This window comes from Phascolarctos cinereus, unplaced genomic scaffold (genome assembly GCF_003287225.1).
Source record: "Phascolarctos cinereus isolate Bilbo 61053 unplaced genomic scaffold, phaCin_HiC Scaffold_5;HRSCAF=322, whole genome shotgun sequence".
Lineage (NCBI taxonomy): Eukaryota > Metazoa > Chordata > Mammalia > Diprotodontia > Phascolarctidae > Phascolarctos > Phascolarctos cinereus.
In genome coordinates this window covers 142,039,626-142,327,983 of record NW_027555958.1, presented here as the reverse complement: position 1 = coordinate 142,327,983, position 288,358 = coordinate 142,039,626, and the positions used below count along the sequence as shown (strand labels likewise).

Genomic DNA, 288,358 nt, shown 5'->3' with positions numbered 1-288,358 from the left:
AAAATAAGAGGATTGGGCTGGATAACCTTTGGGATTTTTTTCAGTTCTAGATTGACAATTTATATGCTATCCGATCCAACATACACTTACAAAACACCTGGTATGCACAGAAAACTCTGTTAGGTGTTGGAGGAGATACAAAATTAAATAAATTCCCAACCTTCTGCAGCTTACAAATGAAGATCAAATGACATTATAGATGTAAAGAGTTTTGCAAACTTTAAACCACTGTATATATGCTGGTATAATTGTTATTGTACAGTCTTCTGGTATTTTAGATAAAAGTTTCAGCCTACTCTTTTCACAGGTGAAGGGAAGAGGCAGAAGGAAGCAGCTTCTTCTAGCAGAATTTAAACAACTGACATTCTTAGAGAGCCCAACATCTCCATCAGAACACACATAAACTGCTGGTAAAGATTCCCTAGATTCTCACAGCATGGGATGTACAGGCTGAGTGCATTCATGTAGCATACGGCTGTGAGTATGGCAAACAGATGCACAAAGACAGACACCTCCTTGTATAATTTTGAACCCAATACTAGGGGAAATTGTTGTTTTTAATGTATCTATGCTTCAAATAGAAGGGAAAATGAATGCTAAGAAGTTAGTCATCGAGTATTTTGTCAATGTTTATTCATATGACATTGTGCTAGGGGGTGGGATCATCTAATGATGAAACATTCCCCACCTTTTAGGAGATTACAGTCGATTGAGGGAAACATCAAGTTCACATGTAAGAAGATACAAAACGTATTCAAAGCAAATCCAGGACAATTTCAGGGAGAAGGACTAGTAGAAGCACATCAAAGACATGAAGGAGGCAGCACTTTGAAGGAAGGTAGAGATTCTAAGGATAGAGTGAGGGAACAGCTCGTAAAAAGACACAGAAACTGGATGTGGACTATTAGGTATGAGCAAGAGCAAGTAGAACAGTTTGGCTCAACAGTACAGTGTGTAACCAGGAGTGACATATCTAGACACAGAAACGTAGGCTAGAGGCAAATGGCTAAGGGCTTTAAGAACTAGTTCCAGTCAGTTAGCTAGCATTTTCATTAAGCACCTACTATGTTCCAGGTGTAGAGGAATTGGTGTTTTATCGTAGAGACAAAAGTAAAGTAACTGACAAGGGCAGAATTGTACTTTAAAAATATCATTTTGTCAGAGGTGTGGGGAATGGATTAGAAAGGAATATGAGACTGGGCTACCAATCAGGAGGCTATTGGAATGGTCCAGTCTAGAAGTGATGAGGTACTAAGGTGCCTTAGATGCTTAAAGGTGCTGACTAAGTGACTAGAGAGAAGGGAATTGTGGAGTTAGAGTCAGCAAGACAGAGCTTGATTAGTCATAGAGGTTGAGGGAGAGCAAGTAATCATGAATGAATGCAAGATTTCAAACCAGAGAGACAGGAAAGATGGTGGTACCCTCAACAGAAATAGAGAAGTTCAGAAAAGAATACATTTTAGAGAAAAGATAATGAATTTTATCTTGGACATGTTGAGCTTAAGATTCCCATAGGCCATGCAATTAGAAATGTCTAGTAAGCAGTCGGTAACATGGGGCAAGTTCAACTGGTGAGGCTAGTTCTTATTCTGGTCACTCTGCATCAGTCTATATAATTATTCTCAGGTTTCTCTGATACCACCTTTTCATTTCTTACAGCACAATAGCATTCCATTGCATTCCCATATCACATTTTGGTTTTAGTTTCCAGTTCTTTGCCACCACAAAAGGAATTGCCACAAATATTTTTCTGTTAATGTTGTGTTTTTATTACACATAGAGAGATAAAGTAGGGTGGATAAATTTAGGTTCACAGGTTCATGGAGTTAGTGGGAGCAGACAGGTTATGATTACAGGGGAAAAGTGAGATTTGCTCACTTATTTATCATGAGGATTTTAGTTTTAACATTAAGTACAAATACTGTATGTCAGATTTGCATAGATAGTAAATCACTGCTGGATTATCCACACTAATGAATGGAAGAAAGCACACACATAATCAAAACAGGACTGGCCTATTTGGATTTGATAGGCATAAATCCAATCCTGTCATTGCACTGCTCAAAAATTGTTGGTGGCTCTTTATTGACTCTAGGATAAAATGCAAACTCCCTCAGCTGATGAGCTCATTTGAACCTGCATTTCCATCCTTATTTCACTTTATTCCCCTTCCCATACTCTACATTCCAGTCAAACTAGCCTTCTTGCTATTCTCAACTTTGATATTTCCTATCATTGTGCCTTTATGCTTTTATCTTCCATGTTTAATAACTTCTCCCTTCACCTCTGCCTCTTAGAAGCTCTAGACTTGTTCAACTCTCATCTCATTTGCCAGATCTATATAAAAGCCTAATCCTTCTTCCTCATGTCAGCCTTTTAAAAGACAGCTATCATCTCTGTTTCCATCCCTGCCAAGTCTTCTCTCCTGTATGCTAGATATCCCAACTTTCTTCAACTAATCCTCATATGACACAGACTCAAGGCCATTCACCATCCAGTGCTGTCCTCTGGACATTTATCAAAGTCCTTAAACTGTGTGGTCCAAAACTGAATACAGTATTCAAGATAAGGGATACCCAAGGCAAAGTATAGTGAGGCTCTCACCTCCCTGTTCTTGGAAGTTATATCTCTCTTAATGCAACCCTAGATTGCATTGGCTTTTTTTTTTTTTTGGCTGCTGTATCTCACTCATGACTCATATAGAACTTGCAGTCATTAAAACCTCCAGATCTTTTTAAGAACAACTACTCTCTAGACTTTGCATTTGTGAAGCTAATTTTTTGGTTTCTAAGTTTAAGAATTTAAATTTAATCTCTATTGAATTTCATCTAATTGAATTCAGACAAATGCATTAGCCTGTTAAGATATTTTGGGGGTACTGATTCTACTGTCCATTTGGGGGTACTGATTCTACTGTCCAATGTGTTACCTATACCTCCCATCTTTGTGTTGTGTGCAAATTCAATGAATGTGCCATCTCTTCTTTATCCAAGGAATTGATAAAGGTTTTAAACCACATAGAGTCAAACCCAGATCCCTGAGTTATAGCACTAGAAACCCCAGCTCCCTGTTAATATGGAACCATTAACAGTTACTCTTTGAATCCAACCATCCAGTTGAATCCTTCTAATTGCAATGTTATCTAGTCTGCACGTCTCCATCTGTTCCACAAGAATTGTATGAGACGCATCATGAAAAGTTTCACTAAAATTTAGGTAAGCTAAGTCCAGAGCATTCTCTTCATCTATTAATGTAGTAATTCTGTTTAAAGAAGGAAATAAAGCTAGCTGGCTATTACCTGATCTTGATGAAACCATTTACCAACCATTTCATTAATGATACATTCCAGAATCTTCCTAGGAATAGGAGCCATGCTCAGTGGCCTATAGCTTACAGAATCTGTTCAGCACATTGAAAAGAATACTGCCTTGGAATCAAAGAATCTGATTTCAAATCCTCACCTCAGAGTTTTACTAGCTGTGTGACATTAGATAAGTTACTTGATCTCCCTTGACTTCAGTTTCATCTGTAAGGGCAGGGGAGAAGGGAATAAAAAAGGGGAAAAAAGAAAGTTACATGATAATTTTATTATATATTTAAAATTATACATTACGTATTTAAATTCATATTTTAAATATTTCTGAAGAAAAAGAAAGAGCCTTAAATGTATTTTGTAACTCAAAATATTTGATGGTCCTTCTTCCCTTCATCCTTCATGACATACTTTGACTGCACAGTGTCTGGATATAGGTCAAGTTTCTTCTGTCTGCTTCCTCAGATCCTTTTTATTTCTTTCATTTCACATTGAGTCTCCATTTGCACATTTAAAAATGAATTCTTTTTTTTTGTCCCTGATTACCTGGATTGTGATGAGGTTTTCCTCAAGCCCCTTCACTTTCTCTTCTGGGAATAAGACCAGCCCACACTTTTAACATGCCCTGCATAGTTGGAGGACATCTGTCACTTAGCTATGGTAGAAATAAAAACATACCACACTCTGCAAGTCACTGTAAAATTCCTGTACTCTCAACATTTATTGGTAATGAGATTCTAAGACCATATTTTTCATATTTCTGGGAGTGTTTATACTTCACCTTGCTAGTACTTCTTTAATATCTTGGCACTCGTATTATGTCTTAATAATTTGAGAGCCATTCACAACATCCTTTCCCTTCTCATTCACCTTACTACCTTTTCTAACCAATTTGTTTTATTTTCACTTTCTCATTTGTCTTTCCATACCAACTACTATCTCTTTTACTTCTTTTATTTTATTTTTAATTTATGAAATAAAACAAGCATTTCTATAACATAGAATAAAAAAAGATGATTGCAAATGAAACTATAAATCTATTATGTACAACTTATTATTCCTTTTAAATGTGTAATAAAATTATTATATAACTTTATTTTTTCCCTTTTTTTATTCCCTTCCCCACTCCTGCCCTAGAGATGGCCACTATTAGACACAAACATATACATCTGCACACACATGCACGCTCACATATGTGTGTGTGTGTGTGTGTGTGTATGTGCAAAATCATTCTATACATACTCTATCAGTTCTTTCTCTGGATGCAGATAGTGTCTTCCTTCATAGGTCCTTTGTAATTAATTTGGGTATTTATAATAGTCAAAATTATTTAGTCACTCAAAGTTGTTCTTAAAACAATATTGTTGTTACTGTATACAATGTTCTCTTGGTTCTGCTCATGTTGTACTTCATTATTTGGTAAAAATTGTTGGGAAAACTGGAAAGCAGGCAGGCAGAAACTGAGCATAGACTGGTCTCTTACACAATTTTCTAAGATAAGGTCAAAAATTGAAATCATTGGTTGATAAATAGGTCATAGAAAGACAAGCCAGAAGACTTTCTTTAAGACAGCAGAAGGGAGGTAGAGGAATAGGGAAGGCAGATCATGGGAGCTTGTAGAATACCAATTAATCCATGTTTCTTGCCATGGCTTGTGCTGATAAAGCACAAATAGTGGGGTGTTGACTGTATTATTTAAACCAGGGGTTCTTAACCATTTTTCTGTCATGAAGCCTTTTTGCAGACTGGAGTACCCTATGGATCCTTTCTTAGAATTATGTTCTTAAATGCATAAAATAAAATACATATGATTAGAAAGGAAACCAATTACAATGAAATACAGTTATGAAATATTAAAAAAAAAAAACAAGTTCACAGACCCCAGGTTAAGAACCTCTGGGTTAAACCCTGCTGTTTTGTTGATATTATAAGCTGTGCATGCTAGAAAGTTAAAAAAGATCATAGGATCATATATTTAGATCTAGAAGGGATTTCAGAAATCCACTTGAGGAAGAAACTAAGGCTCAATGATGTTAAATTACTTGCCCAGGGTCACACAGTTGGCTCGTAAGTCTGGATTCGAAGGCAATACTGGCTTGCTTAGATTTATACCAAACATTGACGTTTCCACGTACTAATCAACAGCAACAGAGGAGTTAACATATTTCACAAAGCATATGGTCTTTCATATTCAGTTTTTAGATAAAAGCTAGAAGTCCAATGACTAGCTACGTAGTTGGTGAATCATGCTTGCACTTTAATTTCCTTTTCTTTCCTGCTGTCTGCATTTTGATTACATTCCTATTCTTTGGCCCTGTCACCAATAAATGAGAAGATAGAGAAGTGCTCAAACTCTGACCACTCTATTTTGAGCCTTAAAGATGAAAAAGTCAGGATCCAACTGAGTAGATACTATACATATTTTCCTAACCATTTGGTGTTTTCTATGACAAAATTCTTTCTAATGCTTTAAGGAGCAGATTATATTATGATTTTTCAAAATGGTAAAGCATATAAGTAGTCATCTTATTTTAAAGGCTAAAGTAATTAATCTCAGACTCATGGAGATCTTGTATAATCAGGACATTCTACCATTTAGCAAAAAATCATTTATTACTACAATGTATGTTTTAGTGGAAACCTGAAACTATAAGCTTTGAAGCATTCATTTTGGTAGGTTTTATATATATATATATATATATATATATATATATATATATACATATACATATATATACATACATACACATACATACATATTTATATATATGTATGTATGTATATATAGAATGATGGGATAAATAAGGCTGTTCCTGGGCTCTATTTATACATTTATTCTAGAAAAAGGATAGAGATCTGAGTTCACAGAAATGGGAGGCATCTTGTCCCAGATACACCAATAGGTATTTGAACTTGGGGAAATAGTAATCTCTTTAGTTTAATAATTCTCTCTTAGTTTGCTCATCTAAATTTGATTAAATAGTTTCTAAAATCTTCTCCAAAAATGAGAAAATGTACCTATCTTTTTTTCCTTGAAGAGTTAAGGGACTTTGGCAATGGAATGTTGTATGTGATATGAGATGCTGTTGACGTCTAGGTCAGTTTTATTAAACTATTGTTTCTTTTTAAATCTTTGTTATAAGCAGGTTCTTAAACCGAAATCTTTAAGCTTATTAAAAATTTTTTTGATAACTATTTCAATATAGTTCATTTCCTTTGTAATCCTATGCATTTTAGGTATTTAAAAACATAATTATGAGAAGAGGTCCATAGACTTCACCAGACTGCGAAGAGGATCCATGACATAACAAAAAATTAGAATGCTTTCTTATAAGAGAAGGCTTACTGGTTGCAAGTTCCCCTTACTGTGGGGAAGGTATATTTGGAAATAAATACCATGTCAAAAATGGGAAAGATCACTAAAATGAAGAAAAAAGGAAATCAAGTCTTGTCCAACTCTAAAAGTCTATGGCCCAGACTGAAATAGAATGTGGGGTTATTGCCAAGACTCCTGGCAAGCTAACTTTGGGCACTGTGAGGAATGTAAAATGGACTCTACACCAAAACACTATGGGGAAGCTCTCTTTAAGAAAAATGAGAGCTCATCCTAATCCAAGGGAGAATCAAATCTGCCTCTCTCTAAGCGTACAACAGAAGGAAACTTGGAGAGCACCAAGGTAGGAGCATGCCCTTGATGCCCAGTTTACTTTCCCAAGGCATCTTTCCTACCTTTGAGCAACTTCTCTTAAACAACCATGCCAAGGAAGACCTGTACATTATTATCTCATGGGCCACTAGAGGGCTCAGGAGGGACACTGCTAAGCGCTGCCCTCTAAAGGTGCTGTCTGAGAATAGCACTGAGGTATCAATGGAAAATCAGGAGCTTCTCTAGAAAGCTGTGAACTCAAAATATTGGGAGAAGCTATCCAAGGAGGTAAGAAATACCTTAGAAATATCCAGATACCAAGAACAGTTTAATGCGGGTCCAGACAGGGCACTGACCTAAGGAATCCCTTCTCTATCTTGGAAGTAAGTAAGTAAGTAATAATAATAATAATAATAATAATAATAATAATAATAATAATAATAATAAATATCATTACAGAGCTATAAAAGTTTTATAAGGCACTTTGTATATATTATATCATTTGAGGCAACAGTCTTCTCTGTTTATTTTCATTGGTATAGGAGTAGAGAACAATAATTCCATGCTTGCTGCCCTTGGAGGAGCTGGAGTCTAGAAAGTCTACCTTGAACGCTGAACTCTTATCGAACCACAGATTCCTGGGGGAAGGGGACACAGGAGACTCAGCAACAAGGATTAGGCTTACAACTTAATTATAATTGATAGCTAAAAGTTGAACTGTCATTTTACCTCCCCTTCCTGACTCTTCCCTAATAGGAACTAGCATATGGGTCTTATCAAGAGCTTGGAGGATCTAGCATTTTCCTAGGGATAATGGCAACGTTTGGTTGTAATATTGTAGCACTTGGACTGACTCCTTGTGTGGCCTTGAGTTTTAGCTATACCTCAGCAGGAGGCGAAAAAGAAAATCCCACTTCATCAGAGCCCAACTAAAGTCCATTTGTCAGGAAACAACATCCCCCTCCAAATGTACAACTCCACTATAATCCTTGACTGCATACTAGAAATGTTTTATAAAATAGCAATACAGGGACATCCCAGCCTCTCAAGCCCTGGAAGTCACATGCCTTAGGCTTTATATGAAAAAATGAGGTAAGGAAAACGAGAAAGGTCCTTGATCCTGCTTTTATTTTTTTAATTTTAAAGTTTATGAAATACCATGGCTTTGTTACTTTGGGGTGCCCAGCAAGAGTGATACCCTGAAAGACATGTTTAAAAGTTTTTGAAATGAATAGGCTTATTCCAGATGATTGATTGATTTGCTGCTGATAGTTTTTTGAGACAAAGGGACCAATACCTGTCATGCTGCCTCCATTTTTTTATCTTGATCTGTACAAAGGATTAATCAATTGCTTGGGGTTTTACAGAATCACAAGATCACAAAATCTCAGAGTTGGGAGAGCCCCCACTGACCATGTAGTTCCCATTCAGAGACAATGAAGGATCACTAATAATAATATAATAATAATAAATAACCTAGCATTTATATAGAGCTTTAGGGTTTGCAAAGCTCTCTCTCTCTCTCTCTCTCTCTATATATATATATATATATATGTATATATATATATATATATATATATATATATATATATATATAAAATGTCATTCAATTCTTGCAACAACAATATAAGGCAGATGCTATTATTATCCCCATTTTATAGATGAGGAAACTGAGGTTGAGAGAATTTAAATGGTTTAGTCCCACAGTTACTAAGCATCTGAGGGAGGATTTGAACTCAGGTCTTCCTAATTCCACATCCAGCATTCAATCCACTGGGCTACCCAGCTACATTCTGTTGTAACTACAGCAAAACCCACACATGGTCACCCACTTCTTTTTGAAGGCCTCAAATTGAGAGGGAAGTAGTCTGTTCAAAAACAGTTCAATTCTCTTTGGGATGATGCTCATGATCAAGAAGTTTTTCTTATGTCAGTCCAACAAAATTTGATTCTTAATAATTGCCACCCATTGCACCTACTTCTACCCTCCCAGAATGAGTAAACGCTCTCTGCTACCCTCTTCCAAGTGAAAGCACTTCAGATACAAGAAGGTAACTTTGATGCATGCAAGTCTTCTCTTCTCCAGGCTTAGCATCTTCAATTCCACCAACTGATCCTCATAGGATATGAACTTGAGGACCTTCACCATTCTAATCACCCTCCTTTGGAACATCTCCAGATTGTCTATATCCTTCCTGAAATGTGCTTTTCAGAGCTGAATACATCAGGGCAATTCTTTCATGTATACAGAAAATTCTTTGTTATCTAGTATTTTGTTTTCTTTCCATTTTCACTACATTGGTTTCGATTCAAGTGTCATTAGGGATATATTTGTGAATGCGGTGATTTTGTGAAAGGATCTGCCCTTTGATAGATGTTTTGTTCTATAATTATATGAGAAATAATGATAATAATCGACATTCATATAGTTCTCACAATAACTGTATGAGAAAAGTACTACAAATTCATGGTATTCCATAAGTCTTAGTGACGTTTTAAGCTATCAAGTCTGGACCTTCACTAACAATTTTAAGCTACTAAGGTTTAAAACCTCACCAAGATGTTTGAGACACTTATACTGTTATGCTCATTTCATAGATGACCAAACCGAAGCTCAGAATAGTCAAGTGAATTGCCTGTCCTCACATAGCTAGAGTCAGAGGCAAGACTCAAACTCAGGTCTAAGCCAGGAGAAAAAAAAACCCAGAAGATTAAAAAAAATCAATACTATTATTGCTTTACAACAAAATGTGCCAAATTCAGACACTTAACTTGGCTTCAACAAGCAAAGGACGAATAGTTACTTCCTACAAGTAACAGGCGTGAAAGGAAATGAAGAGCCTAAGCTATGGAAAACTTCAAGCAAAACTAGGAACCTGATCAACAGGAAACATTACTATGATGGACAGGAGAAAAATAGCTTTTAATCCCAGTGTAGGATGCTATAATTCTACCTTCACACGGGAAACCAAAGTAATAGCGGAGTTAAACTAAACTGTGTTGTTGTTTTTTGTCCTGCATTCTTGAAGAGGACCATGACATCAGGAAGGTGATGCCAATACTTGCAAGTGAGTTGAAGTGAGGAAGGGTTGTGCAAAGTCACCAGTCTCACTTTCTCCTCTGGAGCCATCTTGGTCCCATGGCAAGAAAGAGGTTGGGATGACTGGAGATGGCCCCTAAATTAATTAAACCATTGGCATGGTATAGGAAGGAAGTCTGAACAATTCAAATAATATTCAGCTGATCCATGCCCATTGAATGCCTGCAAATTAAGGCCATGTCAGGGCATCAGTCTCAGCAAACTAGTAAAAGTTTTAAAATTAAAGTGAGACTGTTAAGAATAAGCTTAGTTTCACCACATGATCAGGAGATCACCCCAGGGAAAAGAACCTTGAGCTGGGAAGGCATCCCTTGGATGCCTTTTGGTCTTCCATTTTACAACCTATTTACTCGGTTTCTAGCAGTACAAATTGTCCACCAGCATCGGGCAGTTGAACAGCCTGGGGGAGTCTTAGCAGGCCCCCTGCTGATGTGCAGCTCTGTTTTCTACTCAGCTGTCTTATCTAACAGCCTCAAATCTAAAGTTACAGGACAGTTTCTAACTTTGTTCCTGTCCCAGCGCATCAGGACAGAGGCACATGATTCGTAATTTATGAGGACACCCATAGAACTGTCACTTGCAAGGCAGGTGTTGAGAAACTGGCAAGCAGCCCAAGCAAAGAAAAGAAACTCTGACCTCACCCTGAAATAATGGTGGCTAACATGGTCACAGGATAGAAAGCATTGACATAAGCGTACTTTAAAAATAAAGTAATAGGTCATCTTGCTGAACTTGCTCCCTGCTTTCATACAAGGAAGACAAGTAGCACCAGGATTTCAGTAATCTATGCAAAAGAAAAACTTAGAAGGTTCATCCTTGGGTTTTTATATTATTATAAATGTGCATATATATATATATCTATATATATACATATATTCATATATATATTTACTTAAGGTGAAATAACTTGTTAAAGGTAATGCAGGAGTAGCTACATGGTGTAGTGGATAGACCATCAGCCCTGGAGTCAGGAGGACTTGAGTTCAAATCTGGCCTCAGACACTTAACACTAGCTGTGTGACTCTGGACAAGTCACTTAACCCCAATTGCCTCCTAAAAAGAAATGGTAATACAGCTAGTATGTGTCAGAGGCAGGATTTGAAATCAGATATTTTTGATTTCAAGGCCAGCCCTCTATCCACTATGTCATGGTGCTTCTTGCTGCCCAGCACCAATTGTGAAGAGAAGCTTTAACAAACTCAGAGGTTCCTATAAGACGCACAAAATAATGAGTTCAGTAAAAGAAAAGTGACACTAAAGAAGAAACCAAATTAAATTAATTCAACAGGAAAGCAAAAAGGGAGTGTAAAAAGCCATTTGGCCTGCCAATTCTCATTTCCAAATTGAGTGAAATTTGAGCCAATGTATTCATTATTTAGTATTTTCCAGGTCAGTTAAACTATTTTGTCCTAGTTGCAGCTTGATTCATATTCCATTTTATTTTAATGTTCCAGAGGCTAATACGGTGGAACTTCATTTAAAATGGATTTGGATAGAACAAAACTCTGTTTATAAGTAAAAATAAAGTAAAAGGCTTAAGACATCTCCAGCGCAGGACAAGGTGCATGTTGCAACCTTGGCTAGAGGGAATCTCAGCCAGGAAGCAATCTGAGCTGTGAGAACCAATGACATCATTATCAAAAAGGCTCCAGGATTTTAAAAATATTGCTTGTTGATAGGCAGCTCAATTTTCCCCTTCCAGGTTTAAGGAGAGAGTTTGCCGTCCCCCTCTATGAATCCGGTGGCCTTCAAGCCATCTGAAATCTACAATGTACTTTCAGATAAAAATAATAGATGCTAAGGGATCACAATTTTGTCTTTTTGGGGGAATGTCAAAGCTTAGATTGTTTTTGTTATTTTTTGTTATTATCAAAGACACCTGTAGGCTTGCAGGCTTTTCAAAATGTGATTGTTTTCCACATTCTTCAAAATCTTTTTTCCATGAACTTCTTGCACTCATAAATCAAAAGATCTATGCCTTCCTAACGACGGATTCAGCTTGAGTCTTAATATATCCAATAATTCATCCAATAGCATAGCCAGTTGAGTCTGAAACTTTCTTGCCTCTGATTTATACAGCCAAAAACATGAAGGCGTAAAGGACACCGAGATACGCCATGTCCTTATTAAGAAGAGACTGAACAACCCAAAAGAAACTGTTTTGGCTCCTAGCCTGGAAAAACTCCTGACAGAAAATCTGCCTGGTACACTTGGCATTAGCCCACAAGATCTAATGAAGTGCCAAAGGAGGAGATGGCATAATATGGGAGAAAAGCCCTGCTGCAAGGTGGAAGAACTACTCCTAAACAAAGGGGAAAAGTCACTTTAATCAAATTCAGGAAAAAGTAATTGTTACCTTTTCAGGGTGAGAGGTGAGTGAATAATATCAATACTATGGAATAGATTCATAGATGAAAGAATAATTGGAGTCACATGATATGGGTTCACATTTTGGCTTTTATACTGTCCAAGTGGTCATAGGCAATCCACTTAATGTCTTTGAGTCTCAAATTCTTCGTCTGTAAAACAGACCTAGAAATGGGAACTGGGGTTGTGATTTTATTGGTCTTGGGCAAATCATTTAATCTCCTTGGGGTTCAGTTTCCTCATTTGTAAAATGGCGGGGTGATAATACAGCTAATTTGCAAGTAGTAGAATTAATAAGTGTTATGAAATGTTCATTCACATTCAAATTCACACTATTCAAAGTTATAATTATGTAAAATTTTTGTTGTTATCATTTACTTGTTTCCAACTCTTGGTGACCTTATTTGGAGTTTTCTTGGCAAATATACTAAAGTGGTTTGCCATTTCCTTCTCCAGCTCATTTTACAGATGAGAAAACTGAGGCAAAAAGGGTTAAATGACTTGTCCGGGGTCAGACAAAGTATCTGAGACTGGATTTGAACTCAGGTCTTCCTGACTCCAGACCTGGCACTCTCTCCACTGATAGGTGTCCACAGTTATGTAAAATACAGTAAGTTTTTTGCTCTAGACTAATGTAAATATGCAGTAAAAATTAGAAAAAATTGCAATAGCTAGGTGGTTCTTGAGTCAGAGACCCTGAGTTCAATTCCCACCTCTTATTCTTGTTACTTATATGACTTTGAGCAAGTCACTAAGTCTCCAAGGGTCTCAGTTTCTTCATCTGTAGTACAAGAAGGTGGGGGTACCTGGCTTTTGAAGCCCTTCCCAGCTCTAAATTTACAATCTTATGATATTACATACTTACTAGTCATTAGAAACGATATTGTGGCAGGTATAAGTAAAAAAGCAAAGGATGAGTAAGCTTTCACATCACCATCCTTTTACTACAACAAAATGCCTCTAAGTAAAGTCCCAATTTGTGAACCTCTGTGGATTACATAGAGGAGAACTCAAAAGGAGAAAAAATACTAACAGATGCTCAAAATAATAAAAATGCTAGTAGTGCCACAGAAGCTCCTGACCAACACAACAGTTCTTCTTGACCATGTGTTCTGGATATCCATCGAAGTGCCTTAGTCACTTGCTACTTGGTGGGCCCATGAACCACGTCATTGAGTGACATCAACAGCGTCAGTGATCAGTGGATACTACAGATAATGCATGTCCAGATATTCTGATGGGGGAGAACATGGAAGCAGGCATCAGAAGAGTAATTTACAGGATCATAGGATCAGAGGATTGCAGAAGCTAGATTGCAACCGATTTCAGCACTTAATTGAAATTCCTCTCCAAGGTTTCCAATGATCTCTTAACTACTGAATCCAATATGGATCTCATCCTTGTTGACCTCTCTATAGTATTTGACATTACTGAATACTCCCTCCTTGTTAATACTCCCTGCTCTGTGGGTTATGGTACTGCTCTCTCCTGGTTTTCTCCTATAATTTCTGATTGCTCCTCCTCAGTCTCCTTTGCTGGATCATTATCCATCTCCCACCTGCTAAAATTGGGCATCCTCAAGGGTTTTTAAGCCCTCTTATCTTTTCTCTTTCTATTCTTTCTTTCTTTCCTTCCTTCCTCCTTTCTTTCCCCCATTCTTTTTTCCTATTCTTTCTCTTTTTTCTCTCTCTCCTTCACACTGTAAAATCACTGTCAGTTTCTATATATTCAAGTATAATCTCTACACAGATGGTTCCCAGACACATAGATATATGGGCATATGCACATATTTGTTTGTTTATTCACACACATCCCACATCCTGAGTCCAGTTTCATTTTACCAATTACCTTTTGGATATCTCCAACCAGTTTTTCAACACATCCAAAAATATAATAATTATCTTCTTTTCATACTCAACCCTCTTCCAAATTTCCTATGTCTCTCAAGGGAACTACTTTGTATTAGCTATGTGGTGCAGTGGATAGAGTTCTGGGCTTTGAGTGAGGGAGATTTGAGTTCAAATCCAGCTTAAGGTCACTTAATCTATGACCCTGGCAAGCCACTTAACTGAGGCAAACTTCTTTGCCTCAATTTCTTCAACTGTAAAATTGAGAAAATAATGGTACTTATCTCCCAGGTGAAAGAAATTATTATTAACAATCAATTATTTGGGAAGATTGAGAGTTTCTCCCCTTTTTCTAAAATCCTCATTTCAAGAGTTCAGTTTCTGGGGGATGTTGTAAGTAATGAGATTGGATTAACTTTCTTAGCAATATTGCTCAAATCCTACCCAAGTGGAGAAACCATTGTGCTCTATTTAGGTTTCGGTGGGGATAAATTCTTTGAATAGATTGTCCAGGCTGGGAGTAATTTAAAAGTAAATGACAGAAGCAAAGTTCATTAGAGTAGATCTGGTCCTTCATTGTAATATTCATGCCCTCATTAATTGTCAACCAATCAGAGTTGATTGCCACCCTTGGAAACACCCCTCTTCCAAAGGTGTATAAGCTGTGATCCGCTTCCATGATTGTCTTTGGTGTTCCAGAGTGCCATTGACCTCTTTTTATTAAAATGTTAGTTAGCATTATTGATAAAATTACTAATTACCCAGAAATTAAGCCTCTTGATCTTGTTAAATGCCATACAGGATTGTTGTGAGGATAAAATAACATTCATAAGGTGCTTAGCACATTGGTTAGCACATAGTAGGCACTTCTTAAATGATTATGCCCTTCCGATTTACCCACGTTCACAACCTTGGCATCATCTGTGTCCCTTGCCTTTACCCTCACTCCTTTGTCTCAACCGTTCAGGATTTTCACAACATATCGAAAAACCATGCCCTTCTCTCCCCTCATGTGGTTAGTACTATAGCTCAGATCTTCATAATTTCTCTCCTGAACCAATGTAACAACCTCTAATTCCTAAGGCTTCCCATTTTTCAGTCTCTTCCCTCTACACTGAGCTGCCAAAATAACATTTCTAAAACTTATATGGATTGATGCAGAGTGAAAAAAGTGCAACTAAGAAAACAATATACACAGACTGGCACAATGTAGATGGTCAGAACAATAAAGCAAAACTGAATATTGTACAATTATAAGGACCATGCTTGGCCTCAGAGAAGAAATAAGTAAATGCAGCTATCTCCATCATCAAAAATATGAGAGACAATAGGCTTGGAATATTACATGTGCTTTCAGATACAGTCAATGTTTTGTTAGTTTGCCGAACTTCCCCCCCCCCCCATTTTGGTTATGAAGGAAGACTTGATGGAGAGTAGAAAAGGGGAACACTTGGAAATGAATGTGATATAAAAGCAAAAGGAATTAATAAAACTTTAGAACATAAACATCCTAAAGCACAAGGCTGGCCATATCAATCCCTTTCTCTAGAATCTTTTTAATCAGCAGCTTCCTTTTGTCTCTAAGAACAAATACAAACTCCTTAACTTGGAATTTATATGATATAGCTTCAAAATGTGACTTCAATCTACTTTTCAAGATTATTGCATATGATTTTCCTCCTCTCACTCTACGTTCAAGCTAGACTGCCCTATTTGCTGTTCCCTAAACTCAGGACTCCTGCTCCTAAACTGCATGGTTTTGTTTTGTTTTGCACAAGCTGTTTCCCATGTCTAGAGTACGCTCCCTTCTCACCTCTACCTCTCAGAATCTTTCAGTTCTGTCAAGGCTCATTTGCTGTCACACCTCTAGATGTCTCTCACTGATAGTGTTCTCTGATACACTGATAGTGTATCGTCAAATCACCGTACATAGGGTTCTTTGTTTCCATGTTGAATTGTCCTTGTACAGCATAAGCGGCTTGCTCACAGAGATTTTTTTAAATTTTTATTTTGTATCACCAGTACATAGCCCAGAAGTTTTCACATAGTAGGCATTTTTTATAATCCTTATTGAATTAAATTGGATTGCATGCCCAGACATACACTCCTCTGCTAAACTGTTATCACATCTTGGAGATTATCAGAAAGGAAGAGCCTTCTGACAATTCTGTGTACTGAACTTTGTGTCTCTGCCTTTGATCTATAAGATGTAGAATTGCTCTTATTCGGTATCTTCCAAATGGTTAATGTAGCTTCATGCTGTTGTTGTAGGTTGTCCTTCTCCTCCTCCTCCTTCTCTTCTTTGTCTTCCTCCTCAAGGCAACCACCAAACACTACCACAAAAAAGCATTCCTTATACATTTAATTAAGCTTGCTGCGATACAGAACAATCTAAATTATTCTCATCCTCCTCCTTTAGGAATTTATCACTTATAAAGTTATTGTCACATTACAACCACTGGCTCAGTTACTTGCTATGCCCAAGTAATCTACATTTAAAGGGGGAAAAAAAGACCCTATATATGTCACAAGGTGAGTTGTCTCATTGGTGTATGAAAGTATAATAATAGCAGGCATTTACAGTGAGTTTTACATACATTATCTTATTTGGACCTTACAACAGCCCTGTGCTCAAGAGGTTAAGTTACTTTCCTGCAGTCACATTACAAGAAGCACACATTTTAGAGGCAAGATTAAATGATAGTAATAGATATTTGTAGAATGCTTTACATACATCTCATCAGTGCCTCACAACAATCCTGAAGTTCAGAGACTTGTGACTTGCCCATGGTCACAGCTTGTAAATTTTAGAAACAGGATTAAAATGCAGGTTGGCTTGATTCCAAGTCCAGCATTCTACTATAACATGCCACCTTTTAGCTCAGCGAAAAGAAAAGCCCAAGAAAAATAAGCCCAAGAAAAATGTTTGTTAGGTTTTTTTTTTTATCATAAATTTACAGTACCATTTCCTCTAACATCTTTCACTTCAATGGGTGTCGGCACCTGTGGATTGGATTTAATTAGGGCTATTGCTCCTCAGTTGAATGAATATTTTAATATTTCAACTATATTTTCTAAAAGAAGGAAAAATGATGAAATGTATAATTCTTGAAAAACTTGGGAAGACTTGTATGAACAGATGCAAAGTAAAGAGTGCAAAACCAGGGGAATGGTTTATAATAAGGGGTTGACAAGCTATAAACCACAGGCCAAATCCAACCTGCTACTTGTTTTTGTATGATCCATGAGCTGAAAATGTTTTTCTTACATTTTTAAATAAAGATGTTTTTATTCAAAAACATATAAAAAATATTCTTAGTTCACAGGTTATATAAAAACACACTGTTAAAAGTAATAATTTTGAAAGATTTAAGAACTCTGATCAATACAATGATCAGAGGATCAATGATGAATAATGCTACTGACTTCCTAACAAAGTGCTAAACACAGTTCCTAGTACATAGGGAATTCTTTTTTTTTTTGCTTTTAACACATAGGGAACTCTTAATAAACATTAGCTGACTGATCAACTAATATTCTGAATGGAATACCCATTTTTGGACATGGTCAATGTAGGAATTTCTCTTGTTTGACTATACATACTTGTTATATGGGTTTTGTTTTTATTTTCTAGTGAGGGAAGGTAGAAAGGAAAGAAAATAAATGCTGGTTAAAAAGTTCAATTTAATAAAAATCAATTTAAAACAGTGAGGAGAAACACAACTTTCTAGCTATTATGTACTATCTAAGTGGTGTCCAATTTAGAAAATATTTTCTTTTATATTATTCCTTGTGAGTTTTCTAATAATTCTGTGAGAGAAGGCATTATCCCCATCAGATAAGGAAAGGAAGGTCTAGAGAAGTTAATTGATTTGCCCAAGGTTAGACAGCTGTTAAGTGAGAGAATCAGGGTTCCTGATTCCTTCAGACAATTTTTATAATACCTAAGCCAGTTATTCAATACACATTTATTAAATGTACTTAATGCTGAGTACTGTTCTAAATATTGGAGGACATGTAAAGTTTAGATAAGACAAGATCCCTTCCCTTACAGAATTCCCTCTAAGAATTATGGAGGCATTCATAGAAACAACTAGGAGAGCACAGAGATGTCAAGAAAAGATAAGAAACATTCTAGGTAAAACAAACAAATAAACATATACACAATTTATTCAGCGAAATCAGTGATTTCTTCTTTCAAAATTCTGGTATGTTTGGTATAAAGGCTGAGTCAGATAGCAACTTTGGTGCCTGGGGCAAGCAGCACAAAACATGCCTTTAAATCAAGTTTTTTTTCAGGAGAAACCAATTGCAGATGGGAATTTTCAGTTATTCCAGGACACCGACTATGATATTCCTTGATGCCACCATTGGGGAATCTCCTGTTGTGGAGAGCAGGGCTAGACTAGAAAGCATTCCATCTGGTAGTTTACTATTTAACTAGTTATTCTTTCTAACTAGCTGCTAAATTTAGTTGCTGAAGATGTACAAATGCTGTTTTTGGCATTCTGATGCAAAGCTCAGATTTACCCTCCCTAGTTATGACTCTGGACATAGCTACTGTAGGAACTGTGCTTTTCAACACTTTTCTCTCTGTGGTTAGCTTTAGTTTAGAGATGTGCCCCAAAGCTTTGGGTTGCTTTCAGGAAGGGCTACATGCTTTTGTTTGTAGTTTATGGGACCATTACTGCTTGGTCTACTGGATAAAGTACTAGATTTGGAGCCATAAAGATCTGAGTTTGAATTCCATATTTACTAACTGTGTGATCCTGGACTAGTCACTTAATCTCTTTCAACCTCAGTTTACTTATTTATAAAATTAAGGTAATGATAGCACCTTTTCATAGGATAGGTCAAGTTCAAATTAGATAAATATGTAAAGTGGTTTGAAAACCTTAGCTATTATTAGTATTATTAATATTATTACTAATAGTCATGGGGTACAGCTCATCCTTAACTCTTTTTCTCTGCCAGGTAATCTTCTTTCTTTGGAGAACCACTGTAGTAATTTGGCCTCTCACATTTCACCTTTGAGTTGTTACCTTACCCCCTAAACAACTTCTGTCTTCACGATGCAGCCAATTAGATTGCTTTTTTTTTTGAGATCTGCAACTCCTTGGCAACAGCACAGAAGACCCCAGCAGGTGTCTCAACAGAAGCAATTTAACCTTCCAGAATGCCAGCAAGGAAGGGTCCATTTCTCCCAGGGTCTGTTTTCTAAAAAAGGGTGAGAACAAGAGGAACAGCTGCAAGTAATTTGTAGTATTTCATGACCACAGTAACTTCTAATTGTGATTGACAGTGAATTCAAGATAGAAACAGAACCATCCCCCCCAACAGTCTTTTCCGTGAACGCTAACATTCACTGAACATGAATTAAACACGCATTTTATATAAAGGAGAGAGTTCCCTGAGCTGTGCTGTATTTACCTACACTCTCTTTATAATAACAACTTTGTCATATTTTATAGAGTATAATTCCTTTGTCACACTAATTTGGTTCATCAAAATCAAGATAGACCAGGCTGCTTTAAGTTAGTTAAAACCGTTGTTGTTATAGTTGTAGACACTGCTCAATACCACATAAAATAATATTGTCAACTCTGATCTCACACTAGTCATCTCTGCTCCCTGTGATTCCCCTCTTAGAACTTATGCTCCCAATGTGGAATGTTCATAATGAAAATTGTGAGTTCTATTTTGCATTTTAAGCAGATATTATCAACATGAAAACAAAAGCATAAGAGCACTGAATAGACCATAATATGCAATCAATAATACTCATTGAGCACCTGAGCACCAGCTGCATGCAGTCATGAGGAAAGCAAGGAGAAAGAGAGAAAAACCAGTGGTAGGGATATTGTGTCTTCTAAAGACTGTAATCGAATAGAGTAGTAGAAAAAATGCAAATGAAGAAGACATAGCTTAATATTTCAACAAATCCATAATTTCCTCAATGTGAACACTGGCTCCCAAAGGTATTCTTAAGGACCAATCTCACATGGGAGAAGAAAGACAGGAAGGAAGTATGGAAGGAAGACAGGATTTATTAAATGTCTACCATGTGCAAGGCACTGTGCCATATGCTTTATAAATAATATAAATAATTTAATCCTCACTACAACTCTGGGAGATAGGTGCTGTTATTATTTCCATTTTCAATTTAGGAAACCATGGCAGAGAGTAATTGACTTGCCCAGGGTCACATAGATAGGAAGTGTCTGAGGCCAGATTTGAGCTCAGATCTTTATGACTTTATGGCAGCTATCTACCTACCGCACCACCAGCTACTCAAATGAACTATGCTGCTCTGGCTTTCACTGACATAAAATCATTAGCACAACAAGGAAGTCCTAAAAGTAAGGAACTATTTCAATCAGCAAATGCTTGATCTCCTTACTGAACAGAAAGATATAACTAAATACAGCACCAGTTTAGAGTACAGGATCCTTTGAAAAACATTATGGATGAAAATGAAAAGCACAATGGCATAATGGGTAGAGTCAGCCTCAAAGTCAGGAAAAACTGAGCATAAGTTCTGTCTCTAATCCCATTGGCCTCTTTGACTTTAGGCAAGATACTTAAGCCCTCAGTGTCCCCAGACACTTCTCTAAGACTAGAACTTATAAAAAGGCTGTCTATCTGCATCAGCAGAGAAAATTTCCACACCAGACTTTCAATTTACATGTTGAAATTGCAGATTTTGGCCAAATGCAAGAGAATGACAAAAGAAGGCTGCAGAAAGCTTGGAGCAAGAGACAACTAAGCCATAGTATCTCTAGAACATTCATAGACAAAACAAGAAAGAGGACAATGGATTTACACACACACACACACACACACACACACACACACGAAGTAGATCCACAAGCATTTCTACAGCAATCTCTTCTCATCATTGATGACAGGAAAAACAGAATTGGATTACAACACCTCAGTACCCAATATGCCATGTGAAGCTGTGTTGATGAAGATGAAATTGGAAAGACGCCTGGGCCTACCCAGAATATATAGAGAAAAGAAATCCATGCTAAAGGCGACATGTTGAAAGCCACCTAAATACTGAATTTTCAAGCTAGCTCAAAGGGGGGAATGATTTCAAAAGACCAGAAAATATCGTAAACAATATTATTAAAGATAATTGAAAAGAAATAACCAACTATAGAACAATACAATACATTTATTAAGTATCTGCTATATGCCAGGAACTATGCTGGGCATACACATAAGAAAAAGAAAGAGAGCTTCTGCCTTCAAGGAACTTATAACCTAATGGGGGAAGATAATACACAGAAGGAAAAGGAAAAAGTAAAGTGAGGGAGGAATCTGGCAGGGGTAATAATGATAGTGGAATGAAAACTAAATAGTATAGTGGGTGGGAAATTAAATTAAGAGGTGATTGGGCTTCTGAGCCTTCTTTAAAAGGAGGCTTTGGGAGGAATTTCTTGATCCACCTTCCAGCCATCCAATCAGAGGGACAGAGGCAATTGAGGGTACTGATGATGTGTGAGTTCCAAAACTGAAGAAATGTTCAAGATACTGAATTTCCTGGAGATAAGTTTATGGGTGGGGGTGGGGAGTGGGGGGGTATAAGATGATGGCATGGAAATCAAGCGGTGTAGCTGGTTGGAAATGAACACATATACCCCTTTTCTCATCTCTATAAACCCTTGGAATTGTCTGTTGAAGAGCTGAAGAATTAGATTTCCATAATAAAAACACAAGTACAAAACAAGCAGGATTTTGCAAAAAATTTCCTGCAGAAGCATCTGTCTTCTTAGTAACACAGCTGAATAAGCAATATTAGTAATATAAGACCTCTTTATGTTCATTGTTTTCTAATTACAAAAAAAGGCATTTGAGTGAGTGGAGCAAATTTTGAGAACTTTCCTCCAACCAAGTAACTTCCATACATATTTTAAGATCATACAAGACTCCATGAAAACCACAAAAATATTTAAAAAAAAATAATCCTCTGAGTATCAACATTAAGCAAGGCAGAAGATAGGGAAATAGCTAATCACCAAAGGTGTTCATTATTGTTATGGAGGATACCCTATGCAAAGCCTAACTAGAAAAAGACTATTCCCTATCAATAGCAAGGTTTTCCAGGTCATCCTATTTGTGCAAGATATCATGCATTTTTAACTGAATGTAGGAAAGCTCAATGAAAACTACCATCATTCAAAATCTATTAGCTTTGCTAATTCATATAGAAAAAAAAAACAAGTGGAAGTAGAATGTACATTGCCTAGGTTATGACATGCAGTTGGATGGATAGTGAACTCACAACAAGTCCATCAGCACATGTGTTCTGAGAAGGATCGGTAGGCAGATAATGAAGTGGGATCAAAGATGAGCTGAACATCAGAAGACTGGGCTGGATAATAATGGAGAAATTGCACAGATTTCTTGCTATAGCCTTAAAGAATCCAGCATCACCTCCATATCATGATAAGATGCTAGGGTAGGACTTTGAGGAAGCAGTATACAAATTTTGGGTTTGAAATACAAAATAAGGTGCAGCAATATGCCTTATCTGGAATGGAATCATAAAATCAGGACTACCTGCTACAACCAGTGAGGTATTTCATTGGAGTCTTGCTTTTACAATGAATTCAGATAGGCTTAAGTGTAAGCACGTGTAAAACAATAGTAGGAGTATAAACAGTGGATAATAATAAACAGCAATGCTCAATATGTTAGATGCTACTGTAAGAGTTGGTGTTAAGTTTGGCTTTACTAGTCATTTTCAATGCCAACCTTGATAGAAGAGGAATACTTTTTGATAGGACCGAGGCTGTGAATTCCTGTATCTAAAGTACTATGGTATTCCCCACACCTATTGCACAATACAACACGTCAAACTGAAGACAATTCCTGCCAGGGCAACATAGACCTAAGTGCCATCTGTGGTTAGTGGCCATAAAAGCTCCCCAACGGCTAGCAGAGTGCTAAGGATAGACTTCAGTATCATGAAGGAGTCATTCTTATGCTCATGATTATGGCAACTTCTTCAGGATCTGCAGGCTAATTAACTACATTCTTGTGTTTGTGGAACTTATGGGAGGTGGGTAGTTCAGGCACATCATACCTAAGTGTTGAAAAGGCCTTACTACAAAGAGCCTAAAATCGTGTAGATATATACATGCATACATGCACATATACATATATATTTAATTGGACTTGAAAAGTTAAACACTGCCAGAACATAACTGAAAGGCAGCTTAGTATAGTGGAAAGAATGCTGGATTTATAAACAAATATTTGTCAGTCAACAAGCATTTATTAAGTGCTTACTATGTGACAGGCACTGTGCTAAGTGCTAAGGATGCAAAAGGAAGACAAACATATGGTGTCTTCTGTAAGAAGATCAGATTCTAATGGGGGGAGATAACATGCAAATAATTATGTACATGCACTATAACACTGCAAATATTTGGAACGAGAAAAATTAGGCTCAGATCCTGGCTCTGCCATTTACTACCCTTACACCTTGGGCTAGTAACCTCTCCAAGGCTTAGTTTCTTCTTGGTGAAATGAGGGGATAGTTGGGCTAGACTGTCTCTAACTTCTCTTCCATTTCTAAACCTATGACCTTACAAACTAATCAATCAATAAACATTTATTAAATGCCTACTATGTCAGGTGCAGTATTCCAAATATAAACACTTAAAGGATCAGCTACGAAGAACAAAATTCAAGGAATGTTTCATGGCATAAAAAAGGGAAGAGTTGACATAAGTTTTGGGATCCACATTCAGAAAAGTCACAGGGTGCTCATTGATTGGATAATGACTGAACAACTTGTGGTTTATGAAATATTATTGTACCTAAAGTAATTATGAATATGATGAATTCAGAGAAACATGGGGAGATTTACATAAACTGATACAGAATGAAGTACCAGAAAAATATATAAAAAATTATTTTAACAATGTAAATGAAGAGCATACTACATGGAAGGCAGATTGTAAGTAATTGTGATAATTGCTAGAAAATAGCTGATGAAATGTATCTTCCCCCTTTCAGTAGAGAGGTGGGGTTCTACAGGCACAACATGTTGTAGACCCTATCAAACAGAGTTACTATGTCAATTGTTTATCTTTTTTTGTTACAAGGGAGAGCTCTTTGGCTATAAGTAGGGGAGTAGGTATAGTGGTGGTCCAATATCCAGAATTAACCATTATAAATACTTATTACCTGATTGATTCTTAAAACAAAAGTCAGCAAGAAACATAAAAACAAAAAAAAAGGAAAGAATACTTGGAACATGGTGATGATAGATTCATCCACATATAACTCTGTTTTTAGTTTTGGGTAAACTCAATATGAGAAGGATGTGAGAAAATCAGACTTTCCATCGAAAATAACAAGTGAAGAAAGAGAAAAGGCATTGCTTTTCAGGGAAACTTTCAGTGTCCAGAGTGGAAGTCACATTTTAAGGAAACAAATATTCAGAAACTATTCAGAAATGGTTAAAAACTGATCTACAAAAAAACTACAAAATTAACTTTTAAAGGATCTAATCAGATCTCATCTTTCAGGACATCCAGAAGTGAACTCAATGCAGTAAAAAGAAAACATTATAAGAAGAAATTATTAGCTGAATGCTGGAATCTACATTATGATATGATTCCATGATCACAGAAATCAAGAAGAGGAAAGATTTCATTTGGTATATGGTGTTTCTGGGCACTGATATTTGTAGGCTTCATTACTGTTGCTTAATGATAAACTAATGGTTACAGATCCAATAAGCACAGGAGAATTTAATTTTCCATTTTTAAAAAAGTGCTGCTCACATACGCAAAATTTTGATGAATGAATTGAGTTTTTATAACTGTACAAGATATGATTCCACTGTCCTCCCAGTAGCCCAGGCTTGGAACTTCAGTGTCATCTGCAACTTTTCCTTCACTCCACATGTGCAATCACCATATTCTATTGATTCTACCACTGACTTATCTCTCAAATCTTTCTTCTTCTCTCTACTCACAAGGCTGTTATCAAAATGCTAGGGCCTCATTCAAACTTTCACCACTTCTTGACTGGCCAATTATAATATCCTTCTAACTGTTCTCCCTGCCTTTCATTGCTCACCTTCTAAGTTCATTCTTTACAGATCTATCAAAATAAACAAACATCCCCTCAAAGCATAAAGCCCATTCTCCCTTGAAGTAGAGTGAATCAGACTCTGGATATATCTATCCTTACCATACATGAGAGATGGAGCTAGGTCTCTGGAGATCCATATGCAATAAATAAAAAGTCCTTAATGTAGCTTTTATTTCAGTGTTTAGTTCCAGAGAAAGAAAAGAGATGGGTCACCAATGAATCCAAAACTTAAACAGATGGACACAATGCTCAGAAAAAAAAAGTTATTGAGTTAAGCATTATTGATTGGGAAGATGGTGGAACCATCAACAGAAATAAGGTGCTGGAAGGCTGATGAGTTGTTTTAAACATACTGACTTTGAAGTGCTAGTAAGATATTCAGAAAAAAAATGTTCAGCCAGGATTTGGAATTGTGGGAGTGAATATCAGGGGAGAGATTCAGACTGGATAAAAATGTTTAGGAGTCATTTAAATAAAGGTGATAATTGAGCTCATGGTAGCAGATAATATCACCAAGGAAAAGATAGAAGAGGCAGCTAGTGTCTTGGGGAACAACTACACTTACAAGACTGGAAAAGCACAAGTCAGTGAAAGAAATTAAGAAGGAACAATCAGACAAAGTGGGAAGAAATCAGGAGAGAGCACTGTCATGGAAACAGAGAAGAGAATATGAAGGAGAATGGAGCTATTGACAGCACAAAATGGTACAGAGAAGTTAAGAAAGATAAAGGCTTAGCAAATGATTTGGATTTAGCCATAGAGAGTTCATTGAGAGGAATTCTGGTTGACTAACAAGCTGTAGGACTAGACTTTTCCTCTGATCCTTAGGAATTTTAAAAACTTTCCCAAATAAAGATTATGCTCAAGAGGTAAAGTTAATTGCAGTTGTATTCACAAACCAAGACACTAAAACCCTGACAAGGTAATAACCAGATAAATTAGCAACAGAGAAGGCTAATCCTTATTCCCAAAATGCCAATTGAAAAACTGAATAGCTGCCCAAAAGACAGAAAACTTATGCTGCAAATTCCAAAACACACAGCGGTTACATTTAACAATTCTAATGACAAACAACAAATTCTACAAGTGACCAGGTGAAAATCTTTTTAGGTGAAGGAAAGAAAATTCTAATAAAACAAAATTCTGTACCACAAGAAAAAATAGAAGGGAATGTAATTAATAAAAATTGAAGAGCAAAGAAGCTCAAGATACAATTCAAATTTATATATTTTGAAAACTTGAAACTGAAAGGAGATGGATGTTCAATGACAGAGACATTTAAAGCCTTTCTCCACCAAAAAAAGACAAGAGAAGATTATCTGCTTTGCAAAGACCTGAGAAAATAAAAATCTTTCAATTAGTCATTCAACAACTATTTATTAAGTATATACTATTTGCTAGGTATTGTGCTGAACACCAGGGATATAAAAAAGACAAAAGACAGCCTCTGTTCTCAGGGAGCACAGTCTAATGAGGAAGATAACATGCAAACAACTATATACAAACATCACATATATGTGATAAATTAAAGATAATCAATGGAGGAAATACAGAAACACAAAAAGGTAAATAAATATAGCTACCAAGGAAAGCACAAGTAACTAAATGAATTACTATATTTTTAGAGACCTTTTTTTTAAAAAAAAAAAGAGAATAAGGGAGAAAAAGATAGAAAGAGAAAGATACTTGTGAGAATAAATGATAAAAAATAAAAATGAATTGACTATTAAGAGATTTTTTCTGAGAGTTCACAAGGAGATAAGGGTGAACACAGAATTTTAAAAGAAGTCATAGTAGAACAACAAACCTAAAAACAATAGATTGAACCCCACAAACCACCTCCATCCCCCTTGCAGGTGAATCAATATTTTAGTGAACTAAATTATAGAATGAGAGTATGCAGAAAGAGGAAGAGGGGAGGTAAAAGATGGAGGGGAATGTAACCTAATCATGTCAATTATGTCAATCATGGAGAAAAATAACTCTTGTAGTCTCTCAGGCAAAAGAGGAACTATAGACAAATGGATGCAATGCAAAAGGGAGATGTTGAAATAGGAGGAAAGAAAGGTGAAAATATTGACTTAGTGGTGTTAAGGCATCTCACTAAAGAACACTTATGAGGGTGAGATGTTATACAATGGGAGATGGAGACCTTAGAATAGGCTTAATCTGAAGGGATTTGGTGGTCAGAGAGAATGCTTCTTGTGTCAGTGTTATTCCTCCATAAGAGAAATCAGATCTCTTGGAAGCAACTGAGATCCAAAAGGGTGGGAGACATGAACACAGTGAGATTTCATGTTAAATATGAAGGAAAATTTTTGTGGAAAGGGTAGGGGTGGAAATGAACCATGTGATCAGAGACAGAGAAAAATTTCTGGCATGGAGCAGTACTTCTATCCTCTCTATCTCTTGAAAAGTTGGAATTTCTAATTGTGAGGGAAAAAAAGAGAGGGACAAGATTCACAAGACAATAATATAGAGATTGTTTATAAAAGAGAACTCAAAATAGGCACATGAAGAACACAGAGACTAAAGGAGTAAGTGTAAAAATCATGAATCAAATGGGACTAAATGGGAATTAGTTTAGAATTGACAGAAAGGGAAGAGAATGAAGAGAATGAGGTAAGAAAAATCCCTTTTAGAAAAAAGTACAGAGGTGGAGCCAAGATGGCGGAATGAAAGCAGTGACTTGCTTGAGCTCTCCCCCAAACCCTTCCAAATACTCATAAAACATGGCTCTAAACAAATTCTGAAGCAGCAGAACCCACAAAAAGACAGAGTGAAACAAATTTCCAGCCCAAGACAACCTGGATGATTGATCAGAAAGGTGTATCGTGCCGGGCTGGGAGTGCAGCACAGTGTGGGCGCATAGGCCGCAGCAAACCTAGAGCAGGCCTCAGAGGACTGAATCACCTGCAGCTGTGGAGGTTTCCAGACTCCTCAATCCACGAATACCAAAGACAACTTAGAAGGTCAGTGGGAAAAGTCTGTTTCTGTCGGTGGTCAGAGAGGAAGGCAGGGCTTCAGCTCCATCCCCCAAGAGCGTGGCCCTGGAAGGGGGCAGCTGCTTCCCAAGCTTCCGGCCCACAGACTGAGGGGCAATCCAGTGGCTGATTGGAGAGGGACTGCAGGGATCTCTTTGCCAGTGCTGAGGCAGGAATATCTTGCTTTGCCTGTGTGTGGATCTGGGTCACAGTTCTGGGTGGCACTGCTGGGGTGAGGAGGATGTTGGCGTAGTGGAGCTTGTAGTGGCTGTGGAGAGGAACCCTTCCTCACAGTTATGGGACAGAAAGGAATACTTGTGGTCACAAGCCAGGAAAGGAGTAAACACCTCGCCCCTTATCATACCACCTTGGAAGAACTGAAAATTTACAGGTCCCTACAAGTATCTCTGAAAACAGCTACACAAACCCCTGAAGCTTGGGACAGTACACTCTCCACATTGGAAGCAGACTCTTACCTTAACAAAGAGTTTAAAACTCAAGCAATTGGCTGGGATCATGAGCAAGCAGCGCAAAAAGAGTCAGACTATATTGCCTTACTTTGGTGAAAAAGAAGATCAAAATATAACCAGAAGAAGACAACAAAATCAAAGCTCCTACATCCAAAGCCTCCAAGAAAAATATGAATCAGTCCCAGGCCTTGGAAGAGCCCAAAAGGGAATTTGAGAAGCAAGTAAGGGAAGTAGAGGAAAAACTGGGAAGAGAAATGAGAGTGATACAAGAAAATCATGAAAAACAAGTCAACAGCTTGCTAAAGGAGACCCAAAAAAATACTGAAGAAAATAACACCTTAAAAAATAGCCTAACCCAAATGGCAAAAGAGGTCCAAAAAGCCAATGAGGAGAAAATGCCCTAAAAAGAAAAATTGGCCAAATGGAAAAGGAAGTCCAAAAGATTACTGAAGAAAATACTTCCTTAAAAATTAGAATAGAGCAATTGGAAGCAAGTGACTTTATGAGAAATCAAGACACTGTAAAACAAATCCAAAAGAATGAAAAATTAGAAAACAATGTGAAATATCTCATTGGAAAAACAACTGACCTGGAAAATAGATCCAGGAGAGAGAATTTAAAAATTATTGGACTATCTGAAAGCCATGATCAAAAAAAGAGCCTAGACATCATCTTTCAAGAAATTATCAAGGAAAACTGCCCTGATATATTAGAACCAGAGGGCAAAATAGAAATTGAAAGAATCCACAGATCTCCTCCTGAAAGAGATCCCCAAAGGAAAACTCCTAGGAATATTGTAGCCAAATTCCAGAGTTCCCAGGTCAAGGAGAAAATATTACAAGCTGCCAGAAGGAAACAATTCAAGTACTGTGGAAACACAATCAGGATAACACAAGATTTAGCAGCTTCTACATTAAAGGACCCAGGGCATGGAATATAATATTCCAGAGGGCAAAGGAGATAGGATTACAACCAAGAATCACCTACCCAGCAAAACTGAGTACAATCCTTCAGGGGAAAAAATGGTCATTCAGTGAAATAGAGGACTTTCAAGCATTCCTGATGAAAAGACCAGAGCTAAACAGAAAATTTGACTTTCAAATACAGGACTCCAGTGGAACATGAAGAGGTAAACAGGAAAGAGAAATCATAAGAGACTTATTAAGATTGAACTGTTTACACTCCTGCATGGAAAGATGATATTTGTAACTCATGAGAACTTTGTCAGTATTAGGGTAGTTGAAGGAAAAAAATTGTATGTATGTATGTATATATAGCTAGCTAGATAGAGGGCACAGGGTGAGTTGAAGATTAAGGGGTCATATCTGGAGAATAAAATTAAGGGATGAGAGAGGATGACACTCGGAGAAGAAAGGGAGAGGTAGAATGGGGTAAATTATCTCACAAAAAAAAACAGAAAAGTGTCTCACAGTGGAGGGGAAACAGGAGAAGGTGAGAGGGAATGAGTGAATCTTATTCTCATAGGATTTGGTTTAAGGAGAGAATAACATACACATTCAATTGGGTATGGAAATCTGTCTTACCCTACAGGAAAATAGGGGGAGAAGGGGACAAGAGAGCAGGGGGTGATAGAGAGAAGGGCAGATTGGGAAAGAGGGTAATCAGAAGCAAATACTTCTGAGGAGGGACAGGGTCAAAAGAAAGAATAGAATAAATGGGAGGGCAGGATAGGATTAAGGGAAATAGAATTAGTTTTTCACAACATATCTACTAAGGAAGTGTTTTGCATAACTGCATATGTACAACCTATATTCAGTTGCTTGCCTTTTCAATGAGGGTGGGTGGGGAGGGAGGAAGGGAGAAAATTTGGAACTCAAAGTTTTAAAAACACGTTTTAAAAAAATGTTTTCACATGCAACTGGGAAATAAGAAATACAGGAAATGGGGTACAGAAGTCTATCCTGCTCTACAGGAAAATAGAAGGGGAAGGGGATAAGAGAAGGGAGGGGGGAGAGATAGAAGAGAAGGCAGACCGGGAAGGGGTAATTCAGAATGCATGCCATCTTGGGGGGGGGAGGGGTGAGAAATTTGGAACTCAAAAACTTGTGGAAGCGAATCTTGAAAACTAAAAATAAATTTATATTAAAAAAAGAAAAAAGAAAAAAGTGCAAGAAAAGTAAACAAATAGAGGAAGTTTAAGGAGAAGAGAGGAAAGAGGATTTTAATTAGCTAACTTTTACACAAAAGAGGAAAATAATTACATAACTAGATAAAAAGAAGAAAGAAAAGGAGTTTACAAGTTAAGCATAACTCAAAAAGTGGGGAAGGGGGTGACAAATGGGAAGGAGGGTTGGAAGTGAGGGGGAATTGAGCCTGTGGGAATAGAGTTACCTTAAAATAGATAAAGCTAAAATAACTGAAGAGACAAATGTTGTGATTACATAAGATGAGGACAGAAATCTGAATTCAGAAAAGATAATAATGTTAAAGACAAATAGAGGAAAATATAAATATTAATCCTCATAACTTTGAATGTGAATGAATTAATGAATGAACTAGATATTCCAATAAAGTGAAAGAGTGACAAATTGGATAAGAAAACAAAATCCCACAATACATACATAATAAAAATTGACTATGCATTTACTATTCAGTACACGAATCCAAAAAAGCAAGAGCTACAATCACGCTACCATAGAAATCAGAAACAAAAATTCATAGTATAAAAAAAAACCAAGCAACATTATGCTGAAACTATAAATAATTAACCAATGTCAATATTAGACTTACATGCTACAAATGCCTTAGCAGCTAAATTCATAAAGAAAAAGAATTAAATTATGAGATGACCTTTACAGTAATATAATAACAGTAGGAGATTTTAATGTCCCTTCCTCATTTTGGGACAACTCTAACTCAAATATGTATAAAAGAATTTTCCCTTTTATATAGAATTGAACAAATTGATGAAGAAAGTAAAAAAAACCTTAAGGCATCTTCTAAATAGAACCTATGTATGTAACATACATAAATATATGTGTGTATGTATGGCTGTGTGTATATATGTGAGTGTATATGCACACACACATTAAGATGGCTAGTGCAGTGGATAAAGTATTGTATTCAGAAAGACATGAGTTCAAATATGGCCTCAGACATCTACTAGCCATTTGATCCTGGCTTATGTTACTTAACCTAACTCAGTTTTAGTTCCTTCATTTGTAAAGTGAGCATAATAATACTACCTACCTTTTAGGGTTGTTGTGACAATCAAATAATATTTGTAAATTGCTTTGTAGGCCTCAAAACACTACATAAATTCTAGCTATCATCAATGTTATTATTTGTCAGCATGACATGGAACTTTTACAAAAACTGACCATTTGTTAGGGTGCAGAGATATTGCATAAATGTGTTAAAAACAGAAATAATAAACACATCCTTTATATACCTTAATTTAAAAATACATTAATCACTTCAGGGAGTAAAAACAAAAGACGTGCCCAAGTTAGGGCTAAATGAGGAAATTCTAAATAATTAATGGGCCAAAAAAAATCATAGAAATAATTATGTGAAAGAAAATAAGCATGAAATAAACTAACATTTTTTGGATATAGCTAAAGCAGTCATCAGGGGAAAAGTAATATCCTTAAAAGTGTTGAATTAAATGTACATTTTTAAAATTTAGGAAGTCAACAAGTAAAGTCGATATTGAAAAGCAGAGTAATAAATTAGAAATAAAAGACTATAGAAATTATAAATAAAACTAAAAGCTAGTTTATTGAAAAGATGAATAAAATTGATAAACCTTTAGTCAACATGATTTTAAAAAGAGCAGAAAATCAAATCAACAAAATAGCAATCAAAAAGGTAAAATCACAACAAAACCAGTAGGAATAAAAAATGAATTATTAGAAAGTATTATTCACATTTCCATGCTACCAAATTAGAGAACAAAAAAAAATAGATAACTTGAAAAAACCCCCACAAAATACCCAAATTAACAGAAGACCAACTAGAAATCTTATACTATCTCAATAATTCTTTGGTAGATTGATTGATATGGCACTGAATAAGTAAATTAATTTAGGTAGTATTTTCATTTTTATTGTATTGGCTCTGCCTATCCATGAGCAATCAATATTTCTCCAATTATTTAGATGTCTTTATTTGTGTCTCCATTTATTCCTGTTCCCTTTAGTGGTTTTCAACTGGAATGAGTGTTGTATTTTGTCAAAAGCTTTTTCTGTTATCTATTAAGATAATCATATGATTTCTGTTTGTTTTGTTATTGCTGTGGTTTTCCTAATATTGAACTAGCCCTGAGTTCCTGGTATAAATCCCACCTGGTCATAGTGTATGATCCTTGTGATATGACTGTGATCTCCTTGGTAGTATTTTATTCAAATTTTTTGCATTAATATTCATTAGGGAAATCTATCTATTGTTTTCTTTCTCTGTTTTCACTCTTCTTAGTTTAGGGATCAGCACCATATTTGTGTTGTAAAAGGAATTTGTAGGACACCCTCTTTATCTATTTTTTTTCCAAATAGATTACATGATAGTGGAATTTATTGTTCTTTAAATGTTTGGTATAATTCACTTGTGAATTCATCTGGCCCTGGGGATTTTTTCCTTAGGGAGTTCATTGATGGCTTGTTCAATTTCTTTTCCTAGGATGGGGTTATTCCTCTTCTATTAAACTGGGCAATTTATATTTTTTAAAATATTCATCCATTTTGCTCTGATTGTCTGATGTATTGGCATATAATTGGACAAAATAGCTCCTAATAATTTCTTTAATTTCCTTTTCATTGGTAGTATATTTACCCTTTCATTTTTGATACTGGTGATTAGGCTTTCTTCTTTCTTTTTTTTTAATAATTAGCCAACAGTTTATCTATTTTTTTCCCATAAAACCATCTCCTAGTTTAATTTATTAGGTTCTTTCTTTCAGTTTTATTAATCTATCCTTTGATTTTTAGGATTCCTATTTTGATATTTAATTGGAGATTTTAAAATTGTTCTTTTTCTAGTTTTTTGCATGTTTAATTCATTGATTACTCTTTCTTTTATTTTTGTAAGCATTTAGAGATATAAAATTTCCCCCAGTACTATTTTTGTTACATTCCACAAGTTTTGGTATGTTGTCTCATTGTCATCATTATTGTCAATGAAATTGCTGATTATTTCTATGATTTGTTCTTTGGCCCACTCATTCTTTAAAATTATATTTTTTAGTTTTCAATTAATTCTTAAACTATATTTCAAAGGCACTTTATTGAATGTTATTTTTTATTGCATTGTGGTCTGAAATTAGTATTTCTGCTTTTATGCGTTTGTTAGTGAGGTTTTTATGCCTTGATACATACACTATTTTCGTGAAGGTGCTATGTATGGTTGGGGGGAAAAATGGCATATTCCTTTCTATTCTCATTCAGTATTATCCAAAGGTCCATCATATTTAATTTTTCTAAAATTCTACTCATCTCTTTAACTTTTTTTTATTTTGGGGGATTTTGGCGGGTAAGATTTATTTAAGTCTGGGAAGGGTAAATTGAGGTTCCCCCACTAGTATAGTTTTTCTGTTTCCTTCGGTAACTCATTTAACTTTTCTTTCAAGAATTTGGATTCTATGCCATTTGGTACATATACATTCATTATTGATTTATTTTCTATTGTGCCTTTCAGCAAAATGTATTTTCTCTGATTATCTTTAAATTAGGTCTATTTTTGCTTTGTGAGATCATGATTGCTACCCTTGCCTTTTTTTCAAACTTCAGATGAAGCATAATAGGATCTGTTTCAGTCCTTTCTTTTAACTCTATGTCTTTCCTTCCAAGTATGTCTCTTGTAAACAACATATTGTTGGATACTTGTTTCTAAACTATTCTGTTACCTGCTTCCACTTTATGAATGAGTTCATCTCATTCATATTCACAATTATAGTCCCTAACTGTGGATTTACTTTCATCTTATTCTTTTCTTTTTATCTTTATCTCTTTTTTCTCCGTCCTCCCCAAAAATTCTGTTTATCTTTTGATCACTGCCTCACTTAATCCACCCTCCTTCCTACCACCTCTCCTTTCTCTTAACATCTTCCCTTCCTACTCCCCAGTTGATTATGTAGCTCCTCCTTGCACATCTCTTTTATGAGAGATAGTTTTCCCCATTCTTTTTCTCCATTCCTCCTTCTCACAGTGCATTCCTTTCTCACCCTTTTTTTTAAGATCATCCCAGTATAATACACTCCAGCTCATAACCTCTGTCTAAAGGGACTCCTTCCAAATTCCCTAATGATGATACGGTTCATAGGAGTTACATGTCTCATCTTTTAATACAGGGATATAAACAGTTTAACCCCATTAAGTCCCTTATGATTTCATTTTCACAATTACTTTCTTATGCTCCTCTTCAGTCTTGCGGTTGAATATCAAATTTTCTATTCAGCTTTGGTCTTTTTATCAGGAATGCTTGAAAGTCCTCTGTTTCATTAAATTTTCATTCCCCCTCCTCCACAATTATATTCAGTTGTTCGATAAGTTATTTTGGTTTTAATTCTAGATCTTTTATCTTCCAGAAAATCATATCCCAAGTCCCCAACTCCTTTTTGGTGGTAACTGCTGAATCTTGTGTGATCCTAACTGTAGCTCCAGGCATTTGAATTTTTTTTCTTGGCTGCTTTCAGGATTTTCTCCTTGATCTAGGAGCTCTATAATTTCACTAAAATATTCCCAAGACTTTGTTATGGTATCTCTTTTTAAAAATTCCTTTTATTTAATTTTTAATTTATGGAATAAACATTTCCATAACATAGTAAAATTTTTTAAGAGATGATTGTACCTAGAAACTGCAAATCTATTATTTACATCTTGCTATTCCTTTTAAATATATAATAAAGTTATCATGTAAATTTCATTTTTTCTTTTTGTTTTCCTCCCAACCTAGAGCTGGCTACCAATAAACACAAATATGTATATATACTTCTACTTATCAGTTCTTTCACTGGATGTAGGTGTATTTTCCTTCATATGTCCCTTATAGTTAATTTGGGTATTTATAATAGTCAGAATGGCTTATTTGCTTGAAGTTGTTCTTAAAACATTTCTTCTATTTTCTCATTCCTTTATTGGCTCTTAATTTCTCAAGGTGTCATTAGCTTCCAGTTGCTCAATTATAATTTTTAATGACTTATTTTCTTCCATGTACCTCTTTTAATATTTGATCAATTATGATTTTTAAGGAGTTACTTTCTGCAGTACTTTTTGTGTCTCATTGACCAAGTTTTAATTATCTTTCCAAAATTTTCCCATATTTCTTTAATTTCTTTTCTCATTTTTCCTTGCCCATTGTTATTCGATTTTAAAAATCATTTTGTTCTTTTTAAAAATCTCTTTAATCTCTTCTAGAATTCTTGTTGGCTTCTATCCAATTTACATTTTTCTTTGAGCTTTGCTTGTTTATGTTTTCAAGTCATTGTCATCTTCTGAATTTGTATCTTCAACTTTCCTATCACTATGGGATTTTTTTTATAGCTAGGTTATTTTTTGGTTGATTCCTCATTTTCCCAGATTATTTCTTGACTTTGGACTTTGTGTTAGCTCAATTTGGGGTGCGGAGATGGCTAGCCTGACTAAAACATCCTAAAATCATAATAATATGTATTTAGAAAATTCTAAGAAATTAGTGAAGATACTAATTGAAATGATTAATAGCTTCAGCAAAGCTGAAAGAGCATTTCAATGTAATAGTAACAAAGTCTAAGAAGATAGTAGTAGAAAGAGAAATCTCATTCAAAATAACTACAAAATACATAAAATATTTGGGGAATGTATCTACAAAGGCACACAAAACACTGGTATAGTTCAATTATAAAGTTCTGCTTTAAAAAAACAAAAACAAATTAAACAGCTAGAGTGCTTATTCCACTTATTCAGTGCTAATGACTGGACCATCATAAAAATGGCAATACTACCAAGACTAATTTATAGTTTTAATGCAATGCCAATTAAACTATCAAGGGATGCTTTACAGAACTTAATGAAATTATAACAAAATTCATCTAGAGAATTAAAACCCACAATAGCAACAGAAATAATAGAGAATTAAAACCCACAATAGCAACAGAAATAATGAAAAAATATGGAGATGAAATAGGATTTCTACATCCAGACCTCATATCATATTGAAAAGCCTCGGTCATCAAAAACATTTGATATTGGTTTAAAAAGAGAGAAATAAATCAATGAAAGAGACTAGATATGGGGCAATTGGAAGCAATGAAACTCAATGACTGAGTGTTCCATAAACTGAAAAACACATTTAAGGAAAAGCTTCCTTTTTAACAAAAAAAAATGCTGGAAAAATAGGAAAGCATTCTGGCAGAATTTAGGTTTATAAAATACCTTATGCCATTTCCTACAATATATTCTAAAGATACCTGGCTTCAATATTGAAGAATTATACCATAAAAATGTAGAGAAAAAGGAGATTCCATATCTTCCACAGTTATGGGTAGGAGACATATGTTTAATCAAACAAGAAATAAAGGCAATTACAATAGATCATATCAACAATTTTGATTACATGAAATGAAAAGATTTTACACAAAAATAAAATTAATGCATCAAATAGAATGGAAACTGTTAAATGGGGAGAAAAACTTTGTATCAAATTTCTGAGATGTGTGATGCTTAATCTATACACATACACATACACCATATATATTTGTGGGTATACATACACATATGTACATAGATATATATATATATATATATATATATATATATATAATGTATATATATATATATATACATATATATATATATATACATATATATATATATACATACATATATATACATACACACACACACACACACACATATATTCTTCAATAGATATACAGTCTAATGATATGATTAAATCATTCTTAAAAGAAGAGTGGCAAATGATTCAACTCTTTGTTCATGTAATTTGACCAACTTATTTATTGAAATATGACCTTTGTGTATGTGTGATATATGCACATATGGATAAGATGTCCCAAAAGTCTTGGGGCATTTTTAACTTAAATAGCTTAAAAATTCACAAAGATTTTTGGAATATCCCATAGAGCAATAATGAAAGATAGGAAGATAGGTAGATGATAGATAGATATGAATATAGACATATAGCTACATCTAGATATACCAAATGGCTATATCTATATCTATATAATTCAACCACTTATCTATTGGGAAATGGCTTTCAGATATATAAGTATATTTATATACCTATATGTTCCAAAAGCCATTCCCAATAGATAAGCAGTTAAATGATATGAACAAACAGTTCTCAAAAATTTTTGCAAACTATAACTAACCATAAGAAAGAATGCTTCAGATTGCTAATAATAAGGGAAATGAAAATTAAAACAGCCTTGGAGTTTGACCTCATATCCAGCAAATTAAAATAGATGACAAAAGATGGGAATAATTAAAAAAATTTTTTTCATTGTCTCTTTTAAAATTTTTTTTTTATTTTTAACATTCACTTTCATAAGATTTTGAGTTTTAAATTTTCTCCCCCTCCCCAAGACAGCATGCAATCTGATATAGGCTCTACTTATACATTCATATTAAGCATATTTTCCCATTAGTCATGATGTAAAGAAAGATTAGAACTAATGGGAGGAATCATGAGAATGAAGCAATAAAACAACACAAGAAAAGAAAAGTAGAACAAATAATATGCTTCCATCTGCATTTAGACTCCAAAGCTCTATCTCTGGATATGGATATCATTTTCCATCATGAGTCTTTTGGAATTGTCTTAGATCTTTGCATTGCTGAGAAGAGCCAAGTCTATCAAAGTCAGTTATTGCACAATGTGGCTGTTACTGTGTATAATGTTCTCCTGGTCCTGCTCCTTTCACTCAGCATCAGTTCATATAAGCCTTTCCAGGTTTTTCTGAAGTCTACCTGCTCATCATTTCTTATAGCACAGTAGTATTCCATTACATTCATCTACCACAATTTGTTCAGCCATTCCCCAATTGATGGCATCCCCTCAATTTCCAATTCTTTGCCACCACGAAAAAAGTTGCTATAAATATTTTTTTCATGTGGGTCATTTTCCTGTTTTCATGGTCTCTTTGGGATACAGCCCTAGACATGCTGTTGCTGGGTCAAAGAGTGTGTACAATTTTATAGCCCTTTGGGCGTCATTCCAAATTGCTCTCCAGAATGGTTGGATCACTTCACAAGTCCACCAATAATGCATTAGTGTCCCAGTTTTCCTACATCTTCTCCAATATTTATCATTTTCCTGTTTTGTCATGTTAGCCAATCTTATATGTGTGATATGGTACCTTAGAGTCATTTTGATTTGCATTTCTCTACTCAATAGTGATTTAGAGTATTTTTTCATGACTATAGATAGCTTTAATTTCTCCCTCTGAAAACTGCCTGTTCATATTCTTTGACCATTTATAAATTGGAGAATGACTTGTATTATAAATTTAACTCAGTTTTCTATATGTTTTAGAAATGAGGCCTTTATCAGAGTCACTGGTTGTAAAAATGCTTGTAAAAATGTATTTCCCTCCTAATCTTTGTTGCATTGGCTTTGTTTGTACAAAAACTTTTCAATTTAATGTAAGCAAAATTATCCATTTTTCATTTCATAATGTTCTCTATCTCTTGTTTGATCATAAATTCTTCTCTTCTCTGTAGATTTGAAAGGTAAACTATTCCTTGCAGTCCTAGTTTGCTTATAGTATCAGTCTTTATATCTAAATCCTGTACCCATTTTGACTTTATCTTGGTATAGGGTGTAAGAGTATATGGTGGTCCATGCCCAGTTTCTGCCATACTACTTTCCAGTTTTCCCAGCACTTTTTGTTAAATAGTGATTTCTGGAGTCTTTGGATTTATCAAACAATAGATTAGTACAGTCATTGACTGTTGTGTCTTGTATGCCTAACCTATTCCACTGATCCACCACCAGTATTAAGTAGTTTTTATGATTGTTGCTCTATAATACAATTTAATATCTGGTATAGCTAGGCCACCTTCCCTTGCAGTTCTTTTCACTAGTTCCCTTGATATTCTGGACCTGTTGTTCTTCCTGATAAACTTTGTTACTGTTTTTTCTAGCTCTGTAAAGTAACTTTTTGGTAAGCTTGATTGGTATGGCACTGAATAAGCAAATTAATTTAGGTAGAATTGTCATTTTTATTATATTAGCTTGGCCTACCCATGAGCAACTTATATTTTTCCAGTTATTTAGGTTGACTTTATTCATGTGAAAGGTGTTTTGTAATTGTGTTCATATAGTTCCTGAGTTTGTTTCGGCCGGTAGACTCCCAAATTTTTATAATGTCTAAAGTAACTTTAAATGGAATTTCTCTTTCTATCTCTTGCTGTTGGGCTTTGTTAGTAAAATATAGAAATGCCAATGATTTTGTGGGTTAAAAGATGGGAATAATTAAAGTTGGATAGGTTGTGGGAAGATAGTCACCTTAGTATATGATTAGTGAAGCTGTAACCAAGTACAATCATTTTGGAAATCAATTTGGAATTATGTAAATAAAGTGATGTGAAATGTTGATATCTTTTGACCCAGAGCATCCACTACTAGGCATATACCATAAGGAGATTATTGATAAGAATAAAATCCCCCTATACACCAAAATATTTACAGCAGCATTCATTTTGGGTACAGAGAGCTGGAAACAAAATAGCTATTCAGCAATTTGTCATTTTGTAGCAATGTATGACTCTGTGGTGCCATTTAGAGTTTTCTTGGCAAAGATACTACAGTGGTTTGCACTTTCCTTCTCCAGCTCATTTTACAGTTGAGGAAACTGAGGTAAACAGAGTTAAGTGACTTGCCCCAGATCACACAGCTATTAAGTGTCTGAGGCCAGATTTGAACACCAAAGTTATCAGTTCTCAAATGTATCCAAACTATTTTTCAGTTCTCTCTCTTGCACATTCTTCACTATTTACAGGATACCAAATGTGGAGCCAGTAAGATCAATGTTGATATATAGTTCTCAATCAAATTCCTATCTCAGGATTTTGAAACCCCAAGTTATACAAATTGCCTGCATCCCTTCCAGCTTGATATGTGTGCAGAGAATAATGGAGCAGGTGTCTTTCCTCTTCTTTAACCCTTCTGCCACAATGTCTTTATAAGTCAAGCTACGGTCAGGACACACACACTCCTCCAGGCACTCAGGCCCTTTTGGAGACTTTCCCCCTCAACTGTAGAGAAGTTCCATCTACCCATCTGGGTGGCCAAGAAAACAATAAATTTGATCCATGGAAAGTGGTGGGTTTGGAATGTCTCTCATTACCGGGAGTCAAACAGAATCAAATTGACTAAATCCTTCTGGAATTCTGTAGGATAGCTGTTTTCCTTTTTCCACATTCAGTCACATTGGTCTTTATATGGTCATGTTAATGTACCACACTTAAACACCTTTCCCCATCCCACTTCAATTCTCTTTCAGAAAGTGTCCTCCTATGGCCATAAGTAAACGTATCACTTAGAGAAGAAAAGAGAAATAAATTGCTTATATTAAAGCAAAATATAAAACTTATTACAAAATATATATTTCAAAATCTGAAGCAAAATTAAATTGTCTACTATGGTTGGATATGGGTTATACCCTTGAACAAATTTGAGGAGTACTTGAGATACTAAATATTCTTGTGGGCTAGTGACCATATTTTATCATCCCATTTCTGACTTCAGTTCTTTTTCAGAAAATGTCTTCATATGGCCACAAGAAAAGTTTATCTCCACAATCACTCAGAGAGGAAAATAGAAATAAACATTAAGAAATTAAGATGAATTAATGTAAAGAACTCTGACTTTGTATGGAATAAGAAGACCTGAATTCAAGTCTCAGCTTTGCTATTTGCTAGTGCCTGTGTGATCTTAGGCAAATCATTTCACCTCCATAGGTTTCAGTTTCCCCTTGTAAAATGAGGAGTTTGGACTACGAAAAATAATTGCTTACATTCCTACAGCGCTCTCATTTTCACATAGCTTATCTCATTCTACATACATTATGATATTGATCTTTATCCTAGGACCAACCATTCTAAGAAGCACTTTTGAAATTATGTTAACCTTTGACCCAGAGATCCTACTGATAGGCATATACCTGAAGGAAGTCAAAGACAAAAAGACATATCTCTTATATATTAAAATAATCATGAGTACTTTTGTGATAGCAAAGAACTTGAACATAGTTGATACTATTAATTGGGGAATTGCTAAATAAATTGGGGAACATAAACATGGTGTAATATTTTTACTACACTGGCAGAAAAAATTGTGTAGCCTAAAATTCTCTGGGAAAATGGACAAATGCACAATCGGAGTTGAAGTACACAGGCAGAATGAAATCTCTTGCATTGTGGTTTCAAGAATGAGAACTGTGACACTAAGATTATGATTTTTATCAATAACCTGTATTTTTAATATACTTTAGTATTATCAGGGGAAGGAATCCATGCAGATGAAAGTACCATTAAATCTAGGCAAAAATTGATCTTTTTCTTTGTGGCAGGGTAGGTTGCTTCAAGCAAAAAAAAAAATCGACCTCCTGGAAGAGAGAATGAGGAAAAAGAAATAGTGAGCAGAGTGAAGATGATGCCTAAATCCAAGCTCTGTGGGAAGAATCAGCTCCATCCCTGTTCTGTTGGCAGGAAGGAAAAGTCCCTCTCAGCCAAACTCTCTCCTATACAGCAATAACTGATAGTTACAAATGGATATGAATAATTTAAAGAAGTATAGGAATACTTTTATGAACTGATACAGATTAAAACAAGCAGAACCAGAAAAAGAACCTACGCAAGGTCTATGACAAAGAACAACAAAATTGAAACTAAATGCTGTGGCGTTATATTTATTGACTAAGAGTATCCCAGAAGATGAAATGAGAAACTTTGCTTTCTTTCCTTCTTGATAGGCAGGGGGACTACAGATGTCAAATATTGCATAAATCATCACATTCAGTTGATGTGTTGGTTAGTTTTTCTAATGTACTTTTCATTATTCTCTTCCTTTTTGATATTTTACAGAGAAAGAAAAAGGAAGTCAATTAAGAAAAATGTTTTCTTCATTCTCACTTCTGCTTGTTCTTTTAAATAACGACTTCTACTGCCAAAAAAAGGTTTTGGTTCTAAATGGGAAGTACTTCATATTTACTAAGACAAACTGAAAGTTCAATTCAAGGAACAGCTGGTTCTTGCTACTGCTTTGACTCAAGGGGGAGAGAGCTCTTGTGCTTCCACTCAAATGTCTCTCTTACCCCACCCCTTCCCATACCTCTGATTGCCTCATACAGTCTCTGAGTTTGCAATATACATTATCACCATGCCTGTATTAGGCACTCAAGGAATTTTTGCTGAATGAACTAATTAATCAATAATCAGTGCCCCTGATACTTACTCACACAGCAAAAGTAGTGTACTAGAGCAATGTCAGCAGCCCCTAAGACTTTATTGCTCTACTAATGGTATTTATTATGAATTTAACTTTAGAAAGGAAATGAAATTCAATATGAAAACATCATATTTCAATCACTTTCACAAAATATTCCCTTGCCAAATCATCAATTCACAGCAAGCCTGACTTAACATTCTTTTCCTTTAAGCCTTGGTATTTCTCTAAGTCACATAAGGAATTTCTAAAGCAAGAATTTCTAAAGCAAGCTCTGGATTCTAATTATATTTCTGCCACTAATTGCTATGTAACTGTCAGTGAACTGTTGTTCATTGATGGTGAGAATCTCAGAAATTAATGAAGGTTGCTAAGAGTGGCAATGAGATGGAATTTAATGTGTGTAAGGGTACAACTTGACAGTCTGTGATAAATTTGTAAAGTTAGGTGCTTATCAATTGGGGAAATGGTAGAGGAAGTGGGGCACATGATAGAAATTGAAATTATGAGTAGAAGGAGAGAAATTTTAAAAGTAAACGAAAAGAGGAGTGATTATTTATCCCCAGCCTTAGAAAGATTCAGTAGGAGGCAAAGACAGTAGAAGGATGTAGGAAAGAAGAGAATGTAACTCAGTTGACCTAATTCAGGGATATAACTTCTATTGGGGTCAACTTAGAAAGTCTTAGGGGCAGCTATGTGGTACAATGGATAGACTACCAGGCCTGGAGTCAGGAAGACCTTGGCTTAAATCCAGCCTTACTAGCTGTATGACCCTGCGCAAGTCACTTAACCCTGTGTACCTCAATTTTTTCATCTGTCAAATGACCTGGAGAAGGATATGACAAACCACTTTGCTAAGAAAACCTCAAATGGAGTCACAAAGGATCGGACATGACTGAAATGATTGAACAACACCAAAAAGTCTTACACATCACTGAAAAGCCATTTTAAATCCTTTCCGGAATGAACATGTAAGGCTAAGAATAAAGTTTACTTCACATGGGTTAATCTTGAGACATTTTGGTCTGGGTGGTCTCACTCTGAAAGAGCCGATTACAGTGGTAGTAGTAGCAAAGCAGTTTGGTAGTACTAAGCAGATAGTAGCAGAAGCACACAGCAGTGAGCAGGAAGTCCTTGGCAAGATCCCAAATCCCCTTTGCCACTACTCCTGCCTTCTGCCTCAGCAGCTGTATTCTGCTAAAGCTCTGCCCCTCTGCAGCTGTCATCTGCTACTTTACTGGGGCCTCTGCTGCTTTGGGGAAGTGGGAACACGCAAACTATTATGCCCCAGGGTTAATCTCAGTTCTATTCTTCAGCCTCACAACTGTATCCTGGATGGCCCCCCAAAACCCTCCTCTGCCAGAAGGTACCAAGACCTTAGTCCTAGCTGAGTTAGAGCAACTCACTTTCACTCAATTTCATTCAAAATTTCTCCACTTTAGGGAAGAGGCGGGGTGCTACCCATACTGTCAGCACCTCCTGAGATTGAGCATAGATATTTGCCACCTTTTCAAGTTTATTCTTTCCATCTCCATCATGCATCCCGATAACCAATACCCAACCATGAAAGATAGCTGGGTGCTCTGCTGAGCCTTAAAAAGGCATTCAAAATTTTAAAGAAGGACACAAGCCTCTGACAGCAAAAACTTTGTTCCTCTTCACACAGTTCCAATTCTATTTTTCTTTTAGAAGAAAATAGTGGTGGGGGAAGAGAGATATTACTTTTGCAAGTAAATACAGAAAATACGTGTGCTGTTCATTCTAGGTATGCCCATTGTTGAAGAAACCTTTCCTAGCTTTTGCTCTCCCCATAGGATATTAAATCACTCACATCTGAGACTGTGTAAGAGCCTATATAATTTAACTCTTTTTGCACTATGGAATTCAATTTGTGAGGTCACCATTTCCGGGGTTTCACTTCGATAGGAATTTCCATACTTCCCCAACTTCTCCGGTTCATAGATACTTTCCCCTCATCCTTCCCTTGAAAAATTGAACTTCTGTTGCAATGGTGTCTGTACTCTTCTGTAACTTCCTTATGGAGATTCATGTTAATTCACTGCTGCCTTTATAGCTCAGATTGGGGTGGGGGCACAAAAAGGTACAAAGAGAGAATAGAGAAACATACAGTTACATTTCACCGTATACAATCACTCTCCCATAGAAAAAAAAGATTAACCTTCTGTTGTGTGATGGTAGTGCAAGTTATGAAGAAGAAATAGTTCAACAGACAGATCTTTCAGATAAGACACACAGTTCTTCATGTACAACAAATAAATATTTCCTTTCATTTCACGTAATCTGGGTATTGCTTCTGCTTTGCCATTCTGCTTGCAGTTGTACATTCACTTTCACTCTTCATTTTTGAGTGTGGGAGTGGAGAGGAGGAATCTTTGTATTCCTAAGGGGATAATTATGTATCCTCAGTCCTGATTTAAATCACCTGCTCTCCCTAAGCTACAAGGAACTAGGTTGCAACTAGTAATATCACAGGGATTGAAGGAGAGGTTTCAGATGGGTGAGTCACACAGGTCATATGATGGGGTCTGAATCTGACCAGTAATGGACTGGAAGATCTTCCTGGGACTTGGAAATCCCTCTTTAGTGTATAATTCCATTTTAGTGTGCTTTGTCCTGCTGGCAGCCAAGGGTCTCCCAATTGAGATTCAGCTGTCTGAATAGAGACAAGAGTCATGCTGCTCAAGAAGCTTACTGGATTTGCTCATCCTTATTCTGAGCCCATGGTCATACCCCTTTCCCTTTCGCCGCCCTCAGAAAAGTTTTTAAAGACTTGGAAGGACATTGTTATTTTCTACATGGCCATTGAAACCCTTGCCCATAACGTTCTAACATTTATTTTTAAATTTTTCAATCTTGGTTATGATATATGAAGATCAATTTACTCCAGCAACCAAGGACTGTTTTGATAGTCATTTTAATTGCCATATTTTAAATTAATACAAGGGAAAATAACAACCCCTACAAATACAACACCTCATGACTGGGAGAGTTAGTCTTTTCAAAATAAAGGCCTGAGTTTCTATGAATATATGTTTGTAAAAGAGCTTTTCTGGCTCCTGTACCTGCAACCTCAAGTTTCCTGGAACACTAGTCTTCAGGGGACTGAGAGGATTGTAGGGCTCAATGGAGACCTCAGAAGCTCAGATTTCACAACCCTGTCTGTCCCCATTAGTTCCACTTGCTAGCAGGTTTGACGGAGCCACCCATTAAAATGTTTTATTTGGGGCCTATACCCCAGGCACTATTATCTGGCCTCATCTACATACACTTCTAATTGTGGTAGCTGGTTCCTTTATCAAGCTTTATCTGCAAGCTACTTTGTCTAAAGCTGTTAGGAAGACCTAGTGCCGTCCATATTTAATACAGCATGGTAACGTGACCTCTGCAGGGTCAAAAAAAGTCCCTAAGCCAAATGTTCTTATCAAACCGTACATGAACTTGTTTTTTTTTTAAATTTTGATAATTGTCTCTTAATATAATTGATTTATGTTATATTCCCTATGTATTTTGTTTTGTACATTTAAAAATGTTATTATGACAACAATTCTATAGTTGTATGGATTGCCAAGTGGGGTCTGTGACACACACACACAAAAGTCAAGAATCCCTGCCCTAAGCAAACTACACTTTGGTTTCTCTAAAACTAAAGGCACTTTATAAAACCATCAGAGTCATGCACAATGGTCAGAATAATAACAAAAATCATTAAAACATTGATTCAAATATATTCATATCATTGGTTAAATCATTTTAGGTTATAATGTGAGAAAATGGCAAGTAGGAGTAGCAGAGTTTTTAATTCTAATAACAATTTTGTTTCCATCCATTAACTTTCCTGATTTCTAGCTGGAACCATTTAGTATTTTGATTTAATAAAACTTCAAAATTAGTGAAAACCTTAAGGACCTGAAATGTACTCCCTTTGCCCTGGAGAAGAATGTAAAAATCTCTGGGGTTGTACTGTCCACTTCTGAAAGCTAGAGAGCAACTGGTCCTGGACGACTTTTGGATTAACCAGTTAAGCTTGCAGTTGCTACTCTGCCCCCTTCTTTAAGACCCAGGAAGCACTGACATCATTGTGGAAGTGTAGAATTTAATTTCACTAATAAATCAAATTAGGCCCAAGCTTTTAGTTACACACAGTCAAATTCACAGTGTGAGACAGGCACTGAATCACTCAATGGGCTGGTAACAAGATCCAGAGCTTTTCACCTCTAAGTCACTGGTTCTAATCAGGCCAGGCCTGGCTCAGTAGCGATCAAAGCCTTTTCCGTGGTTGAGCATCTCCATTCAGTGCCTAGTGGACAGATGTCTCCCTCAGAATTGGCACTGATCAGGATCTCTAAGGGTGTAACAGTAAGGAAGTAGAGTGGAGTTGTGTGTCCAGTCCTGGAGAACACAAGCAATATTGTTAATGGACAGCAGGGCTTAGATAAGGTTGGTGAAGACAGGCCCTATCAGCCTTAAGTGGAGATTTTCAAACAAAGAATGTTTACCAAGACATAGAGTCATAGCTCTAGAGCTGAAAGAGACCTCAGACTAACCCTTTTATTTTACATATGAGGAAACCAAGCCCAGAAAGACTAAATGATTTGTGAAAAGTCACAAAGATAATAATTATCAGTGGCAGAATTTGAACCCAGGTCCTCTGACTCCCGAGTTAGTTCTCTTGCCATTGTAGCCCATTGCCTCCCCAACATATAACCATGTAGGGGAGATGAATGATTATCTCCTCAATGAAATGGACTGTTTGTAGAGATCTCTAGAGTCTTTGAAACCACTGACGTCTTATAAGGGATGTTATTAAGATTCAGATACTTGAAACATGCATTATAACTAGATGACTCAAGAGCTTGTCTAGGGGAGGAGAGACAATGATCTTGCCCACGGACTTAGTTTTGTCTCTGTGCCTTTTTCTTGCCCACTCATTCACATGGGAAGGTGAAAGGGTTTTGGAATAGAGAAACTGGGGAACTCCCAAATCCCAGAACCTTTGACATTCTTGTTGAGAGAATAACACTTATACTGATCATGGCCAGGTACAGTGTAACCTTCGGAAATTAAAATTGAGAGGTATACAAAATGCTCACCTTAAGCTCATAAGCTAGAGTTAGTTTGCTCAAGGCCAGTGTTTGCAAAGTTCAGTTCACAATGACAGACTTAAGCCTAAGACCACTACATATATAGCTAAGAATGTCTTTGTTCTTTATTTCCAGTGCCTAGCACAGTTTCTGGTGCAATATAGGTGCTTAATCAATGCTTATTGATTGATTTGTTCTGAAAGCCTTGGTACCTAGAGCAGAAAACTCTTTCCAGCAATGATAAGCCATCTAGCCACATCAGTCAAGGATTTTTTTCTACTCTTATTATTGTTACTATGGTTGAGAAGAAGCATGGGATAGTGGATAGAGAACTGATCTTGAAGCCAGGAAGCACTAAATTCAAATTCTGCTTCAGACGTGTATTCTCTGTGTAACTCTGAGCAAGTCACTTAACCTCTCAGTGTTCTAGGCAAATCTTTAAGACTTTAAGTTGTAGAGAAGGTGCCTATTTGTACTGGTAGAGGCAGATTTCTCATCCAGAAGCTCCTTCTGCCAATGAAATCACAAGTCCAGTCCCTATGCCTACTGCTATTATTATCATTAGTAATCACCATCCTCAAAACTAGAGTCTCTCCATGGAGATCACCACCACAAACCAACATGTTTCAGGGCTTGAAACAATTCTTTCCATGTTGACACAATCAAAGCTCATTCTAAGGGTGAATCCAAGGCCTTCTGCAGAGATTCTATACCCATACAAATTGTTCCTTGTGCTAATATGTATTGACTCATACTCCCTTGGCTTTGAAATTGCTCCATTGCTCTTTACTCATTCTCTTCCAACTTCACTTCAGTCACAGAAATCAAATATTCCTCCATCCTCCACATGCTCAAACTGCTTTCTGTCACACACTTAGGAACAAGATATCATACACACCCAGGAGGACTTCTTGTTTCTTCCTTATAGCCTGAGCTTTGGAGAGCTAATTGGTCACCTTAGACATCTGTACTAATCATGGATCTTCTCCACACAGCTGTCTGACTTCCCCATGGAGTTCTCAATTCTAACACAAAAAGCAAAATGCCTCAAGTCTTTGAGTTAATGTTGTGCCTTATGTGGGACTTCCAGCAGCATGTAGTATATTCTAGTGTACTAAGCTCTTCTCAAAAATACACACAATACTGGGAAAAGCTGCCCAAAGCCATACTGTTCTATCACATTGTATTACCTAATTTTTTCTCTTTTGCTCTTTCACTATAAAGCACAGTCAGCTCTGTAGCAAAAATGACAGTTTAGAAACCCCAGACCAGAAGGTTGGGCTAATCTTGCTTTGATAACAATGGTAGTCTCAGAGTTAAAGAAAGACTGGTGCCCACAGAGGTTATTGACTATATCTCAGTTCAGTTGCCTTGCCTACCTGATTGTGCTAACATCTAACCTATTAACCAGAATCTTTATATCACCTTAACACTTTTTATTTAACTTCCATGGTCAACCTAGTTATTCCTGATTCTTAATTCTATTCAATTAGCATTTAATCAGAACATGGCTTTATGTTCCAACTCGGGAACTTTAAGCAAGTTGTTTAAATTCCTTTGTGCTCTAGTTTCCCCATCAATAAAACAGAGAGAAGCCCTTCCCTTACCTATCTCACATGCTTAAGATCATAGCTTATAGTATGGGATCTTAACAGATATTAAGAATAATAATTGCAATAATAATAATTCCTATGGAATCACTAGCATTTATGAAGAAGAGCTACTATGGTGAATAATCAAATCCAAAGTTCAAAACAATGCGTTGGAGGCCTTCCTTTTCTTGTAAATATTAATGTAACTCTAGAGTTGTTCATCTGTAATCTTTCAGTCTTGCTACATGAGTAACTCACCTCCTTTTCTAGTCATAGTTGTTCTTGACAATATATTTTGTTCTACCTCTTGCAAACAGGTGGGTTTCATAATACTAAACCTCCCTTCTACCCAAGGATGTGTTGGAGCCAGCTCTAACGTCTCTATCATTAAATTTTTAGTCTGAGCATTTACACCTCAGGAACTGGTGACCCCTACAAATCAGGATTTTATTTATTGTTTTATTGATTGTCTAGACTTAAGAAAGTATTAATAATGCAGATAAAACTTTAAAATGTGCACATACTTTCCCTACTCCCTTCCCCCAGAGAAGTAGTTAAACATTTATCAGCATACTCCTGTATTGCTCTATATACATTGCTTGAACCCAGCAGGGGTGTAGTAGAATGCTCAGGAAATGGAGGAATCATCAGACTGGAGGTGTCATAGTCATAGGCTAATAATGATAATGAGAATAACAATAACAATAATTGGCAATTACATAGTAGTTTAAGGTTTGCAAAGCACTTTACATCCATCATCTCATTTGAGCTTCACAACACCTCTTATTATATCCATCATTTGTCTTTCTAGTCATCTTTGAATTATTTTAATTTTAAGATTTTGGCATTCTATAATTCACAGACAACATCACTGGGAACAAACTGGGAGAGAGAGGGAGAAAGAGAGAGGGAGAGGTAGGGGGTGGGCTTTTGTAGTAGTGGGCAATTAGAGAAACATTGAAAACAAAGAAATTTTGCACGTGGGATCTATTCTAAAGCAGCAGAAAAAGTGTGGGATTTGGAGTTAAAAAACCAGACAACTCTGTTACTGACTACCTGTGCTAACTTGGCAAATCATTTCACCTCCCCTAGCATTTAGATTCCTCATATGTAAAATTAGGAAGTTGAACTAGAAGGCCTCTAAAATCCTTTGTAGCTCTATTTATCTATGATTTCTTCAATTTTGACCCCAAATCATTTTGCATTTGCAGATATACATATATACATGTAGTCATGTATATATATTTAATTATGTGTGCATACATATATGTGTGCCTAGATGTATACATGGATATATATTATTATTACCATATATTATAATATGTACATACATAGTATGTACAAACTTTGTATGCATATGCATGTGTATGCATTTGTATATGTACATTATGTATTAGTGTGGCTATATAGTCATGCTCATTAAATGGGTGTGTACATGGGCATATATATATTTTTATATGTGTGTATACCTTTACATATATACCCATTTACATATACCTATAGTAACAATTTAACTCACTGGGCTGTCTATTCAGTTGCATATTATAATCTGGGTAATGTATGCTTTCATACACTCTGTTTTCCACTGTGGATGGTTAAATCTATTTTGTCCATATTACTGTGGATTTCTCTAAAGAGCTTTTGTAGTATTCTAGAAACTGAGGAAATTATTATGATATTTTCTGGGATTAGAAACATTTGGAGAACCTTACCTTCAATAGGAAATCCTTATTATGTTTGAGCCTTGGCAACAGATTTATGCTTGAAGACAGGAGAGACCTAGGTTCAAATCCCATCTCCAACACTTGCTAGCTATGGGACCATGGACAAGTCATTTAACCTCTTTGAGGCTCAGTTGTCCTATGCATAAAATGGGGATAATAGGAGCCTACAGTACCTAGCTCATAGGGATATTATTAGGATTAAATGAAATAATGTACACATAGTGCTTTGCAAACCTTAAAGTGTTATAAAATGCCTGCTATCATGACACTTGAATCTTTGATATATAATATCATATATCAAATGATATATTTTAATCTTTGGACATGTCTTTCCTCAAAATAACAATCATTTAAAATGCATCTGCAGGAGATTTATACAGATATGGATTTGGGGGCAGTAAAGGTAAGGTCTTTTAATTCAAGTCAGCAATATACATATATATTTTTGTATATGTATATATGTATGTCGAATGAGGCATTGTATACTATGGTGGGATACAAAGCTGAATATGAAATGGTCTCTATCCTTAAGAAGCTTATAGTTTAATAGGAAAGATAAGACATATTCACATATAAATACACAATTTGAGCAAAGCCAAAGTGCAATGAAAATGTGAAATACAACATGCTATGAGATTTCAAAAGGGAAAGGGTTCACTTTACTTCTTGAATATTAAGATTCTTTGTTGAAGAATGAAAATAATTATTTTTTTTCTTTTGAAATGGATTTTACTGGGCTTGCCAATGTTCTGAACTCATTCAGCTACAGAAGCATTCTGTGCACTCTTGTGAACCCACTGGAATTCCCATTACCAAATTGCTTCAAACAAAATTCCCAGCCACCACTAATTTGTTACTTGAAAGACCTAGCCTTTTCCCTCAAAATGACAGGTGTAAGTGTGCTAATCATTGATGCTTATTATTTCCCCCACCTTTAACTTTCTGTTCTGCTAAAGACTAGGGAGACAGAGGGAGTTAAGCTAAAGATTCTCAAGATTCCCCACAACATAGCAGCCATGCCTTCGAGAGTTTCTACAGCTTGTTATGTGAGATGCCATGCATGGTTGCTGGAGAGTATATTTTCATTTAGTCTGGATGCTTGGCACACTTAGACCATAAACAGAGGCCAAGGTAGAAATCGATGGCATGGCTGGTTTGCTCAGGGAGTGATGAAAATGTTTAATCAATTAATAGGGATAATGGAGTGTCTCAATGGAAGAGGACAGGGTAATTCTCAGAGCTAAAGTGCGCTCAAGTTCAGGCTGACGGCGTTTAGGCGTTCAGGGTGATTTATGGGCAAACATGCCAGCTATGCAAATGATGAGACCCCCTTTCATGTTTTCATTTGTGCACTTTTTTTCTCTGTGGCTCTTTTTGCTGAGAGACAGATTAGCAACCACTGCTGATTGTTGGAGCCTGTGGACAGAAGGAGAGAATTATCCTCACAGCTTCTCTGAAAATTGGGGTAATTGGCTCTCTTGCTGCTTCTAGGAAGACTACCCATAGTCACAAACATGGCATTGCCTAAGGTGAAATCGCTTGTCTGAAATGGAGAGGACTAAGCCTGGAAAAGAATAGCATTTCAAATGTTTGTCCCATTATTTATGATGGGGAATTACCCTTTTTTGTGTCATTGGCCCCTTCAGCAACATGGTGAAGCCTATGGACTTTTCAGAATAATTTTTAAAAAATTTGTAATGGAAGGAAATGCTAAATGTCAGTTAGATATTAGCAAAAAACAAAGATGTAATGTTTTTTTCCCATACAAGCTCATCTGTGGACCCAGATTAAGGACCCTTGAACAAAAGAATCCATGACATGACTTTAAAACAATCCTCTCTAAATTAATTCATTTATTAAACACTGACTATATTCACAGATAGCACTCTTCTCAGCTTTCCTGAAACAGTGTAGGTGCTTAACAAATGTTTACTGATTGATTTACCAGTTGGTCAAGTAAAATTTAATTTCACATCTTCCTAGTATATAAAAATATTTGCTTCTTATCTGAAATTTTGTTTTGTTTTTAAATTAACTTAAACCTCTATGAAATAAATGAACTGTATAAACATATATTTATATATAACATATATGTATGTGTATACTGTGTAAATATATATTTAGGTATACTATATCAAAAAACCAAACATTAATTTTGATTTCTGCTCTATCTTTGTAAGTTTTCAAAATATTTCTACATAGAAAATCAGGTGCTTCACACATAGACTGCTATAGCTCACTTACCAACAGTACCCCTTTTATAGCACATGTCAAATGTCTCAATTCTCTTTTTGTTGTTTGTTCAGTAATTTGAATCACGTCCAACCATTAGTGACCCTCCAGGTAGTCAGTATCTTTCCAAAAATATGCTATGCAAAATTGAAGACTACACTCCCCACATGGCTGAGGATAGCAGGACTGTTACTTCAATGTTCCAGGATACTAATCCTCTGTTAATATAGCCTCAGATCTCATTAGCTTTCTTGGCTGTCATAACACCCTGCTGATTCAAACTGAGTTTGCAGCCCACAAACACTGATAGGCCTTTTTCAAATTACAGTCTAGCCATGCCTCCCAATCTTATACTTAGGAAGATGATTTTTTGAACCTGACTCTAAGATTTTACATTTATTCTTATGCCCTTTTTCATTAATAAATGTTTGTGAATGAACTCACTATATGTACTAGCCTATAGCTTTGATCATTTGCAGAGTGCCAGGCCTAGATTCAGGAAGATCTGAGTTCAAATCTGGCTGTTAGACACACTTACTACCTGTGTGACCTTTGGCAAATCACTTCTCTGTCTGCCTTAGTTTCTTCAACTGGAAAATGGGAATAACATCTATTGCTATGAGGATCAAATGAAATGTTTGGAGAGAGAGAACACTTAGCTTGGCACATTCTAGGTACTGTATAAATGATTATATCCCTTCTCCATTTTGCCCCTATTATAAGCTAAGAGAGATACAATGTTTACACAAGACATAGTCCCTATGGGTGCCAAGCTGCTAAATAAGGTGACAAAGCACAAAGGAGAAAAACATAGTATACCAAAGGAGAGTCTTGGAAGTTACATAGTTAGGGTAGGATAAAAGGCAATTTGCTATGCTATGCTGTGCCATAATTTTCGGTGACGATTTCATGAATAACGCCAAATTTTAGGAAACATTTGAATAAATACTGGTTAAAGATTAAGAGGTCTAGGGAAGGAAAGGGATATATGCATAGTATAGCTTAGAGAACAGCTCAGAGCCCATAATAAAATAACTAATACAAAAATAAATCCAATGATTCTGAGATGAGTAGAGAGAAGGATAAAGTGGGCAAGATATGCCTTCACCCCTTTGCTGTAGAGATGGCTATCATTAGACACAAATACACACACACATATGTAAAATCATTCTCTATATACTTATATTTATCAGTTCTTTCTCTGGATGCAGATAGTGTCTTCCTTCATATGTCCTTTGTAGTTAATTTGGAATAATTGAATATATTTATTTGCTCAAAGTTGTTCTCAAAACAATATTGCTGTTACTGTATACAGTGTTCTCTTGGTTCTGCAATTTTGACAGAAGGGTAGGGTTTGTCGCAGGGAGGGATCAGAAGTAATATACAGTCTCCTAAGAAGAAAGGCAAGCTACATAGTGGAGGTCATTACATGTCCAAAAGGAGTTTGCATTTTATCCTAAAGCTTCTTCAGTATGAGAGTGACAAAGTCAGCCTTGTGCTTTAGAAGTATCAAGATGGAAGCCCTGTATGAGGTGTTTTGGAAGATTCCCATAAATCCCTTCACTCTTGCAACCCTTAAGATCCCCTATCAAGGTTCTTCTTTGTTACTGGTGACTTATTTTTGTTCTCCTGCTTGATTTACCTTGCCTTTTCAGTTAATCTTGGTTCCTGACTATTCATCTGGCCTGCCTTACTGTCTTGTTCTCCAGGGTCCTATCTGTCACTTGCCCTAACCCTTTTCTTTTTGGGTGCCTGAACTCCAGCTCCCCTTCCTGATTCTGTTGCTCAGGCTTGCACTGATTCCTATACCTCTCTCAGCCCTCAGACATTGCTCATTCAATTTTTTTTAGTCTTAACTCCTAGTCAGTATTTATAATCTGCTGCAAACTACTAACCAGTTTATGGGCCTCGATACCCAGCTGACATATGGGGTAAAGAGAGCATCCCAGCTTACCAAGAATAATCTATTTCTAGCTAATAAAAGGTTCCTAGTGCAGAACTAGGTGGCTGGCCTAGATGACAGTATCTTCTTCCATATGGCCTTTAAAAATAGGCTCTAGAATCATCTCTCCCATCTTGTCCTATGTCCCTTGATTATAGAATCTCTGATTACAGTCTGGGACAAGATTCTATTCTCTATGCCTTGGAGAGGAAATAAAAATAGGAAATCAACGGGAAGGAACATGGGGAACTTATTCATTGTTCACCCGTTTCACCTATCTTTTTTTTTTCAAGGCAATGGGGTTAAGTGACTTGCCCAGAGTCACACAGCTAGTGAGTATTATGTGTCCGAGATCAGATTTGAACTCAGGTCCTCCTGACTCCAAGGCCAGAACTCTATCCACTGCACCACCTAGCTGCCCCTCACTTGTCTATCTTTCAAGAGAAAGTAAGTTGCCCAGGGAGATTCCCAGGATTTGCTTGGTGTGTTTCTCTGCCTTTCCTTGAAGTATAACCATTGCAGGGCAGAGATTCATTTTTGTTATCATTATTTTAGTTTGCTTTTCTATACTTTCTGATGTACAAAGGGTCCAAGATCTTTTGCCATGCTTAGCTATCATTCAGGGAGTGTCCTTCAAGATAGCCAAGTACTGTACAGTGATGTAGACAGATAGAATAGGAAGCTACCTAGAGGGAGGGATTTGAGGGGCACTGAGAAAGACCCCTACCACATCCTTCTCAGAATTGCCTCTACTTGCCCTGCTATAATTCCTGAGACTTTCATGTTATTTATTTGATAATAGAAGTTTATTGCTTGAAAGAACCTTTAGCAATCATCTTTTTTAGCAACCCATCATGTTGTCTCCTGGGCTGGCATCTTCTAGCCAGTAGAGGATTGGACAGACACCATTACATCAATTATGGGTCTCTAAGCAGGCCTCTTCCTATCTGCAGAGGATCAGAGAGATGCTGTTCCGTCAAGTGTGGGTTTCCTAAACTGGCCTCTCCCTGTCAGTAGCAGACCAGAGATGTGCTATTCCATTGCCTGCATTCCTGGGCTGGCCTTTTTCTGTCAGTAGGGCATCAGAAAGATGCCATTCCACTGAAGTTTAGTCTCCTGGGTTGGCCTCTTCCTGCTTGTAGGTGACTGGAGACTCCATTGCATCACATCCTGGTCTCCTAGGCTGGCTTTTTCCTACTTTCGGGAGATAGAGAGATATGCCATTCCTTCCTGTTTCCTCAGCCTATCTCCTGGGTTGACCTACCTGCAGGAACAGGAGAGGAATGAATTCCATCAGCTCTACATACTGGTCTCATAGCCTGAGCTGCCTAACACTTTGGAAGGCCTCTACTCTGAGGCCAAACCCCTAGTACTGTTAATCTACCTGAACTCATTCATCAATGATTAACAAACTCCTCCCTGACCCAGTGATTCTGAACTCATTCTTGCCTGTCATTATTCAAACCCTCAACTTCCCACTTCTTTATTCCTACTGACTTCAACCCAATACCTTCAACCCCAGTGCCCCACTCTAAAGCTGCCTACATTTTACACTATGCTCTCTGAAATGCTTATTCCATAGGCAACAAACTTGATTTTGTCTTAAATCTTTTCCTTTCTCACTTCTTTCATCTTTTATATCTCACTGATCTGTGATCCTTCCTGATGACAGCTTCCCTGTCCACTCTTTCTACTACTGGTTGTACTTTCACTTATCCACGCCTCCCCCCCCCCACTGGTGGGGAAGTTGGAACACTCCTAACTCCCCATTGTCACTTCCAAGCTCATCTTCTATCACTATTACTCAGTAACATCTCCTCCTTTGAAATTCGCTCCATCTATACTTGCCACCCAATTAGAATTCTGGTAATTATTCTCTACCAACCGCCAGGACATTTCTCTACTTACATAAATGAGTTCAATGCCTAGTTTGCCTCTCTTCCTCAATTCCTGCCCTTGTACTATTTGACTTCAACATAGAAATTGCTACACCTTCAAACATGCTTACCTCACAATTTCTTAACTTACTTATTTCACAGGACATACTCCTCCATCCCACCTTAGCCACAGGCAAAGATGGTCAAACCCTTGATCTTGCCAACACCTATAAATGCATAACTTGCATGTTCACAAACTCTGACACTGTCTTAGCTGATCACATCTGTTGTCATTCCAACACTTTCTCTGCCTTGCAACCCCAAACCGTGTTCTTCCTCTTCACTATGACCTGCAGTCCTTTAATCCATTAGTTCTTTCCTAGGTCATCATCCCTCCAAAGATTATATTCTCCTTTCTTCCCAATCTTGACTCTTTGGGGAAGCAGTTCAACTCTACCCTGTCCTCTTCTCTTGAATCCCTTATTCCCTTTTCCTATTTATGATATGGCATTTCCAGGCTTCAGCCCTGGATTATTGATGCCAGAAATTGTCTTAGAAGGGAGCTATGGATGATGAAATAAGAGTCATGGTGGTAGTTTTTACTGAACAGAGAAGAAATTCAACAGTAGCCATTTCCCCCTCCAAGAATGTCTGTGCTCAAAAACTTCAGCACCACTATGAGAGCTCCTTGATCAGGGTTAGTTAAAGCAACCTAAAATTTTGAAAGGGTGGAATGAAGGGAAACTTCTAGGAGGGGACAAGTTAGCAACTCTGACCATGCAATGATGAGAAAGGAATTAATGCAATAACTCACTCAGTTGCAGTGACAACCTTTTCAATACACTTTCATACCAACTATTTCATCTGATCCTTAAAAATTGTGAAACGGCTGACACAGCTATGGTTTTCCTCATTTCATAGATGAGAAAACTGAGGCATAGAAAACATGGATGACTCACCCAAGGTGTCATAGATATTTACTGACTGTTAGGACTGGAACGCAGGCCTTCTTATCCCTTGGGCAGTCTCAACACTACTATCAATCTATCAATATTTATTAAACACCTACTATGTGACAGGCACTGTGCTAAGTGCTAGGGAAACAAAAAGAGGCAAAAAGACAGTTCCTGCCTTCAAGGAGCCTATAATCTAATGATTCCACTACTAGGTACAAGACGGACATTTCAATAAGTATTTGGCATTTGGTCTTTTGCTAGGGATTGCTAATGAGGATATCTGAAAAATTAAAGCTTTCTTTAACAGTGATTTTCATATAGGTAACTCAGGATAAAACAAATTTATTAAAAACAACATATTCATAGGAAATGTTACAGTTTCCAAAGTGATTTCCCCACAACAACTTCCCTCTAAGGTAGGTAGTATAAATATTATTATTCCATGAGTGTGGTGTTGTTTTTATCAGACCTGTGATTTCATTGGTTTAGGAAGTTCTCAGTGAAGAATTTCCTTTAGAAAAGAATATCTGCACCTGCTATGCAACTTATAGTCTTGGAGTTGCCTGGGGAACAAAGTGACTAAGTGATTTGCTCAGGGTCATACAGTCAATACGTGACAGAATTGGGATTTGGATCTAGGCTCAAATTTGAATTTGAATCTGACCCAGACACCAGCTCTCTATTGGTTACACTATTGTGCTTTCTCTTTAGAGAAAAATGGGGGCTCAGAACCCAAAATTGAACAGCGAAGAGCCATAGGCCTGGGATTATAGCCAGATCATCTTCTGAATCCATATCTATAGCTCTTTCCATTACCTCAGCTTCCTTTTATTAAGATTAGTTTCATAATATTTTAAGAATGAAAAAAATTAAAGCCTATTGTGTAACTTTTCCATATATATTAATAAAGTTTAAACTTCTTATTAGTGACATGCTATGATAGACATTTACCTTTAACCTCACTTCCTTTTGATTATATTTACTGGACAAATAAATATCAATGTTGTTGTTGTTTAGTCATTTCAGTCATGTCCAACTCTTTGTGACCCCATTGGGGGGGTCATTTATCTTGTCATTTTCCTTCTCCAGTTCACTTTTAAAGATAAGGAAACTGAGGTAAGCAGGGTTAAATGACTTGCCCAGGGTCACATAACTGGCAAGTGTCTGAGGCTGAATTTGAACTTAGGAAGATAAGTCTGCATCTTTCCCCAAAGCCTTCTTGGACTCTCATTGACTCTGCCTCATGTGGCAGTGGTTAAAGGTGAAGGGCAAAGACAAACAGAGTGAAACCAGAGCTTGTGGTAAATGAAAGACTTGCTCTTCTTTGCTGTTAGCTGTCCATGCTTTCCCCTGTGATGTCTTCATTACTTTTTCAGACTGATTATGTGGCTGGCCCACCACGAAGAGATCATAACTCTTTCACAAAGCTTCTGATACACTGTCAGCACTCAATAAAAGCTTAGAAAAACATGGTCAAGATTGTTTTTACCTCCCTTGTGCACATGCCAACTTTCATTCTGAAATACAAGCTATATCCATGAGGGGTGGTTCTACATCTAAGAATAAATTCAAATGGCTTTCCTTTCTGCAGGAGGAGAGCAGAGAGGCTATGTCTGCACAAAAGAAAGTGAAAATGGAGGTGTTCAAGCATCTAATAACTATTTATTAAGCACTTACTTTGTGAGACACTGTGCTAGTCACCAAAGGGATAACAAAGATGAGTCAGACATAATCTCAAACCTGAAAGAGTTGATAATTAAGTAGGCATGGCATGTGGATACATTAAACAGATAAACAAGACTTCAAAACATAGACAATTCATTCCCAAAATATATTATCTTGGTCTAAACTAGGGAGTGAGACTTTCTATACCTAAGGTTTTTTAAGGGTCAAAATAAATAAGTGTCTTGATAGTTACCCGTAGCATTGGTGGAGAGTTTCTTTACCACGAGCCAGTGAAATTAAAGGTCTAAAATAATTAACACGTGTTATTTACTACTTTCCTATTTCCCATAACATTTATTAAAGATTGAGTGGGTGGGGAAATAAGATCTTATGAAGGAGTCAGGCCCTTCACAAAATCAATAATTGAGTTAATAAATTGCCTACTATGTTCCAAGCATTGTGCTAAATACTGGGGATACAACTACAAAAAGGAAAAAAAAAGAGAGAGAGACAGTTCCTGCCTTCAAGGAGCTTACAATCTAATGGGGAAAATGACACACAAAAGGGAAAGCTGAAAGGAGGGGGACAAAAAGAAAGAAAAGTATCCAACCTGAGGGCCTAATGGTAGAGAAGTCAGATAAGTCCCAAAAAAGTGTAGTCAGTTGAGAAATGAGGAAATTTAGTTCTGAACTGAGCTCCCTGCTTAAATGGAGTTTTTGGAGTTCATCGCCCTACCCTCCAATTACAGGGGCAGAGGGTATTGATGAAGCCGTATACCAAAGCTAATGTAGGATGATGCAGTTTTCCCAATAATAAGCTTCCTGGGGCATGGTGAAGTCTCAATATTAGACTAGAAAAGAATCCTCAATTTTTTTTCTTGCCAAGGAGAATTTCTGTAAGTTCCCAGAGACTTGGCTGTTAGCAGCTTTTCTGTCCAGACGGAAAGTCTGGCCAAGTTGTCTAGTAACATAGAAAAGTTAGTTAACTAAGTAGAGTCCACAGTCATAGAAACTACTGTGTCTGGACCTGAATCCCAATATTTGTTCCAGACAGCTATTTGACTTAATGTTAGAGATTCTTTGCACATCACATTCAAACCCTCATGGAGATCCTATGCCCTCAAAAATTGTTTCAAGGCTCTTGCAAAACAAACTAACTCCCCAAGAGATTTGAAGGACCTATAGTTTTTCTTGAACCCTCCAAAACCGTTTAGTCTCCCACGTAAATGAAATGTGGGGAGCTAGGCAAGGAACAAAAGAGGGCAGGGGGAGACATGACTAGGTATAAGGCAACAACAATTCTTTGTTCACATTCCCTGTCTGTTTGGTTTTGTTTGCTTGTTTGTTTGTTTTTTGGCTAGGCTGTGGGGTTACGTAACTTGCCCAGGGTCATGCAGAAGAAGCATTCCTCGTTTTTATTAAGTGTACGTGACCAAGAATAAGTCTCCCAAGCTTTGAACCTCCCTCTCCAAAGACATTTTTAAACTTACAGAGATTAAATATATTGAAATCAATTAGACAGAGTGATTCAATAGTGGATAACACCTTAACCTATCAAATAATCAGGGCCCTGTCCAACCACTGATAGAGGATATTTAAGATTCTCTTTCTTCTGGCTCTGCATAGATCTCTCAATGGCTTTCTTCCTAACAACCACAGAAAAACTCCAATTACAGCCTAATTGTCTAGAATAACTTCCTCTGTAACTTCTTTGGATGTGTGGCATCACTGATCTTTAGATATGGTTAAAAACTTAAAAGAACATTTTGAAAATTTTTAAAGGTACCAGTCATAATTGTAGCAAGGTTACAGTTATTATACAGTTAGGCTACTTATTTACTGAAGTTATGTTTTCCTAGTCTACCGACAAAATATGACATCATGAGGAAAATCCAGCCTCCCACCTTCAGCAAAATTTTCAGAAACCATCTCTCTGAGAATTTATGCTGTCTCAGCCTGCATTCACCCACCAGAGAATCAGATTTAAGCTCATTTGAATTTTCAGAGTTGTACATTTGCACGTTACCTCTTTCTCAGTTCATTTAGTGGAATTTTTTAAAGGATCCTTTTCAAAGTTGTTTCTAAAACCATGTTGGTCACTGACTTTGCATTCCTCAGTATCACAGCATCATAAATCTAGAGCTTAGGAGGGACCTCAAAGACCAGCCTGCTCATTTTCCACATGAAGAAGCTGAGACCCAAGTTGGTTAATTGACTTGATGCATGTAGTAATGATAGTGGTAAGGTTTGAACCCAAGTCCTCTATCAAATGTACCATGCTACTAAGCCTGGTTGGAGAAGAGTGGATACAGTTTCATTTTGGAAAATAGGCTTAACCTCTTTAAATTTTAGCTCCCTCATGTGGCTAATTATAAAAATGCAAGCATTATCTCCAACAACTTACAAATAACCTCAGACACAAAAACCATGGGCACTTGAATAGATTTCTATTATTTCCAATATATGGACTAGATCAATATTTATATAAAGAAAAGGAAGAAGTCAAAAATAAATTACAAGATAAGTTGGGAAATAGCATCAGGAAAATCCCCACATAAACATTTGGCTCCCTGTAGGAACAGACCTAGGACTTCAGATCTGGAATAGACTATAGAGATCATTTAATCCAGGGATGGGGAAACCTGTGGCCTTGAAGCCACATGTGGTCTTCTAGGTCCTCAAGTGCAGCCCTTTGACTAAATCCAAACTTATCCCCTTAATAAAAGAATTTGTTCTGTAAAGCCTGGACTCAAAAGGCCACACCCAAGGACCTAGAGGGCCATGTGTGGCCTTGAAGCCATAGGTTCCTCCACTCCTGATCTAATCTATCCCCTTAGAAGTTAAGGAAATTGAGATAGGTTGATAGAACATTAGCAGATTTTGTGGGTTTTATTTTATTTTATTTTCAGTTCTGAAATCTCTCCCTCCTACTTCCCTTCCCCCCACCTATCAAAAAGGCAAGAAAAACAAAACCCATTAAAAATATGCATCCTTAGGCAAAACAAATTCCTGCATTGTCCAAAAAAAGGGAAGGGGAAGGGAAAGGAGAAGGGGAAAGAAAAAGGAAAGGGAAAGGAAAAGGAAAAAGAAAGAAAAGATGTTTCAATCTGCACTCCAAGTCTATCTTGCTCTTTCTCCTTCTCTAGAGGTAAACAGTATGTTTCACCATGAATCCTTTGGAATTGTGGTTGGTCATTGTGTTGATTAGAGTTACTAAGTCTTCCAAAGTTGTTTAGCTCTACAATATTGTTGTTATCATATTAATTGTTCTCCTGGTTCTACTCACTTCACTCTGTAACAGTTTGTGCAAGTGTTCCAGGTTTTTCTGAAACCATCCCCTTTATTATTTCTTGTAGTGCAATAGTATTCCATCACTTTCATATATCATAACTTGTTCAAATATTGCCCATCATCCCCTCAGTTTCTAATTCTTCACCACCCCAAAAAGAGCTGTTATAAATATTTTTTGTATGTACGGGCCTTTTTTTCTTTCTTTGATCTTCTTGGGGTATAGACCTAGTAGCAGTATTTTTTTTTTCCAAATTAAACATGCTCATTTGAAAAAGAGAAACTAATCAGGGGAAATTCCATTCTGAGTCTACTCTTCACTAAAGGGAAGAGTAGTGTGTTGGAATAGAAATGATACAGACTTTGGAAGGAAATGAACACTGCTTCTAAGAGTTTGTGATGGAAGAGAGGGTAGCCAGGTCTTATGTATACCCAAGATTTGGAGGGGGAGCAGATTTCAACAGGTTCAGGATTGGTAATCATCTAGTAATCTCTGAAGTCATATTTCAGGCTCTACTGGTGATTCACTCTTTTTATATAAAGGGCTTTCTCCCAGACTCTCAGTTCCTCTGTGTAAAAAGCAGGCTCATAAGTCTGTTTTTATCAGTCCATAAAACACAACAGCTTCCATATAACTCAGGTCTTCTCCAAAGGTTTTTTGAATAAGTGGTGTCAAGATAAACCCTCTTCTAGCAACACTTAATTTTTTAAAAAACCCATGTTGGTTCAATGTTCATTGTCTACTTTTTTTATTCTTTGTATTACTCATATTCACAAACGTCATTTCAGATCAGAAAAGGGAAGAATCACACATGTTTTGCTTTCTTTAAAAACAAAATAAAAAGGAATTTATCACTCAGTTCCTGCTTTGGTCTCATCAGTCTGCTCATGACACATTAGTTTTTCAAAGCCTTCTCTGGATTTCACCCTCTTAGGAACCTTTAAGTGATTTGACCTTTCATAGAAGGGCTCATTCCAATGGTGCAATGCTGTTGGGCTCTTTACATGATAAATAAAAAAGTTCTTTAAAAGAATTTGCCCCAGACCCACTACCACAGGCTAAGGTAACTGCCAGGATTATAACAGACCACTTATGAGACTGTCTTCTTTTTTTCTATCAGAAAAAGAAAAGGGGTTTCTGCACACAGCAATTGTGTTATATGTATATTACCACTGGCCTACTAGACTGTTCTGTAGCAGTCCTGTGTCTTTCTCTGTTCTGACATGGTTCATGTGAGAGGTAATCCACAGCAGGGTATACTGGGCCTGTTCTTTGGCTAAGGCTGAGATGTTTTTTTTGTTAGCTGGTAGATACTTTAGCTACTTGAAGCTATAAAAATGCCAGTCATTGCAATATCACATTAATACAATTTATTAAATGTAGCCTGGGCAAGTGGATGATTCTTGTTATGCCATAGAATCAAAACTGGGAAAGACCTTAGAGGTGATCTAGTCCAATATCCTTATTTTACAAATAAAGAAGCTGAGGCCAAGAGAAGGGCAGTGACTTGGCCAAGGTCAAACATGTAACAGGGAAAAATTGGACTGTGGAATCGTGTCTTTGGGGCATGTGTAGTTTTTTGTTTGCATTTGTGTTTTTGCTAGATGAATTTCCATGTGGAGGTTGGCTGAGTTTGCTTCAGGAAATGCATGGTGCTGTATAATAGAGGGGCCCTATCTCTGATTCAGAGTACACACAGGTATTCTGTAATTGTGTTCTGCTGGTTTTCTATGTGGTATTAAAAAGTTTTTTAAATGGCTGAACCAGAACTGAGTATGCATACAAAAGGCAAAACCAGATAAAATCTCTCATCCCTGGCGGCAATTAAGGCAACTACTGTAAGCCTCCGGGCACAGAGAGAGATGGTAGGTGCTGCTACCAAGCTGGCTTATCTCTGTACCCAGGCCTGTGTCTGTGCACACATAGACTGTCATATATGCTGTAAGAACATATATACTGTTTCTCACGTGTTTGTTCTTTCTGTTTTTTAGTTTAGTTTAGTTAAGAGATAAAAAACATACCAGGTCATAATCAAAAGTTTGGAAGAACCACCAGAGATTCAGCAACTAAAGTCCAGAAAAGCGTCTGCTGGTAAGCCACCATGGTTAAGATAGCCCTAAAGAGCAACCTTCTCTTGATCCAAGAGGTGGATCCAATTAGGTGGATCAACTTAATAGCCAGATACCTTGTTCTACCGCCAGTGGAATAACTCATCCATTAGCCATACCTCAGCTGGATTTGAACTTGATGGGGCACAAGGGAAGATTTTTAATAGCAGCCACTTTAAGTCTGTTTTCTGCAGTAATCCATTAATCCTTGGTAGGTGGCAGAGGAGGGTACTGCCAGTTTCAAAGGTGTTTGTATTTCAAGTATTGCTATAACTTTCTCAGTAAATATTCCTTGGTGAAAACAAATTGATATTTACTGATTAGCAATTATGTTGAAGAGATGACTTCTCAAATTAACGTTAAGACAATATTAACTGGTGATTCATAGCAGGAACATGCTAATGATATTAGGGAGAAAACAAACTGGGTGTGGCTTACAAGAGAGAACATTAAAAAACCATCCTTAGAACTCTGAGGAAAGCAGGACCTGGGTTCTGGGGATCTATCAGTTGGAATGTGGGTTAGGAGAGTGAACCCCTATCCTGTCTGTGCTACATACATCTAGTTATTGACCAGGTCAACATTAGCCCCTAGATCTTCTTACCCACAGTTTAGAATTCTTTCCTTGACACCAAATAATTTGTTTTACATTTCCTCACCCAGAATGTATTACTCAACAGCAACTTTATGCAATGATCAATTTTGATAGACTTAGCTCTCCTCAGTAAAACAATGATCTAAGACAATTCCAAGAGTCATGATGGAAAATGCTATCCACATCCAGAGAAAGAACTATGGAGACTGAATGCAGGTTGAAGCATACTCTTTACTCTTTTCTTTTCTTTCTTGTAGTTTTTTCCCTTTTATTCTGATTCTTCTTTCACAACATGACTAAGGTGGATATATGTTTAATATGATTGGATATGTATATAGCCTGTATTAGATTGCTTGCTATCTTGGGGAGGGGGGAGGGGATGGAGGGAGGGAGAAAAATTTGGAACTCAAAGTCTTATAAAAGTGGATGTTGAAAATTATCTTGATATGTAACTGGAAAAAAATGCTATTAAGTGGAAGAAATAAAGATAAAGTCATTACTCCCTAAAAAAACAAACACTGTCGCAGTATTACATTCTAGTGCCTGTTTCTCACAACAAGTAAATAGATTAACTGACAAAGGCCTAATGTGATATGTACTAGGAGTCAGGAAACTTGGATTTTATCTATGGGTTCTATGAGTCTCGAATGAGAAAATGCTGCAAAGTGCTTTGCAAACATATAAATGCCTGTTATTAATGTTAATCTTGTTCTTATTCTAACATACAGTCACAAGGCTTCCACTATGGTGATGACTTCATTCCCTGAACCATCTACTATAGTTTTGCTGAACTCAAGCAATGCGTCCAGAGCAAAACAGGGGTTTGCTTGTAAATATTTAAGAACAAAACTCCTCCCACCCCCCCAAGGAGTATGCACATAGATTTTTAAGTTTAATCTTTATTCTTTACATTTTTTGTCTAGAAAAAATCAGTGACCTCTGAAGTGTAAATTGTCTCACTGAAAATTTAGCAATCTGCTCTCAAGCCAGTTAGAACTGACTCCAGCACATCTCTGCTTTTAGCCCCTCCTTTGTCACTAACTAATAGAATGGTCATTGGCAAGTCCATTTGTTTCTCTCTGTATCAGTTTCCTTATCTGTCAAATAAGGAAGTTGAACTAAATGGTTTCTAAGATCCCTTATAATACTAAATACTATGAGAGTGCTTGCTACTGTAACCTCAGAGAAGAATAATAAATTTCAGTTCAATGTCATTATGAAGCTCATTAAAATATGAAGAGAATTGTAGTTGATTGCAATATCAATCTGATTTCTCTATATCTGGAATCCTACTGTATTCCTAAATTGTACATCTCTTGAGATTTTGAGGCAGAATTACTCTATTTTTCATCCCATTATCAGTAAGTGCTTACAGAGGTTCCGCTGGGTATAAGACTGTACTTACCGTGCTATTGAATGGGAACTACATATGGCTTACACTTAACTTATAGAATGACAAATGTGTATCCAAGTCAATTAACTATATATGAGGCAATATGCACAGTGTACATTTATAGCCTCCATCATTCCGAAAGATTTTGGTGCCTAAAACCATAATGCTCAAAATAACTAATTTCTTTCATTCCATTAAATTTTTAGAAAATGGCAAATTGTGTGGGTAGGGACATTATGTGACTCACAATATTGTGTAGGTTCTTAAACATTCACTTACATGCAGTCTTGCACATCTAGTAATATTCACAATAACAACTTGGTCCTTTTTTTAAAAATGAGATTTCAAGGAGATTATTTAAAATATTGCCTTGAAATCTGACCTCTTGAAACCCAGTGCTATAAAACCAAACTCAACTAGTTACCAGAAAAGTGTCAGTGCAGCCAAAACCCAAACCAGAAAAATTTGGAAGTATTTTTGTTGGGCACTATTTTCTGCATATTATTTTTTTAATGAGGCAGAAGAGCTGCCCCAGAAGAGTTGGTGGGGAGGACAGAATATATGTGCTGGGAAGTAAAGAGAAAATGATCTTGCTCAGAAGGAAGAAAAGTGTGTGTGTGGGGGGGGACCTACACCTCACTGACCTCCAGAGGTAGCCCAATTGACTCAACAACAACTTCTTTCTCACTTACATGCACAACTCTCTTCAAATACTTCTATTTATCATCTATGATCTATAAAGATACAGTGTTACACTGTCTGCACCAAATTCTAAGACAAAATGCAACACTGGCATTCTAAATCTTTGTTTTACTATTGCTAGCTTCAAAGCATGCTGGCTGTTTTCATTTATTCTGCTCAATCATAATCTCTCATGATTTTCTATCTTCCATCCATCCACCTGGGAGCCTCCACCAAGCAGTGTCATTACCCTATACCTGTCACACATCTTGTTTCCAAGTATGGTCACTGGGAAGGGGGCGTCACTCAGGGTCTTTTTATAAAATTAATGACAGACAGGGAAATGCAAAAAGACAAGCATCAGACAGATGGCTCAGTCACCACCAGTGGCCTGATACTTTGAAATCAGTGTAGTATCTGTGAAAATACCACTATTTCATACACTCATTTCTTTGTTCATCTGACTTCCCCACGAGCAGCTGTCCTTCATTGCTTTGCTTAGGGGAGAAGGTTTTTTTTCTCTACTGACTTCTTAATTTTTTTGCTTGTCCAGTGGCCTAACACTTCTCAAAAGCTATGCAGACAGTCTAAATCAGAGACTAGTTTCTGTTTTCCCTTTAAAGTCTATCAGTAAACCTTTTACACAAACCAATCCAGTTAATGTAAATAAAATGAAAGTGCTGATCCTGGTGGTGGGCCACAAAATTTGGAATACTTTAATGAAATGTTCCCAGAGAGCATCAGGATAACTGTGATCACTTTAACAATTGTTTAATTTACTTTAATTTATGGACTAAAATAAGCATTTCTGTAACAGCATAATAAAAAGATGATTTCACATGAAACTGCAAATCTATTATGTACAACTTGCTATTCCTTTTAAGTACATAATAAAATTATCCGGTAAATTTCTCTTTCCTTTTTTTCTTCCTCCTTACCCTAGAGATGGCTACCATTAGACACAAATATGTACATGTATGTACATATATATGTATATATGTAAATCATTCTGTACATACTTCAATTGGTCAGTTATTTCTCTGAATGCAGTTAGCATCTTCCTTCATATGAACTTTGTAGTTAATTTGAGTATTTGTAATAATCAAAATGATTTTGTTATTCTTAAAATAGTATTGCTGTTACTGTATACAGTATTCTCTTGGTTCTGTTCATTTTACTCTTCATTATTTCATGCAAGTCTATCTATGTGTTTCTAAGATCACTGCACTCATCATTTCTTATAACACAGTAGTGGTCCATCACAATCACATACCACAACTTGTTCAGCCATTCCCCTAATTGATGGGCATCCCTGTAATTTCTAGTTCTTTGCCATCACAAAGAGAGCTACCATAACTATTTTAGAACATATAGGTTATTTTCCTTTTCCCTAATCATCTTTGGAAACAGATCTAGTAGTGGTATCACTGGGCTCTTTGGGCATAATTCTAGATTGCTCTCCAAAATGGTTAGATCAGTTCACAATTCCACCAACAATTAATTGGTGTCCCAATTTTTTCCACATAATGTCTAGTCGGTTCAGTTTGTTCTGTGAAGCTAAAATAAGTTCATAGGATCAAAGATCAGAGCTGGAAAGAATCTTAGAGGCCATCTAGTCCAACACCCCTATTTCACAGATTAGAAAACTGTAGCCCATTAAGGTTAAGTAACTTGCCAAGAATCACATATCTACTAAGTATCTGAAGTAGAATTCTTTTTTGATGTCAGATCCAGCACTCTACCACTAGCTAGTTAAGTATGACCATCTAGCTGGTCATACTTGACCCCTTCACCCAAAGTGAAATGTGGGACATAGAGGAGGAAACATACAAGGCAACTGACAAATATATAGGTGTACCCTCTATGCATCAAAGGAACTGTTGTACCCCATATGTGCATCTTTCTCTAGCTTATTAATGATTGGCCATTCCAATTCCAATTTATTTACAAAAATAATCTTCCTAAACCTACCTATATCACCTAACCAACTTTGTTGGTTACCAGTTACCCATAGGATGAAATGCATACTTCTCAGTCCTTTACAATCTGGTTCCAACTCATCTTTCTATTTTTGTGCATTAGTCCCCTTAACAAACTCTGCATTCCAATCAAACTGCCTACATGGTACCTCTCAAACTTGCCCTGTATGTCCCACTTCTTCACCTTTGCGAAGACTGTGCCCCCTGCCTGCAATGCTCTCCCTCCTCCCTCCTGCCTCTTAGAATCCCTGGCTTCCTTCAAGGTTCAGTTCATGTGCCACCTCCCAAGGAAGCCTTTCCTGATACCCTTAGTTGCTAGTAATCTCTCCTCCCTCCCCCTCATATTATATACACACACACACACACTACATATACATGTTTGTATATGTCATATTCCTTGAGTGGAATGGGTGATGTTTTTCATTTTATCTCACTGTTCAGCACAGAGCATATGTTCAATAAATTTCTGCTAGATTTCAGTGGAACATTCAAAAGGGCTTGTAGGCTGCTAATCCTACAGTTTTGCATTTGCAAGACTCTTGGTGTTACTACTGCGAACGAAATCATGTAAACCACAATCTTAAGGAATAAATCAGTCACTGCGGTCTTAAGAAAGCTGGTCAGCTCCTGATATGTGCTGTGGTATGCCTCAGAGCCAGGCAAGGAATGTAGGCGATTATGTCACAGAGTATCAAATGTATCCTCATTGTATCTTTTATTTTAATGTCAATAAACTGTAGCTAGGTAAGTTGGTTCTGAATGTGAGCTGGGCCTCTTTCCCTTAATTCCTAAATATGTGGTTACAGGGGTGAAGGTCAGTCAAATCAGCTGTTAGTTGTCATCATGTAAACTAAACAACTGGTTGATTCACTGACTTTCCCCCCATTCTTAACAGATTCTTAGATTCACGTAAACAGCCTAAATTCTCTGGCTGAACTACCTGACCATGAAAAGATACTATAAAGATCTTTTCTTGGTCAGGAAACTTAACACAAAGTTGAACACAGGAAGTTTAACACTTGGCTTGTAACATCTTTGCAATCTTCTCCCCTCCTCTTCTAATGTCAAACACTTTCTCTGAGAAAAGAGCTTGGGTTGCAAGGCATGGCAAGCACTATGTATCATAAAAATGAAATTTGCATTATTTTAACAGACAGGAAAACACTAATTATTGATACAAGAGTCATTGCTGAATCAATCTGTATACAGTGTAGTCACTGACTTGTCAGAGAAATGAATAGAATTAATAAAAATCTAGCAGAGTAATACTCAGAACTTGATGTGAAGTTCATAAAACTTGATCCAGAACTTTTTAAACAATTACTGATAATTAAAAATGAAAATGAGTGATAAAAATCACATTTAATTTTAGGCAGAAGTTGAACTAATAAAAATCACAGCCTAGAACAAGACCAAAAAAATCCAGAAAGTTTCTTACTCAGTGAATATTTAACTTCCTAGCTGAGTGTAGATAGATAATAGCCAATGACAACACATATTTAGAATATGAACTTGTAAGATCTTATACAGAAGGATGATGAACGATTATGAGCAATATCCCTTCATAAAGCAGAAGGAAACCATGAAGAGTGAAACTAGTTGAAAATGTATATAATGATGCATGTAATCCATCTAAGCAATATGCTTCTAAAGGGTATTTAAAGATGAAAATGGAAGAACAAGAAGAATATAGGAAAAGTTCTGCAAAAATTATTGACAAACCATTTTCTCCATCAAGGACAGTGCAATTGGACAATGAATTGGGTCCAAATAGTACAGAAAGGAGAGAGAAGTCTGGATTGCCTTTGAGAACTTGCTAAGCACTTTTGATGACCCTAAGCTATCCCCTGGACCAAGGACCATTTTTCTAATATCAACATTCTACTGATATTTCTATATGGCAGTGAGACATGAGATATAATGGTCATCCTAGAATTTAAAATAAATATCACAGAGAAGAAAATAGAATGACACAGTAATCTAAAGACAATTATTCTCTATAATTCCTGTAGTTTCTTGATCTTGAAAATGAGAAACCACTGAACGATTTTTTGATACCACACTCTCCTGATTCTGTTCATACCTGAGTGATTACTCCTTTTTTGGGTTTCTTTAGAAGCTCCTTTTCTTCCTGTAGCCCCCTAACTATAAATATCCCTAAGCCCCCATCTTCAGCTAACTTTCTTCTCCTTTCTTTTCTTCTCACTCTAAGTGCTTTCACTTATCCTGAGTGATCGCTTGTCCTGAGTGATTTCATCTGCTTGCATGGTTTTAATTAGTACCCCCATGTAAATGCTACCTAACCTTTTACCTCCATCCTGGAGTTACAGTTCCATATTCAAATTGTCTTCTGTTCCTGCTTTATCTCTATAGCCTTAGAACCCAGTACAATGCATCACACATAGCAGGTGCTTAATAAACATTTGTGGGAGAAATAAACTTCTTATCTATACATTTCTCTCCTCTGTAGTGTTTAGAGGCAGTTATGACTATAGAACCTGGAACACTATAGTGCACTTAGTAGGTGTTTAATAAAGATTTGTTAATGAAATGGACTTATTCTCTGTAAATGTCTCTCCTTTTTAGTGGTCAGAACATTTACATGAGGTAAAAAGATTAAACCTCAGTCTGATCTACATTAAAAAAAACTTAGGCTTCTAATAGAGCCTCATCATGAACAAAAAGCATTAATTTAGCACCTCATGTTCAAGGAACTGTGGGGAAAACAAAAAAAAACCCTAGAAGACATAATCATTGCCCTCAACAAGCTTGTCCTCAACAAACAAGGTTGTGATCTCATATTGAGCTAAAATTTTTTGCCATATACTTGCATCTGTACATGAATGTTCATCTTGAACATTCCAGAGATTATACTCTATCCTAGAAGGAGGTTGTATTGCCTTCTCTTTGAAGTTTAGAGCCATGAGATGTATGGATTTGAATTTCTTCTACAAAATATAATTCTATAGTTGTTCAAATGATCTCTAAGATGTGGAATGTGGAATATATCAATAGCTCATCTGAAAATGGTCCATGTTCTATTTCCAGGGTCTCTAGTAATAACCATCATTAGCTTTTTAGGGTGACTTAGGAAAACATGTATTCCACTACACAGAATAGGAAATAGAACACTTAAATAACCGTATCTTAGAAAAATAAATTGTATAATTTATTATATCAATTGTACATTATTGCATATTGTATCAACACATTGCGTATTGTATCAATTATATATTATATCATATCAAATTGTATATTTATTATCACAAATGAGCTCCCTAACGAAAAAAAAACTCTCATTACCAGATGGATTTGCAAGTAAATTCTACCAAACCTTTAGAGAAAAAAATAATTCCAACACTACATAAACTGTTTGGAAAAATAGGTAAAGAAAGAATCCTACCAACCTTTATGACACAAATATAGTGCTGATACCTAAACCAGAAAGAGCAAAAACTATAGCCCAATTTCCCTGGTGAATATTGGGAAAATTTTTTAAATAAAATACTAGTAAGGAGATCACAGCAATATATCACAAAGATTATATACTATGACTAGGGTAGATTTATATCAGGAATAGCAGCAGGGCTGGTTCAACAATAGGGAAAAATATAAGCATAATTGACCATGTTAACAACAAAAACAACAAAAATCACATGATTATTTCAATAGATGAAGAAAAAGCTTTTAATAAAATATAACACCCATTCTTGTTTAAACACACACACACATGCACACAAGCATAGGAATAAACAGAGCTTTCCTAAAAATGATAAATAAACACAGAAAAAGTTTTTGACAAAATACAACGTCCATTCCTATTAAAAACACTACAAAGCATAGGAATAAATGATGTTTTTTTTTCAAAATGAGAAGTAGTGTCTGTCTAAAACCAAAAAACATTACCTGTAATGGGGATAAGCTACAAGCCTTTCCAATAAGATCAAGGATGAAGCAATGATGTCCATTATGACCATTACCATTCAAAATGGTCCTAGATATTGAAGAAATAAACATAGACAATGAAGAAACAAAATTATCATTCTTTGCAGATGATATGAAGGTTTACTTAGAGAACCCTAGAGAGTCAATTAAAAATAATCAAAACAATTAACAACTTCAGCAAAGTTTGAAAGATATAAAATAAACCCACACAAATCATCAGCATTTCTCCATCACCAACAAAAGCTAGCAGAAAGAGCTAAAAAAAGAAATTTCATTTAAAATAACAACAGACAATATAAATTATTTGGGAGTCTAACTTCCAAGAGACACTATATAGACCATAATATAGAGACCAGGAACTATATAAACCCTGTTATAAAATACTCTTCACACAAATAAAGACAGTTCTAAATAATTGGAAAGATATTAGTTGCTGACAGGCTGAGCAAATATAATGAAAACGACAATATTATCTAAATTTATTTATTCAGTGCCACATGAACACACTACCAAAAAATTACTATGTAGAGCTAAAAAAGAGTCATAATAAAATTCTTCTGGAGAAATGAAAGGTCGAGAATATCAAGGGAATCATTTTTTAAATGGAAGGAAAGGGGGTACTAACAGTACCAGATCTCAACCAATATTAAAAATCTACAATCATTAAAACAATTTGCTACTGAGTAAGAAATAGAAAAATTGATCAACAGAACAAAGTAGGTGCACAATCTATAGAAGCAAATAAGCACAATTATGTAGTGTTTGAGCCCAGTTATTGGGGCAAGAACTCACTATTTGATAAACAATGAGGAAAGCCAGAAATTTGTTTGGTAGAAACTAAAAATAGACCAGAACCTCACATTGCATACCAAGATAAGCTCAAAATGGGTACATTATTTTGACATTAAAAGTAATATCATGAGCAAATTAATGGAGCATGGAAGAAATTACCTGTCAGATCTATGAATAAGGGAAGATGCTCATGACCAAACAAGAAATAGAGAAGTTCACAAGATAATTTTAATTACATAGATTTTTTTTTAAAAAAAGTTTTTTGCACAAACCAATGCAGCTAAAATTCTAAATAGAAAAGTAGAAAACTGGGGGGAAATCTTTTCAGCAAGTGTCTCTGACAAAAAACTAATTTCTAAAATAAATAGGGAACTGAGTGAAAATTTCAAGTTTAAAAGCCATTCCCCAATTGACAAATGGTGAAAGTATATTAATAAGCAATTTTTTAAAAAGAAATCAAAGCTACCAATAATCATATAAAATGCTCTATATCACTAATAATTTGAGAAATGCAAATTAAAAGCACTCTGAGGTACCACCTCATATCCATCAAATTGAGTAAGATGACCAAAAAAAAGAGGAAAATAACAAATGCTGGAGGGACAGGTACATGACTGCACTGTTGGTAAAGCTGTGACCTAATCTCACCACTTTTATGTCCCTTTGACTCAGCAATACTACTATTCCCCAAAGAGCTCAAATAAAGAGGAAAATGGCCCATATGTGCAAAAATCTTTATAGAAGCTCTTTTTGTGGTAGTAAAGAATTAGAAACTGAGGGATACCATCAATTGGGAAATGGCTGAATGGTTATGGTTATGGTATGTGATGGGATACTATTGTGCTATAAGAGATGATGAAGGCAATGGATTCAGAAAAACCTAGGAAGACTTGTATGAATTGATATAAAGTGAAGTGAGCAGAACCAGGAGAATACTTGATACAGTAATAGCAATATTGCAAAGATAATCAACTATGATGAGCTCATCCTCACAAATGACCCACCACAATTTCAAAGGACTCATGATGAAACATGCTGTCTGCCTCCAGAAGGAGGGTTGATGGCCCAAGAGTACGCACTGAAGCACATTTTCTTATATTTCTTGATTTTTTTCTTGGAAGATAGCTGCTGTGGAAATTGTTTTGTATGTCTATACATATTTATAATGGGTTTTGCTTTTCTAGTTTTCTCAACATGTTGGGGGTTGAGAAAAGGAGAGAATTTGGAATTGGAAATAAAATTGAACCAGAAAAAAAAATGGAAAAAATAAAAGGATAAGACAACAGTGTGAGAAGTTTCTGAAGACAGGTAAAATAAGGACTGGAAAAAAGGTTGTCAGATTTAGCAGCGAAGCATCATTGGTGACTTTGGACAGAGCAACTTCATTTGCATGTTCAGTCTAGAAGCCAGATTGCAAAAAGCTGAGAAGTGATCAGGAAGTGAGGAAATTGAGACAAGCACACAGTAAGATGCTTTCTAAGAATTTGGCTATGAAAAAGAAAGGACATATATTATGATATCTTAAGGAGACAGAAAAGTAAAAAACAAAACAAAACAAAACAAAATCTTACATGGTTAATGTACATTGAACTGGTAGTCCACTAAATCCTCTAGACTCAATGATTCCAGCTTGAACAAGGTGTCAGTTTTTTCCATGAAAAGACATTTTATCCAGTGGATAGAGTACTGGATCTGAAGTTAGGGAGACCTGAGTTCAAATCAAGCCTTAGACTACTAAACTGGACCCTGGACCAGTTTAACCTCTGTCTGACTCAGTTTCTTCACCTATAAAATAGGGGAAATAATAGCACCTATTTTCCCAGGATTGTTGTAAGGATAAAATGAAAATATATCTGTAAAATGTTTTGCAAACCTTAAAACACTATGTATATGCTAGCCACTATAATTTTCAGGCATCTAGGTGGTATACTGGATAGAGTACCAAGCCTGGAGTCAGGAAGACCTGAATTCAAATCTTGTGTCAGACATTTACTGGCTATGTGACCCTGTGTGACCCAAGCCACTTGACCCTCATTGCTCAGTTTCCTCATCTGTAAAATGAGCTGGAAAAGGAGATGGCAAACCACTCTATTATCTCAGCCAAGAAAACCCCAAATGGAATCACAAAGAGTTGGACATGACTGAAGAATAGATCATTATTATCTTTGCATGAAGTCTCATTTTTAGAAAATTTCACATCTTGAGATGACTACTTTTCAGGTCGATGGGGAGTAATCTACAGGGAGATGAGCTACTTGGATTGTAAGACCCCTTCCTGATCTAAATCTACGAGCCTAGGTTATGATCCTCACAGCCTTCAATTACAGTTCTCACATAATGATGGAAAATAGCTCCAGTCCCTAACATCTTCTGAAAGGCAGAAGCACATTAACTCAAGAGGCTGGGAAATATATATCTATCATTTTTTACTTCTTGCATTTGAATAGCCTTCTAATTCATGATATTTGTAACACTTCCTATCATCTTCTCCAGTTGGGCTACATTGATCACTATGGAAAGTGCAAATTTGGGTTGTGCCAGCAATGCCAGCCATTTCAAGATGCTTGTTGGGCAGGAAGTGGTCTATTTAGGTGGGTTGATCTCAAAGGGCACCTCAGCTGTTATATGAATAATAGAAACAGAAACTAGTCAGTTACATGTGACTGACATTGACCCTTGAATCAGTCTAGCCTCTTTTTCTTTCTTTTAAATAGATGTCTCTCCTTTGTTGGAGACGAGCATGTGTTGTCACAACTTGACTGCCTAATTTTAGCCACTACTAGGGTTTGCTTAAACACCAGGGCCCAAATCCGGGCCAGAAATAGGCAGAAGAGTGATAGTCATGTGCTCAACAAGGCCTCAGGCAATAGGCCAAACGCACATTTGAGCTGGGTGGAATTTCTTGCCCTGTGAAAATGCTGTGGCAAATCTTCCTCCCCCTCTCCTCTCTTTCTCTACAAGTGAATCTCTCTGGTACAGTGAGCTGTCACCCGAAACTAACTAGGAGGATGTGTCTCCCAGCAATCCGAGCTCCGGTCAAAAGTTCACCACTTTTCAGCTTCGTGCCAACTTGGAAGAAGATTTCTGGAATGGCTAGAAAAAAATAGTTTAATGTAATTCACCTTGCTATGCTATTTCATTAATAACCTCAAAAAATGCAAAGAGTGCGGCCTTAAAATTCCTTGACATCCTCAGCATATGACGAATAGTGAAATTTCTGCCTGTCAGAGGGAAACACCATGTTCATTCTTTCCCCTCTCTCCCCTACTGCTTTTTACTTCTCTAATAAGTATTTCTTCCCACACTGTTTCTCTCCTCCCAGAGATTCATGAAGTCTCTCTTAAGAACAGTATTTACCATGTCTATTATTTCCAAGCTTATAAATATACTTAGCGTATCAAAGGGCCGTTTCGTTTTATACACATTTCCAAACACTTGTGGGAGAGAGAGACATAGGTGTGTGTATGAATGTATGTATGTGCTTAAAAACTGCACTAGTACTCTTACATGTGTGTATGAGTTATTATTGTTATCTCTCATTGCTCTGTCTATCACTCCACCCTAAGCTTTGTGAACCTCACCCCTTTTCGTGAAAATCTTGATGTAAGTTGAGGCCTCTCTGCACATTACCAGTGTTTGAATAAAATATGTCTAGATTATTTTACTCATGTCTTCATGGATACTTAGATGGGACTTTGGTTTTGAGGGTCTCTCGAGTGGGAAGATTGAGAGATGTGGGAACTTTGTGGGAAATACCCAAGTTTGATGGTCCCAAGGTCAGAAAAGATAGGGGGAGTCTTGCTTTACTGTCATTGAAGGAAACTCACCTGGGAGAAAGACTTCAGACATTATTAGAAGACTATTAGAACTGCAGTATGGAGGGGGGCACTGCAAAAGTTAATGAAAGAACACACTGCTTCCATATGCAAAATTCTGGAACATGAAGAAACACTGTGAATTATATAATATAGTACCTGACACTATGAAAACTCTTAAGAAATCAGCCCAAAAGGATGGTGTGTTGAGAATGCCCTGTAATGTCAATATCTTAAGATGATCTTTTACAAATGTGTTATCTCATTCAACCCTCACAACAACCCTGTGAAATAATTACTGCAGATATTATTGTTTTGCCTTTTCATGGATGAGGAAACTGAAGCCCAGAGAAGTTTAGTAACTTACTCAGGGTTCTATAATGAGTGAGTGTCCGAGGTCAACTTTGAGCTCTAGACTTCCAAACACCAAAGTCAGTCCTCTACCCACCATGCAACACTGCCTCTTCACTTTGGTCTGGAGAATAGTCAGTGTGCTATGCTCTACTTTCATTTCATATACACAGATCATACATTTCCAAAAACAATCCAAACAAACAAAAAAGAAAAAAGCAACCCAACAATGTGGGTTGTTTACAACAATGTGATCAAATATATTTCATTATTTTTGGAAAACCCTAGTGTATCCCAATTAAGGAGATGTAATACACACACACACACACACACACACACACGCACGCACGCATGCACACAGAGCCAATCACAACCACACCTACCTTTTACCCATTTCTGCCCAATAATGCTCACATGGATTCTCTCCCACCATTGCGTAATAATCCAACCTTCCCAGCTTCTTTGGCCATGTTGGTCCTTCAGAGCAATTATAATCTAACCTTAACCCAGGCACCCAGTTGTATAAGTGCATTGGAAAAATTCTACGACCACTTTTCAGCCTACCTACCCACTGCCCCTCCCTCCTTCTATAGAGTGAGCTTTCTTATGTTCTATAGGATTGTGGTCCTGTCCTTTCCCTTCATTTTGGGAAGAACAGAGTGAATTGAACAGGATGAGCAGGCACGGATGGGTTGAAATTTTCGTTGAAGATCTTATTCCACTATCTCATAGGCAAAGCCACCCTTTTTCTTAATTTCCCCATATTTGTCTAAGGTAGCACCATCTTTCCTAGTAGCTCAGATTCTCTCCTCCACTGTCATCCTTGCCTCCTCACTTTCACTTGTCCCACATGCCAAAATAGTGGCCAAATGTTGTAATTTCTTCCTCCTTAACATCCTTCACACGTGTCACATGGCCATCCACAAAGCTACTACCCTAGTTCAACCCATCATTGACTCTTTCCTGGACTGTTGCAATGGCCTCTTAATTGTCCTACCTTCCATAATTCTCCCCACTCCTATCTTTCCTCCATGTACCTGCCAAAGTAATTTTTCCCAAAGTGTAAGACTATATCACCCCATATTCAATTAATCCCACTGGCTCCCTATTTTCTCTAGGATGGTATTCTTAACCTGGAGCTCATGGACACCCAAAGGGCCCTTAGATAGATTTCTAGGGGTCCGTGAAATTATATGGAGAAATAGATATTTTATTGCAATATAATTGGTTTCCTTTGTAATTTTATGCATTTTAGAAGGGGTCCCTACCTGATCAGACTGCCAAAGGTATCCACACACACACACACAGAGTTGTTCTGTTCTAAGACATTCCTCTATTTGGTATGTAAAACTCATCACAACTTGGCCCCAAACCATCTTTTTTCTCTTATTATACATCACTTCCCTTCCTGCACTTTATAGTCCAACCAAACCAGTCTTCTTGCTGTTCCTCTCCTTTATACAAAGAGAAAACTAAACTATCCAAATACAAATAAAAACTTAAACCACTTTAGCATTACTATATTACTATTACATCATTACATTATATATATTACACTAGCATTACTATATTAGCAAAACTATGTAAAGAAAGAATAATGGAATGATTTGGAAAACCTGCTGCTGAGTTGAAATCACTTTTGCATATCATTCATTCATTCATTGTTAACAGTGGCCCCAAATACAAACTCACAATCTGGAGACTTTGGATAATTGAGGCAAATAATTCTTAAGGTGCTTTTGAATAGTATGAACAGCTAGGATGTACAGATGCAGCTCTCCAAGTCCTTGCTAAATAGGGTACGCATCTAGGTCACTGACAATAACAGTCCACTTAAGAATAAATGGCTTGTCAAACCCAAAAGATTAGCCTCCCTTCTTAACACAGATTCGCTCCAAGGACAGGCTTTAACTCAGTTAGCATATTCCCTTTCCAGGTCTCCTTGACTAAGGGCTACATGTATGTTTCAATCAACTCATAAAGCTAATGATAGCAGCAACAACAACAACTAGCAATTATATGGCACTTTAAGGTTTGCAAAGCACTTTATGAATATCATCTTATTTTTGCTATTAGTACCTCCATTTTACAGAGGAGGAAACTGAAGCAGACAGATTAAGTGACATGCCCAGGTTCATACAGGTTATTGTCTGTGGCAAGATTGGAACTCATATCTTCCTAACTCTAGGCCTAGCACTCTAGCCCTTGAGCCAATGTCCAAACAAAACAAATAATGCCTAAGACAAATGGCTAGCAATAGCTATATGAGGGAAACATGACTCCTGCTGTAAAGCTATTATGGTCACTGGCTGTTATGACCTATTATTTGATTAATAGCTTGCCATATATTTTATTTTCAGAAGTACTTAAAAAAAAAGAAATTCACCTGTTTGGTTAGCTTCAGAGGACAAATAAACTGAATATTTAATTACTAAGAAACAATTATTATTTATAAATCTCTCTATCCTCCAAGACATACACAAGGGTTTCCCAAAAGTAATGAAGCATATTCAATGACATTGTTGTTAAGAGCAAATAGATTTTTGTAATTTAAATAAATAAAATAAGAATATTTTAAAATTATTATTTCATCTTTATCTTGTTTTTTAAATTAGATTGTTTTATAATGTATATAATATATACATTGATTTTATATATGATACATTGTAACATAATATATAATTAATACATAACATGACATATATAATGACATAACATTGATGTGATTTATAAATAAATGTACAGATATCTATGACGCATGATTGAAAATATTTTATTTATGGGATGAGTGATCAAAAAAGTTTAGAGACTATTTTTCTAACCAATGAAAGACATGGCCTCACAGGTTTGGGATCAGGGCCATATTTAGTGATCTATCATATTGAAGAGTACCATAGAATGTGAGAGCTGGAAGGGACCCTTGAAACCATTTAATCTAATCTTCTCACTTTGCAGAAAATAAAATTGAATCTCAGAAAAATTAAGAGATTTGGCCAAGTTCACTAGGATATCAATCTTCAATTACTTAGTCAAGTGTCTTTTTAAACTAGACATCTAAGTGGCATTGTGGCTAGAGAACTCAACCTAGAATCAGAAAGACCTGAGTTTAAATCCTTCCTTGGACATTTACTAGCTCTGTAACCCTGGACAACTTACCTCTCCTTTATCTGCCTTAGTTTCCCCAGCCGTAAAATGGTGAAAATAATAGCACCTTGTCTCCCAGAGTTGTTGTGAAGATAAAATGAGGCAATGTTTGCAAAGCACTTCACAAAAATTTAAGCATCCTACAAGCGATAACTGTTACCGTTAGTATATTTTCTTTTGGTTCCAGCCTCAGTATTCTACTCTGCCTCATAGAAATATTGTAAGAGTAATGCTTTACAAAGCTAAATGTGATGTGTAACTGTTGGCTACTATTATTTTTGTTGTTCAGTAATTTCAGTTGTATCTGACTCTTTGTGACCCTATTTGGAGTTTTCTTGGCAGAGATACTGGAGTGGTTTGCCATTTCCTTCTCCAGATCTTTTTATAGATGAGGAAACTGAGGCAAACAAGGTTAAGCAACTTGCCTAGGGTCACACAGGCCAGATTTGAACTTAGGAAGATGAGTCTTCCTGACTCCAGACCTAGTACTCTATCCACTGAACTACTTAGCTGTTGTATTACTGTGTTAAATATTTTGATTGCTTGATCAAATCACATTACTTTGGTGTTGAGATGGTAGTGAGAAAAAAATCCATAATGATGCTATATATAAGATTTGTGAATATTTTGTCTATAGAAGAATAGATTTATAGAGGAGCACAATAATTGTCTTAAAATATTTGAAGATTGTGTGTGGAATGGGGGTTAGCTTTATTCTACTTGTCCCCAGACAACAGAACTAGGACCAGTTGGTAAAAGTAATAGAAAAGTAGAACTTAGCTTGATGTAGGGAATAACTTTCCAGTAACCTGAAACTGCCCAAAAATGAAACTGACTGCCTTCTGAAGTAGTGAGTTCTCCACTGTTTGAAGATCTTCAATCATGGTGGAAGGTCACTTGATGAGAATATTGTAGAGGGTGTTTTTAGATGATCTCGAAGGTTCTTGTGAATTCTTAGATGGCTAGAAAGGCATCAGTAGATAAGCAGAGAACAATGAGAAAAAGCAGAAATGATTGAGATGATGATCCACAGGAGAAAACTGGCCAGAATGGGATCAAGGGCAGAGGGAGAGATGTTAGTCTAAGTGAGGACTATCACAGAGTGGAATAAAGGTCACCTAGGTAGAAAGCATCAAAGGTAAGATCTAAACCCAGATCCTCTGATTCCAGAGCCCATGTTCATTCCACTGTACCATAATTCAACCAAATATTCCAGACTGGCTTAACCTGATCCTTTTGAATTCTGACACTGTGATACAAGTTTTGCGTCACCTGCAAATCTGAGAAGGATATTACGTATGCCTTTACCCAAGTTCAGAGACAGATGCCTGCAAAATCCCTGTCTGGCCACAAGAACAGGGATGAATAATAATGATAACTAACATTTTATTTTGTTTTAAAGTCATTCAGTCAATAAACATTTATTAAATACCTACTATGTGCCAGGCACTATATTAAGTGCTGGAGATACAAAAACGGTAAAAGACAGTTCCTGATCTCAGTCTAATGGGAGAGTCAAATATGCAAACAACTATGTAACAACAAGCCACATAAAAAACAAATTGGAAATAATCACTAGAGGGCAGGCTCTAGAATGAAGAGAGATTGGGAAAAGCTTCATGCAGAAGGTGGGATTTTAGCTGGGTCTGGAAAATCCAGGGAAGCCAGGAGGCATAGATAAGGAGGGAGAGCATTGTAGGCATAGCATACAGCAAATAAAAACTACAAGAGTCAGAAAATGGAGTGTCTTCTTTGAGGAACAGCAAAGAGGCCAATGTCACCAGATCATAGAGTACAAGACAGAATGTGAGGTGGAAGAAGAATGGAAAGGGGCAGGGCAGCTTATGAAGAGCTTTGAAGCTAAAAAGAGAATTTTTACATGCATAAGAGCACTGAGTCTTGCAATAACCCTATGAAACAAGTTCTACAGGTAGGCATTTAAAGAAAGAAAGCAGAATATATTTAATTCAAGTCATTCATTCAATTCTTTCATACATTTTATAAATTCTTTATACATTCAATTTTTATACACTTCAGTATTTTAGTAATACCAAGGGTAGCCTACGTATATATGTACAAAAAACAAAAATCTTTCTGAACATGGAGAAAAGTTCACTTGCTGAGTGCTAAAGTCATGGCATCACCTTCCCGATATCATGGTCCTCTTCGAGAAGGAAGGACAAATAACAATGATTCCCCTCTAGTCAGACATATCAGAAAATTGAGAGCTGGAAGGGTTCATATGTTTTACATGCTACATGCATGTGCACACAGGCAAACATGGTGAATCAGAGCATAAGTGACAAAATCAACAATCAAAAAGTCTACTCTACTAAGGCACTGTACTAGGCACTCAGAATACAAAGACAATGAAATGCAAAGTCCAGTGCTCTTTCCCCAACCCCCACCCTCCCTCTAAGAGGTATATCAATCAAGTCCAAGTGATGGAGTCCCATCTATTTCTGAATGACACTTCACTAAATGGGATGATCTTAGTCCCCACCCGTAGCCAGGCTTTAGCCAATCAGAGAATAGTATGAATGAATTTTAATTGGGCTGCCTGGCCCTGTGTCCTCTGCTTTGTAGCAATAGTCTGCTCTTTGAGTGATGAAAGAGCCCTGGGAGCTGTGTCCTGACCTCCAGGAATGTGTGGACTGTGGAGTGTGCAGGATGCTGGAAGGCAGGAGATTAGATGAGAGCTTGGCAAGAGAATGGCTGGGAAGGACAGGGCAGTATTAAGAGACATGCACGGGTCTTGGGCATGCAAGAAAGTGGGGTTACATTTGAAAATACCCAGTGAAGGAGGCAGAACCAAATGATTCCTGGTGGGTGATATTGGAAAGACAGAATGAATGTGGTCAAAGAAATATGACCACCTCAGACTGTACATTTTCCAGAGCCATGTATGTCTTATTGCTTCCTCTTTCTTCCTCTTTTTTTTTTACCAGATCTTGTGAAACCTCTTAATGAGCACTTTTCTTCCTCTTTTCCATTTTCAATATCATTCCAGCCACCCTTATTTCAGTAGATTTCTCATTTGCACCCCAGAGTGACTGATTCTCCACTTGGCTCCATATTCTGCTCCCCTCTCCTTTTTGCCATCAGTGAAAAGTAATTTTATTAGTCGGGTTCATTTTGGTTTTGTCCATACCTTGGATTTCATCAGTATAAGTAGCTCCCTAGTGCTGAATTTCACCGTAGGAATGCTCCATGACTTAGAGACTTACAGAACTGCCTGGGGCACTAAGAGGGTAAGTGACTAACATATGTCGCATGACTAACATGTCACATGACTAACATGTCAAAGGCAGAACTTGAACCCAGGTAGTCATAACCCCAGAACAACCTTCCGTTATCCTATGACATGATGCCTACCACTAAAAGTAGTAATAATAAGAATAAGATGAATAATATAAAGTATTACTAAATATTAATTCAATTGGTATTAATAATAATAATAATAGCAAACATTTATCTACATTTTAAGATTTTCAAAGTGCTTTGCATATATTAACTCATTTGATACTCAGTAGAACCCTGAGAGGTAGGTGTTATTATTCCATTTTACAATTTAGGAAACTAAGGCCGATAAACGTTAAATGACTCACCCAGAGTCACACAGCTAGCAGGTGCATGAGGCAAGATTTTAACTCAGTTCTTCCTGACTCCAAGTCCAAAGTGCAAAACAACTAGTTACCAATATTATGAATAAAAATAAAATGACATAATATTGTGACAGTACTTCATGGTTTTTATAAGTGTTTTATATGCATTATCTCATTTGACTATCACCACAATCCATTTTTTGTTCTAGACTTGTGATGTCATTTGATATAGGGAGCTCGTGGTGAGGAAATTCCCTCTACCAATGCACTTTTTCATCTCTTCTGCAATTGATGATAGAGATAATAGAGAACTGCATGGGGCATTCAGAGAGGTTAATTAACTTGTTCGATGTCACATTGGAAAAAAAAAAGACATCCCCATTTTACAGAGCTAAAAATTAAGGTTCAAAGAGTTTTCTAAGACTTGCCCTTGTGGTCATATCTAGTAAGTAGTAGAACCAGGACTCAAAGCCAGGTCTTCTAACTGTATATTGAGTGGTCTTTCCATTACAATCTGCTGCAACAGAATGGCCCAAGAAGCCACAATGTACTAGAAGAGATGTTATTGCCTTTCACTGAGATCCTCCCTTCCAAGGATTGGTCTGGAAAGTCAACATCTTATGGCTGGAGACACAAAACCAAAAAATAAATAGCTGCTGTCCTCAAGAAGCTTGTATTGGGAAATAAATGACATATTGTGACCACCATAATATAGCCTAGTTCAGAACCTTATCACCTTTTGCCAAGATTACTGCAATATCACCTTAATTGATCTCCTTGCTTTCATACTTTCCCCTTTCTGACACATCCTTCACATATGCCAAATGATTATCCTAAAACATAGGTCTGATCCTGTCATCACCTGACTTAAAAACCCTTAAAGCCTCCTCATTTCTTCTAGATCAGAATAGAAAATCCTCAGTTTGAAATTTAGACTTTGTCCCAGCATGGATACCATTTACCTCTTTAGGCTTGTTTTATACATACTCTCTAGTTAAATGAGTTCCCTATACATGACATACCATCTCTTACCTCTCCATCTTTATCTAAGTGGCCTCTCATGTCAAGAATGCAACTTCTTTTCACCTCTCCTCATATGTCAAAGGCCTCCGTGAGGCCTTTTCTATTTCCCCATTTCTTAGCTATTTCTTCCTCTTGAAATTCGTTTGTATTGCCATATTTTGTGACGTCACATTATGACATATCACATGTATATCGTGCATCATTCATGCAACATATATGTTTGTGATGGTATGTTGACATGTGCATCACATGAAAGCCATGCCACATTCTTAGTGTGTCATGTGTGGCATTCTGTAATTTGATGTGATGCACTAGTGTCATATGTCACGTTACAGTTATGCTGTTGCTATGTCACTGTGCTACACCTGTCCATCATGTGATGTGTGCTATGCTGCATCATATATGTGGCATGATGCCATATGATGTATAGTATTACATAATTCGACATGAGACCAACGTTGGAAGAGGACATCTCAATGAAAGGCAATGATGCCTCTCCCAGTACATATTTGATGTTAGGTTCTGGGAATAGAGCCCTGAGCCTGGAGGCAGAAAGATCTGACTTCAAATCCTCTCTCGTATATATAGTAGTTGTATGACCCTAAGAAAGTCACTTAGCTTCTCTCAATCTCAGTTTCCTCAGTGGTGAAATGAGGATAATAATAATAATGATAATGATAATAGCACCAACCTCACAGGGTTGTGGTGAGGATCTAATTCAATAACCTCTTTGTAAACCTTGCAGCTATCCTAGCTATCATCATCATCATCACCATCACTATTATCACACACATCCTATAATGTGACATGGTATGTCCTGTTATATATTCAATAATATGAAAGAAGAATTTCAAGAGGGAGAAAGTGGTAATAATTGGGAGGATCAGTAAGGTCTCCTGGAGGAGGTGGCATCTGAACTAAGGGGAGAAGAAAGTTCATGCCCATCCCCTGAGAGATTATTGGTGCAAAGGGACAAAGGTAAGAGATGGAATCTCATGGATGAGGAAGAGCTATTGGTTTGACTGGAATAGTTTGTAGTGAGCTAGTTTGAGTACAACAGAGATTATGTGAAAGGGAATGACAGGAAATAAGACTAGAAAAGTGATATAAGTCTGATTGTGAAGAGTTTTCAATGCCAGACTGGGGATTTTTTCCCCCTAGAGGCAATCATTAGACTTTGATGATTTTTCTGGGGATGGGGGCTGATGTTTGGGGAAGGGTGACATAATCAGATTTGTGTTTTAGGAATAACATTTCGAAAGCTGCGAAAAGGATGGGTTGGAGACAGGAAGGAGTGAAGAGTGTGAGACCAATTAGGAGTCTATTGTGATAAACCAGGCAAGAGATGACAGAAGGCCTGAATTCAAACAGAGCAGAATTAGGAGGGGCAGGAGAAAAGCTCGGAGGTCCTACGAACAGAGGTCACTCATATAAGGGAGCAAAAAGAAAAGGTGTGCTTGTCCAAAAATGCTATCTTGGTACAGAGTGGGAAGAGAGATGATTTTGTGGCTAGAAGACCTAGATTTGAATCCTTAATTGAATCCAATTAACCCTGTATGCCACTGAGCAAAACACTGAAAAAAAAAACCCATTCTCAAGGAGTCATGAGGTAAGTGAGTGATGTGATGTTTAAGGAGGTAGCTAACTCTAAATGTGTGATTCCACATACATATATACACGCAATGTATTTAGTACATAGTAGTCACGTAACAAATGCTTATTGAATAAAAAGGTGGTTAACCCATCATCTAAATAATTCATAGACTGTACTAGGTTTTCACCCTTAAGAATCTATTTGGTAAAGCTTGTGACTTATTCCTTAAAATGAAGAATTCACATTAACATTAAAACTGAACTTTTTGACCTCTGGCACCTTTAAGCATGGCTTAAAGCTTGTTAATGTTAAATATCAACACCAAAACAGCACCCCTGAAATCTGCTAATAAATTAATGTGAAGGAAGGTTGTACTAGATGGCCTTAAATGACATAATATTTGTAAAATAGTGCCTGGCACATAGTAGACACTTAATAAATGATTGTTCCTTTCCAGTTCTAAATTCAAATCTATGATCCTAAAAATGTTGAAAGACACAATCTAGCTTCCACCAACTTTTTAGAATTATTTCACATTGTTGTTTAATTCATTAGTTGTGTCCTACTCTTTGTAACCCCAGTTGGGGTCTTCATGGCAAAGATAGATATTAGAGTGGTTCGCCATTTCCTTCTCCAGCTCATTTTACAGATTAAGAATTGAGGCAAACAGGATTAAATGACTTGTCCAGGGTCACAAACCTAGCATCTGAGGCCAGATATGAACTCAGGAAGATGACTCTTCTTGACTCCAAGCCCTGCAGTCTAGCCACTGTTAAACTGTTTTGAAGTCCTGTCCAACTTTCAGTGGTCCCATTTGAGATTTTCTTGACAAAGTTAATGGAGTGGTTTGCTATTTCCTTCTCCATCTTATTTTACAGATGAGGAAACTGAGGCAAACAGGGTTAAGTGACTTGCCCAGGGTCACACAGTTAGTAAGTGTATGAGGCTGGATTTGAATTCAGGTTCTCCTGCCTCCAGGCCTGGTGTTCTATCCACTGCACTACCCTTCACATACTCTATATTTCAGCCAAAATATCCTACTGTTCCCTGGGATTCCCTGAACAAGGATTCCATCTCCTGCCTTCATGTTTTGGCACATGCTGTTCACCAAAGCTGAAACATGTTCTCCCATCATTTATATATTGTAGAATCCTTAGTTTCTTTCCAGACTCAGCTCACGAGTCACTTCCTTCCTTCCCTGATACCCTTAGCTATTAGTGTTCTATGTCTTTTGAAATTACCATGGGACAGGTAGGTGGCACAGTGGATAGAGCTCTGGCCTTTGAGCTCAGGAGGACCTGAGTTCAAATTCAGTCTCAGACACTTGACACTTACTAGCTGTGTAACCCTGATTGCCCCACCAAAAAGCAAAAAAAAGAAAAGAAATTACCTTGCACTTACTTATCAATGTGCTTAGTGTGCAAACTCCTTGAGGGCAAGGATTTTTTTTCATTTTTGTCTTTGTTGTCACTTAGCAGAGTGTCTTACACTTAAAAATGTTCTGTTGTATTGAATTTAATCAAATAAGTTTTTTCACCCCGGCCCATAAGTAAACAGTGCATCACTAGATTTAGAAAGTATTTGGACTAACAAAGTACTAACTGTAATGGGTCCTCACATACGTTAATCTATTCCCTCATGACAGTCCAGTGTTTCTCTTACACTGACCACTGGGTAACGATTTCTTCATCTGCTACAGTCAGCAGTTGGGGAGAGAGATGGCCGTATCAGGCCACAGACTGAAATGTCCTGCTTCAACTGGCTGGGGGAGGTGATGGATAGGCAGCAGATGCTTCAATCAGTCCCAGACTCTCTCTCTTACTCACTCAGTTTAAGGACTGAAATTCACCAGAAACAGTTCAGCTGTTTGGGAAAGGAAGCCTAGGGTGGACTTGGACATGATTAACTCTAGACATATTGGACATGATTAACTCTAGAAGTATTGGGGAGAAAAAGCCACCTGCATTTCTTCCCAGAATGTGCAAATTGACCTAAAAGAAAGTATTTAGTGGGTCTTGGCATTGCTCTTGGATTAAGGCTATGAAAATTGATCATTAGCAGAGTCATCCCTACTTTTGAATGCCAGAAGAGGACAGGCCAAGGGTTATTGGCTAGCCAAGCTGAACGAAGTGCAAAGGGTTTGAGTCAGGTCTCCTGGAGGCAAGGCAGTACTGACCTATGGATAATGTTGCAGACAGACAGGTGTCTGGGTCACTTGTCAGGCACAAGTTGGGGGAACTTTGCCCAATGTGCCTGGTGAAAGTGGAGAATGGAAAGAGAGAGATAGAAAGTCCCCTTGGTCCTGGGGCATTTCAGTGACTCACAGACAGATGGATGATGGATGATATAGGATCGTGTTCCCAAGAGACAAAATTTTTAGTGTGCTTGGCCCCAGGCTTAGAGATCATGGTCAGCCTGAATGCTAGTACTATAGTCAATGAAGCAGTCATTCAAGGGGAAACCAGGGGAGGAAAAGGAACTCTTTCCTCCTAAGGACCCCAACAGTCTTATAGTCAGAACATTTACTGAGACCCAAGAGGCCCTGTCTACTCTGGGAGCCCTCTCCTGAAGAGTTGAGCAATATTTAGTGAGTTTCCATCAGGGATCTCAGACTGAGAAAAAGAACCTAAGCCTGGTGGAAGCATCTGCTACCCATCCATCACTTTCCAGAGCCAATTAGAAGAGAGTGTTCTGTCTGTAAGTTGGACAAACCATCTCTCTGTCTCTCTCCCTCTATTCACTGGCAGGCAAAGAAATCATTACCCAGCCCTGGAAGAGAAACTTCAGACTGTCATGAGGGAATATATTAAAAGTGTGAGAGAACACATTACCATTACTCTTTAGTGCCCATCAAGTCTCTGGCCACTCTCTCCAGATTCCTTTATGCTTTTAGGTGCGAAATTATTTCTTCAAACCTTTCTCTGGTAAAACAGAAAAACAAACAAACAAACAAACAAAAAACCATCCAGGTAAAAGACAGACTTTGAGAGGTAGTGAGAGAAATTCCTTAAAAACAGAAAACAACAGAAGAGGGGGAGTGATGGAAGAGGAAGGCACTGGGGGCCACTCTCTCTTCTTTCTTCTTGGCTCTAAGAAGTGAGGTAAGCCATTCAAATAAGGGTCCAAGCACAGTGTGGCACAGTGGCCAGTGAGCCTGGGTTCAAATTCCAATTTTTTCTATTCACTCTCATATGTGACCTTGAGAGCATCACTATGTAATTTCTCTGGGAGTTCACACAAATGCAAAATGAGAGATCAAGATTTTTTAGCCTGGGGTCCAGGTTAGGGTTAGTGAATAAATGTCAAGGGGACCATGAATTTAAATGGGAAAAAGTAAATCTTTATTTTTGCTAGCCTCTAATTGAAATTTAATATCTCTTTCAATCAGAAATTTTTAAAACCCCATTATTCTGAAGGGTCCAAAGTGATTCAAGATGCCAGAAAGGTTAAGAACTTTAGGACTAGATATGATTTGTAAAGATCCCCCTAGCTCTCAGTACTCTGAATACAACAGACTGATCTTTCCACACTGCTCTCACATTACTCCCCCTTTATGTATGCTACACCCCAGCCAAACTGGCTTGCTTTATATTCCCCATACTTGACACTGGATAGCTCCCCTCCATGTCTTTACTCAGGCAGTTTCCCATGCCTGGAATGCTCTCTCTCTTCACTATTGCCTCTTGGAATCCCTAGCTTCCCTCAAGTCTTGCAAGGGCTACTCACTCTTAATTATTAGTCTTCTATTAGTCTTGAATATATTCAAATTACTTTGAATATATATTTGAATATACATATATTTATTTACTTATCTGTGTACCTGTTTCCCCCCCCAAGAGAATATAAAATGTATAAATTGATTATCAAATATATAAAATATAAAATCCTTGAAGGTAGGAGCTGTTTCATTTTTGTCTTTGCATTACTAGAACCTAGAATAATGTCTGACACACAATAGACATCAAATAAATACCTATTCTTTGATTGGTTGATTAACTACTTTGTATCCATAGCACCCATCATAGCCCCTGGCAGATGGTAGATGTTTAATACATTTGTACAGAATTGAAGTGAAATTAATTGACATTCATTATTCCTTGTGGCTCCAGAAACATGCCAAATGGTCTAGAGACAAGAGAAAAGAGTGGAGAAGAAAATCAATGATTAGTTTTGACATCTTCAGCTATGACCCTACTTTCCTGCGAGTATTGTGCACACATGTGTCTTTCAGTGATGCCATATCTTTTCCAACCCTCTCACTAGTTGCTAAGCCCAACTCTAATCTCCTGCCTTCCAAGATTGTGCACATCTGTGGCTCACATATTCCATCAGTACTGTATTAATCTTCCAGAAAAAAAAAACCCAACAGACTACTATATTAAAATTGAGGAGGGGGTATGTGGATGGGGACAAAATGGACCTGGTGAAGTCTCTACCTCAAACAAAACCTGTGTTATTTCTCTGTTAGTGATTTTCTGTTAGTTCTGAGTTACCTTCATCCTTTCTGAATCAACCTCTAAATGCAAAAATATTCTACGTAGTTCCTTGACAGGTAGAACTTGGAATAAGATTTCTTGGGTCTTTTAAATTTCTCAGTTGCTCTATATTGAGCATTCCATAAGTTTATAGACACATTAATTATTAAAACTAGAAAGGATCACCAAGGTTATCCAGCACAGCCCACTTATTCTACAAATGAGGAATTGCTTTTCATATGAGGACTCAGCTTCTATTTCTTGGTTCCATGGGATTTAAATGACAAATTAGTCATGAATAAAAACTGACAAATCAATCACTTTCCATTGGGCATGTAATGATGTTTGCATTCATTCATTTCTTTCACTAGACCCAAGTGATTTCTTTCAACTCATTGGCACTTTTGAAAGAACATCTCTATATGTAAGAATGGTGCGACAAGATGTTAGATCTTTAAAACTGGTGAGAACCTTAGATTATATCTACCAGTGAAAACAGAGAATGGTTGGCCTAACATCTACAGCCAATACTGAATAAATATCATGTTTTTAGGTTCCCTACCTTAGACTCCATCTTAGATAATGATGAGGATGATAATGATAGCTAACGTTTATATAGTACTTCAAAGTGTGGAAAACACTTGAAATATATTATCTTATTTGATCCCCACAATAATCCTATGAGATTGGTGCCATTATTATCCTCATTTTATACATGAGCAAAGTGAAAGAGAAAGGTTGAATGATTTGCCCAGGATCACAAAGCTACTAGTTTTCCAGGACAAGATTCAAACCCAAGAGTTACTAACTCCAAATCTAGTGCTCTATTCAGTGTATCATGTTAATTTGATAGCTAAGTACATCTTTTGCTCTCTTTTTATTCTATTGCCCCTAATCATATGAATAAATAACACAAGGAAATATTTTGTAATTTTTTTTATCTACCAGCACTGGCCAATTTTTTTTTAAGTCAAAGGATAAAGTCAAGGACATTGATTAATAGATTAAAAATAAAGTTTTTTTTTAATTCCTGCAGTTGAATTCAGGTTTGCCACTTACCAACCATTTATGCTTGTAAGCAAGTGACATAACTTCTCTGAACCTCAGTTTCCTCATCTGTAAAATGGGGAGAATAATATTTGCACTGCACAGCCTAAAGGGCTATTGGAAGGGAAAACACATCATATAAGTGCTATATGAATGTTGACTATCATGGTTGTTGTTAGCACATTACTGGCCAGTACAGCTTTTATTTCTGTTCTCATTTATCACTTCCACACCTATAATCAAGAGGCTAGAATTAGATACTGCAGCTTGGACAGAGTTCCATAGGCCACCAGAGCACGTCTTGCCAATTTATAACACATAAATCTTAGAAGGCATTGCCATTCTTAAAAAATGCCACAGTGCTCATAGGTAAAAAGAAAAGAATGATTGTTATAAATTAAATATTCTTTTAGATCCTTTCCAATTATTCATTTTTCTGACTTTAAAACAATAACACTAACTATAGTCATGGACAAAGAATTCTAATGGGGATTGAGTAGGAGAGACTGAAAAAGTGTTAGGATATATTATGCTTTGAAATTAATTAATTTAAATGTAAGTAGCTAATAGCTTAATTTAGTTGTGTGAATTGTTTTATGTTAAATTTTTAGTAAAATATTTAACTTTGAAAAATAACTGTCAGAGATACCAGAAATATAGGAATAAACAGAAAAGAATTATTAAAAATGAAAATTTTGCTCTTATGGAAATACATTATCTTTATCAGAAGAACATCAAAAAAACTGACTCTCATGACAAATTATTTTCTCCCCACCTGCAAAGTAACATTTTAATTTCAAGATAAAGTAAATAAAAGCAAAGGAGAGAAGAAAGAGTAAAATGGAAATATATATATCCATATACATACATACATACATACATACACACACACACACACACACACACACACACACACACACACACATATATATATATATATATATATATATATATATATATATATATATATAAAGTCATCTAGCCCCAAATGCATACGAAAATTTACTCTGCCAGTGACCTCACTGAGGAAGCAAAAGATCAGTAAATTGTAATTCTGCCCCCCCCATTTGGAATTAAACATATTGTTTAACTATTATATCAGAAATGATTAATGTAACACTACCCCTATAATGTTTAACCACTAGGTTCCCCTACCCTTAAAAAAAGTGAATACTAGGATTCTGTGAACCCCAAATTCAAATAATATTAGCAATGTCAAAATCCAAATATAGAGGAGTATGATCCAGAGAGGTTAAGGAATGAGGAAAGGCTATCGTATTGTGGGATTAGGTATTGGTAACCTTAGAAAGATCAGTTTCTATAGAGTAACAGTCAAGAAGTCAAATTACAAGAGGTTAACAGATGATGAATTGGAGGCAGCAAATATAAAACTATTCTATTGAAGTCTGACAATTCAAGAAATATAGGTAATGCGGTAACTTGAAGCAGTAACTGGATAAAGAGAATATAAAAGATTTTTTTAAATCTTTGGATGTTTTTAGGCAAAAGGGAGGAAACAGAGAGTGAGAGATTAAAAATGAAAGGGTAAAAGAAAAAGATGGCAAATAGAGCAAAGTCCAGGAAAGTTCAGAGTCCCGCATCAGAGCTCAGGTTGAGAGGTTAGCCTCAGAAATTTAGACTACCCCTCTGAAACGGGGAAGTGGAGAAGACAATGAATACATTAAAGCCATATGCCAAGGAATGGAGGAAGGAAGTTGTGGCAGCTAGCAGCTCATTCCACCTTCCATCTGCAGCTCTACTTGGTTTCAGCTCCACAGAACATGACCCTCCCAAGATAAACTCATCACATTGGATCTCACCACCAAACTGCTAACTTTAATATTCAATACCTTCCCACTTCCCTCTGTTTCCTCCCCTCTTTGATTGAAGGGCTGGAGGATGGAGCACTCAACTCCATCCAAAGCTTTCCTTTGCAGAGGATAGGACCTGGACTAGGTAGCTCACAGCTCCCTCCACCCTCCATATGCAGCTTTGATTAGTTTCAATATGGTCCCTTCCTGATACCTGCTTGGCTCCCCCACACCTTTCCATGTTGTCTTTCATTAGTAGATTGCAAATTCCTTTATTTTAGGGATCTTGATTTTAAGCACTGCCTTTCTTTTTCTTATTTGTGTCCCCAACACTTAGCACAGTGTCTAGCACATAGTAGGCACTTAATAAATGTTCATTGAATTGAATTGAATGATGCAATGTTTTCACCAAAATAAAAGACAAAGTCATCTAAGTAAGATGCAGACAGGGTGATGTTGGAAACTTAAGGAAAGTGGAAAAATTTGGAAAGATACCACAAAAATTGTACTCATGACAGTTTCTCTAAAGACTTACCAGACCCCCAGAAGAAGAGAAAGGGAAGGATAAGATTTCTCAGTTCTCGTGGCTTGGCATAGTGAATAGCTTGCCAGGCTTAGAGTCAGGAACACCTAAATTCAAATTCCACCTCTGACACTTGCAACCTGTGACTATAAGTATAGTCATTTAACCTTTCTGGGCCTCAGTTTCCTTACTTATAAAATAAGATTAAACTAAATAGTTTCTAAGATGACTTTCAGATCTAAATCTATGATCCTATGATGGATGCTCTAGATATTCCTATATCTGTGTAGAGGCTACTTGTCTCTTTGTCCTGAGATCCAACCTTCAAAAGAAAAGAACCCCACCATATTTGCTATGATAAACTATGGCTGATCCTGCAATATAAGGAAATAAAAAAGAAAGAGAATGAGAAAGAAAAGGTTTCTCTTTATTAGAAGGTTCCCCCCCCTGCCAACTTTTATCTCCATTCTTTGGCCACCCAATTCACAAGTAAGATGCTTTTGTTAAGTTATAAAATCAAACTGAGGAATTAGCTGTAAATAACTATAAGGTGTGGGGACAATGAGTGAATATAGGTAATGTCTAAGACCCCAATGTCTCTTCTATCTTACAGGTTACATCAAAAATGCAGATCAGTGTAAGAAGCCTCTTTCTTCTGCTCACATTTGTATTCCACTTCATTTAAACTCTGAAGTGCACTTATGTCTCAAATTTAACCCAAAAAGGCATCTCACTCAATGACTATCTTGTTTATGTAGAAATGGAATGTGTCAAGTAACAATGTTTTGAAAGCCCTTATTATGAGACTGGAAGAACATAAATGAGTAGTTACTACAAGTGGTAATATAATCTTCCGGCAGTTGTAGAGGAGCTGAACTTTTTGAATCCAGGGTTTATGCCGGGGGAATGTTTTGCTGAATTGTTGCCATAATAATCCATTGGTGTGAACAGCACTTGGTGACTCAGGCTAGCAGTCATTGGCTGTCACTTTACAATAGTTAAACAAAAAGCCCTGTGTTCTTGAGATAAATAATTTTGTACTATAAACTCCCTAGATTTCATGATTGAAGGTATCTGTTCATTTCTCCCCACTGAATAATTTTCTCTTTTCCAGCAGCTGGTGTTTCATGGTATATTTTGTTTGTTTTCCCCCCAAGCAACATGATGAGAGAATATTAGATTTGTAGGTAAAAAATCTGAGTTCAACTCCAAACTCAGTTACTTATCAACTATGTAATTGCTGACAAGGCTCAGTTTCCCCACATGTTAAATAGAGCAAATAATATATGTGGCCTACTAACCTAACCTAAGGGTTATTGTTGGTATAGTGGATAGAGATCTGGCTTGGGAATCCGAAAGAACTGTTTGGCAAAGCAAATCTGAAATGTACTGTCTGTGTGACCTTGGGCAAGTCATTGGAACTTTCAATGCCCCCAAAAAACTTTTGAAGACCAGAAAATGCAGAGCAGATGCTGATCTGTTCTCCATGGAAAGCTCCATATCCCCAAGAAAATAACAGATCCAGATTTTTTTTAAAAAATAGTAAAATAAGAAGTACACACTGGATGGGCAAAGTAGATATTTACTTATTAAGATCTGGTGACTGACATTCTGGAGAAGCTGAAACTCTGGCATCTTTGGGAAAGGTAATAATGATAGTGATTCAGATTTAAAAAAGACTGTTGCCCTGCCTCTCCTCCTAATATAGGAGAGGAGGGAAATCAATACTTCCCTTTGTTCCCTCTTTTTTTGGTTTTCTGAGGACTCATGTATTTATAGCCCCATTGGTGAATTACTTCACTCCTAATGAGCAGTCTTATTAATCAGAGGCAAAGAGTCACTTGAACTATCCACAGGTATGGCTCCTCTATTGCTGTAGAAGCTATAGACAATGCCCATGAAAATTGTTTTTGATCATCTTACTATATAGCATTGGCTCCTGCAAGCAACATTGATGGAATTTAACTTTTATTTCTATGTATTATTTGTCGCTGTTCATTGACATGTTTCTGACCATATGTTTAAAGATACAAAAGAAAAAATTTAGCATCATCTTAAAGTATCAAGAGCCCCAAGTGCAAATTTATTTATTTTATTTGTTGTATATAGGGTGTGAAGAAAATATCCTGGTAAAGGGAATAGAGAACTAGCCTTGCAGTGAAGAAGACTTGGGTTAGTCTCATTCTGACAAGTATTATGTGTCTCCAGACAAGTCTCTTAACTTCACCTAGACACCAAGCTACTCTCAGTCAATCCATTAAAATTTATTAAGCATTTAGTATGTTCTAGGAACTATGCTAAGCAACAGGGATACAAACAGGGACAAGAGACGGTCCTCACTGTCAAGGAGCTCATAATCTAATGGGGCAGATAACAAGTAAATGGATATGTACAAATAATCTATATACAGGATAAATAAGAAATAATTAAAATAAGAAAAGTACTAGAATTGAGAGGTGTTGGGAAAAGCTTTCTGTAAAAGATGACATTTTAGATGGGATTTAAAGGAAGCCAGGAAGTAGAGATGAGGATGGAGGCATTGTGGACAATCAGAGAAAATGCTCAGAGCCAAGAGATGTAGTGTCTTATTCATGAAAAAGGCCAACATTACTTGACTGAAGAGTACCTGGTGAGGAGTGAGGTATAAGAAGAGTGGAAAGGTGGGGTAGGGGGGAGACTGATTATGAAGGGCTTTGAATGCCAAACAGAGGATTTTATATTTGATCCTGGACCCAATAGGAATCTGCTTGTGTTTATTGGGTAGAAGAATGACATGATCAGATCTGAGCTTTAGGAAATTCACTTTGGTGGCTGAATGGAGATTGAACTGGAGTGGGGAGAGGCTTGAGGCAGGCAGGCCCACCAACATGCTATTGCAATATGACAGGCATGAAGAGATAAGAGCCTGCACTAGAATGGTGGCAGTATCAGAAGAAAGAAGGGGACATATTCAAAGATGCTGAGAAGGTGAAGTCAACAGGCCTTGGCAACAACTTGGACATGGGAACTGAGAGATAGTGAGGAATCCAGGATGACTCCTAGGTTGTGAGCCTGAGGAACTTAGAAAATGGTGCTGCCCTATACAGTAATAGGGAAGTTACGGGGGAGGATTTAGGGGGAAAGAGAATGAATTCTGTTTTGGTCATTTTGAATTTAACATGTCTATTGGACGTCAAGGTGACTGAAAGGCAGTTAGACATACGAGACTGAAGGTTAGCAGAGAGACTAGGGCAGGATCTGAAAATCAGCAGCATGGAGATGGTAATTAAATCCATAGGAGCTGTTAGATTACCATGTGAAGTAGTGGAGAGGGAAAAAATAAAGAGGGTCCAGAATGGTTAAAGTATGTGATCTAGATAAGGATCCAGAAAAGACTGAGAAGTGGTCTGATAAATAGGAAAGGAACCAGGAGAAGGTGGTGTCTCAAAAATCTAGAGAGAAGAGAATATCAAGGAGAAGATTGTAACCAACAATGTCGAAGTCTACGGAGAGGTCTAGGAGAATAAGGATTGAGAAAAAGACCATTAGATTTGGCAACTAAGAGATCGATCACTGGTAACTTTAGAGAGAGAGAGTAGTTTCAGTGGAATGGTGAGGGTGGAAGGACCAAACAAGGATTTTTTTGAGGATCGACATGATTGTAGAAAGTCTAGAAAGAGCTAGGAGACAGGAAGAGATTGAAAATAAGTGATAGTGTGAGATGACAGAAGAAGTAATCTCTTGAAGGAGATGGGATAGGATGAGGTTACTTGTATAGATGGAGGGATTAACCTTCATAAGGAGTAAGGCCACCTCTTCATGTGACACAGGTGTGAAGAAGGAGATAGTGGCAGAAGGTAAAAGAGTGTTATGAGATGAGGAAAAGGGTAGAAGATTGACAATGACCTCAATTTTTTTCTGTAAAATATTAGACAAGGTTCTCAGCTGGGAGGGTGGGGGAAGGGCAGCCATGGGAGGCTTGAGGAAGTATGAAAAGGTTTGGAAGAGCAATTATAGAGAGTGGGATAGTGAATTGATGAGGGAGCTATAAAAAGATTGCCTAGCAACATTGCAGGCCAACTTGAGGTTTTGTAACATAATTTATAGTGGGTCCAGTCAGAACAATTGCATGACTTTTTCCACTTTTGTTCAACCGCACATATATAGGAGTGAAAGGAGATGGAAGGAATGATCCAAGACTGAGGCTTGGCAGGGAGTGATTGGTAATATGATAAGGGGGCTAAGGACTCAAGAGAAGAGGACAGTGTAGTGCACTGGTTCACCAAGGAGTCAAGGTGGGGAAAAGAGGAAAGAGCATCTAATGCAAGGGTGATAGCCTGGAAGAAATCTGAGGGGTCATTGGATTAACAGTCATGGTATGGATAAAGAGTGGTCAGATAAGAGGATTTGAGACTTCTGGACATGGAAGTGGTGCATTTATGGGTGAGGGCAGAGTTGAACGGGAGAGAAAAATTGTGATCCAGGTATTGAACTCATTGAGGAAGGAAAGAGGGTAATCTAGAGGTCTATACTCAACAGCTACCAGGATTTCGATTGGGTTGTAGATATAGATTAAGTGAACTGAGGGATGGAGGTAGAGAAAGAACCTAGAAGTGGCAACAAGAAGTATTCCAACTCCCCAGCCTTGATCAGTGAGCTGAGGAGAATGAGTGAAGATGCAGCCATTACTGGAAAGGATAACCACAAAAGCTGTCATCACAGGTGAGTCAGGCTTTAGTAACAGCTAGAAGATGGAAGGAGTGAAAAAGCAAAAGATTTAGGATAAAGAGAAGTTTGTTGCCTATGAAACAGAAATTCCAGAGAGCACAGTGGTGGCAGTGGGTGGCTTTTGATTGAGACTTTGGGGCAAAAGGAATGAGGAGGATGGGAATAAGTAACCAGGTGGCGGGAAATGGAGAATGGGATTTGGAAGAAGACCTACAAGAATTTAGAATCACTGGGATGTGAAGGGTAAGGCCAGGTGTTGGAATGTTCATCATTGAATGGAAGGTGTCACTTGTCTTCCTAGAGGAGGCTAGAGATAGGACTGAAGACAATTGGAGCATGAGATGGAAGGCATGTGGTCAGATGGACAGCCCTGTTTCATTACTCCTCTTCCCTCCAAAGGCAGAATTAGACAGAAAACTTCATAGCAGGAGATAGAAGTTTCACTCCACTTTGACTTTCCTGTTTCTCTTCCCTCAAGGTACAGGTATCACAGGGATGGAAGGCCTGAGGTCAAAGAGAAGGTTGCTTCTTTCCACTGGAAGTTCTCCACATCAGAGCAGCAGGAGATAGTGACCCAGATGGAAATTACTTCACCAGCTTCCAGCAGCCTTTCTGCAGGGGGTGCACACATTGGAATGGAGGCTCTGTCAGGAAAAGTCTCCAGTGAGGAAAGCTTCACTCCTCTTCTCACCTGAGGCTGTAAATCAGGTGACCACAGCAGAAAGTAGAATTCTCCTATTGCAGTGGTAAGGGTGCCATTTTGGGGCAGATAGAAGTCACCTTTCCTAGTCCCTTGTCACTTTTCCTCAGGGGACAGGACAAAAGGGATAGAAGGCACTTAGTCAGAGTGCCTTCTCTTACTTTTCTACTCTCTATGAGTACATTCTGCAGAGTAATTATTGCCCTACATCTTCCCAAGGGAAAGAAATTTTCTCCCAGGAACTCCCTACATTGATAAAAGCATAGGTCCAGTTAAAATAAATATTGAGAGATAAAGAAGTATCTGACTCCTGGTTTTGTAACATGAAGCATTAGGGGAAGCATGTGATGTAGTGGAAAGAATGCCAGACCCTGTCTCCAGAAACCTGGGTTTGAATCCTGGTTCTATCACTTATTAGCTGAGCGAACAGTTATGTAAGCTCTTGCAGCTTCAGTGATCCCCATCTGTAAAATGGTCTTTATAATGCTTACACTGCCTAATTGCAAGGAACCTTAGGGTTGGAAGAGACATCTAGTTCACCTGCTATCTGAAGCATTTTTCCACAAATGAAAAATGTGAAGAATTTTATATTATTTATTGCAGGAAGGAAAGGTTTTCTACTCATTTTGACTAAATGTCAAATTTAACTCAACAACAACTAAGCCTCCTTGAACTCTCTCCCATTTCCCCTTCCCCATCATTGCAGGCAATTCTACTCTCTAAAGGATCCACCCAAGTTCATAAATATTTCTTGTGGTCAATTGGGGTGGCAGCTGCTGCAATCACTGTGTGATAAGCCAAAGACTGCAGATCAAAGGGCCACCTGCTGTTCACTTTTCAAGTTCTGGGCAATCCAGGCAATAATATTTTCCCTCATCTGTTTGAAACCCTTCTTCAATACACAAACAACTCATCTAGCAGAGTAGAATGTAATGAGATTTAGCTGCTTAATGACAAAAAATGAGTCTGTTCACATAGAATAGCATTATGTCTTACCAAAATCTAGATGCTATGAACTTTGGGGATGGAAGTGACTTAGAGGTCATTCGGTATGATCTTCTGTCACAAGAAGGGGGTCTTCTTATATGTTTTCCCATTGCTAGAGGTAGAGAAATTGGGTTGCAAAACAGGAAGGCATCATCAGAGGTTTATAGACCCATAGGATTTCACCAGCTTTTCTCCCACTCTGGAGCTGCTTTTGGGCAGTACATATAAGAAACAAAGGCAGGACTCCCACACTTTGTATTTGTAAACTAACCACTCACATTTTGAGAAGGCAGATTGGTTGTGAACAGAGTGCAGTGGAAGTGGCAAGGCTTCAGTTGTGACAGAGCATCTCAACTGCAGTGGTATTGAATTCTCTCTTTATCCACTTGTGTTAATATGCCTTTCTGACATCCTCATCCATACAAGGAGTTAGCCAGGAGAATAGATGGCATGTGTATTCCTCCTTGGAGTATTTTACATACTTTTATTTGAATTGAGATGTTGCTCCAAAGTCCAGGCACAGGTAGAATCACTCAAGGTTAGTCTGCTCTGACCCCTAGAGGCAACTGGGTGACATCATGGATAGAATACTGGACTGAAGCCGGGAAGACCTGAGTTCAAATCCAAGCTCAGACATTTTACTAGATTTGTGACCCTTAGCCTCACTTAATCTCTGTCTGCCTCAGTCTTCAACTGTAAAATGTAGATAATAATACAGTTATCCCTTTGACGTCTTGACCTTCTCCATGTCAGTTTTGATATATCTTGGGTTGGCATAAGAAATTAAGTGAGAATTTGGGGGGAGTTTTGCAGAAGCTGCAGATGATACAAGAAGTCCAGGAGATGACAAAGAATCTATGACCAAATACTTAACCCAAATTTTACAACAAGGTGCTGTAAACACCCCAGAAAAGAACAAGGAAGAAAAATCAGATTTCTTCTCTGGTACAAAGCGAGGGCCAAAAATTTTTATGAGGATTTTCCAGATGGTAGGGGTGCTATACCATACCCTTAACCCCCACAACGTAGAAGGAATAATTGTAGATAGCATCTATCTCCCAGAGTTGTTGTAAGGATTAAATGAGATATTTGCATAGTGTTTAGCACAGTGCCTTAGGTTTTTAAACAAATACTTGACTGACTGACATAACACTTCAGTGAATGTCTATTAATACCTATCTGAAGCTACTCCGACCAGGAAGCTGTGATCTATACAGACCAAGTAATCAATATTCTCCAACATCCCAGACAGGTGGTTGACCAACCTCTGATGGAATACTTACAGTGACAGGTAGCCCACTAGTTCAAGCCTAATAATGTAAATGTTTACATATTCCTATGGTAACACTCCCTCTCAGCTACTCCCCCAACTAACTCTCAACTTGTAGTGTAAGGCCCCAAGAGGATGACTCCTACTTACTTTTAGGGTTTTAAGGATAACACTGAGGGGTTGGTTTTCTTTACTCACAAACCTCCACTGATGTATTTTAACACTCAACAAGCCAGACTGAAATTAGCTTTTGGAAAAGTTATTTACATTCCTTCTGCCATATACTAGAATAAGCTCCAAATGGGTATGTGATTTAGACATAAAGAGTGACACACAAACTAATTAGAGGAACAAGAGAGAAGTTACCTTTCAGAACCATGGATGGGTGAAGAGTTGAAGACCAAACAAAGGATAGAAAAGATCACAGAAGATGAACTGAATGATTTTGATTACATAAAATTAAAAAGTTTTTGCACAAACTCAATACAGCTAAGATCAGAAAGGAAAAAGTTAATGGGGAAAATCTATATAACAATTTTCTGTCTCATCCCTCAGTGAAAGTCAATGGATATAAACAGGCAGTTCTCAAGAGAAGAAATCTAAGCTATCTATAGACATGTGAGAACTTCTCCAAATCATTAATAATTAAAATTGAGAAATACGAATTAAAGCAACATTAAGGTTCTACCTCATGCCTGTCAGACTGGCAAAACTGACAAATAAGGAAAATCGAAAATGTTGGAACGACTATGAGAACAGACATATAAAAATGCAATGTGGTAGGAAATGTGAATTGGTCGAGCTATTTTGGAAAATAATTTGAAACCATAACCAAAGTTACTAAATTTTGTATACCCTTTGATCTAAAAATACCACTACTGGGTTTATGCCCCAAAGAGATAAAAGAGAAAAAAGTCACATACATACAACCCTATGTATAGCAGCTCTTTTTGTGGTGGCAAAGAACTGTAATCTAAAGGAGTGGCCATTTAATGGCAAATGACCAATCAAATTATATGGTATATTATGGTATAAAACTGCACAGTGAGAAATAATGAAGGGAGTGGTTTCAGAGTAACCAGGGAAGACTTGTATGAACTAAAGAAGAGGTAACTAATAAAACAATATGTTCTGTAACAATGAAATAAAATAATACGTTTTGAAAGACTTAAGAACTCTGAAGAACTCAACTATTAAACATGATTCTAGAGGATTGATAATGAAGATTGCTACTCACCTCCTGACAGAGAAGTGATGAACTAAATATGAAGAGTAGGACATGAATTTTTGGACATGGTCAATATGGGAATTTGTTTTGTTTGACTATACATATGTGTTACAAAGGTTTTCTTTTTCAAAAAATTTTCTCCATGAGGATAAAGGTTGGCAAGAAGATAAAGGAAATGTCTATTAGTTGAAAAAATTTAAAAAAGAAAACAAAGGTATTTACTAAGAAGGTATACTAAGTACAAAACATCTTCCCCACAAAAGCCTAGAGCATACTTGCCAACAAATATGTAAAGGTCAATGGGAAGAGTAGGCTTCAGCTTATCAGCTTCAATGACAGTAAGGTTCCTGTGGCAAAGGGGTAATTCCCAAGTGCTAGAACTTTATGGCATGGAATTCCTTTCTTGAATCCATAGGCAGCATTCTTCTTGGGTGCAAGGGGTCATACTCCTTGAAGCTTCTTCCTTCCAAGGTGACTATAATTCTGCTTCCAGTGTGACATTCTAATTTCAGCTTTACAAGGTTGTTTCTTACTGATTCAGTCGCTTTAATGACTTGGTCAATGGTTGATGGTGAGGGAGTACAGAGAGAAGAGCAATTATGTCCTTCTTGGAGGTTTGGCTCTAATCCAACTCCAAAATATAGTGTCCTCTACTGCTGGACAGGACAATTGTTGAAATTCCTCTAGCTATTTAAAGCCCCCTGAGTTGTGGTTAGTTTATTGTGTTAGCCAATCAGCTGTTTCCTTCTTAACTTAATCAGAGAGATTCATATCTCATAAAGGGATCACAGGAACTATCTTGCTTATATCTTTAAAACTGTCATATCTGATTAAATTAAGTTTCCCAGGCCTGTCTATTATTACATTAATTGATGTGGAATTGGAACCCCACCCTTTACCCTATTTTTTTGTAAGTTCCCTGAGTGTCATAGGATCAAAGAATTTAGAATAGTAAGGGATTTCAGATTATCTAGTTAGGATTGAATATTAGGAATCATGGCCAATAATTCCTACTTCTGTATAGTTCAGGTGATTTATAGGATTTAGCATCTATGAGGACAAAATGAAATAATGCATGTAAAGCATACATATTATGTAAAATATTATAGGGGGCAGCTAGGTGGCATAGTAGATAGAGTTCCAGCCTTGGAGTCAGGAGGACCTGAGTTCAAATCTGCCCTCAGAAACTTGATACTTACTAGCTGTGTGATCCTGGGCAAGTCACTTAACCCCAATTGCCTTGCCAAAAAAAAGGGAAAATGTTATGGAAATGTTAGTTGTGATTGTTGCTTTCGTAATTGTGTAGGACCTTAGAGGTCACTAAGTCTACTCCTCTCATTTTACAGATAAGGAAACTGAGGCCCAGACAGGTTAAATGCTTTTCCCAAGGTCCCCCAAGCAACAACTATGGAGGCTAATGTTTGAATCCAACTTATTTATTTACATTTGTAAAAATACACTAAATAATCAATCATTTACATTAATAAATAAAGTAGTGACATCCCTCTCCATGGACATAGTCAATGGCTTTGAATAGGTTGAGGAATTATGCTTCTTTTCTTGATGTATAAAGCATTAATAGTGTACAGATGGGATCAGAACTATGAGGATCATAGGCAACTTTTTTTCAAAATGAGAACTGCACAAAATATGAGGAAGTATGACTTTAAGGCACTGGAATGGAGGACTTAATGAACTGATAATTCATAAATGGGCTGAAAACTGCAAGGAAGCTTGACTCAACAGGTACGTTCCTGTCAGGAGGATTGGACCAGGGTAGGTCCCAGGATAGGTCACAAAAGTGACAAGAAGGAAAGGAAGGAAGGTAAGTGCACAAGTGCAGTAAATATAGAGGAACAAATATAATGATTTCCTACCATGGGGGAACTCCACACCCCAAAGTGAATCCATATGTTAGTGGCTAATTTAACAGGCACAGGTGAGTAAAAGAGATACAATAGAAGGATCCAGTCATCAGAAAAGGAATAGATGAGGAATACTTATGGACAATGTCTAACCCTGTTATCTCACTAGAATCAGTTCAGCCCCCATGTTTGTTCATTTGGGTCCTCACAAAATCTTCATCATAGAGGTGGTATTCCATGATTACAATGAGGATTAGTTTCATTGAAGATGCATCCCTCAACCTGCTTTGTATATACTTTTCTTGTAAGACAAGCCCTTGCACAGTCAAGGGCTGGAGATACCACATGGAAAGAGCCTTTTTTCCTAGAGTCAGCCATTTTTTAAAAAAAATTTGTTTCTTTTTTCTTTCTTTCTTTTTTTTGGCCAGGCCTGAGATTGCATTCATATAACTCCCACTTAGGAAATTCCCTTTGCCAATGCAGTTGGGCAACTATTACTCATCTTACAGTTTTAGAGTTGCCCAGGACATTTAGATGTTATATGACTTGCCCAGGATGACACAGTCTATATGGGTCAGAGGCAGGATTTGGAATTTAGCCCTTTCTGACTCTGAGACTGTCTCTTTATCTACTATGTCAATTATTCAGACCACAAAAACATAGAGCACTTCAGATTCCCAAAGACTTGTTAAGTAGCATATCTATTTGGCCCTTTTCTTCACTGGTTGGAGTTTTCTATTGTCTCCATTCCAGCATGCCACAAATGGTAAACAGTTGCCCCTATGGAAACTGGAAAATAGGTAACTCATAGCACTTTATCCTTGCAGTCTCTCCTGAGATCTAGCTCCATAGCCTCAGTGAGGCTTCTGGAACTCATCTACCAGGAACAAATTTGGGATGCCTTCACAGAGACACAGCTCTTATATTATACCTAGAGGGTGGATAGACAATGGACTCCTACACTGCTGCTTGAGATTTTATTCTCCCAACACAGCCTCAGAAGAAGCCTGCTAGGTTATGCTATTCCTGTGCCAAAAGTGCAGCTGTTAGTTAGGGCTTTGCTCCTCCAGGGTTCTGGTGGCCAGATCTAAGGGACAATGGAGGCATTCAATCCAATTCAATTCAACCAGTGTTATACACCTAATGCCTAGCAAGGCAGCCTTTGCTAGGTACTGGGCCAAATGTGATATTCAGATAGGGCAAGATCCCTGTCTTTATGAGGCCTCCAAGCTAAAAGCATAATGTAATGTGGACACCAGTAACTAAACAGAAAGTAGCACCATTTGCTAAGTACATTAAAAAAACAAGCAGAGAACTACTTGAGGTCCATAGTGAGGGGAAGGAAGGTGGAAAATAAACTGGACCCAGAATTGAAGGAAGAGGGTGAGCTAGATTACATTTGGGAAATTATCTTGTGCTTTTAATGATTCCAAGATCCTTCCATCTTTTTCTGTTGAGGCAATTGGGGTTAAGTGACTTGCCCAGAGCCACATAGCTAAGTGTCTGAGGTTGCATTTGAACTCAGCTCCTTCTGACTCCAGGGCCAGTGCTCTATCCACTGTGCCACCTAGCTGTCCCACTTCCAATTTTTTGATGTCAATATTTTTCTTACAATTCTCTATAGCTGTGAAGCAATTACGGAAAAAAAATTTGAGGGCTAACCAAAGGAAGCCAAGAAGCTCATGGTGGGCACAAGTAAGTTGCAACACATTGTTGGTGAAGAATTGTGTAGGAGAAGCAGCATAAAGAACATCATCAGAAAGATATAGAACTGGATTAGAGAATGGGGCCAGTCACAGAGCAAAAGCAAGGGTTAGCCAAGGTATAGTTCCTGTGTTCCTGAGTAAACAGGCAACATCAAGAGATCTGGAGAATGCCTCAGAAAAAATTCCAAGGTTTTGGGAAAGATAGAGGCGGAAGGGACCTTAAAAGATATCTAATTTAATTCTCTCAATTACACATGAGGAAACTTAGACCCAAAGAAGTTGTAACTTGCCTAATGGCACACAGGTAGTTAGTGGTAGAACAAGCATTTGAACCCAAGGCCACTAATTCTGTAGCACATTTTTTTTTCAATCTGCACTATTAAAGTTTTGTAGCATATGTGTATGTATCTGTATCTCCATCTATCTACTATGTCTCTTTTTACCTTCTATCGTCCCAGAAATACTTGATTTCATCAACATGAGAATGTGTCATCGCAGACACATATAACCACTCCTCAAAACCTTAGTCAGTGGGTTTACGGTTTATTGTAATTAAAAAAAAAAAAGCCATTCTCTGGTGGTCAATCTTCTATCAATAAGCCTCCCTGAATTTAGTTGGACTTATCTTCAGAAAATATACAATCTGTTGCCAGGTCCATATTCAGCTTGGTAATACTTCCCAACTTGTTCTCCCCTAGCAAAGCTTCAAGATTCCAGGGCTGCCTCCATATCATAGTGAGGCTTCTGAGTAGAACTTTAATAGAATGAATATTTATGTATACATACACATATATGTACACATTCATATGTTTTTTTCTTTAAAATATGATGGTTACTACCAAAGTAAATTTTTAATCTTATAAGGAATAGACCTCATTTGCTGTACATACAAAAACTAGTTTTCAAAGGAAATCAAATTTCATCAGGATACTGCTAATTTTTAGGGAATTTTTCTTGACATCAAAGCTAAATTTGCTTCTTTACAAATCTTAATCATTGTTCCTAGTTCTTCTCTCTGAGATCAAACAGAAAAGTCTATTCTCCCTCCATGTGACAGACTTTCAAATACTTTAAAATATCATTACCACCATTACCTCATACAAGTCTCCTTGTATAATATGAATCAAGCATTTATTAAACATCTACTAACTGTTAAGCACCGTGTGTGAGTATTTTTTACATACATGTATATAGAGAGAGAGTGAAGAGAGAGAGAGAGAGAGAGAAGGGAAGCAATGAATACATGATAGTTAGGAAGGGAACAGTTGGGAGGATCAAGAATGCCTGAATAAAAAGAGCTGCACTTTGAAGGAAGAGGAGTAAGCTATGAGGTAGAAGTGAAGATGAAGTACATTCTAGGCATGGCAGGGGGTGGTGTAGTCTTTTAAAAGGCATAGAGATGGGAGATGTATCATACGTGAAAAATGGAAAGAAGAAAAATTTGGCTAAATATCAAAGTTCAGGCTAGATTACTTTGGTAGAAGGTTGTAAAGGACTTTAAAAGCCAAATGGAGTAGTTTATATTTTATCCTAGACACACTAGGGAGCCACTAGAATTTATTGAGTAGGAAGGTGGTCAGATTTGCACTTATGGATAATCACTTTGGCAGATTGTGGATGGTGGATTGGCATGGAAAAAGACTTTAGGTAAATTAGGAATCTGTTGTTATAATCTAGTTGAGAGATAATGAATGCCTCCAATAAAATGATGACTGCGATTAGAAAGGGGTCAGGTGCAAGAGAAATTGTAAAGGTAGAAATATCAAGATTTAGAAACTAATGGGATATATGAAGTAAGGGAGAATGAAGAGTCAAGAATAATGCTATGGTCATGAACCTGAATGAATGGAAGAATGGTGATGTCTTTAATAGAAATAGGGAGATTTAGGACATGGGGGTAGAGTTAGAAGAAATAATAGTGAATTCTGTTTGGAGATGTGGAATTTGAGATATCTCCAAGATGTTCGGTTTGAAATGTCTAAAAGACAAGTGGTGATATGGGACTGAAATTCAGGGAAAAGATAGAAGTTCCTCTTCTGCTCTGGAGACAATGAAGCTGTGGAAATTCTTTTAGCTCATAGCCACCCATAACAGGGTGCTGGAAAGTGTTGCACTTCTTTCAACAACAAAGACAATTATCAACATTATAGTTGTTCAGTGATATGCAGTTCTCTTAAGTAGAAAACTGCAAAGCTTGTTGGGTTGGCTCTCTGGGCAATGCATCTATTTGCCCATTACAGCTATTCACCAAATAGGATTATGCTTTCTCCAATCAGTTTTTAGCAAAACAAAGCATCTTTTCCAATAAGCACAGCTCGTAGCAAAACCAAGGCAAAGCCTGTCTATCCCTCTCTGTTTCTCAAGCCATGAAGGACAGAAGGTAACCAGATATATTTGAAAGATTTCCCCTCTCTCAAGCTATAGTTGGTGTTAGAGAGTTATAAGGTTAAATCTCTATGTAATCAGAAGCAATATTCAGTTCTTCTCTAATCAGCGTAGAGGCTGAAGAGGTCTCTTAGCTGATCCAGCTTTTCTCCATCTAATCAGCAAAGCAATGCTTCACTTCCTATCAGCAAGCTTCTAGCAAAGCAGCTGAAGTATCCATCTGTCATCAGTCAACTGTTTCAGCTAGAAGCAGTTTCTCTTGTTCCTTTCCATATATTCTATGCCCAATTTCTTATTACTTCTTCTATATTCAGCTTACTGTCCTGCCCTTTCTATTTATCTTTTCTTTATCTTCTTCTTTGACTCCTAAGGCCTTAAATCTGTGCTATCTCATAAGTAGCAAAATCTCTAACTTATGGTGTGAAATTCAATAATTTCATCTGTCTGTCATGTATAACCCTCAAGTATCCATATAATCTTCCCATAGTCACCATATTTTTAAATTTACAAATTCTCAGTTATAACCTTCAAAACACTAAAAAAAGTCAAATGTAAATAACCACAATGCTTCATTGCCATCATTACTGTGGTCATTACTCTTTATCCCCATAGTCTTTTTCTTCCCTCAGGGACCTCTCCCTGAAGAAAATCTGGAACCATGTCTTCCCTCTCAAAGCTGGAAGCATAATTGTTGTTCAGTTATGTCTGACTCTTCATGACCCCATTTGGGGCTTTCTTGGCAAAGATACTGGAGTGGTTTGCCATCCTTCTCCAGCTCATTTTGTAGATGAGGAAACTGAGGGAAACAGGGTTAAGTGACTTGCCCAGGGTCAGACAGCTAGTAAATGCCTAAGACCAACTTTGAACTTATGAAGAGGAGTCTTCCTGATTCCAGGCCCAGCCCTCCATCCACTGTGCCACCTAGTTGCCTGTGTTATTGCTCTGCCTTCAGAGACCTCAGAGCATTCATCTGAGGTCCAGTTCTTGAACTGACCCTTAAAACAATCTGTATCTTTCCTTAACATTTTATCTGAGGCTATTTTGTCTTCAATTTGCTCTCAGTTTTCCTTGCACAAATATTATTTTTCCTCAAACAACCAAACTGTTCACACAGGACAGAGGCAAATTTTACACATGAATCTGAGTCAACTGCATAACAATAATAATTAAACCTATGAGAGCCAATGAGAGGGAGACTGCAGAAAGTGAGGAGGGCCTTAGGAAATGCCTACAGTAATGTGATCACAAATCAGAAAAAGATACTGAGAAGGAATGGTTAGACAGGTAGGAGGAGAATCCAAAGAGAATAGTACCATGGTAGCACAATGAGGGAAAAGTATTTGGGAATAGTGGCAAGCAGTGTCAAATATAACAGAGAGGTAAAGAAAAAGGAAGATTGAGAAAAGAGCATCAGATTTGGCATTTAAAGGATCATTGGTAACTTTGAAGAAAACAATTTCAGTTGACTGATGTGGTAGGAAGCCAAATTAGAATGGGATTATGAGTGAGTGAAAGAAGTGGAGATGTATTTGAAATTTGTAACTGAAGGCCTCCACTATACTCCAGTTTGTTAAAACCTTTCATTATTGTAATAATGGAAAGTTTTCTAGAGGTCAAAGAAAAAGAAATTAAAATTATCAACAACCATATAAAATGTTCTGAATCATTAATAAGAAAATTAAAATAATTCCAACTTTTCACATCACACCTATCAATTTAGCAAAGATTATAAAAAATGGAAATAGTCAATAATGGATAGATTGTGGGAAGACAGTCATTCCAGTATACTACTCACAACACTACATTCATGAATTGGTTCATCCAGTATAAAAAAAAGTAGAACCATATGAAAAGAGTAATTTAATTTTTCAGAGCCTTTGACCTAGCTATCTACCTACTAGACATATATCCCAAGAAGGTCAATGATAGAAAGGTCCAAAATATTTATAGGAACACTTTTTGTACTAGCAAAAAATGGAAATAAAGTGTCTATCTATACAATGGAGAATGGCTGAACAAACAGTGTTATAAATGTAAGAGACTAGTGAGGTACTTTGTGTTACCAAAGTATGGTCTAGAGGTGGCTTGCAAAGAAGCATAAATAGCCATCTCTAGAATCTTCTACCCACCTTTTTCTGGGAGAATTTGATTCTTCCCAGGGTGGGAATCAGGAGGTTACTATCAGAAGTTAGTCACTCTGCTGTCCTTAGATAATTGGGGTAATGATATAGAATTATATCAATCTGCCTTTTTAAATAGTATTAGTCCAGGAGAGGGTTTTTTTAAGGTTTGAACTGAGTTTCTAATCACTATCTCTTAATGGAGAAGTGCCCCAAGCTAAATATCTAAGGCTTGACTCCCTTCCTGCCAAGAATACACACAACAAATAGCAAATAGACCTATATATCCAAGCTGATAGCAAACAGAATTCAGAGAAAGTATGCAGATGAAAATATACCAGACAATACACAGACTGAATGAGATCTTCTACTGAAAGCAAGATATCTCAGCTCAACCAAGAGAGATAGTCCTGTTCTCACCCATGAGGAACTTCTCTAAAGTCTCTAGTGTGGTAAGCTGGGAATAGGGATATGATGGAAGTGCTGGCTTCTCTGCATTTTGGCTTTTTCCCAGGGCCTTTCTCTTCTTTCAGGGACTTCTTCCTGAAGGATACATGGAATCATTTTTCTCTCTCAAAGCTGGAAACCAATCTCTTCTCCCAAGCTTTTGACAATCCTGCCCCTCATACAGGTGAGGAGCATTGAGCAATACATCTCCACCAAAGAGGGGAGGCTTGTGCAAAAGGGATTTAATCCTTGGGTTACCTATAAAATTATGAAATGCTATTGTATCATAAAAAAACAAAGATGAAGGATTCCAGTAAACCTGAGACCTGCATGAAGTGATCCAGAGCAAAGTAAGCCAAACTAAGAGACCAATATAAACTACTAGAATAATGTCAAGGTAAAACATTAAAAGACATCAGAACTCAGACTAAGACACTAAATCATATAGACTCCGGAGGACTCAAAGAGAGGTGGTAGTCTATAGGGAACAAATGAGTTATATGCTATTAGACATAGTCAGTGCATCACTTTCTTTTGCTTAAATATCCTTTTTTTTTTTAATGTGGAAGAGTTCTTTGGTGATCATGTATCTGGGAAGCAGCAATAATGTTAAAATACATTACATAAAACATTTTAACTAGAAAAAAAAATTGTAGGCACTGTACTGAGAGTCAGGACAAGACAGAGTTCCAAAATTTACTACCTATGTAACCATGGGCAAGCCCACAGCCCTTCTGGGCCTGAGTTTTCTAAACCTTTAAAAAAGAATAATGTTCCTTAAACTTCATATATTTCAGGGAGTTTGTGAAGAAAATACTGTAAGTTATTATTCAACCCACTGGGTTTTTGTTTGTTTGTTTTCCAGTTAATGTGCGTAAGCATAGATAAAGGAGGCAACTAGATGGCACAGCATAGAAAGTGTAGAACTTAAGAGTCAGGAAGACCTAAGTTCAAATCCTACATTAGGCACTTAATAAATGTGTGACCCTGAGCAAGTCACTTAATGTGTCTTTGCCTCAGTTTTTTCATCTGTAAAATAGGGATAATAATAGCAGCTACCTCCCAAGGTTGTCATGAGGATCAAATAAGTGAGATCAAATATGTAAAGCACTTTGCAAACCTTAAAGAACTAGCTATTTCATCATCATCATCATCATCATCTTCATCATCATTATTTGTAGGGCATTCTCAAAGAATCCAGGAGGGACAGTATGGTAAATTGGTCATTGAATTTGGAATCAGAAAACCTGAGCTTACATTCTGACTGACAATTTCCTTTGGGCAAGTCTCTTATATGATCTGAACCTCAGTTACTTCATCTGCAAAATGAGGATAATAGCTCTTATACTTCCTATCATACAGGGTTTTTAGGAAACTACTTTGTAAAAAATTTAAAGCACCACGTAAATGTGAATTATTATGTAAATTATTACTCCAATAATTATGGCTACTCCCTCCAACAAAGCAGATCACAGCCTATCCATACACACTTCCTATAGATCTTCCACAGGGATTCTTCCTTCTGCCCCCAACGTATTGGGAGACTTTGTCTCTTGAAGTTTTGTGACACCAACAAAACACACCTATAGGCTTCCCTTCACTCTTGCCACATGCCCAATCTACTTTCTTTTCTGGTCACAAATGGTTTGGATGACATCTTCTATGTTGTTTCTCTTCATTGGTATATGTTGCAGCCTGTTCAGATCCTCTATTTGCTTCCATTGCTCCATTTGAATTATTGTTGCTATTATACTACTGAGAAAGATGTATTTCCCTACTTTTCAACCCAGAGAAGAAAAGAAAGTCAATCTCACTTTAAAGAATAATCAGAATTTATGGCAAACATGTATGGGAATCTCATAAAGACAAAGTACCTAAATGGTCTAAGGAACTAGAAACATAACTCTGAGTTCCTGCTTATTTTCTGCCGTTAATTTATTGTGTAACCCCTCAACCTCTCTGGAGCACCAATTTCCTTACATATAAAATTGAAATCACTTACCTTAAAGGATGAGTAACAACTAAATGGGAGAAAAGTGCTCAGTAAATATGCATTTCTATTTAAATGTTCACTAAAAAGATATCATATAACCAAAGTGAATTAAAGATGCAACTTGGCCAAAAAAAAAAAGGGACTATCTTCCATTCTCAGCCTTTGTGAATACTCAGAAAGATTGAGTTTTCTCCCATGGGGCAGAAATTGGAAGGATGATATGTTAACTCAGATCCACAGAAAGTGAATTTATCTGGCAGTTTCACTTCCAAGTACGCATACCAGGGACCTCAACTTAACTCACCAGATGCATGGAAGAAACAGTTCCCTTTTGTATTGCATTTCCCTGGAGTTATAAAGAAGCTGTGGCTTAACATATTCTGCCAAATCTTTGAGAATAGTCTCCTGCCCAATAAGAATTGGGTTACATGGAATGTATAATAACTTCAAGCAAAATTTATGCTTCACTTTGTTTCTTCCTGATGGATCTCAGAAGTGCCGTTACAGGCACTATGTGCCTAAGACGCTGTAAATATCACTCATGTTTGAAATGTTTAAGACATACGCTGCTTTCTTTGCTACCAAAAGCGAATCAATTTTAGAGAGATCTAAGAGAATACTGTAGTTTCAGAGCTTGACTATCTCCACCCAGAAAGCCAGGCAAATTCCCATGATGCCAGACCACTGGGCAACTCTCCCAAGGAATGTGACTTCTAGAGAGCAGGACACCCAAGGATTAGTGACATTCTCTGTGGTGTCATGGTGGAATGGACTAGGGTGGAACAAAGGTGGAATTAAGCAGTTGGCTCCTTTCCCTCAGCCTTTAAAAAATAGAGGGACACTGTGCAAACCAGTAGGTATTTGCATACGTTCCCTTTAGAGTAACTCATCTCTACAGAAATATTCTTAAACAGTCTAGGGGTTCCTGAAAGAATCTCTCCACAGCATACTCTTTGGTACTACTTACACACACACACACACACACACAGACACAGACACACACACACACACACACACACACACACACCTTAAAATATTGAGACTAAAGTAGAGATTTGATTGTTAATTGTTGATTTAATTTATAGGGACAATTTCTTCTATTCTTCACTTCATGTTACTTGAGTTTTTAATAAGACTAGTGATTTAGAAACCTAGCTGTTACATTATATTATTGAATAGTAATTTAGTAACATGAGCTGTTTAGTGATTTTTCATGACATAGGGTGTCCCAAAAATCTTAGTGCCTTTTTCAGCTATAGTAGCTCCCACTGTGATCAGTAAGAGAGATTTACCTTGCTCTATTTCCAACCTGAGTTCACCCTTCTGTAGGCAAGGCTGAAAGTGAGTGAAGAATGAGGTGGTTCCCACTCCTGTGGGCTTACCCTATTAGTGGACATTGTATTGGAACGACACTAACATTTTCAGGACACCTTTTATTAAAGAGTATCATAAACACCTTGCAATAACCATCCACACAACTACGCAATCTGTCCAAGCAATTAAGTGTACTGTTTTAATTTATTTTGTTGCTTCTGTCTCTCCAGAAGGTAGAATAGGAACTAAAAGTATTTTTGTACTTACTATAAATTATTTTGTACTTTTTCCCGATATGTACTATATAGCATATTGTATGCTGCATAATTAAGTCATGTCTATATGATTAGGAAATAAATATTTGAATAAGGAAATGAAATGAATAAAATTTAGTGAACATTAGTGTCTTCACACCTTAATTAATTCTATCTTATGACAATCTGTTGTGGGGCCTGATGGCACAGTTATATACTGGCCTACTTTGTTATCTGTTTGTTGTTTGGTCACTTTTCAGTCATATCTGACTCTTCATAACCCCATTTGGGGTTTTCTTGGCAAAGATACTGGAATGTTTTGCCACTTCCTTCCCCAGCTCACTTTACAGATCAGGAAAGTGAGGTACACAGCGCAGAGTGTCTTGCCCAGGTTCACATAGCTAGTAAGCGTCTGAGGCTGGATTTGAACTTGGGTCTTCCTGACTCCAGGCCAGGTAGTCTATCCACAGTGCCACTTCACTGGCCTAGTTATTATACATGACACCACCTCTCCTCTCTGCATCTTTGTACCAGCCTTTCTCATTCCTCCACATTTTGCCATATCTTTGCCTCTTGGAATCCACATTTTATTTGTTTGTTTGTTTGGGGGGGGAGAGGTCTTGTTTGTTTCTTAAGAATCAGTTCAAGTGCCACCTGTGTGGGAGACCATTCTTATCTCTTCCCCCCCAAAAAAACCCTACACATATCTTCCCCTCCAAAGATTACCTGAAATTTGATTTGCCTGTGTCATATATATCAATATAGGATTGTAGAATTAGAATCAGAAGCAACTTTAGAGATCATTAAGTTCAACCCTTTCTCCCTACTTTACAGATGATGAAACAGTCTCAGAAACATTGAGCATAACATGGCTAGTAAGTGGCTGAGGCCAGATCCAAATTCAGGTCCTCATGATACCAGATCCAGTACTCTATCCATTAAACTCCATGCCCTCTATGTAGTTATTAACCTCCCCCTTCCCCACTAGAATGCAAGTCTCTTGAGTTCAGGAAATATTTTACTTTTACTTTTTTCTTTGTATCCCCAACATCTAGAACAGCATCTGGAATGTAGTACTTCATAAATGCTGATTGATGGATTCATTTACTGAATTAGCAAGTTTGTCATATTATCTTCAGTTTGACAATGTTATGCCAGCACATTTGTCTACATTTCCCAAATGATCTGGACAATCACCAAATTCTCCTTTTTAATAAAGTGTCTAGAAAATGTCTGGAAAAGGTATTGCCCCAATGGACTTGGAAAAAAAGAAACCAGATCCTAGAACCAGAAAGTAAAATAACCATAGAAAGAATACACCGCTCACCACCTGAAAGAGATCCCAAATTGACAATGCCAAGGAATATAATAGCAAAATTACAAAATTACCAGATGGAAGAGAAGGTGCTGCAAGGGAGCCAGAAAGAAACAATTTAAATACCATGGAACTCCAGTCAGGATTACACAGGATCTTGCAGCTTCTACATTAAAAGACCGAAGGGCATGGAACACTATATTCCACAAGGCAAAGGAGCTTGGATTGCAGCCAAGGATCAACTACTCTGCAAAAATGTGCATGATTTTTCAAGGGAGGAGATGGATATTCAACAAAATAGCATTCTTCCAAACCTTCCTGATAAAAAGACGAGAGCTCAACAAAAATTTTGATCTTCAAGTACAAGATTCAAAAAAGACATAAAAAGGTAAATGGGACAGAAAGATACAATATGTTGTTAATAAGGGCAGACTGTTTACATCCCTACAAGAGAAGATGACACTTGCAACTCTTGAGAACTGTATTGTTATTACACTATGTTAAAGGAGTATACATAAAGGGGGTGGATATTAGTTGACTTTGATGTAATGATAAAAAAAAATCTAATCAAGTGGGTTAAATGGATCCAAGTAAGTGGATTAGTCTGATTTTAGAAAATGTACTAAGAAAGGAGGAGGCAGGCAAGGGTAAATTACATTACAGGAAAAGACACAAAATCCTATTACAGCAGAGGGAAAGAAGGGAGGGGGGTGAGCATTGTCTGAACCTTACTCTCATCAGATTTGGCTCAAGAAGGGAATAACATAATCAGTTAGGTATAGAAATCTAACTTACTCTATAGGCAGTAGGAGGGAAAAGGGGAAAGAAAAGGGAGGGGGGATAGAAGTCAGGGAAGAAGCAGTAAGGGTAACGTGGAAGAAAAGGGAAATGGATAACAGAAGGGGGGAGAGACTGAAGGAGGCAGTGGTCAAAAGCAAAACACTAGTGGGAGGGAAGAAGAAAGGAGAAAGAAAAGCATAAACAGAGGGAAAAAAAGGATGGAGAAAAAAACACAGATAATAATCATAACTATGAATGTGAATGGGATGAATTCTCCCATAAAACAGAAGTGGATAGCAGAATGGATTAAAAACCATAATCCTACAATATGTTGTTTACAGGAAACACATTTGAAAAAGAGTGACACATACCGGGTAAAGGTAAAAGGCTGGAGCAGAATATATTATGCTTCAGCTGCAAAAATAGATCTAATCAAAAGAGATAAGCAAGGAAACTACATCCTGCTAAAAGGCACCATAGACAATGAAGTAATATCATTACAAAACATATATGCACCAAATGATACAGCATCCAGATTCTTAGAGAAGTTCAGGGAGTTACAGGAAAAAATAGACAGCAAAACTATACTAGTGGGGGCCTCAACCTCCCCCTCTCTGTACTAGATAAATCTAACCACAAAATAAACAAGAAAGAAGTTAAGGAAGTGAATAGAACATGAGAAAAGTTAGTTATGATAGACCTCTGGAGAAAACTGAATAGGGATAGAAAGGAATATACATTTTTCTCAGTGGTACATGGCACATACACAAAAATTGACCATGTACTAGGGCAGAAAAACCTCACAATGCAATGCAGAAAGGCAGAAATATTAAATGCATCCTTTTTGATCATGATGCAATAAAAATTATATGTAATAGAGGGCCATGGAAAGACAGACTAAAAAAATAATTGGAAACTAAATAAACTGATCCTAAAAAAGTGATTGGGTCAAAAAAAGAGACCAGAGTCTGAAGCCTTAACCAGAGTCTATTTGTGAGCAGGTCATTTTAGTTCTCTCAGCCTTCATTTTCATATTTGCATAACTGCAATTACAGTATTTGAATTACCTGCTTTATAGGGATGTTATGAGGAAAATACTTTGAAAACTTTAAAGTGCTAGATGTATGAGTTATCTCTAGTAATCACTGGAAAAATTCTTTATAATTGATTTATGATCACTAAAAAAATTCTTTATAATTGAATTGAAATGATGAAAATTTTAATTTGTACTTTAGATATTATAATACATCAGCTTCCCTTTAAAATGTGATGCTTGGTTTTGTGGCCAAAAGGAAAGAACAGAGACACCAAGTATATTGAACTTTATGTCCACTGGGTTAGCAGTTCTGAGGCACTTCCCTGCTGAATACCACATAATGTGTTCAAGGTATCTTTATTTGTTAGTTTGTTTTTATTTTTGAGATTGGGTCTCATCCCTGCTTCATAGGACAGATCCCACTCTGGTCAGCAAGGAAGCTTTGACTGCTGCATTTCCAACATGAGCCAGTTTGCCCCTCCATAGGCAACCTGGCAGCTCCTGATTGTTTCAAGCTCATTCATTATACTCTCAAAACACTTAGTTTATTGCAGCTTAGAATTCCTGAGCTCAAGAGAGAGACTATCCTCAGCTTCCCTGGTGTACTATGATAGCCAACCCACCCCTTTTTAAAGCAGCTCTATGATTTCTTCACTCAGTGAAGAAATTCCCTCTACCAATGCAAATCAACAATTAGGCTGGTACTTGAGTTCCTTGACAGTTGCTTGGAGTCACTGAGAGATTAAGGGCCTATAGCCAATATGTCAGAAGCAGGGCTTCAACCCATGTCTTCTTGACTAGCTAGCTGTCTATCTGCTACTAGATGTTGTTTCTTGATTTACCCTTAGATGTTTACTTTTAAAGATGTTTTTCTTGTTTTTCACAATTAAATGAAGAATGTAGCTGTCAGTGAGTCCATGGGACCATGGACTATGGAGCAGGCAATAATAGACCCAGGCAGGACTGAGGATCTTTACGTGTATGCCAAGAACAAAGTGAGTGAGTCTCTAAGGAACTATCTAAATCCCTGGAAGAATGTGACAGGACATCATAGTCAGATGGAGATCTTCACCTTCTGTCTATTATTACTGTGGTCACCCTTTAATCCCTTTAGCATTCTGCTGAAATGAAGTTTGTAAACAGAAGTTTGGGGGAGGATCAACACTGATACTGTCAAATATCTAAGTCAAAAGTTTTAAGTCCTTTAGTCACCTCCTACCATCCAAATCTGCACATACTTCTCATACCCCTGTTTCTATAGCAGGAGCTTCACACATCCTTCCATGGCTAGCCTGTCATCTCCAAACCATGTGCCTTGGAAAACAAAATCGTGCTACTGGATGCAGGAGTTAAAGCTACAATTGGAGGGACGGTCCTAGCTAAATGGAAATGAAAAGCATTCATTCTCTTCCTCAGAGTTGTTAAGTCAACAAGCATTTCTTAAGCACCCGCTATGCACCAAGTACCAGGCAAAGCCAAACAAAGCAATACCATGTCCCTTCTCTCTTAAAACTGGAAGCCAGAAGAACTGAGATCTCTCTTCTCTCTTGAACTCTTAACAATTGCACCCCTTACACAGTTGCGGAACATTGAGTAATCAGTCACCACCAGTGAAGAATCTTATGTAAATGGGCTTTCTAGCTCATTTTACTGATGAAGAATTGGAGCAAACAGGGTTAAGTGACTTGTCCAGAGACACACAGCTCATAAGTGTCTGAGGCCCTATTTGAACTCATGAAGATCAGTCTTCCTGATTTCAAGCCCAGTGCTCTAAGTACTGCGCCACCTAGTTGCCCTAGGATGTGGTAGGGAGTGACTTTTGAAACACTGATGCAATGTCACTCTGCCTGAGGACATAACCAACACCTTCCCCTGCACCATGACAGTAAACAATTTTTTTCCCATTCCCTACTCCCTCCACTTCTACCTACTTTGCCATCCTCCACACTCAGATCAGGAAGCCTTTGGGAGAAATGCTATATTCTTAAACAGGGGTACATGGAGTCTGTGGGTAGATTTTAGGAGATCTGTAAATTTGGTTAAGAAAAAAAATTACATCTTAATTTTCACTGACTTCTAATAAAAATTCAGCATTTTCTTCACAATTATGAATGTAGGTAATGAGTCACAACAGTATTAGCAGTACCTATGACTTTGCCACCTATAGAAATCAAAGATATGTTCATATTACTTTACAGTTATTACAGATATCTCAAAATATCATTCTTATTACTATTTCAAAATTACTGTAGTTAATGTACCTGCTGCTAGATGTTACTATCTCAAAAACTTTTTTAGATATTTTCTTAATTGTATTTCAATATGTTTTCTTTTGTAATTTTATATATTTCATTTTATGCATTTAAAAACATTTTTCTGAGAAGAGGTCCATAGGTCCATGTACTGCCAAAGGGGGCCATGTGACAAAAAAAAAGGCTAAAGATCCTTGTTATAAAGGGAGTACAGGCTACCTAGACTTTATGGCTCTTACATAGGATCTAAGAAAGTACTGGGTCTGGAGATCCTTTTATTCCTTTCTTATTGTATGCATGATGATTGTCTTCTAACATTTCCCTCCAGAGTTATTTCAAATTTCCCCACTCCCTTTTTCTTCAAGCCCCCAGCTAAACCCAGGCCTTCCTTTTTCAGAATATAAGTTTATTTCCAATCCAATTCAAATCAATAAGCATTTAAAAGTTTCCTGTGTGCAAGACCTTGAGCTAGTTTCTGGGAGTCCAAAGAGAAAAAGCAGCCTCTACCATCAAGGAACTTACCTTCTACTTAAGTAATTAATGTGAAGACTGAGGCCATCTGTGACCTGAAGGACTGTCACGTGGAAGAAAGATTAGATTTGTTCTATTTGATCTCAGAGGGAAGAACCCAGAGCAACAGGTCAAAGTAGCAAAGAAACATATTTAGGAAAAAAAAACTTCTTTACAAGTAGTTATCTATCTTTAAGTGGAAGCTAGTGGCTCAGAGGATAGAGGGCTTGAGTTGGAGTCAGGAAGACCTATGGAAATCTTATCTCACACATGTGCTGGCTGTGTGACCCTGGGCAAGTCATTTAACCACTCTGTACCTCAGTTTCCTCATCCGAAAATGAGGATAATAGCACCTACCTCCCTGGTTTGTTGTTTGGATCAAAAACCAGATACCATATATAAAGTACTTTGAAAATTTTAAGGTGCTATGTGAATGCTGGCTGGTTATTATTATCCAAAAAGGTAATGGGATGTCTCAAGAAACAGTCAGTACTGATTCACTGGAAGTTGTCAAATAGTGACTAGATGGCCGCTTTATTGGTAATGCCAGAGGGAGAATTATTTTGGTGGTATGAGTTGGTAAAGATTGCTGCTGAAGTTCCTTCCAACTCTGAAAACGTGTGATTCTGAATTGAACTCCCTTATCTCCTCTCCTGCATGCTTTCAGTCTTCTCTACATGCCTACCTTTCCATCTCCAATCACAAGATGAGGTGGCCCTCATTCTATCCAGGGACCTATGTCCCTGGTGATATTCCACCCTGCCAGTTTAAGGACATCACTCCATAGATCCTCCTTACATGCTTTCATCTTCAGCCTTTCCATCTCCACTGGTATACCTTTGTCTACAAAGATAGCCAGATTGTCTCTACTAAAAACAAAACAAAAGAAAACTTTGTCTTGACTCTGTGATTCCTCTTCTCTGCCAAACTTTTTACAAAGTTATATATGCCTACTTTTTCCATGTCCATAGTACCCGGTTTTTTTCCTCAGTTCTATTCATTCTAATTTCTGTCCTCTCCACTCCATTCACACTCTACTGCTTCCCAGGTCATTAATAACATCCTACTTCTCAAACCCAATGGGTTCTTCTAAAATATAATTTGCTTTGACATTTTTTGAAGAATCTGGTGATATGGACTTCACTTGTACCCTCCTTTTAGACATTATCTCCACTTTCACTATTTGGCTCAAATCTGCTCTTCAACTCATTTTGCACTATACCCCTTTGTGAATTTTACATGTTATTCAGTAAGTATTTATTAGGCACCTACTATTTACCCTATGCTGGGTACGGAAGATGCAAACAAAAACAAAACAGTACTGGACCTTAAGGAGCTAACATTTTACTGATGTAAAGCAATATGTACATATAAATATAAATATCATGCATGCATGCATGCGTACATGTATATGTATATATTTACATATGTGTGTGTATATGGGATATGTGTGTGTGTATACATACATATATGTGTATGTGAATATATGTGTGTGTGTGTGTATATATATATGTGTGTATATATATGGGGAGAGAGAGAGAGAGAGAGAGAGAGAGAGAGAATGAATATCTATCAGGGAGGACACTGGCAACTGGGAGAAAAAGTATAGGTTTATTGGTGTAGGTGGCCCTTTGACTGAGTTTTGAAGGAAAGTAGATATTCTCCATGACATAGATGAGAAAGAAGGAAAGAAGTGGCTTCTGGGCATGAGGATCAACCTCTGCAAAGGCACAGAGATAGAAGATGTTGGGTGTAAGGGACAATAAGCGTGTAAGTCTGGATGGAATATACAGTTGTAAAGGAGATAAAAGTACAACGATCCTCAAAAGAGTCATAAGATTATAAATTGGTTTTGGCTGAATTGGTCAAATTATAAAAGGTTTTAAATGCCAAATAATGGGTTTTTTAAAAATTATTTTAGAGGCAATAGGGATCCATTGTAGCTTTTTGAGCAGAGGAGCAACATGACCAGACATTCTTTAGGAATATCATTTTGACTGCTGTGTAGAGGATGGATTGAAGAGAGAAGAAGAGCAGATTGAGTCAGGGAGACAGATCAGCAAACTATTACAATAATCTAGGCTGAAGGTGATGTTGATTGTCATGATATGAGTGGAGATAAAAGGACATGTGAAAGAAATCAAATAGAATGATCAAAACATGGCAACTGGTTAGATATGAATGGTGAAATGAGCCAAAAGTGACTACGAGGTTCCAAACCTGAATGAATAAAAGTATGGTAGTAACTTTAACAGAAAAGTGATTAAGGAGAGAAGATGGAAATAAGATACTTAATTAGAAAAGGTTTGAAATTCAATGGTGTTTTACTTTCCCCTAGGTGTTTTTTTGCCTCTGTCTCTCAGAAGTGACAATAATAATAAAATTTTGTAATATGAAACTTCTCTGGTGTTCAGAAAGGATACCATAACCAAAAGCCCTTCTGATCCTTAAAAATCAGAATCTAGTTATTTTATTCATATCCTCTTATTTATATCTTATTTACCAGGTGTGGGGAGATGGAACATTATTACAGGTTACTTTTCTTTCTGATCTTTTTCTTTGGGGATAGTTCCTGTTTTCCTTCCCTAAATTCTAGATAGGAATGATGTGATATGCTTAGTCCTTTTTTCCTGCGTTTCTAGCATCCTAAAGTCCTGGCCCAGGGTCTAGCCTCGCAAGGAATCATTTTTTCTTTTCTTACAGCCCTAGGCAAGGAGAGCCACATTTTTTTTGGGTTCAGTTTTCCCAGTCAAAAATGAGGGGGAAAGGATGCCCCCCTTTAAGCCTCTTAGTAACTATGTAAGTATTTTACTGGCCTGCTGTAGATTCAGAAAGGCTTTAAATGGTATTTGGAAGGATGCGTCTTTCCTCATTTCTGGGAAGATTAAAGTCCTTTCCGACCAATATTTCCATGCAGCTCCTGGGAATGAAAGGACTGGTGTTTCATCACTGTATTTCAGCTTGAAACTTAACTCAAAATAGCCCCAGAGAAGGGGGGCCCCTTACCTCCCTCTATGTGGTTTCACAGGATCCCGACCCTGAGAGACACTGAGCTGCTACTGTTGGAATAGGAGGCTGAGATTTTGCCTTCAGCTGTCTACATTGTTCCCCTGCCTCTGGAAAGAGAAAAAGACAAAGGAGAGAAAAAGTGTGTATTGGGGAAATGGATGGGGAAATCAATTAGGTAGTGGTGGGTGGGGAAAGAAAGGGGGCCCTAGACTAAAAAGCTAAGGGTCTATATAAACAGACAGCATTGTGGAAGAAGAGAGGAGCACCCTGGGAGAAACCAAGGAGTAGGGAGGGTGTCAAGAAGAACACAGAGTTAAGTTTGCTTCTAGACAGAGAATTAAAGATTTGAGGGGGTAAGAAACAAAACCAAAAACAAAATACATGGCAAGAGAATCATAACGAAAGGAACACACCAGTGGCTTCATCTAGTCCTACCCGTGACTTCAATTATGTTAACAAGATCTATAATCTCATGCTTTGTTGGGTTGGCTTTGTCAGGCAGAAATGAGAGAAGCAAGAGCATTTGCAATAGTAGCCCATTTATGTTGTGCATTAAAATCCTTAATGCACCTTTCATACTCTGTATCTATTGACTCAAAACAAAGGTAAGTGTTGTTATCCCAATTTTGCACATGAGAAAACTAAGGTTCAAAAATATTTAATGATTTTCTAGAGTCACAAAACTAGTAAATGTCTGAGGTAGAATTCGAATCCAACGAACCCAGTGCTCCATCCTCACACTCTCTGTAGGGGTACGCTATAGAAATGAATGCAAAGTGCCACTGCTTTTTACATGCTGTACCATTCAAGCTTCTTTCTGGGGAAGATTTGGTGTTGCTGGGCAGACAAGCTAGAACACGAGAAAAAAAAGAGAAACCCTCAAAAGTAGATCACATCTAGGGGAGTGGAAAATTGGGGGAGGGGGGAGGAGTAAGTAGGTAGTCAGCAACCTAAAAGGTAGTAGAGTAAGACCATTATTCTTCTTGTCTCCTCTGAAAATAGAGAAGTTGAAACCCTCCCTGACTCCAAAAACACCTGTCTGTGCCAAGCCTAAGTGCTACCTCATTCTCTAACATAGCATACAGGCAATGCAACAGCTTTCCATTATTCTGTAGGAGGCCAGATGAAGCCGAAGAACACTGCAGCTGCCTGTTGGGAAGGAAATCCTTCCAAAAGCGATGCTCAATTGCCAACCTGTGGGGTTTGTCCCTAAGCATATCAGTGCTTTAACTGTCTTGTTATTGTTGAAGAGGACAGTAGCATCAGGAAGGTGATGTCATGACTTGCAAGTGAATTGGATTTAAGTGAGGCAAGGTTGTGCAGTCACTAGACTCACTCTCTCCTCCAGAGCCATCTGGGTCCAGTGGCAAGATAAATGTCTAGATTGCAGTAGAAATCCTTCTGGGTATGAGATCTGTTGGGAAAAGCAGAGTAACCTCCCTCTGTTTGGAAAGGAGTCAAATTAATCAATCAATAAACATTTATTAAGCACCTACTACGTGCCAGGAACTGTGCTAAGCATTGGGAACACAAAAAGAAGAAAAAGACAGTCCCTGCCCTGAAGTTTACAATCTAATGAATACACATGAGGGACCATTTACTATAAATGGTCCCACCAAAGTGGGGTGGCACAAGTGAATATCACTACTGAAAAGTTACTCCCAGCAGCAGCAATCTTTTTTTCTCCCTGGAAGAGAAATGCAGATAGACAAGAACAACTTCCCCTACTTCCCGGCTAGAGAGATCCTCATTCTCCAGTGAAGCCAAGGGAAAAATGCATCTGCCCAGATTAACTTCCCTCTGACTGGGGCTGCGGGTACCAAAGAGAAAACCGGCCCAAAGCAGCCGTCTCTCTTTCCACACGTACGAGTAAAAAGTTTGGGAACTGTTTTTTTTCTTGTTCATTCTTGTTTTCGTGAGGAAGTGTGAGGCCTGGTAGATAGTAAGCACTTAATGAATGCTTGCCGACTGATGGATTGATTTGCTTTTAAAGTTTCTCCCAACACTCATTGAGGAAACTACTTCTAAGGCTGTTTCCATATTTCAAGGGAAACAGAGAAATAAGGCAATTGCCACATCAATCTACAGATTGTAAAATTGCAACTGTTGGGCCAGAAACATCCAGATAATTGAAGCAGTTTATTTTGTGGTTAACTTATTTGAGCGATTGCCTCAGTTCTGTACCTCTCTTGTCATATGGCCTCTAACTGCGGGGAGTTAAGGGACCTGTTTCTATTCTGTCTGGCACTGCTAAGCTCAGACACCTGTTTCAACACAACCCTTGCCTTACTAGACACTGCCTTGCACTCCAACCCCTACCCCTTTCTCACCCTTCTACCTTGCCCCAGGCAAGGTAGATAGCCCATAGTTCAAGTATGATTGAGATTTTTCTGAAATTGGTTAAAATAAAGGGAAGCTCGGCTTTCAGTGACTTAGAAAGTTTGAAGGAGAAGGAGAAAAGAGGGTCTTATGTCAAAGTCTAGAGCCCTGGGCATATCGGAAAGAGGCAGATAAGGTTGGCTTTTTTTTTTAAACCTTTATTGCTTTGTAAGTGCTCTCACAGTTGGCAGGAAACGTCATCTGTATCTTCTTTTGCTTAAGATACACACAGAGAAGAAATTGCAGCTGTCCTATCTCCCCCACACTTCCACTCTTGTTAAGAGGGTGCAACTGAAAAACCTCTTTTTTCGCCTTATACCCAATACCGTCTTTCTATCCACTAAATTCGATATTTCTGATTTTCCGCTGAAGCTACTTCCCAGGAGTCATTCTTTGAGCCAAACGTGTCAGTGGTCTTTAAAAGATAAAAATAATATGATAAAATAAAATAAAATAAAAATAATATAAAAAATCCTCCATTTGGGAGGATCTCTAAGAACCCCACGAGGCAGCGTGTACCTTGAAAGATGTGTGTGGTAAGAACTTGGATAAACATTTCTCCCGAACTCCTAGAAAGGTGCTCAGCAACACAGATCAGGAGAATAGTGAGCTAGTGCTCTGAGGGGGTCAGGATGAGAGACTGGAAGAAAGGAAAATAGACAAAAAGGAATGTGAAGGAGGAATATTTTAAAAATGGAAAAAATATTTGCGATCCGCTGCAATTCTGTGGCAGACAGACTTGCTTTCTCCAACACCTGAACGACTCGAGACTAGTATCTGAAAGAACCGGGACTCTTCCAGACTCTCCCTCGTCTGCTAAGTGCCTTTCTCCAGGACCAGTTTACAGAAAGTCCGGGGCTGGTCGAGGCCTCCCCTGCGCACATCTTAGGACCTATCTAGGAAGAACAGCCCTTGCCTCCCAGTCGCTTTCCCCACTCCAAACAAGAAGCAAGCGTCCCTCTCCCTCCTGTCTCCCTCTTTCCGTGCGGCTGTCACGGAATCCTCTCCCTTATCCAACGTCGCCTCCCCCGCCCCTTTCCTTTCCGCCTGGGAACTCCCTTTTGAGTTCTGAGGACTGCGAACCCCCACTGTTTCCCTGCACCCGGGGCCCCCAAAACCAACGCACCCCGGCCTGGCTGCCCCCAAGGGGCGAAGTCAGTGCTCCCTGCAGCCTCTGGAGAGCTGCCGGGGAGCCCCAGGGAGTTGTAGAGGGAGCCTACGCCCGAGCCAGGCGTCCCTCCCCATTGGCCCCCAGCTCCCCGCCCACCTTCCATAACCTCCACCTCCCACTGCGGAGCCCCTAGAGTGGCGTCACTGCGCGGTGCTTGGGGTTTAAATTCCCACTGGCTGAAACCCGGGAGTCGCTCTCCCGAAGCTCAGTTACTGGACTTGTTATTGCAGGTGAGGGAGCGAGCCAAAGAAGAGTTAAGAACGTGCTGCCACCACCCCCGCACCCGCCGCCAATGAATAAGGCTTCTAGCGCCAGGCACCGCCCCAGGCAGCATCACTTTGCTTGTCTGGACAGGAGTTGATGATCGAAAAAATTAATTTCCCGCTGCGGTTAGCCATGAGCTGTCTGGATGTTATGTACCAAGTCTATGGTCCTCCGCAGCCTTACTTTGCAGCAGCTTATACTCCCTATCATCAGGTAGGTATGCGTCTCCTGGGAACAGAGGGAGGGAGGGGTGGGCACCGGCGAAATTGTGAAGCAACTCAAGGCAAGGATTGGGGCATTCCTGGAACTGTCAGAGCAAAGTGACCCGCGCTTGAAGGCTCCAGTTCAGTCTCCTGCGCGCGGTTCTCTGCTTCCCGCATTCCTTGTCCGCGTAGGCGCTGATGGGCAAGCATAGTCCACGCGCGACAGGCAGACAGTCGGAGACTACACCCGGTGCTTGGGCTGGCGATGAATGGGATTTCTGACCTTCTGACACGGACGCCATTTGTACCCTAGGTTCCGTGGCTCTTCTGAGAATTCACAAGGAGTCGCACCACTCCTTGCCCCCGAACAGTGAGCCTGGGGCATCTTTAATCGTAGTCTCCGATGTCTGAGCAATTAGCAAACACCTTCCAGACTCAGGGACTGCCAAGTAGGACAACTCTTCTGCTATCATATTAAGCAAAGCCTTTTTGCTTGTTCCTTTGATTCTGCTGGAAGGTTTCAATTGGGTTACTAATCCCCTCTTGGGTTTGGGGTTATTGGGTTTGCTTCTTCACAAACCGGTTCACGGCCACGTGATAGTGATGCTAAATTAGACTAGGTTTAAAAGTCTTTTTGATTTTCTCACTTTCTTGTTTTCGCGGAGATCTTGTCCTCGGTTGCTATTAAGTTTTAGTCTAAAATATGTGAGCTGGTGTTTTTAAAAGAAAACTTAAATCTCGCGCAGGCCGTAACAGGATTATATTCCCTTTATATTCAAAAGAATGCGATAGTAATTTTAGTTTCCCTTCGTGTAAATTCAAAATTGTGAATTCTATTGTGCTATATAATTAGGGTGCCTTGATGGCTGCTGAGCTCCCTTCCAATTCTCAGATTTTTTGGTTTATGGTTCTGCAGCCCTAAGCACTGTTTCCACGGTGGGAATTCGTTACGAATATCATTGCACAAAATACAAAACTTCTAATATAGATTTTATTAATGGGGGTGTGTATGTAATTTTCTATGTTTTGTTTGGTTTCCCCCGGAAGAGAGAAATTAAGACATACCCTCTTTGCCTGAGTCTCATTTACCGAAATGGAGACAATCCTTGCATCTCATGAACTGCTTTTCTTTTTATTGGGTCCGTTTAACCTTGATTTTGTAAACTCCTTTGGGGTTGGGGTTGGCAAGACCTGAAAGCAATCTTTCTAACAGGCTGTTAGAAAGTACACTTTCCCTATACCTCTTTTCCTCACCCTGGTCCAGCAACCTAAGCATGAATTTTCAATGTAGGAAATGAAACGATAAATACGTAGTGGAGACTCCCCAAACCTTTCGAAGTGCAAAGAGGAAGACTTGGTTTCCCGCTGAAGAGCATTTTGATCAGTCTCACTCCCCATTTCAAATCTTTTGTCCATTTGTTTGGTCAGAAAGCCTTAATTCAGTATAGACAATTAATTGGAGGATTGGAAACTGGGGGTTTTCTTTGCCTTTATTCCGTTATTATTTTATTTTTACCCCTCCAACTTTGCAGTTCTGTTTCAGTCAGACACTCGCTTTAGAAAGCAGTCCTTCTAAGCCAAGGGAAGAAATGGCACTTAGGAAGTGGTGATCATTGTAAATGGCGAATTATTTCTGCTAAGGTCTTTGAAATGAGCTTCTTTCCAGCCAGCCAGAGAGAAAGTAGCTTGAGGAGAGGTGGGAATAGTTTCCTGTTAGGCTCCTCAGTTTCTCATGGAATCTGTTATTTCACTTGGGTTGATTTCTTTATTCATTGATTCATTAAGGACAACAATGAATAAAATCCCCCCCTTTTTTTTTAAGTTCTTAGCGATACAACAGTGTCATTATCAGCCAACTACAAGCTGACGGGGAAAAAAATCCAACTTTCTAGTGAACAATCTGAAACAATTTCCGATAGCTGTAGGGGAACACACATTAATTTTGAAGGAAGAGACCTTTCTCCTCCTTTGCGGACTTTACTTAATGATGATAGAAGGGTTTTTAGCGTTTGTAAATGCTCAGGAAAACATCTGGCTTTCTCCCCCAACATTACAAGCCACAGAAAGACGGTCCTGCCTTTAAATAAGACGATGGATGACAAGCTACCGAAGTAACCACAAGCTATTTATTGAAATGATCTACTTCCTCGTGGTCGTGATCTTTCTTCTTCATTTCCCACAAATATGATTTGCTCATTCCTAAATAAAACTGTAGACAAACTTTCTGCTGCTGACTATATCCAAGATCCTGCAACTTCTTTGAGTTTGTTGGTTTCCTCTGCCCTAAGTCTTGGGGAGGGTTAGCTTCTCTTTATGTTTCGTCAAGCCCTAAAATGAATCCAGGTTTGTCCAGGCCCTATTTGGGTTGAACCTGTTGCCTCTTCCGGGTCTTCCAAAAAGTGCAGTCATAGGTTTCCGTATGATTGGTTCCAAGGAGCGGAGATTTGCGGATGCATCCGTCTGCAAAGGTAGCCCAGATTTTGTTCAAAATATTGTTCGATATTTTGGCGAGTGGACAGGGAGGAAAGAACCTTTGAGACGATGACAGCAGTAGGAATCTCTTCTGCGTTTAGCCACTGACTACCAATGTTGGGAAGGTGACTTCGCAGTTATCTGTTAGCAATTTGGGAAGGATAATCCTTGGCAGGATCTAATCTGCGCTGTCCATCTACCCATTACTACACACAACAAATACACACACACACACACACACACACACACACACATTCTTAATATGGGGACACCTAAATTGCACATTTTGGAGTTCCAAGGCTGGGTGGAGAAGGTGCAGGCTGGATTAAGGTCCTTCGGCCTCACACCAAACTGTCCTCGAGATTAGGATTGACTTTTTTCTTTTTCTCCCATTCACTCCACTCCCACCCCTACCCCCATCCCACCTGGCAGAAACTAGCCTTTTACTCGAAAATGCAAGAAGCCCCGGAGAGCAGCAGCAATGCCAGCACCAGCAGCGGGAGCTCCTTCTCCAGCAACACTCCGGCCAGTATCAAAGAGGAAGACTGCAGCCCAGAGAAGGAGCGCCCCCCGGAGGCAGAGTACATCAACTCGCGCTGCGTCTTGTTTACGTATTTCCAAGGAGATATCAGCTCCGTGGTGGACGAGCATTTCAGCAGGGCCCTGAGCCAGCCCAGTAGTTACTCGCCCGGTTGCGCCAGCAGCAAAACTCCAAGAAGTTCTGGGTCCTGGAGGGGTGAGCAAATGGGGATTTCTCTGTTGGGAGGAGGGCAGGATGGGAGACAGTGTCTCCCTGTCCTTCTTTCCACTCAAAAGAGTGGGCTCTACGTTTAAAGGGTAAGAAATTCTCAAAAAATTCGGGAAGGAGAAGGGAAGAGGAGAATGAGTGGGAGAAAGGAAGGCATATATTCATTTAACATTTAAACAGTATCTACTATATGCAAGGCCTTGTGGAGGGAGGTGGGCTAGAAATTAATGAAAAAGCACTTATTAAAGAGCCTACTGTGTGTTAACCATTATGAGGGGCCCTGAAGATATAAACACAAACAATAAAACTAGTCCATGCTCTCAGGGAGCCTACAAGGCCGAATAAGAGGCAATAACTGACCTCAATGGACTTACACAATTGGAAAAGAGAGAGGTATTTTACAAAGTTGAGTTTAACAGGTACATCTGAGAAATACAAACGGGGTTCAGTTGGGAGCACCTCTTTTTGTTAAAAACCTGTCCAGTAGACCCCACTTCGGTAATTCTCCTTGAAGTCCCAGAACATTAGGTCTCATCACCAGACGTTATTCTCAGCTTGTGGTGACCTCAGATGATGTGCAAATCTCAGAGGTTCCCAAGCTTTCTGTACCTCTACTATCAGTAATTCCCACTAGGGGCTCACCTCATCCCTTCTCCCACCAGAATCCCTGCTAGGCTAAATGATTTTTATTTGGCAAGCAAATGTGTAACTAATTAGTCAAGGGAAGAGTAAGACTGAGAAACTTTCTTGCTAAGTCAGGAATTTCCCATATGAATAAATTCTGGAATGATGAATTTAGGAACAGAAAGGGGAGGAGGGAGAGTTAAGGAAGGATGGCAATTTATTTTTTTTCTACTACCCCAGGCTTCTTTTTTTCTTAAGAGAGGGAATTGTGATTTCACACATCATTCTACCAAAATAGGGAGAGTTGACTTAGACCTGTGATTTCTTTGATGGAGTTTCCTAAGGAAGAAATGTCCTCTATCAAAGCAGGTTGGCATCTTCACTTAGATGTTGTAGCAGTCATACTGCAAGGGAGGATCAGAGATGAGACTTGAAACCAGGTCTTCCCAGTTCTGAAGCTAGATCTACATACACTATACCACAGCTGCCTCTACCCAAATAATACTAACACTAATAAACAGGACCATTCAATTGCTCTAATCTTTAGTGCCTGAAATTCTTCTAATTTTCCACTGGCCTAAGCATAAAGTCAGTCACTGTTAGTGATATACCATGCAAGGGAAGGGGAGGGACCGTATGCCTTGGGATCCTGCTTCCTGCACTTAACTTCATGACTGTGGGCAAGTTTTTCTGCTATTTGGTTTCCTTATCTATAACATCGGTTTGATAATAATACCCATCATCTCACAAGGCTGCCATGATGATCAAATGAGCTAATGTTTGTACATAAGTTAGATGAGAACTAATATTACTAGGGCGTTTTAGTGAGAGTCTGGGTGATTAGATGGTAATAATGAGGGCTTGGAAAATGCAGATACCTACAAACTGCTAAGAAGAAGAGGAATTTTTTTCTTCTTTTCCCTTCCTGAAAAACAAACAAACAACCTGAAAACTCTGCTCTCCTTTCAATGTTGTGGGGCTTCTTCAAAGACATTATTTGAAAGCCAGCTTTTTGAAAGGAAGAGAAGAACCCAAAAATCCCAAATCCCTATGTGGGATTCTCGGCGGTCTGATTTGGAATCACCCTGCAGTTCACTGGCAGAGCTAAGGCAGCTAAGCTGGAAGTGAGGCGGGGAGGAAAAGGAAAGGAGAGAAGAGTGTGGTTGGCTAAGTAAGAAATCGTGCTTGTGAAGACAGACCCTTCACTGTATAGGAAGCATTTATTGTGAAGACGCCTGGGGGCAGTTATGTCAGCCACCCTGAGACTCAGCAGAAGTGGAGAGCTCAGATGCCAATTGAAAGCCTCTTTCCTCCAAGACTGGGACAGCCTTCCGGGAAATTCTTGTTTCTTAAAGTTGGGTAGGACTTCCTCAGAGTGCCCACTGCTATTCAGCTTTCCAGGGAGCCAGTCAGACCACCATCCCCCACCTCTAACACACACAAACCCCAACACACCTACACATTTGCTGCCTGCATTTGTGACACCTACTACCCAGGCAAAATAGAGTGAGTGAAGGTTCTTTCCTAGCAGTCTTCTTCAGGGGCAGAATCCATGCAATAGGAGGCATAAGGCTCACAGGAAGAATGTCCCCTTTGGGAAAAGTTTAGTATGGCTATCAGAGGAGTGATATCACACTACTCGTGCTCCTGGAAAGAGACAATGGAATTTAGGAGTGGACAAGACCTTAAAAGTCATCAAGTCCACCTCCATTTTACAGGTAAGGAAATTGAGGCCCAGAGAAAGAGATAAGATTTCTTCCTACTTTTTCAGTTTCTGTCCCAGACAGCCCTGCTGTTGTGCCTCAGTACTAGGCACAGGCTAGGAGGAGGGTGGCTCAGTGGTGGCAGGAGTACCAGGGTGATCCCCAACTCTTTTTAGTTCTTGAAGAAGTCTTTAGCCTAATGGGAAAAAATTCCCCCTTAAAAAGTTATTGAGAAGCATAGGAGCTTAGAAATGAAGGGGGACTTTAGAGATGATGTCTAGTCCAAACCCATCATTTTCCAAATGAGTAACTGAGGCCCAGGTAGGTTGAAGCTACTTGCTCACTGTCATTTTGAAAATGATGATGATGATGATAGAGAAGGTGGTCTCATGAGGTGGCTACTGTCTTTCTTTCCTCTGTCCTCTGTCCTCCTATCCCATGTCTTTCTTATAGATGGTTCCTTCCCGATGAACCAGCGAAGTTTCCCCCCTTCTTTCTGGAACAGCACGTACCAGCCAGCAGTCACAGCTTCCTCACTGAGCAGTCCGTTGGCAACAGCCCACAGCGACCTCCCCTTTGCTGCAGCAGACCCCTATTCCCCAGCCTCTCTACACAGCCACCTTCACCAAGGGGCGGCTGAACCCTGGCACCATGCGCACCATCATCATCATCACCATCATCACCACCCGCACCCCCACCCTCACCATCCTTACTCCCTGGGTGGGCCAATTGGGGCCCAGGGCACTGCCTTCCCCAGACCTGCCTCCATGCATGAAGTCTATGGCCCCCACTTTGACCCCCGCTACAGTTCACTGCTGATGCCCCCAGCCTCAGTCAGGCAGCACCGCCTCACACCAGCCTCAGTGCCTACACCAGTCAGCCCACCATGCGAACTGGGCAAAAGCGAGTCAGCAGGCTCAGCATGGACCACACCCGGGGGACCCTTCCCCAGCCCTGCAGGAGACATGGGACAGAGCCTGGGCCTCAATGTGGACTCAGGTAAAGTACTGGGGGGCCCTTCTTTTCCCACGTGTTTCTCCTTTCCTCAGAGTGACCTGAATGAGCTCAGGTCAGGCTCATTCTCAAGTTCCATTATGTAATGAATGAAAATCTTCTCATTCAAAATAGCTTCTTTTCCTTACCAGCAGAGCTACTTCCAGTCCAGAGTGGAAATAGGTCCCTACCCTACTTTAATATGATCCTTGTTTTAATTGGAGGATTCCATAAGATTATAACTGGAAGAGAACTTACAGATCATCTAGTTGAACCCCTTCATTTTGCAGATGAGAAACCTGAGGTTATGGTTAAATGACTTGCTAACTAAAGTGATAAACTTAGTAAATTGCAGAACTGAGATTGGACTCCAGGATTCTTGACTCTAAGTGTAGTGCTTTTCCCACTATACCATATGTGTCTGAGTTGTTTTTCCTTCTCCTTCCCCTGTGACTTGTGCCAGCTTGGAGGGATGGGGGTGGGTTGCAGTGGGATCAATTATTTTCAACTCCATACAAAAGAATTTTAGGAATAGCACTGCCAGACAAAGAAACAAAGATCAAGCATGATGTTCCCAGCGTAGAACACTCTACAGTTTGGGTGTCATGTCACTTGTCATTAATTGTTCAGCCATTTTAATCAAAAAAGTGACTGGGCTATTTTAAAGATACCAAAGAATATGACCTTAGAATTAGATGTTAGGGTTACTCTTTAGGAGTCACTTCAAAAGTACATTCAGTAAGACCTCTTTAAAGGAAATAGTGACAAATGTATTTTTAGTTATATGAAATGTTGTAAGTGTATTATTAACACATTAAACTCAGTCATTGTTTTTGCCTTCTGCACTCCCCACCCCCCAACCGGGTATAGATTTGATATTTCTCTATGCTTTGCTTTTTACTTTTATTCAACCCTTTAGCTCAGTTCTTTGACTCTCACAAGTAAAACAGTGGTGTTTATCTTTCTCTGTCCTTAAATATCTTGTGCCTTTCTTCCCCCCTTCTCTCTCTCTCTCTTTTGTTTTGTTTTCTCTCTGTTCTCAGGTTTGCAGCCTCAGGACAAAAGCAAGGATCTATACTGGTTTTAGACTGCCCTCCACCTTCTCCTTCCTTGTAGGTCTCTGCCTAGTACAATTGGTGACTTTCAGAGCTGAAATCGAGTTGGTTTGTAACAGCTTCTGATCTTGGTTTGCAGCTCGTCGTTTTTCCTTCTGTGGTGGATCCCTCCTGAGCTGATCTGATCTGATGACCCAAAAGGTCCTGAGTTTTCCCTTTCCTTTCCCTTCAGACCAGCCCACCAGGCTCAGCATCCATGCCCCTCACTTCAGGGATGAGAACAGGGGGAAAGGCAAAGACATCAAACTACTTGCTGTATCAGGAAAAAACCAAATGCAAACATATCCTTAAAGACTTCATTCAAAAGAAATTCCTTTTGCCCAAAGAGCATGTCCAAAGACCCTCAACTTGATTTAACAACGTTTTGGCTGATTCACTGGAAATATCTGTGGTCAGATTTGGTAGCTGAGTGAACATTTTTTTTTAATGTGGTGATAAGAAATCACAGGAGGTGGACTTTTGTGTTGTGAACCTGTTTTCTGTTCATGTGGATTCTCTTGTGCAGTGTGAGGGTAACACTACAGACTTCACAATACTCAGATTTTAAAATGGATTTGTATTTTGCGTGGAAGGAGTAAAAAGAAAGTCGTCACTCCCTGCCACACCTTCATTCCTGCTCCCAATTTACTTCTCACTCCTCTGTCTCCAATCCCCAACAACAACAACAACAACAACAACAACGACGACAAAGCACACAGACTTTCCTTTGGACTATGAATACTGGGCAAGATGGCTCATCCGGACTATGAATGGCAAGTGGTTTATCTGGGGCCACCTGCCCTGGCCTTACTAAAATGCAGCTGTTGGAGGAACAACTGTTCAAACTCCAGAAATACAACAACTGAGGTGGCGCTTCGAAGCGATTGGCACAGCAATTGTATTGGATATATCTATTTTTTTTACAAGGAACATTTTATGATGAAACATGAAACTCCTCTCCTCTTCTCTGCCCCTTGTGTCACAAATTTTGCCCCCCAAGGGAAAACACACACACACAGAACAAAAAATCCCAAACCTTGACAAAATTCATGATGAAGCACCACAAGGAAGGGAAATGTCCAGGGAGTGTACTATGGACAATTAATCTCAGTTTCTTTTAATACTTCTTTGTCGTAGCTGTGTTTTTCTCATTCTGTCACTTTAGATGGTTCAGGGGGTGAGGTGACAAAACAGGAGTTGGGGTAGTAAGGAGGATGAAACATACATTAAAGATAACTGTTTATTATATCTTCATTGTGTTGCTTCATAAAAGAAATAGACTCCCTATTATTGTTTCCGGTGGAATAAAAATGCCCAACCCATTTATGGTAAAAGATTTAATTTATAGAAAAATATTTATATGCTGATAATAATAATTTGCATTTGTACTGTGCATTTTAATTAACAACGCTCATTCAGAAGTTTTGTAAACGTTATCTCATTGCCACTTTACAATAGCTCTAAGAAATGGGTCAGTAAAGTATCCTTTCTCTCATTTTACAAATGAAGTAATTGAAGCTCAGAAAAGATAAGTTACTTGCCCACAGTCATCCATCCAAGAAGAGGCAGCCCAGGACAATAATCCAAGTCTCTTGACCATTCATCCTCAGTTTTTTAGGCAAACCCGAATTATCACCTCTTAGAATAGTTTTGAAATCTGTATTTGTTCATTTTATTTTATTTTTAACAAACTAAGCCCAGAAACCAAATCCAAATTAACACCTGACAAGTTTGTTACTAAGAAATAGTATGGTTTTCTCTTTATCACTGTATCCTACCACTTAATGCCTTTGGTGTGCAATTCATTGAGCTTCCAGGAGGAAGGCATTTGGAATTGTATTTAGATTGCCCTTATTCAATTAGCTGATAGTTAAAATCTTGACCTCCATTGAAATTTGAGAAGCAAAGTAGTCAGTCCAGTAGCTAGAACAGCCTCAAGAACTGTGGGAATTACAACAATGTGCTCAGTGCAAGCTTAGGAAAGTCATGATAGTTGACAACAAATGTATTGTTGTTTTCTATCCTCAAGTGAAAGGCACTACGTATCATTCCAAGAATGACACATTGAAAAAACTTGAAAAAAAGTGGAGTAAGGTTTATCTGGATACCTATAGTATTATACCCCAAAGTATATCTCACATCTATCATTCTGCTTATTGATTTTTGTTTTCTACTGGCCAATTTGGGACTTACTTTGCCATAGAGTAGGTAGAGAAACAAAAATGAGGCAGTGTAACAAACCATAGATACCATGCTCCAGGTGCTACAGAATTATTGGTCTAGAAGGTATGAAATTATCCATTTTGCTTCAGGCAGAAATACCAAGAAACTACCCATATGGTTTCTGTCTATGCTCTTCTTAGACAATTCTAACGAAGAATAATTATAACCTTTTCTTTGTAACTAATTATAATTTTTAAAATAACTTATGTTTTCATCAAGTTCTATCTCATCTAACTACCAAGTCTCATGAAGGTTTGTCTGGTGTTAAGGACTGAAAAAAAAAATCAAAAGAACTAAAGATCTCAGTTGGTATAACTCATTGCTGATATCTAAGAAGGGGAGACCATACGATCATAGATTTAATGCTTTCAGGTGTCCAAGACCCACATTCTACAGATGAAGATCTAAAGATGAGCTATGAAGTGATTTGCCCAAAGAAGCACAGGTAGGATTTGAATCCAGATCCTCTGACTGGGACAGCTAAGTGGCAAAGCAGATAGAGTACTGGAACTGCAGTCAGGAAGACATCTTCCTGAGGTCAAATCTGGCCTCAGATACTTATTAGCTGTGTGACCCTGGGCAAGTCACTTAACCCCTTTTGCCTCAGTTCCTCATCTGTAAAAGTAAGATAGAGAAGAAAATGGCAAACCGCTCTGGTATTTTTGCCAAGTAAACCCCAAATGGAGTCACAAAATCAGACATGACTGAAAACACTGAACAACAGCAACCTCTGGCTCCACCAGCTTCCATTGAGCAGCTGTATAGAGAAGGTAACAGTACAATCCTCAGAGAAGGTAAAGCCTGTTCTTCTCAAGAAGGGGAAGCTTCACCTGTTTAGCATTCTGTAGCACTTTTGACATAAACAGTTGGAACATGCTAGAATGGATTTTGCAGTCCAGGGTTCTAATTGCTCAAATCCTTGCTCTGAACTACACATGATCTGAAGGTGGCATTGTATAATATAAAGGGCAGTGATCTCGGTGCAGAAGACTCCGGGGTTTAAAGACTGGTGTGGCAGTTAAGTGACCAGGGTGTGTAAGGTCATTAAACAATTTGGACCCCAGTCTCTTAACCTATAACAGGAGAGGATTGATTTGGGTGACCTCTAAATTTCCTTCCTGTGCTATTTTTTCCCCTTAGGAATGGGTCTCTTTATCTCTCTTGGTCTAGAAATACAGTGGCAATTTATAACCTGACCCCAACACTGACTGACATAGAAACTTTAATCTTCTCTGTTTTTCTGACCTGGGCTGGTTTGCCCCTTCTTAGGCAGCCTGGTGACCTGAGTGTTCACCACTTCTGCACTGTATACATATCTAATCTACTTTAGTCCTACTGCAGTTCAGAATTCCTGAAGTCAGGCAATCCACCAGCCTCTACCTCCCCAGTAGCAAGGATTATAGGCATGTAACACCATTCTTGGCTTAGCGCTAACATTTATGACTAAGGTGCTTATGAAAATCATGGCACATGCCTTTTGCACAATCTTAACCATAGTATATTGAGTCCTAGAGCATAGGCAAATTCAATCAACCTTATCACTTGGAATCATGACAGAAATGCCTGATTACCCTCCATTCTATGCTTTTATAAAACATGCCAAAAAAAAACACACCCAGATGATTTGTTACTTAGAACAAACATTAAAGAAATTTTTTTTAAAGAGAGATTAGAGTAAAAGATTCTGAATCCTGACTACCCCTCTTCAACACTGCTCATCTTAAGAAAGCATAGAATCAGCTGCAGCAATAGGAATGGAAACATTCAGTGCAATCCTTGGAGAATCTCATGAAGGAAAATGGGATTTAAATGCAACAAGCATTTGAAAAGCAAGCATGAAAATTTTACTGATGCTGCATCTAACTTCCAGGCTCTTTGCAGACCAGGGATTCTTAATCTAGAGTCCATAGATAAATTTCAGAGGGGCTATGAATTAGTTTGTTAAATAATAATTATGAGAATAATTACCAATTTTGTAATAAGTACAAATATTTGATCCTCAGGAAACTCTGGGAGTTATGTGTTATTATGATCCCCATTTTACAGTTGGGGAAACTATTGCAAATGGCTTTCTCAGGGTCACACAGTAAGTGCCTGAGGCCAGATTTGAACTTGGAACTTCCTGACTCCAGGTCTAGTGCTCTAGCTTCTCTACCACATAGCTAGCTGCTTCCTGACAGACAGATATAGATAGATAGACAGAAAGATAGATAGATATTATATTTCAGTATAATTAGTTTCCTTTGTGGTTCTTTGTGTTTTATTTGATGCACTTAGAAACTTTATTCTGAGAAGGGATCCATAGGTTTCACCAGTCGGCCAAAGTGGAGTGGGATACACACAAAAGTTAGCCCCTTGTAGAGGAAAATCACTTCTCTAAATAATAACTCACATCTTCAGAAGACTTTAAAGTTTTCAAGGCACTCTCCTCAGCAACCTGCGAATTAGGTAGTATAGGGATTCTAATGTCTGCTTCACCAATTACAAAACTAAGTCTCAGAGAGGTTGTGACGGGCCCGCAGTCACACAACTAGTGAATGTTGGAGGTGAGATTCAAACCCAGGCCATCTGATTCTAAATCCAGGACTCTTTCCAACTACCATACCGGCTTCTGAGAATTCCTGGCATTGGTGTTTTCTTACCCACTGACTGGACTGAAGAAGAGGCGATGAAAAGGGGAGAGACAATTCTCCGCCACCAAGTAATCTCTTTGCCGCTCCCCCTCTGGCTGAGAACTTTTGTCGCCCATCTACAGGGAACTTTATCTGTCCTATCTTTTCCTTTAGTCTAAGAGGAGTTACCATCTCCTCTCATTTTCCCTTTGAAGTTCTATTTCCATGCATGGCAAGTCCTAGCAAGGGTTTAAGATTGGTTCAGGTCCGGAGTGGGGGAGGGTAGAGGTGGTGGGTGTTTCGGAGTCAGGGATCGCTGACAGGCAGCTTCTCTTGCCAGTCTTTCTGAGAGAGTAGTAAAGTTTCTGGTCCCTTTTACATTTGGGTAAAGTAAGGCTTGGAGCACCAGGAACTATATCGGCAGAGTAACAGACTCGCGCGTGTGTGTGTGTGTGTGTGTGTGTGGTGTGGGGGGGGTGCGCGCGCGCGTCTCCGCATATGCACATACACATAATGAGGTTCCAAATATCCTTAACTGAAAGATTAAGGGAGGCAGAAATAAATCTCGGACAAATCTTATTCCATAGAAGTATCTGTCACATAAAAGGTATCTAAATATGCATTAAATAACACTGTAGCTAGGTGCACAATAAAGTAGGATAGTATTAATGAAGAAAACCTGAAAGAAATTGAGGGAGGAAAAACAGTTTGAAAGAAAGGTTGATCAGACTAAAACCAAAGCTCTAAAAAGTTCCATCACACCTGTTCTCTAAATTATCTAAACGTTTTACAAGAAAGTATTCTTTCTGTTTTAGTGAATACCCTTTGTATGTTCTTAGCTCTGTTTTCCTTTCCTTACTAGACTTTCAAGATTTACTTCACATTTCTGTAACCCCTAATGAAGGCATAGACCTCCTGCTGACATGTTAGTGATTATAGTTGCAATTTGTATAACCTGAAACTTTGGCATTTGCATAAGCAGTGCAATTACAGAACTGTGAACTTACTTGAAATAATAACATTTATATATTGAATTAAGGTTTGAAAAGCACTTTGCATCCATTATCTCATTTTAGCCTCACAACAATGCTGAGATAGGTACTACAGGTGTTGTTATCCCCATTTCATAGATAGAAAAACTAAGGCTTTTCCTTGGGAACACAGCTAGCAAGTCAAAGGGCAGGAATTTGAACCCAGTTGCTCCTGACTCCACCTCTAGGACTCCTCCAACCTTTGCTGAATATCCTGATCTATCATTCTCTGCTCCAAACTAAATTCTAATACAATATGGTAGTTGTACATATGTACATACATATTAACACATGTATGTTTCTACAATTATGAAGCCTTAAACAGAAATGACATCCACGCATACCGGCCTCCTCCCCCCGCCCAGGCCTAGACACAAATGATTATTCTCATTCGGCAAACCAACTGTACTGCCCTTTCCCATATTTAACTACACCCCCAGAGGGTTGGATCAAGAAAAAGATACTTGATAGCTGCTGTTTCCGTGGTTGAAATATTTGTGAAGTTAACGCATAATCTGAAAGGAGAAGCTAATAAATTATAGGGTGCTAATTGGGGCCGGAGTGGAGCCGTCAATCATTTTATCCTAAACACACAGAGACCCTCATAACCTAAAAAGGAAAGACAGACTCTAAGAACAGCTCCCAGTTGTCTCTAGCCATGACCTCCACTTTAGAAAGAACATCAACAATCCAAGTAAAGAGAGGCTATGGAAAGAGTTGGCAAAGGTTAATTCGACCAGGGGAAACAAACTTGAGTAAAATAGACATTTGGGGGTGGGGCAGGTGGAAGACAAAAATATTTTGCTAAGCAGGGGTCAATTCTTAGCCTTTAGAGAAGCATGCATTTAACTTCTTTATTAAATTAACATTGTTTTGGCACTTTCACTATTCTACTATTTGAAGCTTCTACTTTCAGGAACATTGATATATTAACTCATTCAGTAAAAATAGAATCCAAGTTTTAATATTGCATGTTATTTCCACCTCCAAATTCACATCTTTTAAAATAATAAGCTCTACAGGACTACATGCCTGTGAAAATCAAACTTTCTGGTAGTAAATTAAGTAAGAATTTATCTGTCTCAAGAACTGATTTAGGATAATTCTGAAAAAAATTCCATGAAATGTCAGCAGATCTAAGTGATATTTCTATTTCTAAGTTCTCCCATTCTCCCCTACTCCCTGTATGCTAATGCTGTATACCCACTTCATTTCATGAACTACTGAAAGGATTTTTATTTCCCCTCAAATGTCATTGTTGTTATTTTCATATGATAGCAAGATAAACAAATTAATGAATGTATAAGTGTAATGCAAGGAAAATAGTGCTCACAATATTTTTTAAAGGAAATTGCAAGTTAGGGAGTTTTAGAATCCAGTGTCCCAATCATCCTTTTCATGATGATAATGAGACTAGTAATTATGTCTCCAACTAAAATTTTATCATCCTTATGGGGCTCATATTTTAATATATGAATATATTTACAAAGACAATACATTACCAGGGCAACTTAGTTTACTTTTTATTGTAGAATCCTTTGAAAAAAGTTCCCCTTTCACTTGCTTACTACCTGTATGATCTTCCCTTTGCCCATCTCTTTCCTTATCTGCTTAAAAAAACGGGAGTGGGGGAAGAGTGAGGGAGCAGAATTGGACTAAGTGGTTTCTGAGGTATCACTAAATTTATGATCTTAAATAAAAACATGATGGAAAATAAAAGCTCAGGAACCTCAAGAACCTAAACCTAGAAAGATAACATTTGTTAAAAAAACAGGAACTATAATTAAGACCTGGTTATGTCCTCCCTCACATTTCTTCTAATCAACATATTTTGGCCGCCTGCACCATCAACAATTACCTCTACCTGTGATGTAATTAAAGGGTGACAAAATGGAAACTAAATTCGTCAAACACCTTAAAAACATTTAATCCTGTTTTATTACAACCCTTTCCCTCTTCCCATTTGGAGACACTTTTATCCAGAGCAGGACTACCCCTAGAAAGTAACTGGGTGGGGGCAGCTAGGTGGTGCAGTTGATAGAGCACAGGCCATGGAGTCAGGAGAACCTGAGTTCAAATCTGGCCTCAGACACATAACACTTACTAGCTGTGTGACTCTGGGCAAGTCACTTAACCCCAATTGCCTCACAAAAAAAAAAGAAAGTAACTGGGCATTACCCCAGTAATTTGCATTCTTTCACTTTTCTGGAAAGTGTTCTCTCTTTCCTACAAAACTCTGCCCAGTGGTCTGTAGTCTGGAAATCAGCAACCACTTCTTTGCAGAGAGAGTGAGGGCGTGGTTTTGTATTACAATCTTTTCCCCCTTTTTATTTCTCTTCCTTCCTTTCTTTTTTCTTCCTTCCTTCCTTCCTTCCTTCCTTCCTTCCTTCCTTCCTTCCTTCTTCCTTCCTTCCTTTCTTTCTTTCTTTCTTTCTTTCTTTCTTTCTTTCTTTCTTCTTTCTTTCCTTCTTTCTTTCTTCCTTTTTCTTTCTTTCTTTCTTTCCACTGACATGTACCAATACTGACAGAAAGATTTGAGGATGAAACTTGCCTTCAAGATATACAAGCTAATGATCCAAAAAGAACATGCTGACATATTTGCTTACACCTTTGTTCAAAGATTACTTTTAAAAAACAAGTTCTTCAATGGTACTTTAAAATTGTTGTTTTAAGCTGAAAGTAAGAAAAGGAAGTAGGGAAATGTTTGACCTACATACCCTGATAGGGGTTGGAGTTGGAATGTACTTGATTGTAATTAGTATTATGCTTTTACTCAGATATTATGCAATTTCATATTTTAAACTTCCAAATTCCTACACTAATGAATAATGGCAGTGATAATTATGGATTATGATACTAATGAATAATAACGATAATTTTAATCATCACCTATTTTTGAACTGAAGGGGTCCTAGTTATTTAATGGAGTCAAGGAACAATGTCAATAAGAAGTGACAGATGTCATTATAAATAGAACTAAAGGTTCAGAAAAATCCACTTGGCAAATAAACTATTGCCCTCTCTCCCCACTTTTTTTTTCACATGCATTGTAAACTATTAAAAGTTGAAATTCAGTTGGTCAAAGCACTATTGGTTCATTCCCTTCTTAGGACAAGTTCTTCCAATCATGGGTGGAAAAAAAAATCTGTTTCATGGCCCCAAGATGCCTGACCAGATGTCTTCAGATGTATGGGCTTATTTATAAGGGAACCAAGGATAAAGAGTGTGGTTAGCAAAAGGTAAAGTATCACCACTACTAGAAAAGCAGTGCCGTGACCTACTGACAGTGGATGAATAGCAACATATTTGAAAGCAAAGGGTGTGGTAGCACATACCTCTAATCCCTGTCACAGGGAAGACTGAGGTTGATGGATCTTTTGAACTGGGAGTTCTGAGCTACAATGAACTAAGCCAATCAGGTGTCTGTATTAAATTTGGACTTGGTAGAGTGAGCCTCTGGGAACAGGGGGCTGCCTAGGTGCTTAGGCACTAGGCTGCCTAAGGATAGGAGGGATTTGAACTGTAAATAACCTCTGCACTTCTAGCCTGGGCAAGAAAAGGGAACGGGAAGTTGGTGGTAGGGAGGGGAAGGCAGCAAGTTGAGTTTTAAAGCACACATTAAGTAATTAGTATAAAAGTAGATAACCATCCATGGGAGAATGGCTAAACAAATTGTGAATGTAATGAAATATTATCATGCTATAAGAAATGACATATGTGGTAAATACAGAGAAGCATGGAAAGAGCTACACAAACTGATGCAGAGTGAGATAAGCAGAGCAAAGAAAATGACATACACAGTAACTACAACAATGTAAATGAAAAGAGCAACCACATGCCAAAAAATCAAAAGTAAAAATAACAAAATTATAAAATCAAGCAGGACTTGAACAGAGAGATATGACAGATGGCCCCACCCCAACCCTTTGTGGAGACAGGAGGTTCACAGGGATTACACATTGCACCTACCTCCCAGAGTTATTATGAGGATCAAATGAAATATTTATGCAGCACTTTGCAAACCTTAAAGTGATATACAAAGGCTATGTCTTTTTTTATCATTTATTTATCATTTTTATCATTTAACTTTTCATTTAAAACAAAAAGATTCAGGAAAATTCTATTTAGAGCCTATAGAGTAAGCTCAGAGTTATAATAAATTTGAAAAAATGAGACAATAATCGATATCATATAAAACACACCAGTTAATGTCTAAGTTACTCCATTTCTTTTCATCTTACTTCAAGAATACATAAAAAGTGGGGCAGCTAAGTGGTACAGTAGATAAAGCGCTGGTCCTAAAGTCAGGAAAACCAGAGTTCAAATCTGGCTGACACTTACTATGCGGCCCTGGGCAAGTCATTTAACCCTAATTCCCTCACACAGAAAACATACATGCAAAGTTTAGGTTTCCATTCTGCTTTAAAGTTAATATAAAAATATAGTAAATTCATTTTATACTATTATTTTTTAAAAAATAGTTTATTTTTGTATAAAAAGTCTAATCAAGTGACTGAATATTGTTTTTATCATATTTTTCAGCTATATATCAGGTTATTACCTTTTAGGTACCTGATAGCTGCTACATAAATTGCAAGTTCAAGCAGATTTCTACATGGCACACCTTAGAAAATTCTATTTTGTTTTGTTACATTAATACCTTTCAGTATCTGGGACAGCGTTCAATAAGTATTTATTGAATGAGTATGATTTGGCTCTCTTCCCCAGTCAGGCCCACTGTATCTCTTCTCAGAGTATCTCCTCTACTGACATTGGCTTGACACTCCCCCAACACACACTTCCATGATTTTGTTGCCCATACTGTTAGGTGCTCAGGACTAGTCCCCAGTTTCCTTCAACCACTTAACAGTAAATAGCTTATTCAAAGTAGTATTTACTAACAAGAACAAAAGTATACATATTTCCTCTCAACACTTCCGGGCCACACTCTCATTTCATCTCAGTCTCTGGAGATAATGGCCTTAAAATTAGCTCAATTCCTAGAATAACATCAGTCCCATCATTTCTTATCCCTGAGCAGAGTTCCAAAGGCTATTCCTTGGGGCATCTGTGCTGAATTGGCTGGATGCTGGAACTCTAGAACAGTGCTTTCCATCTTTTTGTTTTTACCTAAAATGAAAAAAAAGCAAATGTCTGGGTGGGCAAAGAACCCAGGCCTGTATCCAAAGGACCATATAATAGCCTTGGTGGGGAGGGCCTAAGGCTTCTCCCATTATAGCACTGTCTCTCACTGGATGCCATCAGCAAAGCAGTTAACCCAAAGGCAGAGAAGCTGGAGATACTTCAGCTGAAGATGCAAAGAGATTAGTCCAAGGCAGAATTAAAATCTTTTTGAAGATCCTCCTAGTTTCAGATACTGAGCTGATCAAAAAGTTTTCTTCTAATCAAGTGATCAGCAGATAGGAGCCAGTTACAGGATGTATATGCATGCTGTACAATATCTCCAACATGCTTCCATTTGATATCATCACAACTCTCCTGGAAGAAAGCACCTGAGCCCCTCCACATGGGGCATTTACATTAGCTGAGATACTGATGCACTCTGTATATGTGCCAGGTCCCAGTCCATGGTAATTGAATGTATGAATGAATAAACCATACACACTTGAACATTTCAGTTTCCCCACATTGGGCATCACTTTGTCTTGGTACAGGTCTTAGAAACAAAATGGAAATTCATCTGCTAGCCTAAATCTCCCAGGTTTGATATCCTTACACCTCATCAACTTTGAGGTTAAAAAAATCTCTAAGAACCCATAAAGCTCAACTGGAATTGACATCCCTCCAAACATTTATCATAGTAATTTAAGATATATTGGTTCAAATGTCCCATCCCTAAAAGGTGGATAACTCCAATTTTAAACCAATAGATGACCTATGTACCTTTAAGAAGGCACACAGGACAGCTTCAATAATGTATCTGTAGCTCTTCTCTAAAAAAGTCTAGAATGTACATGAAAAAATATTTGTTGTTGTAGGTTTTTAAAAATTTAAGTCAACATTATTGTTCATACACAAAAACTATATTTGAGTTATCTGAATGTGGAAGTTAGTAGAATCATTAATTTATTCTTTATGATTTATGGAAAATGCCATTAATAATGTTAACTTTCTATTTTATTCTATTTTTCCTATTTTCTATTCTATTTTATTCTGTTTATAATATTCTACATTACAACAACCCATAAATTGATTAGCATAGGTGGCCCTTTATAAACTCAGGCTGCAATCGTTTTATGCCTTAATAAATCATCTCCATGAGATGCTGTGACTATTTTTTCCATGAAAAATTCATCACTTTCATGAAAAAAATTTTTCAATAAAAAAAGAGGGCGCAACCATGTTTTTTTCCTGTCATGGCCTAGGGCAATAGTCTCTCCCACAGACAATAACTGAGATTTGCAAGCTTCTTCACAGAGAGCATTTGGCATTGCCATATATGATCTCCAAAGAAGAAGAAGTGAATTGGAACTGTCTAATTTCTTCTGGTCTACTGCTTCAGCCTCTTGCAACTTTTAAGAGCCCTGTATGTGCTGGAATAGGTGCTTAGTAAATGCTTGTTGATTGCCTGAGATGAAAGAACAGCCTGATCCTGGTTTCACTCAGTCCTACTGGACTAACTTCAACCAACTGGGCATAGATAGATGTCATCACAGAGTCAAATGCACATTGGCATCCTCTAAACTCTGTATTTCCAGAGGTCAGTCTACTTCTGGTCCACCTCTGTGGCACAAAGATTAAGAGAGCAAGTCAGGAGGGTCAGAGTCTGAATCCTCTCTCAGACACTTACAAATCGTGTGACCCTAGGCAAGTTACTTAATCTCTCCAAACCTCAGTTTCTTCAACTGTGTAATAGAGCCAGTAATAATATCTACCTCACAAAATAGTTTTATGGATTAAATTGGCATATAGATAGTGCTTTGCACTTTGATAGATATAGATGTACACACAGATTATATATAATATACATACATGTACATATATACATATACATACATACAGAGAGAGAGAGAAAACTTTACAAAACTTAAATCATTACATAAATGCTAGCTGCCTAAAGAGAATGAAAGGATTGGCATTCACTGAAGAACAGGCCTACAGCCAAGGCCTAGGCCATGTTAGAACCTAAAGTCAAACTGACCATTTGAGCAACTGAGCAAACATCATAGGGCAATCCAGGTGTAGAACAAATTTCTGGAGAGCCAAGAGAGGGGTTGTTTACCCTGTCACCATAGACTGAATCCAGAGTCAGAATCTCTCTGGAAATATGATGTGAGAAAGATAAAAGGATTGTTGTTGTTTGTCCTTTATTCTTGAAGAGGACCATGATGTCAGGAAGGTGATGCCGTGACTTGTAAGTGAATTGGATTTAAGTGAGGGAGGGCTGTGCAAAGTCACCAGCCTCACTTTTTCCTCTGGAGCTCTGTGGGTCCAGTGGCAAGATACAGATCCAGATGACTGGAGATGGCCTCCCCAAAAGGATCAATCAGTTGGAAAAGGTTTATTGAGTACCTACTCTTTGCTAATTACCATGCTAGGGACCGTGAAGAATGAAAAGGATAAAACAGGGTCTCTTTCCTCATTCTTCCCTCCCATTCTGCTCCTTTCCTTGGCCAAAAGCATACATTTTAGTTATGGAAGATGAGATATTTTCCCATGACAAGGTAATCCAAGGCAACATACAAAAAGTGCCATATGAGTGGCACAAATCAGAGGCATAAAACACGGCCCATGGGCAACATGTGGCTCAAATATTCCCAAATGCATCCTGAACCAGATTAAAATGCCATTGGGAAATATTTAACAAAATAAATTTTAAAAAACACAATAAAATGTAGATAATGTTAATGTGTGGTTTTCAAAGTCAGGGATCTTTATGCATGGTTTACCAGGCCCTGTTTCTATCTGAATTTGAAACCGCTGGTGTAGATGATAGCATCCTAGATTCAGAGCTGAAAAAGACCTTAGAGGTCACCTAATCCAATCCTTTTATTTTACAGATAAGGAAACTGAGGCCCCTCGAGGCTAAGGGACTTATCCAAAGTCACACAGGCAGTAAGTAGCAGAGCCAGGATTTGAACCAAAATCTACTCCAAATCTAATGTCGCTGCACTGTACCATGCTATCTCCCATATTCATTAGTGTTATAGGAGCTAACAGTGTTATTAATAGTCCAAAGTAAAGAGAGATCACTTTAGGCTAAGGTGGACAGGGAAAATAGAAATGATAGGTTTTGAGTTGAGTCTGGAAAAATGGATAGGACTTAGCTATGCAGAGAAAGGGAGTGGGTGGGAAAGCATTTCAAATTCAGGAAAGCCTATGTAGAAAATTCAACGTGCACCCGGGCATGGAGACAGCGAGATGGAGCACTAGAGAGAGGACTTGGCCTGAAGTCAGGCCTGAATCCAAATCTGGCCTTGCTGTGTGATTCTAGGAACTCATTTAACCTCTGTTTGCCTCAGTTTCCTCAACTGTAAAATGAGGATAGCACCTTCCTTGCAGAGTTGTTGAGAGGATTAAATGAAATAATCTTTGTAAAGCCCTTAGAATGGTGCCTGGCACATTGTAGGTACTGATTTAATGATGATGATCATCATTACTATGTTATTATGTTCCTGGGGACACTCAGATCTGTCAGATACTCTAATATTGTTTTCTGCAAAGGCCCTAGCATCCTTGATCCCTTTTTTGAGTCTGTTCATATTAATAATAAAGCATTGCCTGTTTTCTGTCCCTGCCTATTCCAATCATCCATTGGAGAGCTTTGTAGAGGGAACAATATCTAAGTTATAATACTGATTAGTGATCCCAGATAAACCTTTCTACAATCCCCTTCCATAATAATGCTGGATGACTCCTACTGCTAAAATATTCTTTCTTGTATCTAACATCATAACCAAATATTTCAACTCAATCTCATAAGGAATGCCTTTCCAGACTGATCATAAAGAGGTATGGCGAGGGTCTAAAGCTTAAAGAGCTAATTTCAAAAAGTCAAATTAGATTTTCTCTGATAGATTCTTCACTCCCTCTGCCCCCATTTCTAGCTTAATTTTTCTTTCTTTTTCTTTTTCTTTTTTTTTTTTTGGCTAGGCAATGGGGTTAAGTGACTTTCCCAGGGTCACAGAGCTAGTAAGTGTTATATGTCTGAGGCCAGATTTGAACTCAGGTCCTCCTGACTCCAGGGCCAGTGCTGTATTCACTGCACCACCTAACTGCCCCCTAGCTTAATTACTTATAGTAATTTCCAGATGATCAGAGATCACAGGATTGAGAATTGCAAAGACAGTGAAAGATCAGGTAGGTGACATAGTGGATAGAGTGCCAGACCTGAAATCAGAAAGACTCAGTTTCCTGAGTTCAAATCCAGCCTCAGATACTTACTAGCTATTGGACCCTGAGCTGACTGAACAGTATCAACAAAATAAAAGATCATCCAAGTTTAACCCAATCATTTTCATGAATGATGAAATTAAAGCCTAAGAGAGGTTGTGATTTGCCTAAGGTCACACAGATTATAAATAACAGCAAAAAGATTTAGCATCACGTTCAGTCATTTTTCAGTCATGTCTGACATTTTGTGACCCTATTTGGAGTTCTTTGGCAAAGATACTGCAGTGGTTTGCCATTTACTTCTCCAATTCATTTTACAGACAAAGAAACTGAGGCAAACAAGATTAAGTTATTTGACCAGGGCCTGGCACTCTATTCACCTAGCTGCCCACTTAGGATCATAAGAGCATAGATTTAGAACAGGAAAGAGACATTGGAGGTCATCTATTCCATGTCCCCTTCATTTTACAAATAAAGAAACTGAGGCCCAAAGATGTTAAAACACTTGTCCAAACTTGACCATACAAGATAGCAGAGCCAATATCTTCCAATTCTATCCCATGGCTGCCTCCCATAGCTTCAATCAATTGAATTCATAGTACAAGGTTTCTAATATAACTCATTTGGCCCCAAGAAGAAATTTAAATATTTTATTTATAAAAGCACATGTAAAATTGAAGATTTCTTTAAATTTATCATTTAACTTCCAAAACAGCAAAAAGTCTGGGAGCCGTATTTTTGCAAAACAAGAAAGATCACTATGTAAGCTTTCAGCCTGGCTAGGGCAGAGAAAATTATTGTGGCAAATAAGATAATAGCCTTAAATAACATATTTTCAAATGGATATCCCACTTTTTGTTGTGAGACTAACAGTCCTTCCTTTCAGGAGAAATGGAGCTTCATGGGCCTCCTCCCTTTCTTCCTTTGGAATCCTCCTCTATGTAGACATTCACTTCTTCTAGATACTATCCCCACACATAATCATTATTTGAAGGTCACCTTCCTTTAGGATTCCTTAGCATATATAGTGTTTTGCCCAGGAGGTTATTTTGGTGCAGTTCTGTCGAAAGGTTAGGGAATAGCCTAAGATTAAGTGACTTCTGAAAATCCCTTCCAATCTTGTGATTTTTTTTGTCCTCCAACTGCTTCCCAAATGCTTAGTAATTAATTCATCCTCTCTGTTGCAGTGAGGGTTAAGCAGTTGGGACAGTACATGGCATTCCTGAGATCTCAGCAAGAACAAACATCAGAGCCAAGATTAGGATTCGGGAACTTTCTACTTTTAGTCCCCAGTTCTAAATCATGACTCCTCCCTGTCTGCTAGAATTGAAGCTTTCATTAAGTTCCAGATTAATGGGACTAAGTATCTTGAAACCCACATTTCCCAAATGTAGTTGATATTAATCGGGCCCATCTTCACAATCACTGTGAGTGAGATGAACATAGTTCATGTTCTCAGGCTTGCCAAGAAGAGGGCAGTAAGCCACTTGTTTATCTTGGCAGATTTCTTTGTCTGTGTGTGATTCCTTCTCTTCTTTCCTAAGGTCAAAGGATACCATTTCTACTGAGTTAAGAGGACTTTCTGAATTTGGTTGATCTAGGGTGCATTCTTTAGCTAATACCATGTAATTTAGGCCTTTCTTGTCCTTGGTTTCCAAGGAAGCTACTGAAAGCATATCAGCTGAATCGGCATAAACCACATCACCATCTTCACTTGTCGAAATTTTTTTGAAAGAATTCTGCTATTAATTTAGCACAGGGGAGGGAGGAAGTGTTAATCATTAGCTAGAAGATGTAAAAGCCAAGTTAGTACTTAAAGCAGTGCCATATTATTAAGTGGATAGTTACCTATATAGTATAGTTTAAAGTGAACTAAGAATGATCATAAGAATGATTGTGGAAAAACATGGAAAGACTTGCATGAAATAATGAAGAGCAAAATGAGCAGAACCAAGAGAACATTGTATACAGTAACAATAATATTGTTTTAAGAATGACATTGATTCTGAATAAAGTGAGCAGAACCAAGAGAACGTTGCACACAATAACAGCCATGTTGTGCAATGACTAATATTGATAAACTTAACCCTTCTCAGCAATACAAGGATCTAAGACATCTCCAGAGGTCTGGTGATGGAAAATGCTATCCACATCCAAAGAAAGAACTATGGAAGTTGAATCGCTATCATTTTTTTCTCTTCTGTTGAGTTTTGTTTCCTCTTTCTGATGGTTCCTCCTATTGTTTCTATTTTTTACTTACAACCTCACTAATGTGAAAATATGTTTAATAGGAATGTAAATGTATAGCCTATATCAAATTGTGTGTCATCTTCGGGAGGGTGGTGGGGAGGAAGGGGGAGAAAAATTTTAAACTAAAAAGCATATGGAAGTGATTGTTGATAAATCAAAATAAATTAATAAAATAAAAAAAGAATGACATTGAACAAATTAGTTATCTTGATTATTATATAAACAAATTAATTATAAAGGACATATGAAGAAATAATCTATCTACATCCAAAGAAAGAACTGATAAATAGAAGTTTGCATAGAATAATTTTACACACACACTTATACATATATACATATATATTATATATGTATATATGTGTGTGTATGCATGTGTGTGTATACATATATATATATATACATATATATATACATATATATATACATATATATATACATATATATATATACATATATATATACATATAATATATACATATATATATACATATATATATACATATATATATACATATATATACATATATATATACATATATATACATATATATATACATATATATATACATATATATATATACATATATATATATATACATATATATATATACATATATATACATACTATATATATACATATATATATATACATATATATATATATATATATATATATATATATATATATATATATGTATACACACACACCCCTAATTGTTTCTCATGGTAGCCATCTTTAGGGCTGGAGGGAGGGAAGAAAAAAAAATTTACGTGATAATTTTGCTATATATTTAAAAGGAATAGGAGGTTGTACATAATCCATTTGAAGTTTCATCTGCAATCATATGTTTTTCATTCTAGTATGTTATGGAAATTCTTGTTTTATTTCATAAATTAAAAATAAAATAAATAAAATTTTTAAAAAATAAAGTGCACTGAGAAGCTCCCACCCCCATCCAATACATCTCTCCCCTATCATCCTGCCATGGTCTCAAACTCCCATCCAAAAAAAGCATTGCTTTGGATTAAGGCATTGCCCTCTCTAGTAATTTATTTTATTTTATTTTTTTAGGCAATTGGAATTAAGTGACTTGCCCAGGGTCACACAGCTAGTAAGTGTCATGTGTTTGGTCTGAGGCCTGATTCGAACTCAGGCCCTCTGGCACTCTATTCACTGTGCCACCTAGCTGCCCCTGAGTTCATTTTTTTTAAAAATGCAAATATATCCTGGCTGTAGCAACACATATATAACATCATGTTGTTTAATTAATTAAGGGGAGCTAACCAAGCCAGTCCTTTCAAAAGATTTAGGAACAGGACACAGGCCAGATTTGTTCTGAAGTAATAGGATTGAAGAATATTGGGGGACTAGACCTGGATAGAGTGCTGTACTGAGGATTCCAGAGGAGCAAAAAATGATACTTAGTAGTTGGGTAGATATAGCCAATGTTACCTACCTCACATTTTTTTGTGACTGATTTTAGCCCGGATTTACTAGTAGGTGTAAATTTTATAACACCTAGCATGGTGCTATTTTTCGTTATTTCAGTCATGTCAGACTCTTTGTGACCCCATTTGGGATTTTCTTGATAAATATATTACAGTGGTTTGCCATTTCCTTCTCTAGCTCATTTTACAGATGAGGAAACTAAGGCAAGCAGGGTTAAGTGACTTGCCCAGGGTCACACAGATAGTAAATGTCTGAGGCTAGATTTGAACTCAGAAAGAAGAATCTTCCTGACTCCACTCTATCTACTGAGCCACCTAGCTACCCACAGTGCTATGTACACACTAGAAAATGTTAGATGAATTGAAATGGATATTGGACTGAGTGGCTGTATTCTTATATTAATATAATGATTTCTGTTAGAACAGGTGGTAGAGTTTTTATTACACATACACTTCAGTGAATCAAAAAGCTATTTGTTGAATGAGCAAGTGAGAGAAGAAAATGGGGATAACTGACTTGGATCAGTGTTTTCCTACCTCCGATTTTCCTAACTAGACAAAGAAAGAAAAACAACTTAACATTTAAAAGAAGTGATGATCTCAAAGGTGATGGTCATTAAAAATCTGATAATCCTGCTAATATTGAAATAGGTAACTATTTGTTTGATCTAGAACAAACCACCTACCTACCTATTCTGGCCTCATTTTTCCCATCTCTATAATGAAACAAGATGAGCTCAAATAGAAACAGGGGCCACTAAATCATACATAAGGATCCCGGGGTGGGGCTACATATTGACTTAGAAAACTACCTATTAACATTATCTATGTTTTATTGTATTTTTATTTATTTTGTTAAATGTTTCCCAATTACATTTTAATCTGGTTCAGGCCCACTCTGGAGTGCTGTGAACTCCGTGGGCAATTGTTTGTTTTTGTCTTTTTTGGCTAGGCAATAGGGTTAAGTGATTTGCCCAGGATCACACAGCTAGTAAGTGTTATGTGTCTGAGGCTGGATTTGAATTCAGGTCCTCCTGAATCCAGGGCCGATGCTCTATCCACTGCATCACCTAGCTGCCCCCGCCCCCCATGGGCAGTTGTTTGACACTGCTGGATTAGATGATCTTTAAGGACTTTGAGATGCTGTGATAGATATATAAATCACCTTTTCTTTCTAACTACCTTCCCAGCATTTAGAACATCCAAAGGATACTTACTGTTCATTGTACTGCTCTACAATTTTGAATGTAATTAGTACCAACTTCCCTTTACAATGAAATAAAATGGAACTTTTTTTAGAGCATGAAAACATCATAAGAAATGACATCTTACCTGTCAATTTTCAAGTTAAGGCTCCAAATCTGAATAACAAACTCTCTATGATACCAAAGGACTTGTTATTATCATCATTCTTCCATATCTTTATTCTTAGTAGCAGGTTTCTTTTCCCTTTCTATGTTTTGAGGTAGTCAGTCAGTCCATCAATAAACATTTATTAAGTGCCTACTATGTGCCAGGCACTGTGCTGAGCACTAAGGATACAAAAAGGGGTAAACACAGTGCCTGACCTCAAGGAGGTCACAATCTAAGAAGCAGGGCTGTGTGTGTGTGTGTGTGTGTGTGTGTGTGTGTGTGTGTGTGTGTTTGCATGTGTGTTTGTGAGAGAGAGAGAGAGAGACAGAGAGACAGAGACAGAGACAGAGAGAGACAGAGAGAGAGAAACTCTACTTTCCAGGCAAACCAGACTACTTACTATTACCCAATGTCAATTCCAGGTCAACTGCTACTTCCTCCAAGAACCATGCCATTCAGTTTAGACCTCTCATACCTTTATGTTCAGATTTGACTTCTACTAGATTATGAATCCACACAGAGTTGCAAAGGACCTCTGAGGCTTCTGCTCCAACCTGTCCCTTTACGGCAATTTTGGCTATATAATGACCAGCAAGTGATTTTTCACCCTTCCAGTGATACAAGAGCCAATATTTGTTGGGACAGCCCAGCTCCTTGGAGCAGGGGCCAATCCCCAGTGCTTAGCATAATACACAGTACACAGAATAAGTATCTGACAATTTTTTTTAATTGAATTTCATTTTTATACATTGCATTTCCCCAACCATCAGAGTAGGGTATTTCAAGCAGTATGAATATTCAAATTCAAATACTACAGAAGTGTCAAATACACTTTCCCCGGGCCCATATGCCCAACACCACTCAAGTGTAGCCTGAACTAGATTCAAATTTAATACTGACAAGTAAACAAAAATATAACAGAACACAGATAATATTAATATGGTGTTTTGTAAGTCAACATATACGGTTTAGTGATTCCTTTTCTGTTTGAGTTTAAAACCACTGGACTAGAATATTCCTACCTCCTCCCCATATCACTGTTTAGTCAGCTGCCAAGTCTAACTGGTGCCACCTTACCTACTATCCCTAAGTAACATGAGTTCAGTACAATCTATTATCATACTTATATAATTTTCAAAATATGCATCATGGTACACAAGAAAGGATGCTATATTGAGAGTTAAAGAACCTGGGTTTAACTTCTTGCTCTACCTTTTACTACTTGTATGATCTTTGGCAACTATTTAACCTTTCTAGGTCTTTATTTCTTGATCTGTAAAATTAAGGGGTTGGTATATTTGAGAAACAAGGTCTTTTCTCGTCCTAAACCTATGATCTGGTGTAATCAGAGTCATTTAAATAAAGGTTCAAGAGTGATTTGGTAATATGGTATAAACAGTACAATACATGGGAAATCGTCAGGAGAAGTAGGGTAAGAAAGTTACCAGGGTCCCAGGGTCAGAAAGCAAGAAGACGGTTCTTTAAAAAAATAGAATTGGACATAAAGAAAGAAGGAATTTTGAAGACAAACTTGCAATGCAATATATTTTTGCAAATTAGCTATTCATTGATATAGCACTAGTCAATGTGAGAAGAATTAATAAAGCTGGTGAAATTTCTTACAGCAAAAGTTCTTAGCCTGGAATCCACAGACCCCCAAGGAGTTTATGAATATATTTTAGGGGGCCTATGAATTTGCATAGGAAAAATGCATCTTTAATTTTTATAAATCTTACATTTTCTTTGTAACCTATTTATTTTATTTTATGCATTTGAAAACCTTATTCCAAGAAGGGGTCCACAGGTTTCACTAGACTGCCAAAAGAGTCCATGACACAAACAAAGGTTAAGAAAAGGAGATTAAAACACTCTAATACTGGACATGGAAAGAAAACCATTAGTTAACCACTTCATGGGTTCAGAGTGCTTGCACCAACATTGGTAATTCAACCCCAGCAAAGCTTTCAGCAATCAGCATTGCTCCTCATTGCACAAAGAGTTGGGGAGGAATTTTTTCCCACTTATTCTCCCTGCCCTCCCCCTCCCCTTTTCTCTTTTCTTTCCCTTAAATCCACTTCATAGAAAGCCTGCAGGTCAAGCTGCCTTAAAACAGATATTCTGACCAAAGGCTGAATGTACTTCTGGAGTCCATGCCTAAGAGGGAAATATCAAAATAAAGACTTCCAAGTAACCCTGGATATTTACAGACGAGACATATGCCAGCTGACTAGCTATGTTTAGAATGGCCGAGGAGCATTTAGATTTGTTTCCTGTAGAAGTATCTGGGACTGATGAGGTGATGTTTACACAAATGTGAGGATGAAGTCACCAGGATATTTTTACTTGATATACAGATATGTTATTAATCCTTTCTCCCCATCCCCCTCTTCCACCCTATTAGGTCAGTAGGACCACAGAATATATGTGGCATTATGACTTTCTATAATCTAAATACTCTTGTGTCAGTCCTTTAAAAAAACAAGTCTTTCCATGAAACATTTTCTCTTTATGCTGCTTGCCACATTTAAAAAGTAATAATGTGCAATTCAATAGATTCTATCTTGTTAAATGCCTTTGTTGGCTGTGGTCTCACCTATAAATGGATTATGTTGCTATTTCCAGTCAGATAATTCTTCTTTCGCAAATATGGAATCTGCCTTTCATTTTATTTGTTATTTCTAGGCATAAGGTTCTGCTCAATCCTACCCCCTCTCCTAGAAATGATCTCTTTCTCTTTCAAGATCTCTTATAGAATTTGTAACACTCTTATGCCTTTATCACACTCTAATTTTTATTCTGGTGTAGAGAGAGACTTGGGAGCAGCTAGATTGCTCAGCGGATAGAGCACTGTGCCTGGAGTCAGGAAGATCTGAATTCAAACTCAGACATTTACCAGCTGTGTGACCCTGGGCAAGTCACTTAACCTCAGTTTGTCTTAATCCTCTGCAGAAGGAAATGGCAAACCATTCCAGTATCTTTGCCAAGAAAATTCCATAGACAGTACCATTGATGACAAAGAGTCAAGCACTACTGATCAACTTCTCAACCTTCCCAGTCATCTACATTCTCCAGCAGCATTTTTGGGCAACTAGGTGGTACAGCGGATAAAGTGCCAGGCCTGGAGTCAGGAAGACCCCTCTTCATGAGTTCTAATCTGGCCCCAGACACTTACTAGCTGTGTGATTCTGGGCAAGTCACTTAACCTTGTTTACTTCAGTTTCCTCATCTATAAAATGAACTGGAGAAGGCCTAACAAAGACATAACTATGAATTTGAAGAATGGAGGACAATGATCTTGTCTTCTTTGCTTAACTTCTGTTCTGGCTTAAATTCATGCGCATGCCAAACCAGAGAGGATTTGAGGAGTATCCCAGAGTATGTACTGCTAAGTTTTATCCTCAAAGCTAAGAATATAAAGACTAAAAGGGACAATCTTTGCTCTCAAGGAACTTATAGTTTGTTTCAGGAGATAAGGCAGATACACCATGAACCATAGTAGCACTTCCTTTCACAAGAGAAGTCCCCAGAATTACTATCTGGTTCATAGTTCTCTGGGGATCTATCTTTACTCAAAATCGATAATTCAATAATTCAATAATCTCTACTGCTATATTTTTTCTTTAGTCAGCGATATTTTCTTATTTCTTGTTCCATAAAATTAGGGAGTTGGTATAATTGAGCAACAAGGTCTTTTTTAGTCCTAAACCTATGATACAGTGTAATTAAAGTAATTTAAAGAGGATCAAGAGTGATGTATCACAATAAGACAAAAGAGCAAAATAAATGGTGTAAAAATCAGCAAAAATACAAAACTATCCTCATTCATAAATTACCAAATGGTATAATTTTAAAATCTCAAAGAATCAACAAAGAAAACAAATTGAGGAATAGCTTCATTAAGTTAGCAGAATGCAAAATAAATCTGCAAATATAATTTACATTCTGTATGCTACTAACAAAAAGCAGAAACATAAATTTCATTCAAAATAACTAAAAACATATAAACATGAAGCAATTACAGATTTATATGAATACAACTACAAAATACTCTTTGCATAAATAAAGGGAGACAAATAATTGTAAAGTTAGTCAATCCTCATAATTGGGCTGTGTCAATAATATAAAGATAACAATACTACCTAAATTAATTTATGGATTTTGTACTCTACCAATCAAATTGCAGAGGTGATATTTTGTAGAATGCAGAAAAATTATTTTGGAAAAATAAAATGTTCATCATATCAAGGAATATATAAGGGAAAAGAGCTAATGGAGACCCCTACTGTAAAGAAATTGTCATCAAAATTATTTGATACTGGTTAAAAACAACAGCAAGAACTGGGAAATAAGATATATAGGAAATGAGGTATAGAAATCTATCCTGCCCTACAGGAAAATTGAAGGGAAAGGGGATAAGAGAAGGGGGGGAGATAGAAGGGAGGGCAAATCATGGGAAGGGGTATTCAGAATGCATGCCATCTTGGGGTGGGGGGACAGATGAGATGGGGAGAACATTTGGAACTCAAAATCTTGTGGAAGTGAATGTTGAAAACTAAAAATAAATAAATTAATTAAAAAAACAACAAAATAGATCAGTGACAAGCTAAAGGAGTAAGAAAGAGAAGAAATTTCAAACATTAGCCTAGCTTTTGATAAACTCAAGAATATAAATTGCTGAGGATAGAGTTTTGTTTTTGATAAGTACTGATGAGAAATCTGAAAAGCAAATCATCAAAAATTAGGATTGGCTAAGCACCTTATACCACATACCACAAAAACTCCAAATAGATATATAAACTAAATATGGAAGGTCGCAGCATAAAAAAAATAGAAAAGAATAAGTGAGGTATCTTTCACAATGGATAAGGGTAAAATTCTTACTAAAATAAAATATTTTCACCAACTGTGATCAAAATCTGATATCCAAAATATATGGGGAATTGACATAACTATGTAACACTAAGGGCCATGCCCCAGTAGAGAAGTGATTTAAAAATATGTTCGGTTTTCCAAAGAATTGCTAACTATAAGTGAACACACGAAAACATGCTCCACATTTCTAATACTATGAGAAATGCAAATTAAACCACTCTGAGGATTTGCCTCACATCCTGAAATCTGGCAAAGGTGACAAAAAAAAGGAACAATCAATGTTAGAGGTGTTGTGGGAAGACAAAGACACAGGAATATTTTTGGTAAAGTTGTGAAGTTAATGATATGTCTCCAATTGACAAATAGTCTAAGGATATCAAAAATCAGTTTTCAAGAGAAGAAACCCAGGCTATCTATGGCTCTGTAAAAATGCTTCAAATCATTCATAATTAGAGAAATGCAAATTAAAGCAATTCTGAGATTCCATCCCTTATCCATCAAATTGGCAAAGACTACATAAAAAGAAAATAATAAATATTGGAGAAAATTTGGGGAAAAGAGCACATTTTCCAATTGATAAATAGTCAAAGGATATGAACAGGTAGTTTTCAGAAGAAGAAATCAAAGCTATCTAAAGTCGTATAAAAATGCTCAAAATCACAGTTGATTTATTGTTCTTCAGTCATTTCAGTGGTGTCCAACTCTTTATAACCCCATTTGTTTTTTTCTGGGCAAAAATACTGCAGTGCTTTGTCATTTCCTTCTCCAGTTCATTTTACAGATGAGGAAATTGAGGCAAAGTTAAGTGACTTGCCCAGTGTCATGCAGCTATTAAGTGTCTGAGGCCAAATTTGAACTCTGAAAGGGGAGTCTTTCTGACTTCAAGGTGAACACTCTATCTATCTAGCTGCACAAATCATTACTGATTAGAGAAATGTGAATTAAAACAACTTTGAGGTGCCATCTCATACCTATTGGATTGGTTAACATGACAGAAAAGGAAAATGACAAATACTGGACCAAAAGTGGGATACTAATGTGCTGTGGGAGTTGAAGGGAGGGGAGTTGCTAACTGGGCCGACCATTCTGGAGAATGATTGGAACTATTCCCAAAGTGCTAGCAAACTTCTGAAAACTACCTATCCTTTGACCCAGCAAAACCACTACAATATCCCAAAGAGATAAAAGAAAAAAAGAACAAAGACCTATATGTACAAAAATATTTATAGCAGCTCTTTTGTAGTGACAAAGAATTGGAAATTGAGAGGATGCCCTTTAATTGGGGAATGGCTGAATAAGTTGTGGTGTATGATTATGATGGAATACTACTGTGCAGTAAGAAATGATAAGAAGGATGGTTTCAGAAAAACTTGGGAAGACATCATCTAATGCAAAGTGCAGTGAGCAGGACCAGGGAAACATTATACACAGTAACAGCAATTTTGTATGATGATCAACTGTAAGAGACTTGGCTATTCTGATGAATGCAATGATCCAAGATGATTTCAAAGGACTTATGACTAAAAATGCCATCTACCTCCAGAGAGAAAACTGATAAATCTGAATGCATATTTTTTTCTGAATGCGTATTGAAGCATATGTTTTTCACTTTATTTTTCTCACTTTTTTGTAACATGGCTAAAATGGAAATATGTTTTGCATGATTTCACACGTATAATTGATAACACATTTCTTGCCTTTTCAATGAGTGGGAGAGATTTGGGAGGGGGGACAGAATTCAAAACTGAATTTTTTTAAAAAATGACTGTTAAAAATATATAATAAATTTGCTTTTTTAAAAGAAAAACTCCATACTTAAATAAATTTTCCTTACCATTATTGTTTCCAAGGCATGTTTTAAATATGTAAGTTTTCCATGTGGATATCAAATTCTTACAAGAGTATTCTTGGACATATATCCATTTGCAATATATGAATAAGCTATGAGCATAGAATTGATCAGAGGCTTTGTGATAATCAACAAAGGTAATATATGGATTATTGTTATGGTATTTTGGGGGCAACTTGTTCAGCATTTAATTGATAATAAATTGCTCTTCACACCTGGACCTTTTTTTTTTGTCTTCAGTCCATTTCAAGAACACTTGTAGTTTGCATGCTTTAATGATCAGTACGTCTGCACAGAAGCATTTTTGGAAGGTAGAGTTTTGGTATTGCTGATTTGCTCCAAGGTATCTTTCCCTCCTGTGATATCAGCACAGTGCCTGGCACATAATAAATTTTTTATCTAGCTCTCTTTCTCTCTATCTATCTACTAGTCCATGAAGAAGTACCAATACTCAACTATTTTCTGTGTCAAGCTGATCATCAAAGTGATGTTGCAAAGAACCAGACGGCAACCCTGCACCTCTCAGTCTATTGCTCACTGTTACAGGAGCAAGTTCATCATACTGGCCAGGGAACTTACTTACTTAATGGTGTTACCAGAGCCCAACTTGTTGATTTAATGGTTGGTTTTGGTTGAGCAACCAAATTTCCATTTAGACTAATTTCATAGTGGTCTTCATTAAAAAAAAAACACAATAAGACCCAAATTTCCCTCACTCATGTCTGTTTTAGATTGTAATGTCAGGGGCTATATCTATATAATTCCTTTTGTTCACGTCCTATAGTTATATTATCATTTTATCTATACAAGTAGTGTGCAAAGAGAAATAATAATAGTAGCAGCTAACATTTATATAGCACTTATCATATGCTAAGCACTTTACAATTTTTCCTAATTTGATCTTCATAATAACCTGTTGTTAAAATGGTTGTGACTTCTTGGGCCCCTTGAAAGGGTTTTTAGGAGTCCCAGGGACCCTGGGACCATATTTGGAGAACCACTGTCTTACTCCATTCTAGGTGTTGTGCTAAGTACTGAGGATACAAAGAAAAAAACAGAAAAGAATCTCTGTCCTCAAGGAGGACACATTCAATCAGGGGAGATATGTTCTTGGCTTCTTTATCATATCATTTACTCATATTGACCTAGTGGTCCACTAAAATTTCCAGATCATTTTCAGATTAGCTGCTACATAGGTACATGTCTTCACCCTTTACACTTTTGAAGATGCTTCCTTAAATCTAAGAGTAAGACTTTCAAGTTATCCTTGTAAAATTTAATTGCGTTTATCCAACTGTTCTAATTTGTCAATATCTTTTTTTGAATCCTGACTGTCATCAAGTACTCTAGCTGATCCTCTCAGTTTTATGTTATGCTTATATTACTGGCAAATTTAGGAAGCAAGTATTTGGTTAAGTCATCAAGAAATAACTGATTAACCCTATAGCCTTGATCAATATAATATAAATTAGAGACTAAAAAAGTAACTCTTTAGGATTCCATAATCCTAGAAAGCATTTAGTTTTCTTGAATAGCTTTAAAGTAAATTAACCAAAACATATCACTTTCATAGATTATAGATTTAGAGCTGAAAGAAAATTTAGAAAGATCATCTAGCCCAATGCCCTCACTTTACTGATGCAGAAATTCAGGCCTAGAGAGGTTAACTGACTTTTTTGGTGTCACTTAGGGAGTAAGTGGCAGATACAGGATTTAAACCCAGGCTTTCTGACTCCCTCTAATTCTCTTTCTACTGTACTATAACAAATCCATGAAGCTTTCATATATGGTACTTATTATGAGGGATTTTGTTTATGAAAATTCACTCTCAGGTATTCACTGAACAGTGGCTCTAAATTAGATCAATATCCATGACTAAATGTCTACATTCTTGTCCATTATTTGACAATGAGGCTAGTGGCTTCAGCACTGACCTGATATTGTTAGCGATGTAGTTCTATGACCAGCTGTTCCCCCTCATACCTCAGAGAGCACTTTGTACCATTTCTATCTTATCCCCCCTTCCACACTGAAAGCTTCTTGGAGGAAGGGATCAAGTCTGATCTAATCTTCACTATTTCCCTAGGACCCAGCATAGTATTCTTTACACAGGAAGCACTCTAAAAATTTATTGAATGGGTGAATGAATGTATATTAACTTGTTGCTTGAAAAATATACTGTGGTTAAAAGCCATTCCCAAGTTATCGAAATAACTATCTAACTTTGCTTTGACCATGTCAATGACAACATGGTGGCATTAAGTTAATGTCTCTGGGTTCAGATCTTAGCTCTACATGACCTTGGGTAAGTCATCCTATCTCTCTATACCTAAGCTTCCTCAGTTATAACAGGAGGGTTATAACAAATGACCTAGAAGATCTATTCCAGGCCTAGCTCTGTAATCCTGTGAGCCCAAAATTTTTGAATCACAAAATTGAGGTACCTGGCATTCACATGTTGCCTGTGAGATTACTTTACATATTTAATGAAGCCTATTAATAGCAGTATTTAGAGAACCACAGAAATAGTGTTGTGTAACTCACTATTATTTAACAGGGTGGATGATTATTTTGGCATTTAAATAAACCACAAGCCAGAGTGTTTATAGACTCAAAGGACTTTTCCAGTCATTTCATCCCTTTGGAGAAAGACGCTACCACCCTGTAGAAGTAAATTTCTTTTGATGAGCTAAAAGACAAACACCCAACCCCTTCATTCTCCTATTGTTGCCTGCTGTGCCTCAGGACTCTTCCCCAGGTTTCCTTGCCACTGTGATGTAAGTCTACCACAGACCCCCAAAGAGCTGTCCGTTGAAGCTGCTTGCCCTTTGAACCTGTTTCCTCTCAGGAGTAGTTTGGATGGTGTACAAATTAAAAAGCCAGAGAGAGGATTGATGATTGGGGCTGTCCACTGCCTGGAGTAAGCCAAGGATAGAGGGCCAGGAATGCCAAGAAGCCACACATTCCATTAATAGCTGAGCAAAGCAGCCACAAGCTATTGACTGCTCTGACAGAGAGAACCCCCAGGTGCTAAGTGTTTAGCCCATGAAAAAAAAAAAAAGGTGCTGCAAGGCTCAATTCAGACTTTCAGCCCTTTAAGCTAGGCCTATGATCTCAGAGGATGGCTTCAAATAAAAATGGATCTGCTTCCTCTGTGCTTTCAAGAGAGGAGTTAATCTTTATCATGACAACTTAAGGCCATGGTCCAGTTTGAATGGCACCCACTACAGATGCATTTCATCTCATGTTTTGTTTTGTTTTGTTTTCCTATTGAATCTTAACCCTTCCTGAAGTCCCACAGAACCCTGTTGCCTTTGGAAGAACTTGCTATCATTCTTGGTATATTTTAATAGTACAATTCAGCCAGACTTTGAAATTGTGAAGTGAAAGTCTCTGTTTCTACCTACCTACTTTTAAAAAGGTAAGGACAGTGATGCCACATTTCCTTAATGAATGAACAGATGAAAACTACAAAGAACACTACTATCACTTACTATTGACTTTCTAAGAAGCATCCTCTCTAGCTTAGGAGGGGGTAGGCTTTTCTGCTCCAGAACTAAGTTATACACAGAATTATAGATGTAAAACTGGAAAAGACTTCAGAGGCCATCCAGCACAACCCCTTCATTTTAGAGTTAAGGAAACTGAGGCCTAGGGGACTTAAGAGGTCTGTCCAAGGTCACAGTAAAAGTATCAAAGATTGTATATGAACCCAAGTCCTCAGACTTTGGAGCCAATGACCTCTCCAATGTACCTCTTTTCCCTATGAAGGGGATCCTTATTAGCTGAATATGCTGACATTTTAAAAATAACTCCCATGGTATTTTCACACCCATGACACAAGATGTTAAACTATATTCAACACTGGGGGAAATGTGGCTGACAGAACTCTATTGGCAGAGTGAAGATGTAGGGTGATTAAATTCCACTGTTGATTTCTGGGTATTTGCCAGGTGTGTGAGAGAGGTGAAATTGTGATGAAGTTGATACCTACAGAAAACTCATGTCATTCTCAATTATTCTATATTTAATCCTTTTATCTATCCCCACATCAGAGACCTTCAAACATTTTTTTATCCTGTGAGTCCTCTATACTTTAACCCTCCACTCCTCACTCTTCCCTCCCTCTCCAAAAAGGCTATAGTTGATCCCTTCAGTACTGCTACAAAACAGGTGTTTTGATGTCTGTATAGGCAGTCTTCCTTGAAGGCTTCCAGGAACTGTTTAAAGACGGATAGGACCATTTCCATAGTCTGAGAAACACACAACCCTCAATAAGAGAGAGGCTTTAAAAGTCAGGGAGAGAAAAAAGCAAGCTCTGAAACATTGTTCAAATATTCTAGATACATGTACAATAAGAAAAACATTGCTCTCTGAAAGAATGGCCAATAGAGACACTCAGTTCTATCACCTTTTAAAAGATCATAGCTTGAAAGGCTCTTTAGAGGCCGGTTAGTGCAATCTTCATTTTACACATAAGAAAATGGAGATTGAGAGAGGTTAAGTGACTTAACCAAGATCATACAGGTAACAAGGTGTAGAGGCAAGATTTGAACCTACGTTCTTTGCTTCCAAGTCCAACTTTCTTTCCACTGACCTATGCTGCTTCTTTTAGCTTAAATCCTTCATCTGCCAAATATACAGCCTAGTCAAAGTCAGAATAAACACATTATACATCTCTCTATTGCTTATTCCAGCTAGGCAGCTCAGTAGATAGAGTACTAGGCCTGAAGTCAAGAAGACCTGGGTTCAAATCCAACCTCAGGCACTTACTAGCTGTGTGAGCAAGTCACTTAATCCTATTTGCTTCAGTTTCCTCCTCTGTAAAACGAGCTAGAGAAAGAAACTACAAACCGCTCCAGTATCTTTGCCGAGGAAACCCTAACTGGTCACCAAGGATTGGTATGAATGAAAACAACTAAACAACATGTACCTATAATGCACAATGAAGTATGAGATTTGTTCAGCAACATTCATTCAAAATATGCCAAATACATACTGAAGGCCTTCTATTTCCAGAACACTGGACTAAAAGATGTTAGAGGTGGGGCAGCTAGGTGGCACAGTGGATAGAGCACCAGCCCTGAAGTCAGGAGGACCTGAGTTCAAATCCAGCCTCAGACATATAACACTCACTAGCTGTGTGAATGCCTTGCCAAAAAAAAAAAAAACAAACAAAACCACAAACAAACTAGAGGAGATACAAAATCTACAGAAGACATTGTCCTCATCCTTACGGAGTTTGTGATATTGATATATTGGCTCAGGTTCACTGTTTCAAGTGTACTTGTTTTGTCTCACTCAAAGACTGTACCTTTTGGCAAAGAATCAAGTTTTATGTTGTCATTGTCGTTTTTGTAGGCCCCATAAATTAATGAAGGACTAGTGACATGACAGGTGTTCATACTTGTTAATTACTATTCTGGGCTAAACCTTCTTGGTTAAATTCAAGAACGTGTTCTATTTATAGGATGTTAAAACTGGGAGAGATATTAAAATCATCTAATCCAACATCTTCATTTTATAGTCAAGGAAACTAATCCCAGAGGGGTGGGATGATTAATCCAGAGTCACACAGTGGTGACACTGGGATTAGATGCTGGGTGTCCCTAACCCCAGCCTATGGCTTTTTCCTTGATTACCTTCCCTTTAGTTTATTCGTAAAATGGCCAATTAGTGCTTGCACACTAGAATGATTTATATAAATCCCTGCACCCCTATCCCACGCCATACCTGGATCTGTGGTTTTATTAATGCATCAGACTCCTAGGAAAGGAACTCCTTCTATCAACGCAGATCAGCCCACAATCTGCAAATCTGTGCCTGGGGCACAAAGACTTAAGTAATTTGCCAAGAGTCATCATGCTAGTTAGTGCCAGAGGCAGGATTGAAACTTTGTTATTGGGGCAGCTAGGTGGCAATGGATAGAGCACTGGAGTTCAAATCCAGCCTCAGATGCATAACACTCACTAGCTGTGTGATCCTGGGCTTCACTTAACCTTGTTGCCTAAACAAACAAACAAACAAACAAACAAACAAACAAAAGAAACTTTGTTCTGTGTCTCTTTCCTTTTCTTAATAGGCCACAATTCATTACTCTACTCCTGAATGAGGAAACTGATTATTGTATAGTAGAGAATTCTCGTGGTAACAGTCACTAATCATTTGTCACTGATATTCAGTTCATATGAAATTCCTGACTTGTTTAGTATCTTGGTTTTGTTATAGCCTGAGCCACTACCAAGTACTTTGACACTTGGAACAGGTATTCAAAAAGGGCATTCCTTATTTAGGTATATCCCATCTCCCCCCAGAGAATGCAAGCTTCTTAAGAGCAAGGACTATTTTATTTTTGCCTTTTGATATCTAGCATCTAGCACAGTGCCTGATACAACAACGTGTTGTTGTTGTTGAGATGTTTCAATCACGTCTGACTCTTCCTGACCCCATTTGGGACTTTTTGGTAAAGATACTAGAGTAGTTTGCCATTTCCTTCTCCAGCTCATTTTACAGATGAGAAAACCAAAGCAAACAGGGTTAAGTGACTTGGCCAGGGTCATACAGCTAGTAAGTGTCTGAGGCCAGATTTAAACTCAGATCTTCCTGACTCCAGGTCTGGCATTCTATCCACTGTGCCTAGATACCTAATACATAGTAGGCACTTAATAGATGTTTGTAGCTTGGTTGATTGACTAATTGATTGATACTTATCAAGCAGCAGGAAACATACCTTCAATTATGGTGAACAAGAAGGTGACATCAGAGGCAGCTAGGCGGCACAGTGAATAGAGCACCGGCCCTAAAGTCAGGAGTACCTGAGTCCAAATCCGGCCTCAGACCGAACACTTGACACTTAGTAGCTATGTGACCCTGGGCAAGTCACTTAACCCCAATTGCCTAAAACAAAACAAAAAAATTTGACATCAGTCCACCCACTAGCTTCATATTTTAATTATTTAAATTAAATTTTAATTATTTAAATATTTTAATTAATTGATTAATTGAATTGAATTAATTTTTAAATTGAATTAATTATTCTTACTAAATAGGTCTAAGGTCTATTTTTCTCTGGTGCTAAAAGATTGTAAGTGCTGTCCACACTGCCTCTATTTGAAACTTTTGGGAAAAGCCCAGTGCTTTGCATAGTGCTTTTCACATAAGTGCTTAATAAATGTTTCTTAATTGTTGTCCATCACCCAAGTTATGGACTACTATTCAAAATCAGATCATTAAACAAAGTCAATTCTTATTCATACAATAGGATCCCATTTTAATGTGGTTTGTTTTCACGCTGATGCCAACACAAAATTAGTTTAAGAGCAAGAATTCAATAAAAGGCCAAAGAATAAAAACACGCAATTCTCAAAAGAAGAAACAGAAAGTATTAACAACCACATAAAGAGCTACTCCAAATCATTAATGAGAAAAGCAATGTAAATTACAACAACCTAGCTTTCTCCTCAGAGCCAGAAATTTGAAAAAGATGTCAAAATGTCACTATTTGAGGGGCAACACTCTCCTGTTGAAAGACAGATACATTATTGATGGATCTGTGAATGGGTCCAACCATTATGGGAAGCTGGATAGAATTATGTTAGGGATGGGGGTGGGGGAGGAATTAAAACATCTATGTCTTTTGACCCAGAGTTCCGACCATTGGGAATATACCCCTCAAGAAGATAGACAGAAAAGTCCCATCAATAATGTACGTGGACAATGGATAAACAAATTGTGGTACATAAATGGAACACCATTGTGACTTAGAAAATGATGAGTATGATGAATTCTGAAAGACATGGGAAGACTGATATGAACTGATATATTATGAAGTATGTAATAAGCTCAGTAAGTACAACAACATAAATGGGAAAAACCCAATAAAATGGAATAGAATGTTTTGTAACTATAATGGCCAAGCCCAGAGAGAAGAAATGAGAAAATGTGCCTTTCTTCTTTCATTGGTGAGGTGGAGGGGGACGATGAATATTCAATGTCGCCTATACAGTCTTTCATAGTTGATATGTTGCTTGGTTTTGCTGAATTGATTTTTTAAAATTGGTTTTATTTGTTACAAGGTATGGCTCACTTGGTTAGAGGAAGGGATTATTCAGAATTAAATATAATGTAAAAGCAAAAGGTATCAACAAAACTTTCTTTAGGTTAATCATGTTCCCTCAAATATAACAACAATATAACAAATGCCTAATATAATACAATTGTATTGAAACATGATGTTATGTCTTTCCCTGTTATTATGTTATTTCCTGAAACCATTGTTATAAAAAATACTCCATTGCATTAAGCATCAATGTAATCAATTAAGTAAACAAAAAGTCACCACCAATTTATGTATATGTGACCTATATTAGTGCACTAGTTGCAATTTCTACTTAAAAATCGAACTATAGGGAATATATCATGAGTGAACACTTACTTTTTTGATTGGTGTTAGTGCTAATAGATTTTAACTTACAAATCATTAGGGTAATTTCTCAGTTCCTCCACTCTTCCTTCTGATTGCATATAATATTAAACATCAAAATTGGAATGATCTGGAGAAGGCTGCTGACCAAGAGTTAAAATCTCAGAAATCAAAATTCCAAAAGCCCTAAAAATGAAAAGGACAATTATCACATTCTCAACCACTCTACAGATACGTAATATACACTTACCTATTCCTACAGGTAATAATCTGGAGTGTTTACAACATCTGGTGGACATCTGCCTGGTAGCAGTTGAACTAATTTTCCCTTAAAAGATTAGCAAGAAATTCAAAATCAGGGTTGAGCTTATGTCTAGGCAGAACAGGCAACTGCCTGACACGATTCATCAAGAAACTATTGGCCCCACCTGACTTATGTCTAAAATTTTGCTGGTCAGAAATTAACATCATTAATATAAGAATTTGATACCTGTAAAGTGCAGATCTTCCAGGAGGTGAGGGATAAAGTGAAGATTTTAAGCTGTGATCATCTGGGAACTTAAAAAAAAAAGGTACAACCTGGAACCAATAAAAATAGTAATAATAAAGATGAAGAAGATAATTATAATTAACATTTGTATTGTATCATATCTATTACTTATGAGCAATTAACTGATTAATTAGCTTGTAAGATAAATTAGAAAAGCTGAAGTATTATTCCCATTTCATAGATGAGGAAGTAGAGGCTCAGTGAGATGAAGTGATTTGTTTATAATTACATGATAGTAGTGGAGCAAAGTCTCAAATTCAAGTCTTTTGATTCCAAGTCCAGTCAGTATTATTTCCATTACTCTACATTGCCTTTCCAGTGAAGCGTGCCCCAAACTTTTCAATTTTGCATTTGCCCAGTTCCACTTAAACCTTACGGAAATTCAAGCAAGTCAACAGAATCTAAAAATTCGAAGGAAGCTCTAATCCAGAGTGGACATAGACATCATCTAATCCAAAACGTACCTAAATAGGAATCCTTTCTACAATATTGCTGATAAGACCTCTGGTGATGGGGAAAGCAGTTTATTCCACTTGAAGGAACTGTAATTGTTAGGAATTTTTTTCTTACATCTTAACAAGATACCTTAGTCTGCAACTCTGACTTACTGCTTCTGGATTTGTCCTCTGAGACATAAAAATTAGACTCCTCCGTCTTCCACATTACAACCCTTCAAATTCCTGAAAACACCTATTGTGTCTCTTCCTTGATCTTTAATTCTTTGGGCTAAACATCTCCATTTTCCTCCAATATGTCATATTTTAACTGATCTTGTAAGTGGTTCAATGGTCAGAAATCTAACATGAATGGGCTTGTGGTCTTTTGGAGTTAACACATATTTGTTTTCCCCTCATCACCATGGACAGTGGTGAGTTCATCACACTTAACAGAAGACTATACCCTTTAGTTGTTGTTCAGTTATGTCCAACTCTTTGTGACCCCATTTGGGGTTTTCTTGGAAGAGATACTGGAGTGGTTGTTCACCATTTCCTTGTTCAGCTCATTTTATAGATAAGGAAACTGAGGCAAGCAGGGTTAAAGTAGCTTGCCCAGGGTCACACTAGTAAGTGAATGAAACTGAATTTGGACTCAGGAAGATGAGTCTTCCTGACTCCAGGCCTTTTACTTAGCCTGTCATTTTTTTAGGTATATGACTTTAGTCATATAGTCCATATCGTCCATATGGTCCATATAGCCATAAAGTCCACATACCCCTAAATTAGTGACCACATACTCCTAAAATATCACACTAATTTATGCTGGTCATGTGCTCCCAACTCTAGATTATAAACAAGTTTAAATTAAAGATGCATATTTTATTTACTTTAGCAACGAAGGATTGATGTTGCCACTATAACAGGAGACAGTGTGGTATAATACAAAGAGTACTTGATAAACATCAGGAGACTTGAATTTGAGTCCCACCTTTTTCAGTGAATAGCTGTGTGATCCAGGCAAGTTACCTAATTGCTCAGGGCAGAACCATAACTAGGGTAATTTCATGAGATGATACAATCATAGATTCAGACCTAGAAGGAACCTTAGAGGTCATCTAGGTCAAGTTCTTCATTTTACAGATGAGGAAAGGAGAGCCCAGAAAGGGTGAGTAATTTATCCAATGTCATACAGGTAGCAGTTTTCAGAGGTAGGATTTGCAGCCAGGTCCTAAGGCTCCAGAACCAATGGTATTTCTACTGTATGCAATGCCTAAGGTGCCAAATTTAGAGGGCACCCAAATTAGTGGGGAACTAACTATATTTGTAATCTTTTAGGAGTATGGAGACAGTTTACATCTAATTAGCAAGAATAATTATTTAAAATAGAAAGCTACAAGATAGTAGAATGGAGGGAGCTCCTTTTCACCTGCACCCTGTTTCTCTCGCCAGCCTATCATTCAGTGGAGTGTATTCTGAGCTTCTCACATGTCTCATGCCACACAAGGAGGGCATATATTATGTTCTGGTTTCCACAAGTATGAAGATTCCTAGTTATAGGCAATCTCAGAGCCTGTTTTTCTGTAGGCAAAATGAGAGTATCAGGCTTTAGAAGTGATTTCAAAAGTTCCTTCCATTGCTAACATCCTACAACTATTTTTGGTCTTTGCTGGTATTTGTTGTAGTTCATCACACTGGAATTTGCCACCATGCTTACTGTATATCTGATTGAGTAGTAAATATTCCATCAATCAAAGTTTCTGGAGCCAACCAATGAACCAGAAGTAGCCCTTCCCCCTCTTCCTGTAGTGATTATTTTTATAGATGTCTCTGGCAAGTCCAAAGTCCTCAATTTTCACTATCCGGGATGGACTGGTATAGTGTTTCATTGACACAAGGCAGTTCCAAGTAGCCAGTTCTCTGCTACGGAATGGAAAACCATGAACATAAACCATGATGAGAGCAGAGAGCTAGTACAGTTAGTACAGAGGTCCATAGGCCTCGCCTTCAAAAATACTCGACCAAAAACAAGGCCAAGTTTCTCCCTTGACCCTCACTAGGACGCAGATCAACAGTTTTTCAAATGTTTTGGTCTTATGACCCCTTTATACTCCTAAAAATTTCTGAGGACCCAAAAGAACTTTTGTTCATGTGGGTCATATCTATCAGTTTTTATCATATTACAAAACAAAACTGATAAATGTTTTAAATATTTATTAATTAATTTTAAAATAACAATAATGAACCTACTACCTGTTAATATAAATATTTTTCTGAAAAATAACTATGTTTTAAAAAAATTTTCATGAGAAGAGTAGCAGTTTTACATATCATTGAAATTTATAAATTATTGCAAATCAGACAGTAGGATTCTCATACCTGCTTCTGCATTCATTCAATCTGTTGCAATATGATGTTTTGATAGAAGTAATGAAGAAAATCTTGCCTCACTCAGATATGTAGTTGGAAAAGGAAAGACAATTTTAATAAGCATATGATATCTTGACTTCCCAGGCTGTCTTAGAAAGGGTTTTAGGGACCCCTGGTCATACAGGGACCACACTTTGAGAACTGTCAAATAGATCACTATAAAAAGCTTTTGGGGGAAACTCATCTGTGTTCTAATACAAATGTAAGTAATAAATTAATCTTGTATAACTCACTCAAACCTGATGTGAGACCATGGGGCCAGCGTTCCTAATAAATACATGTAGATTGATGGCCAAGTGGTGTTCAGGCAACATTTTACCTGTGGATGAAGTGCAATTGTTCTGAGTAGACACAGCATTTTGAAATATCCACACAGGTGTTCACAAGGTCATCCAAAATGAGAACAGGACCTCAGAACCACAGGAAATAAAGAGAAACAATAACTTCTAAGATTATACCCCCAAAAAATCCTAAAAAGGACTTGGTGATTAAGACTTAGATTTTAAATAAGAGTGGAATGATTGGTTCACCAGATGTACACAATCTGTGCCGACAAAATAATGATGATGATTATAGCTAGAATTTATGTAGGATTTTAAGGTTTTCACAGTACTTTACACGGTAACTCATTTGATCCTTACAACAACTCTGTGAGGTAAATGGTATTGTTATCTCCATTTTGCAAATGAGGAAACTGAGATACAGAGAGGTTAAGTGACCGGCCTGGGGTCAGATAGGTAGTATCTAAGGCTAGATTTGAACTTGAGTCTAAATAATATGTCAAGCTGATAATCATGCTCTAAATCTATGACCTTATGATCCTAATTGGATCCCTTCATAAATAATTCCCAGCCTCTGGCTGTATTTTTGTTTGTTCTTCTACTCTCCATACTCCTATCAAATTTCTGTACTTTAGTACTTGATTGTATTGTTAGTAACAATCCATAAGAGAGATGATGTAGAGAATATGCACAGTTTCTTATCTTATATTTCTGATGTAAAAATAAGCAGATCCTACTTTTTTCCAAGCTATATGACATTAGTCTGTCATGGTATTTGGGCTATTTCTCTTCAAAGGAGTAACTAGCACAAGGAGAATGCCTTGACTGCCTATATTTTGGGAGTGTACTTCCTTCCTAGGAAGGTGTTTTGCTCCCGTTGGTGACCACCATGTCTTGTCTCAGTCTTCTGCTGGCCCAAGTCACTGCAGTGTAACCGTCATCCTCAGGGTCCTGTCACTGTCCTGTCCCTCCTTGAACCTACCTCTCTTTCAACTCCCAAAGGGGCAAGAGCTAAACCATCACTCTCCCAGCATGAGTGCACTTATGATTAAACTCTACTCTGGACCACCATCAATTCCCCAAATCCTAAATTCCAACTGTTTTTGACCCAAGTGAAAACATTTCTAGTTATGGCTCTACTTCTCTTGCTTTTTCTCATTTATTTTCATGTCTGAAATATAAAACAAGCAATCACCTACGTTTTACAAATGAGTAAAGTATCCTAGGAAGGGATTAAGTGCTGTCTCCAAGTACAAGTGGCAAATTTGGACTGATCTCTTACAGAGTTGGAGAAATCAGCACTTTAAATGTCAGCACACTCTGCTGCTCTTAAGAAAATAAATAGTAGGCTCACATTTCTTCAAAATGTCAGAAATGTGAGGTCAGTTTTCTAATGGGCCTAATCTAGTGAGCACCTGAAAGCAAGGTAGAAGTACATTACAGAACAGTCTGTAGAAGACAGCATAGCATAGTGGAAAGAATACAAGGCTGTCACTCATCCTGGAGACCCAGATAAGACATTTAACCTCTCTGGGCTTCAGTTTCCTCATTTATAAAGTGAGAGAGTTGACTGGATGATCTATAAAATCCCTCCCTGATCAGTGTTACCATGTAATGTACGAGTTCAAAAATCAACCAGCTTTCAGACTTTTAAAAATACCAGCTTGGGATTTTTACAGGGCAGGAATCAAAGTCAATGAGTAAATATGAATTATCTCCAATTCAAGACCAACACCATGAACCATATTTCCTACCATTGTTGTATACGCTTTGCATAAGTACATGAGAAGTGTTCCTCCTTCTGTCAGTTACATGATGATATATTGGGGTTCACTGAACAAACTATGGGTTGTTTCAAAATATTGGAGTGATCAGGCTCGCTGAGGCATAGGTCATTCTCATTAAAAAAAAAAAAGCACTAAAATTCCAAGCCTCTAGAAGCTATTTAAAACAACTTAATTTTCTCTGAAGAGTATTTCAGTATCTCCAACCCCTCATTTGTTTTCTCTTATAAATGAAAGCCTTATACGCAATATGTGGTCTTGTTCTGTATCCTTAAGGGGGTATATGGCACCGCCTAGTGGTCACTGGTGTTTATAAAATATGGTGATTCCTTAGAAGAACCAAAACTGCCCAAAGATTTCAACCTTGTGAAGAGAAAAATGCATTCTTTGAGTTTCCCCAATACCTTTCATCCCAGGATCTTGAAGAGCAAAGCTCTTTAGTTCTTCAAAATATGAAGTATATCCTATATTGTCATCATTATATAGAAGGGCTAGGACACTTTCCCAAAATATGAAAGCAAGTATAATAGCAGTAATAGTCTTTCATTCATGTTTCTAAATAGGATTAGAACTTGTCATTCTTAATTTCCTTTAGCCATTACTTCATAATTTCTCTGATTGGTCAAGTAGCATGATGCCTATAGGTAGTTTCCATTGCTTCAAATTCATTTCTAAGGAAGGGGGGTGGTGTCTGTGTGTGTGTGTGTGTGTGTGTGTGTGTGTGTGTGTGTGTGTGTTTTACTGCCAAAAATATTACCGTTCATAGAAATCTTGCAACAAAGTCTTAACTAGCATGAGACAAATGAGGTTTTGCTTCCAGGCACTGATCCCTCAGGGGTAGGAAGAGGAATAGTTCTATCCTAGGGTGAGAGGTAGGCATTCTTTTTCCTCAAGACCTTCTCACAGTCCTATCTACCACTTAGCTCAACTATACCAGGGCCATCATCCCTGGAATCCCTTCAATCTGGTGCCCATCTCTGGCAGACTTCTTACTCTTATTGTGAAACTGTACCTGTAGTAAGAATATTTTCTGGGCCACTACCACTTTTTCAGACCACTACTCCTTCCTCCTTCAGTTTCAATAATTTTTGTTCTAGGTGAAAAAATTCCTAGTTACAACTCTACCTTGCAGATGACCATTACTCTTCAATTTTTACCAGCACCATCTATGCTCACTAGGACACTCTTAACTATCTTTTCCTATTTTTCTCATTTTCATCTGTTTAAGGAAACACAAGACAGTGCTAACGGTTCACTAACTTCGGAAGTTCAACATATACACAAATTCTCCTTCAAATAAATGAGAAGACAAGAGAAGGAAGGACAAAATTGATGGGATTTCAATTCTTTTAGACCTACTGAGTTATTTCCAGGCACAGAACACTCCCTGGTCTCTTGCCGTGTTTATTATTGGTGTGCTCTAGTGCCTCAATTTACTTAAGATATGAAAAATGATCCAATACACAGATAATTCAACAGGCTTCCTGAATGTGTCAAAGGAAACTAGTTTCAGAACTGTTACCTTATCAGGTGTGCCTCCTTCAGGAAGTCAACCTTCTCCTGGTCCATTGAGCCTTTCTTTAGAGTCTGCTCAGTATAAGATCAAATGACTAGTTAGTGTAACGCGATCCCTATCAGTAACTTACCCTGATGGAAGTATAATGGATTAACGTCAATCCGTCTTTGTAATACCCATGCTTAAAGCAAAAGGAAAGTTTGCTTAAGAAAGCATATTGGGCTAGGAAAAAAAAAAAGAAGTTTCAGATAAAATGTCTAATATTTTGTATTAAGGGTGCCAAAAGAAACTAATTGTAAAGATACCAGGCTTGGTTGTTAACTGGTAATTTCTTAATTAAAAAAAAACTTTCACTATCCTTTTACAATACACAGCTCCTTGATGAAGAGCTGTTCTAAAGTCAATTAACTTTGAGTCAGCAAACATTATTTAGTGCCTATTGTGTTCAAGGAACTAAGCTAGGCACTAGCAACCCAAACTAGCCAGTTTTCCCCAAAATGGAAGGCTTTTGGTTGGTATGGGGTAAAGAGAGGATAGAATGTTATGAGAAAAGCAAGATTTTTTTTTTTAAATTTCAGTTCTTTAAAATAAATTATTTACATTACAGGGTAACTATTATGACAGTGTGGAATAGTGGATCCATGTTAAACATGACATCAGGAAAACCTGGGTTCAAATACTGTCTCTGCATATTAACTTGGGTAAGTTATTTAACCTCCATGGGCCTCTGTTTCCTCCTCTGTAAAATAAAGGTACTAGATGGCTATATACTTTACCTGCTATGTTGCCCTAGGTATTGAAATTCCATTTTTGATTAGTTTTGTAAAACTGAGATTCCTTCTGCCTCTAATCCACTTACTAGCTGTGTGACCATGGACAAGTCATTTCAATTTTCTAAGCATCATGTAACTCTGTAACATTATGTCACAGACATATCTCAATCTATTCAGTGGAATATATTCTTGCACTGGCAAAATCATAGATCCTTGATATAGAAGTATTCTAAAATCAGTTAAATTCAAACAATAAATGTTTATTAAGTTCTACTATATTTGAGGCACTGACCGTGCTTAGCACTAGAGGTACAGACAAAAACAAAACAGACATTGTTACCGAGAAGCTTAAGGTCTACTGAAGAGATACATCTATAAACAGATATGGAAATAGAAGCCAGTTTGAGGGGCAAGAGTTCTAATAACCGGGCATATCAGAAAGGTTTTGTGGAAGAGGTGGTATCTTAGTTGATCTTTGATAATACAGTGGTACAGAAATGAAAAAAAAATACCTTATATTAGGTCTGGCCCTCAGCAAAATTACAGAATAGACAAAGTTTGGGTTGAGCAGCTCTTATTCCTCTTTCCAAGACTCTCCTACTCTCCTCGTACTGAATATAAACTTTGGTATATTTTTTCCCCAGCCCCACATCTAGCTTGGCACTGTTTTGTTGTTGTTCAATTATTTCAGTCGTGTCTGACTCTTCATGACCCCATTTGGGGTTTTCATGGAAAAGATGCTGGAGTGGTTTGCTATTTCCTTCTCTAGCTTACTTTTGCAGATGAGGAACTGAGGAAAAAGGGGTCAAGTGATTTGCCCAGGGTCACACAGCTAATGAATATCTGAGGCCAGATTTGAACTCAGGAAGATGAGCCTTCCTGACTCTAGGCCTGGCACTCTTTCCACTGTTTCACCTACCTGCCCCTAGCTGGAGCTAGAGATGCTTAATAAATGTTGGTTGAATGAGTGAATCCCCTGATACCATAATCCAATGCTTTTGTGCTATGTTCTAGATAGCTCGGTATTGAACTTTCCCTATTTAATCCATTTGCTAGAACTTTTTTTCCATTCCCACTCTCATTAAAACTTACCAGTTTGCAGCTTAGCCCTTGTTGGGTGACACTGGTGTTAATTGATTGATCATAAAAATAATTTGTATTCACATGTCTGCTGATTGACAGTCATAAGATCATAGTATTTAAATCTGGAAGGACTCTTAGAGATTATCTATTTTAACCTCTTCATTTTATAAATGTGAAAACCAACCTGGAAGGTTGCCTGCCCAAATTTATATAGGTAATAAGCAGAAGACTTAGGGATTAACTCTAAAATTTCTGACTCTAAATCCAGTGTTCTTACCACTATACAACTCTATCTCCCAAATAAAAGCAGTTGAACCCACAAAAAGGCATATGTCTCCAGAAGGATCCCACAGAGAAGGAATTTTAGAAACCATGGTATAAGATGATGATATACCTCAACAGGTGGCCCCTTAGGCACCCCCTCAAAGGTGTCATGACTTTTCAGCTCTGTATAGGATTAGCTACACTTACATTTTCATTTTTATAGAACTTTTTGCTTTTTGAAGAATGCAACTTCATGTGAACTTACCTGGAGCTAGCCTCTCTCCTGCCCCCAATAATTCCTTTAGTACACTATAAGTTTATTGTTGTTCAATTGTTTTTCAGACATGTCTAACTCTTGGTGACCCCCATTTGAAGTTTTCTTGGCAAAGATATTGGAGTGGTTTGTCATTTCCTTTTCCAGTTCATTTTACAGATAAGGAAATTGAGGCAAACAAGGTTAAGTGACTTGCCCAGGGTCACATAACTACTATGTGCCTGAGGCCAGATTTGAACTCAGGAAGATGAGTCTACACCCTTACCTACTGGGCCACCTAGCTCCCCAAAGCTTTACCTTCACTGCTATTTTGATGTCTTTGCTTCTAAAACCTATGATATCTTTTGCTGTCCCTTCAAATGCCTTTCCAACGGCCCCATTTCTCATCAAAAGATGCAGAGTCAGCTTTTACCAAGGAAAGGAAAGAAGATATTCATCTCTTATTGGGTCAGAAGAGTCCTGTGAAACAGTAATATTGATGTACTCTCAAATAGGCCTGATATGTATGTTCATGGATATGTGCGTGAATTATTGCATATATCACGGAATCTTAGATTTAGAACTGGAAAGAGCCTAAAAGGACACCAAGTCTCACCCTTACATGTGAGGAAAATGAGGGGAAGTGACTTGCCCAAAGTCACAGAGCTAGCAAGTATTTGTGGCAGGATTTGAACCCAGCTCTTTCTGACTTCATGACTAATACTCTAGGTATTGCCTTCAGTTAGAAAAAGAATCTATCATTTGAAATACCCTGGCCTCCTGACTTTATGTTTAGTACTGCAGTCTATGAAATAGAATGGGGATTCAGGAACTGGACATTCTCGTCTCTACTCTGCCTTTTATTACTTAGAAAAAAATGCTTTTTTTTAAAGAAAAAAATTGCTTTTGGGCACTTTTGTTTTTGAAACCACAACAACAAAGGAATATTCACAATGATTTGCCTGCTGCTGTTGTTACTGTGGGTCATTTTGCTAAATAATATGTAGAAGTTGATTGATATTAAGATTTTCCAGTTTTTAGGTTGATATCTTTTTTGTCAAAAGCAATTGTGCATGCCTCTGCAATCTCTCAGCAATAAATGGAGCTGGATTAGCCAGTGAAAATCCTAGAGTCAGAAGAATTGAAATGATTGTCAAAAATCCTACTGGTTCGTGTACAAACATATTTATAGCAGCTCTTTTTGTGGTGGCAAAGAATTGGAAATTGAGGGGTTGCCCATCAATTGGGGAATGGCTGAACAAGTTGTGGTATATAAATGTAACGGAATACTAATGTTATACAAGAAATGATGAGCAGGCATGTTGCAGAAAAAACCTGGAAAGACTGATATGAACTGATGCTGAGTGAAATGAGCAGAACCAGGAGAACATTGTACACAGTAACAGCAACATTGTGCAATGACCAACTTTGATAGACTTAGCTCTTCTCAGCAATATAATGATCTAAGACAATTCCAAAAGACTCATGATGGATGATGCTATCCACAGCCAGAGAAAGAACCATGGAGTCTGAATGAAGATCCAAGCATACTATTTTCTCTCTCTTTTTCTTTGTTTTTTTCTTTCTTGTGATTTTTCCCTTTTGTTCTGATTCTTCTTTCACAATATAACTAATGTGGAAACATGTGTAATATAACTGTATGTGTATACCCTACATCAGATTGAAGGATGTCTTGGGGAGGGGGAGAAGAAAGGGAAGGGGAAAATTTAGAACTCAAAATCTTATAAAAATGAATACTGAAAACTAAAACTAAAAATATATATATATATATAATATATATATATATATATAATATATATATATATATATTTTAAAGAAAGGAAAATCCCAGTGGTTTTCATAGTACCTAGTTCTCCAGCCATAGCAAGTTCCCCTCTGACAACTGAAGACAGCTCAGGCTGATGAGCTGAATACCTATTTCACAGGTTTACAGATAGGATGAATTTATTCATTCACTAACCCATGGGAAAATGTTTATAAAGTTCTCTATAAGGAAGGTGTTCTAGGACCTAAGACATCATGATATTTATTTTCTCAGTGAAAAGTCACTTTTATATAACCTAGTTAGATCACCTATGTGCCTTCAAACCTTTTTATTTTCAAACACCCTGTAAGTCAAGGTCTTTGCATGTCATTCTTCTTATAGGATATTTAGCATTGTACCTTGCAAAATGGACATTTTTCAAAATTTCTTTAGTGAAGATAGTACTTTGCCCTAAAGACTCACCTCAGAGCAGCTAGGTGGTGCAGTGGATAGAGCACTGGCCCTGGAGTCAGGAAGACCTGAGTTCAAATCTGACCTCAGACACATAATATAATACTTACTAGCTGTGTGACTCTAGGCAAGTCACTTAACCCCAATTGCCTCAAAAAAAAAAGACTTCTCTTTGTGAAGATCACTATAGGCATTCTCAAAAAGGCAAATGATGATTTTAATGTCATAATGAGACCAGACAGTAGGAATTCCATTCTATTCAAATGCTCTCAAATTCTACTGAGACTGCCACCTCTTCTTTCCCCTTCCCCTTTTGGTGCTCATCTGTCCAGCTTAGGATATAAAGCAGTATATCCTAGGAAGAATATATTGCTGTTCAAATTGCAATTTGAACAGACAGGAGGAAAGGAGGCAAGCTTTTGAACAATGTTTGTTGAATAATACACTCTCCTAAGATCTCAACCACTGTCCCCAAAGTGCTGTGTAACAATAACATCATTGCTACATAGTGAATGGCATAGTATACATTAGCCAGTACTACTCTGGCCAGTCCCCCCAGTTCTGCCACCTCTTTGATTTCGTTAACAAAATGCGTCACTCCTTCCTGGAGAGTAGTTTTTTTTATTCTTTAATCTTCTATACCTAATTGCAAAAGAAAAAAAATTAACAATTTCATGCTTAAATCAAAATTAAAATGAGGCAAGTCTTCCTTTAGAAAACCAAGTTTATAATATCAACAAAATTAAAATATATATTTAATACTAAATATCAACAGAAATTATGAGAATATATTTAATTCCAAATACCAAATATGAGAATGCATATATATATATGTATATATATATTTAATACTAAATATCAACATAAATTATGAGAAAAATACTTAATACTAAAGGTTGATATACATGAATTTTTTTTCAGGGGGAGGGCTCTAGATCTATGATTTTGTTAGTTATGGGTAACCTTTTATGTGAAAACTCCCTCCACCAATGAAGATAGATAACTCATTTGTAGCTTTTTTTTTTCAGTCTTAGAGAGTTGTTTTGAGATTCAGAGGTTAAATGATTGCCCATGGACACACAGCCTATGTATATCAATGGTAGAACTTGCACCCAGATCTTCCTTTCCCCATGGCCTTTTCTCTATTTATTATAACATATTGACTCTTGGGAACCAGAAGTACTGAATAAAATAAGAGAACCTGGTTGAAAACTTTACCCTGAATAGAAAATCCAATCCAGTCTAAGTACAGAGACAGATATACAGACAGAGAGATGTGATTTGCAGTTTTTCCTATTGAGGTTTAATGAAGACATTGATTCTCAACTCTCAGGGTGAAGTTGAATGTACTTGATAAATAAAATGTATGATACCTGAATTTTTTTGATCTCCAAGTTAGATGAACATGATGTTAGGAGTTATTTCTTTAAACTACCAGATATATTTCTCAAACTGCCAAGAAATAAGCTCAAAGTTAGTCACACTCCTAGCAGATCATCTGCAACCAGAGGAAGGAGAGTTGGGAGGCTGTATGGTACAGCTTTGACTCTGGACTCAGAGCACCTGGGTTGATATCCTACTTTTAACATACCTACTATCTTTGTGACTTTAAGTAAATTACAACCTCCTTGGGCTTCCTAATCTATAAAAGGAAGGGGGATTGGATTAGCTGGCCTGTTAGGTCCCTTTCAGCTCTAAATCTATGATTTTATGATCATTCTAAGTCCATAAGTTTGATGGGATGGGGTATGTCTTCTTTTGGCGCTATTCCACTCAGATTACATGATCAGCATTTGCGTCAACACATCAAAAATCTGTAATTTCATCCCTGTAAGAACACTGTCCATTGAGGAAAGTCATCTATGACTCAGTAGATAGTCTTAGACAGACACCTGAGGCTTTCAGGGAGGTTACATCATTTGCCCGTGATCATGCTAGTAAATGTCAGAGGAAAAGATCCAACCAGGAATTCCAGCACCTGGAGCAAATTCAATGCGGAGTGGAGGGTGGAGATGGTATGAGACAGAGACTCCAGGACACCCTGAAGCCACTGCTACTGATCCCAGCCTCCTTGCTTGGCACAGTTGCCCAGGCCAATTAGGATACAAGCACAGTGGCAGGACAAGATAGCTTTGAGATAGAGGCATGATGGACCCTGAAGAACAGGGAAAGGTTCATGCTCCCCTGAGGGCACTGACATTCAAGGGGGCACACTTATTTTACATGGTAGGCCTCCCTTTGCTGAATTTAGTGGGGGAAGCTTGTTCCCCTCCTCCAAAGAGGGTTTACCCCCAACTCATGTGTGTTTGCTAGGACAAAACAACAATTGCTCCAGGATGGTTAAGGTTAGAGTTATAAGCAGGATTTCAACCTAAGCACTCCTGCCTCCAGATCTAATATTGTCTTTACAACATTGCACTGATTCATCATTGATACTGCATGTACATTATCTTCCACCTCATGGAACATCACGCAATGAATGGTAAGATAAGGAAAGTTATAAAACTCCTATCATCTGCACCATCACCTACACCTTTGAATGCTCTTCCGCCCAAATTCTACCTGTTCTTCAAGGCCTAATATAAGCCTCAACTCCTCAGTGAAGCCATTCCTGCCTTCTTTCTTCTTCCTGTATGCACATGTTGCTTCTACCATTCATTAGTTATTTTAAGCTACCGACCATGAGCTTGTTGAGTCTTAGTAATATATATTGTATTGCTGCATTATAATCTTATTTAATTTTCCATGTTATCGTAACTTTATCTCTCCAGCTAGAAAGTAAAGGTAGTATGCTATAATTTTTTGTATCCCTTTCAGTGTCTAGTACTAGCAGTACATGGTAAGTACCCAATAAATATTTGCTGAATGATGTCAGTTGGTTATCAAGGAGTTCACATGCTATGAGATATAATGTAAAGCTAGTATACTGATCATAGCATCTGAGAAAAGCTATCATGGGCATTAGATGCACTCCCCTAGTATAAGATAGGGCATCACCACTTAATTTCTAAATGGATTGCAATTGTATATGTACAAATATTGCTGCTAAGAGACAATTTGGGACAGCATGGTGTAGTGGTTAGAAAACTGGCTTTGGAAGACCTATTCTTTTCCTTTTTTTTTTTTTTGCTAGGCAATGGGGTTAAGTGACTTGCTCAGGGTCACACGGCTAGTAAGTGTTATGTGTCCAAGGCCATGTTTGAACTCAGGTCCTCCTGACTCCAGGACCAGTGCTGTATCCACTGCACCACCCAGCTGTCCCCATAGAAGACCTATTCTTAAACTTTTGATACATCCTGGCTGTGTGACCCTGGGCAACTCACTTAATCTCTCAATGCCCCAGGCAACTCTATGACTTTAAGTTTCAGAACAGGTATAGCCTTTCTAGAGGGAATTTCTTTAATAGGTGTTCCCTGTACCAATAAAATCAAATATGGATGTCTGAAAAAGACAATCTTAACAAACAAGGCAAATTTCAAAATAATCCTGATATTCATTGTTTCATTTACCTAACCCTGCCTCATGTGTGCCCATCTCTCCCAATAAAACACTTACATTGCAACCTTTAGCTCTCCAGTTTGGAACTATGCCCAAAGGGCTATAAAACTGTGCATACCCTTTGACCCAGCAATACCACTACTAGGTCTATATCCCAAAGTGATCATATAAAAGGGAAAAGGACCTACCTGCACAAAAATATTAATAGCAGCTCTTTTAGTGGTGGAAAAGAATTGGAAATTGAGGGAATGCCCATCAATTGGGGAATGTCTGGATAAGTTGTAGTATATGAATGTAATGAAATACTATTGTTCCTTAATAAATAACAAGCAGACAGAGCTCAGAAAAACCTGGAAAGACTTATATGAACTGATGCTGAGTCAAATGAGCAGAACCCGGAGAGTATTTTACATAGTAACAGCCACATTGTGCAATAATCACCTTTGATAGACTTGGCTTTTCTCAGCAATACAATGATCTAATGATCCAAAAGACTCATGATGGAAAATACTATCCATATCCAGAGATGCATAGCAGATGGAAGCATACTATTCTCACTTTTTTGTTTGTTTGTTTTTTCTTTCTCTTGGTGTTTCTATTTTTTTTTCTGATTCTTCTTTCACAACATGAATAATGTGGAAATATGTTTAATAGGATTGTACATGTATAGTCTGTATCAGATTGCTTGCTGTCTTGGGGAGAGGAAAGGGAAGGAGGGAAGGAAAAAAACTTTGGAACTCAAAATCTTACAAAAGTGAATGTTAAAAACTTTCTTTACATGTAATTGGGAAAAAATATACTACAACTCTTAGTTCTCTACCCCCATGGTAAATAATATCAAGAAAGGCAGGTTTGTTAAACACACACACACACACACACCACCACACACACACACACACACACACACACACACACACCCCTTTGATAATGAGTAAAGAGAGTTGGCTTTTCAGTACAAAGAAAGTCAGATATGCCATATGACAACTTGGAAGTAGAGAGAAGTGTCTGGAATTTTCTCCTGTTATTTCCATACTCCTGTGGATTGGATGAGTGAAGTTGAGGGAATAGTCAAGCAAAGGGCAGATGAAGGATTCTCCTAGGTAATGTTCCTTCCCCAATAGGAAAGCACATAAGCAGTCAAGTCTCTATAAGCCAAATGCCAAATACAGTGCAGTCATAAGCATAATTCTGGAGAGACCGGCTTAGTGGTATAAGCATCAGCTGTGCAATACTTAGACTCACTGGAACCACAGGCTAAAAGCCTGCCAAAGTCAGCTGAAGCTCTCAGTTAGCTGAATGGAGTGCCATACGATTTATCAGATGGAATCTTTCAGATTAAATATCTCAACTCAAGATTCTGTCTGCCCTGAAGGCTTGCTAAAGATTCCATTGGGCTTTGGAAGAAGAGCATAGAACAAGAGACCAGGGTGAAATATCTCTGACCTCTCAGAGAGTCTGCCTTACCCCCACAGTTATCAGCTTACTATTTTAGCCATTCTCTAAAAGTGACATGTATTTATAAACAAAATAGGTCATCTCCTCTAAAACCTGCAATGGAGAGAGACTTTCTAGTAAGTTAAGCTACCTTTGTGCAAAATATGGTGTCCTCTCAAAGGGATGCTTTGAATCAAGAGTAGTTCTGAAACTTGATAATCACCTTCAACTGGTTATAAATTATAGAATTCCAGAGTTGGGAAGGACCTTAGAGAGAGATTATTCCCTTATTTTACACTGCAGGATATTGAGGTCAGATAAATGACCACACTGGATCACCCCACTAGTCTTTCCTCTCCTAACATGCTCCTGGACTTCCAGCTGATATAAACTATGCACCTTCAAAAATAAAATATAAAGCCTTCGGAATCATCACACTGATTCAAAACTAATGGTTAAAGAGATTTTGACTTCACAAAATTCCTGACAAATTATAACTCAGCAAGGGCTAAAAGGAACATGTCAAAAGCTGAAAGAATAAGGATAGGTAACACATGGGGAGTAAGCAGGTTCTCTATAAAGTAGTTGTGTCCAAAATAATTTCACAGTCTGGGCTGCATTCAGCAAGATTAGATTTGTCCTAAGGGTTTCTAACTTGTCTTCCACTTAATCTTTTAATTTTTTTTAATATAGAGGAGTTAATCTTTTACCAATCCCTCCTCAAACCTAGAATATAACCACAAGGTGTTAATGAGCCCATAAACTAACTGTCAAGAAGCATCTTAGTACAGTTCATGGCTTAATAAATGCTTGACTGTAGACTGTAGAATGATCCTTTTGTGAGGTGTGAATAGCTTTTTATGACCAGTTAGGGAGGGAAAAATGGGATTGAATGAGCAAATAAACTAGCCAGATCCCTGGGGGCTTTAACTAGCTAAGGCTTAAGGAGTTCCAGAAAATCCTGAAAGCTATAAAAAGCTAGAAGAAAAACCTGGCCCTTGAGAGGGAGTCACTCTTGTTGGGAATATGAGTTTCTCTTTCCTTCTCCCATCTGCATCCATATTGGCCAGGTTGCTTTGAAGCACTGCTGTTCAACGAATAGGAGACAATGGATGCATAGGAGGGAGCAGAGACACATTCTCCAGACAGATAATGAACATAGAGGCAGTTGCTCAAGGGAAAAAGCAAGAGGAAGCAATGGGACTCCTGAGCACGCCAGCCGAGCATGCCAGCTCCCCGACAGAGATGCTGTACCCAAGGGGACCCACAGTACCAAAAATTATGAGTTGCCTTTGCCACACCTGTACCTTACATGAGTTCCTCACTACCATTGTACTCTGAGTTTGAACCCACTCTTTGCATGGATGTGGTATGTGTACTTGTGATAATGTGCATCTCAGATTATAAATCTGGAGAGAAAGTTTCTTAAGTATTGTTCACTGAGAGCTAAGCATGTGTATTGGCTGATCGTTAATGGGCAGCATACCTGCTGAAACTACTGAGCTATAGTATTAGGAGTTTGGAGTCACAGGGTTGCTTCTAGAACAGAGGTGGCAGTCCGTTTGGGAACTCGGCCTTCAAGTATGAGTACAAATTGGAATAACCTGGGTGGGGAATATGAGAGTTGCATCTTTTTTTCTTTTATCTCAAATTGTAAGCATTAAAACATTTGCTGTATAGTATAGGAAATCAGAAACTTTTTTTTTAGGGCAGCTAGGTGGCTCAGTGGGTAGAGCACCAGCCCTGGATTCAGGAGGACCTGAGTTCAAATGGCCTCAGACACATAACACTTAACTAGCTGTGTAACCCTGGGCAAGTCACTTAACCCCATTGCCTAACCAAAAAAAGAAGAAAGAAACTTTTAAAAATATACATAATAAAAGGGGGAGACGGAATAACCATTTATATAGTGCCCACTATGTCAGGCACTGTACTAAGCACTTTATCTCATTTGATTGTTAAGACAACCCTGTGATGTAGGTGATACCATTATCCTCATTTTACAATTGGGGAAAGTGAAGCAAAGAGAAGTTAAGTAACTTGCCCACAGTCACATAGCTAATAAATATAAAATCTAAGACCAAATTTGTAATTAGGTCTTAGTAGTAATTAGCTCTGGCCTTTTCAAAAGTTGTTTCCCTTCCTGATAGGTCTCACTTAAGAAGGTGAAATGTAAATGGTAATGGGCAAATTGTGAAGAATTCTCCTTCTAATGGATACAGGAAGCAAAATTTGGTGTTGTCGAAAGAATATGTGTATTTCTGTTTGTTTAAGTTATATGCCTATATATGGGATCAAAAGAACAAAAACAAAATCACCCTTGGTGATCAAGGCACAAAGTGCCCCATTTTAACTCTATCTACTGTACTTGCGAAAGGCCAAAAGGTAAAAACAAGGAGTGCTTCAGCAAGAATGGCAACTATAATACTAGTCTCTGGAACCCAGAAAGGATCTAATTAAACAAAACAAAGAAAAGAGTAATTTCAGAATGTAAGTCTAGGTATTCCCACTTTTACTGCATTGGTCTGAAAAGCAACAATGCAATTTTCTATGTACCCAACCTTCTTGAAAGAGACAAGTGAAATTCATTCATGCATTCAATTCATTTAGTAAGCATTTGCTAAGTGCCTGCTGGGTTCCCTGTGCTAGGCACTGGGAATAGAAACAAAAACCCCAAAGTAGCTTTTGCCCTCAAGGGATACACATTCTCCTGGAGAGATAAAATCATTCACACAGATAAATATATGCACTATCATTTCGGGAAACAGATGTTAGTAACAACCATGGATATTAAAAAAGATTTCTATAGGAAGATGCTCATGAAATGGCCCTTGAAGGTAACTAAGGATTCTGTGAAGTGCAAGTGCATTCCAGATACGGAGGAAGAATCTTTTAAAAGGCATGGAGGTAAGAGATGGAGTACCAAGTTTGTACAATAGAAAGTGAGCCAGTTTGGCTACACTGTGGAGTATATAAAGGGGAAACGATACAAATTAAGTCTGGAAAATAGGCAGGAGTCATAATGAGGAGAATTTATTTCAATGAACTTAGAATAAAGAAGATATAATCTTTTTACATATGTATATCTGCCTATAGATATGTAAATATATACAAATTCATATTTATGTATAATTGGCATTATGTTTCTCCCATATTATTTTATACAAATGAATTTAGCACTGAGATTGTCTCAAATTGATATCTTTGAAGATCAAAAATGTTCTCAAATTGTTCTCGTAGTATACAAATATAAAGTCAACCAATCAACCCCCCCAATTATCTACCAAACACCTTATATCTTCCTAGAACTGTACTCATAGGTACTTATGAACACACAAAAATAGCAGAGGCCACGCTGTCTACTATCATATCTAACAAAACAGAACTAATGTATATAGTACAATGAGACAACTTGTTAAACTTAACTTTTATTGACTAAAGTACTGTAGGAATTCACTGAAGAGATAAGTGTAAACAGGAATACTTGGGGAAGACTTCATGGAAGAGGTGAGACTAGCTAGGTCTTGAAGGTTGAGTATAATATGAGAGGAGAATGAAGGTCGTTCAAAGCATGGGGGAAATATATAGCTAGAAATGACCTAGAGATAATGTGATCTAGCATGGATTTGGTGTTAGAAGGCTTGTAGTCAAGTCATGGCTCTGTGTTTCACTAGGTAGAAGACTTTGGGCAAGTCTCTTAACCTCTCTGACAAGGCTAATATTCATACTCACATAGGGTGGTTATAAGAAAAAACAGCTTGTTAGGCTGTTAATGCATTACATAAATATAGAAGAGTATTATTATTGTTCTGAGATATTGAAGAGAAAGAGATTTGCTTTGCCTAAGTGTAAGGTACATATTGGGGAATAGTAATGAGAAACCAGATTGGATGAGTTGGAAATCAGGTTGGATAAGGACTGAAAGTTATGGGAGGCCTCAAAAGTCAACGGGATGAGTTTGGATTCCCTAATTTGTCATTTGAGGCTTTCCATGGTCTAATAAGTCTTATTTCACTTGACGCCCCTTCATATATATTGTGTTGCAGTCACATTGGACTATTAACCGTTTTTCCATCTCATCTATATTGTCATACCTCCAGGCAAACCATCCCATCATATCTAAAACACTCTCCCTCCTCATCTTCCTCTGTTTTCACCTGATATGGACCTTAATGGAAGAGAAGGATTCTTCCCCTCTCCAAGATGTCTTCCCTGACTGCCCCCCACCATGGAAGTGATCTCTACCTTATTAAAATCCATATAGGACTTTGGATTTCTCCCTTACTCTTCTCACATTCTTTCTCCTTTCATATTCATTTGTATATGTGCCTTATCTTTCCCTATTAGATCATAAGGCAGGGATCACATCGTTTTTCAGCTTGGCTTCTCTAGCACTTAGCACTGTGCCTTTCACATGGTAGGCACCTAAAAAAAGCCCTGTAGGGATCCATTATACACTTTTGAGCAAGGGAGTATCGTGATGAAAATTGGATTTTAGGGAGATTTACAAAGCACAGGTACTCAGGATACCCTGGAAATGAAATCAGAATGAGCAGAGCAGGTACAAGCATGTACTTGTTACTTTACTTTTGTGTAAAATTACTTAATATGCACACATGTGCACGCACACACACACACACACACACACACATTCAAAGTACCTTGAACCAATGAAATCTTATCTCTGATATCACTGTATTCACCAAACCCCAGGCTGTTTGTTGCTACTGCTCAGAACTAAATATTTCTTCTAGGACCTTTGACTTCCACATGCAAATACTCCCACAGGACCCATTAAATGCCATCTTCCACGCTAAGCCCCATTCCTGTGAATTGTTCCAACTCCCTTTCCTAAAAGGGGAACAACAAAAAACAACAAATATAGAAAGCATACACGGCAACGTGTGTGTTATTTCTAGACACTCATACATCATTTCAGTGACATAAGTCCAAAGACTCTCTTGTTGCACACTTGACACTGGGCCTCATTCCACTTACATGGTTTGGCTGTAGAACACAGCAGAGTCTTAAAAAGTCACTCCAGCAATGCACACGGTCATGCAACATAGCCTAGCCAGGAAAATTAAGTGTAATTGATGATCAAGAGAGGATACTTTTTTCCTACTGTTAGAAGGCATAACTTTGCTTAAGAATTTAAAGCAATAGGGTCACATATTCCATCTAAACTAGTAGACTTTGACCTGTCTCTTCCTCAGTGACACCATCGTTGGCTCAGAGTTACCATTTCTGGCTAATTGGTAGGGAAGATGTAATCTAACTAGCATCATTCTGCTAATTCCAGAATCCACTGCTTCCTTTTTATTTTTATCCCAATTCTGTTTTTAAAGGAATTTAGTTTTGTCTATACATCTATGAAAAAGGGACAAGAATTGGTTCAGAACATTCTCTATACTGGGTATGACAGAGCACAAGATCTGAATTCAGAGGACCTGGATTTTGAGCTTCAGTTATGTCACTTTTTAACTATGTGACCTTGGGCAAATCAGTTTACTGCTTACAGCCTCAATCTCCTCTTTCATAATATGGGTTAATAATGCTTGCACTATTTAGCACACAGGGCTGGTATTAGGACAAAAGCACTTTATAAGCCCTATATGAATCTAAGTTTTTACTATTATTCTCAAACTCAAAGTTCTGTGACCTGAATCATAGAAAAGTCAAGCTGTAATGTTAACAAAGATTAGTCAATCTTAGATTTAGTATTAGAAGGGACCTTAGAGGTTGAAAGGGCCAAATTTATCATTTCACATATGAATCAACTAAATCAACTATGAAACAACCAGATATGTTAAGTCAGGGATTCTTAACTTGGGTCTGTGAACTTTTTAAAAAAATATTTTGATGACTATTTCAATAAAACTGGTTTCATTTGTAATCCTATGTATTTTATCTTAGGTATTTAAAATATCATTCTGAGAAGGGGTTCCATAAGTTTCATGAGACTACTGGAGGGGTCCAAAAAAAAGTTAAGCACTCCTATATGAAGTGATTTGCCCAAGGCCATATATAGGTAGTAAATAGAAAAAAGCCAAGATTAGAACTCAGGTCCTTTGACCTACAAATCCAGAGTTGTTTCCACTGCAGCTGAGAACCTTTCAGCCCATCGAAATTCATTCCCTGAGTTAACATGTAAAACAATCTTTTTAGATCTCTGTACCACTCCAGGATAGGTGTGCAGTATAAGGAGTATTCAGTATAAGCCCCTTGAAAGCAGCATCTGTTTCATCTCTCCTGATCTCCCTAGCATCTAACACAGTGCTTTGAATATAATGTCATTTAATAAATGTTTCTTGAATTGAAATATAGTGAAAAAAGCCCATTTTGTTACAGGCTTAAAATGTTGCAATTAAGATAAGCCATCTCCAAGAAACACACTCTGCTTTATTCAGTCAGTAATGATTTCTTTCTCCTCTGAAATAACTTTATCCCTCTCTTACTATACTTTCACATTCTATATCATAGCATTTGTAAACATCTTGTCCCACTACTGGACAAAGTTTTTTGAGGGCTCCCAATTCTTATTCTTCTTTGCATTCTCCACAAGGTCTTGAACATATGAAGCACTCAATGCACATTTGTTTAATTGAAATCCATCAAAAGAAAGAACCTTGTACCAATTTGTAAGAACATTTCAGTCATTTACCTCCAGAAATCTGGAATATGAGTGGTATCACAGATCACTACAGAAACCATAGCAGATCTTAATTAAAATATCTTGACCGAAGAAGTTTGTTGAGCTATTTAGAAGACTATGCTTCATTCATCTGTTTAGTAAAGTGACACACAAGTCTTGGAGGTTGAGATTTGGGGTACTGAGAATGGAATACATGTTTAATTCTTTAAGATGCTACTCTATGGGAAAGGATGACAGAAAGATGGGTACTTGCCAGAACTATGCTGTGATTTTGGTGGGTGACACAAACAGAAAGAGTGACCAGTGACCACTTATAGGCAGGGGCCCTATAGTTCTAAGTTCTCTTGGCTCCTTACAAAAGAAGATAGCTGAAGATGACTAAAGGTTTGAAATGAAGAGTGTAGACAAGGACATTTTCAAATGAGAGCAAGGGAAGTTATTAAAGGTGTTGGGAATTCCAAAGAAAGATGAAGCAAAAAATAGACCAAAACATTATTCTGAGAAGGGGTTCCATAAGAACAAATTGCCAGAGGGGTAAATATGGAAGCAACTTTTGTCCTTGGAGCTTTTTGAAAGATGGCTACACAGTCCCGTGAGGGGAGTGTCGTCGGTATTTGGAATTCTCTCTTCAAGTTGGCAAGAAAACTAACCAACTGAGCCAATGTGGTTTGCTGAGCTCTCCATACTGGCAGGATCTGAGGCTGCATGTGTTCATTAATTGCATGCTTTCCATTTAGGACATGGCTTAAACTTGTAGGAAATGCAGTACAAGTTCTAGTCTCTTCCACACACATAAAATCATACGTGCAATGGCCTTTTTCAGATCGAGGTCTAATTTACATTCTGTGCTATTTCTATCTGCACCTTTGTTGATGTTCAATAAATATTATTTTTCATCTACTGTGGCAAATGATGATTAGAAGAATAATATGTGCTCCATTATCTGGGTGAGAAATATCTAGAGCATGAATCAGTTCATGGAAGACAGGTTTACATGTTTCGAAGAAAGAAATGGTGTCAGAAGAAGAAAGAGGGACTCTTACAAGTTTTCCATGTTACTCCCCTCTACATACACTATGGTCTAGCCTCCTTGCTGTTCCATGCACACAACACTCCATCTTTCCATTTCCATGCCTTTGCACTGGCTGTCCCCCCTGGAATGTTCTTCATCCTCATCTCTACCTCTTAATTTCACTTACTTCCATCAAGTCTCACTCAAATCCCACCTTCTATAGAAGGATTTTCCCAGTTCCCCCAGCTGCTAGTGCCCTCTGAAATATATCTTCCCCTTGTATATATCTTGTATATTCCTAGTCACATATATTCTCTCCCACGCTAGAATATGAGCTTATTCAGGATAGAGACTGTTCTTATTTTTACCTTTTTTGTATCCTAAGCACTTAGCATGGTATTTGATACATGGTCAAGTGTTAAAAAACATTTGACTCACTGATACGTGAAATAGAAACTGGTAGATATTTGAGTGCACAGGATGAGCTAAGGTTCAAAAAGAAAAGAAGATAAATTCCTCGAGTATAGAGACCAAGTCTTACCATTTTTTAAATTCTCCATAGCACAATTAATAGGTACTCTGTAGCATGTGCAGTGGCCACACCTCGGGGGGAAAAAAACACATCTTGCTGAACAGGCTAAACAAGGTTGAGGGTATCAAACAGACCTCAAACTCAACTGTGAGTGAGGCTGGGTATGTACCCCAAGCACATGAAGACTTCCCCTGGGGAATGGGCAGAAGAGAACAGTTTATTCCAATGGCCACAGAGGCAGTTTAGACATCAAAGACACCAAAGTCATCTACTGCACCCAGTTGTCTTGACTTTTGTCTTGCCACTAGACTTCAATGACTCTGAAAGAGAGAGTGAGGTTGACAACTTTGTGCAACTCTGCCTCATTTAAATCCAATTCATGTACGGGTCAAGATATCACCTGTGATGTCATTGGTCCTCTTTGAAAACAAAGGATAAAAAACAGCAACAGGTTTTCTATAAATGTTGAAGAAATTAATTAGTTAATAAATTTCATGTTTAAGTTAAAATTTTCTAAAACAAACATTGGGAGCAATTATAGAAGAGTAGGTGAGAAAGGGAATGAAGGAATCTGATTTTATTAAATGTGATGAAAAAGATGAACTGAAATTGGGCACCAGAGTATCAGTATGCATGCTAAGTTGCTAAACTGAGACCTCCTCACTATAATTAGTTCTTATGTAACATAATCAGATGAATTAACCGCTACAAAATACAATACAACCAATTGTTCATATAATTTCAGCCACTCATTCTTCACAGTAATAGGCATTTTAAATATTCTTCATATATGACTTTTCAAATATAGATTTAACCTGTAAGGTACTGTTTTACTACTGGAGGAAAGAGAAACCTTTATCAGAGACAGAAAAAATATACCTATCCATTCATAAACAAAGATGCTACAAGCAGGAGTAGTCTTTACTCCAACTCAAGGATGTGGCATGTCAGATTATTTCCATTATCTTTGGCTTTTTCCACTTAATTTTTATCCACTTCCAGTAATTTGGAAATTCTTGGCTTACTTGGAATTCCAGCTGTGGGGAGAAAGAAAATGTTTCTTTAGTCACTGACAAATAAAAATATTAGATAATCAGCGTTTTCTGTCTCTCTGGTTAATGTGGTTTTTTTTTCTTTCTTGCAATAGTAATAGTGTCTTGTAGCTTATAGCTATATTTGAAAGGACATACATGAAGAATATTTAAAATGACTTTACTATGAAGAATTAATGGCTGAAAATTAAATTTTACTGTAACCCTCAAGATTGGCATATCCTTGGAGTTTAGCAAAATGTCTAATGACTTGAAGGCAAAAAGAAATTTCATAACTGGAGTTGTTGATATTTAATTCTGATGTAGAGTGTTTAAAGCATTTTTCAGATATTAATCTCATACTGAAGCAGCTACATGGTACAGTGAGAGAATACTGGGCCTGGAGTCAGAAAGACCTGAATTCAAGTCCTGCCTCAGACATTTAATAATTGTGTGACCCTAAGTAAATCATTTAACCTCTATTTGCCTCAGTTTCCTCATGTGTAAAATTAGGACAATAATAGCACCTATTTTGTAGCATTATTATGAGCATGAAATACAATGAGATAATATTTGTAAAGAGCTTAGCATAGTGCCTAACATATCATAAGTACTAATAAATGCTTACTACCCCCTACTGTGTATATTACTGAGAGGCAGAACAGCATAGCCTAGTGGTTAGAACGTTAGCCTCAAAGCCATGAAATCAGGAGTTTGAGTCCAGGCTTTTATTCATATTGACTGTGGGACCCTGGGAAAGTCACTGAATCACCCAGAGCTCTAAGTAAGCTAAAATCCAACCTTCTGCAAGAAATCTTTCCCAATCACCTTTATTGCTAGTTTAGTTTGGTTTTGCTAGTTTAGTTTCCCTCTGTTTGATTATCTCCAACCTATTCTGTATTTATCTTGTTTGTACATAGCTATTTACAAGTTGTCTCCTCCACCCCAATAGTAAATTCCTTGAGAATAGGGGCCATTCCTTTGTGTCCTCCATGCTTATCACAGTGCCTGGCACATATTAGGTGCTTAATAAATGCTTGTTGACTTGACTTGACATAGGGTAGAGCCAGATAGCTAGTGAGGTGGTGCAGCAGATACAAGTGTTTGACTTAGAATGATAAGGACCTGAGTTCAATCCTACCTCAGACACTTTGCCAACTGTGTGACCTATGGAGAGGCACAATGTTTCTCAGCCTCTGTCTTATCATCTGCAAAATGGGAATATGAACAGCACCTACCACACAGAGTTGTGAAAATCAAATGACCTGACATATATAAGGTACTTTGCAAACCTTAAAGTGCTATATAAATGCTAGCTATCATCATCATCATCATTAAACTCAGTTTCTCTGACCCTAAATCCAGAGTTCTGTCCTCTGTACCATGCTGAAGGCATCAGAAGTTTATTGTATACGATTATGTTAAAGGATGTAGGGTGCAGCTTATGGAAAGGTGCCAACAACATGAAAGTCCTAGCACCAAACAGCTGAGTGCTTATTGGCTGTCTTGTTGCTCCTGTTACATAAACCACTACAGCTTAGACATCATAGACTGTGTGTGGATGCAGGTCTATGAAGATGCGAGTATAGAGTGGACCTTATGTGCAGACAGCTTTCACTAAATAAAAAGCATCATCTTTCCACTAGAAATAAAAACTGAACCTCAACCAACATTCCTCCTTTTCAGAATGTGTTGTCCCAATTGGTTCACAAATCTAAAAATGAATGAATATGAAGACAAGTTTCTTTCCCATTTAAAAAATTAGAACCTCTTTATAGCAATCAGGATCCCCAGTGCCCCCTAGTCACTTCCTTGAAGCCTGTTTTAATTTTTTATGTCAGAGATGTGGGGAGGAAGTACAGTATTTCCAAGACAGGTTGTGCACTTTGGAATCTAAATTACTCATCAAGCTCCACAGCTATGATTTCTTGCCATCCACCATGTTAAACACTTACTGTCAAGTTGGGGGTGAAAAGTCACAGCTGAAACATGCTGAATGACCAAACTGGAGAAACTGTTGTTCCCAATTACCCTATTATATGATGACTTTTAAAAAATCGTATTTTAACTTGTAATTTTTCAAAGGATTTCCAAATATTTTATAAATCTCTAATTCATTTCCACAGCAACTCTTTGGTTCAAGCAGCAAGTATCCTTTTTTTTTTTAAGATAGGAAAGCTGGGTCATTAAAAGAGTAAGTGGCTTGGTTAACATCACTTACCTAATCAAAAGTAAAGCCAGGAATTCAGTGTGGGATGTCTGACTTTCAATCCACTGTGATAGTCACTCTAGACTATGGGGCCTCTGATGACAGCTGTCCAGAAAAATTTGCCCTGTCGGCATGGTTATAAATATCTGTGAATTGGGGCACTTAATATGTACCACTCTGATGATGGTGGGTGATATTTTTCATTTGATTTGAAAATAGCAAAAGACAAAGGCTTCAGTTTTTTTGACAGACATTCTAGGCCTACATTTTTCCCAGTAAACTGTCTCAGGAAGACCAGTTTCCATACATAAAATGATTCTTTTTTTTCATTTAGGATTCAAGGCCTATCATTTTGTCTTGTTGTCACTTTGAAGCATTTATCTGTTTGGTAAGGGACAATTCTACCCAGCACCACTGGAAGGTAGAGTGTCTCCACTTTATAGAGAGGAAATGAAAAACAAAAATAAAGTCACAAAGAGATTTTAGGCATATGGACTAGTTTCAATCTCATAACTTTATCTTTTCCATTAAGGCAAACATTTACACTTCATTGGTGTGCACTTTTCCCCTATGCTATATAGGGTCTCCCACAAAAAGTAGCTAGAAGGGGAAATGGATAATATGCTGAATCTGGAATCAGAAAGATGAGTTCAAATCCAGCCTCAGACGCTTACTAGCAGTGCAGCCCTGAGGAAGTCACTTAATCTTTGCCTATCTCAATTTCATCTATAAAATGGGGATAATAATATTGCCTACTTCCCAGGGCTGTTGTGAGGATAAAACAAGATATTTGTAAAATGCTTTGCAAATTTCTAAGTACTACATAAATTTTATCTATTATTCAAAAAACTAACATATTGTTCCAGAGTTTTGGAACTTCCTGCTTATTTCTTGGTGGCCCAATGTATGAAATTCTCTTAGGTCTGAGGGGTGCAAAAGTATAACTTAACTTAATACATCAACCAGAAACCATTAGTGCTCCATGAAATGTCAGGGAGATTTTTTTACAGAAGCGTTTGAGAGAAAAGGGCATTAGCAGTGGCTGGAAAATTGTAATGCATTAGACTAACTACAGCAATGAATGTTCTGGGCAGACCACCAGCTGGAAGAATGCCATGGGCTATCCCAGTAAATCACAAGGGAGTCAGGGGCCTATGAATGAGACTAACATTTGTACCCAAAAAATATTTTCAAACTACTTTGTTCAGAGAGTTAGAGTTATCACAGAGTTAGAAAATCAGAAACTTTGGCATCTTTGGGGCAAATCATGAATAACTAGGGAAAAATCAAATTCATATTTGCTTCCTTGTAGAAAATGTCCAGAGCAAAATTTCTTGGTTTTTTTTTTCTAATCTTAACCTATAAAATTTCAAGTGTGATTCTGTTTATCCATTCATCAAATTTTAGAAAAATCCAGAGCAAGCCCCTCATTTTAAAGATGAATGAAGAGGAGCAGAAGGCACAATTACTGAACCACCTCCCATCCTTTCTACCTCCAAGAAGACACTTCAATACAATGACACACAGTCACGCTTCCACTCTGCTTATCTTTCAGCACCTGAACTCAAAAGGTGTGAATGTATGGTGCTATGGGATCAGTTCCTAGAAGCCCATTCATTATGTGGTAGGTTCAAGTTGCTCAAAGAATGCAGAACTTTCTGGCTAGCCATCATTTGCCGGTCCTTTTAGAAACCTAGCAGTATTTTACTGTCACCATCAAATAATATTAGGTGTTCAGATTTAGCACTTCATCATTATAGCTACTTCCTGCTCTCATGCAGAACATTGCCACTGCATTCAGTTAGTAGATGGTTTGGTAAGTGGCTAGAAAGCCATCATCTAGCAGCCAAGCTTATTAGTCATAAGCTTCTTTGAACTAGGCTTGTCTCAGAAAGGCAGATACAGTCTATTGCTAAGACCACATTCAAAAGATTTTTTTTTTAGTGTGGTACAGTTGGGAGGCAGTATGGTACGGAAGGAAATAAATGGATTTGGAGAGAAACTAGGTTGAAGTCTTGGTTCTACTATATATTAGCTGTGTAACCTTTTGCAAGTCACTGACTTAATCTCTTTGGGCCTCAGTTTCCTCAGCTTTAAAATGAGATTCTTGGACTGGATGACCTCTAAGGTCCCTTTTGGCTCTAGATCAATGATTCTATGACCTCTGAAGTCACCTGACTTCTCTTGGTTTCCTCAATTATATGTTGTTGGACTGTCATTGCTGCTCGGTCATTATTCAGTCCATTTCTGACCATTCGTGATCCCACTTGGGGGTTTCTTAGCAGAGATACTGAAGTGGTTTGCCATTTCCTTCTCCAGCTCACTTTTACAGATGAGGAAACTGAGGCAAAAGGGGTTAAGTGACTTGCCCAGAGTCACACAGCTAGCGTCTGAGGCCAGATTTGAACTCAGAAAGATGAATTTTCTTGACTCCAGGCTGGGCACTCTATCCGCTGCCTTGTCCTCAGGATTGGATTACATGACCTCAAAATCTATTATCCTGTCAGACTTCCAAAGCTTTATTCTGCTGGCATAGCCTTAGGGAAGCATCCATGTCACACCCATGCTACAATGAGACATGAAAGGAAAAATTTAGTAAAAGAGTTTCAGAGCAAAGCACACTATGTCTCTGATGGATGAAAATATGTGAATTTTTAAGGATCTCCAGAAAAGGCCATATCATAACTTTCTTCACCAATCTAATCTAGTATTTATCCATTTTTAAAAGAAGCTACTTTCTATTTTTGTTTATTCTAGACCTGTGATTTTATCAGCATAGAAAACTCTCACCATAAAACTCCCTCAGCTGATGCATATTGGAAACTCTTCAGTAACTTCCAGTCTTAAAGAGTTGCCTGGCATCCTGAGTGATTTAGTGGCTTTCCCGTGGTCACACAATTACTATATGTCAGAGGCAAGTCTTAAACACCTTGGGGGGAAAAACCTTTACTTTAAAAGAGACTGCAAAGTCAGTCAATACTAATTTTTTTATGTGTGTGTGTATATATAAATATATATATATGTATGTTTATTTGTATATTTATATATAATTTTTATTTTTTATATTTTTATATATTTATATATTATTTATTTATATATAATAATTGCACTAAAAATTACTAAAAGAAGCCAAGTAATAACTCATTTCCATGTATTTATGTATATGTATGGGTATATGTATGTCTGAGGCGGCTAGGTGACTCAGTGGATAGACAGCTGGGCCTGGAGTCAGGAAGAGCTGAGTTCAAATCTGACCTCAGATACTCACTAGTTGTGTGATTCTGGGCAAGTCATTTGACCTCTCTGTGCCTTAATCCACTGGAGAAGGAGATGATAAACCACTCTAGCGTCTTTCAACTCTGTAGCCAGTACTGGCATGCTGTGGTCCATAAGGTCTTGAAGAGTCAAACACAACACAACAACAATAACAACATGTATAGCAACAATAATGGGAGAGCAGCATAGACATTGTTGTACAAGCAGTATGGAATAACTGATAGAACGCTGGGCCTGGAGTTGGAAAGACATGGGTTAACACTCTGCTTAAAATATTTATTAGCTGTGTGACCCTAGGCAAGTCATTTAACCTACCTCAGCTTCACTGCTTATGTCTGTTAAGTGGAGATATTAATAGCACATATCTTACGAGATTGTTGTGAAGAACTATATACCAAGTGCTTTACAAACCTTAAAGTACTATATAAATATTAACTATTATCATCAATGTAGGACCTCCTTCTAAGAATGACATGTTTGAAGCCATTGTTGACTCTCCATTAAGTGATGATTCAATGAAATTGCTTGACAAAATCTTGGCTTTGGAATGGAATTTAGAAATCTTCTAGTCTAATCCTTATTGAATTTCTGTGGATATTTACATGACAATTAAGCCCATTTTTAAAAAATGGCCATTCTCCATAAGAGTTAAACCAACATGCATCATTCATGTTTAGAATGAATAGGTCAGACATTGTAGTTTCTTCCTAAGACTCCATATAATACTTATTAAAATGGTTGAGAGCACACTATTCACCATGAGATGCAGTGGAAAGAAAGAACATTTGATTGAAAATTGGAAGACTTGGATGGGCTCAGTCATGTGACTGTGAGCAAGTAATCTTACCTTTCTGAGACACAGTATCTTCACTTGTAAAGCAGAGATAATACTTGAACTAACTACCTCATCCAGTTGCTGTGAGGAAAGTTCTTAGTAAAAGATTGTATTAATATAGGTTTTTAACATAACAGATTCTTTTCTCAAATTTTACAAGTTATGAATCTCAAATCCATAAACTGTGCCAAGAGTACTGCGGCCAAAGAAACATTGTGGAATAACTTGGCCATATCCGATCTGCAGATGTGGAAAATGCTCTTCAGAAATCCTTAGAGTATATAATCAAAACTGAGGTGACAATTCATACCTCGTTGTTGTTCAGACCATTTTTCAGTCTTGTCTAACTCTTCATGACCCCATTTGATATTTTCTTGGAACAGTTTGCCATGTTCTTCTCCAGCTCATTTTACAGATGAGTAAACTGAGGCAAATAGGGTTAAGTGACTTGCCCAGGGTCACACAGCTTAGTAAGTGTCTAAGGCCAAACCTGAACACCTGAAGAGTCTTCCTGACTCCAAACCTGGCACTCTCTCCTGTGTCGCCTACCTGCCCAGTTTATATCCGCAGGTATTTAAATGGCAAGCCAGAGGCAATAATAGGGTCTTAACTCCTACCAAAAGTTGTTTTGTATTTATATAATTAAAAGTCAGAGTTAATACATTTGAGATAATTATCTTAGAAGTAAAAAAGTGCTCCCAGCATCTTCTAAGCTAAAAAATAAACATATGCTTAAAAGGTCACAACTGATAATCTTCACCTTCTGGACTTATAACCAAAAGTTGATGAGGTCAGCATTAGCCAGAGGCCTCTCATCTAATTGCAAAATAGCATTTCCTGGAATCATGATGTAAGGTTTCCTTAGAATGTCAAATGTTTCAACACCCTCAAAGTGATTCTGGCTATCTCTTCAGGGTGACAGGTAAGAACTGAAAAGTGAATTTTCTCAGCCGTTTCAGTGTCTTGAGCTTGGAGGCTGACCTTAGACATGGATTTTATGTTTATTGAAGAGGTTCACTGTACTTTGAACATATATTTTTTTCCACAATAAAGATGGGTAAAGAAAGTCTTCCATTTGGATGCTTACTTTGATTTAAAGGCGATTTAAGAATTGGAGCCGGATGGGTGATTGCAAACTGATTCTGCAGGTCCATTTAGCTTGTTAGGATCTTTTCAGGACACTTGGGACTTGGTATTTGAGAGCACTGTTTTGTTAATGAAGTCAACTGCTTCTGGTAGTAAAAGAAAGATCAAAAGAAAAATCATCTTGGGTTTCATAACAGTACCAAAGTCATGGAGGGGGGGAGAAATTAATGTGTTCTCTGTTGTACTTTCAATGGAAGTTAAAATAACTCATTTTCAAATTAGAAGCAGCCTAGTCTATCATCTTTGAAAACAGTTAAGTGAACAAGCTGCCTAGAAGCCTCTCCACTAGGATCAATTTTACATCGTTATCATTCTGGGCATTCTATATGATGGAAAAAGTCATCCCTTAATTCCAACTCAATGAGATATCCGATGATGAATGGCACAGTTCCAGCGGTACAGCCAATGTAAGATAATACTAAAATGTCACCACGATCGTCCACCAGAAAGGTCATCATCTTGCAATAATCATCACCTATTAGACCATGCTTCTTTAGGTTCTGGATCCAGTTTCCTTAAAACAATGACTTTCACTCTATCACTTTACCTTATAGGGTGTTAGAAAAATTCTTTGAGGGGCAAAGAATTAGGGAGGGGTTTAGGCTGGTTTTCCTGAGGCTTCCTCCCTCGTATAACAGCAAGAGCTGACTATATGGGAGGCGGGTGACACCGTGTGGTGAAACAAGGAATGTGTTTCTGAGCATGCAGTATTGGTTTTCAAATCTTGCACTCTGACCCTTCAAAACACACATACACACACACACATTCGCACTTTTCCTTCATTTACATGGAACAAAATCATTTGTCGCTCTCAGATGGTTTAGAATGAAATGGTGGAATAGAGTCTTGAATGAACCCAACTCAATTTCACATTTCTAAAGTATGTCCTCTGGACAGGGCACTGTTCTGGAGGCATAATATAGATACATGACAGTACCTAAGAATTAAGGTTAGGGTCAGTCCACACCAAAAGTAGAGTGGTCTTCACCTGATGTCACAGATATAGTAGTCAGACTGCTTCCATTATAGTTGGCTTTTTCCCACTATACCAAATTTTTATTCCCCGCCAGTAATTTGGAAATTTCTGGTTTGCCTAGAACTCCAGCTTTGTGGAAAAAGCTATCCAAGTGGGCAGTAAGATCACGTTTATGAACAGTTAATGATCATTTATTTGCTGCCCAGTATAAACATCATACTTCTGACCAGCAAAATGAAAAAGTTCATGTTAAGCTAAGGCTTCACACAACAATCAATAATCAGCTAAAATAAGCATCAACCAGATATTTCAATGTGTGAGAGACTAAAGGATGAAAATAGAAGTCTACAGTAGAAAGTGAAAGTCATGCCAGTAATTGAACACGCACTGCCACATTTCCAAAGAAAAGAGTTCCTAAGACTTCTTTCTCCAGAAGCAACTGTTTTTTGTTTTTGTTTTTGTGAGGCAATTGGAGTTAAGTGACTTGCCCAGGGTCACACAGCTAGTAAGTGTCAAGTGTCTGGTCTGAGGCCGAATTTGAACTCAGGTCCTCCTGACTCCAGGCCCAGTGCTCCATGAACCTCGCTACCTAGCTGCTCCCAGCCCAGAAGCAATTGTTCCAGAGAATCTGAGTAATAGGATCTTATGGTTATCCGTATCATGTAATGTGAACATGGATGTAAACTTCCAGTAAGAACTATATTATCTTAAAATTCCTATAATTATTTTTTTTGGGGGAAAATTGGTATCTGGGTCAGAATTGCAATGTGTTGTTTTAAAAGTGAAAATGATTGGAGGGAAGCCAGTCATATAAGAGAAATTCATTTATCATGTAAGAAAATAACAGATTAGATGCTATACTGAAAACAACTGCTCTCTCAGCTTAAGAGTAGGAAACAGCAAATAGCTGGGAGAACTTTCTGATTTTGACAAATAAGGTTGCATAGTTAATCCCAGGGCACCTAAAGCCCTGGAATTTGTTTCCTCAGCTGGTCATTGATGAAACATTACAAAATAGAATAGGTCACCAAATTCTCATCTGATAAAATCAAGAAGATATCAATAACAAAAGGGAATATTGAGGTTACTTCAGGCATCTGGAAATATAGCAGAGCATAGTGGTTAAGGTACTGTGCTTGAAATCAGGAAGTCTTGGGTTCAAATCCTGTCTCCCCTACTTGTTGTTGACAGTGGACAAATCGCTTATGTTCTTCAGTTTCTGCATCTGTAATATGTGGATAATAATGTCACTTGCCTCACAAGACTGTTGTGAGGATCAAATTTTATATGAGTGTGTGTGTGTGTGTGTGTGTGTGTGTGTGTGAGAGAGAGAGAGAGAGAGAGAGAGAGAGAGAGAGAGAGAGAGAGAGAGAACGAGAACATGATTGAATTGAATTACTGACAATGAAAATGATCCTATTTACTTGGCTGGCAGTGAGGTGGCACAGTGGATAGAGTGCCAAGCCTGGAGTCAGGAAGATTCAAATTTCTGAGTTCAAATCTGGCTGCAGATACCAGCTGTGTGACCCTGGGCAAGTCATTTAACCCTGTTTGCTTCCGTTTCCTCACCTTTAAAATGAGCTGGAGAAAGAATTGCAAACCACCCCACTAATTTGCCAAGAAAACCACAAATGAGGTCATGAAGAGTTGGATACAACTGAGACAACTGAACAACCACAACAACGTACTTGGTCATAATCTTCCTGATTCTCAGTTTTCTCACCTGTTAAATTGGGATAATAATGTCTATCTAATGTACCTCAAAGAATTTCTATGAGGTTTATCTATGATAATATATGTATAAATCCAATGCAAGTTAACATTCATTAACATTATCATTTGTTAAGGACCTAAGTCTTATTACTCCAAAACTAGCACTTTTCCCTTGTTCTTTGTTGTCTCATATTCTACTGGGGAGAGAGGGATGATACAAAGGGTACACAGACGAGTAAACACTAAGTAAAATAAAGCAAAAAATTTCTTCTAAAAATGTATTGATTTTTTTTTCCATATAACATTCATTTCCCAATATATCCCTCTGTTCTCACAGCCCAATATGTTTCTAATAACAGTGAATAAAAAAGAGAGATAAAAGCATTTCAGCAAGACCAGCCGACATGTCTGTCAAGTCCCACAGCATATGTCGAATCCCACCTCCCCTCCTCTGCAAAGGTACATGCCTTCTATCTCTTCTTTCACTGATCGAGCATTGCCTCACTCAAAGTGAGAACTCGGAAAGACCTTAGCTTAAAAAGGCAAAAGACTCCCACTGCATCTTGGGCCATCTCTAGTCATCCTGACCTATATCTGGCCACTAGACAGAAACGGCTGTGGAGGAGAAAGTGAGGCTGGTGACTTTGCACAGCTCCTCCTCACTTAAATCCAATTTGATTACGAGTCATGTCATCATCTTTCTGATGTCATAGTCCTCTTCAAGAATGAAGGAAAAACTACAAATCAGCCTGTTATTATAATTACACAGCATTCACACAGAATTTTGTTTTTGTTCTTTTTGTGAGACAATTGGGGTTAAGTAATTTGCCTAGAGTCACACAGCCAGTGAGTGTTATGTGTCTGAGGCTGGATTTGAACTCATGTCCTCCTGACTCCAGGGCTGGTGCTTTATTCACTACACCATCTAGGTGCCTTAGTTCCTTTCATTTACATTTTTGCATTTACTGTCTATATTGTTTTCCTGGTTATGTATATTTCATTTTGCATCAGTTCATATAAGTCTTCCCATGGTCTCACTATAGTCTTCATATTAATCATTTCCTATGCATCAGTAATATTTTCTGAATTGATAGATATCTACTTTGTTTTCAGTTCTTTGGTACTACAAAATGTGCTGCTATAACATTCTGTTGTATACAGCACATTTTTTTTGTACCTGAACTTCTTGAGGTATCTGCCTAGAAGTTACTTAGGAAATCTAGGGTCATATAGTAACCCTAGAAAGGGTTGAAGACAGAGTATTTTATAATTCTATTCTTATCATTAACTGACTCCATGTCCAAGTTGTAGGTCCTATTATTAATTTTCTTGTAATACATCAGATATGTTGAAGTAGATCGTATTATAACCACAGAATGTAAGGTTTGTTTTGGCAAGTGGTAAGTTGGTAGCAAAGCTGGTATTGGTAGCACTGAGTATAGTTGATGCCCCAGTGGTGGAAGGAAGAGTCAGGAAAGTCTTGTCTGAAATAAAGGATAAAACAAAGTAATTATAGGGTCATTATTGGCTCATGGACTTAAAGGCTCATAGGCATTATGGGCTCCTAGATCTATAGCTGGAAGGGATCTTAGGGGTGATTTAATCAAACCTCTTCACTTGACAGATAATGAAATTGAGGATTAGGGAGGGAAATAAATGACTTACCCAAGGTCTTGGAGATCTTAAAGACCAACCCCCTGCATTTTTGACAGATGAGAAAACAGGCCAAGGAATTTAAGTGACTTACATAAGGTCAGGAAAGAAGCAATTATCAGGGCTAGAATTTTGATACAACCTCTGACTCCAAATTCAGCGTTCTTACACTATATCATGGAGCTTTCAAAAATACAAAAACAAACACTTAGAAGATAGAAGCTTTTGAGGAATTCAACAGTACGGATGAGCTCAAGACTTAAAATTCAATTCATTAAATACACAGAAACTGTTGGTAGTAGCATGTTCTGAAAACATCTGTGACAAATATACAAAATAATTATGTGATACGGTAAAGCTAAAAAGACCTGGGTTCCAGTCCTGAGATAGACCAATTAGTAGCTGCATGAGCCTACACAAGACATACGATTTAACCTCCCTGAGCTTCAGTTAATTCTGAGGACAACATTTGCTCTTCCACCTTATAGGATATTTATGACAGAATTAGATAGGATAATGTGTATGAATAGACTTTGTAACTACACAGGTTATGCTTCGTACTGATATAAAGAACAATGCCAAAAATACAACATGATTATTCAAAGATAAGACATGATTGAAATAAATTCATATAGAAAATTTAACATAATTACCTTTAAATAGATTACCAAAACATTTTACATAAGATATCCCTTTAGCAAGTAAAGAAATGGGGGTGGGGAGTCTCTAGGAGACTTGTTATTTACTTAGTCAATTACAGATTTGGAAATTCAATACAAGTCTGATTTCAGAATCCAAATTGTGTTTTCCATAACACAGACTAGTATACATAAGGGGGAGGGGATGTAGAATGACATGTGTAAGTTACAGGAAACATGGTCAACCTGCATGAATCCTAGGTAACCTCTCTGACATTCTAAGGAACTGGCAGAACCACAGAATTTTAGCATTGGAAGGGAATTTAGAAGACGTCTAGTTCAATACTCCAATAGTGTGAGACAACATATAGAACTTACGACTTGGATTCAGGAATAGTTGGGTTTGAATACCACGTCAAAAACTTCCCCTGGTTTGAATCCCACTTCAAATACTTCCCCCTTCTGGGCAAATCAACCTCTCTGAGCCTCAGGTTCCTTACCCAGGAAATGGAAATATGAATAGGACCTAATTTAGGATGTCATTGAAAGAAACAAATGAGAGAACACAAATGAAGCATTTTGAACCCCTTAAAGTGCTATTGAAATGACAGCTATCATATTTACTTCAATACTCTGTGTGCTCATCAATGTGGTATTCCTATCTGTCTGTCTTGTGTCCTCCTATACTTCCACTGTGCGCAGCTAAGTGGCACACTGGGTCTGTAGTGAGGGAGTTCTGAGTTCAAATCCAGCCTCAGAAACTTACTAGCTGTGTGACCCTTCACAAGTCACTCAACCCCGTTTGCGTCAGTTTCCTCATCTGTAAAATGAGCTGGAAAAGGAAATGGCAAACTACTCTAGTATCCTTGCCAAGAAAATCCCAAATGGGGTCATGAAGAGTTGGACACAACTGAAACAACTGAAAAACAAAATATTTCCACTACAAGGAGTCCCCTGAACCATCTGGTGACATTCTTATCTCCTGAAGTTGTGTAGATTATGAGGGAAACTCACAGGCTATCTCTCTATCAGCTATTTGTCACTCTCAAGTGAGTATTCATCCTTGCTAGATTTAGTTCCAATGGAACAGTACCTCTGTTGGCTTCTGCCACACTGAAAATACTCCAAGGACAATTCTGGCAACAACTTATGTTTTCATTCTGAGGCCCAGCCTAGCAAAGTATGGAAAAGCTCATCACTGAAGCTGGTCCCTTAGTGATGAATTCTTTTGCCATGATAGCACATCAGACAAAGAAAATTACAAAAATGAGCCTCAATCCTCTTCTTTTGGCTTCTCTTGCTTCTGCCCTGATAGTGAAGATAGAGAAGACACTAATAATTAACACACTTTTTAGAGAGGTTATACACATTAATTTATCCAACATGATGTTGGACATAAGTTGTGTATTTTTTATAGCAAACAAACTTTACTATAACAATAATCAGTCTAAAAGTTAAATGGTACTTTTTTCCACATTTTCCCTACTCTGACTTTTCTCAGGCCGAAATAACTAACATTTTAATTTCAAAAGATAAAATGGAGATGTCAAAAACGTTGGTTGAGATAATTAGACAAAGAGTTCTTTAACAACTGGAGGGATAAAAACTTCAAAGGGAAATATTGTCCTTGAGTCTAAGTATTCAAATTAGCCAGCAGAGGGAGCTCATGTAACCTCAGAATTTATGTATTTCTGTATTTAAAGTTTCCTGTTCAACAGGTTTAAAAGGAAGGATGGCCAGAGTAATGCTATATTTTCAAATTCATTTCTAGCTATAAAAATTTCACAAGATTCTTAATTACTCCAAATTAAGAATAATAAATATGAATATGCATACGTTATTGTTGTCGTATCTGTCTCTTTGTAATCCGATGGACCATAGCCAGTACTATCAATGGAGTTTTCTTGGCAAAGATATTGGAGTGGTTTGCCATTTCTTTCTCCAGTGAAAAAAGGCAAGCAGAGATTAAGTGACTTTCTCAGGTTCACACAGCCAGAAAGTATCTGAGGCTAGATTTGAAACCAGGTCTTCCTGATTTTTCAGGCCCAGTGCTCTATTCACTGAGCCACTGCCTAAGACACATCATTCCAGAGAAACATCTAGATGCCAGAGAAGCATTATATTTTCAAATTCATTTCTAGCCAGAAACATTTCACAAGATATTTAATGACTCCATACTAAGAATAATAAATATGCATATACATACATACATATATACATACATACATAGAAACATGTACTTGCCTCACAAAGACATTGGATCATAGATGTAGAGCAGAAATGGATTTCAGAGGTCAATTAGTATATAATTCCCTCATTTTATAGATGAGGAAACTGAGATCTGGGAATGTTAAACTTGCTGAAAGCCCACACATGTTAACATAATATTTTTAAAGCTGTAATTACCTGATTTCTAAAAAATCCTTATTTTATTTGTTGTGCTAAATAGAGGACCCTAACTGACCCATTATCAGTTCTCTCATTTATTTTTCTTGTATGTGTGTCATTCTGTTTAGAAAAGGAGAGCTTTTTTCCTCATCCTTTCCTACTTTTTTTTCTTCTGTACTGTAGGTTACATTATACTGTAGTGGACATGAAGACAGAAAAATCCTTAATAGGTCTTGAAACGGAAAGAGCACTGAACTAGCAGCAAAATGGGCTATATGGAAAACAACTGCTCATTGTGCATACAGAGCAGAAAATGCAGGGCACACAAGGCATTTACCAGGGTAAACACCCTTAAAGCTAAAAGCAATTCATGAAATATGCAGAAAGGACTGGCATGGGAAGGAGATAAGGAAGAAAGGGAGAAGAAAAATGAAAGAGAAGACAAGGAAGTAGAAAGGGACAAAGAAGGAGAAATAATAGAGTGCCATCATTAACTGTCATGGTTACCATTAAATGAAAGTAACAGTAAGACCACATTTATAAACAGAATTAATGAGAGGTTACTCAATGTCCAGTACAAACATCAATCATACTTCCCACCAGCAAGCAGTGCAATGTGGGAACCAAGGAGAAATCACACACACACACACACACACACACACACACACACACACATACACAAGGTGAATACCTGGGAAGAGAGAATTATGGAAAACACATGATGTTATTTCTGAGTCAACTAGTTTTACTACTCTGATAATATAGAAGACCATTATGTGGAAGAGTCTTTATGACTAAATTATATGCCTTCAAGCAAGCACGTCTTAGACTATGGCACCACTTCCTTTCTCAGCTTGGTAAATCACAGGGCTGGCTTCTGTCATGATAGTCCAATATATACAACTTGTCTATCAACAGTTAAGCTGCCAACAGCTGTTTCTGTTGATAAAATGTTTAATGATATGGTAAAGACCAAAGCATATTTCTCAAGTTTTTTCCTCTAAAACTATGTAGAAAATTACCTTGCTATATCTGCAAATGTTGAATTTCAAATTGATATAATTTCATCATTATTTCAGAGTATGATTATTTTCAAATATAAGTATATGAACTATTAACCAATGCAAGAAATTCAATGTTTGCAAATAAAATATAAACATATAAAATATTAATATTGCTGATATTAATGAAAGCCTTAGTGCTATTAACATTCAATATTGAAATGTTTATAATTCATTCATAAAATAATCACAACGTGCCAACTTCACCATCAAGTTATTTTCCTAACAGGAAGAGTTTATGGCTTACATTTCCATGACTAAGCAAACTGAATTGTTTTTCCCCAAAGTTGAATTATTTTGGAGGGGTTCTAAATTATATAACTTCAAATTTATGCCTATGATTACATTCACATAAAGCTACACATGGGATTATTAAACTTTGTATTATAAAACCTGCTTCACACTTTTTCCCAGCATAGAATAATCTGTGTTTAGAAATTCAATGTTATGATTAGTTCTAAAAATGGAAAAATCATTTTTAATCCTTAGTTTTCCAAAAATTTTCCTTCATGAGTCCTTGCTGCCAAACAGTGTTTTCCAAAATGTACTAACTCAGCCCTGTAGATGTGGATAGTGGAATCTTTCTAAAGAACAGACATAATTTGAATAAGCTCTGCAGAATTATGCAGGGTAGGAATAGAGGCTGGATCTGTGATTTCATTGGTATAAGGAATCCTCAGAAGAGGAATTTACCTCTGCTAATGTAAAGTGGAAACTTCTCTGGCACTTAGAATCTTACCTAGAACCCTAAGAGGTTAAATGACTTGTACAAAGTCAAATAGCCAAGATATAATCGGAACAAGTCTTGAACCCTGGGTCTTCCTGGCTTCAAGACCAATTCTCTAGGCATGCTATTTCTCAATAGAGCTGTATGATTTCATACAATTTGCTTGGTATTTTCACCAAGATGAGGAACTGAATACTTGGTATTATAACAAACACCTAAAGAATTCTGCATTGTATATTTTTGTAAAGGACAGACAATGGGATCTATAATTTCATGTAGGTGGGGTAATCCCTGTGTGAAAATTCCCTCCACTGATGTCAGGAACTCTACTGCAAGTTAGTCTTTGAGAGTTACTCGAGGCAGTGAGAGGTTAAGTGATTTGCCAAGGGTCACACAGACAGTTTGTGTCAAAGGCAGAACTTGAACCCATATGTTCCTGACTCTAAGACAAGGTCCTCTATCTACTACCCTAGATCACCTCTCGATTAAGAATCTTATTTTACCATACTTTGAATAAGGAGACCTAGGTACAGTGTTATACTGGTAAATGCTTAACAACTAGCTCTCAAAAAAATAAATGAATATGTATGTATGATACACATTAAGTCTAATCTGCATTATTAACATTTTCTCCATCACTTTGCCTAGAGAAATCAACAAAAACAATAAACCAAGCCCTGATCTGTAGTGTTTACTTGTTTCAAGTTCTAAATATATACTCACACTGAAAATTGTTCAGCTGTGTCCAGCTCCCCACTGCCTAGGGACAAATACTGGCTCTGATACTTATTAGCTACATACTTTAGGTAAGTAATTTCACTTCTCAGTCCTTTCTCTCTGTAAAATGGGTTAAATCATACTTGAGCGATCTACCTCCCAGGTTGTTTTGAACAAAATGGCTTGTAAACCTTAAAGCATCACATAATTGTGAGTTAGTACCATGCAGATTAAGCCCCAGGATAACTTGGAAGCATTCACATCCTTCCAGATCCATGGCCCAGATCTCATTCTTTCTCAGAAAGCATATCTGTGGCTTCTTTGGGTCGGAGGTGTCAATAGTCACAGCGCCACATAACTCAGGTTCAGTCCCTCAGTGAGAGCACTTGTTTTCCTCACTCTGATGGGAGATGTTTCTGTTCCGCAGAATATGGTGTAGGCTGTTGTTTATAATATTGTACTAGAAAATTTGGCAGCCCATTGTAGAGGCTTCTATCCAATACAGGTGACCACCCCCCAAAAAACTTTGTTAAAGATTATTCCAGATTAAATGTTATTTGGAGGTAAAAATGCATCACTTCAAATATAACTTTGCCAAATAGGGTAAATATTAAACAGCTCCGAACTAGTAATGCAGATTTGGGACAAATTGTCTCCTCTTCTAAAAATGTTGTTGTTGATTGTTGGTTGCTGTTGTTTCAGTCATGTCCAACTCTCTGTGACTCCATCTGGAGTTTTCTTGGCAAAGATACTAGAGTGGTTTGTCATTTCCTTCTCCAACTCATTTTATGGAAGAGGAACTGAAGCAAACAAGGTTAAACAATTTGCACATAGCTAGTGTCAAAGGCTCGATTTGAACTCGGGTCCTCCTGACTCCAGGCCCAGTGCTCTATTCACTGCACTGACTAGTCACTGTAAGATTATATTACAGGAATGCCCTAGGAAAGTATTTTCAACTAAAGTTCTGAATATTAAAGATCTCAATCACTCTGCAAGATGGCTTCTGAATGGTTTTTAATATCACAAACACTTGGAACTTTTAATCCGACCTTACACTTTATGCTAGTGGTCAGTAACACTGACCATCTTGCTGTTCTCCTAAATGACACTCTACCTCCTTGCCTTTTCATTGGCTATCCACCAAGCCTAGAATGCTATCTCTCCTCCTACCTCTGGCTTCCTTGGCTTCTTTCAATACTTAATACTAATCCAACTTTTTGCAAGAGGTTTTTCCCACCCCTGCCCCTTGCACTCCCACCTTCCCACTACTATTGTCTTCCCTCTGAGATTTATCTCCCATTTACGCTGTATGTATGTCAGTCTGTGCATGGTTGATCATGCCTCTGCATGTTGTCTTCCCCCTTAGAGCATGAACTCCTTGTGGGAACAAACCACATATTTGCCTTTTTTTATATCCTTAGCACTTATTACAATGCCTGACAACAATCTTGTTGATTGACTAATCAAAACCAAGCAGTCCTCCTCTGAGTGTGTGACTTATCCCCTTACTGGAGCATAAGCTTCTTGAGATCAGAGATCATCATTTATCTAAATTTTGCATAAACAACCCTCAAGCTCCCCAAACCTAACATAGTTCATTTTATAGCCTTGGCATTTAATAAATGTTTATTGATTTGATTTAATGTTAATGAGTTTAAATTTGTAGATTACACAGAAAAAGAATTATGTCTATTTCATATTCTTCCTAATGTTGTTCCTCACTTCCTGAATGGCTGCTTTACTTCAATTTAGTTGGACAAATATACTTGTTTAATACATGCAAGGAATGTGCCGTGTACTTTAAAATTTAGTCTTATGGTATGGGTAGGAAGCACCAGGAACTTCCTAGGCAAGGTAGGTTATCATCATTCTTCCTACATATCTACAGGAGGCCAATTGATAAGTAGCCTTCATTAGCCAGGTTGCCCCTTCCAACTCAAATTCAATTGAACAATTCATTGGCATAATAGCCTAGCTATTTCATGTGAGTAGGTTTGGAAGAAAAAAAAACTAATAGTTTGTCCAAATTAATTATACACATTTGTCCTTAGGGGCTCAAACTTTGGCAGATAGCTCAATATAATGGAATACTGCAAATACATACCTTGAGCCAATAGCCCCAAGTATTTCTTTTCACAAACAGGATCTTTAGATCACAGATCTAGACCTCAGAGGTCATCTAGTCCAAACCTCTCATTTCATAGATGAAAAAACTGAGGGTCAGAGAATTTGAGTGAATTACTCCAGGTCCCATAGGTAACAAGAGGCAGAGTTGGGATTTGAATCCAGGTCTCTGATTCCAAATCCAGGACCCTTCTCAGCATACCACACTGTAATATCTTTCTTAACTGATGTGGAGACAAATTCAATGCACTAAACATTTGTGAGTCAGAAGAAACACTGCTCTTTTGGAACATAAGCAAATATGACATGATTCACATACTGTAAGAGGACATGCAGAAAAAAAAAAGAGTACTGTTGAACACATAGTTCAACCCTCTGGGGTACTTGGCTTTACATTTGAGATTGATATAAAATATTTGCATTCCAGTTCTTTCTTATTTACACACAAAGTAGGATTTTCTTGAAATCTAGTCAACTGTAATGATGCTACCAAAGACCAGTGCATCTCTGAGAATCTTAACAAGAGGAAGAACATAGCTAAAAGATCATTGGCGTTCCCTTTCTGGATCAGAGATAGGTATTTTCTATGGTTAGCAGCATCATTTATTCACTGTACCTCTCCTGAACTTTACTGCTCTCCCAACTTAATAGCTGATTTATGACGAACTAAACTTTAAACACCAAGACCAATTAAGTGTGCATGACAACCATTTGAACAAGTTACTTTTGCCCTATAAAATGTCCAGTACAACTCATCAGTTATTGCCTCTGTGTCTCCTTCAGTTTTCTTGGTTTGTCCAGCATCTCTAGAGATTTGTGTGGACATATCCCCCCTTTTATACAGCTTTTGTTAGCACAATTTTGCTTCTGTTCCTCTCTGTCTGCATCTTGATGAAATGAAGAAATTATACCAAAACAAAACCCTTAAATGAACATTTAGAAAGGAAAAATCCTAAGCTGGGACTGCTTTTCTCATGGCTAAATGCTGATATACAGATGCACATTTTATTAAATGTTTAAAGAATAACAATGAACAGTGAAAAGAATAGCAGATTTGACATGAAAGAGGCAATATCACTTATCAATTAAGCTTCACAGGTTTTATCCTTTCCATCATCCTATAGGAAAACAAATTTAGGGTAAATAGTATCTCATTGGCACCCAGCAAACCAAAGCAATATATGCACAAGGGCATAGTTTTGAATGTGACCCTTTCCCTTTGGCCTACATGTCCATATGAAGAGCTACAAGTGCTAATTATTGGAGGCTTTCCTTTTTTGCTATAGTTTTGGTTCTTACAATCCACCATCAACTGAATTTTAGACCATAACAGGTGAAAGGAAGTCAAAAGTTCAACAGTGGCTGTAAGAGTCTTATTTCTAAAATTTCTGTGAAACTCTCTTAATATTTGTTGATGTTTCACAGCAAGGTTTGAGAAAATATTCTAACAATAAAGCATATTGAATAAGGTATTTGGAGAGTACTTCCCAGTTTTCCTACATATCCCAAAGGAAGTAGGATTTTTGCTCATGGGTCCATAAATTTGTGCTGTGTATTTGCCAGTTGGAAGTACATACTCCTGTCATGCTCCTGTCAAAGGTATTTGCTAAGAAAATAAATTTCATGCCTTTGGCTGGAAAATCAAATGTCAGGTATCATTTATGGGGGAGAGGGAAAGCTTAACAAGAGCAAATGTTCATAGCAGAGAAAAATAATCAAAAAGTATGGTTTGAATATTGACAACATGTCCTATACCATACTAGGCACGCTGAGGTAGACAAAAAAGGATAAAATGGAAGCTCCTTCAGGTAAGGGACAGTTTTATTTTTGTCTGTGCATAACCAGCACCTTGCCCAGTGACTGGCGCATAGTAAATCAAGGGTTCTTAACCTGATGCAGGTTTCAGGGGGTCCATGAACTTGGATGGGAGAAAATAATATCTTTATTTTGATATAATTGTAATCCTATGTAATTTTTTTGCAATTTTGTATCCTATATATTTTGTAATCCTATATATTTCATGCATTTAAAAACATTATGCTGAGAAAGAGTCTGTCAAATGGGTACATGGCAAACACAAAAAGATTAAGAATCCCTTTAAGTAAGCGCATAATAAATGCTTGTTATATTGATTGATAAAAGCCATGTCTTCTGCCCTTGAGATGTTCTCCCTAGTTTGGGAAATAAGGCATATGCATAAGCTTTAATAATATATTACAGAATTTTAGAATTGAAGAGAATCTGGAGGGATCATCTAGTTCAATCTCATTTCACAGATGGGAAAGCTAAGGTGCAGAAAGATTAATTGGCTTACCCAAGGTCACATAGCAAGTCAGCAGCCAAATGGGGACTAGAATCCAGGTCTTCTGAATCTATCCAGGGTTGTTTCCACTCCACCACACCACCACGTTGCAGAACATATTGCCTCCCTGTATTTCTTTATGAGCTGGTGAATTCAGCAAAGTGTTCACGGCAAAGAAAGGACTTAAGCTGGGAACTGAAGGGTAGCTAGATTTTCTTTAGGCAGAGGCAAGGGGGAGGGTATTCCAAATAGGGAGAATAGTATGAGCAAAGACTTGGAGTGAAGAGTATGAATGGCATGCTTTGGAAACAGTGGGGGATTAGATGTCTAATTAGAGGGTGGAGCAAGTTTATTTGAATTCCTAGTCAAGGAATTTGAACTTTATCCTTCAATCAATGGAGAGACATGAACAAGTTTTAGCTGGAAAATGTTGTAAAAAAAGCAGCTATTAGGGAAGACTAATTTGGTCCATATGTAATAGATTGGAAGAGAAGATTAGAAGTGGATACGCCAGTTACCAAAAATCCAGACATAAAGTGTTGGCATTAATAACGCAAAGGAAGAGAGGTAGTCAGAAGAAGGAAGGGCTAATAAGACTTTGAGACAGATGAGATGGCTGAAGACCCAAAGGAAAATGAGAGAGGGACAAGTCCTCAGAGAATGGTAGTTCTAGAACTATTGACAGAAATATAAAAATGAGGAGAAGCTACGTCTTTTGTGTGGAGCAGGGAAAAGAGTGATAAATTTGTTTATGAGGACTTGCTTACATTTTTATTGGTCCTCTGCCCTGTCACTGTGAGTAAATCACTTAATGTCTCTGAGCCTCAGTTTCCTGATTTAAGTATTGGATTACTATAAGGTAAGTCCCTTGTGAACTATGAAAGCTATGTGAACAGGAGTTGTCATTCTGAGTTATTATTATTCTAAGACAGGCTTTGTGTCAGGGAAAGTTTGGCATTATTGAAAGCACTACATAATTTTCTGAAAGTGATCAAGTCCATTGTTTACCTCTTCTTCAGTTCTGGAATAAGCTCTCTGTCCATAACCATTATCTGTTGAAATTAAATGTACTGATGAGTTAACTCAATGGGCTGCCTATCATCTAGAAAGTAGGTATTTTTTTTTATCCATTTGATTGTTCCCTGTGCATATTGTTAGGCAAATCTTTTTAGAGTCCTATTAGAAGGCCCGGAAGTAATGTATAAACTGTATGATGTTGTCCCCAAACAGGAACAACAAGGAATTTTACTATCTATAAAGAATCTCCCTTCAAGTTGTACACTCCCATTTCTATTGTGGCATGTGATAAACATGTGAAGATAGCCACATAGTGATCCACACCCTTCCCTACCTTCTTGCCTACTTTTCTTTTCTCCTTCATTTTCTCAACAGTGTAATGCTCAAAGATCCCAAAGCAGATAACCACACATCATCTTGTCCCTTCACCAAATAAAATATTACAATCATCATAACAAGATGGAGAAGTGGGGTAAATTGTTTGAACTGCCTTAGTCCCCAAGGGAAGCCGAGGCTTTTACTGAATATAACAGAGTGCTAGGATCTTCCAGCTATGTGCTGTCTTTTGTCGAACTTTCTCCCCATTGTTAAGACATCCTCAGATTAGCAGTGGCCCCAAAGCCTGGCAGAACACACACCCAGTTGGAGTGCCTGAGGGTCTAATCAGCAGCCATGTTCCTGTACTTTGCCAGGGGATCAAGAAGCAGTTGACTGCATTGCCAAACTTAATTCCAATAAATTTAGTCAGGTCAGTTTTGTGAGTGGGCTTTCATCTTTTTCATGAGGGTTGCTGATCTACCATGAAAATCACCCATTTAGAAAGCATTTGCTGCTAATAGGTGGAGCAAATGGTCAGAAGAGAGTGATCACTTTTCTTCCCCAACCAAGGTCCCCTGAATGCCTGAATCTAGTCACATAAGACCTAGTTGCATTTCCAAAAATTCTATACAAGAGTTGTTTTTCCCAAATTCAGCTATATAGTACCTTCCCTAGAAGCAAAATTATACAGATTACCATAAACTCCTATTTACTTGAGAAAAATACAAATAAAAATTATTTTCTGCATTCTACTTTTATATAAGAAATATAATGAATAAACAATATCAGCTATTTGTTCAAAAAAGCAATTTCCAGGATATGTTCCTTTCTCCTACTGGTTCTACTCCTATTGTCCTATACAAAGATAATTGATTCCTAGAACAAAAACCCTGAGGCACTCTAAGATTCTAAGTGTCTTCTGAATCATCACATAGAGATTAAATTATTTTCAAGTTATTTTATTTCTCAAGACTTTTTTTTAATTCTTGCTGGATATCAGTACATTATATAAATATACATACATATACGTGTACATACACACACATATGCTGTTTTTTGGCCACGATATTCAGTTAATCAGAACACTCCATTCCCCAAGCATTGTGCATAAACCGGAGTATGCTACATTTATAATTTAATAACATTTGTGTTTAAGCCACATGCTTAATATGCTTGAAACAATTAAAAGTTAATTTGCAAAAGGGACAGTAAAACAACAATTGCTATTATGAAAATACATCTTGTATAGTAGTACTTTTAACCAAAAAAAAAAGAAAATATTCATCCTAATCTGTGATGTGCTAAAGTCAGCTTACCAATTGAATTAATTGTTAAATTTTATATGTGAGCATTTACACCTCAGTATTTGGCAAACATTACAAATCAGGGCTTGTTTTATTGTTTTGTTCCTGCTTCCAAAAGTGGTGGAGGAAATGGTAATAATGTAGATTAAACTTAAAAGCACGATTTGGGTTCAGAGTCTTCCCCCCACAACCCTCCCCCCCCCAGCTAGTTGTTAAACACTACTAGCATACCCCTGGTCCTACTAGACCATTGCCATCTCTTTAGTCTTGATCTGAAGAATCAGAAAACTCAGATCCTTGTGTAATATGTGGAGTCACTGCCTAAAAAGCTTAAAATGATATCAAATGCTTCTCGCACTGTTGTATTCCCTGGCTGGCCACTGCCACTACCAAGTCTCTAAGATGAAGACTTTATGCCTCTCATCTAAAAAACTGCCACCTAAATTTGGAGAGATCCAACATCAGGATGGCTACAGTACAATGAATTTTTTTTAGCAGCAATTCTCATAGAAAAGTGGAGGGAATACTCATTCCAATGAAATCACAGATCCTTGAAGCACTAAAGTCTAAGTATAGTCAAATTAGCATCAATGTAGCCCCTTCCCTTTTATTCCATTCCATTCAATATCTATTTATTCAATGATAATAATTTGCAAGACAACCTTGCCACATTCTTCAGTTCTCATACCTGAAACTGAACAATATGCCCAGCACCCACTCCCTCTAGTTGAAATGATATGACTTGATGAGTTACATTCACAATAATCCAGTCTGTAAACACTTTTTTGTGTGTGTCACTTGGGTTGAACATGTGATAGAAAATTTCCATAGCTACTCTTGTCTTGCTAGGTTATTCCACTTGAATTCCACAATAGTCTTATTCTCACATTTGTTGCTTTGCAGTACCTGGAATTTCAGGTATTGATGGAACTGTAATAGAGAGGCACAGACAGAACAGAAAATATATGTCGACTTTCACTACTCATAGTGCAGGCCATGAATTAGAATCATGCCAGCTTGAGTTCTACTGCCATAGCTTGCAAGAATTCGAGGTTACCTTCACATCACAATGAGGCATCAGGGTAGAACTTTATGCTGTAGATAAAGAGAAATAGGTGGAGGTCCTTTACCTGGATTAAGGAAAAGATACTGACTCTGATTATCACCATTCCCTACAGGATCATATTTAATATAAATCAATCCCTACTAATGAAAAAAAAAGCCCCCAAACCACCTCAGTCCGAAAACCCTTGATTTCCTTGCCAAAGAGTGAGATATGCAAGCCAATGGCAGGAATGATTTAGAACATAATCTCAAATGTAAAATGTTGCAGGGGAGGATGGTAGAAGGTAGCAGTATCATTCCAAACCAAACCAAACCAAAACAAAACAAAACAAAACAAAACAATAAAAATGTAATAGAAGAAGAAACAAGTTTTCAGAAAGCTCATGATAGGATGCAACTAAGTCAAATTATCCCAATTACATTTATAGGTGAAAGTAGAAGAGGAATAATAAAATTATGGAACAAATTTGACATTTTCATAGTGAGCTATTTAAATTATTATTGATGAAAAGGAAAACATTATTGTACTCTAATATCCTGTAGCCAATGTGTTATATGAGGAAATTAAAATGGCACTAAAAAAGATAAAACCAAGACTGGACGAAATACGCAGAAGAAATCCATGCTGGATGCAACACAATATTTCTAGCAACTACCCACTTCCAAAAGTACTAACTTCAAGGGAAAAAATGTACTTTGATTAAGCCTTTGCAAAAGGAATATAATTTTTTAGACCATAAGTTTCAATTTTCAGTTCAGATAATATGGTTTTTAGATGCACTTATCTTATTTTAAATTCTTATCAGTGTCAGGGTCTTGAAGATATTTTTCATAATGTGCTTGTTCAAGTGTGTATTAAGTATTTTCCTGCATCCCCATTCCCTATCAGTTAATTCAACAAACGTCTACTAGACAAGAATTATGTTCAAATCATTGTTCTAGGTTTTAATATATCAGTTAAAAAGAAGAAATGAGGGCCAGTGAGGTGGTGCAGTGGATAGAGCTCCAGCCTTGGAGTCAGGAAGACTTAAGTTCACATCTGGCCTCAGACACTTGTCACTTACTAGCTGTGTGACCCTGGGCAAGTTATTTAACTCCAATTGCTTCACCAAAAAAAAAGAAGAAGAAGAAATGAGATTTTTTTTTAGCCCCAATACCTGATTCAGGTGCTGGAAAAGATAGATATGATTTGGGTCCCTTTCCCCAATAAGCTTGTCACGGAAAGATTAAATAGGGCTTCCCACAGCAAAGGAAGGCAAATGATGCTGTTGGCATTACTCACTAGAGGAAGCTTAAAATGCAAGCACAAAACTTTTTTTTGGTCAGAAAAATAAAGTCACATAACCTGCTCCCCCTCTGCTCCCCCCCCATCTCAGCTCACACAAAGAGATAGAACTAGCATGTGTTTGCATGTTTCTCAGAGAACCAGTGTTTGATAACTTGTTTCATGACTAGTATTGGACCTGATTTAGCAGTGTAAATTAGTGCATGCCATCTTCTCGAAGGCAAAGCACAAAACACCTAGACAGTAGAAATAAACATATTTTTAGGTGAATGGATTGGAGGTAGTATGTTTGCCTGGATGGAAATACTTCTGTTTGGTTTCCTAGTGTTATAGAGGTAAAACAGTAGATTTGGACATGGCTAGGAGAGTGCATGGTTGGCATTGAATAGATCTGTGAATAGATCTAATGCATCCTGAGAGTCTTCCCTTCCTAGTTTGATTTTTTTTTTTATTAAATGGGCCATCCCTTGACTCACTTCTTACAGAGGCCTATTCCCTGAATGGGCATTGCATCAGTCAAAGTGAGAACTTGAAAAGATCTTAGCTTTAAAAGGCCAAGGTCCTACACTGTAAGTTGGAGCATCTCCAGTCATCCTGATCGATATATGGACACTGGAACCAGATGGCTCTGGAGAAAAAAGTAAGGCTGGTGACTTTGCACAGTCCTCCCTCACTCAAATTCAATTCAGTTTCAAGTCATATCATCATCTCCCTATTTTCGTGGTCCTCTTTGAGAACAAAGGACAAACTACACAAGATCTAATGCAGTATAACTTTATTGTTGTTTGCTCATTTTTAAAGAAATTGCTGACTCTTTGTTACCCCTTTGGGGTTTTCTTGGCAAAGATATCAGAGTGGTTTGCCATTTACTTCTCCAGCTCATTTCACAGATGAGGAAACTGAGGCAGAGTTAAATGACTTGTCCAGGATCACATAGCTAGTAAGTGTCTGAGTCCAGATTTGAATCAGAAAAATAAGCCTTCCTAACTTTAGGCCTGGAACTCTATTTACTGCACTGCCTAACAGGATGATAAGTTGAAAAAACATTGGATTTTTAAGAGAGGAATTAGGTTTAAATCTTGGCTTTGCTATTTATTAGCTATATCACTTCAGCAAACATTTAAGCTCCCTGGGGCTAAGTTTATTCATATGTGAAATGAGGGATTTGGTCTAGCTTAGATCTAGGTCTTAGATCCCTTCTGGCTCTGAATTTATCATCCTCTGAATCTATGCAAACTTCATAGACCACAGTTTTTAACATAGATGCAACAATAACAAAGTCAATTAATGTTTTAGAATCAATGACAAATAGAACATAGGAGAAAATGATGCTCAGATCTACAGCAGAGTATGCGTTCCACTGGATTCAAAAACTTGAAGCATTCCCTTCAATCCAAAATGAAGATTCTTGCACAAAACTGGGGATCACCTTAGGCATAAAGGAAAAATTTCCTTGTGATTTTGAACAAAGACATAAGAAGAAAAAATGAGTACAGATTCCTAGTCTTTACAGGAAATATTGGACTCTAGAAGAAACTGTTGGGCAGCTATGTGGTGCAGTGGATAGAGTGCCAAGCCTAAAGTTAGGAAGACTCATCTTTTTCAATTCAAACCTGGCTTCAGACACTTAGCTAGCTGTGTGACACTGAGCAAGTCACTTAACCTTGTTTGCCTCAGTTCATCTGTAAAATGAGCTGGAGAAGTAAATGACAAATCACTCCAGTATCTGCCAAGAAAACACCAAATAGGATCACAAAAAGTCCGACAACTGAACAAAAAACAAGAAGGAATTGTTGAAGATTAGTAATACAATTAGTCTTTGCTTCCCATTACCACAACCACCTTTTCCCCCCTTCTTTCAATGTTATTACAAATGGAAGTCTAAACAAGAAAATTATCAAAGTCCTTTTTTTTGGCAGGATTTAATTATCAAGAAAAAAGACCTGCCTGAAGGTTCACTAAGTATTGAGGGACAGGAGAAGGGTCAAGGAAGGGGACAAGATACTTTATCTGGATGAGGTTTGAAGGACTTCCTGACAATTGTGAATTTATTAAATTTGCTGGATCAGAAATAGAGATACTGGATCACTTTCCTATTTCCTGAGCTGTGATAAGTCTAAAATCATTCATCCAGAAGAGTCGATTGCTCTAATACTTCAATAATTCTGGAATAGTTTTTGAGGAAATCAATGCTGCAAATTTTATGATGATAGTATCACCAACACTGTTAAATCACAAACCTCTTTCTGCATGCAGGTGACAATTGACAGAGAAAATAATTTGTAGTAACCAGGTTGCCCCACATTGGAAAGTCTTGAAGCAAAGACTGGATAACCATTTGAGTGATATGCCGGGATGGGTTTCTTGATTAGCTATGGATTGCTCAGATGACTTCTTTTTTGTGGGGGGGAGCAATTGAGGTAAAGTGACTTGCCCAAGGTCCCACAGTTAGTAAGTGTCAAGGGCCTGAGGCCACATATGAACTCAGATTCTCCTAACTCTAGGGCCAGTGCTCTGTCCACTACGCCACCTAGCTACCCTTCTAGATAACTTCTGAGGGTTCCTTCTCATTCTGGCATTCAGTGATTTTTGAACATTTGGGATGTAAGTTTCTCACTGTGGTGTAGATGTATTCAAAAGGAATTGGGCAGTGGGTGAGAGTACTGGATGTAGAGAAAGGAAGACTAGAATTCAAATCCTGCCTCAGACACTTACTAGTTATGCAATCCTGGACAATTTGCTTAACCTTTGTCAGTCTCATTTTCCTTATCTATAAAATGGAGATAATAGTTCCTACCTCACTGCATTGTGGTGAGGATCAAATGTAATAACATGTATATAGTACTTTTTGAACCTTAAAGTGCTATTTATATGCTAGCTATTATTATTATTATTATTATTATTATTATTATTGTAATTCTATTAAATACTATAACTTTTTTATTTTTAAAAATTTTTATTCATTTTGAACTCAAATATGAAAAGACCAAAAATAGAACATTCCCATGTACACAGCACAATATAAGAGGATTCAATATAAAACCATGAATTTCCATTTCATACTGTATACTTTTTTTTGAAAAACTATGTAATAAATAATATACATGGTTTTCAAAGCTACCCTGTTTTCTGTGCTCACTTCTAAGTTTTCTTTTGTTCTCTGCTGTGTACTTATTTTTTTCTCCCTTCCTCCCCACCTTGCCCAAGAAAAGGCTACCATTATACACAAATATACACACCATAGTATATTTTGAGGAGTCATTCTGTTTTATTTTATCCCCATTAAAGTTCTGTCACAGAATGATATGCAAATATGTAATGGAAAACATAATTTAACAATTTTTCTCCAAGAAGTGAATATGTTTTACATGACAATATTAAAAGGAATCAACCTTGTGACTCTAAAATAATCAATGGTATTTCTTTTGTGTTATTTGCCTATTAAGAAATGTATACTTTTATGGACCTTTACACTTAATACCTTAGAAAGCATATATTTGAAGCCTGTAATTTTACAAATGATGAGGAAACTGAAGCTCACAGGAGTCCAGGCACTTGCCTAATTAAAGGCTTCACTACCAATTAGTAATGGAACCAGGAATCAAATGAACTTTTCTTCGTTTGCTGACACATTGCTTTGAAACAGTGGTCTGTTTTCTCTGTTTCCCATGACAACAGGGACCATATATTCTTTTTCCTTTGTGTGCCCTCACATTGTTTAATATAGTATTCTGTACACTTCTGAACTTCTTAAGAAAGCTTTCTATGCTCAGAGTAGACAATGATGTCAAGAAGTTTTAAAGAATTAAGGGGGAAGGGAACATCCAAAAAAGGAGATTGATAGCCTTAATCTCCTAAGTGAAGTAGGATGCTACATCAGGTAGTATTTATGGTACAATATAAACAGTACTACCTTTGGAGTCATTGGACTTGAGTTCAAATCCTGATTTTTACTACTTGTGTGACCTTGAAAAAGTCATTTGAACTCTGTGGGCCTCAGTTTCCTCATCTGAAAAATGAGCAGGTTGAACTACAAGGCCTTTACATTCCCTTCCAGCTTTGTATGGATGATAATCCTATATTCATTCCCTATACATACAAGGTAATATAGAAAAAATATTGTCCTCTGTGAGTGTAGAGTAGGATTATCACGCATTTGCAAGAACACAGCTAAGGTTTAATATTATAAATTTGCAGAAGGTGAAGCCACCTTAATTTCATGATTATTTTCCCCAGTCAAAGCCAAAACAAAAGGGAAGAAATCAGATGGTAGGAATATTAAGGAATGAGGATCTAAGTGAGGCACAACAGATAGTTCAGAGGGTAAGACCTGCTAAAGCAAAATATTAAGATGGGGAAACATGTCTATGGAGACATAAAAGAGAGGCAAGTGAAAAATACAACAAATGAGATGGATTGAGAGAATAAGGAAGGGTAAATAGACCCAAGTTCATTATAATAGCAACAAAGTAGATAATAGGAGGACAGGAATCAGTAATGCAAGTAAAGACTAGGAGATATGGAGGGATAGGAAGTACTACCCAGAGAATAGAATTTCCAAATTCCATTTGAATGGAACTAGTAAATGAAGCTGGTAAAATTCTAGGACATATAGAGATCTAATTTATTACCATGCCAGTGTGTGGCTTAAATCCTTCCGATTCTATTGAAAGTATCCTATTAGTACAAATAAAGGTCATTGCCCTAAAACTAGTTCTCTTTGAAAGGAAAAAATATTTATAATTACACATTAAAAAATAAAACCAATTATAGAACAGTGGGAAGGGAAATATAATGTATATTCAGACCAATATGGTATAATTGCACAGAGGTTTCCCCCTCTTCTTTTAATTAAAGCGAACTAAATTTCTTTTTTGATTTTTTTTACAATACCCTGTTTGAGAAAATGAGAGGTACCCACAGTGTCACAAAGTCAGATATGACTCTCAGTGGCCTAATAAATGAGTAGAATAAAAACTCTCTTTAGGATTTCAGATATTTTGTTTAGTTTCAGTGCCAGTAGCTTTTTATCTGGTAAAATGGCATATGTTATATTGCATCTCCCTAATTTTAAATCTAGCCTAAGCTTTGCCTTTTAGACATTCTTCCACTTTTCTAATGTCATATTTTCTTGTTTCTGATCAGCACTCAAACCTTGCAATGACCTTGTGAGATATGCAAAACCAAATTCCTAATAAAGGGAAGCTTAGCAAGGACCCACTCACTTGGCCAGAGAAGCTTGGCTTTTTTGGCTCACCCCACAGGGTTGCTACTGCCTACAATCCATGAATGTATTCATTTCAGCTTTGGCTGCTGTTTTGTTCAGGATGCCCAAAACAGTGAGTCCACTCACAGGACAGGGAATTCCATTCCAGAGCCAAGTTAGCGCCAGTACATGACTGCTAGTCTGCAGTTAGTTCTGAATCTTCCCTTGTTTCCAGCTGGAGAGTCCCCTTTCCACTGGAAGTCCCCAGTGGCTCCAGAATGTCAGTGCTTCAAATTGTTCTCTTGCCAACAATGGTTAAACCTGAGTTCCAAACAAAACTCAACAAAAAAACAGATGTTCAAGGGCTAAAGACCTTGGCAGTCCAAAAGATTCTTTAACAAATCAGATACAGTTTCTCTATTGAAGAGTTGCTCAATCGCTGAGAATCCTGTTATAATATACCTGAATATAGCTATATTCTTAGGCTAAGTACACATAAAAATCATTTCCCACCCATTAATTCAGGCTTTGGGAGAATTATGCACATTAGGATTTTCTTTTTAATTTAAAATTCAATTAAAAATTGAAAAACAAATCCAATTATAAGTAACCCAAAGGGCAATGGAAAGATACAAGATGGGCACAAGAAGGCTGCAACATATTCATGACTTGCTCATGAGAATCATTATAAGAGATATAAGCAAGAAATAAGAGAAAAGGACAGCAAACAGATGGACAAATAGGGATAATACTAAAAGAACCAAAGAAAAGCTTCCAATACATCAAGAGGATTTATAGGGAAAGTATAGAAAAGAATGACACAGAATTAGAAGGCATGGAGTAGTTATGATCTGCATCAATGAAAAGACCTAAATAGATGAAATCATGGAAGGAAGGAAGGAAGGAAGGAAGGAAGGAAGGAAGGAAGGAAGGAAGGAAGGAAGGAAGGAAGGAAGGAAGGAAGGAAGGAGGGAAGGAGGGAAGGAAGGAAGGAAAGGAGGGAAGGAAGAAGAAAAAGAAGTAGAAGAGGAGGAGGAGGAGGAAGAAGAAGAAGAGGAAGAAGAAGAAGAGGAAGAAGAGGAAGAAGAGGAAGAAGAGAAGAAGAAGAGGAAGAAGAGGAAGGAGGAGGAGGAGGAGGAGGGGAGTGGCTAACATTTATACAGCACTTACTAGGTAAAGGCACTGTACTAAGCACTTTACAATTCTTATCTTATTTGATCCTCACAACAATCCTGAGAGGTAGGTACAATTATTATCTCCATTTTACAGATGAGGAAACTGAGGCAAACAGAGGTTACATGACTTGCCTTGGGTCACATAGCTAGTAAATGTCTGAAGTCACCTTGAACTCAGGTCTTCCTGACTCTAGGCCCAGCATTCTAGCCACTATAACAACAAGAAGGCATTTATTAAGCACTTACTAGGTACCAGGTGCTGTGATAAGTTCTGGGATACAAAGAAAAAGCAAAAAACTGTCCTTGTGCTCAAAGAGTTTACATTCAAATGCACAGGCAACATATAGACAACATAGATATCTATATATAAGATGCATAGAAAATAGATGCAAGATAACAGAGACGAAAGCAGTAGAAGGACTGGGAAAGGCCTCCTGCACTCAGGCTTGAAGGAAGCCAGGGATTTTAAGAAGTGGGATGAGGAGGGAGGGAATTCCAGGCATTGGGGCTACCCAATGAAAAGGTACAGAGATCTGAGATAGAGCATGTAAGGAATGGCAACTAGTCCAATATAGCTGGAGGAAAGTACAATATAAGAAGGTAGGATTTATAGGAAATAACAAGGCTATGAAGATCTTTAAATACCAAACAAAGACATTTCTATTTGAACCTAGAAGTAATAGGAGGCCACTGGAGTTGATTGAGTAGCTGGGATTGCATAGTCAGACTTGTTTGTACTTCAGGAAAATTCCTTTGGCAGCTGAGTGGAAAATGGGCTGAAGTGGGACTTGAGAAAGGGAGACATATACTGTTGGGATAGTTTAGCTGTTGAAACTGAAAGATAATTTGAGAATATGAGCTTTTGCATTAGAAGTGAACTTCTTGAGAGCAAGCACCATGTTTCTGACTAGTGATTACAGAAGTCTAGGTAAAAGATGATGAGCACAAGAGCCATAAAATAGCAAAGTATTTAAAACATTACATGTATATGTATGTGTATTTATGTATCATATTTATTTAATACATTTATATTATATCAATCAATATATAATATTAACCATATATTTGTTTATATGTAAATATATATACATTTATTATATTTTATTATGTGTATTTTATATTTATTTTTCCTTTTCCTTTAGATAAAAAGTTTGGGGGAAGATGGGATCATTTAACATATAGAATAGCAAATTCAAGAGCACTCAGTTCCCTTCTTTAAATTCCTTATTCCTCTAATGTCAGACAAGCCAAATAGTCTGTCCTTAACTGTGGATGATAACAGCTATCTTTACCTGTGACCTCCTTCTTCTTCCTAAAACTAGAAGCATTCCTTATCACTGTGAGCTGACCCTGGCTGAATCCCTCACTAATCCCAGAGACAGTTTCACTGACACCTCTCAACTGCCATCAGGATATTTTATCCCGGAAAAAAAATACATATTTCTATTCACAGCCTATATCTAGTTCATCCTCCTTCCCTTGGTGAAAAACCAAGGACATCATCAACTCGTGCAATCATTTGTACAGTTTGAAACACCTTTCACAGATTTCCCATCATGCCTTGAAGTTTAATTCAGACCACAGTGAACCACATAGAATTCTAGTCTGCTGAAAAAGAGTATTTCAGTGCTTATATTATGGTAATTGATTTTACCTCATTGGGGCATTTTGGGGAAGCAATATTGCATATTGAGAAAAGCGTTTAGTTTGTTGGTGTTCAGCCATTCGGTTGCGTCTGGCTCTTTGTGACCCCATGGACCAGCATACATCAGGCCCTTTTAGGACTCAGGAAAACCAAGTTCAAATTTTGCCTTTGACACTAAACTAGCTGTATGACCTGGGAAAGTCATTTACTCTCAGTGTGCCTCAGGCAACTCCCTAAGACCTTACAACTAAGTCACAGACTGGGTTTTTATCTTTATTGGATAGACTATCCCATCCGCTAAACTACCCCAGCAACTTTAGAAAGGATTATTCTATGTCGTGTATGCCTTTGTGCCCTTTATAAGATCAGATTTCAAACTTGTAGAAACCTTAGATGCCATCTTTCACAGATGAGGAAACTGAATCATGGAGAAATTGATTTCCCTATATTCTCACAACTAGAATCCCTGCAAGTGTTAGTTAAAATACCTTCCTTGTTGGCAGCTGCCCTTCCATCCTCTCCAAACTACCTTGCATTTACTCTGCAAGTACATGTATACATGGAACAGCTAGGTGGCACAGTGAATAGAGTGCCAGACCTGGAGTCAGGAAGACTTATCTTCATGAGTTCAAATCTGGCCTCAGACACTTACTAGCTATGTGATCCTGTGCAAGTCACTTAACCCTGTTTGCCTCAGTTCCTTATCTATAAAATGAGTGAGAGAAGAAATGGAAAACCATTTCAGTATCTTTGCCAAGAAAATCCCCAAATGGGGTCATGAAGAGTAAGACGCAACTGAATGATTCAACAACAACAAACAAATATATGTAATTGATGTTTCTCCACTGCCACCACCCCTCCACCCACCTCATCCCCAACAATAATAGTACCTCCTTGAGGGCCAGGTCTGTTCCTTTTTGTTTTTCTATCCCTAACCTAGCACAATGACCATGATACACCCAATAATTCACGTCAACTGATTAATAGTCCTGGCCCTTCCACTAATTAGCTGTGTGACTTTGGACAAATTGCTTGGCTTCTATATGCCTTCTTCATGGGGCTATTGGGGAGAGCCAATAACAGAATATATGTGAAAGTGTTTTGTAAACTGGTTTTATAAATTATGAAGAGCTACATAAATGCTCCGGGGGAACAAAAACAAAAAATAGTGCCATGTTACTAAATTCATTTCACAAATGACTGAAACTTTCTAAATAAATACCAGCACAATAGAAAGAATCCCTCCACTAGGGTCCTACTCTGATTTTTCTGTTGTTCAGTGGTTTCAATTATGTCTCTTTGTGACCCCATTTGGGGTTTTCTTTGGCAGGGATACTACAGTGGTTTTCCTGACTCTAGGCTGGGCACTCTCCTGCCTTCCTAGTCTGATACCTCATTTTAATATTCTTGAAGGCTATACCCACAGAGTACAATCTCTAGAAAATCCAGCCAAACTGGAAAGCCTTCAGGAACAGGCCCAATGTATAACTATGTGTCAATTATTCACAGACCCTCCTCTCTAAATACAAAGAAATTCATTGCCATGAATGGGTACCATCATTCTGGAAAGCAATTTGAACTTCTGCAAAGAAAGTAACTAAAATATTTGTATCCTTTAATTAAGATATCTCACTACTAGGCATATACCCCAAGCAGGTCAACGACATAGAGTAAGGCTCCATATACACTGATATATTATAGGAGTATATTTTTTAAGCAGAGAGCTAGAAACAAAGTAAGTGCTTATTGATTGAGCAATGGATAAATAAATTGTGATATATGAATGAACTGAAATATTACAATATCATAACGTATGATGAAGATGGAAAGCCTTATATGAACTGATGCAAAATGAAGCAAGCAGAACAAGACAATCAAAAGAAATGTAGTGTCTACAATGCAAATGGAAAGAACAACAAAATCATTTTGACATTATAATGAGTAAGCTTAGCTCCTGAAAAAAGACATGAAAAGACATCTCTTCCTCCTTCCTTTGTAGTAGTGGGGGTACATAGGTGTGGAACATTGCATATAACATCAGATTTTTTTATATGTTGATCAGTTTTACTGAACTTTTTTCCTCCCTTTTTTTTCCTTCTTTATTATAAAGGATAATGCTTTAGGAGGGAGGAGGGAAAAGGATACAGCAGGAAATATAGGGGATATAAAAAGAAATGATCAATAAAAATCTATTTAAAAACAAAGAGGTTCTTCACTAGAGAAGAAATGAGGAAAGGAATGTTTTAGCCGCAGCAAGTCTCAAAAAAAAAAAAAGAAAAGAAAAAAAAGATTGTGATTCTTGTCAGCAGAGGGAGTACCTACACCAAGAAAACTACAGCTCCTTAAGGTTTTGAAATATTTTGACTACACTGTATTTTCTTCCCTCTGGAAGATTAAAAAAAAAGTGTTAACATTCAGCACCAATTTTTTATTTGAATCATTTGTAGTATGTTGACTTAGAGGAAAGAAATCATGATATAGTGGTGGATGGAAAGCCAGAATTTATAGTAGAGTTCCAGAATTCAAGTTTTGCCTTTAACAACTGCCTGCTACGTGACACTCAGCCTCTCAGCACTTTCGGGCAATTCTCCAGGACTCTAAGCTACAGAATCCATGCCAATCTGTCTCAGAAAAGGGAGTTTTCTCTACAGGAGCTCCCTATCCCATAATTCTAGTTTTCCTTTCTTCCTCCTCCTCCTCTCCCACCCAAAAAAATTGAGAAACTAGCACCTTGGAATTATATCTGACTTTCTATTACTTGAAGCCTATATTTTGATCTTTTAATTCAATTCAGTATTCATTCATTTCCTGACACTTAACTAGGAGATAATAAAACAGAAGCAAAGGAAGAAGGGGTTTGAAGAGATTGTTAACAACATCAAATGCTGCAAAGAGATCAAGGAGGTTGATGCTTTATAGGAAAACCCTGGATTTAACAGCAAGTAAGATTGCAGGCAGGAAGTGCTGTGGATACCCCACTGGGCCTGGAGTCAGGAAGATCTGAGTTCAAATCCAGTCTCCGACACTTTCTAGCTATGTGACCCTGGGCAAGTTACTTAACTTTGTTCATCTCAGTTTTCTAATTTGTAAAATGAGTTAGACAAGGAAATGGCAGAGCAGAACAGTACCTTTGCCAAGAAAACCCCAAGTAGGGTCAAAAAGAGCTGGACACAAGTGAACAACAAAGGGTTGTCAAAATGAAAAATTATGTAAGCTGGACCCTGAGTGAGTTTAAAATCAAATAAAGGCATATGACATGTATACAAATAACAATGCAAAGTAGAATTCAAAAAAGGCAAAGGAAGTATTTAGACAAAGTACTATAATGAATATGAGGAGAGAAAGCTCACTGTCAACTCATTGGCAAGGGGACAATGGTGATCAGAGAAGTTTTTCCAAAGAGAAAACACTTGACCTGAGCCTTAAAGGAAGAGACAGATTCCAATGGGTAAAGTAATCAAGAGAGTGTGTTCCACATATAGGAGCTGGCACATATGAGTGGATAGAGATACAGTAGGTCAGGACAAGATCAAAGAGAATCGTAAGTAGTCCAATTTGACAGGAACATAGAGTTCATGAGGGACCGTACAGTATGACAGTGCTAGAAAGAGATGTTGGAGAAATATTGTGGTGTCCCTTAAATCACAGGTTAGGTTGACATTTTATGGATTAGCTAGTGGAGAACAATGGAAAGGTTGTTGGGTTGTTTTATTTTTTAAGTAGTAGGGATATCAATAACTTAAATACTCAATAATTATTCATTAAATGTTTACCATGTGTTGGGTAATATCAAAACTGTTCATTAGGAAGATTATTTCAGGAATAGCATGAAGAATGAATTAGAGAAGCAAAGTACTAGAAGCCAGGAGAACAATTAGACAGGAAATATTATAGTTTAGCAGAAAAAAATTGTAGGTTAATCCACAGATTTGAGATTCACCTGCACAGAGGTAATAATTGAAGAGCCTTTTATAGGTACAAGCACTGATCGTCTTCTACTACCTAATAAAGAAGGCCATCACTGAGGTTCAAAGTGAAGAAAGTAAACTAAATAGAAAACAAAAAAAATCCAACAATCATTTTTTAAGCACCTACTACTTACAAGATATTGTGTTAGTTGCTAGGGATATAAAGATTAAAAATGTCTAAAAGATTACATTTTCTTGGAGGGAGAGGACATAAACATAGGTAAGTACTACATAAGGTAAGAAGTGAAGTTGACAAAGGAGAGATCAAACACAATGCTCTATGTATATTTGAGAAGGTAGTACAGGATTCTAATGGCTGAGAAAAGGGTTTATGGAAGGTTACTTAAAGGCCCTGGCCTACCATTAAAGGAAAACGAGGATTCCAAAAGGTAGGATTCAGGAAGAATGAGTGAATTTCAGGTATGGCAGATAGCTTATGTGAATGGATAGAGGTGGGAGATGAACATGTCAAGGGCAAAGAAATCTTTTTTTGGTTTGTTTTAAAAAAACTTTTATTTATTTATTTGTTTATCTGTTTATTTATTTATTTGTTTGTTTGTTTGTTTGTTTGTTTGTTTATTAAGAAATAGTTTTCCAATTCAGCTACAACATAGAATGAATGAAAGGGAGTCCTGTGAAATAAAGATGGAAAGATGGGGGGGGGACTGGATTTTGAAAGACCTTAAAATCTAGGTTTCTGGCTTGAATTTAATTCTGCAGATAATATGGAGCATACATGTATCTAATTCTGACTGTTGCACTTAAATCCTAATGAGAAATGAGAATGCTAATGTAATAATACTCAAAATGGTGGTTTCCAAAGGATAATCTCATATACAGTGCAGTCCATACATACAAAAAACTAGAAAGGAAGTTCATTTTCAACATGAAATGGCTTGGGGAAAAAAAGTCAGCAAAGATTTAAAATAATTTTCTTCCTACTCATTTCCCTCTAAGAATTTCCGCAAAATTTTGCCATGAGATGCCAAAAAAACTAGCCACAATATCCTTGGAATCTTTGTATTTTCAGACATATGAAAGACTCTTTTATGTTAATGGTCTCTAGTCAACTAGATTGAAATGTTCTTTTCCCTAACAGAATAGTTGGCATCCTGCGGGAATAGTAATACCACTCTTTGGAGTGATATTTCAAAATCTATTTTACAAATCTAATGTGCCATATTATTTCATTAGGGTAATGAAAAAATAAGGTTGTATGCAGTCACTCATGTACAAGCACATTTTTGTTATCTGAGTAAAACATAGAATTGTTCAATTAAGCCCTCCCTTCAACAAAGCAGCACATTTTAAGTCAAAGAACCAGGAATCTTTTCAAAAGTACTTTCTGGTTCCCTTGAATATGAGAAGCATAACAATCTTTCAGTGATTAAGTGATTAATGTATCACTTTTCATTCCCAAAGTATAAATATTTGTTCAAAGACTATTTGTAACATTTTGCAAAGAAAGGAAAACCAAGAAAGAGTAAGCAACCTGAGGCTTAATCTGTAGTTCAAATTTCATGCAAATGAGTGGAAGAACAGACTTCCACAATTCAAAGACGGAGTGAGTGATTCTCTTTATGTGAGGAGGATATATGAAGAGAAAATGAATTTTGTCATTCAAAAGTTCAGGAACATCTATCTCAAGTGATTTCACTATACAGCTATCCCTTCCATATGGTGGGAGTTGCACCCCACCCAATCTGGAAAATCTGCATAAAAATTTTTGGCCCTTCCAGCAAACATTATATGTAATGGGGACAGACTAGAAGCATTTCCAATAAGATTGGGGGTGAAACAAGGATGTCCACTATCACCACTGTTATTCAATATTATACTGGAAACCTTAACTTTAGCAATAAGAGAAGAAAAAGAAATTGAAGGCATTGGAACAAGCAAAGAAGAAACAAAGCCATCACTCTTTGCAGATGACATGATGATATACTTAGAGAATCCTAGAGAATCAAGTAAAAAACTACTTGAAATAATAAACAACTTTAGCAAAGTTGCAGGCTATGAAATAAACCCACATAAATCATCAGCATTTCTATATATTACCAACAGAGCCTAGCAGCAAGAGATAGAAAGAGAAATCCCATTTAAACTTACTGTAGACATTATAAAATATTTAGGAGTCTACCTTCTGAAACAAACCCAGGAACTCTATGAACACAATTATGAAACACTTTTCACACAGATAAAATCTAAATAATTGGAAAAACATCAGTTGCTCATGGGTAGGCCGAGCTAATATAATAAAAATGACAATCCTACCTAAGCTAATTTACTTATTCAGTGCCATACCAATCAAACCACCAAGAAATTATTTTATAGAGTTAGAAAAAATAATAACAAGATTCATTTGCAAAAACAAAAGGTCCAGAATATCAAAGGAACTAATGAAAGGAAATGCAGGGGAAGGTGGCCTAGCAATTCCAGATCTTAAATTGTATTATAAAGCAGCAATCATCAAAACTGCTTGGTACTGGCTAAGAAATAGGAGGTGGATCAGTGAATAGGTTAAATATGCAAGACACAGTAGTCAATGACTATAATCTATTATTTGATAAACCCAAAGACCCCAGCTTCTGGGTTAAGAACCCACTCTTTGAAAAAAACTTCTGGGAAAACTGGAAAAGAGTACGGCAGAAACTAAGCATAGACCCAAATCCCACACCATACACCAAAATTAAGTCAAAATGGGTTCATGACTTAGATATAAAGGCTGATACCATAAGTAAACTGGGAGAACAAGGAATAGTTTACTTATCAGATCTATGGAGAACAGAAGAATTCATGACCAAACAGGAATAGAGAACATTATGAAAGCAAAATGGATCATTTTGATTACATTAAATTGAAAAGTTTTTGCACAAACAAAGCCAATGCAACTAAGATTAGAAGGAAGGAAGAAAATTGGGAAAGAATTTTTACAACCAGTCTCTCTGATAAAAGCCTCATTTCTAAAATATATAGAGAATTAAGACAAATTTATAAGAACACAAGCCATTCCCCAATTGATAAATGGTCAAAGGATATGAACAGACAGTTCTCAGATGAAGAAATTAAAGCCATCTATAGTCATATGAAAAAATGCTCTAAATCGTTATTGATTAGAGAAATGCAAATCAAAACAACTCTGAGGTACCACATCATACCTATCAGATTGGCCAACATGACAAAACAGGAAAATGATAAATGTTGGAGAGGATGTGGGAAAATTGGAACACTAATACATTGTTGGTGGAGTTGTGAAATGATCCAACCATTTTGGAGAACAATTTGGAACTATGCCCAAAGGGCTACAAAAATGTGCATACCCTTTGATCCAGCAATAGCACTTCTAGGGCTATATCCCAAAGAGATCAAACAAATGGGAAAAGGACCCACATATACAAAAATATTCATAGCAGCTCTTTTTGTGGTGGCAAAGAATTGGAAAGTGAGAGGATGCCCATCAGTTGGGGAATGGCTGAGTAAGTTGTGGTACATGAATGTAATGGAATACTATTGTGCTATAAGAAATGATAAACAGGCTGACTTCAGAAAAACCTGGAAAGACTTATATGATCTGATGCTGAGTGAAGTGAGCAGAACCAAGAGGACTTTGTACACAATAACAGCCATGTTAGGTGATGACTAAGATTGTTGAACTGAACCTTCTCAGCATTACGAGGATCTAAGACATCTCCAAAGGCCTCCAAAGGATGCTATCCACATGCAAAGAACGAACTATGGAAGTCGAATCGCTACCACTAATTTTTACCTTCTGATGGTTCCTCCTATTGGTTTTAATTTTTACTTACAACTTCACTAATGTGAAAATATGTTTAATGGGAATGTAAATGTAAAGCCCGTATCAGATTGTGCGCCATCTTGGGGAGGGTGGGGGAGAAAAATTTTCACCTCAAAAGCATATGGAAGTGATTGTTGATAAATCAAAATAAATTAATAAAATTTTTAAAAAAAATTTTGGCCCTTCATACCAGAGAAGAAGTCTGAATTTTTTCTTTTTCTTTTATGGTGTGTTTACAGTACCTTATTGTAAAATTGGGGTTAAGTATTTGGTAATGGGCTCTGTATCATCTGCTGACCTTCATGTGTCATCTGCAGCTTCTGCAAAGCTCCCCAAAATTCCCATTTAATTTCTTATGCCAACCAGGAATATATTAAAACTATGATGGGGAAAATTGCAATGTGGAAAGGATGACTGTAGTTGAGAACTAGTAGCTGCCACAAAATGCTAATTTCACAACCAAGAAATTTGTAGAGCTTAGATGTCCTACTCTTAATATAGTAAAGTAAGGGAGGAATTAAGATTCAGCATTGCATCTTCAATGAGGTGCTCATATGAATATATCTGAATGTTACATGTATGTGAATATGAGGCAGTATGGTATGCAGGAAAATCAGAAGGTCTGGGTTCAAATATGGCCTCTGCCATTTACTACCTGTGTGACTTTAGACAAGTCTTTGGACTTCTTTCCTCATAAAAAAATGAGGAAGTTAGGCTATATTGCCTTAAAGGTTCCTTCCAGTTCTAAATGTATGATTCAATGAGCATCTCTATGAATGTGATTCTCCCAGTATGCATGAACACACAGTATCCACCTATTTCTGAACAAATGCTTTTCTAGTACATATGGTCACATGCTATTGTGTGGTATGCATTTGAATGTGGCTATTCATATGTGTGTGCATCTGTATATAGTGGGCATGTGTGCATTAAAACATCTGCATGGGGGCAGCTATGTGGCACAGTGGATAGAACACAGGCCCTGGAGTTAGGAGGACCTCAGTTCATATCCGGCCTCAGACACATAACACTCACTAGCTATGTGACCCTGGGCAAGTCATTTAACCCCAATTGCCTCATATAAAAAAAACAAACAAAAAAACCCCCCGAAAAAGTCTGCATGAAGGAGCATAGTCTAGTGGAAAGAGTGCTGAATTTGGAATCCAAGATTAGGGGTGTAAATCTCACCTCTACCATTTATTCTCTGTAGGACCTTGGGAGAGGTCATTTCTTCTCTGTGGGTCTCAGCTTCTTCATCTATATAATGAAGGGGTTGGATATATGCTCTCTAAATCTAAGATCCTCTGATCCTAACTGATCACAAATGGTGACCTTTGGTGAAGGTCATGGAATGTTCTGACTTCCCGGTTCTTCAACATAGTTGGCTGGAGCTATTAAATATAAGAACCAACAACCTTACGATAATCTCCATCTCCATGTTAGAGCACAATTCAGTTCATGTTTGTAATAAAAAGTGCACCATTCAAAAAAAGGCTAAATTATATTTAGAACACTCTACTTAAGAAAGCTGGAAAATATGCAACAAATTTTATAAAAATTTCCACCCCCTAATGGTTAAAATAAAAGCTTGTCTAATTGCTTGTCCACATGACAACTCTTCTCTAGGAAGTGTGTTCCTTTCAACTAATCTTCATCTGCAGGGCTTCAGATCTCCCATCATTCCAGTCAGAATCCCTCTAGCTTGTCAATGTCCCTTCTAAAACATGGTGATTCGGATACAAAATATGTAGCATCCAGGGCAGAATGCAGCAATGCAATCATTTTCCTCTTGCTTTTGTGTCTTTCTTATTCATTCATTCATTCATTCATTCATTCATTCATTCATTCATTCATTCATTCATTTATTTAATATTTTAGTTAGTTTATTTTAATTTAATCTATTTTTTAAAATTTATTCAATTTATACTATTTATTTAAGAGAAAAATACATTCTTGACCATTTTGTGTCCAAGCTATTTGAAGAAAAAAATCTCATATATTCTTTGTAAAATGTTATGATTAATTAAAAAACAGAACAGTACTTCATTTATTAATCATCTTTGGGGAATGAATAAAAATTTCCAGATAAGTAAAATAGATCAATATTTCACATTAATCATTTTGAGTGGGGTTTTTTTGGGAGGAAGGGTTGTCAAACCTGGGTTTTCATTTTTATTTCATGGAGAGAAAGAGAGAGAGAATCAACAAACTGACATTCTAAAACCAAGAACATAATATGAAGTTATCAGAATTAAGAGAGAAATAGAAAACAATTGAGGAAATAAATAAAATCAAGAGCTGTTTTTTTTTAAAAAAAACCAGTAAAAATTAACTATTAGCAAATGCATTCAATAGCAGAGAAGAAAAAAAGAAATTACCAAAGTAAAAAATGAGAAGGGGAATATCACAATGAATGGAAGAGAAATAAAGAAATTATCAGATACTACTACACATGGGATATAGAAGAGGCAGCATATTTCAATAGAGATGTGGCCTCAAAGCCAGGAAGACTTGGTTTCAGGTCCCCTCTTAAAACGTGTGATACTGAGCAAGTTACTCAACCTTTCAGGGTTCTAAGCAAGTCTCTAAGACTCTAAATTGCAGACAACATGCCACCTTACATTGGTTTCCTCACCCAGGAATTCCATAAAATAGAGAAATCCAAGGTCTAGGCTCTGTCCTGATCTCTATCCCTCTCCTATGTAGATCAACAAAACTGAAAATTTTAAAAAAAGGATTTACAAACATATAAAATACTCAAAAGGAAAAAAAAAGATATCAATAACTAAATAAAGCTGTATGAGAAAGAGAAATTGAACAGCGCTATTAATGAACTGTCATGTGAAATGAGAGAGTAGTTAATTTAAGAGAGAGACATAAGTAGTAAGACATAAGAGAGACATAATAGGTATAAGCTGGCCTTGGAATTAGGAAGACCTGGGTTCAAGTTCTACCTCTAAAACCAACTGTATAACCTTGGACAATCACTTCATTTCTGAATGCCCCTAGGCAACTCTCTAAGACTATAAATTGCAGAGAAGTTACTAATCTGTGGTACTTGAGGGAGTTTCCCCATGGGAAGTTTCCTATGCCAATGGAATCCCAGATCCAGACAAAAAAAAAACACGAGGACTGGATGGATTCACAAGGGAATCCTATCAAACATTTAAAGACTAAGTAATCCCTATGCTATAGTAAGTATTTTCTAAGGTGGGGGGGAAAAAAGAAAGGCGCTCTATGCAACTTTCTATGACACAAATCTTCTCCTAATCCCAAATTTTGCAACAATAGATTAAAATTGCTCTTACAAATTATGAAATCTATGAGTGATGGAAGGTGCAAATTTGAAGAATTTGTGACCTGCAAAACCTTCTCTAGGGCAAAACTGGAAAAGAAAGAGAAGATGACCAAGGAATAGGAAATCAGGCTGAGGCTCAAGAGTTGGGTCATTTGTTCTTAACAGGATGTTGCTCTTTACAGCAAACAATGATTACATTATCACAAATGAAGTGAGGCACTGTTCAGGGACTTCAGAGGAAATATATGTTTATTCTGTTTCCCACAGAGGTTATTTTCTTATTAAGCAGCCACCTTTTCCCAGAAAACCGTGGCTGGGCCTGTAATGTAAGGGAACTCTCCATTCAGTTTGGTGCTCTTCAATGAATATGTTATGGTCCAATAAATGTATCTACTGGCAGAATTCACCACTGTGTCATTGACTGAAGACTTGATGGGTCACAATTTCTATATGTTCTGTTTGCGTAGACTATCTCTGTATTGGGAAAATCAAACAGTATGGTCAGTGAATTGTAAAGAATTTGAGGTAGCCTTATCTTTTGTGAGTAGTTTGTTTTAGATAATGTAGTATTCTACCCTCCCACCCAGACCAGGGCTGCTGAACTTGTGGCCTCAAGACCACATGTGGCCCTTTTGGGCCTCAAGTGTGGCCCTTTGACTGAATCCAAACTTCACAACAAATTTGAGATTTGTTATGTAAAGTTTGAATGTGAGGGTTATCCATTCTAAGTATGAGTGACTGGATATATGTATGAACTAAGTAATGATAGGGCAGGAAAAGATTGGAAATGGCATGTAGATTGTGTGCATAGCTGAAGTGTAAAATAAGGATAGAAAGCTAGGTTAGAGATTGTGGATTGTGGAATGAGAAGGCTCTTGAACACCAGGCTAAGAGTTTGTGTCTTAGTTGATAAACAAAAAGGAATCATTGAGGGTGCTGAGCAAGAAAGTAAGTCAGATCTAGTTTATTAAGCAGTGTAAAGGATTAGAAGAGCCTGACAAAATAGTATAGATTATTACAACAATCTAAGCGTAAGGTAATGACACTCAATTAGGGCAGTGGGAAAGAAAAAGTGGAAAAAGATATCAGAGATATTTTGCAAATAGAATTGACAGGACTTTGTATCTGAAGAGATGCAGAGAGTAAGAGAGAAAAAAAGGTCATGGATAACTCAAAGGTTTCAGACCTGGCAACTGGGAGAGCAGTGATACCATTGAATTAACTTAAACAGGAAAGTTAGGAGGAAAGACAGATTTGGGGACAGGGGAAGTAGAACAATGAGTTCAATTTTAGGCCTATTGAATTTGAGCAAGTACTTGAAAATGTGGGACTGGACTTCAGAGGAGAAATAGGACTGCTGAAATAGATTTGGGAATGATCCAAATTGGGGGGGGGGGGGAATAATGGAAGCCATGGAAGTAGATGAGATTGCCAAGTAAGAGAGTGTAAAAAAGATAAGACCAAAAAACAGAGACTTTAAGGACACTCTTGATAAAATATAAGTTTCTTGAGGGAATGGACTACCTTGCATGCTTACAGTGAATCCCCAGCAATTAGCACAGTGCCTAGCACATAATAAGTATCCTAATAAATGTTTTTACATTCCATTCTTTGGTTACCTCAGAGAGAACAATTGTGGTAGAGTGATGGGTATAAAAGTCACTGGAGTTTATTAAGTAGGAAGATGATATGATCAGTCCTTGATTTTAGGGAAATTACTCTAGAGGCTGAATGGAGGATGTATTGGAGTAGGAAAAGACATGAGGAAGGCAAAGGAAGAGCTTGCACCAGCATGGTGGCAGTTTCAGAAGGCAGAAGCAGGTACATTCGAGAGTTGTTGCAAAAGTGAAATTGACAGCCCTTAGCAACTGATTGGATCTAAAGAAGAGAAAGATAGTGAGAAATGAAGAATGACACCTGGGTTGTGAACCAGAGGGCCCGGAAGGGTGGTGTTTCTTTCTACAGCAATTGGGAAGGTAGGAGGTGGAGGAAAGGTTAAGGGGGAAAGATAATGAGTTTGGTTTGGGGACATGTTGAGGTTAAGATGTCTACTAGAAATCTGGTTTGACATATGTGAAAGGCAGCTGGAGACACCAGATTGGAGATCAGCAGAGAGGTTAGGGAAAGATAGGTAGATCTGAGAATCATTAGCAGAGAGATGTAATTAAATCCATGGGAGCTGAGGAGATCACCAAATGAGGTAGTAGGGAGGTTGTATAATCCAAAGTACCAAATAATCTAGTTAATAAGCTCAAGTTATTATAATTTTAGTTAATAAACTCAAGTTATTATAGTGACCTGTGATTTCTTTCATATGGGAACTCCTTCCATCAATGCAAACAAATGATTCTACTGTAATTTAGAGCAGCAGAGAATTCCCTGGGGCACTGATAGGATAAATTGTTTTTCCATGGTCACACAGCTAACTAGTAGGACTTAAAACCTTTAAGGTCTACCCTTAATCCATTGCTCCATGCAGCACATCTTAGGAAGTTATCTTTCCTTTTATAAAGTGACAGTGAAAATCAACTGGGATTCTGCTATAGATTTTATTCAAAAGAGTGTTAGATGAGAAGCTCTTATACCTGGCATTTGACTGGCACAGTGTGTAGTACATTGTAATTGTTCATGACCCCATGGACTACAGCATGCCAATACTGTCCATGGGTTTTTTGTTAGTTTGTTTGGCAAAAATCCTGGAGTGGTCTGTCATTTCCTTCTCCAGTAGATTAAGGGAAACAGGTTAAATGACTTGCCCAGGGTCACACAGCTAGCAAGTGACTGAGGCTCAGCTCAGGTCTTCCTGACTCCAGACCCAGCACTCTATCCACTGAGCCACTTAGCTGCCTCTGTATGGCACACAGTAGGTGCTTAATAAATACCTAGTCATTGATTCTGTGTAGAATTTTCCCACCATCTATTGAAGTCTGAATTTGTTGAATTGAGGATGTAATATGAGTCACCTTTTCAGGTTCCTTTCCCTAAGCCTACAGCCTCCTGTGTTGCTGGAATGGAGCATCTTTTGCTCTTTTGAAATAGTTTTAATTGTGTAACATTTTAAACAGTAATCCCAGAGGCCCTAAGGCTGAGAGTGCATTTTCAAAAACTACATAAGTTAATGAGTGTTCATAGCTCCTCAGGGCAGCCTATTTAAGAGATGGGGAAATGGGCTTAGAAGTAAATGTTTGGTCCAAATGAAGAGGCAGGAAGAAAATTTACCAACAACAGTCTTTCTATCCCTAGAAATTTAAATCCTATTTCTAGTCTCAGTCACCACTCACAGAGAATGAAGGAGATGGCCCTAAAGCTAGACAAAAGAATAAGGGAATTAATTAATTAGTGAGAGTTGCCACTTTTGTGTTAGAAAGGACTCTAGTTTGAATATCCCAGAAAGATCTGCCTTCTATTCATAGGATTTGGAGCTAGAAGAAGTGCCAAACTCCTTATTTTATAGGTGAGGAAAGTAAATCTGAGAGAGGAGAAGTAATTTGCCCAAGGTCACTCAGGTATTAGGTAGCAGAACTAGGATTTAAATCCTAGTCTTCTGTCTCTAAATGCATTGCTATTCTATTTAGACCTGTGTTTTCCCCAATAGTTTAGGTTTCTTCCTGTGGCACATCAGTGTTTTGTCAACATGCATTAAAATTCATCCAAAACTATCAAAGGAGTTTGCATATTAATATCACTGAACTCTCTGAGACTTTTCCTGGTCTAACTTACGTTTAATCTTCAGCATCTGTAATTTAATATTCCAGTATCTAAATCATTCATAATATCCATTCCCCCTAAATTATAAAAATAAATTCTTAATGGAAAACACTCAGGATTGACAGTCAGCAGACTTTTTATAAACACACTTTCAGAGACTATATCTAGCTCTTTTTTGTTACAGAGTAAAGAAAGATAGTATGTGTTTATAGGTATGCTATTCTTTGTCAATATTATTCTAGTTCATTAGCATTCTGTTAACTTACCATGTTTGTCTAGCCCAGTAAAGATTCCTGAAATTCTGGAGAAGCAATAATCCTGGGAGACACCCATTCTTCTCTTTAACCACATGTAAACATCCACTTTATTGTTGCTTTAGTAGAGGCTGTTGTTATACCAATTAGCTTCTCAAAGCATGATGAATGGTAAAGAGCAATTATTTCTCACGTATGTCAACACAATCGGAGCAAACAGAAATCATTCCATTTAAATCTTAAGATGGTTTAGGGGATAGTGCATTGTGGAAGTTTTGTTGTTGTTGTTGTTGTGAGACTGGATCTCCTTATCTTTCTCAGGCTAGAAGTGCAATGTCCACTCAAAGGCCTGACCTACAATCATGGAAGCATTAACCTGCTCCATTTTTCTAACTAAGCTGGTTCATTCCTCCTTTGGTAGTTGAATGGCCCTTTCCTCCTGGGGCCTCACCATATAAGTAGGGACTAAGTGTATACATTCGATTTGCTCTGGTCTTGCTGATACTCAGAACTCCTAAACTCAAGTGACCCACCAGCTTCAGCCTTCTCCACTAGCAGGAGCATGTATCATCATGCCCAGCTTAACAGAAACTTAAAGTGCATGCTAATACCATATAGAAATACGTCAAAACATCAGAGTTTTTGCTTATTTCCTTAATTTTTAACATTTCAGAATAACTCTCAAAAAGTTTAGCCCTTAGAATGTCTGGATGGAGGATAGAATGCTCTACTAGGAATCAGGAAGACTTGAATTCAAATCTTACCCCTAACACTAGCTATGAGCAATTGATCGACATCCTTCTTGCTAGCTCATAATTTTCACACTTCAATTTCAGATCTTGCTTAAATCTCACAGTAAAGATTTACATAAAATCACCTGCACGGGCAGAGTGCTCCCATTGGGGAGGCAGAAAGGCTATAAAGCCAGGAATAAATTTATAGGAAAAAAATCAAATTAAAGCTTTAAAAAAATTAACATATCAAAATCTAAACTCAGAACATTGTAGGATAGTAAATGGTTTCCCTGTTTCAACATTAACGTCTATTTAACAATGTCACTCATTGACATACGTACAGTTGAATCACAAAATTTTTTCTTTTTTATTGATCAAATAGCAAAATGTCCTATCCTTTTGATTTATTGATGGATTATGGAACATAAAAGAATAGAAACATTTCCCAGAACAGGAGATGGAGTGTTTACCTGACACATTCCATATATTTGAAGACAAGAACACTTCTGGGCCAAAGCTATTTAATAGCTGACTCCAAAGTCCATTCTCTTTCACAGACTTGATAAATGGTGGCTCTTTGGCTGGTTAAAAAACAAAGTTTGAAAGAAGTATCCCAGAATGTATATACTATTCACAGGGATTCTACCAATTATACCAATTCTTTCCCTCAACTAATACCAAACTTTTTTTTCTAAAGTAAGGAAAGACTGAAATTTAGGAAAAAAATACAGAAAGTTCAATCAACAGTATTAATGGGATTTTATACCATACTGAGTCCTGCATCTGACACATACTGTTTATGTGGATTTGGGGAAATCACTTAACCCCTCTGGCACCCTGTTACTTCATCTGTAAACTAAGTAATAGAAGCCCCAATGAGTGCCCTGTACAATCTCTAAACTGTAGCAGATCAGGGGCTGATTTTATTTAGTAGAGCATATCATGTTCGTTCATCAGAAGTTCTCTTTGTCAATGAAATCATAGGAAAGAGTGAGGGGGCAAAGGAGAGAAGAAGAAAGGATAGAAGGATAGAAGGAAGGATGGAAGGAAGAATGGAAGGGAGGAAGGAAGAAAGGAGGAAGGAAGGAGGGAAGGAAGGAAAAGAATGAATGAATGAATGGTGTAGTGGATAAAGGACTTGTCTTGAAGTTAGGAAGATTTGTGTTCAGATCCTGCCTCTGAAACATACTGTGTGACATAGGCAATTCAATTAAATTCTCAGGGCCCTAGGAACTCTCTAAGATCATAAACCACAGAAGAGTTGCCAAGCTGCATTGGTAGAAGGAATTCTCATATTTCCACACCAGGAATCTCCTACTTCCCCCCATCCCCAAAATATACAGAAAGTTAAGTGGGTCAGCTAGGTGGTGAAGTGGATAGAGTACTGGGCCTGGAATGAGGAAGACTCATCTCCCTGAGTTCAAATCTGGCCTCAGATACTTCTTAGCTGTGGGACCCTGAGCAAGTGATTTAATCCTGTTTGCCTTAGTCTCTTCATCTGTAAAATGAGATGGAGAAGGAAATATCAAACCACTCCAGTATCTCTACCAAGAAAACCTCAAGTGGGGTCTTGAAGAATTGAACACAACTGCAAAACAACCCAATGACAATATACTTGTTATATGTAATATACTTACAATTACATATTCTTAAGTTTATCTCTATGTGAATGTATATTTTAGAAAATGCATTTTAGGTTAACAATCTATATTATATGTTACATATATTCATATATATATATATATGGGTGTGTACATATAAATATATTTATACATGCACACACATATATACATGCATACATATATACACACATATATACATATATAGAGAGAGAGAGTGTCCCCTACCCATTTTCCCCCTACCTACTAACAAAGAAGGACAGAAGAAGAGAAAAGAGGGAGGGTAATGCATGTGGTGATATTACTCCAGTGGTAGCATTATGACTCTTGGCATAATCTATCACTTTTGACTCTCTGTAACAACAGAACTTGTTTACATTCCTGTAAACAGCTGAAGTCATGTAAGCACTGGCTGTTCATTCTTTCATTTTCTTTTAGCAAAGAAGACTTAAATAAATACCTCTTCAACTTCTCTTATCAAGCCTTTCATCATTTCTATACTTCTGCTGCTTAAAAGTCCAAAGTGAGAGGAAATTATGTGAAAGGAAAATGATATATTATTACATATCATATTTATGTACTATTATGTGTACATTCGTTCATTTGTTCATTTTAATTTCCTCCTCAAAAATGTCATTTAGTGAGTCAGATATATGGTATTAGAAGGGGGTGTGCAAAGCACAGTTCTGACCATGTCACCCCCCATTCAGTAAACTCTGGTATCTCCCGATCACCTCCACAATCAAATAGAAAACCCTATATTGAGCATTCAAAGCCCTTCACAACCTGGCCCCGTCCTACCTTTGCAATCTTCTTACACCTTTTTCCCTGCAATGTCACCATGTACTCTACGATCCAGTGCCACTGAACTCTGCTATGCGTCATACAAGGGCACTCTGTCTTTTCAGTGCATCTTCACCAGGGGTGGGGAAGCTGTTGCCTCGAGGCCACACGTTGCTTTTTAGGTCCTCAGGTGTGGCCCTTTGACTGAATCCAAACCTCACACAACAAATTTGTTCTGTTGTTGTTGTTGTTGTTGTTGTTTTAAAAATAAGTTGAATGCAGGTGGTATGTCTCATAAAGGATTTAACAGTCACTCAAGACATTGAGCTGTGTTTGTTTGTGTGTGTGTTCTGGGTGTGTGTTCCAAAGTCAATTCAAAGTACAATTTAAACCCTTGCATTGCTGTTTATACATTCATTGGCTAAACTGGCTAAACAAATTTGTTCTGTGAAGTTTGGATTCAGTCAAAGGGCTGCCCTTGAGGACCTTGAAGCAACATGTGTCCTCGAGAGCACAGGTTCCCCACTCCTGGGCTATCCACTATGTCTGGAATTCTCTCCCTTCTCATCTCTGCCTCCTGACTTCCTTTAAGTCTCAGCTAAACTCCTATTTTCTGCAAGTAGCCTTTCCAAATTCCCCTTAATGCTAGTCCCTTTCCCCTGAAATTATTTCCTGAGATTACATATCTAATTTATCCTGTGCACGTCTTGTTTATACATAGTTGTTTGTGCATTGTCTCTCCCATTACACTGTGAGCTCCTTAGGGGCAGAGAATTTTTTTTTGCTTTTCTTTATATCCCTAGTACTCAGCTGAATGCCTGGCACATTGTAGGTGGCACTTCTTACATGTTTATTGACTGACTGGCTATGCTCTATTTGTTAGATGATAATGTCAGAGAAATAGATTATGTCCCTTAAACTAGTTAGCCAAATTCTGACAATTTATCAGTAACTTGTGTGACAACATAACATTAGTTCCTTTGGTTTATTCACTGAGTTATCAGGCACTTTTCTCACCCACTTTTAGGCCTCAACAACTTTATTTTTTCCTTTTACAAATGTATTTGTTTATTTTCATAAGCATTTACTCTGTCCTACCCACCAAAAGCAGAAAAGAAAGGAAAGAAGGAAGGAAGAAAGAAAGAAAGAAGAAAGAAAGAGAGAGAGAGAGAGAAAGAGAGACAGAAAGAAAGAGAGAGAGAGAGAAAGAAAGAAAGAAAGAAAGAAAGAAAGAAAGAAAGAAAGAAAGAAAGAAAGAAAGAAAGGAAGGAAGGAAGGAAGGAAGGAAGGAAGGAAGGAAGGAAGGAAGGAAGGAAGGAAGGAAGGAAGGAAGGAAGGAAGGAAGGAAGGAAGGAAGGAAGGAAGAAAGAAAGAAAGAAGGCCTTCATAACAAATATGCATAATCCAGCAAAACAATTTCCCACATTGAATGATGGAATCACTCACTCATGAATATCTCCCCTGGTTTCAGGGTAGCATATACAAAATATTCTGATCATGGCCCTTTCCCCATGGGATACTTTACCCTCCTAGTCACTTCATATTAGGTGAAGCTCTGTGCCTCAGGTACTTTCAGCTAAGTCCCACTGAGGTTGGGGAAGATATGAGCCATCTTAGTACCATCCTGAACAGAGATTTTCACATCATAAATCCAACTCTGCCAAGCCAAAGGACCTAAATGAGAGAGTCAAGTAATGGTGCTTTAAATGCTGTGATACCAGGAATAACATACAGGACTGCCACTGAATTATCAGAAGTTTGTTTCTCCCCACACACAAATGACCACAAGGATGCTAAGATTAAGTGAGCAATTTAATAAACAACTTTGAATGATGACAAGATAAAGCAGCAGAAGGACAAGTTCTTGATTACTCTCTATAGACTAAACACCTGAGACTGTATCCTTTTCCCCTTCAGGTATATCTTGCATTTCCTGTGCAATAGCATTTATAGAACAAATCTCCTTAGGTCCCCTGTTCAGGACCCTGAAGCACTATAGATTGGGAAAAGCCCCAAACTAAAGGACTTTGTGGTCAACTTCCAGTCCAAGTGAGTCATTCACTCCAATCATGCCAAATAGGCTTTCATGTCAAAAGATTGTGGATGGCTCAGCTTTCTATTGCCTGGTACCTCAGGTTTCCTTTGCTGACATGGAGAGTTAAGATTAAGAAAACAGTGAATTCATTGTCACAGATGGCAGGACAGTTTTCTGAAAAGATTCTCAGTCTTTCAATGAGTTCATTGTAGGATGTGACTGGAATCACATGAAGGAATTTAGATTTGGCATCTTGGTCTTTTACAATCCATCTACACAGTTTTATCCCTTGTGAGGTTCTCCCTAGCAACATACAGTGCTATTTGGTTCATACCAAGCTATTGTTCACTGGATGACACCAGCACCAGCTACAGGGACTGGTGAGTACAATCTGGCTTCTTTGGGAGGGAATAGAACCTTATCTATAGGGTTATGCCATTACTCTGGAAAAGAAATTACTGATACTTACTCTTGGTAAAGAAAATTCTGATCCATTTTCAGGTTCCTGTACATCATATTCAGGCATCAAGTCAAACTATTTTATTTAAACTAAAATAATTAAATTATAAATATAACCATCAACAAAGAATAAAATAAAGATTAAAATCTTACACAAAATCCCTAACATTTAACAAAGTAGAAACAAATGAAATAACAAGCTCTTTAAGGTCTGTCCCTTCTCCCTTCCCTCTTCCCCCTTACTCCTTCCCCCTTTCCCTTTCTCTTCCCTTCCCTTCTTTAACACTGTGCTTTGCATGTAATAGGTGTTTAATAAATACTTGTAAGATTGGATTGGATGCCTTTTCCAAACTTTTGTAGTACTTTGTATCTCTTTTTATGACATTTTCATGTTCCATGTTGTATTACAATTAGATATTCATATTGTATTACAATTAGATGTTTAAATGTTTTATCTGTCTCACTAGACTACAAGCTTCATGAGGGCAGATGTTTGCTTTATTCTTTCTGTATACCCTATATGACTTTTCTCAAAGTAAATAGTCAATAAATGTTTGTTAAATGGTTGTATGGACAATAAAAAGTATATTGTTTCAAAACTATATGGTTAAACATAATATGACTTTTAATGAAGGTAATACCTTTTTCATCCAGGCTATATCATTTCTTATGTCCAATTCACCATGAGCATCCCTACCTCCCAATCCATAGCCCTGTGAAGACAAATGATAAAAACCTACATAAAACAAAATCCTGAAACAAAAACAAAAATTAATCTTTGGAAACTACAAAAATGCCTGCATTTTCATTATTTTACTTCATATTTCAAATTTTAAATTCCTTATTTTCCAGGCTAATAATCCTATTTTTTTTTCTTCTTTAAAAACAATCATAAATTAGCAAGGAGATGCTGCAGTCATTCCAGTCCTGTGAAGAAAGACCCAAAGAGAGCAAGTAAGTATTCCAGCGTCATATAGCAAGTCAGTGGGTTGATTGAAGTCCTTCACTAAATTTTATAATTAAACTACAAGACAATAATGTTTTCTAAGTAATTTCCTGTCCCTCCTTTTTAATGGAAAAAACCCTGAAAACATTTCACTAAACAACCCAATGCTGCAAAATGCAGCCTAAATGGTACGTATAGTTTTTTTTAAAGTCATATTCCATTTATTTTGAATTTGCAATAATGGGTCCAGGGGCTGGGCTGGGTTAGTGGCAGTGGACAAGCCAGTAGAGCGAGTCAGGAAGAAACTGAGTTCAAATTCTGCCTCAGGCACTTACCTGTGACCCTGGACAAGTCAATTAACCTCTGTCTGCCTCTGTTTTCTCAACTGTAAATGGGGTTAATAGCTCCCATTTCCCAGAGTTGTTAATGAAGATCAAATGAGATATCAGTAAAGTACTTTGCAAGCCCTAAAAAGCTCTATAAATGTTAGTGTAATACTTAGGCTGAGCAAATCTTTCCTCATTTAAAGTGAAAATTAATAGTGTGAGGATTTCCAAGAGAAGGGGTCAGTTTTCAAAATACTTATGACAGAAAGTGGTTTTTAGATATGTTTTCAGATGAACCCTTTTTGAAGCACCACTTCTGAAGTATGTTTAACACCTTGCATGCCACACAATGTTTTCATACAAATAATTTCTCTTATGGAAAAAAAGCACTGGTTTTGGAGTCTGAAGATCACTTCCTCGGTAACCTTGGATAACCCTTGGACTCAGTTTACTCATCTGTAAAATGTGAAGCCTGGACCAGATGGCCTCTGAAATACCTTACTGCTGCAAATCTATAACCCTATGACCCAGTGAGTTAGGGAGTAGGGCAGTCACTAGTAACCATATTCTACTGCAGAAGAAACAGGCCTAAAAGTAAAAAGATTTGTTTGAAAATGTAAAAAGATCCTTGGCCAAACTGTTTCCATGCTAAGTTTAAATACTGGCAATTAGTAGAGTAACCAATATGTGCATATGTGTGTATAGACATAGATACAGTGGTAGATTTAGATATGAATATAGATATAGATACAGATATGAATATAGAAGTATAGATATGAATCCAGATCTAGAGACAGAGATAGATATGGATGCAGATATAGATAGATATAGATACAGAGGTGGCTATAAAGGTAGATATAGACATGGTTGCAGTTAGAAATATAGTTGCAGGGGCAGAGCCAAGATGGAGGAGTGAAAGCAGTGACTTGCGTGAGCTCTCCCCCAAACCCCGCCAAATACTCATAAAACATGGTTCTAAACAAATTCTGAAGCAACAGAACCCACAAAAAGACAGAGTGAAACAAATTTCCAGCCCAAGACAACCTGGATGATTGATCAGAAAGGTGTATTGCGCTGGGCTGGGAGTGGAGCACAGCATGACCCGCAGGCCCAGCAAACCTGGAGCAGGCCTCAGAGGACTGAATCACCTGCAGCTGTGGAGGTTTCCAGACTACTCAATCCACGAATGCCAAAGACAACTTAGAAGGTCAGTGGGAAAAGTCTGTTTCTGTCAGTGCTGAGAGAGGAAGGCGGGGTCTCAGCTCCATTCCCCAAGAGTGCGGCCCTGGGGGTGGTGGTGCAGCTGATTCCTGAGCTTCTAGCCCACTGACTGAGGGGGAATCCAGTGGCTGATCAGAGAGGGATTGCAGGGATCTCTTTGCCAGTGCTGAGGCAGGAATCTCTTGCTTTGCCTGTGCTTGGATCTGGGTCACAGTTCTGGGTGGCAGTGCTGGGGTGAGGAGGAGCGCTGGTGTGGTAGAGCTTGGAGTGGCTGTGGAGAGGAACCCCTCCTCACAGTTACAGGACAGAAAGGAGTACTCATGGTCACAGGTCAGGAAAGGAGTAAACACCTCACCCCTTATCATACCACCTTACAAGAACTGAAAATTTACAGGTCCCTACAAGTATCTCTGAAAACAGCTGTATAAACCCCTGAAGCTTGGGACAGTACACTCTCCACATTGGAAGCAGACTGTCACCTTAACAAAGAGTTTAAAACTCAAGTAAATGTCCAGGATCATGAGCAAGCAGAGCAAAAAGAGTCAGACTATATTATCTTACTTTGGTGAAAAAGAAGATCAAAATATACAACCAGAAGAAGACCACAAAGTCAAAGCTCCTACATCCAAAGCCTCCAAGAAAAATATGAATCAGTCCCAGGCCTTGGAAGACCTCAAAAGGGATTTTGAGAAGCAAGTAAGGGAAGCAGAGGAAAAACTGGAAAGAGAAATGAGAGTGATGCAAGAAAATCATGAAAAACAAGTCAACAGCTTGCTAAAGGAGACCCAAAAATATACTGAAGAAAATAACACCTTAAAAAATAGCCTAACCCAAATGGCAAAAGAGGTCCAAAAAGCCAATGAGGGAAAAATGCCCTAAAAAGAAAAATTGGCCAAATGGAAAAGGAAGTCCAAAAGATTACTGAAGAAAATACTTCCTTAAAAATTAGAATAGAGCAATTGGAAGCAGTGACTTTATGAGAAATCAAGACACTGTAAAACAAATCCAAAAGAATGAAAAATTAGAAAACAATGTGAAATATCTCATTGGAAAAACAACTGACCTGGAAAATAGATCCAGGAGAGAGAATTTAAAAATTATTGGACTATCTGAAAGCCATGATAAAAAAAAGAGCCTAGACATCATCTTTCAAGAAATTATCAAGGAAAACTGCCCTGATATATTGGAACCAGGGGGCAAAATAGAAATTGAAAGAATCCACAGATCTCCTCCTGAAAGAGATCCCCAAAGGAAAACTCCTAGGAATATTGTAGCCAAATTCCAGAGTTCCCAGGTCAAGGAGAAAATATTACAAGCTGCCAGAAAGAAACAATTCAAGTACTGTGGAAACACAATCAGGATAACACAAGATTTAGCAGCTTCTACATTAAAGGACCACAGGGCATGGAATATAATATTCCAGAGGGCAAAGGAGATAGGATTACAACCAAGAATCACCTACCCAGCAAAACTGAGTATAATCCTTCAGGGGAAAAAATGGTCATTCAGTGAAATAGAGGACTTTCAAGCATTCCTGATGAAAAGACCAGAGCTGAATAGAAAATTTGACTTTCAAATACAGGACTCAAGTGGAACATGAAGAGGTAAACAGGAAAGAGAAATCATAAGAGACTTATTAAGATTGAACTGTTTACATTCCTGCATGGAAAGATGATATTTATAACTCATGAGACATTTGTCAGTATTAGGGTAGTTGGAGGAAAAAAGTTGTATGTACGGATGATAGATAGATAGATAGATAGATAGATAGATAGATAGACAGATAGATAGATAGAGGGCACAGGGTGAGTTGAAGATTAAGGGGTCTTATCTGGAGAATAAAATTAAGGGATGAGAGAGGATTATATTCAGAGAAGAAGAAAGGGAGAGGTAGAATGGGGTAAATTATCTCACACAAAAAAAAAACAGAAAAGAAAAGGCTCTTACAGTGGAGGGGAAATGGGGGAAGGTAAGAGGGAATGAGTGAATCTTATTCTCATAGGATTTGGCTTAAGGAGGGAATAACATACACATTCAATTGGGTATGGAAATCTGTCTTACCCTACAGGAAAATAGAGGGGACAAGAGAGCAGGGGGATAATAGAAAGGAGGGCAGATTGGGAAAGGGGGTAATCAGAAGTAAATACTTCTGAGGAGGGACAGGGTCAAAAGAAAGAATAGAATAAATGGGAGGGCAGGATAGGATTAAGGGAAATAGAGTTAGTTTTTCACAACATGTCTACTATGGAAGTGTTTTGCATAACTGCACATGTACAACCTATATTGAGTTGCTTGCCTTTTCAATGAGGGTGGGTGGGAGGGAGGAAGAGAGAAAATCTGAAACTAAAGTTTTAAAAACATATGTTTAAAAAAATGTTTTCACATGCTACTGGGAAGTAAGAAATACAGGAAACGGGGTACAGAAGTCTATCCTGCCCTACAGGAAAATAGAAGGGGAAGGGGATAAGAAGGGGGGGAAGAGATAGAAGAGAGGACAGACTAAGGAAAGGGATGTTCAGAATGCATGCCATCTTGGGGTGGGGGAGGGGTGAGATGGGGTGAAAACTTGGAACTCAAAAACTTGCGGAAGTGAATGTTGAAAACTAAAAATAAATGAATTTATATTAAAAAATAATAAAATAAAACAGTGATAACTCAAAAAAAATTTAAAAAGAAATATAGTTGCAGATATAGATATCTATATTTATATAGATATAGATGCAGATAGATACAGATATAGAGATATAGATACAGAGGTCGATATATATTCATTCAGATATAGATACAAATATAAATATAAAGGTAGATATGGATATAAAGGTAGAGGGAGATAAAGATATGGATATGAATATAGATATATTGATGATATTGTATGATTGGCTAGAAAATACTGCCACTGCTTCCATAAGTCACAGTGAAAATCAAGCACACTGTTTTATAAAAGACTGCTATATAAATACTCAGATCCTCTGCCTCCAAAGCACTGATCTTTCCACTACACTGAGTAGCCTCTTTTGAAGGCTGATTTTCAATGTGGGTTGTGTTGTAAAACAGCAACAGTATTTTCTAGCCTATCTATCTATCTATCTATCTATCTATCTATCTATCTATCTATCTACATATATACACATATATACACACACATATAAAGTATACACACATACATACACATATATGTGTGTGTATGTATGTGTACACACATACATACACACACACACACACACACACACATATATATTACTTGCTAACTCATTTTAACTCATCATGAAAACAATTCAGCCAAGGACCTTTTAACTCAGAAGTAGTAATGTCCAGATAAATGAATGGATGTTGTTATCCCAGTTTGATTTTATGCACTTCAAAGCGAATAGCTTTGCAAATATTCTATAGTTCAAACATTTAACTCATTCAGTCTGACATTCCCTCAGTCAGGGAGTTTAATGAGGTTTTGCTTTACACAATTTTAGTAATGAGGGAAGGGAATAGATAGAAACTTTTTAATTTCAAATGTTCACCTTAGAAAAAGAAAGTCAAATTAAAAATGAAATTGTCATCCCCTCTAAAATTGTCCTTATTTATACAACCCCAAATCTCCCACTCCCAAAATTTCTTATGCCCCTTCTAGTTGACTAGGAAGAAGGAATAGGGAAGGAAAATATTCAGGGTTGAAAAATAATAAACATACCACAAACTTCTATTTTTTGGCGGGGAGAGGATTGTCTTGACCCTCTACCATGGAAATAGCACTGTTAGGTTCTCATTATGTTCAAGTTAAATAAGATGTAGAAATTGCCTGTTCTGTTAATATAGTGACCGTAGATAGTAAATAAGATCCTCCAAATAATCTGCCCTTGGTGAAAAAGTTGAACAGATAATAAAAGTACTAACATCATAGGGATCAGCTACAATTTTCTTAGGTGAAATAATAGAGAGAAGAGTGTCATGCATAGAGGTAGCAGCAATTTACTCACAGACACATATATAGAGAAGCAGAACAGTTACATGACTATTACTCTATCAATTTAAGTTCAATCAATATTTTCCGAATATGCACTATGTGCTCAACTCTGTGGTAGCCACAGAGCATTCTTCTTCCTAACATTTCATTATTTGAAGTATCTATAATTTTATTTGTGCAGATAATCCCTCCACTAATACAGATTGCATCCTACTCTGAGCCTTAGCAGATGGTCTTCATAAGTAACTACAGTACAAAAAAAAATAATCACCTTGGCGGTCAGTCTTCTAATATAAGCCTTTCTGAAAGTGGCCAGCTTGGCCATTATAAGAGACTTACAATTTATCACCAGGCCAGGCATGGAAGCTTTCCCATTTTGGATCATAAAATCATAAGATCATAGATTTAGAGTTGGAAGGGATCTTAGAGGTCCCTAAGTCCAACCCCCTTATATTGCAGATGAGGAAACTAAAACTAGTGAGATTAAATTACTTGGCCAGGGCAATGCAAAGAGTATATGATGTAGAATTTGAGACCTGGTCCTCCTGATTCCAAAGCTCCCTATCCACTATCAGAGTTTTAGGACCATACCATCATGAAGTTTAGGAGCAGCATAAGACTCTCCTGCTATTGTAAAGATAAATTGCTAACAAGTCAGTGCTAGGACCTCTACAAAGTACATAGAAGAAAAGGTGCATACTTGCAGTCTTGAGATTATAGCCTAACAGAATCAGGGATTCTACCAATCAGGGACTGAGATGCTTTACTGATTGATGAGACCATTAAGGTTATTCCTATACTTAAGGTATAGAAAACAGGATTGATTTTGAAGATAGGAGATTTGTGTTTCAATCTTGGCTCTAACATTTGCTATCTGTACAAACTTCAGCAAATCACAGCTTCTCTGACCTTCAGTTTCCTCATTTGTAAAATGAGTGTAATAATACTTGAACCTCCCACATTGCTGTCAGTCAGTCAATAAGTATTTATTAAGTGCCTGCTCTATGCCCTGCACTGGACTAAGCACTGAGGATACAAAGGCAGGCAAAAAAAAAACAACAATGCCTACCCTCAAGGAGCTCACAACCTAAAGGGAGAGACAAGCAAACAAATATGTACAGACACACTATGATCAGGATAAACAGAAAATAACAGAGGGAAGGTACTAGAAATAAGAGGGGATGGGAAGGGTTTCCTGTAGAAGGTGGGATTTTAGCTGGGACTTAAAGGAAGCCCAGGAAGCCAGGCAGCAGAGATGAAAAGGGAGAGCATCTGAGACACGGAGGATGGCCATATAATGTGTCCCAAGCTGAGTGATGGAGTTATTCATGGAACAACTAGAAGAACTAGAAAAATATAAATGTAAACTATTAAGCTACCTCTAAGCTTATACACTTCCAACTTTACTGTAAGTGGTCCTGCTCATCCTTCTAGGGCTGGACATTCCAATCAAAAGAGTCTGCAACACTTTGCCTGTGCCCGTTCAGATATTTCAGTAACACTACATTCTCAGCAGATGACTGAGAGGATTCTTGGCTGTTTTAAATGGCAGTCATTGGATTTGACCCAAGATAGGAAGCCTTATATAATGATGGTATAGATGCTTTGGCCAGCAATGTAAGAATTCTCAATCCTGGACTAGATTTGAATCAATATAGATTCGTCTTTAAAGAAATGTACTCTTCTGTCTGGAATGATATGACTATTTAGCAGGGGTCCATAGATGGCACAGTGGATAGAGTGCTGAACTTGGAGTCAGGAAAACCCAAATTCAAATCAAAACCTTGGACGCCTAACAGCTACATGACCCTGGGCAAAACACTTAACTTCTGTCTGCCTTAGTTTCTTCATCTGTAGAATGGGTATAATAGCACCTATTTCCCAATATTATTGTGAGAAAAAAGAGACATTTCTAAAACCTGCAGATCTTGAAGCACTATGTAAATGTTAGCATGATATTATTATCATTTCATCTCTTTGATTCAGGGGTTTTGGTATATTCATGGATGATTATATATATGGATCAAGTACATATGTTAACAATCCCCGTAATTTCCAATGTTCAATTTATTCATTCATTGATTCAATAAGTATTTGTTAAAACCCATATGTAAAAAACAAAAATGAGATGGACCTTGCACTCAAGGAACTTATATTCTATCATGGAGAAACTATAACAAAATACATGCAGGTAAAATCCTCAGCAACAGAGCAGCAGAAGACCTGAGTTCAAATCCTGCCTTGATACTTACTCATTACATGACTATGAGTAAATCACTTAACTTTTCTGAGTCTCAGTTTCCTCTTCTGTATAATGGAGATCACGACATCTGTAGCACCTATCTCACAGTGTCATTGCGAAGCACACATGAGCATATGCATGTAAAGCACTTTGAAAATTTTGAAGTTCTAAATAAATGTCAGTCATTGTTATTACCAAATGAGAGAATGAAGATCAAAGCATTTTGTCACTGTACAGATGTATTCGGATCCCTGTTGTTATCATGGGGTAGGAAAAGAGGAAAAGCCTGTCCAGGGAAGGAAGGCAGCTGTGAACAACCACAGTGGAAGGTCCCAGGCGGTAAGGAGGAAGCATACTAGACTTCTGAGGAGGAAGTTTGATGAGGAAAGATAATATTTGCTCTGCTTCGGTAGTTTGCCTTATGGCTGTGTGAGTAAAGATAAGGGGAAGGATGTGTTAGATGCTTCAGAAGTAGAATAAACACAGCTTGGCAATGATTGCATATGGAGGATGAGAGAGAATGAAGACTGGAGGATGATTCAATGATAGAAAGGATGGTGATGTCCTTGTCAGGAATACAAAGAGGAGTGAGTTTAGGCAAGAAAGATAGTATGTTCTGTTTTAGATAAGTTGAGGTTTAAATAACATAGTATATCAAGTTGGAGGTACCAAGTTTACCACCTCCAGTGCCAAACTTCTTATCTTTTCCCCAAAATAATCCTTTTCCTGACTTAGCATTTCTGTTAGTGATAGCATCATCAACTCAGTATCGCATGTCTAAACCCTTTGTGTTATTTTTAACTCTTCCTTCTTCCTTCTCCTTCATCTCTCCTAGAGCTTCCAAGTCTTGTCAATTCCACTTCCACATTATCTTTTGCTACTCCTTCATACTATGATTGCAACCATCGTTATCTATCTGGCTTATTGCAATTTCTCCTCACTGAGTTTCCTACCTTCATTTTCCACTCTCTGTCTCCTTCTCATCTACCTTTCATGTTGTTGCCAGACTAATCTTGCTTATGCATAGATCTGGTCATGCCATTCTTCTGCTTAAAATTATTCAATGTCTCCCTAGTATCTCATAAGTAAAGTTCAGGTTCTTTTACCTAAGATTCAGGACCTTTTGTAATCTGGTACAGCTACATTTCCAGTTCGATCTCATGGTATTATTTTCCTCCTTGTATTCTATACTTCAAACTAGGCTACTGAATCCTTTCCCCCAACATGCCCTTCACCTCCCTGATCCCTGTATTTGTTCACGTTATTTCTCATACTTCCTTTCATCTCTTTGCCTACTAAATACACTTTCATTCAAGCAGATTAATCCCCACTTCTCTATAGGACCTTACATGGCACTTTGTTTGACAATTCTAATGTGCCTATGTATTCTACAATGTATTAATAATGTCATTTAGTAATAATGAAATTTTGTTTTAGTCATTTTTTCAGCCATGTCTGACTCCTTGTGACCCCCTTTAGGGTTTTCTTGGCAAAGATACTGGAGTTGTTTGCCATTTCCTTCTCTAGCTCACTTTAAAGATGAGCAAATTGAGGCAAACAGGATTAAGTGACTTGCCCAGGGTCACATAGCTAGTAAATATATGAGGCTGGAAAGAAGAGTCTTCCTGACTTCAGGCCTGACACTCTACCCACTGTACCATCTAGCTGCCCACAATAATGAAATACTCTGCTTATAACAGAGAGGTAGTATGGTATAACAGATAGAAAAACTCCGATTTGAGTCCAGTCTCTGACAAAAAAAAAATAGCTCTGTGATCTCAGCTTAACCTCTCAGGTTCAAGGCATCTCTCCAAGACTCTAAATTGTGAGAAGTTGCTAACCTGCATCTATAGGAGTTTCCTTGTCCAGAAACTCCCTGTGTCAATGAAATCAGTGGTCATGGCCCTTTCATTATCTACTATGATTTATCGTTATCTATTGCTTGGTTATCTCCCCTACTGGACTGTAAATTCCATGAAAGCAGAGACTATATCTTCTCTAAATTTTGTATTTTCCCAAGTACTTGGCCTAGTAATGGCATTTAACGGACATGCTAATGAACTGAATTGATATAGTACTTTGTTGCTTGCAAAATACTACTTACTCAACAACCCTGTAAGGGAACACAAATTATTATTCTCATTTTAAAGGAGAGAAAACTGAACCTTAAAGGAGTAAAGTATTTTGCTAAGAGTCATACATGTCCCTTAATAGGTAAGCTGGAGGGGGCAGCTAGGTGGCGCAGTGGATAGAGCACCGGCCCTGAAGTCAGGAATATCTGAGTTCAAATCTGGCCTCAGACCAAAACACTTGACACTTACTAGCTCTGTGACCCTGGGCAAGTCACTTAACCCCAATTGCCTAAAAAACAAACAAAAAAAACCAATAGGTAAGCTGGAAACTCAAATACCATTGTTCCAAATGTTGTGAATATCAGATGAGATATTTCTAAAAAGCACTTAGAGAATGCCTGGCACACGGTAAGTGCTATGTAAAGGCTTATTCCTTCTCTCCCTCCTTCCATCCTATATCCAAAGCCAGTACTGTTTCTATTACATCATCTTTCAGGCATGTGGAAGAGTGCAAAAGACAATATGATTCATAAAACTTAGAGCTGGAAAGGACCTCAGAAGTCACACTCTTCATTTTACAGAGGAGGAACCTGGAATCTATAGTTTAAGCAACTCGCCTATGTTAACACACGCAATCAGTAGAAAAGCTGGTATTCAAACCAAGGTCCTATGACTCTAATTTAATTACTCTTTTTATTAAATCACACTGCACAGCCTACTTCATTATTTTTACTCAAGACCCTTGACAGTTTAGTCTGAGAACATCTTGAGTCTAGCCTATATCATTGTTGTATTTGTCCTTCATTCTTGAAGAGGACCATGACATCAGGGAGATGATAACATGTCTTACAATTGACTTTGATTTGAGTGAGGGAGGGCTGTGCAAGGTCACCAGCCTCACTTTCTCCTCCAGAGCCATCTGGGTCCAGTGGTGACATATAGATCAGGACAACTAGAGATGGACCCCAGCCTACATCATCCTCACGATTGAACTGCCCCCAAGAAAGGTCAAATCATATTATGTATAGCATAGCCACAGTGAAGGACCAAAGTCCAGATTCTGATTGCTGCTTCCTGACTGTGTGTCTTTGAGCAAATCACTCTGGATCAATTTTCCCATCAGCAGATAAAGGGCTTTAACTAAAAGGTCTCTAAGGTCCCTTATAGATCTAAATTTACTATTTATAAACTCAAAAAGATCCCCTAGGCTCACTCCACTTTTAGATTTTGAGGAACAAGGCAGAATTCACCAGAAATTTGCTCAATGACATTTGGTTTGTGTCATTTCCACGTTTGAAACTCTTCTTCACTGGAAATACACAAACCACAAAGAGTTATTATTATTACTATTATTAGCTATAATTCATATAGCACTTTGAGGTTTGCAAAATTTTTTATAAATATTATCTCATGTTATCCTTATAACAACCTAAGAGGTTGGTGCCCTTATTATTTCCATTTTATATATGAGGAAACTGAGGCAGACAGAAGCTTAGTAACATACCTACGGTTACATAGCTAGTAAATCTGAGGCCAGAACTCCAAATCCAGACTTCTTAACCAATGTGCCACTATAACTGCCTCAGTTATACTAAGAACAATTACTCTATGGGAAAATTCAAAGGAATGCAGTCACACCTCAGATGAAAATGGGATCATAGATTTCCATCAGTAAGAGATATTAAAGGTCATCTTAAACCAACCCCTTCATTTTAGAGATAAGGAAACTGAGTAGCCTAGAGGTTAAATGTCTAGTTCAAGGTCACAAGGATAGTAAATGGCTGGCCTAGGACTTGAATTCTGATGCCAAATACAGGGGGGTCTTTCCACTATACCATGCTCTACATTAGCAGTAAATGACTAAGGATGCTCTTTATCATTAGAAAGCTCCTGACCTCTTCTTTCAAACCACTTCTAAAGAAGCAGCAAGCTTAAGGATGGTTTGAGAAACCAGGGATGAGAAAGAAGCTCTTTTAACCTCCCAGATAAGATGCAAATTCTTAATAATCACTATTCTAAGGGGGCAGTAACCAAACCAGCACAACAAAGAGTAATAATGGGGACAAAGTTTTAACAGGGAAATAATAGGGTTTCAGAGTTGGAAAGATCAATAGAGATTGTCTAGTATTCTTCATTTTATACTGAGCAAACTAAGACCCAGAGAAATGAAATGTGTTCTGGCCAGGGTCAAACAAGAATTAGTTTCAGAGCCCAGACTAAACCCTAAGTTTTCCAACTCCCCATCCAGCACACTTTCTCATGCCACCTCCCACCAACACCCTGTGAGCAAAAACATAAAATCATAATAAGATTTTTACGGGCTCCAATGTGGTCCCCATACAAATTTGTCAACAGTTTGACCCCAAATGGCTAATTTCTTTTTAGATTTTTTAAATTGAAATGAACTAAATCTGAGATTTTGAATGATCTCCTTTAAGTCATAACTAATTAACTACATGCTTTATTAGCTCCATAAGGATGAATTCTGAGGATGCAGCTGGAAGGAGAATATAGCTGCAACTGAGCTATGATGATCCAAACTACTTGGAATATATACTCAGTGTGAGAGTTCAGAGACTGAACCACATATGGGGGCATGGATGCAGCCAAGGGTCAAAAGAATGATGATTAGCATATCAGAAATCATCCCTTTGTTCTTTCTGTGTCTACAGAAAGCAGATATGATTTTAAAGAGGGAAGTGAGTTCTGCATAAATGTCAACATGGACACAGGCTAAAACTATAAGCATTATCTTATTTTTCTTTCTAGTGACTTATACATAATAAGTATTCAGTAAATATTGAAGAAACGAATGATCAAGCCACATGAAGTGGAGTAATGAAGTCAATCCCTATGGAAATTAATTGGTATGATTCCTGCAGAATATAATCCCCCTGAGGACAAAGACTATTTTGTTTTCATCTTTGTAGTCTCAGTAATTAGCACAGTGCCATGTACATAGTAGATTCTCAATAAATATTTGATGGATTGAACTGAGTTGTATTGGACTACCTAAACCTTGTCCTTTTTCTTGATAGCAGAGTGTGGGGATTTGAATTATTCAAATAATTACCTACACTATACTTTTTCTATGTAAACACCATTTGGTCTTAGGAAAACATTCTCCTGAACTTTGACATAATATCCTGAAAACAAGACAGTCACAGATAAAGCAGGAGAGATGATTACTATGGAAAATACTAGTGAAGGCTAAACATGTCTGAAAGAAATTTCTTCCTTCCCTTTAATTTTGTTGGAACTTATACCTGTTTAAATGGGAAGATCATGGGTAATTGAATCCTAGGTTTTTAAACTGAGATTGAATTGAAAATGCAGTGAAGGAATAAGAAATGTGTTATGTATTATATTTGCCTCTTAGAACAAAGGATTTAGCTATACCATCAAACAGAGCATGTTGTCTAGAATTTCTAATTAGATGCAGTAATTAGGCATAGTCCAGGTTGTCATATTGCCATAGACAGTGATCATTTCTCATACCTCAGTGTAACTCCAGCTTCCAAGGAATTGAGAGTTTACTGTTGGATAATATATTTTGCTGCAGAGACATTGGCTTATTTCCATCCAACTATAAGAATATGAATTCCAATTAAAGATGCAAAGGGTGCTGTGGGTGGGTTTACAAGGCTTGGGAGAAAACAACTAAAGTTGTGCATGCCCCCTTGACCCAAAAGGCAGAAAAGAGAAAATCTGTTGGTTTATGTCTTTATTTTAATATTTAGTCCTCTCAACAGAGTCTGGCTATGTTACCATAGCAACAGGCTTGAAAAATTAAGTCATTTTAGTTATTTAACTAGCCTGTTTGTCTTTATAATACCAAGCAACCAGTTCAAGGGTCTTCAATTCACTGATAGAGTTTTTTGAAAATAGCTTAGAATTTCTCTCCTGTGTTCCATACAATCTTAGTATTATCAGCACCACTCCATAAACAATTGAGCTAACCATCTTCTCATTATAACTTAGCTTTTGGTTTTAAAAGACTACAGATGACATTACAAAAAAGGCCATGGTTCCATCAGCAGGTTATTAACTTATGGGTGAGCTGCTCGTGAGTGGTAATCACTTGATAAATAATGTGTTGGCTTGTTACTGATTTGGGGGTGAGGGGAAGAGGAAAAGAGTGAAGAAGTAGGGTGGTAAATCTGGAAATGACATGATACAAAAAAGTGTCAATAAAACTAATTTTTAAAATGAATGAATGAGGCCAGGCATACGTGCATATATAAAACAATGAGTATGGTAGCAACAGAGGAATCAGTATTCACCTGGCTGTGTGACTTAGACAATTTTGGAAGTTCACACTAAATTTTTTCTCGACACTGCTCATCTTGTTAATGAAGTATTTTAGCTTTGTGGACTGCTGTGTTAAATTGCACATTCTTGGATGGGAAAGAAACTGCCAACCCATTTGACAAAAAGGACATCATTTACTTGTGTATTTCTCACCAATATATAACAATAAGATGAAAGTAAACTGTTGTTACTGCCTTTTACTTCATTTTCATTCTCCTAGAATCTTGATTTCTTCCAGAGTTTCATCTCTCTTGATGGGAAGAAAAATGTTCTCATTGAAAAACTGTTATACTTTGAATATAGTACTCAGAAATGTAGGTAGAAGTGGAAATGTTAAGACCAAGCACCCAAAGGAGACTCCAGACCACTGGAGATTTCCTGGAATGGCCTAATTACTCCTGGTTCATGAGCCTCTCAAATACCATGTCGCCTAAGAGACATTGGCCTAGGCCTTAGGGAAAGGTTCAACATAGTTGAATCTTACTGTTGGTGGTGGATTGTTTTAGGTTTGGGGGTTTTTTTGGGGGGGGGCATTGGGAGGTTGCTTTTTGTCATTGTAATATTTCAAGAAAAATCTATTTTCTTCTCCTTCACACTATGAAATCCTCAAACTCAGCAAGCATTTTTTTTGGTAAATTTTCCTGGAACAAATTCAGTATTGCATACATAGTGAGTTCTCTACATAATGTATGAGCACCAAATATATAAAATAAACCACTTCTATACATAAACTCACAAAGTCAATGATATTCCCCAAAATTAATCCTTTGCATGGTTTTCAATGCATATTGTTCACTTAAAGAAATGAAGCTGACAAAATATTATTCTGGATCTAAAGTTAGATGAGATAGGAAACCACCTACTATGCAAGGGAGAGAAGAGGGTGATGAAGGACACTTGTTATATCACTTTGTATGAATGCATGTATTCTAATGCCAGAAGATGCTACTTTCCTTGGCATAGTGGCATTTATTTATGTGATGGATCAAGTCCTAATATACAGTGAAAGCAAAAAGCCTAGATGGACAGGGGCACACCGGGGATATGATTATAAAACCTTATCCAGTGAAAGGCAGCATGGTGGTAATAGAGAGCAAATTGGCCTCAGACTAAGGATAGATCTGGGTTCAAGTTCCACTTTGGAGGCATGCTGACTGTGTGACCCTGAACAAATCAGCCTCTCAGTGTTGAGATTATAAGTTGCAGACCAGGTGCCAGTCTGAATCAATGGAAACAATTACTCCCCTAGGAACTCCCTACATGATGAAATCACAGGTCCAGGAAATAAAAACAAGCAAACAAAAATCTAATTGCAGAAAACCTGGCTTAGTTTTCAAAAGTAAAAGCTACTTCCACCTTGCATTTCTGACCTGTGGCTGACAAATGAGCCTCATAAGAAAATGCTGAATGGCCATTTGCTCAGTGTGTGGGTGAAGGGATTCTTGTTCAGGCATGGACTGGACTCGATGGCCTTGGAGGTCCCTTCTGTACCATTTTTGTCATCTTCTCAGTTAACTCCAGTTGTATAAAGATTTCAGAAGCAGGCCCCATTGTTGTGCCTCTCATGAGTGTCATCTCAGGTATTTAAATATATTTTAATACTTTTAACTATATGTAGCATGACGCTCCATAGCAACCATTACATCTCTCACTCTTACTCTTGGCTGTGACCTCTGGGTCCTTTATGGTCTCCTCCCGCTTAGAAGTACACTAACAGCACATGTTAACTACATATATATATCTATCTATATATATATCTATATATATATATATAGATATATATATAGATAGATATATATATATCTATAGATATATATATATATATCTATAGATATATATATATATGTAAAGATTTTCTCTTTACATATATATATATATATATCTATATAGATATAGATATATATATAGATATATATATAGATATATGTAAAGATTTTCTCTTTACATATATGCTAAACCTCCCTATATACAGTGGTTAGGTTTTCAAAAGAAGTCCAGGTTATTACATAACCCCAAACTCCAATACTTAGGCACAAAGAGGCCTTAAAATGGCAATGTCAATCATCAATCTAGTGTCATGTATTTCCTTACCTTGTACTTTCTCTTCACAAGCTCTTTCTGTACTCAGAGGGAATCCCATGATTCCCTCTGAAAATGATAGGCAGCGCAGTGATGCATTCATTTGAAACAGTGAGTTCTTATTATAAGCTCCAAACTGAGCCAAATATTCTAAAAACATGAAATTGGAGAGAAAGGACCAATTCCTAAATGGTGCATAATTTATTCATATTTTCTTGTCTAAAGTACAATTCGAAACAATCATGAATACAACCACAAGAGAGTTCCAAGGTCATAGAGAGGAAGTAATAGTAATGATTACAACAATGAGTGGTAAGGCATCTGAGAAAGAGAGCTGTTCTGGGAGCCCAGAAGGCCCACATCAAAATCCTATCTCTGACACCCACTGTGTGGCCATCAGCAAATCACTTAACCTTTCAGTGCCCAAGGCAACTCTTTTAAGAATATAAATGCAAACGATTGCAGGTATGCACTAAGAGAAGGAGCTTTCCTCACAAGGCACTGCCCATGCCAGTGAAATCACAGATCTGGAAGAAAAGAACAAAATAATAATAGTAGTAATGCCCTACATGCATGTGCTTCAAGATTTACAAGGTACTTTGCATATACTACATATGGATATAAACATAAGAGTTTCCAAGAGTTGCTTGTTTGCTAATTTTTGTAAAAGGTCTGGCAAGGGAGGAGCCAAAATGTGACTAAAATTTTGCTTTGATATCTCTGAATTTCATTTATACATATAACTTCTAGAAAATCGGGATGACTACAAGTTTTTACAAGTTTAATCTTTTTTTTAAATAGATGCAGATATTATAATAGAAGAAACAATGAATATTAACTTTCAATGGTTAACTTCTCTTTCAGTAGATAACAATCCAATCTGGCAATGATTAATTTTAATTTCACTAGCAAACAACTAACTCACTATTGTAAGGGGAAATTTATCTTGGTAATCCTCTATAGGTCTACAGCATACACTTCCTGGAGCAGGTGCATTGGCATTAGCCAATCAAAAGCCATAATTATAGGCCACCTGGTCCCCTTGGAGAAAAGACATATCCCGAGTCTAAAAAAATAACAATTCTTTCTGTCCTCATTCAGCTGTCCTCTTTGGTAATTCTAGTTAGAAAAAAGAGCACTTCTTTACAGTAACAATGATAACACCATTTGTGTACTAGACATCCTGCTTAGGAGAAACTACGGGTGACAAATACTGATGTTTGTTCTTAGCACAAAACAGGAAGCAGATCTTTGATAAGCACTCTTTCACTTAGTTACAGATTAATTTAAATATCTGAACTTTGTCATCTAGAGCTATTTAACCTATAGGTTTGGTGGAATTTATACAGCCTCAGCAGGTTTCAGAAAAACCCATTTTCTTCATTCATTAACTGCAGGGAATGGCCATGTGTTCACAAAAAGCCAGCAAATCTTTCATTCAGCAGTAGATGGATTGTAATTCAAAAGACAGAAGGAGGAGAAATGAGGGAAGGGGAAGAGAAAAGAATGGAGATGAGATTCCAGACCAGGAACATTGTTCAACTCTGGGATGGGGAGGTACAGATGGGATCCAAACTGCAGAGACTTTAGAGGTCATTTTGTCCAATGGTGTCAAACTCAAATAGAAACAGGAGCCGCTAAACCATTCATAAGGATCCCTGCAGGCTTCATAACAACTTGGAAATCCACATGCCAATATTATCTATGTTGCATTGTATTTTTTTAAATTTTGCTAAATATTTCCCAATTACATTTTAATCTCATTCTGGCCATATTCATCAGTGTTGTGACACCTTTCATCTCAACCTTCCTATTTTACACATGAGGAAACTGAAGCATAAAGAAATTAAGTGACTTCACTACGGTTGAGGAAATGAGATTTGGTAGGTTTTCTGACTACAAATCAAGTACTCTTTCCACTGTACCAGTCGCAGACTCTTTTCCTTACAAGTTTTCAGAAATAGAGTAGATTTCCATTTGTTTCAGATTATTTCAGTGTCAATCCAGCTGGAAAAAAAAAGTTATGAATTAGAATTCCCCAAGATCTCTTCTCACTCCTCTTTGGGTCTATAATTTCAAGTGAAATCCTTAAGTCTAAATGCAAACAAATAAATATTGGAGAGAATTGGAATGTGAAGCACATTTAATGACAATCTGTGGTTTTAAACTAGAGACATTGAATGGGTTTTTTCACAATCACCAACTATTACCAACAGAGAGGCTAGATCTCTGAAAGAATGATAAGTAAGTTTAGATGGGGAAGAAAAGATAAAGAAAAGATGAAATCAGGCAAGAAATTATGCCAAGAGAGGAAATAATAATGGGAGAGTTCTATCAGCCAGAAGGATGCTGAATAATTGAAGTGCTAGAATGAAAGCGATTAAGGAGAGCCAAAATAAGATGTGTGAAGGCACCCAACTCTGATGACAGATGTTGGTGAGCATAATTTTACTTACGGCTGGCCCTTATAATATGCGGCTGAAGTTTCTTTCCTTTGCGGTCTTAGTTTGTGTTGCAGAAGATTTTAAAAAATTTATAGGACTGCATTTCCAAAATTGCCACAGGAAGATTTTGTTAACTAAAGTAGAAAGCTGCAATTAAATTAAGATCATCGATTTAAAGCTGAAAAAACTTTAGTAGTCATCTAGTAATTATGCAAATAAAGCAACTAAAATGCCCATACCCTTTGACCTGGAGATTCCACTACTATACGCATATATACCCAAGGAGGTCACTGAGAAGAAGAAGGTCGCCATGTAGAACAAAATGTTTGTAGCAGTGTGTGTGTGTGTGTGTGTGTGTGTGTGTGTGTGTGTGTGTGTGTGTGTTAGCAAAGAACTGGAAACAAAGCAACTGCCCATTGATTTGGGGAGCGGCTAAACAAATTATGGCACACGAATATTACTGAATGTGTGCTATAAGAATCAACAAATACAATGAATACAGAGAAGCATAAAAAAACAAACATGAGCTGATACAAAATAAATTAAATAGAGCCAAAAATTATATATGTGTGTATGTATGTATATATGTGTATATAATGACTATAATACTATAAAAGGAAAAAAGTAAACACAAAACAATTATTTAAAAAAAGAATGCTACAAAATTACAAAGATAAACATGGTCCCAAAGAAAAAATATGAGAAGATACCTTCCAATTTCTATTCCTTGAAGAAATGGGGAGGGAAGAATCCACAGGTGAGGAAACTATATATATATTGTCAGATTTTATTTATTTATTAGTTTTGCTGATTTTCTTTCATTTCCACTTCTTTTTTCCTTAAAAAAATATTCTTCACTATATGGGATGGCTCTTTGGGAGGGGAAGAGAGGAATTAGAGAAAATTTAGGTGATACAACAACAAAAGCTTTTGAAATTTTATTTTAAAAAAAAGAAGCCTTCTAGTCCAACTCCTTCATTTTAGAGATAAGGAAACTAAGGTCCACAATGTTTGTATGACTTGCCTAAAGTTACATAAGTAGCAAGTGGCAGAAGTAGGATTATTTTTCTTTAAATGGAAAATGAATTATTTTGAATTTGAGGTGCCTGCCAGGTTTTTAGGTGAATATCCAAGCCAGTTCAGCAGACAAATAGTATGCTTGGGGAAGTTCTGATATAATTGTTTGGGTATGCAACAATGTATATAATCATCAGAGATAAGGAGTTTCAGACTCCAATGGAGACTGTACTAGGCAGTGACTGCAAACTAAATTGAACAAGTGAGATCAGTGTGTATGTGCGTCCCAATTACTGGGCAAATATCCCAATTATTGGGCAAAGGATACATGTCAAGTACTGGTTTAAATGGCTATTCATACACACACACACACACACACACACACACACACACACACACAGAGAGAGAAGGTAGCCCATATTCAAACTAATTCATCAAGCCTTTATTAATCAACTACTATATGCAAAACATTGTCCTAGGCCCTGGAGATACAAAGACAAAGCTAAAGAAGTTCCTGCCCTCAAAAAGTCAAATTCTAAGAGAAAGGGGATCTATATCTAAGTCAAAAAGCAAATAGATGGCAGTTGAAGAAGGAAGACGATACCCAACAATTCGAGGACGTCAGGAAATATTTCCTGCCTAAAGTGACATGTAAAATGAGCTGTAAAGAAAGCTAAGGATTTCTTGAAAGAAGGCAAAGGTTCTAAGAGTTGGTGATGAAGTATGAAGAGGGAATGCATTTCAGACACAGGGAATTATAGCCTATGCAAAAGAATACATTTGGGAAATAGAATATCAAGTTCAGAAAATAGGACAAACAGCTAAGGTCGGCACAGAGGCTGTAATTTTTGCCTAGACACTGTCGAAAAGATTATTTTTGTTAGCATTTAAAAACCTACATATTAAGATTCCAGAAACAGTTATAGTTATTTTATAAGTGATTCTGAACTTACCTCATAGTGATATAGATACCATCCTGAAGAGCAATGAAAGAAAAACATAGCTACATTTAGAATACTGGAATTGGCAAAAGTAATCTAAAAGATGCTTTGTTCTGATTGCTTATGAAACAGGACCAAAAAAAAAATAATGGCCTCCTCCATCATAGACAAACAGTTCAAAACCTCATCCCTGAAAAAAAGGTGGGCTCTGTGCTCCATTATTTAGATCTTGAATAACCTACCTCATGACAAGGCAGCTCACTAACAGGAGTAAGAGACTGGTCATACAGCCTGTTGGGGAAAGGGTAGCCAGAAGTGCTGGGGAGTTAAAGCTTGCCATGAGCTAAGTGTTCAATCCATTTATAAAAGAAATATCCTAGCAACACCCCTCTACCCCCTGCCACCATACCAGTAAAGCCTGGCTGTTCTGTTCTGCTTAGTTTCAACATCAGTGCTGGGTCCTAAACTAAAAACCTGTACTGGGGAAACAGCAAAAATGGTGATTCTGTTGTTTTCTGGCTAGTAAAGTATGCAATACCACAACTTTTACTCAGCTGGGTTGGTTTTCCACCCCATTTAGTTCTATAAATCATGTAGGCACAAAACAAAATCATTAATTCAGGAAATAATGGAGAAATTAAAGCATGCACTATTCATATACCAACCCCCATGCCAGGCAACGAATGCATTTTTGACTCCTCCTTATATTTATCAAAACATGAATACACTGAGATCTACCTTATTTAAGCCTTAAAGTTAGGGAAATGTTTCCAACACTTAGAAAAAAAGAAAGAAGTGTAAGGGAAAGTCTCTACTCCCTACTCCAATTAATGAGTCAAGACATTCCACCTGAGGCTGGCACAGATCCTTTAACTTGAACCAGTCAACACCTAGAGTATACTAGGTACTAAAGAGTTTTGTATAACCTCATGTCATAATGTGAAGCAAGGTTTTAATCAATTTGCAATGATTATGGGACCCTTTAAACAATTTGTAAGGATTAGGGGACTTTGGGCCTTTGGGAATGAAGGTAGATGACGTAAGAGACATCTTGGGACTCATTGAGAAGATCAAGTCATACCTCTGAGTCTATGCATAGAACAAAAAGCCACTTCAGAGCCAGATCAGTCTAGTGGTAAAGGAACTCCAGCCAAGACCCTAAATGGGAAATGCTTAGGGGTAAGAAAAGAGTTTGTCCCTTTTTTCATTACCTTTCTCATCATGAGGTCCCATCAAAGGGACCACCTGTGAGCAAAGCGTGCAGCAGAGTGAACTGGATCTGATAGCAATGGCCACAGAAGTCAGGAGAGCAACGACCTTCAAATAGACATTCTCAGGTAGTAGTTGCTGTCGCTGCTGTCATTTAGTCATTTCAGTAGTGTCTGATTCTTCACGACCCCATTTGGGGTTTTCTTGGCAAAGATACTGGAGTGGTTTGCCATTTCCTTCTCCAGCTCATTTTACAGATGAGGAAACTGAGGTAAACAGGGTTGAGTGACTTGCTAAAGGTCACACAGCTAGTAAATGTCTGAGGCCAGATTTGAACTCAGGAAGATGAGTATTCTTGACTGCAAGCCCAGCACTTCACCCATTTCAACACCTAGCTGCCCTTTCAGCAGCTTGTAAATACTTGTATTTCATGGTCTGGAGAGATTTCAGGGTAACAACTGATAGCTTCCCCTCCCCTTCTGGAGAGAGAGTACCAGCAGTAGTGGAAAGCTAGCCCAGTCCTGCAGAGGAGTGACTTGGCCCAGCAGCAGAGCAGACAGAATGTCCTGGCTCATCGGCAGATTAGCCCAGCCTAGCAGCAAATTGAGCAGTCCAGTAGAGATGCCTCACCCTGAGACACAGCTATCACCAGCACCATGCCACACAATAAATTTTGTGAGGACTTCATAAAGGGAGAAAATGACTTACAACGCTAGGGGTCTGGAGGTATTACTTTGTCAAGTGTTCCAGCTAAATGAGCCTTACTACCATTATACTTTCAATGTCAGCCCATCACTCCGCAGGTCTTGTACATGAAAGAGGAGAGTGTGCTGCTCTTTTGTGGTGAATGTCTTATACCAACTGTTCTTGCTATACCTTCTCAGTAAATCCCTTTTCTAAAAGCTAATAAATTCTGTCTGAATATCAATTGGAAACACACTGATGGGGTCTCATGAGTGAAACTGCTAGTAACCAGTGCTCAGGGTTATCTCCTAAAATCTTAATCCTGTCATGCAAAGCCCTTTCTTTATAACCCTTCTCCAAATTTTCCTTCTAGCAGTCTCATACTAATCTCTTTTTTATGCTTAATGCCAAATTGGACCACTCTCCATTCCCAGTTCTTAGCCTCTCCTCTTCAAGTGTCTTGTCTCAAGCCTAATGACTGAAATGAACACCTTACTCCTCACTCTTTTCTTAATTGTTAAGTCCCACCTTTCCTTCATTATACAACTCAAGTGCCACTTTCTCCAGGAAGTCTTCCTTCTCTGACACCATCCCCTGTCCAACTGAAAGTGGTCTATCTTTTCTCCAGTTTTTCACACCACATTGCATGAATCTTTCCTCTCTCTCTCTCTCTCTCTCTCTCTCTCTCTCTCTCTCTCTCTCTCTCTCTCTCTCTCTCTCTCTCTCTCTCTTTCTCTCATTTACATGCAAAGCTCTCTGAGAACAAGGCCTATGTGTCTATGCCATATTTATCTTTGTGTTACCAATGTCTTACAAATCAAAGATACTAAATAAATGTTGCTTTGAATTGACAGAAGTAAAGAATGAGGGATTTATTTTTTTGGTCAGCATATATGCGTATCATTTTATTTTTAAAATCCAATTCAGGACTCTTCTTTAAAGAAATGGACTACTATGGGTGTGAAACACAAAATGCAGTATCAAACTTTTTCAGTAAATTTGATGAATATTTTTTCCACTGTTTAAAAAAATATATTTGTTATAAGGATTTGCTCTCTGGAAGGGACAGTAGCAGAGATACACTGATGTAGGAGATGTCAAAAGGCAGGAAGGAAAAAAAAAGCACTTATTAAGCATCTACTATGTGCCAGGCAGTGGATGTAGCACCAGGCCATGAGTCAGGAAGACTTGAGTTCAAATTTGACCTCAAACACTTACTAGCTATGTGACCCTGGGTATGTCACCTAACCCTATTTGCATCTATTTCCTCATCTATAAAATGAGCTGGAGAAGAAAATGGCAAACCACTCCAGAATCATCACCAAAAAAACCCAAATGGGGTCATGAAAAATTGGAAACAACTAAACAACAATGTGCTTGGCACTATGCTAAACACTTTACATTTAATTCTCACACTAATCCTGAGAGGTAAGTGCTATTATTATCTCCATTTTAAAGATGAGGAAACTGAGGCACATAGGAAACTTACCCAGGATCACGTAGCTAATAAGTGTCTGAGGTTAGATTTGAATGCAAGTAGTCCTGACTTCAAGCCCAGTAGTCTATCCACTGCACCACCTAGCTACCTTAAAAGCAAACAAAAGCTATCTGTAAAAACTGACAAAAACAGAGGGAAATATAAACTTAAAAACAAATTATGCTTTAGTTGCTTGAATTAAGAAAGGTTTCTTCATTTCGTGTTAGGGTTCACTGAGTTCCTTCAAAGCAGTGTTTATTTAACAACTTACTTTTAAAATAGTTGACAAAAAAGCTTACAGGGAAAATGTTAAAATTCCAGTACTAGTAGTCACAGACAACTTAAGTAACACATGGTTGAAATTAATATTTCTTCAAGGGAAAGGTGAATTGAAATACAGAAAATTTTATTTATTCATATGTTTTAAAAAAATGCATTAGTTGCATAAAGTGAGGTATCCTTGTGCCACTGAAGCATCCATTTTGGACTATTCGGTATTACATGCCCTACTTCACAGAGGTGTTTTAAGGAATGTATTTTTAAAATCTGAACATGCAAGAGAAACGTGAGTTGTCATTGATTAAACAACATAGAAATGTGTTGTTGTTGTTGTTGTTGTTATACAGAGGCATATCTTCTGGACTTTTTGCAAGGAGCAGCAGATGTTGAGCACAGCAGCCCATATAATTAGGAGCTTATCTGGAGCCATAGTCGGTATTAACTCTTCCTGATTTCCCAGGATAATTTATAATTCTTTTTATATTCCTTACGTATTCCACCCAACTCTCAAGCTCATGTATTCTACTTCTCCTACCCAACACACTGATTGAAAAACAACTTAAACTTAACACTATGTATCAGCAACAACAGAAGGTAATGGGGGAAACTCGATTTTAAAAGAATGTGTTAAGGTCCATGTGTTAAGTAGCTAGTTACTGTGTTCAAGGATACATAGACAAAACAGAAAACCCATCCCTGCCCTTAAGACCCGTGTGTATATGTCTGTGTGTGTATGTATGTGTGTGTATACACACATATATAGATGTATGTGTTACATCAGGGAATACATTAATTACACAGATAAATTGTCCCTTAGTAATTATGCTGCCTTCTCAAATTATCACATGGGATATTTATCATGTGATAATTATATATGCAAATATATAAGCAGATGTATGCATATATATGCATATTATATATACACACATACACTTAACCATTTATACATTGTATAAGTTTAGTATACATGTACAGTTTAGGCTCCTTAAAAAAGGGACATTTTTGTCTTTGAGTACTTACCTAGTACAGTGCCTTACACGTTGCTGTTATTATTGTTCGGTCTATCAGTTGTGTCCGATTCTTCATGACCCCATTATGAGGTTTTCTTGCCAAAGACACTGGAGTGGTTTGCCATTTCCTCTCTAGCTCATTTTACAGATGAGGAAACTGGGGAAAATAGAGGTTAAGTGACTTGCCCAGTGTCACACAGCCAGCAAGTATCTGAGACCAGATTCAAACTCAGGTCTTCCGCTGTCCACTGGTAAGTGCCTAAATAAGGTCTTCATTCCCTCCAGGCTGCATTGCTGATTCATCACCATCTTTCTCTCCACGCTATAAGAAATCTCTTTCCCTGGGAAGTTCACTACACCTCTGGACTGCTTCTCACATTGGATGTACCCTCCTCCCCCAGCTGTCTGTCCCTCTGATTGGCTGATTTTTCCCAGAACCTCCGTTTTAAGGAGGAAGTCCAAGCCAGCCTGGTGCTCATTCCTCTCCAGGCTACACACAGTACTGACTCATCGTTACAGGACCTTCTCTACCTGCGTCCCTACCTCTTCCTCTCTTTTCAGTTCCCTTTTATATGTCCTCTTCTCCCATTATTATATAAGCTCCTTGGGGACAGGGCCTGTGTTTCTGCTTGTATTTGTGTTCTCAATTCTTAGGACAGTGCCTGGTGCAAAGTAAGCATTTAATACATGCCTATTGATTGACTAATAAATTCTTGTTGCACTGTATTGTATTGCATAAGCAAATATTTGAGTAGAGAGGGAGCACCAGTAGCTAAAGGGACCAAGACAGGTTTCCTGTAGGAGGTGGCTCCTGAGCTAAGCCTTGAAGGAAGCCAAAGATTCTACCAGCTAGAGGGAGGAGAGATTCCAGGGGAATACTCTTCTATCACATTCTTCTTATGGGAAGTCTTAGAGTACAAAGTGGGAGTATTATTAATACTTACACATTTGCTGTGCACTCCCTTGTTCATCAGAATTCTAAAAGTGACACCTCTTTATACTCTGAGAAATAGTAAGGACTGAGAACATCATTCTTCGTGTCTTAGGATACAGCATGTATACACAAGGTACATTTTTTCTCCCACTCAACTGTGAGCTTCTCTCAAGTTTCTGTCCCCCGTCCAGTTACTACTTCTCTTCACTCTCCTTGGTTGATCTTCTCTGACTCCATTTCTCCAATTATGACTTCTATGTAGCTGATCTTAAATCGACATTCCCCAAACCCCTAACTTTTCTCCCTGAGCTACAGTTCCACAAACATCTCTCCCTGAATGTCCCACCAACACTTCAAATTCCTCATGTCTAAAGCTGATAATGCCCTAAAGCAGTGTCTTGCTCACAGTAAGTACTTAATCAATGTATGGAGAAGTGAATTTCTGGGCACACTTTTCCTATGTGTTCCTCTGGGTTCTTTGTGTTGGCAATGAAGTCTTACACGCCAGTCTGTCCTGCAAGCTTCCTGAGGTCCTGGACATAGAAGACACAGATAGGATTGAATGGTGATGACTCTATGTTCAAGGTCAACAAGAGCTGTGGTCCTTGATGAAATATTCTGAGATATGTTTCTGGTCGACTTGTTCTTTAAGCTGATTCTGACAGCATCGTTTAGTGAAACCTCAATTTATAGCGATAAGCAAAGATTTTGGAGTTTATTTAGGGAATGCTCTCTTCACAGGTGGCACAAAAGTCTTACATCTGTCCATTCATTTATTCATTTGACAAATAGTTATTTTGTGTCTCCTATGTCTCTGTGTTGTTGTTGTTCGGTCATGTCTGACTCCATAGTCACACAAAGTCCAGGGGGGGTCTTCTTGGCAAAGATACTGGAGTGGTTTGCCATTTCCTTCTCCAGAGTTTCCCCATTTTACAGATAAGGAACTGAGGCAAGTAGGGGTTAAATGACTTGCCCAGGGTCACACAGCTAGTAAGTGTCTGTGGCCAGATTTGAATTCAGATCTTCCTAACTCCATGCCCAGTACTTTATCTACTCTACCACCTAGTTGCCCCTTCCCCATGTCTCTGTACTAGGGATTTTTGCTAATACAATGATAAATAAAACATTGGTGCTACCCTGAAGGAGCTTACAAGCTTGAATAATGCCAGGGGGTATTTTAAAAATTTAAATTATTTTCAAGCATTTTAGAAGCACTATTTAATTAAAATATGTATGTTTATCATAAATGCATTTTATTGATATGCTCACATTTTTTATCTTTGCATCTCTAATACTTGACTCATAATTGACACTTCAATGTTTAAGGAGTTAATTGATTCATTAATTCATTAAATCATTTTCTATAAAGATACCATCTAAGCTTAAGCCTTCAAATGTGGAGAAAAGTAAAAGAATCTTATAACTTTAAAGCTGAGGTCATCTAGCCCAGCAGTTCTCAAACTTTTTGGTCTCAGGACCTCTGTACATGCTTAAAAATTATTGAGGACCTTAAAGATCTTTTATTTATATGAGTTTTATATATATATACACACACATATATATACATATATACATATATATTATATATATAGAAATTAAAACTAATAAAATTTTTAAATACTTATTAATTCATTTTAAAATAACAATAATAAACCCAATATGTGTTAACATAATATATGTTTTATGAAAAAAACATATTCTAAAACAAAAAAGAAAATAGTGAGAAGAGTGGCATATTTTTGCAAGTCTCTTTAACGTCTGGCTTAATAGAAGACAGCTAGATTCTCATATCTGCTCCTACATCCAATCTGTTGTGAATATACTGTTTCAGTTGAAATACAAGAAGATAGAGCAGCTAGGTGTTGCAGTGAATCTACTTCCAGGCCTGGAGTCAGGAAGACCTGAGTTCAAATCCACCCTCAGACACTCATTAGCTGTGTGACCCTGGGCAGGTCATTTAACCCTGTTTGCCTCAGTTTCCTCATCTGTAAAATGACATAGAAGGGGAAATGGCAACCACCTCAGTATCTTTGCCAAGAAAAACCCAAACGGGGTCAACAAAGAATCAGACACAATTGAACAACGACAACAAATATGAAGAAAATCCAGCCTCTCCCCCCCCCCCAAAAAAAATAAGAGCTGCTCTTTTAGGGGGAGAAAGAAGGGAGGGGTGTGTGTGTGTGTTAGAGGGGGGGGGAGGGGGGAGAGGGAGAGAGAGGGAGAGAGAGAGAGAGAGAGAGAGAGAGAGAGAGAGAGAGAGAGAGAGAGAGAGAGAGAGGGAGACAGAGAGAGAGAGAGAGCACTCAAGCAAATGTCTAGATAATTCAAGTTTTAATCACTACTTGAGCATGCTTCTGTTGAAGACTTATAATCTCTTTCCTGGAACACTCATGCTTTTTGTCTAGGGTCTGAAGTATACTCCAGGGATGTTTGTTTCTTTCACTTGAATGTTCTCTATCTACCTGGCTTTTCCAGTCTTTATATGAGTAAATATGTGTGTGTGTGTGCGTGTATATGTGTATATATACATATATGTGTATATGTATGTATACATGTATGTATATATGTATATATACATACATGTATACATACATATACACATATATATTTTGCCTAGGCAATGGGGTTAAGTGACTTGCCCAGGGTCACACAGCTAGTAAGTGTTAAGTGTCTGAGGCCGGATTTGAATTCAGGTCCTCCTGACTCCAGGACCAGTGCTCTAACCACTGCCCCAACATGAGTAAATCTTAACATACACTGCTACTCTGTGAGCTCCTTATAGCTATCTCCTTTCCTTTATTTAAGTAATGCCCATCTAGAGCCATTGGTCTCATCCCATCAAGAAACAAAGATACCATAAGAAATCACATCTGCTTTTTTAGTCTGGCTTTGCAATTCACCTGGCTTGTTATTCATACTTCCTCAATTTGTGCATCGACATTTGAAGTCATGAGTTTTATTACTTGCTTCTTTCTTTGATCTGTCTCCTTTGAACTTCTGAATGTTTTAACTGTTATTCTTACTAAATTATAGCTACTATCTCTGGAAAACAGTAAATACATACACAGACTATCTGTGGAAAACAGTTTGTGTGTGTGTGTGTGTGTGTGTGTGTGTGTGTGTGTGTGTATACATCTGTATCCATATACATCTATCTATATCTATCTACCTATTTTTCCCTTCCCTTTTCCTTTTCAGTTTAAAGCCTTTTGATTTTGTTTGTGAGACCATGGGCAAATGCATCCTTACCAGCCCTTGTGAGTTGTATTCCATCCATTGACAGCATCCTTTCATTCCTGTATTTTAAGTCATAGTCCAGAAATCCAAATCTATCTTCTCATTCCAATTAATCATTTCTTTTTTTCTATATCCCTTACCTTTGGTGGGGAGCAATAATAAAAATACCACTTATGCTCCTCACATTTTTCTATTTTTTTTGGTCTAAGCTTTTATAAGCTTTAACAATTTTTTCATGGTTCTTTCTAGCCATATGATTTGTGCCCATGTGAATTATCATAAGAGGATTTTAGCCATGCAATTTGACAAGTCTTAGAAGTTCTTTGTTTCATCTTGGACACATACTCCAAGAAGATAGCAGATGTCTCTTTTGTCATTTATAATAAGGTATCACCATTGTACAGTGTGGAAAGACAACTGAATTTGGAGTCAGGAGACCCGTTTGAATCCTGGCTCTACTACTTATTAGTTGAGTGTCTTTGGGTAAGTCACTTAACCACCCTAGGCCTCAATTTACTCAGCTTCATAATAGGGTGAATTACACATGAAATTGCATAAGGTTTGAGGTCCTTCCCACTCTTAACATTTCATAATTTTATAATTTTATGAGATGCATGGTCTTGAATCAATCATGTCACTTCTTAGGCCTCACTTTCCATCTGTAAAATGAACAGATTGGACTATATGGTCCCTAGTATCCCTTCCCACCCTAATTTATGATCTTACCATTACTGCCAATGTGGGACATCATAATATATTTGATAATAGAAGCTATTACTCACCAGATCACACATATTTTATGGTGAGACAATGTCAGACTGGCTGTCCTAGAAACAAAGAGGGTGTAAATATAGATAACTTAATTTTAAAAACATTTACCACACTTTTCAAAATAAAAACTTCCTGGAATAACTATTGCCTCAGTTATTCAAATTCATATAATATTCTGTATTTTTTAAAGCATTTACTCCTTCTTGAAATTACTTTTTATTATTCTACAAAAGAGAAGCAGTGTGGCATCATGGATAAAGAGCTGATCTCAAGCCAGGAAAACCTCAGTTCAAGTCACATCTCTCACTCCTATTTATCGTGTGGGATTTTAGCACAAGCTAAACCCACAGCACCTTAGGCAACTGTCTAAGGCTGTAACAATATGTATTGGTGAAAGAAAGTCTCTTCATTGCACAGCAATGAAATCACAGGTCTATCCCTAAACCTACTTTCATGTGTAAATTTAAATATCCTTTATATTTACTTATTTGCATACATTTTGTACCCCTGATCCAATAGAATGAAAGCTCCTAAGGGGAGGAACTTGTTTCACTTTTGCCCTTGTATTTCCATGCCAAGCATAGTTCCTTTCCCATTTCAATAGATGTCAAATTGAATAGAAGCAGTGGAAATAATACTGATTCTAGAGTCAGAGGATTTGGATTTGAATCCCACCCCTTGTATTTATGGCCTATGTGATCTTGGGCAAAGCACTGAACCACTCAGAGCCTCAGTTTCCTCATCTGCAAAATGAGTTGGCTGGACCAGCTCTATATTTGTAATCCTATTAATTGAACAAATAGCATTTGTACCACACCTTGTAACGTAAAGTAACGCACACTATGAGGTTAGATCCTATACTTTCTCACTTAGCCTGACAGAAATAATACATTTTTGGGCACCTAAGAAGGCATATAACTGTTTATAACCACTAATCATGAACAAAAAGTCAGTAAAAGTGATATCTGAAGGGGCACTATTTGAGAATTCTTCACATTGAACGTGATGTGTGGTTGAGCACTATTCAAGGAAACATCCAGAAAATGCTCAGCATTGGACTAAAGAAACCCTTTGCCATCGATCAGCAGAAAACTGTCCCAAGATACAGATGAGGTAGTATTCGGGTACATAGCTGAAGCATGTTTTATTTTGTTTTCTTATAAATTACAATGATAAAGGCACAGATGCAAATTCAATATGTGATCTGATTAAAACACACTTTCATTATTCCTCAGATTTCCCACATATCAGTCAGTAAACATCTTTTAATTGCCTTCTATGTGCCAGACATTACGCTCAGTGCTGGAGATACAAAAAGAGGCAAAAGACAGTCATTGCCCTCAAAGAGTACACAATCTAATGGAGGAGGCAAAAAGAATATGTACAAACAAGCTATATACAGGATAGACAGGAAAAATTAAGAGAGAGGGCATTAGAATTGAGAGGGATTGGGAAAGAGTTCCTATGGAAGATGGGATTTTAGTTGGGATTTGAAGGGAGCCTGGAAGTCAAGAGTCCAGGATTAAGAGAGGGAGAGAATTCTAGACATGGGAGACAGCCAAAGAAAATGCTTGGAGATAAGAGATGTCTTGTTTGTGGACAGAAAGGAGGCTAGTGTTACTGGATCAAAAAGTACAATAATAGGAAAGTTGGAGTGGGGGGAGTAAGCCCTGGGAATACAAGATGGCGCTAAAGATAAAAGCCCCTGAGGAGCTCACAATTTAATAATTAAAGGAGAGAAGGCACTGGAAAGACAAGATTGTTGTTTGTAAGCCAAGAAGCTGAGATGAGGAGGGCGAGTATTCCAGGCATGGGGTAAAGCCAGTGAAAATGCACAGAACAGATTGCCCCTGTGAGAGGAATAGTCCAAATTTTTTTGGATAGACCCAATTTCAAGAAAAAAATAACTGTATTGTTAATAACATTTGTCACCCTATGTTTTTGTTTCCTATGGTCAGATTCTTTTTTTCACTGTTTTTTGCTCATCTTTTTTGGCCTTTTTCCTTACTTTTAAATTTGAGCTCTGCTCCCAGGGTGGAAGGAGCACTGTCTCAGGCTTCTTGTGCCAGGGGCTATGGGCACTGGCTATTTACCTGGTACAGCACTGATGTTGCCCTGAGGCCCACTTGAGACCCTCGTGTCTGGTACTGTGCTGAGGGGATTATGTGAGTGGTGGCTGGCACTGCTGGAGGCCATAGGGGTTTCGCAGCTTACCTGCTGCTGAGCCAGGATCCTAGTGGTAGTGTCCGGCATATGCTAAGGCCAGTGTGGTGTTTCTGTATTTCCCCAGAACTACACTGAAGCAGGTGGCAGTCTGGCTGCTGGCAGCTGCCTGTTTGCCCAGTGCTATGTAGAAGCACATGGCAGAGGCCCTGGCTTGGGATCTGCCTGTTTGCTTGGGCATCCTAGGGTTATAGCATTTACCTGTTTGCCCCTGGCTTCACTGAGGCACAGAGAGGTCTGGCTTCTGGAGGTTGCTTCTTTACCTGAAGCTATGCTGAAGCATGTGATGGCTCTCAGAACTGGAGTCTGCCCATTCTCCTGGCTAT

At 37.6% G+C, this 288,358-nt stretch overlaps 2 protein-coding genes across 3 annotated transcripts; one reads left to right on the top strand and one right to left on the bottom strand.

Annotated features, from left to right (window-relative positions):
• The first annotated feature begins 130,331 nt into the window (after positions 1-130,331).
• VGLL2 (vestigial like family member 2) lies at positions 130,332-138,309 on the top strand. Of its 2 annotated transcripts, XM_020971637.1 has the most exons (4): positions 130,332-130,412; positions 133,307-133,610; positions 136,403-136,948; positions 138,137-138,309. In XM_020971637.1, exons 1-4 carry the CDS (start codon positions 130,332-130,334, stop codon positions 138,175-138,177), a joined length of 972 nt encoding a protein of 323 aa, XP_020827296.1. In that variant the 3' UTR covers positions 138,178-138,309. The 2 variants fall into 2 exon arrangements, with proteins under 2 accessions (XP_020827296.1, XP_020827297.1); XM_020971638.1 differs by lacking the exon at positions 136,403-136,948.
• A 35,189-nt stretch (positions 138,310-173,498) lies between these two features.
• On the bottom strand, positions 173,499-288,062 carry ROS1 (ROS proto-oncogene 1, receptor tyrosine kinase). The gene is given in 9 exon segments (XM_078155568.1): positions 173,499-173,637; positions 176,144-176,234; positions 176,237-176,355; positions 177,185-177,275; positions 178,876-178,983; positions 178,986-179,026; positions 180,453-180,517; positions 183,138-183,299; positions 288,024-288,062. Coding segments are annotated over 9 exon segments (855 nt in total).
• Between the last annotated feature and the right edge of the window lie 296 nt (positions 288,063-288,358).

Coding starts and splice junctions, on each gene's coding strand:
- VGLL2 (XM_020971637.1), top strand. CDS start 130,332: ATGAGCTGTCTGGATGTTATGTACCAAGTCTATGGTCCTCCGCAGCCT. Junction 130,413..133,306: donor CTTATACTCCCTATCATCAG/GTAGGTATGCGT, acceptor CCCACCTGGCAG/AAACTAGCCTTTTACTCGAA. Junction 136,949..138,136: donor GGGCCTCAATGTGGACTCAG/GTAAAGTACTGG, acceptor CTTGGTTTGCAG/CTCGTCGTTTTTCCTTCTGT.